The 235,893-nt window shown below is 44.1% G+C and overlaps 8 protein-coding genes across 10 annotated transcripts; 6 read left to right on the plus strand and 2 right to left on the minus strand.

Annotated features, from left to right (window-relative positions):
• The first annotated feature begins 19,264 nt into the window (after positions 1-19,264).
• On the plus strand, positions 19,265-107,547 carry LOC115566259 (latent-transforming growth factor beta-binding protein 2). The gene is made up of 41 exons (XM_030392059.1): positions 19,265-20,214; positions 23,103-23,176; positions 35,788-36,058; positions 52,306-52,565; positions 53,574-53,759; positions 56,577-56,777; positions 59,090-59,364; positions 60,977-61,079; positions 69,936-70,010; positions 74,454-74,576; positions 75,209-75,373; positions 77,593-77,922; positions 78,750-78,769; positions 79,007-79,043; positions 79,501-79,575; positions 81,411-81,536; positions 82,007-82,135; positions 82,345-82,464; positions 82,752-82,871; positions 85,710-85,829; positions 86,009-86,131; positions 86,248-86,373; positions 86,481-86,606; positions 87,439-87,564; positions 87,753-87,878; positions 88,375-88,500; positions 89,428-89,553; positions 89,870-89,989; positions 90,753-90,878; positions 92,491-92,613; positions 94,381-94,509; positions 100,045-100,173; positions 101,574-101,708; positions 102,706-102,912; positions 102,996-103,082; positions 103,401-103,529; positions 103,794-103,934; positions 104,658-104,831; positions 104,945-105,223; positions 105,316-105,465; positions 107,305-107,547. Exons 1-41 carry the CDS (start codon positions 19,745-19,747, stop codon positions 107,478-107,480), a joined length of 6,264 nt encoding a protein of 2,087 aa, XP_030247919.1. The 5' UTR covers positions 19,265-19,744; the 3' UTR covers positions 107,481-107,547.
• A 3,169-nt stretch (positions 107,548-110,716) lies between these two features.
• pomt2 (protein-O-mannosyltransferase 2) lies at positions 110,717-117,418 on the plus strand. 2 transcript variants are annotated; one of them, XM_030442988.1, is made up of 23 exons: positions 110,717-110,901; positions 111,004-111,052; positions 111,132-111,511; positions 111,609-111,693; positions 111,781-111,885; positions 111,984-112,092; positions 112,227-112,335; positions 113,031-113,190; positions 113,269-113,375; positions 113,476-113,558; positions 113,881-113,990; positions 114,099-114,165; positions 114,256-114,316; positions 114,458-114,536; positions 114,650-114,801; positions 115,006-115,097; positions 115,199-115,275; positions 115,365-115,436; positions 115,520-115,579; positions 115,668-115,773; positions 115,894-116,034; positions 116,433-116,544; positions 116,727-117,418. In XM_030442988.1, exons 3-23 carry the CDS (start codon positions 111,207-111,209, stop codon positions 116,830-116,832), a joined length of 2,298 nt encoding a protein of 765 aa, XP_030298848.1. In that variant the 5' UTR covers positions 110,717-110,901; positions 111,004-111,052; positions 111,132-111,206; the 3' UTR covers positions 116,833-117,418. The 2 variants fall into 2 exon arrangements, with proteins under 2 accessions (XP_030298848.1, XP_030298849.1); XM_030442989.1 differs by having other exon boundaries at positions 111,136-111,511.
• Positions 117,419-118,153: 735 nt separating this feature from the next.
• Positions 118,154-130,607, plus strand: lin52 (lin-52 DREAM MuvB core complex component). Its single transcript, XM_030443119.1, has 6 exons — positions 118,154-118,223; positions 120,206-120,280; positions 120,378-120,415; positions 120,556-120,622; positions 120,790-120,873; positions 130,182-130,607. The coding sequence occupies exons 1-6, from the start codon at positions 118,205-118,207 to the stop codon at positions 130,235-130,237; spliced, it is 339 nt and encodes a 112-aa protein (XP_030298979.1). The 5' UTR covers positions 118,154-118,204; the 3' UTR covers positions 130,238-130,607.
• Positions 130,608-136,250: 5,643 nt separating this feature from the next.
• vsx2 (visual system homeobox 2) lies at positions 136,251-142,916 on the plus strand. Of its 2 annotated transcripts, none has more exons than XM_030443320.1 (5): positions 136,251-136,787; positions 137,067-137,151; positions 137,637-137,760; positions 140,671-140,851; positions 141,856-142,916. In XM_030443320.1, exons 1-5 carry the CDS (start codon positions 136,361-136,363, stop codon positions 142,236-142,238), a joined length of 1,200 nt encoding a protein of 399 aa, XP_030299180.1. In that variant the 5' UTR covers positions 136,251-136,360; the 3' UTR covers positions 142,239-142,916. The 2 variants fall into 2 exon arrangements, with proteins under 2 accessions (XP_030299180.1, XP_030299181.1); XM_030443321.1 differs by having other exon boundaries at positions 141,919-142,916.
• Positions 142,917-153,922: 11,006 nt separating this feature from the next.
• On the minus strand, positions 153,923-162,547 carry LOC115597232 (synapse differentiation-inducing gene protein 1-like). Its single transcript, XM_030442985.1, has 4 exons — positions 162,011-162,547; positions 158,941-159,421; positions 155,525-155,662; positions 153,923-154,822 (listed from the first exon to the last, which is right to left on the minus strand). The coding sequence occupies exons 2-4, from the start codon at positions 159,364-159,366 to the stop codon at positions 154,664-154,666; spliced, it is 723 nt and encodes a 240-aa protein (XP_030298845.1). The 5' UTR covers positions 159,367-159,421; positions 162,011-162,547; the 3' UTR covers positions 153,923-154,663.
• A 17,516-nt stretch (positions 162,548-180,063) lies between these two features.
• Positions 180,064-196,555, minus strand: LOC115566084 (RAS guanyl-releasing protein 1). The gene is made up of 17 exons (XM_030391823.1): positions 195,962-196,555; positions 195,169-195,344; positions 190,039-190,144; positions 188,277-188,339; positions 188,052-188,183; positions 186,973-187,126; positions 186,612-186,785; positions 185,673-185,789; positions 185,304-185,579; positions 184,812-184,892; positions 184,026-184,130; positions 183,733-183,842; positions 183,143-183,287; positions 183,004-183,040; positions 182,443-182,574; positions 181,420-181,739; positions 180,064-181,327 (listed from the first exon to the last, which is right to left on the minus strand). Exons 1-17 carry the CDS (start codon positions 196,096-196,098, stop codon positions 181,193-181,195), a joined length of 2,400 nt encoding a protein of 799 aa, XP_030247683.1. The 5' UTR covers positions 196,099-196,555; the 3' UTR covers positions 180,064-181,192.
• Positions 196,556-199,740: 3,185 nt separating this feature from the next.
• exd1 (exonuclease 3'-5' domain containing 1) lies at positions 199,741-204,136 on the plus strand. The gene is made up of 12 exons (XM_030391824.1): positions 199,741-199,830; positions 199,961-200,098; positions 200,181-200,249; positions 200,351-200,378; positions 200,462-200,538; positions 200,643-200,725; positions 200,856-200,942; positions 201,062-201,166; positions 201,258-201,338; positions 201,473-201,616; positions 201,694-201,882; positions 202,888-204,136. Exons 2-12 carry the CDS (start codon positions 199,969-199,971, stop codon positions 203,611-203,613), a joined length of 1,719 nt encoding a protein of 572 aa, XP_030247684.1. The 5' UTR covers positions 199,741-199,830; positions 199,961-199,968; the 3' UTR covers positions 203,614-204,136.
• A 22,799-nt stretch (positions 204,137-226,935) lies between these two features.
• Positions 226,936-234,634, plus strand: LOC115566357 (delta-like protein 4). Its single transcript, XM_030392200.1, has 11 exons — positions 226,936-227,381; positions 227,491-227,745; positions 228,232-228,289; positions 228,813-229,076; positions 229,851-229,911; positions 230,533-230,663; positions 230,755-230,924; positions 231,187-231,406; positions 231,495-232,209; positions 232,988-233,096; positions 233,190-234,634. Exons 1-11 carry the CDS (start codon positions 227,334-227,336, stop codon positions 233,193-233,195), a joined length of 2,037 nt encoding a protein of 678 aa, XP_030248060.1. The 5' UTR covers positions 226,936-227,333; the 3' UTR covers positions 233,196-234,634.
• The last annotated feature ends 1,259 nt before the right edge of the window (positions 234,635-235,893 follow it).

Raw genomic sequence — 235,893 nt, forward strand, 5'->3', positions numbered from 1 at the left:
AATACATGGGACAGTCTTTTATCAGAGAGGGGTTTTTTGCATAAAATTGGAAAAAAAAAATCCATCAAAAGAAAATTAATGCCAACTTAGATAATTGGAAAAAAAAAGTTTTAGTAATTTTTCAAGCAAAAATTAAGAATTAGCTTGTTCCATTTTCTTAAATGTAAGGCTTTGCTGCTTTTCTGCTGTGGACATGTGTGGACATTTTCTAGACAAGCAATTATTCCATTAATAAAAAAACCAAATGAAACAATGATAAAAGCAATTGCCAATGTAAACTGAAGTCTAGCTCCTTCTGGAATTTACGGAATTTATTGCATTGATGGCAGAAAGTGAAGTTAGACGCTCTTTAATCAGAAACTCAAGTAATTTTCTGATATTTCCTTGATTTGCATATTTTATTTGACCTTTTCATAAGGAGTTGGATACATTAAAAGAAGTCCGCCAAACTGTCATTTGTATGAAGTCCAGTTTATTTCTTGGCTGGCAGAGTGCATGTTTCAGACACAAGGGGGCAGTGGCTCTACGCGTGACATGAACAGAGAGGACGCATTCTTCCTCTGCTGTCATCTCCAGGGACAGCGCAGCAGCAGTGAAGGATGAGGACCTTTGCTGCCTTCAGCTGAACCTCCAAACTTACAGTCTTAAACACAGACAGCAGGCCAGATCGAATGCCCTCTCATCCCCCCCATACTCACACTCACATAGATACCTCAAAAATACATTAAAATAGACAAAGTTGATTCAAATTTGCTGGTTTCACATCAGCTGAGAGAGCAATGACATCAGTCTTTTGGAAACTCTGCTGTGTATACAATGTGGTTATAACTGACCAGTAAACAGGGGCTCCCTTTCCTTTCACCCTGTGGAGATGGTGGCATAACTGCCAGCCATATCAGGACATGATAGGATCACACTCTAGCATGACTGAATGTTTGCTTCCTGACTCATACAGTGTCTTGACTCTTTGAGTAAAGCTCCTTTTTTAATTGCTTTGCTTGAAGGCTGTGGACATGCAGGCCCTCCATGCTACACTCACATGTTCCTGGCGTGTCTCCTCACACTGTGGTCTGAACGCTATCGGGGCAGGCAGAAAGGCATCTTGAAGTACTTGGAGGCAGCAGTCCAGTTATTTGGTCTTGGCATGCACCTGTGGATTTGCATAATGGTCTTTCTCAGATTTCCCCCAGGAATGCTTGCTAAAGAGGGACCACAAATCAGAAAGTCATCCTCTGGCACTCACTTAGAGTAATGTACCATGTTGGAACGGATGTCCTTCCCAAGACAACCTGCGGGAGATCATTCCGCAACAATACTGTGCATTTTTGTGAATCCATGTGATGATACTAATTCGCAGGGAAAACATGTTTTCCTGACAAATCTTCCATGTACGAGTCCATAAACATCTCCAAACTTTAATTCAGTCCGGTTTTGGGGTTCACAGTTGCCAAGTTCCAAGGGGAGTCCATTTATGGGTGGTTCTCCTCAACCAAAGAATAATCGAAAATGCAGTGCCTCATTTCCCATGTCTGAGTCAGACACCCTGCCTCTGAGGAGACGTCCATCAGTCTCTCTGATCAAAGATAATTGTCCGCAGACATTGATCTTCCCAGAGCAGACAACACAAAAGTGGCACGCCTTGAGTATCTTTAGAACATGTCTGCCCTCCCTCCTTCCTGCTCAGCAGCCGTGGGGTTGTCTGCTTCCCATTCCCACATGCAGCTACTCATTACCTGATTGGACGCCACTGATTAGCTGCCAACTGGATTGGCTGCAGGTATTCATCATCTGTGATGATTGTGCCGATTTAGGGGCCAATCTTAATCAGGGTCGTCGAGGGACAGGAGAGCCTCGCTCAAACAGCAGACCTGGACTGAAGTTCAGCGTACCTTTCACTTCATAATGTAGTGAATGCATGATCGACGCGAAAGGTTATTCAGGCCTCAGTCCAAGCACTGGAAAACATCTGGGCTCTGTTGCTTACCTTACTTAGCAGCTGGATTTGCGAGATCACATGATCATGTGATTTCATGAATTCATCTTGCCAGGCTTCAACAAACAGTGGTTCAACCAATCAGCATCCTATGAATAACTAATGGCAGTTACAAGCCTGGTTTTGGATGCGACAACCATCGAAAGAAGTGACTGCTAAATTGAAAACAGCAATGCCTGCTCTTCAAGAGGTTAGCATAGGTGCTACTTTAGCATCAGTTATATCAGAACTGGAGGGTACATGGCTTTTCTCAATGGAGACCAGGTCCATTTTTCATTCTTTGAAACCAACTACCAACCAGATAGTTGCTTGTAACAAACCATCTTGCGCGTCATGTTAATCTAGTGAACAAGCCCGCTATTTCCACCAGTCTGGACTGGGAACTGTTGAAATCATGGAGGGCATTGCATTCTGGATGACCTGTTGAATATGACTTGTGCACATCTGTTCACATTTTGGGTGAAGGCAAACCTGCCATTTTTGGGATCCAGCTTGGGACCAACTTTCCCAATCCGAAATGCACCGAATGGTTCAGAACTAGGTGCATGAACCGGAACGAAACCATGTTGGTTGAAAACTGCATGAGCATGCAGTGTCCTCCCCCAAAACAACCGAGACCACGAATGAAGAGTTCTCTCACTCCTTTTATGCCAGCTGACCACTAAAATGACTTTGACTGTTTTGGGGAATTTCTGCCTCATCCTTGTCGTCTGCAGTTGCCCTATCAGGATCGTAACTGGCTCCCTTTATGACTGCTGACAGCGTGGTGGTTGAGGATTATGTGGAAAACGGCTGTGAGAAACGCACATCACAGTGATGACAATGGTCTGGCAATGCAGTGCTGCGAAGGAATGTATGGATGGGATGCTACTGCTGATTAAAGACATTTTTTCTCCCCATCTCTGGCTATTTCACAGATTCTCTGTTGCCTCTATCAATCCCCTGTGATTTAAGTGCTGAGACCTGGCTCTCAACACGCGAGCCGGGATGCCGCGAGTCCACACTGAACAACATGTACGAGCTGCCACACACAGATGAAAAGAAGTCATTAAAGCACATTCCTCTATCAGAAACAGTACTGGCAACACATGTTTTGTTTTGAAAGTGATATAAAAGTTCATGCGTACAGCTGAGGTCAGAGACGAGCAGAAGCTTACTGCAGCGAGCGATCTTGGAAAACTGCTAGCCTGGAGATTAAGTGTCCCTCAGCTGATGGCTGTCTCTGTTATATATGATGTTGGAGAGAGGCTATTGATTCATGGGGTTAGCTGTCCTGCTGGGATGTGCAGCTGTATTACATTCAGTGTCGGCAAACATTTCACTCCTTATATTTCCTGTGTAAAGACAAGGTGTCTAATGTAGACTGTCCATCTGTTTGACAAACACCCCCTACTGCTCCATCCTTACTGTCAGCACTGTTGTCACTATCGCAGGTATGGATAGGCTGTGAGGTTTATCTTGATTTTCGAGTGAAACAATGTTCTCATGTTACAGCAATATGCAGCCGAATCAGGTGCTTCGCATTTCAAGGGCAGCACATTTCCAAGGAGCACACGAACTGACTGATTTGCAGCCTTTAATTGTATAAACAGTTACAGTATTCTGTCATCCTGATTCCACCTGTAAGCGTGCAGTGTAAGTTCAGCAAACAGTCAGTGCAGAGAAAATGTTTCAGTCATGCTAGCTAGCAGCATGCCTCTAGGGATGGCAATGTGAAGTCCGTAAGTATGTCAGATTTAAACATCTCCACAACTATTTCATAGATTGCTATTACATTTTGTACGTTCATTCATGGTGTACGGATAAATCCTAATGATTTGCGATTTGCCAATTTCTTTTACACATAGCTTAACCATGAGGTTGGCCTTTTCATTTTTAGTGAAATGTTGTTGACAGCTCTTAGATGGATTGCCATGAAATGTTGTGGAAACATTAATGGTCCCCAGAGGATAACGCCTACTGACTCTGGGCATCCCTTGACTTTTGCAGCACAGCCAGCACCACATTTTACATTTTGTGCAGTCATTCGATGTTTGATGCTTTCACAATGACATTTTACATTTTGTGCAGACATTCGATGTTTGATGTTTTTCACAATTTCACAACGTAATTTTTTTCTCTGACATTTTCTCTGCAAACCATCAGATATTATGCAACGATTGTCAACAAGTTTTGGATGGATTAGCAGAAAATTTGGGGTGGACATTCATGGTCCCAAGGGGATAAACCCCAGTGACCTTGGTGAGCCCCTGATTTTCTTTTTCCAGCTAAACCAAAAGGTTTTGCACCTGTTGGTTGAAATGTCTTGACAACTGTTAGATTGCCAGGAAATTTTGCACAAACATCAATGGGTCCCCAGAGGATTCATCCTACTGACTTTAGTGATCCTTTGCCTTTCCCTTAAGCACTACTAGCAGGTAGTTTCTCTATTCCTCTGAAATATCTCAACATCCATCCAAGGAGCTGGAACTCATTTATTACAGACATTCATTGTTGGATGTCCTTCAGGATGATGCATAATCACTTTTTCCCTGACCCTTCCTCTGCAAGACATGGAATTATGTGCAAAATATGACTGCAACTATTAGAGAGATTACCATGAAATTGGGAAGGGATATTCATGGTCCCCAGGGGATAAATCTTAGTGACTCTGATGATCCACTTTTTTTTTTTGTACTTGACAATTTTTTGTTGAAATGTCTTGACAGCTGTTGGATAGATTGCCATGACATCTTGTGCAAACATTAATGGTCCCCAGGGGATAATTCCGACTGGCTTTGGGCAACCCCTTGACTTTTGCTGCACAACCAGCAACACATTTTGCATTTTGTGCAGACATTTGGTTTGTTGGATGTGAGTCAGGATGAAGCATAATCACTTTTTCCCTGGCTTTTCCTCTTCGAAACCATGAGATTTTGTGCAAAATATGTCAACAGCTTTTAGATGGATTGCCATGAAATTTGGTTCAGACATCCAAGTCCCTCTCAGGATCAATGTAATAACTTTGTTGATCCCTTAATATTTGATCTAGTGCTGCAATCAGGCCAAAATGTTAATTTGTCCAATACTTTGATTTATGACCACATACCTGACGTTCCCATCAGTCTCAGATGTGCTTTGTGTTATTGTGTTATTAGCGAATACCAATATATGGTTGACATTATACTTCCTAATTGTTAGCATAATGAACTTTTTTTATGAGTTGCTGCGGCCATAAAGCGTCACAGAGCATGGCTGTACTCTTGTCTCCCCGTCTGCTCATAAACATCACCATGTCAAATTGTCCTTTTAATTGTACATGCATGTAAAATTCTTCATACAGTTCCTGAACCGTGGAGAAGAACAGGGTGGTTTACTATACTTTCTCCCAATGGGATGAAAGACTGCATATCTCTGTCGCAGGGTCACAAGGTCAGCACCGAAGTCACTGTCATTAATACTGACTCCCGCCGTTATACAGATAGAAAAATAAGCAAGTCTCGATGGGACATTCGCTACCCTGAAGGTCTGGTTGGCATTGGCCAGCAACGAGCCTGGCATTGGTCTTCTTTCCAACCGCAGCCACTTCAAGCCAGTGGAGCTCTGGGCTGCTGGGTTGCTCCTGAGTACTGTAACTCCTCACCAGGCCAGTCTCTGTCTCTATGCACACTTTGCTAACTTGACAGAAAAATTGGATTAAAAATACTATGTGTTTATATTACGTTTGCATTTTAAAGGGTTTCTTAACAATTATGTTACGACCCTCTACGTAACTACGTAATCCCATGTTTATCTTCCTGCTGTTCCTGAACCCAATAAAGTAGCCACACTTGGAGTATCCCACAGCCCCACAACACTATACCTAAGGCTCAGCATCTGTGAATGAACAACCATGTTTAATCTAAAGCTTTTAGTCATCTTTTGAGCTGAAGTCATCACAGAGTTTGTCAACTCAGGGGGAGTTCATTCATTCATACTTTCTCCAGTTTGCCGATGAGGTTTTAAATGACCGCAACCGTGAAAACGCAGCAATAGTAGAAACATCTGGCTTGCACATGTGCCATCTCTTTTTGTGTACGGATCAGCAATGGCCAGTTTACAGTGTGTTTACAGTAAAGAGCCTCATATCGCCTTCACCTCTGTGCTGTGAAGTCGAAAGCAAAACAGTTTGACAGCAGCATCGTAAATGGTTGTGTTCTTACACATTTGTCTTGGCTGAGAGATGGTTAGGCTGACACCACATGCCACACTATATACTGTTAAATGTACTCAAGTGGAATCTGCCAGGAGCTGGTGTGTTAGAGATGTGAATGAAAGAAAAGAGATGTGAAGCACACCTGCTGGAAACTGCTGATTGAGGGAAGCGTGTTCCTGTCCGCTGCCAAGAGATGGTCGGTAGAGGAGGGACCACCCCAGTGAGAGAAGGGAAAAGGGTGAGGCTCTGTTCGGACTGACAGAAAGATCGACTGCATCCTATCAGCTGCCGCTTCCAAAACGTGCCCCGCTCTCAGTTTAGATAATGGCAGGCTGCCGTCCAAACCCTTTGAAAAGGAGACGGCGTTGTTTTCAGCTTGATTTCATTTCAGCTATGTTCTCATGAATAGCAGAATTCACATGACTCCTCTGGACGGTCATTGCAGCGTGTAAAAGTCCGATTCATTGTAGCCACACTTTGAAACCCCTTCTCCTGTGGGTTCCAACTCTCATAAAGTCATCATGTTCCAGGTGAACAGGATATGATGTAACTCAGCCAGGGCTCCTCTTCTGCTTTCTGTGTAAGCATTGTGGGTCATGGCAGGAGTCCCTTCCTGTTCGAGGGTGTTAGCCACCCAACGGGATGATGAGGATACCATCCAGGACACTCTGGGGAGGACATTAAAGGCCCGAAACAAGCGAGGACATGAGAGAGGCCACGGACATGGCAGAGAGTGTTTGCTTCGCTCTGGGTGTGAGCTATGCGAGGATCTGCCTGTATATTTTTCTTTTTATGGTGACTGGTTGAAACGAGGAACCCCCATCAAGGGTCGCAGCGCTGCTACACCAAGAATATCACAGAGGAAGATGTAAACAAATCCGTACTTCTAACCATACCTTTAAACATGTGTGTTTGAAGACCTTTTGCTTCTCTAGCACATGACTTCACGGATTTGTTTACATGATGAGAAACATGACCCATTCTCTCTGTGCGATTTCAAAGAAAAAGAGTCATTTGTGTTTTCTGCCATAAGCATGAGAGGGTTCTCGTGGTCTTTGCGAGCTCAAAGATAAGAGTCATGTGAGGCTAACGAGACAATGAATGCATTTATGTTGTACAGTTTTCGACAGGGAGCACACCAACAGACTGTGATTGAGATCCAAATGCGAGAGCGGTTTGCTGCCGGTAAATCCCAGCACGAGGTCAGCCAAAGAAAGATACGCATTGCTGCTCTGGGATGATCGACAGGAGAGAGACATGCTAACGCGCCTTTGATTTGCTTGCCTCGTTTGGACAAACGGGGAAGAAGAGGGCCCACCGGTGACACCGTCCGGGCTGTGAACGCACAAAAACACATTTGTATTCATTATATCTTTTGCCATTAGACTGTCATCGTAATCAATCAGATTGCCTGTTAAGATGCTGCATCCCCCCCCCCCCCCCCCCCCCCCCCCCCCCGCGCACCCCCCACCTCGCTCTTTGTTTCTTTCCCAACATATTTCACGGACATGATGGAATCTCCCCGACTTTTTGAAGCAGCCGTTCTTTTCCAGACCGCCGTCATCGAGTTCAAAGCACTACACGCCTTTGCATAACAGGCCAACAGCTCCACAAGGACATACAAGCTTTGTCAGGCATCCAACGCTGTCCACGGACTGCGGTTGAGATTTTTTCCATCCGCTGAATTAATCTGCGATCTCATTGCAGTCATTAGAGAATGCAACGGCAAGGTTTTTTGTGGCAAAGTAAACATTACATCAGCAAAGAATTTGCCCAGAAAGACTTGTCCAAGGTTTTGCATGGAAACAAACTTGAAAGCAAATATAATTGTACGTCTTAAGTTTTGTCAAAATTCACAGACACCCTGTATTTATTACCACATAAATATGAAAACCTTCCATTTTCTGTCTTCTGCTAAGCATGAAAATAATATAATGGGGGCTGTTATGCAACTCAAGGAGTTCCTGGGTGTTTGTGACAAGGAGATTGAGCTATTTTCTGTTTAGTTTTGTGATTAACAGCCCCCAGGTTGCCTCCAGATGTGGCTTGGCCAGGGACACACGCACACACACACACACACACACTTGAGTGAATTTTTTGATCAATTCACCAGTTAAAGAGTGACCCTACACAACACTATCCATCATCATAAGAGATGACGCAGTGATCTAATAAGTAGATCCGACTCCTCGCCGCAAACATGGAATCATTCTTTATGCTAAATGGTGGACAGATGCTTGGGCCCTCTGTAAGCAATCACGGCCAATGATTACCAAACGTCTCATCACACACGATCAACTGGTGAGAGGAAAACAATAAGGTGGTGGGGGGAACAGTAGTAGGACGAACACGAATTCGACCATCCCAGGCTCTAATATTAGCCAGACCTTTGTGTGGATAGTATCACAGACATTGCATCTGTCTTTGCTGATTTGCTAGAATGCCACAGAATGTGTTTGCTTTCAGGGGGAGGCTTAAAATATTCTGGATCGATCTACAAACAACAAACAGAGACGGCGTTGTTTATGAGTATCAACTACACCCTTCCATTCCATTCTCCATTTGCCCGTCATGAAATCCCCCTGCAGCCTTATGCAATTTCCAAACAACTAAACTGGTACGGAACAAAATGTGCAAATGTGATTTTAAGCCAAAATGTGCTCTGAAATCTATCTAAACATCCCACGCAATGGACTAATATCAAGGTCTGTCTTATTATACCGGCCCTGTGATTGATTCCTCGAGGTTATCTTATCTCTGGGGCCAGCGCAGTTAAGTAGAAACAGTTGAAGGACAATTTGATGGCGTTATCGTTTTGTTAACAGCTCTTGATAATTGTCATGTCCGTCATCATGTATTTTTCTACTCAGCCGTCATGCTGTTTTTCCTCATTTAGTAAATTACTTCTTCCTTAGATAAACAATGGTCTGGACTGTGCCCAGACTATCCACGAAGAAAGGAAGCCGGGTACTCACGCTGCGTTGAGAGCACTTTGAGATTACAGGAACTACACTGGATCAGTTATCATACTGAATTTGCTCCATAATGACAGAGTGACAAAGTGCAACCTTGATATGCTCTTGTGTTTTCGTGTTTCCTTACATTATATATTGCCCGTGTCATGGAGCTCAACATTTCTCAAAGAAAAATGACCAAATCTCTGTGGTAGAGGGACCCTGTTCTTATCTTTAGATTATAGAGAATCATTTATTTAAATAAAAAAGCTGCTCTCGTAGTTCGTTGATGGATGTGTTACAGTCGCAGTTCAGGTTGAATATATATGAGGAAAAGAGGTGGAATGTTAAGGACCAAACTTATTTATAAGGGACATCCATTTTACTTTATTCCATTTATCTGATGCCAAAGCTTTCAGGTTAAGAAAAACTTTGGAGGTACTGGTATGTTTATCTGCTATTTTGCAGAGTATTCGATGAGATGATGGATGTCACTCTCATGCTTGTCTGTACTGTCAAGCTGCGGCCGGTAGCTGGTTAGCTTAGCTCAGTGGCTACAAAGATTGAAAACAGTCTAGCCAGATGTTATTTAGAGGTGTTCATAGATAGAGTTTGTTCCCCATGTCTTCATGCTAGGCTAATCTAACTGAGAGTTAACTATAGACTTAATATATAACAGACAAACATGAGTGTGGCATCAGTCTCCTCATAAATCCAAATTACTCCTTTTCTTTTTTGACATAAAAAATAGGCCATGATGCATTGAACCAGATTGAAGGTAGTACATTTTACCAATACACTTTCCGAATTTTCCTTCAAATCTTAAATGCCAGACCTTAAAAGTTAATTATTTTTTTTTAATATAATTTATTTTTTATATTTATGACCACTTTTAGCTAAGAAACGCATCTGAATACCCCTTCCACTGCTGTTGAGAAATTGAGGGCCTAATGGCAGATGTATCATCTAATTACAGGTTTAAATTCAAAGACCTGATGGGAAAATAATTACGGGCATTTGACTGATTAACACCTTCACTGTCTTAAGTGCCCTCGGGCAAGGCATTAACCCTAACCTGGACTTTAGTTGCACTGAGCTGGTGTGACTGCACAGCTGTGTGAGTGTGAAGGACATGTTCAGTCGACCAAAGGTTGAAAAATTATATACATTTCTTGACCCATCAGTCTCACTTACATCCGTCCAACACCAATTTTTACAAACCAAGTATGTAATGCACATGACATCCCAAACTCCCTGACCTGATGGTAAATGATGTGCAGTAGGTGACCACTGGGTCATCTATGTAGATGCGTTGCTCATGATGCCATGTGAAGTCACGAGGATCAGCAGGATAAGTAAACTCACCTCTTCTGGCACTTGAGGCTGTTTAGCAGCATGTCTGTCTGCGGGCTTATTAAAACTTGGCTCCCTAATGAACATTCGCCCTTGAAGCCTGCTGAGTGCTTAGTGCTGCTCAGGAGACGGGGCTCTGGACACACGGGGCCTCTCTTCCTGCTCCCTACGGAGCGCTCGAGTATAAAACTCAGCTGTACCGGCAGGCTGGGGTAGAGTCATATAAACACTTTTACATTACAGTGAACTGGAATGTTAACAAAAGACAGTCCGCAGAATAAATTCTGTGGTTCTTCCTGCATGTTTTATCTTAGCGGAAATCAATTTTGCGAGCTGATGGGGAGGGGGGGAGGGGGTGTTCATTGGCGCGGTTCGCCGAATGTTTCTTGTTTATGGTTTTGTCGTTGTCATTTTGTCATCTTTGCCTCGGGTGATTTAAACCCCACTGCAGCAGCATGGGAGAGTGGGAGGAGAAGGCAGTTCCACATGGGCTGACAGACCCTTGCAACCATGCAATGACTTCACACTCCATTGTGAACATGCCAATTTATGTTTGTGTACGTGTCCGTGTGTGTGTTTATGTGAACGCTGGACAAAGTTGAGTGTGGCGTGGGCCTGTAGACAGTGTTGCACAATAACACTTCCAGCCTAACAGCTCCCTGAGGGGTGTGATTTATGAGCTGGGCAATGACGGAAGACATCCAGGAACTAAGGTCTACTTAACAGGCATGGAAATCCCATTCTGAATAAACTGTCTATCCGCGTCTTCATCTCTATCTACGACTCCAGAATCTTTCTGTTTGCTACTGCCTGAGATGAGCACCCCACACTAAATAAAAAAAAGCAGTTCAAAGAGATTCCACAAAAGTGCCGTGATGAATGGGGCAGTCTTCCTAAACATCTGTCGGAGGCCTCGGTGTCTGTCTGCCCGGGGGGCTCATGCAGTCAGGTCAGCGCAGTCAAAGAGGCTTCCTCCCTGAGCCTCACACGCCTATTCTCCCCCTCAGTCCTGTCCCATGGATCCCATGGTCACAACAAGGTTTCATTGATGGCCGTCGCACCGGCTAGACTGAAGTTTAGTCTTTGTTATATGCTGCTGTTGGTGTTACCCTATTGACCCTCGCGCTGGAGGGATCCCCACCCAACACTGGCGACCGATAATTAGCGAAAGCCTGTGGCGGAAAACACTTTGAAGTCATCTCAGCTAATTGTCGTGTCATCCCCTTTTTGCCTCGAAGCGTGCCCGCGGTGAAACGAAGAACGTAGGTTACGGCAGGCCAACGGTTTGTTCTGACTAAATGGACTATGGGGAAAAGGTTTAATGGATTGAAAAATAACAAATTTATCATGCTTAATAGGAAGCTATTCAGGTCAAATTGAGCTCATGCGGGGGGTTAAATCGCATCATAACTTTCTGGCGCTCGACCTTCACTGTTAATTGGGAGCAGTGAAGAAGATTTCTCATCCACCTAACTGTTGCTGAGGAGAAAGCACATGATTCCCCCTGCTCACAGCTAACCCAGCATGAGGCCCGTCCAGCGGGACCAGCCGCCCTCAGATATGAGCATTACATGAAACTGAACACTACATATGGGAAGGGGCAACGCTGCTTGAAAACACAGCTAGCAATTAGTTTGGCCCGGGCCATACCGAATTGATGTGCTGTCGAGTCGGAGTCTGGAAGGCACGTGTCATCAGTGAGTCAACCAGCAAATGTGGTTTATGCATCATCCATTCCCAGCAGAAAAGGTAAACAGACCTTAACCTGCATTACTCAACAGACTGCAGCCCTAATATGAAAACAACTGACAGTTTGGTAAATCCCGTCCTTTCTCCCGCGTGCGGTCGGACTGTTGAGTAGGCGGCTTAAGGGTGAAACTGAAAAGAAAAAAAAAAGTAAAACTGTTTTTCAGCGTCAGACAAGAACAGTTTCTGTCCCACAACTGTTTGTACTAGAAACCCTCATGTAATTTTGTAGGTCTAGACAAGTGAGTATTACAAAACTTCCACTTCCACAAAAACCTCCAGGGATGAATGATATCAGAGCAGTGCTGCAAATACACAAAGATTACAAGGCAAACTATGTGTTTTTACTCTGTGAATGGTCCACATTACGGGCTGCTTTGTTGATAGCTTTCTTGGTAGAAACGAGTTGAAAAAAGGAGTGACCCTCTGGAGGCAATTAGGGAGTCAAGTGAGTAGAATATAACACTCTCTGTGTGAGTGTGAGCAGTATTTTAACAGGCCCTGGTTCAAAAATAAAACCACTTTTATAAGATCTGCATGACACTCATTAAAGTTGGAAATAAAAAGAGGAAGTGGGTGCAATGGAAGCCTGTCGAATCGGTGAAAAAGTGGGATTCTGTTTTTGCATTGTGACCGGAGAGGCTTCTGTAAATCTCTTTGCTCCTCTATTGCATGTCTGAATGTTGCACATGCCGGATTTAGATGGTTAACTACCGTAAAGTCGTTGGCAGGTCGGTGCCAGACAGTTGGCATGAACTAGAGGTGCCTGTCTCACCTTTGCCCCAATTTCTGAAATATCCCATCTAATATTGCCTCGCTGGTCCTTCATGTTGTCTGTTATGAAACCCTGTTGAATAGAGCCATCAGTTGGGACTTTTGCGAGATAAGTGTGTCGAGCATTTTCTCTCTCCTGTTGTGGAAGGAGGGGGTTGTAGGATAATTGGAGCAGATATCCATTTCTATCCTCCTGGTAAAGCTGCTAATGTGGAAAATGCTTGACCTTGATTTTCCATGGTCCGTTTTTTGGAGCCACCGTGAAACGACGTGAAGCGAGCGGCGAGGCGCGCGGCCATCTATCATCCAGGACAAAAAACAGCTGAGCCGGTCCGGGCTGGGCCTTGTGGCCGTGTCACAGCCAGGGGGACCCAGGAGGAGGAGAGCCCACGGGGCCCGGGCCAACAGCTCGAGAGGCACGCTGAATCGAGAGTCAGGGGCCAGGAAAATCGAAAGGGAGGGGAGAGAAAGACGGGGAGAAGGGGGAAGAAAGCTCCGAGAGAAAAGCCAGGATGATCTATTACAGACATTAACCCCTCCCTCTGCTTTTTTCTTTTGTCAATTCTTCTAAGGGCCAAAGAAAACACGATGACTAAACACTAAGAATTTACAAGAATGCATGTCGAGAGGGCACAATCTCCATCCCACACTTATTTAGACTTTCCTGCCAGTATCGATTTATGCTGTGATTGATTTCATGTGATCTAGAATGTTTTCGGCTGCATCTGGCTAATGACTAAAGGCCCCACATCTATGGAGAAATATATGTTGTCTGGAAAGTTACGGCAAGTTCTTATTCGACTTAATTGGCTGCCAGCGCGATCCACCCTTTGACTCGGCTCGAGCGGCTTTTATCATGTCGTGGTGTGACATCACTGTGTGTATTGTTCGCAAGAGACACTTTTAAATCAAGCTCCAAGAGACATAAGGACTACACCACAAAATTAGAGGCCGAAGTGGTGGATTTAGAAAACATTTACAGAGTTGTGCGAGCAGTACATTTTCTATCTGGCCAGAGGTGAAACATTAGCCGGCGCATATTTCAAAAGCCCACCAAAGCTGCCGTAGCTAAAACAATTTTAATGTGATAAACTAGACTCATAAATTCTCATAAATCCACAGGAATCTTCGCCTTTCTCCGTTTCTGTCCGAACCAACTCCCTTTCCCAAACAAACCAGATTTCAATCAGATTATCTTTCAAATAGCAGAGATGGTTCTGTCAGCTAAACGACCCTGATTAAACATAGCCTGTGATAGACCTTTTGCATATTTAGCCCCTAGATGGAAGCAGGAGGACGGCATCTGCCTCTCTGTCTATCTTTTCTTAAGAATTCCTATCTGAGGAACCAGTGCCCACGCAAATATTCGGGGAGCGAGAGTGATTGCCTTGCCCTTGTCCACTGCGCCGCTGCACTTATTCAGAGGTGGCAGAAGTACAAACACACTTTGCTCATATAGAAGTACAGAAAAAGAGACTGATTGCTTAAGTACTGATTCAACTTCCTTACTCAAGTAAAAGTAAGAAAGTCCACGGTCTGCAGTGTGCTCAAAGCTTTAAAGTAAAGAGTATCATTTCTTTGAGCCAACAACTTCCAACAGCTCACCTCAGAAAGGCCATGGGCGGGAAACGTCGTGCTTCTCAGAATCTGCTCCGGCGTCGTCGGCAGTGTTACCTGGTTCAGTTTCACTCATGTCGTTGCTTTTGTCACATCTTTTCTCCCCACCCCAGCCCCCCTCTCCGTCTGCATCCAGAGGCATTAAAACTAAAGTAAAAGTGAAAAGTTGTCAGCCGAATAAATACTCAGGTATTTATTTGTTTTATTTAAAATCGACTTAACTGCGGCAAAGAAGTGTTTGCACTTGGATACTTCCCAGAGAACACACACATCTCTTTTCTGTGCCCCTACTGACTCGCCCTTAACATCAGGAACAAGACAAGGAAGCCCTCACGTTCGGCCCCCATCAGGCTTAAAAGTATCCTTTCGACCTCATCTCAAACCTCGCAGACTCGCGCCGGTGATATCACCAAGTCATACAGAAAGTCAACAAGACCTAGAATATACAAAGATGAATGTGCTCTCTTCTGTTTCTCCAGCGTGACCTCCGAAACGAGGCTCGTTATCGTCCGATTGCAGTTGGCACCCGCTTGGGTTATTCTGCTGCTGTGAGTCCATCCATATAACAGACTCTACCCGCAATATATGATGCATAATGATTTCTGTATCGGAGCCAAAACCGTTAAGGCTTTTAAGAGGGGGGTAAGAGGGGTAATTTGTACATGGGAAGTACTTAATCTAATCTTTGTTTCAGCTTTCTTGACAATTTCTCTTACGGCAATGACATCCCGGGCAGCTTAAAGCCTTTGTTAAGTTAACAACTCACACCCATAAATGAATGAGCCGATCACTCAGCCATGAAGTAATGCAGGGTGGGTTCGTTGCCAGCGCTATGACATGCAACGGACGCGCAGCCAACGGTGCTAAAGTCTGTCTCACTATAACATGTTTCTGGACCGCTCCTCTATTTGAAATGGAGATGATAGATTTTCCCCGCGTCTCCGGCGATATATAACAACATCGCACAAGGCCTCGCATGTACGGCATGACTTTGAAGCGCACACATGTGCAGTTCTCACCCATTTGAAAAAAAAAAAAACAACCAAAAAAAAAAAAAAACCCACAGGCATAAATATCACAGAAGGTGAAGTGGAAGTGCCTGTCTTAAATAACGCCCCTGTGACTTACTTCCATTACTTGGCTGACAGCACCTCATTCATACGAGCTTGGCCTGAGACACTGCACATTAAAGTTCTCCCGCTCTATCTTCAGCTGTTTCCTCTCGTTGTGTGATGTAGGTCTTCTGTGATATGCCTTTCCAAGGAAACGCTGTCATGTTCAATGAAAAAAAACAACAACAAAAAAAATCCCCTACATTAATAAAAGTACATAATTTCAGCTTTTATGAAGCGCTTCTCTGCCAAACGAACCTCCCTTTTTCCACGTTTTCCCCCAGGTTCTCGCTGCTGCCCAGGCTGAACAATGTCGGTATTATGTTAGCTCCTGGGCAAAGAGGAAGGAGAACTGAGGGCTTTGATACAAACAGCAAAAGGTAGCTGACGAGGAGATTGACGCTCCTTGTTGGTGCTCCCCATTGAAAGTCATCACAGAGACCGATTCACAGGGATCACTTAAAATTCTGCAGGCGAGGCTAAGAATACACAGTTGATACTTGCTCATAATGAGAGCCCTACATTCTGGGTGTAATGATACTGTTTGGCTTTCTAATGGGTACACTTGAACTCTGACCCGTCATTCGCTCAGCGGTGACGAGGCAGCCACTTTTCGACTGAATGGATGCAAATGTGTCCCTCTCGGGATGTTCGTGCTGACAGGTAGAGTGTGTTCCCATTGGGAAACTTCATTAGGAGGCATCGAATGTGCGTTCAGCGGCTTCAGAACATTTGCCTCACAGTCATACGCCAAAAAACGTCAAGGATGTTGTTCAATCAAACCACTAAGTACTCTGGAGACGAACCAAATCCACCATAAGATTTCCTAGCCAACCACACACATGCAAACAGGTTGTTTTTGCATCGGTGTAATCACCAGACTTTGTTACTGTTTCTGTGACCATGCGCTGTGTAAGAAACTGTGCAGTGTACAGCAGTTATATTTTTCTGCTCTGCATTTGAAAGATGATAGGAGTGGCTTGGTTGTCATGCCAGAGTTTTCAAAGGACTCTTTGTGTAGAGGCGTCGGTCATAGCCAGAGACATCCTCCTGGTATTTATTCTAGAGTTCCTCCAGATGCTGCAAATTGTATCAATTTGGGCCACATTAAAGCCTACTTTCATAACACGGATAGCTGCTCCACAGATCTGCGGTGACTCTCGAGCAGAGGTAGTCGTGCCCCGGGGGGTGGGGGGCTAATTCTGCAGTTGCCAGGTGGTACGTGAAAGCCTGCTGAACAGCTCAACAGGCCTCATTATTTATGTGATTTATTGTAAAAAAAAACTAGGCAATTTAGAAATGTATTCACATATAGAAGTCAGCTGTAACACCTGAACTCTATGTATTACATCTGAGAGTGTGAAAACTAATTAGCAAATGAGCAAAGAGGTTAACTTAGTAAAAGTTTATGAAAAAGTAGCTTCAAATACTTAAATGGTGTTGCTAAAGGTCGTAGATGAACACCTGACGTACACAAAAGTAATAGGTTAACATTTGAAATAGGCATTGTTTAATGTTGCTGATGAATAAATAGCTGAAAAAACTGAACAAAAATGGACAGAGATGCTAGTTGAAAAACTATAGGCTATTTAAAAGTAACACTGATGGATAAACACTCGGCAAGCAATGGAAAAACACCTGAAATAGTCCGGTCAGCTAAAGGTAATGTATATGCAATGACGTCATGGATAAATGGTCAAAATAGGCTTCCTAAAAGTAATAGATAAATGAGTAAAACACACCTAACTGCGAGTGAAACAAATGTCACCTAATACGCACCACTTGAATAAATCCCTCCCTCCCGTATCTTCTAATAACGCTCAGTTTCTGCAACCGTAAGATCATTTTGGAGGCTGCGGTTCGTGCTGTTGTTGGACTGCATCACCTTATACATGAGCTGTTTCTGTCACCGAGAGAAATGAGGCGGACAAACTAATACGTAAAAACGCAGATGTAGATAATTAAAACCAAAGTGGAAAAAATGGGCTGACTGACAGGTACAGCATTCTGCCACTCAAGGCAATGCAAAACTTTACATGTGCGAGAACGTTGTGTCAACAACATCAACGTTTGTGTAATTAATGGCGTTGAATAACACGCTGTCAAAAAATCATTTCAAATGAACACATTTGGAGGATGACAGGTGGTGCTGCTGAAGTATGAGTTCATCTGACTGGGGGCTGCTGCAGTACATCTGGCAAGGAAGGGCTGGGAACCACTGCTGTACACATGGCTTATAACATGATACAGTTAAACAGATTAAGACCCTGATTGAGTCTATGGTACAGAAACAGCTGAGCCGCGGCCAGCTGCTGGCTCACACAGGTCACTGAGCTGATAGCGCTCGTAGGATTTGTCTGTGCATGCTCTGGTCACCTTCAAAAAGGGCTCGAGGGGCAACTGGCCATGATCTACGACATCAACACCGGCCAGGCAACATGCCTGGGGGTGGAGTGAAACTGGTGGACAGTCATAAGATGGATGCAGCCTCCTTGTCTAATTAGATTTCTCCCGGGTTGCAAGATGTGCTGTAATCAACTGGCGCTCTGCCTAGGTCTATAACAGACATGATGTTCCCTAAGAGATCTGAAAAGGAGGACACCTCTGTCTTATTAAGATTACTAGTGTTCATGCACTAACCTAGAGTTTGTGTAGTCAAAAAAACGTGTGTATTTTTTGCCTTTTCGTGCATCTGAGCTAATGTGGGGAAGAGAATGAATGGATCAGACTACTAGTCTTCCTCTCTGCTGCTGTGTATTTTTGATGGCAGTCCGCTGAGTGGTGGGCTAATGGTGCTCGGGGGCCACTCCGTGAGAGAGACAGGCGTGCATCTTTTTGCGGGCTGAACGAGGGGAAGGGGAAGCCAGCTCTCTTTTTGGGGTTGTTTAAGATCTTATGGGAGAAGAGAAATGTGTTATTTCCAGACAGTCAGAGAGGGAAAGTGATGATGCAGCATGGATGAGTGGGGGAGATGAATGGGATCTGTTACATAACCTGACCAGTTTTCCAAGATTTGAGACTGAGTATGGACTGTGAGCTTCCCATACATTTTTTTCCCCTTCCCCTTTTTGTTTTGTTTTTAAAAAAAGTCACATTTCCAGCAAGCACGTTTTTACAATGCTGTAAACTGAACTCTCAGTTGTGCATCACACTGTGCTGTGGCACTGTAATGAGATGAAATAACAAACCCCACGCCAAATGAATCCAAATCATCACAAAAGAGACGGCATTAACTTAAACAACCCAGCAATCAGTTGCTGTGGAGTCCGACAGAAAAAAACATCTGGTTTCTACAATTTTTTTTATGATATTGTAGTAGCCTGTCAATTCAAATTCAAATTGAAAGTTACTATTAACGCAGCTGCATTCGCGATCATTTCGGGGAGTCTCGGTTCAAAGTGGGGAATCACGGTAAAAAAAAAAAAAAAAAGACGCACAGGAACATGATGTAACTTGGCAGGGAGAGTGCGTGTGGGCACATGGACCGAGCGGTGCCGTGAGTGAAGCAACAATACAGCCGACAAGGGGGAGTTTCTTCTTGCAGAGCGCATGCAATCCCTACAAAAATTCCCGGTGACTTCAGATCCAAGGAGGTGGTGATATTCATGGTAGCACGATTCAAACTCTCTCACTTGGAGTAGGAGAACAGCTTCAGAAGCCCTGGAGCCAGCGCGCTGCTCTCTCTGCGCCACTTCTCTGCTTTAACCTTAACTTAAAACAGATGGATTAATGTTTGCTTGAAATAACTTTTTTTTGTTTTGTTTTTTTTCTCCCAGCGCTGGAAGGAGAAAAAAAGTGTCTCACTTTGGACTGAAGCTCTGATTTGACAACCTGAAGACATTCTGCGCAACGTCTCACCTGGCCATTATGAAGAGGTATCCAGGCTTTTTTCATTCCTGGGAGAGGATGCCGTCTTGTTGATCTCGTGTAGCCCAATCGCGTTTCTTTTTATTTGCTCATATTTCAGTCGCTCTCCATAACGCGATCTGCGCTTTTACGCGGTAGTTTCAAAAAAGTTTACATGCTCAAAATGGACCGTGCAGGATTTGCTGTTTTAATGGTTCTGACTGTCGCGCTGGTGCGAGCTGGTGACAGTCGAAGGGACACAACAGGTGGGAGGACAGAGGGTGCAGGGGCCGCACGGGCGGTCTGGGACCAGCAGCTGTCCCAGGTGAGGAGTCAAGGTCACTCGCCCAGGGGACCAGGGGACAGGGCATCCTCCAGACTATCCGGTCAAACCTCTCCTGGGTCCAGCCACTCTAGGAGTCACGTCCGCCTGCCCAGGGGCGCATCATCCCACGGGGATGGCAGGCACGTATCCGCAGCAGGAGCGGCTCACACCGCAGGCGCTTCCCGGGAGGACCTCGCCTCTGCGCCGCGGGATGGTGCGCCGCGCACCGCCAGACACCCGGCCAACCAGCAGCATAGAACCAAAGTGAACCGCAGGCAGAGCAGCAGACCCAGCTCTGCCAGCGCAAGGAGACTTGTTGGGTAAGAATGCCAGCCATGTGCTTTACAGACTGCTATAAATGTGTTTTCACTTTATCGAGCCTTTCACCCTCACTGTTGGAGCTGTGCTCTTGAAGGAATCTGTGTGACCTATTTTACTGTATGAGTCCATGTGGTTTACTGTAAAGCGGCGGTGGCCCACTTTAGCAAGAATCTCTTTTCCTGTAAGGCAAAACCAAAGAGATGATGTAACACAACAACCCACAGGAAAAACGGCTACAAAGTGTCCCTTCATATCAATACAGAGCTGCACGCATGAAGGCGCATGGAGCTGTCACCCATGAGGTGAAGGAGCTGCACCCCAGCTACATCTGAACTGCTGTAACATATGTATTTTGTCATCAGGGTCACAGCAGGACATGGAATAATAGCTGAGGTTAAACACTGCTGCTGATTACCAGGCTGATAGTGGAAGCCTGTAATGGGGCAGCAAATGAATATGAACTGCAGCTGAACTATTTTGAGACTATAGTGCAACGCTGCGTTATCACCACTTCCTCCCATTACTACACATTACAGTGTATTTCAGGTCGTAGTAGTAGGAGAGTGGCCCCAGACTGCTTCAGTGTGTGCGCCCCAGTTCTCCGCGCTGTTGCCCGGCGGCCAAGTGTTGCAGTGGCTCGAACGGGACGATCGGGCTGTTGAAAATTTGCAAATTGTTTCGCCTGGTGATCAGAAACACCTGTTGTCTCCGGTGGCTCCTCTCTCAACTCCGAAAAACAGGACGATGGGTTGTTTTCCACATTAAAGCCCCCCCCCTTTTTTCTTGTTCTTCTTTTTGTTCAATGAACCCCTTTGGCGCGCAGCCCTGTTTGTTGACAGAGTGTTTACATAATAATCAGAAGGGGGGTTGGATGGCTCACCTTGGGTTGCAGACGCAGGAGTGAAGATGAAATGTCTGTTCTGTGTGTCTCAGCAGAGCCTCTTTGCCCTTTTTTTCGTGGAGGGGGGGGGGGTTTGATTATTTATACGGCAAATTTATGGTGAGTGCTTTACAAGCGACGGGAGGATTCGGCCAATTGGTTCGCCATCTGTAAACACATATAAAAGATGGTGCTCACCTGCCTTGAGTCTGAACACTGAGGGCAGGGACTGATAGACTCAGTTCATTGTTCATGCCCCCTTCACCCATCTGCTCCTGAGCTGTTGAGATAGCTCTGTGGCGCAGGATACTTACACCCAACAGCCCAAGATGTATGATGTACAGCCTAGTGTTTTTTTAATTTTTGGTTTTTTTTATCGAGTCTGTCCACGGAATACACGTGTCATATCATTCAGCATGAACATGCCCCGATCCATCCTCTCCAACCTAAAAAAAAAAACAAAACACAAAACACATTTCTCACCGCATCAGTCAGCCAAGTCGGTTGCACTTTACGCACGGCTGAGTTTCGGGCGCTGTCTACTTAAAGAAAAAAAAAAAATAGCCGCCTTTGGTATTAGATCCAACACGCGAATTCCTCGCTCGACGTTTTCCAACAAAATATAAGCTATTTCCAGTGTCGACGTATGAAAGGCGCTCTTTGAGTTTCTTAAAAAAAGGGAGCGTGAAGGTGGCGTTGCGCAGGAGCTCTGCTCGGGGAAACATTACCTTACAGTAGAACACTTTGGTTCATTAGCTTCAGATGAATCACCCGCTTACAAGAAAGTGTTTTTTTTTTTTTTTTTCGTTTTTCGTGACACATTTCCTCTTGGAGTTCCCACTCAGCTTACCTCTTTTACCGCACCCCTCCGGCACTGGCAGCGATGGGTTCACTTACACCCCCCGCCCCCCCCCTCTTTTTTTTTGCATTGACTCAGTTTGACTCCCCTTTCTGTTTGCGGTGCACCTGTCAGATGTAACGACTGACTCAAGATAGAGGTGAAATAATACTCCAGCACCGCCTCATGTTGGTGGTTTTAAATGAAAAAAAAAAAAAAATGCATAAGAAGGTGTGAACATGATGTTATTTCTGCTCTAACCTGCGGCGCCGATCCTCGACGTGGTGCGTAAAGTTCTCCATTACATACATACATAAAGAATCATATCCCGTGACGGAATTCGAGCGCGATGACTGACGTCTTTGGCACGGGCCGGGCCTGATGCGTTTGATTTATGACAAAGCCGAGGCCCCGCCAGAGAGAGAGGGGGGGCCCCCCAAACAACTGCAGGTGTTATCGCCGCGACGCCTCAGTTACCACTCGGCAGAACTCAAACGAGGGTCACTGAGTCGACTCATCCGTTATCTCCTCGAATCACAGCGAGGCAGACACCCACTTACCGTAATATGTTGTGAAAAGATGACGGGGCACAGATCCGTGACTATTGCCCTTGAAGGTCTAGATGCCTTCTTATCTACCTCTGCTGCATTTGCCCCCCCCCCCCCCCCCCGGCCCCTCGCACTGCAAGTGCGGATTAAAGGGCGCAAAGGATCCAGTTGTAGCTGTTTAAAACTGTGTCTACCTTGTCTCTCATTTGCGCAGTGATTTATAGAAGATGCAGGGTGCTTTTTCATGTCCCGTGTGTCAGGCGTAATCTTTGTCAAGCCTCTGGCATGACAGATACAAAGGAGGGGGGTTGTGGATCTGGCCTTTGGATAGAGTTTCCAGACTTGGCCTGGCCATTTTTTTTTTTTTTTTTTTATCAAATAAAATGCAATAAAGGGTAATTCTCTCAGGGGGTTGGTATAAATAGGTCAGCCACATCAGAGTGAATCCTGAAACTCAAACAAGTGTTCCAAATCAGATCAGTTTGTCATGCGAAGGTTTGAGGGATTCCACCCTCACTGTCATTGCTCAAGGGATTGTGAAGAGGCCCGTCTATATCAGTGGATGCTTTAAAAAACAGTACCAATCAGTGTCTCATTTCACCCTGTCTCACATTTGTTCAGGCCGAACGTCTGTGGAGGTCAGCAGTGCTGCTCCGGCTGGGCGTTGGCACCGGGAACCAATCGCTGCATAAAACGTAAGTAGAAAAAACAAAACAAAAACGTGACCTATGTACATTTTACATGTAGCCTATGCAATCAGCCTGAATCAGCTTTATTCTGCACAAACTGAAGCCGAGTGCGAAGTCTCAAAGCGGCCCACGCGCACGCCGACATCATTATGCGTAAGCTTCGCAGACAGAGAGGCTTTACAGTTTTACGTACACAGACCGAAAAATAACACAGTAAACGGCTACTAATGACTGTGCTGTCAAGTGGAATTGCCCAATGAAAGTTTTTCCTAGGGTGTTACTGCCCCCGTGGCCGTGTTCATCATGCCTTTTCCCCTTTTTCATGTAGGCATCCTCGCAAAGGAAAATTACCACCACTTAGCACTTGGCTCTCTTTTTTGACACAGGCCCTTAATTATGGGTGGAACTGCCTCTTCTGTTATTTGACCACAGCAGTATTGGATATCCTAACTGCCAGATAATTAAAAAGCGGAATGGAAGACACTAAGGCAGCTTCTTAAAGAGCAATATTGACCAAAAAAAAAAAAAGATTTCAGCATAGACATTCTTGTCTTTAACTTGCATGCAGACTCTCCAGAGAACTGGGCCGGTGTGTCGGAGTCTTATCGCAGTTTACACCAGATTTGCTCTAATGTCATGTTCCAGTTTTGTGTTTACGGCCTCCATTGTTTGCTGTAGACTCAAAATAACAGGTTGGAATTGGAGCTTTTTTTAGGGGTTGGAGTTATCTTTAAGTTTTACAAGTGAAGTAAGAACCGACAGAGCAGCTGGCACCTCTTCACCGGCACACTTGTCTTTTTTCCTTTCTGTCTCCCCAATCTAGCTATCTAGCAACTAGCTGGCTGTACTTCTTTTTGACTTGTTTACTGAATTCCCTGTTTGTTCTCTGCTAATTATCCCCCCCCCACACACACACACATGCACACACAGTTAACACACATTTCAGCCAGTCGATTACACAACAAGCTGATTGGCCCCAGCAGCCTCCTAATTAGATCTGCTTCCCTCCTGCCCAGTGCAAATCCCTCCTTCCACTTCTTTTTTTTTCTCAAGCCCCGGCTAAAGGCACACTTACCAAGGTGTAAATTACATTTAACATGGAGCTGCAGTTACCCAAATTAAAAGGGTAAATACTATTAATCTGCCAGAAAAGTAACAGGTCCAGTCTAACGCGTCTGTGTTAAACAAGACGGTGCATCTGAGCAGGCCAGGGGTCCCCTCCAACCATCTGGACCCTCTTACAGCTTGGCCCTCGCCCAGGTCTGACTGGAGGCTATGCTATCATCAGCTGAGTGAAGCCCCACGGCCGGCAAAGTGCCAACACAAAGGCCCCAGACTGGAGCTGGGACTGGAAGCCCCCACGTAGAAGACCTCCATGGAGGAAAACAGGCTCAGACTATCTTTATTCCGTCCCTGCCTGAGACCCGGGCTGCTTTATTAGGAGATGGCAGCATGAGAAAACATGTTCACAGTAGGGGAAAGAAAAGGAACAAACCTGTCGAGCGGGAGCATAAGTAAAAACATATCACGGCTGAGCTGCGTATAGGAAATTCTAGCTGAAGGGATTGAAGTAATGTCTAATATTAAAAGTGTCAGCTGCAGGCTTCACCCGCGAGGCTGGATTGGGTGTCTACAGCTATGGCTTCCTAACAATAACTCCTTGTTCAATTGGGTTGAGCTCAGAGCAAATATATGACAGGAATTGGATCACTAGTTGTCCGGGGAGTGCGCCTACATGTCTTTAGAAATGTTTATAAAAATGGTCTGCGTCTGGGTCTCCGTGGGTCTTGTTTGAGATTGTTGTCTGGCTCTCTGAGGACACGGTCTTGCCCGCGTCCTGGCAGGTTCGACGCTGACGGTCTCTGTTTTCAGCTTCAGGATGGATGGTTAACAGACTTGTTTGTGTATTAAACTAAATTCCATTTGCTGAAAATAGCCAGTGCTGTGCGATAGAAAGCTTTGATCCATTAAGGAGAACAGAACATTGCATTTCCACTGCTGCGTCTTGTTTGTTTCACTTCTGGTGAGGTTAACCGCTCTAATTAGTGACTAACGTTTTACATAACCAATATTAGTTTTATTAATGGTGGCCGAGAGCCAAAGGTGTGTGTGTGTGTGTGTGTGTGTGTGTGTGTGTGCTGTGTTTGGCTGGGAGAGTGAGGCCAGGTGTAAGCTCGGCTGCACCTCCGTCTGTTTACTCGCAGGCAGGATCGCAGCTCCCGTTGAGATGAATGGAGCATCTTGTTTTTAGGTCAGCACTCAGACTTATTCCCCACCGTGCGGGGGTTCACATCTGCTCATCAAAAAGCACTGTTGCTAAGATGAAGAGCTGAGGGAGTCCGTATTGTAGCCTAACCCAGCGAGAGCGCAGCAGTAGTCCTGTCTGAGTTATAAGGAGAGCTGTCAGCTGCATTACCGTCTCTGTCAACACCGTCCCGACACAAAAAACGATGAAATGTTCCCGCTGCGGACGGTCAGCTCGGCGTCTTCCACTGGTTTCATCCTGAACAGCTTCACCGACACTTCATCAGCATCATCCATGAAGTACTCTGGTAAGAGTATGGCGTGGGAATGTTGCGCACCTGACAGCAATTACCCAGGAAGGGAAAACAACCAGTTGATTTAGTCGAATTTGTACCAACAGTTTGAATGAGGAGCAGCCACGGAAAGCTGTTTACAAAATAACAAGCTACTTAGCTGCGGAATTAAGATGAAAGTTTGATTTTCTGACAAGTTTGAGGATAAATACAGAAACCCCTCAATTAGATGTGTTATCAATCAGTGCAGAATTACTGTTTTGAAGTTTTTGGTTTACACGAGTTCTTGGAAAAAAAAAAAAAAAAAAACCACACACAGTAAGAGCTTTAAAACCCGGTGTTACCGGAGAGTAGATTTGAGTTTTATCTGCTCTCCTTTGCGTCGGCTTTCAGAGGCTCCACTTCTTATCGTTTGACCTTCGAATGTGGCTTTCGCTCATACCTAAGTGGATTGTTTTATAGGCTACTAGAGAGCACACAGACAGTCTGAGGAGCTCTTTGGCAAGTGTAGTATACTGTAGATGTCTACTAGTTTTACAAGAAGCAGCTCTCCGAGGCTGTACTTACTCTCCACACTGTGGTGCTCTTTTTTAATTTTCCTCCCTGTGTCTCACAAACTGCAGCTATTCCTGTGTTGTGGTGACTCCGAGGGGCCACACGACTTTTAAACCAAGGTGTTTCAATGCCAGCGTGACGGAGCTTTTTGGCCGACCCCTTTGACTGACTAAGTTTAGCTTATTAGCATGCTCAGGGATTTGGTCATACACCAAGCACTGGACGAAGTTTGACCTGATGATGGTGCTAGATGAAAAGTTAGGGATCACCAAAGACCAAAGTTATGAAAAGTTATCCTGAGTGGGTGCATGGATATCCGTAAAAGAAATAAAAAAATTCCAATGAATGAATTATCTCAGTCAGGAACAAAGCAGTTGACTGACCAGCTGACAGACTGACAAGCCGACATTGCCGTCCATAGAGTCATGTTCCGAGCTGACAAGGACTGCTGACAGGGCCACTGTTGGTCAGAGTTATGTTGCGTGGCTCTGGCTTCTCCAGTTGACATGGCTGTTTTAGTAATTGGATTAATGGCACGGTCCCCCACACACAGAGTTGACGTACGGGACAATATAGAATACTTCGGACCGGGGGAACAGTGGGGGGAAAAGACTCCCTGCAGCACGGACAGGAACTGGCTTCACGTTCAACCTGAGCCCATAGTGCTCCCCGATGCGCAGCCTCACAGATGCTACAGCGGAATTCATTTCACCACACTATACATCACAATATTTTGTCGAAAGCATGCAGTACATATGGCAACATGCTGACCTACCAAAAAAAATAAAAAATAAATAAAAAAGCAAACAGATGGCCGTTGATTTAAACCCGTTGCTGTCTGAGAGAGTGCAGATGAAAGGTGCATCATTCACGTGGAGGAATAAAGTTGTTTTCAGTCTCTTAAGCAGTTGGTGATTGACAGAGTGAAACGCGGCGGAGAGGAGTTTCTTTTTGATTGCCTTCCAGCTTTCTTTGGCCTGCTGTGCCGCTTAGTTCCCCATCCCAACCCTGAAATAACTCCTCATGCGGAAAGTCTCTCTCTCTCTTGCTCACCTCTGTCATCACAAGGTAACTTTTCCTCGCTTTCCATGACAAAGCTATCGCATGTAGCATGCTTCCCTGACTTCATCATGTCCCCGGTGTAGTCGGATTAGAGCCCTCAAGTGTCTAGAGAGCCATGTTAAGGGCCTGACCCAGCTGTTCACCATGACATCATCACCATCACGACGTCGTTTTTTAATATGAACTAGTTAATGAAATAATGGCATATTCATAGCAACATCGTAAAATCCACCCATTTTTACTTCATCATTCATCACAATCGCTTTTTGAGATTTAAACCAGATCTTGTGTGTGAAACTCAGTTAATGCTCTTTTGTCTGCAACTACATGTGCGGAGCAGCTGCTGAAGTATCAAGGACGGACACGTGCGAACGTTTCCTGACCTCCAAAACGGTACCCAAAAATGTAGGTCCGCCATCATCGCCTAATAGATACAAGCCGTCTCAGTTTGCTTTTTATTAACCTCCTTGACACGCAACAGAATATCCACATCTATTGGACCTGATCTTTACAGTGAGATTTCTCCTCTGCACTCACAACTCATGTTAAACTTCCAAGAAGCCGTCTCGAAGGCCAGTGCACAGCAGGAGCGTTGTGGTACTTGCTCTTAGCCCGACCGGTCACATGTATGTGTTTTTAAAGGTAGAAAATAGATTTATTGTGCATAACGGACGTCTGAACTGTGCCGTGAAGGGGTTACGGCATGCACACTTCATAGGATAGTATATGACATGCAGCTGGAGGTCATGAGCTGGAGTCAAGCACATGATGTAGTGTGCAACATGAACCACCGAGTCACCAGGTCACCAAAGAGCACTGCTAAATGCATTAGTGTTGCAGCAGAATTACTGTAGATGTTGTTGTGCATTGCCAGATCTCCAAATCGCTGGAGGAAGGTCTGGCTGCATCAGCGCATCAAAAAAAATTGGTTTACTTTTATTGATTTAAACCAGTCACATTTGTCTTGGGTGGTTCAAAGGACAGGACGCAGCGACGGTGCAAGCACAATCAACAAAGAAATACAAAAACAAAAAAAAGGATAGAAACCAACACAACACTGGAAACACAGGCAGGAACACAGGAGACACAATGACTAGACAGAGAATTAACTAGAGACTGGACTTGAAAACAAACTAAACTAACAAGGGGGACGAGGTGCAGGTGGAGCGAGGCGGAGAAACGCGGGCGAGAGGGTAAACACTAGGAACAGGGAAGAGGAGCTGATAGGATAGAAAGAACACTTGGAACAGGAGACAGGGGAGCAGAGGGTCTCGTAAAACAACCCAGAAACCACATTCAACACAAATAGAATAAAAATGAAATGACATGACTATGACAGAGATTAAGGGCTGGGGTAGACAGTGGAATGAAGGGGGGAAATGCCAGGCTTATACTAGCAGTCTATATCCAGGGAGTCAGATGATGATTGTAGATATATGATGAGTCAATATCCTGGGGATAATGTGCAGTTTTTAATATACAACATCCCACAGGCATCTGCGGAGTTGAGAGTTCACCTCCTAGTTTGATGAGCGACTGTAATTAAATCATACATTTGGCATTATTCTGCCGGAGTGAGCATTCAAACTAGAAAAAAAAGAAAAGGAAAGAAACATTCTCCCAAAGGCTTAAATGAGAACCGAGCATCCCGAGCAGCATCCTCCGTGTTTTTTTACAAGAACAGAAGGGGGCTTTTAAAGTGATGGCGTTTCAGGTGACGTTCTTGAAATTACTGCTGCACAGACGGCCAACGGAGTCCTCCCCGGCTTTATATGTCGTGTGTGGATTTGTGGGGGGTGCGCAGTTCACAGTTCAGGGGCCTAACACTCCCCTGGCAGCCCTGTAGAGAGTTATGGCCCATTAGACAGAACCTGTAATCAATACACACCCCTTCATCCCAAAACCCATCATTAACATAGATGTCGGACAGCTCGCTCTCCGTTTGTCTCCCCAAACCAGGAGTGCCGCTTTCTCCGGCTCCAGCTGGTGTGTCTGTTTGTAGGTTGCAATTGGGTCCTGTTTTTGGCCTCCTGCGCCACATGTTTTTCTAATTGCTACCATAGACTAAAGTGTGGTGAGAATGAGGTACTACTCAGCGTCTGGTCCCTAGACGTCTTTCCTGTAGGACTTCTCCTCTGTTTATTTGTACGTCTTTGTTCGCGAGCCGCCGTAATACGGAAATAATAAAGACAGTAGACCAAACTTGGTATTCTTCAATAACACATGTTTGCCTGTCTTTCTTCAATGTCTTAATTTCAGGAAGAGCTGTTTTCTCTTACGGACACATGAGCCCTTTTACACATGTAGCACACATGAGATTCAAAAATAGATTAGAAAAGACCCTGTCCACCTGGCATCAGACATAGCTGAGGCGCTGGAGCCATACAATCAAAATGAATGAACAAAGCCTCTGCTCTTCTTCACGATTTAAGGCTTTGTCCTACAGTGTTGCTTTATCTGTCCTTAATGCCTGCACACTGCCTCGCCTCTATGTGTTTCTGTTTCTCTAGCTTCTTTCTGTTTCTCTTGTTTCTTTTTTTTTATTAAGTAGACCTACAGTTAATAGAGGTTGCATCACAATCGGTGCATTTACAGGAGGGATGTTATCCCAGAGTGTCTCTCTCTCTGTCTGCAGAGCCTGTGTGACTGACAGTAGATGGGAGCGGAAGAGCGAGGGCTGATAGTCACCTAGTTAATCGGATTGTTCTTGGAGATGGATTGAATGAATAAAAGAAGCCTATAACATGCTTAAATGAGTAGCCAAATATAGCTGGGAGGACCGCCCAAGTAAACTGCATGTGTGGGAAACACTGAGTACTACATACTACATTTCAGCGTATACAATTTCAATATATAGGTGAGCAGAAAAGAGTAAGAAGCAGCTACACTGACGTAAAAGTCATTGCCCACTGGTTTAACGCCAGTGCTAACTGGTGTGGACATTTGGGTTCATATACAGCTCCCAGCAATGTCTGGACACTTTCAGGGTAGCAGTACATGTGTGACAGGGGATAAAGACATACGTGGGCCAGCAGATCTCTCAGCAGCAAGTTTAAAAAGCAGGCCTTGGTTTGATTGACGCTTACAATGCAACACTAACAACAACCACCCCTCTCCCTCAGTCACACACACGCTCAGCGAGGCCGCAGCATTGTTAGGGCAGCCCGTAGCCAACCATATATCATAGCACCCTCCTGCTTAAAGACCATATGGAAGTTGTTGTTGGGATGTGATCCCCCTGGAGGATGGGGTTTGTGGCTTCTTGGTGAACACCACGTCTCACAGAGTCAGCTTTACAAGTTGGAGGGGCGCACGCCCCCAGATCCAGATATCCTCCACAGAGCGCCCCGGCATGTGGCTCATTAGCTAGGAGCTGAATGTGGGAGTTTGAGGAGTGCGGTGGAGGCTCGGTATAGCGTGGCTAAAAGTAATGTACACAGTGTCATGGGTCAGCTGTAGGTTAGCTAAATCCTCCCACAGAGCTGAGGTGGGTTAGGAGAACGAGAAGCCCCAACTACTGTATCAGACCGAAAAACCCACACACTGATTGAAAAATGTGCATCTATGACAGAGGCACCTTAATCTGGTGAAATATTACCCTTGTACGATTTACCACAAAGTGAAAATAAAGGATCAGTCAAACATCGTCAGCGTCTCGCACCCTCCTGGTCCTCATTAGAACAAAAGAGAAGTTTTGATTCAGAAGTTTAGAGTTACGGTAACAGCAGCTCGGTCGCAGACGGGAAAAAGTTAGTGTTTGGCAAGCATTAAATGATAGCACTTGCACTGGCAACCATGTGGAAATCACATGTTGTAAAGAGATTAACACGCACTTGAAATGATTAGCATCGAGAGGCAATTATATTAACTGCTCAATAGACCAATTCTTACTTCTTCAGTGGAGAGTGAGTCCGGATGAGAGAAGAATTTTCAGGCCCGTCTCTCCCAGCTAACTCCAACAATCTCAAACACTTGACCTATTTCATGAGATCTGTCAGGTTCTGCAGCGACTCCTAAAGAGAGACTCCTGCTGTCATCACAGGAGGTTTACCAGACACAGGAGTTTAACACTTGTCTGCGATGTCCTGTGCAGTTTGGTTCGAAGCCGAAGAAATGATTACAACCTATCCGAAAGGCATGTTTTCAGGCAAAGCTCTAGCCTCTTCACAATCCCTGCAACCAAGTGCATGAACTGTGTTTACACACAAGCTACCTACGCTGTCAACACTTTTTTTTCACGAACTTACCGTCAGTGAGTCAGAAAGTAAATATTTCTTTTTGCCCGTTTAAAGATTGTTTTTATTTATTAAGGGTTTTTCAAATAACAGGAAGGAAGAAAGTTAATCGTCATGTTTAATCCTATCCGCCATGTTCTCAAACCCGCCCACGCCCTGCGACGCCACCCGCCTTAAACTCCTATTTTTAGTGCCTGATTGGTACTGTGCTTGTCCAACAGTACCAATCAGGCACAACTCTCAACATAGATGAGAAGGAAAATGAGATGGCTCACTCCTTTGCTACCTCCATCATTATGTTTCATACTTTTTCGGGCAGGTGAGTTGCTAGATTTATTTCCCCGTCGTGGTATCTTACTTGCAGCAACCCTTATTGTTGAGCCCTGCCTTTATCACTATAAAAGACTCAGTAATTAATCACTCCCAACTGGTCAAGCTCTGGTCAGTGGCCTTCTGCTTCAAACTATGACGCTGTTGGTAACACTCCAGCATCAGCTCTGCACGGCAGTGTTCTGGGTTCAAGTACAAGTGGAATACACAATGACTGATCAGACTTTCAAAATAAAGTCTGCGGACAAACATTTTACATTTTATGTGAAGAGCTTTGGACTGTTAATGTTGTGAAATGGTTGCGGTGTTGTTCAGGCACCAAAACTACTTGGTTAGGTGAAAAGGAAAACTAACTTGGGTTACATAAGTATGTAAATTCAGTCAACTCACACATTTTGGTTATGCACGAGACTCATACTCAGGTCCTCTGAGTGCAAGCCCTGTGTTTGACCTACCCAGCCACCGTAATCTCCTCCTAATGTGGACTTTTGTCACTCTTAATAGCGCAATGCAACAAAGGCGCCTCCAGAAATAGAGGGGTACCTTCAGTGTCAAGCATTGGGCCACTGATCAGGCCGCTGTATTTGACACGTTGGGAGAGAATGAGCTCTTCCTAATGCCATTTTATCTGTCATTCTTATTTCCCAACTTCCTGTCTCTCAGTTACAGGGTTTGAAAGGGCCTTTAGTCAAGGCCTTTGACAAATTCTGCTAAATTCTAATCTCCGGAGCAGCTCCCAGCCTCTAAATCTCATAATGGCACGTAATGGGCTCAGCCTGTAGAGTCCTTGAAAGATTATTGCGATTATGCTCTCATTATCAATATTATTTTCAAAAAAAAAAAAAGTCATCTTACCTCTGGTGGCACTGTTGACCCGCGTAAAGATTTATTTACATGTTTAAATTATGTCGGATATTGGTTTCAAATTGCCCCGAGCTCAATGAAGGGACTGTAAAGATTTGATGGGTTGTGTTACTTAGCGTCAGGGAGAGGGGAAGGTGAATCTCTGGTGGAGTGTAATGGACTGGAAATGAGCTCTAGGTTGGAAATGAAAGTCCAGTGCGGGGAGGGGGGGCTGGGGGACGAGAATGGCAGTGTTCCCCAGATATACAAGCAAACGCAAACCTGAGTTTATAACCGGTAACTGTAACCCTCTAGAGAAATCAAGAGCGCTGCTTACCTCAATAAAGACCGCAGGGTTACTTTAATATACGTACAGAATTACTAAGTGATCGCCTTAAATCCAACCGAGGGCTTTGACAAGAAATAACTTCGATTTATAGCCTATATTATTAGAAAAGCGATCGTTTAACCCCCAGGTAAATGCTATTTGTAGAGTGATGGATACCTACATTAACTAAGGCCTCCAGGCACTGCTGTGGAGATGTTACTCAATAAAAACCTCCTTAAACTGTTCTTATGTGGCTTAAGTTTGAGGAAGGGAAAGGAGATACGTCAGACCCACTAAAATAAGAAGTCGACGAGAAGCCCAGAGAAAATGCTTCAGTATTAATTATGTGTTTTATAACTGATTCGCCTGAATCAGCATGTTTGTTTGCAAGGGTTCAAAGCTGCCAACAACAGTCTAATCGTCTCCTCTTTTCAGATGACTGGATCTGGACACAATCTCCCAAAACTTGGCTGGTCTGTCTTACTCATAATTAAGGCTGAAGTGGCAATGCCAGGAATGTTTGCCATTTCTCCTCTTTTATTTCCGATGGATTCCCATTTTATTATTACTCTCGCAAAGTAATAATTGCCGCACATATTTGTGAAATGGATGGAATGCGAGGCAATTAGTTTTAATGATGTGCAAGACAAATCTGCATGACAGCAATTACCGCGACAATGTGTTCAACAGCCCAGAGGCAGGGCCCAGAGACAACACAGACAGGCAGCGACAGTGTGCGGCGCGGCCACGCAACAGGCTTCATGTGGGGCACATGTCGGGCCTGGAGTCGCTGACCTGTCCTCGCTATTGTCGGCGCAGGCGACATGTTTGTCTGGTGTCACTTCTGCGGGCCGAAAAAACGGGCCACACGTCACACGATCGCGCGCATATCCCATCGTAAGCCAGCCGTGAACCTTCCTTTTATTGGCTTATTTTTCTGCCCCGTGCTGTTTCTCATTTCAATTCAGACGGTTTATTTGAAGAATGCAGTTTCACACATTACCGAGTTCTCCCCCTGCAGCGTAATGTCACTGGAATCTGTGGCCCATTTGATCCACCGCTTCATCCCCAAACTTGAGGTTAAACAGACTCCGGACAAGGCGGTGGCACCCAGCCAGCCACTACTTTAGTTTGATGATGTATTTAACTCCTTGCCAAACAGAGCTCAGGCGATTCCTATTTTATCCCATGATGGAAAATTCGGATCACATACCAAGTTATACAAATCCACAACCGCATTTCTCTAAATGTGTATGCTTCATCAAAAAGAAGGGGGCTACATTTTCCTCAGGGCAGTTAAAAGGAAATGCTTGAATGAATGAGTTGGTTTAAATAAAATTTGCTCCACCGAAAGCAGAAGAGAGTGTCTGACATTTAATCCCCCCCAATTTGTTAGTTTTTCTCGTCATACCACAGGCTAACGACGCCTAATGCAGTGGTCATTCAATTAACGTGATCCGAGGGAACTGAAAAACAGAGCCTGATTTGGCTTTCTTTGTGGGAACATGTCTGTGGAAACGCAGTCGCCACTCAGCGCTGTCATGTTTCCCTCTGTCTCTAAAGTTTTGAGCCACACGTCATCGGGAACAGCATTTTTTTCGGGGGTCCAGCGTGCTTTCGCTCAAGACTAAAACAAACATGAAGTGGCCCCGGAGTCTGCGCGGGATCGCAATAACAGGAAGCGTGCAGCAGGTAGAGCGCTGTTCGCACCCAGTGGGGCCCTCTTCAACTGCCAGCACTCCTCATTGCCAAGAGCTGTGGCAGCGTTCCTGCCTGCGATCTGTCGGTGTCCACAGCATCTGTGTCAATAGCATTCCATAGCCCTGTTGACAGAGCGCCGCTGTTTGCTTTAGCCACCACAGACCAGTGGCCTGATTTACTGTTTGAGGACAATGCCATAAATCCCCAAGTGCCGTCTACTACATACATTTGTGTCACAAGATCGAGGGCCCGTTTACTCGAAATCGTGCGCCACCGGTCTTCTAGTGCGTCAAGCATCTGGAGTGGACCGGGAGGATTTGGGGGTGGGCCGGTCGAGTGACACAGATTATTTTTCCATGACCATGAAATGACCTCACCGCTGCGTATTTGCAGACTGTTGATAAATAGTATGCGCTCATTGGTCTTAAAGTACACTAAGCCCCTTCAGATTTGGTTTGTTTTTCAAATGAAAGATGCAGCTCTGCAGGCCATTTCTTTGATGAAGTGTCAGCTATTTGCAGTTGGCCTTCCGTAACCAGTTTTTCCCATTCGCTCATTTTTTTTTAATGACCTCTTACTTTTATTAGCTTTTTAAGCTGCCTATGTTACAGTGAAAGCTCACACTGGATTCTAGATCAGTGACCGGGGATATATTTAGGAAATCACTCCATTTGGAAATGCCGCCGGCACTAAACTGAGCCATGGAACCCAGAGTATAAGCTTTACCTCACTGAGAAATTGGATAAGGATTTCGTGTAAGTGATCATATACGTTTAGACTAAACAGGGCAGTTAAAGACTCAAGAGAAATTGAACATGACAGCCCCTCCAGGCTTTCTCCTGAAGGAAAAAGGACAGAAAGATTTGAGAAGTGAAACTAATGGCCCCTTGATTGAATCAATTTAAAGTGAGCCCCGGTGTTGAGATCAGGGAAAGTCATTTCTGCTACTGCTTCTTCATACGAGGGGGGCACATGCTCTAACATGACCTGCTGAAAAGTTGATCTCCATCTGTGCTCTCTCTTCAGCTGACTGCCAGCCCCCCTGCCAGAACCGTGGCTCCTGCAGCAGGCCCCAGACCTGCGTGTGTCGCTCAGGCTTCCAGGGGCCCCGCTGTGAGGAGCTGGCCCCGGAGCAGGTGTACATCCGAGACGGAGGCGGCCTGAGGCGCGTGCAACCCGGGACCAACCCTTTCCAGAGGGACCAACCACGGAGAAGGCCCTCGGAGAGGCAGGCCATTGACACCACCAGGGTCCAGACCCCGCGACCTGCGACCACCAGGCAGCCTGTCCACACTGTGTAAGTGATGCAGCTGTGCTCCCCTACCTCTGCTTATTATAGCCTGAAAGAGCCTCAGCTCTGCCAAATAAGGATTGGTCAAAAAATAACATTTTACGAGACGTCTCCATCAACTTTAAATTATGGCGGGTCATCAGAAAGTGGTGACATGCTCCGGGTACCACTTGAAGGGCAGGGACACGCTAGCACATGTCAGTCACAACAGCTTCTTTCTATTTTCTCAGTTATGTGCCACTTACTCCCATCTGGCATTTGTTGTCATGATTGTACATTATTTAATTCCATAAAGTTGAACTGATGAGGGTTAAATGGCTCTCAGATCTAAGTTTCAGCATATATAATGAAGCCTTGTCTTCCACACAGTCTTATTTTGAAAGGGTTGCTCTTGCAAACATTTTTTTTAAGGATTTGGTGAATGCATGTTGATATACAGCATTTTGGTGGTTTTGGTCCGGTGCCTTTTTCACTGAGTCACATCTGTTCTAGCCACCATTACTGTCATGCGGGACAGCTTGCAGGAAACAAATCGGTACACTTCATATTGGAAATTATTTAAGCGCACTTGAACAAGCAGTAGCTCATTGCCCTCGACGTTCAACGCTGGTTGTGTTTATCGCTGCAATAAATCAAACCAGACGAATGGGTTCACATGTTAAATCTCTAATACACTCTAAGTAAAACAAATGCTGAGTGAAGCAAGTGTGTGTTTGCTGCCGTTCGCCGACATGCTAGAAAAACGTTTTAAAGTAATTCACGCAAAAATGTAGGAAAATAGAACAAGATTTACCAGACAGAAGTATTAACCCGTGCTATTTGCTATGAAAATAGAGCAGGGAGATGATATTTTCTTTAGGCTTTGACCATTTCAGGTTTGGGTTTTTGATTTATTGGAATAACTGTGACTCTAACGTATCCAGCTAATAATTGCTCAGACGAAGGCCTCTTCCAGTGCATTCAGCAAATTCTCCACAGACTGCTAATCAGACAGGCCTAATAGTTTCTTGGCCTGAACATCTGACTGTTTAGGTTCCAATCTTGTTGGAAATTACTTTATGACTTGATTAATCACTTTACCATGACTAGAACCATATCCATGATCAAGGACGCTGAAAGGGAGTAATTGTTTCCGGGAATATTTTGATGGACCATTATTGCTTACAGGTTCAGACTTATCTTGTCAAATTGTGCTCCACTTTGGACTCAGTCCCAGTGCGTTTCTAATCCAATCACACTCACCAAGTACCATAATTTGTTTGGGCAATGAGGTCATCATTCACTTTTTAGCCTAGTTTGTCATCTGGGTAATTTCACTTCACCAAACCACTTAAACATTCTCAATCACAGCTGACATTTATGGTGCCCCGCTTGCAAATTGTGAAGGCCTCGTGTCATTTTGCGCTTTCGCTGGTGTTGTGGAATTATGCTGGCTGAGCCGTCCGCATGTTTGTGGTAGCTCAATGAAAATCTACTGGATGTTTTGGCAGATGGTTCATAAAAGAGTTTTAATGCATCCTCCTTCCTAAAACGATTATCTCGGAGTCATCGTAAATCTTCTAATCAATACAAGGCCTCTGATGACTGCACAGTTGCCATGCATATGTTTTCTTTGTTCTTGACTCACTGGACATTTTTGCGCCCTGAGTCACAGACCTGGGACAAATAGAACTGCAGGTTCAACATCATAAGAGGCAGACAGTGTTTCTGAGTCACAAATAATCCCACTATGACTGTGTCCACTTTTTTATATTCCTGCTAAGGCTGACTAAGAGCTTGCGAGAGGTGCTGCTAAGTTCAAGATGAGCCATTTCCCCTGACTGGAGTGCAAAAATTCCCAAGCATGCAGCTCAGACTAATCCAATTATTATTTGAAACCAACAAGATTTTTTGTGAAATTCGCAGGACACAATAAACACTTCTGCCAAAATTGCCAAATGTCTTCACTTAAACATTAGTCAAAGAATTATTTGGATACTTGACTCTTTCGTCGGTGCTTCCAGGAAGCTATTTGGGCGCTTGTGTAATTCACATTTAAAACTCAGCCCCCGTAAACTGCCGCAAATGTTCGGCATTCTCTCGGCCCAGAATGATCTTGGAGGGGTGGAACAGCGTTCCCTCCGGAGAAGTGGTGGATGCAAGTCTTGGTTTCATATATCAGCCTGAGGTTCCACTGTTTGCAAAGCCAGGAAAGCACGAGCAATGTGAGGTCACAGAGAGTGAGAGTCAGATAGAGAGACAACACCAGTGCCAAGGCTCAATTAAGCAGTAAGAAGAGGAACAGGGAGGACAGACCCCCGGGCTCAGATGAATGGTGTCGGCCTCGCCCCCACTTATATTGAGGGGGCAAAGGTCACCCAGTTCACGCAGCACCCAGCCAGTCTCCTTTCATTTGTCCCCTACTAGAGAAGGTGTGAGGTACGTTATATGTCTTTCTTGGAGCGGCCTCGGCTTGTTATATCAGCGGCACCCTGTCACTGACCCGGCCTGTCAAGTGGCGCCAAGAACAAGAAATAGTGTAGAGAAGGAATGAGACAGACAAGGAGGGAGAGAACAAAAACAATGATAATGATAAGAGGAAAAAAAATCAATTAGAGAGCGAGAAGGAGAATGTAATCTGTTCAGCATTAAAAGGTAAAGTGAGTGTTCGGGAAATGGGCTGAAATCAGTTGAACTTGTGCTTTCCAGACCTGCTGCTTGGCCTCATGTCTCAACGTCCAGTCGGCTCTGATTCACAGCTGTGAAACCCCACTGAGTGCACGTGTCAGCAGGCAGCAGACAGGGAAAGTGTAGTGTCTGTGGTTGATTTTAAGAGGTTTGTCAACAAGTCTGTGCAGACGACGCTTAACTCAATTTCCACCATGCCACAGCACCTCAACCTAGTGTGGCTAGACGCCGGCTTTTTCTGATTGGACGCAATCGCGATTCTGTGGTCTGGTTATTCTTTCGGAGGGTAAGTGTTTTGACTGAACTACTCACTCAATAACCAAAAGAGGATTTCAGCATTTTCCTGCCCACAAGTAAGGATTGCTGTGTTAACATTTAAAGGGTAACTCCACCAATTTTACACATTAAAGTGTACTTACATGCGTTGGGTAGTATGAGTGCACATGTGGGAAAAAGTAGTAAAAATCCTTTGTGGCTCCAGTGGAAGCTGCATTCAATCGGATAAATTGTCTCCAGAGATGTCCCTAAGTGGCTGAGTTGCTTTGTGGGCAAACGTAGTCCACTGGCCTGTCATCTCACTCCCGTCACATGATCAAAACTGAAACTGCAAAACCAGAGATATATCCTTTCTCACTCCACGAATAACTCTTCCCTTTCAAAACCTGATGATTACCCATGATGCAGTTTAGCATTCAGTGAGAGTGACGTCACTGGAGGCAATTTATCCGATTAAATGCAGCTTCCCCTGGAGCCACAAAAGGATTTTTACTACTTTTTTTCCACATGTGCTACCCAAGACATATGAGAACATTTTATTGTGTAAAATTGGTGGAGTTACCCTTTAAATGTCAACACAGAAATCCTGACTTGAGGGCAGGAAAATGCTGAAACCTGTTTTTGGTTATTGAGTGAACAGTTTAGTCAAAACACTTACCCTCCAACAGAGTAACCAAACAGCACAGTAGAACTTGCAAGTACTATGAACACATTTTATGGCATAATATTGGTGGAATTACCCTTTAAGTCAAGTAGATCTCAACTCTTTAACATCCACAGAAATTATTTGGTGAGACACATTCATTATGTCATTTTAAGCTCTTGTGGTCTTGTAGTAGTCATATTTTGGGCAGTTACCCAAAAGAATTCAGCATTCTTAAGCATTTAAAGCAATAATATGTAGAATTTGGGCATTCTGTGTGATTTGGCGCCCTCCACAGTTTCTGGGTGCAAAACCACTGTTGTAAATACAAATCCCAGGCGAAGTAAACATGTGTGTAACGGTGTGATCCTACCCTCTCACTAAAGTTATATAGTGCAGAAACAAGTGATGGGGGGACGGAGTGGCTGCGACAGACACTCCGTCCTACTGCTCCTGTTCCATCAACATGATTTTATAGCTGTTATTTTAAGGTAAAAATGTTACATAATGTTGCTTTAAAGTACCTCACCAAAATGTGGAAACAGCCCTTCAAAACATTAAGATGCTCTTTGTTTTGTCCTAGCAAATCTCAAGAATGATTTCTCCGTCCCTATTGGCCGGATCCATGGTGACAAATTTGTCCATCCCAAAAAAAAAAAAAAGCCTAACTCAGCTGGAATTTCTCTCATGTTGTCAGTCCTGTGTGACCACAGCTGCCTTCTGAAATGTTATTTTAAAGGATAAACTGTTTTGTGAATAGTCCTACTGAATTAATCCAGCACATTAGGAGTGACAGCCCAGTTGGGATGGACAAAACATATGAGGGGATTTTGGGGCATGGGAATACGACTGCTCTACTCCCTCTTCTTGTATTTCTGTCTCAACCTCTTCCTCCTCCTTTCTGACCATTTCAACTGCGTCCCGAAAGCCCCAGCTGCCCCCTCTCTGTTGGATAAAACTGTAAAAATTTAAAATAGGTACATCCTATATGCAGCTGGCAAACAAATAACCACTTCCTCTGGCTTTGCCGTGGAGCAAATGCATTTCGCTGCAAAAAAAAAAAAAAGGCGTTTCCTGTGAGCGCTGTGCTCAGCGGCAGCGAAGGGCTTGTCCCTGTCAGCACGAGATCCTGTAGCTCCCAGTATGAAGGTCAGGGCCAGTGGTGAACACTCCTGGCCAAGCTGGGACCGCGATAACGCACAGAGGACGCATTCAGCACCTCCTATGAGTCCTTCATGTCAGCTCCATACCCCCACCGCTCTCTGACATCAGTCCTCAGGAAACAGAGCAGGGCAGAGCAGGATGTGTGCAGTATGCAGCTCGTCCCTCCAAAGGTCATCTCTCTCTCTCCCTGGTCTCTGTTACATAATCAGACTAAGGACGGCTGGCAGCCGCTACCTGGATAACAGATCTGTGCAGTGGCGCTGCATTCAGTCCGAGCTGTCATTGCTCCGGTACTGAAAGTCAGACACACACAGTAGATTTGATTACTAGATGACACTAACACTAACACTGACTTATTCCATACCACCATGATGTTGAAACGTTAAAGAAGAAGAGCTTATTTGATAAGGAACCCCCAACACACCCACACACCCACACACCCACACACACAAACAAACACATGCGGCCTCTGTTTCAAACCCAGTAACAAAACTCACATCGGCTCTGACGTTACGTCTCTCCAACCGCCTCCTCTCCTGCTGTCTCCTCTCAGTCGCGACAGAATATCATTACATTGAGCTCCGGCATCACGGGACTGAGATAAGTATTCAGAGTGGCTGGACTTGGTCAGTTGCGCAGTTCTGAGTGAGGCTCAGCTGTGCTCTATCTGTCCCTCTCTCTCTCTTACGTTAGCTGTTTTTCTTTATAGCCCTCTGAAAACCTGTGGCTTTGGTCACTGGGTCCGGTTTTTGTGGGAGTGCACTTCGGACACTCTCCATGCGTTTGGGCCTTTAGTCTCTACAGTACGATACGAGAAGATACAATACAACACTGTGATAGAGGGAGGATAAAGATTGAGTCATCAGTTGATTCCAGTGAATCCCACACAGTGAGGTACACAGCATATAAATTTCGAGATAGAGCAGCCGATAACCAGAAAGTTGGATGAGTTTACCTTCACTCGAAATGTTTCCGATTTAATTTCAATGTATCAATGTCTGTCTTGGCCCATTTGGTGAAATAATTGTTCTGCAGAATTTTGCAAAGCGCAGTTTGCTGCGGGGATGATTACAGATGTGGTCGCACCCAGTAACATATGACGAAGGAAAACAAAAACACCCTGTAACATGGAGCAGAACGACCCTTAAGAGGGTGATGCATACTGCTTTCTCTGCATTAACTGTTTTGCTTACATATCAGCCCCACCGTTTGCCCGGTGACTAATCGGGCTGGCGGTTCTGTGGCTTGTTGACTCAAGGCTTTGCACATAGCCACACAGCCGTTTCTCAGAGGAAATTGTGGTTATAGTGGGAGTTCTCCATGTTAATCATGGATCACTGGTTGCTTTCACTCCCACTCCAGACAAACCACACCACCAGCGCTGACGGGAGCCACTGTCAAAACCCTCTGGGTGACCTCAGCACCTGTATAGGAATATTGTTTGACTATCCTCACCAGTGTTCTCGGTAGTCACGACTGCTGAATAACCCGACACTGACTAGAACAGAAACATGGAGCTTGAATAAAATATGATCGCTGAAAGGTGGGAGTGGAAATTCGCTCAGCAGTGTTCTCATTTCTCAGTTGAGAGGATGATAAATTAAAAGAGGAGCCAGAATCCCACAGTAGCTTTCCATCTCATGATACTCTTGATGTCTTTGATCAGATGTGTGTGTGTTCTGAAGAAGAAAAATATGTATCTAAACATTCAGCCTGGGAAAGTTTCCTTACTGTATAACCTGGCAGTCTGCTTTGCTGCTGATCGAGGACGTGTCTAGAATCATCCTCTTGTCTCACTTTTTTGCGCCTGCTGCCAAAACAGAGGAGGCCTGCAGACGGGGAGTCGGGCTAACATGGAGTCAAAGGCTAAAGTGCAGGGTAATTCCCACAGGTTGTATGCGCTGCTCTCTCTTCAATGGGAGCTCTATCTCGATTCTAAACCAGGCACATGACAGCACATGTAGAGCTGTGATTTGTATCCCTGCATGGGTGGCGGGTAGACTGGGGATGAACTTGAGCGGGGGTCAGCTGAACTGGCTTTTGCGTTTGTGTAGTGTGCTAGTTCTCTAAACTTTACCTTTGCCCTGACCCCCCAGTCCCCAGTGAGCATTCCCACTTTCCGGAGCATGGCTGGACATCCTCTGCCAAGGTTTTTGTGTCGTTTGTGGGGGGGACACTGTGTACCTCTGCTCCAGTCGGTTTAACACGAACAAAGTGCAGGTTCAGCTGTGGAGGCCACCCTGTCCTCAGGTGAACTCTCCATGCTACAAAAGGCGAGGAAAATATATACATTTCACACAACATATGATGGTAGAAAATGAACCGAGATTGTTTCAGCATATGTTGTCGGACGTTTTTTATACGAGCGTCTAAATTCTGCTGTAGATTTTTCAATGTGAGCTAGGTTAGCACACAACGATTTTGACTGAGCCAGGGCAGGAAGAGTTGGTGCTTTTCTTTCTACAAACACAGAGCCAAACGAGTCCCATGAGTGTTTGGCTTCCTGCTAGGCCAGAGGGAACAAAGGACCATAGAGAACTCAGCGCTCAGCGTGGGACAGATATGTCTTTCTCTCTCCCTCCATCCCAACTCTCCAAAGCCCCATCTGAAACACACTCTCTGAGCCGCGGTTTGCCAGCAGAGCCCGGTGTCCGCGGCCAAATCCTTCTCATCAAGTAGGCCTGTGCAGTTTGCAGCTGTTGGAGGGACAAATACTGTACGGCAGTTATAGGAAGAGGGGCGCCTATCCCAGAATGCACTCCAAGCCTCCAGCTCCGGAGGTGAGGCAGATGGAGACAGCATCAATCAGGCTCATCTCCCAGATATGGGGCGTGGTGTTGAAAGGATGAATTAGCAGTATGGCCCTGCGTGGAACTACTTAATCCAATCAGATGTCAGGATGTAAAGTCCCTACAGGGCCGAACGGTGGCGACAAAATTAAATATCACAACATGAATATATATTAATATCGTTGATGCGATAACGTGCCTCTTGGTACATTAATATATATATATACTGGTATCAACACCCTAACCCTACACACAAGACTTTTGAGAAATAATGATCAATTTTGTTGATAAAATGACAAAGTGGGTAAAAGTATTTGAACAAGTAGAGGTAGGTGGAAAATTTAAATCCCTTTACTGTAATGCAGCCTTTACAACCAGGAAAAGACACCACACATTACAAAATGATGATGCCCACAATCTAAGACAGTATACGTTCATATCAAGATGACAGTTGTGCAGCAGTATTTTCCTCTTCCAAATACAGATGTCAAAACTCGACTTTGTGCTGGCCTTCTCTGTGTCTGCATTCTTTCCTCGTGTTCTGTAACCCTCTGGTAAAGTTTTTTATTGCTTTTTAAACCAATGTTACGGTCGTGTTCAAAAACTCCCTCCATCACCTCTCCCGTTGGAAACCCTCCTCTCCGAACAGTCCGACATATGACACTGAGCAGCGTAGGCACAGGCTCAGTCAGCACTTTGTAATGGCTCTTCCTGCTGACCTGTCTTGTGGCATTTTACTAAGTGAATGATCAGAGCAACTACAATAAACCGGAGGGTATTGAATAGCCTCTCAGCTCGCCATGTCTCCAGGCATTTTGATTCTGGCCCCTGAACCACAGCAACCACACTGCTTTTTTGGATTTCTTAGAGCTTGAAAAACCCCACTTTGAGAATACTGAGGTGAAAACAGACAGATTGGCACCGTTACTCGCCCCCCTGGAGATAAAAAAGGAACTGTTTATTTCACAGCTTTTGGCCTGCGATAGAGTAGACGGCAGTAGTAATATGTTTTGATCACGTAGCGTCTGAAAACCTCAATGAGGTCGGACTTACAGAAAATCTATTTTCATGCAGGCGGTGCTGGAAGTTGTACCTACCAAAATTGAGTGGAACTTCATCTCCTCATTTGTCCGTGTAGCACTTTGGCTGATCCGAATTATAGTCTTTGCTAAATAAATTTCTCAACAACCTTTGCTGCTTTTAGTTCTGCTCTAGGCCCAGTTGTTGCTCTAATATAAGCCTCGTCCCCCGGGGCGAAAAAAGAAAAAAAACGTTCTGAATCAATCCAACCCCACTGTAATTCATTTCACCCCGCTCTGGCTGCTACTAGCGGGATTCCTGGAAGGCCGTCCAGACAGAGAGAACATGATTTAATCCAGCCTCTGTGGCCGTTGCGATAAGCCTCAGACACACCCAGATTTTCACAAGGGGAAATATTCTGCCAGGACCCACAATTATCCAAGTCATAATGACTAGCGATGTTATCAAAGAGAGACTGGGCCTTAATTGCTCACCGATGTTTGGCCTTAAGCAGCCACGTATTTGAGAAGAACTTGTCCTTGTTTCGGGACAACGGAGCTTATCGTTAAAGTGCTGCACATGTTCCTGTGACGAGGTGTTTTCCTGTTGGTCCCAGTTTATAGAATGGGACACTTTAGACTACTGGCAATGTGAAATAAAATTTCCATGGACCATTCTATCAAAATTTAATAATTTAGTATTTTTTGTGCACCCTGACAATTCCCTGAACGCTAGCAGATGACATTATTGATTCATTATTAATGTTTGGAGGAAAAAAATCTGTTGTTTATTGTCTGTTTGCCCAGACATATTTTTCGGATTTCACACATTCATTGCTGCTTTTGTGGCGCTGATTGCGAGCCAGCCTCATTTAACTCTTGTATTTCTACATTTTATGACCTCTCTGATGTTTCATCATAGTTGAGCTTCAGCACCTTAAATATTCTGCTCTAAGGCACTTACATTTTTTGTTCCTAATGTCTGATCAGTAGCAGTAAAGCCTCACCGATATATCGTTTGGCCGATACTATTGGCCAGTGTTGGCCTATCACAGGCATATTGGCATCGGTGTAAATGTTGTTCAGTATGGGCCAATACTGACTGTTTTTTAAATCTAACATCAAGCAGAAAAGATGCTTGGGGTGGTTATGATTATGAGGTTATGACATGATTAAGTTCCCAGTGAAATTTACTGGTTTTAGTGCATGCTGTAACAAAGCTGGCCTCCTTTAAGTATGAATCTTTTTGTGTTTGACAAGCACACACCAAAAAAATGTTAATGCGTGTATTTTGCATATGTAAACATATCAGCCAATGTATCATTATTGTAATTGTTTGCTCCCCAATATCAGTTTTGGCATTGACCCCAAAATTCCAGTATCAGTTGGGTCCCAGTGAGAAGATAGATACCACTCTCATGTCTGTTAATAGGAAGATGGAGCCACTAACTGGTTAGCTTAGCTTAGCATACAGACTGGATAAAAAAGGGGGAAACAGCTAGTCTACCATCTCTATACCTCACATAAAATATACAAAGTGAAAATTTCAGTTGAATGTTTTACAATGATCTTTGTGCTGGCCTATTACTTGGCTGTCAGTGTCATTAAAATCATGTGTCACTTTCAAAGCTATCTGGCTGCTAGCTCTAGCTTCATATTTAAGACATCAACATAAGAGTGCATGGTATCAGTCTTCTTAGCTAACTCTTGGCAAGAAAGGGGATATGTTTTTTTTCCCCAAAAAAATCTCAAACTATGCCATTAATACAACATCAGTGGTCTTTCTGTGAGTTTTAACAATACGATGCAAAGTTCACGTGCAAGCTTCATTATTATCTTGCAAAACAAGCTGTAAGAATAGCCAGTGGAGGTTTAAACATTTACTACCAGAGATTAAACATTCACAATAACCTATAATTTAGGGTAAGACTTTAATATGACAGAGGTTGGTGTCAAGTTATTTTTGAATTTCCAATGAACACAACGTTTACCGCCGTGCCATTGCATGACCATGTTGCTAAGAGGGACACACAACAACAGTATAATGAAAATGCCCTATTTATTGGTGCATGCTTAAGTTCAAACCTCAGGATTTTATTGAAAGAAACACACAGGGACCTCAGCGGTGAATGATGAATGGATGAGGGTGTTCTGCATAAAGCCTGAGGAATGATTTGTGTAACCACAGTGGGGTTTGACCACTGGTGGCACAGATGGTTTGTTGCGCTGACTGGGTGGGTAGGAGAGGATTAATTCTCTCTCAGCCCGCAGAGACTTCTTTCACCTCCTAAAATACACCAAGACTGTTAAGATCGACCAAATTCTGAATTAAACTTTTCCCCCTCTTTCCCTGTGGGCTCTGAGAGCGAGATGAAACATGGAAAAAACTCCCGTCCTCTCAAAGTACAAACAAAATCGGCTTAAAATATCCAATAAGTAATTAAATCCTTATCAAATATCAGATATTAGAGCTGACGTTTTGCTAAAACAAATTCTGTTGTGGACAGGTCATACTTGGAACGGGAACCCTAGTCAAACTATGATTGGTATCTTTACTGCTAATCTTGAATGTTCTCTCTTTTCATAGCCACATTGTAGTTAATGTCTTCGATGTCACAGAGATTCATAACACTGTTGGGCTTTGAATAGCAAAACATGAACAAGACTCAAGTGCGTGTGTCTGCTAATGTTCTTGAATAACACCTCCCGGGACCAGTTTCAACCGTCTGCACTCTCCTTCCTTGCCTGCAAGCTTTAGTCTGTGAAATGTGGAGCACCATCTGTTGTTAAGCTTTTTGCTGAAAAACATCTCTCTCTCTCTCTCTCTCTCTCGACATTCTCAAATTTAAGATCGAGAGCAGGAAGATACGTTATCTCCGTCCGTTTCAAGGTGTTTCCCAGTTTAATGGTGGCCTCCCCTGAAAAGTGTTTTTGGAAATCGTTGGCTGCAAACCCTATCTCTTAACTGTTGCTTTGCCACTTGTTGCGGAACACTTTGCTTTGGGATAAGGCCAACATGCATTTTGGCATCCAGAAACTGTTTGTGCCCCTCGCACAGTGCTCCTCGAAGCTCACAGTCCTCCCTCTTTGACTGCAAACCTGCATGTCCCAAATACACTCATAAATCTTCTCTTCCTTTGTTGCCAAGAGTGTTTGCAGTGGTTGAGCAGTACAAAGTTTTCTTTGTTTCAGCTGCTGTTTGCACAATTTTTTAGATTTCTGCCGTTCCCTCCAGTTAGACTGATGATCTGCGTATTAGGGGGGGCAGGCTTTGAAATTAACAATAGTCTTTAACGCTTCCTCTGAATGAGATGAATGTGTGTAATCTTTGATTTACACTTGGTCTTTGATGACCGTCATTTACTTTCCCATTTAGCAAGTAGCCTTCAAATTGCCCTAATTATGTGCGGTTCTTATGTAATGCAGGGTTTTTGGCTGACGCTCTGTGTTGGAAAGAGGTAAATGGAACCATTAAACGTTTTGTTTAAATAAAAAAGAATAATGATTTGATTTTCCTCAGCAGGGTCGAGCGACTCTTGTGTTGATTGGTCCCAAACCCACCGACGGTTCCAGAGGTTTGCCACTCGTCACTCTGGAAGTCAGGTTTAGTCCAACACAAAGAGAATTTTGACGGGACAAAGTGACAAGGCTGGGAGCTATCGGGTTATGCGGTGTGACCCAGACTGGGGTGCTCATGCCAGACACTTCTGCCTGCTGTCAGACTGGCTTGTTTAGACAGTCTGTTCAAAGCCAAATGGCTCCATCCAGCAACCAGACAAGCTCCTCATATCAGTCTATTTTCTGCATTAGCGGTAATAAGCCAACAATCTGAGCCATTAGATGTGGGTTCGGACTTTGGTATTCTCAAACAAATCAAAATGAAAAATGAGCGTTGCCAAGGCAGACTTGTGCTAAGCCTCAAGTGCTGAGAGGGCGGCTAAAAAACCATTTAATATCACAATCCTTTACCTCCATCCAACCTACGTCCTAAGCCCAGAAAAACTAGGTTCTCTGTCTGTAGAACATTAGTCATATCTGACAAATGTGCTTTATTTCACGTGGAGATTGATATAGAGAGAGGATAATGAAAGCACCTCAGAGCCTGATCTGTTAGTGAATGAATCAGCTGTGGCCCATACGTTGCTGCGCGGTGCTTCACATATAAACACTGTTCTGGCCGCGTCATGCAGATGGTTTAAGATGTAAACAGTAGGCCTATTCCTGAGGATCTGGGTCACTGCGTGTATGTGTGTGGGTGAATGTTTGCAGTGAACAGGACCCTGAGATAAATCCAGAATGTTCCTGTCTAGCTAAGAAGCTTCCCAGTGGGCATCTTGAAGAAACAACACAGTCACCACTGGGATGATGGGAAGTGGTGTGTTCCAAGCCCTGAGTATTGGGGCTTCCTGGCACTTAACCAAAGCCACCTTACTGATTTTCTCCATGTGACCCTCCCATCTACTCCAGTGCATGCTCATGAAAACTTCAAAGTTCACTTACTGTTGTGTCTGGCTATTGGGTTCAATTACCGACATGGGTTATGTACCACATCAGCAGAAACTCAGAGATCAGAGGGGTTTGTAGCCTTTTTGACTGTCCCCCAGTTCTTGGTACTGACTTGCATTTTCACAGTTCTTATCCATGTGCTTCTTGTGCTCTAAATGGCCTCCTCTCCAACACATCTGGGTCAAAAGGCGCGGCTGGGACCGCTGCCTGTCATTCCTTCTCGAGAGCCAAAATTCACGTGTCGTAATGCCGCAACGAGTTCAAAGATGTATGTAGCAACTAAGTTGGAAGCTTTATCGATGTTTCCTGCACTGTGGGGATTCTTGGACGTCATTTTGATTTGTAATTTCCTCAAATATGATGAGGTTGAGTTCAGATTGCTTTCCGTACATATGAAATGAATGATCATGATGAGTGAAAGAGTGGACAGTGCCAATGGCTTTAAGTCTTACTTGGAGGCCTATTTTGCGATCGGAAACCAAACTGACGCTTTGATCAAGTCTTTGGACTGAGATTTATCAGCGTATAAAAACTGATTGTTTCCCTTTGAATGTACTTATTTAGCAAATGTTCTGAACATGAAATAAAACATAGAATGCACTAAGCCCACTCAAGGCTGCCGCTTAATGCAAGTGAATCTCCCAAATGTAATCACAGTGTTATTTTGGCTTTGTGGTTTCAACATCATGTGTGTCCCCAATGCTCTTTCGTTGGTGTTTTGCTCATTTGTTCAATGAAAGGAGATGTTCAAAACACTTCGAAGTATTCTCATTCACTTTATGTCACAGATTTACATCTGAAGATTGATTCAAATGTCATTTCTGTGTGTCGAGTGCAGAGCTTTCATGGCTGCTTTGGCTCTTTACCTGCTATGTAAATGTTCCATAGTGATCACCAGCTAATGCTAGTCTTTAACTTTGTCCTATCTGTGTTGGTCAAAGCTTTTTCACTGGCAACACTGATGTCACATGTGAAAGTGAACCAAAACAGTAAAATTAGGGGCTATAAAAACTAAAACAGTGAGCCGTTTAACACTGAAATCCAACTGCAGAGTCCCACAATGCTAACTACTGTAATATTGAGGGTGGCTAAACCTACAGCTTTAAATATTTAAGCTTTCAGTTAACAGTTAACAGCATCAGGAATGATAACGCTTATGAAAGACAAATTTTGTAAATCCTGTATATTTTTCCAATTATTTTTGTTTGACTCATTACAGTCTTTGCACCATATGCTCGTTCAGCAGCTGTCCTATCAACACCAGCGGTGATTTAATTAAAACTGTATGGCCATCATTTGATACCCCAAAACATATTTCCCATCTGTCTGTTCAAACCGTGTTCTACGTAATCTTGGCAGAGGTCTTCCAAATTGCTCTCAAGTCACCCAGAACGAGGCGGAGGGATGGTTCCTCCTTGGATCGCTGGGGCCTTGAAGTTCCTAACGATGACATCAAACGTTCGGAGTGAGTCGCGCTTGCCCTCGCCGCCCCCTGATCTGCAGGCAGAGAGGGCAGCGGTGAGCTCATGCTGGGAGGAAGTGGGTTTGCCATTGAAAGTGAGAGAAAGAGAAGTGCAACATCTGGTTAAGCCTATGGGAAGCGAGGCAGGATGCTCGCGGGCCAGGTGTCACTGTAAGTGATGGAAAAACCCAATCGTAATTTAGAGTGGACAGTGTAAGTCCTTACCACCTTGACACTGGCACCCCTTGTTTCCCCGTGTCACATCCTATCTCCAGGACCCGCCCTGGAGATTCAGGATCTGGGTCAGCAGCTGTCAGCTATAGGAGTTGCCTGTCGTCTTTCGTAAAAGGTGACGTCAGAAACCATTATCAAATGTTTGTCTCCCTTTTCCGCTTCTCGTTTACCGTCCTGTTCCCCTTGGCAGCAGGAATGCGGTTCGTACTGTGTGAATAAAGGGACATGCATAGGCTTGTGCTGCATCTAGCACAGCTGGGACTGGGCGTGTGTGTGTGTTTGTGTGTACACGTATGCATTTCTGAGTGTTTATTTGCCCGATTATCTTGTATGTTTGTGGGTCGACAGAACTGATTCTGTGTGTAAATACGTGGTGTGTGGCTAAAAACCACATGTTATAAATGTTAATGCATGGTTTATATCCATTTGGGGTTTGATTACAGCCTCAATTACCTTACAGGGCCACAGGTGTGTTTTGTAGAGCTGTTCCTCTGATCTAGCCGACATGGTCCATCTTTGTCTTGCTCTGCTGACTGTCTGTCAGGGTAGATCAGTGGGATCCAGATGTTTTTTTGCAGGGCCTGAATCCCAGCACTCCCGGGGCTTTCTCAGACCCCCGGAGCAAAGGTAGGCCCGTCTGCCTGTCTGTCTGAGAGGCACGCGCCTCCCCCAGGTCACTCACATGAGCTCAGCTTCCAGGTCGTGCAACACGGGCTCAGTAATTGACCCAAATCAAATGCTCACTGGTGAAAAAACGTGCCCCACGCAGCCCTGGACGAGCTTTGTTCTTCGACCCTAGTTTTAATACTTCCTCAGGCCCGGTGTAACACTCAGGATGTTGCTCCCTGGTTGTCAGACAGACAGTCAGACAGAACAGGGAGTTCATAATCTAGTCAAGCAGACACAATGGGTGATGGAAAGGTTGTGCAGTCCTGATGGAAAGATCTAATGTGTTTAATCACACACTCTTCTCCTGAGACAAACGGACCAGCCACACACACACACACACACACACACACACACACACACACACACCAACACACAGTGGGCCCTGTGAGTCTCATTCCCCTTGGTTGCCTGACATTTTTTGTTAATCAGTGATGGTAAATCTTGCGAAATTTCTTTAATGCCAAACAGAATCTTCCATTAATTAGTGAGGGTCATGGCTGTCTGACTATAAAGCAGATGTTCATTTTGAAAACCCTATGTGCTTAAAGAATGATACGGTAGTATTTATCAAATTAAAACAAAATTATTCCCAAATCATTGTGTCTCATCTATAAAATCAATTAAGCAAGGCTATGACCTCAGACGGCGTGTTTTTCTCTTAGGAATATTATTTTCTGCTGCACACACCGACCATGCTTGAATGGATTTCACGGTGATGCACATACGTTACTGATGGGTGTATCTTTGAGAGTGTATATATGTGCGGCACATTAGTTTTTGTCTGAGGTCATATGTTTAAGGTCTTGTGATGATGTGATTGACAGGACCCAAGTGAGACGTGGACCCCCTGACTCCTCCCCTCAGCAGACCGGGACCTCCCGCACTGTGAAACGTTATCCATCATCCTCTGGGCCTATTACCTCCAACGCTCTACCTAATGGCAACGGCTACGCTAACGGCAACGGGCACAGGAACTGGCAGGGACACAGAAACGCTCACAGCAGTGTGCACTCCTTTAACACTCACAGGCCTACAGGCGACAGCCAGCTACAAGGACAGTTCAACAACGCATTATTACCAGCAGGTAAGAGCAAGAAATTAAACATATCTATTGCTGAATGCGAAAGGAATATCCAAAAACTTGGATCTGCTCTCACTTTACATGCATATTCAACATTTCCACTCTCCCTGGCCATGTCAAAACAAACACGGCCCACTCCAGCTCAGCTCACAGAGGCCGGGAGACGTACATACACATGCTGTGGTGTCATCGTTAAATGGAACATTAGCCACAAGAAAAAAACTTGGCAGCGTCCCAAGCTGCACTTCCCTTCTCCCACTGTCCACCCAACCCACCCCCTCTGTGGTCTGCATCACAGCAGACAGACAGACGTTTGATATCAAAGCTGTGTACAGAGTGTGAGCATGTGCTGCTGGAGAGGAGTGTGTGCGTGTGTGTGTGTGTGTGTGTGTGTGTGTGTGTGTGTGTGTGTGTATGTGTGTGTGCGTGTTTGTCAGTTACAAGCTTTGATATCTTTGGGAATCTGCGCTGTCACCTCTCTGACATGACAGGCACTGAACCCTGGCGCCTCTACCCACAACAAAAAGAAATGTGATCTTGTCTGTCCTAATTTTTATTCTCCCTTCCTTACTTCATCCTCCTCTGATCCACTATCCAGCGCACACAGCTGTCTGCTGTTCAAGCTTCTCTTGTTTTTGAGCCCTGTACCAGAGCAACGGCTGTTGAACAGCTTCCCACCATTACACAACCTTAGCTTGCACTCACGCTCTCTTTGTCTCCTTCACACATACACACATCCAAAACACCTTCTCCCAAAGATAAAGGGCTTGGAGCCCAGCCCGATACCTAATAGTATTCTCTCCCTCATTTGCTGGCCTGTGGCACATCGCTCATTCAGCTGCAGCGTGCCACTGGCCAGCCATCAGCACACACCCTCGCACACTTATAAACCTCCCTTTGCCCAGACTGGGAGTGTGTCACAGTCGAGGCTGACGGAGGAAAGGATGCAGCTCGTCTCCAGCCTGTCTCTGCTGCTGCTCCCTCTCATCCAGGTGTGTGTGTGCTTTCCAGGGGCCAACCTCACCTCCAACCTGGACCGCATCAAGATCGTCTTCACACCCATGCGGTGCCGCAGGGTGTGCAACGGCGGGCACTGCTACAACAGCTGCGAGAAGGGAGACATCACCACAGTTTACAGCGAGACGTCGCAACACCAGCAGCAGCAGCAGCAGCCAAAGAACCAGGGCTTCAGACTCTGTGAGTGACGACTGAGGGGCCTTAACCCTTGTCTTACTCATCTGCTTGTCAGCCTCTTTACTTCTTCTTCTTCTTCTTTCTTTCTCTTCTCCTTTCTCTCATGCTCTCTCAAACACTGCTCCTGTGTCTCCATCCCACTTTTTCATTGCTTTTTTATGGGGTGAGCTTGACAAAATAGGTTCCCAGTGGCATGCTGTCCGCTCTGAATACCAAGCTCAGAGAGGAGGTAGAGTGGTGCACATGAGAGCTGAGAGCAACGCTAAAAACTCTTGCTGTCACACAGAAAGGGAAACAGGGGAAGCAGGAGAGACGGGGGTAGGCCAGATTAAAAAGCGGTCTCTGTAAAAGGGGGCTAATCTCCCCCCTGCGCGCACACACACACACGTGGAGCTGGTGGTCCCACGCTCCCAACACTTAGCCCCATCTCTTTGCGGTTTACACCTCGCGGTTGGCCCCGCCGTTAACCATTTAACGTGCTCCCTGGGAGAGCAGGAATGAATGAAAGAGGAGAGGGAGAAGCAGAAAGAGAGAAAGAGTAGCAGCATGAACAGGATTTTATAGGGATTACATTAAACCTTCCATTTATCCAGGGGGCTTTGCTCCAAATTCACACAGGAGTGTCCATGGGAAGGGAGGGGGCGGTCAATGCCAAGGGGAGGGTCGTACCCCTGCATGTTTCTTAGTTTTCTCATCAGTATAAGGGTCCGGCTAAGGCTCAGACTAATTACTGCTTGTGGATTAGAGGGTGCACATACCACACACATACACCTCACATCGCACACGAATACAAAAAGTCACACGAACATGCAACCCTCACCTAAGTGCACCAGGCTCTTCGGAGCGCCGGCTTATGAATATATAAACAGGTTGATGTTGCAGATTTATGTGCCCATTAATGGGGCCTTGGAACATGCTGCAGATATTACAAACACTTCAGCGTCCTGGCAGAGGCCTTCCGCAAGATTACATTCCTGGCACCCCCGCTTCTGCCTGAGTTTGTTTTTATGCCCCATTTTTAATTCTCGAGAAGTCTCCCTTCATTATGTTCAAGCATGTGTTAAAGAGTGTGTTAAAAAGAGATTGCTCTCCATTTAGGCCCCGCATCCTGTTATTGCTCGGGGTGTGCGTGTTCGTCGAGGAATGTCAAGTGGACAGCAAACAGTTATCTCATGCTGTTGTTATGTTCCTTACGCGGTGCCGTAAAATCTGGCTGGATAATTACAACAGGCTCCCTTGATACGCACCCTGTGTGCGACACTTTACTTTAAAGGCCGATATTAGATTGGGCAGAAGTCTTTTTATTGAGTGAGAAGTGTGTGTGTGTGTGTGTGTGTGTGTGTGTGTGTGTGTGTGTGTGTGTGTGCGTGTGTGCGTTCTGTTGTAAGAGGTTGTTAAATGGACAGACAGATAGGCAGACAGGGAGCATGGTGTACAGTCGACAGTAGGTTGTTGTCTAAGAATAGTTTCTGCCCCTATGCTGAGATGGGACTGGCCTGACACAGACCAGTGCAGACCTGCATCCCACATGGAGAGGATTTAATAGCCGATAATTTAGCCAGCATGTCTAATCACACTGGACCTTTTTCAGTCTCCCTGTCTGCCTGTCCCTGTCTTTTTTTCCATATTGTTGTCTCTTTCCTGTTTTAATCTAGTCCTAATCACTTTCGTTTCCTATCTGTTGCTCCTCTATTCTTATTCCATCTCTCCCTCTCTTCCTCCTCCAGTCTGACTGTTGTTAATGCCATGTGACAGGGAGCTCATTCCCTACATGCCATCGAGACTGTCCAGAGTCTCTCTTCTGCCTGCCTTCACCCTGTTAGTGTGTTGCCGTCTGTCTGGACGAGACAGAGGGGATGCAGCTCACAGCGTGTTTCCATCACTCGCGTCCTCTTTCATCTGTTAGTATGCGGGCCATCTGTATCTCCTACTGCCTTGTAAAGCATGCCTCATATTTGCGGCGTGTGGTACTGCTGAGCTGGATAAGTTCAGCGCTTCACTTTCTCATCCTTCGTGCCCCAAAATGGTTCTTTTCTTACTCGTCACGGTTGGATAGATTTTTTTCATTTGATAGGCTTTGATGTTTTGAGTTAGGTGCGGTCAGGTCAGAGTGAATTGGTCGATGGGAACGGGCTCAGGTATGCTGGGCTGGCACACATCCCTTATGCCAAAAGATAAGGCCAGTGAAAGGGCTGTGAGAGCAATACTGTCAAACACCATATGTCCAGTACTGGCCTTTCCTGTTAAATTGCAAAAGTATAAATTCAACTGTAGACTGAGCACATTTTCGGGATTCAATTGTCTTACGCAGTGAGAGCCAGTTGCCCTCCTTTGAAGATTTAATCGTTTGGGAAATTCTCATTTTCTCTCCATCTGTCAGCCAAGCAAGTGTTCCATGCAGATATCCGTGCACTTGTTATTTTCTCCGAATTATTACAGGATGAATCATCACTCATCGCCGCGCACAGGAGTCTATAATTACTGATGAGAGGCAAAACATGCCAGTAAAGGAGGTGCAACATGAAGGTCAGTGCCAAGGCTCTGCCTTCAGGAGGAAGTTGAAACTTGATAAGCGTCATGTGGAACGAGGTGTCTGCTGATGCCAAAGTCGAGAACAGCATGACCATTGCTAACTGTTTGCAAACAAAGCCTGTCCACATGAAGCCTCAGCACATGCCCTTCCTATTAGGACTATCCCTTCTGTTTCTTATTACCGGATCCATGTGTATCAGATGCATAAATCTGTGTAACTAAATGTGGCGTGCCCAATACGTTAACGAATCTCTCACTGATAGTGCCTTCTCTTCCTTCTCTCTGCAGTCTTCTGTCAGATTCCCTGTCTTAACGGAGGCCGATGCATCGGCAGGGACCAGTGCTGGTGTCCAACCAACTCGACAGGGAAGTTTTGCCACCTGCCAGCCCCGCCTCCTGTTAGGCCCACCCCTCGCAGCCACAAGGATCACCAGGGACCAAAATCTCCCTTCCACTCCATGTACACACTACCACTATCCAATCAGCAAGGTAATCCCACGGAACTGTGGCATTGCAAAATTAATGTGCACGTCTTCCTGAAATGTGGTTCTATAAGCTTGTCTCAATATCATTTTTCTCCCTGATATTTGTTTTCTGGGGATGGGACATAAAGAGGGGAAAATAAGTTCTCAGTTATTGTCAGTTGGCAAACAAACTCTGTATCTGACAGTTAGCAAGTTCCAACTTGGTTCCCGCCTCAAACCAAGCTCTGACAGATGAAGTGAATAACATTGATCATCTCACTGATGTTAATGCACTGCCAGATGTTCTGCTGTGAAACCTTGGATCCTGGCATTCATGTGGATGCCACTTTGACACACCCCCATCCATACTCCGCTGCAGACCAAGTTTAGCCCCTCACTCCAATGGTTATGCCCCCTGCAGTGGGACAGCGCGACTTGGCACACCTCAAGGAACGGCCAGAGGAATGTGACAAGGAGCTTGAGGCTTTGACCTTGCCTCCTAATTGCCCAAATTGCAATCAGATTGAGCATCTCTGGGAGGTGCCAGAATAAGTCCATGGAGCCCAACCTTGGATGATGCCATTAGCTACTTCTCACATTCCTTGGGTCAGTTTTTGCTGCGTATCTGGGTGTAACTGTCCTGCTGGGGCAGGAGCACTGCCATCTCGGATTGATGTCACCATGCGGGGCTTTGCTCGATCTGCTACAGTTAGGTGATCAGACTCAAGTGCATGTATGCCAGGACCCAAGATGTCTCAGCAGTACAATGCATTGTAAAGAGAAAATCAGTGTTATTCATTTTAAAGTTGTTGCTGGAATACTCCCAACAGAATAGGGTTAAAAGCAGCCAATAAGTGACATTAGGTTGTTCCATTGTTGATTTCTCCTGTGAGAGTCCACAATGGAATAAGTGTCAGTGTTGTCAAGGCGACTTGCTTTTGTTCGATTTAACTCAACAAAAACAATTAAATCTAATTGTGATAATAAATTCACTTTTTTAAAATGTTAGTCTAACAGAGCCCTTGTTCTCTGCAAATTCCACCACCTCTCCTGACGACTACACGTCATCTTTTTTTTTTTTATGTGAACATGTCTGCTCCTTGATTTTGAACACTGTTTATCATGTAGCACTCTGCCTTTGCTGGCCAACAGCGGAGGCCAGACTCTATTTTGAGCAGATTAAGTAATGGATGACTCAGTGGAAGCCCTCGTTTTGTTCGCACAATGCTGCTATTATCAAACAGGGGTGGATATTAGAAACAGAGCAAGGCAACATCATGAACTTATAAAAAAGAATATATAAGAGAAAGACTTGCTCACTTTGTCTCCGTCTGCAACTAACAACTTTTTTTTATTATAGATTTATCTGCAGATTACTTAAAAGATTAATTGATTAATCAATTGGTCTATTAAGTGTAATAACAAGTGTAAAACGCTCATCTTAATCTCCCAAAGCCCAAACTAATGTCTAAAAATGTCATCTTTTGTCCAACCAGTGGTCCAAATCCAAAAGTCTTTTCATATAATATCATGTATTACAAAGAAAAGCAGCAAATCCTCACATTTAGGGAGTTGGATGAGCAGATCTTTTACTGTGTTTTATCAGTTGCATAATTACTTAAACAATTAATCAATCATCAAAATAGTTGGTCTCTCTGACATAATTTTTTATTTCTTCCGTGCATCTGACTCAGCACACACTGTCAAACAGTAAGTAGAAGCAGAACCTATGTCTTAGTTAATTTATATTCCACCTAGAAATCGCCCATCCTCCTGTGTTTAAGTAACATGAATAATCATCACTACATGACATGAATTCAATCCCTGGCAGTTTCATATCCAGGCCTCTTGATAAGGTCTACTTCTCCTACTTGGACTCTCCCTGCCGTCTGTCTGTGAGACTATGATTTATGAGAGTGGGTCAGGATTCTGGGAAAAAGCCCTGGCACTCCCTGAAGATAGATGCTTCCCCTCTGTCAGGAGGACAAAAGAGCTCATTCTCCACATTGCAACATCTTCTCAACCCCTCAGCAAATCTGTTTTTGGTCTTTAAGATGATTTGATCTAAACCAGAGAATCCAAAACTCTCTGTGTTGTTGTTGTTATGTCGTCTTACTAAAGTCTTCACTGCTGGGAATTCCCCATGTAGATCTCTTGGTGATGAAGCAAGCAAAGTGTGTGTCGAACAAGTTTGTGCAGGATGTTAGCTGATAGCTCACAAACTGCAGTATGTATATACAGCTTTTATCCCTTGGCTGAGGATGCTTCCACTTACGTTATTCAGAAATGTTCAACTATAAACTATATTGTTTAAACTGTCTGTCGCTCCTTCTACAGTGTCTCTCCACCCATCCCTGGTGAACGTCCACATTCAGCACCCTCCAGAGGCCGAGGTCCACGTCCACCAAGTTGCTAGGGTGCAGCCTGGGCAGAGACCCACAGAGGGGGCTCACTCTGTCCGGCAGCGCTCCCAGCCTGCGAATGGACACGAATTCATCATCGAGCACAGCAGCAGGCACCCACACACCAATGGGAACGGTCATGGCCACACCAGACTGCACCACCGTCAAAACGGACATGGCAGATGCTTTCAGGAAACAGTCGATGGACAGGTATTGTGTTGAGCCATTATAACGCACTACAGTATTTACGCAGTCATCAAAATCTACGAAGCCAGTGCAGGAATGTGTTGTTTTGCCACAGATGCCATTATCCTTCCACCCCATCACCTTTTCTGATACCTGCTGTCTTAAACAGGAAGTGGCTATGATTCAAAATATGTCCAGGAAGTATGTGCTCTGACCACACTGGTCATCTCTTGTTCCACCAGTGCCAACATCACAGGCATGTTATGAGTTAGAACACATTCAGAGGACAAAGGTTAAGCTGGAAATTTAGCCCATGTGCTTCTCTTTTTTGTTCAAATAACAAGACTTTCATGATCTGTATGGAACCGTACATACGGCATGGCACTCACTGCTGCACCGCCGATTTACATGGTCAGGATAACGTATGGCTGTCACAACAGACATGCATTTAAGGGAAAAAGAACTTAGGAAAGGGAATAACTTAAAGGGTAACCCTGCAATTTTACACATTAAGGTGTGTTTACAAGTCTTGTTGAGTAGTACTGCAAGTGGTGAAAAAAAAGTAGAATGAAGCCTTTCGTGGCTCCAGAGGAAGTTGTGAGTAATCTGACAAATTGCCTCCAATGATGTCACTCAGTGGCTAAGCTGCGTTGTGGGTCATGTGAAGGCACCAGGTTTAAAAAAGGAAGAATACATGGAATAAAAAAGGCAATAGTAGTAGCGTAATGTCAGACTAGTGGACTGCATTTCAAAAGCTGGTATCTACATTACCCACAATGCCATTTAGCCACTGATTGACATCACCAAAGACAATTTATGAGATTACTTGCAGCTTCCTCTGGAGTCACAGAGATGGCTTTGTACTACTTTTGCATAACATATGCAGTTGTACTCCTCAACACTTTTAAACACACGTTGACATGCGAAATTGGATGGACTCACCCTTTAAGTGGCAGTGCATGAGCTTGGTTAATCTGAGGCTTAATGCTTCAGCTCACTTGGCCGTGATAAGGTGTTAGGTTTGACTCTTAGGCTTTAGGTTTGCAGTCGCGACAGCACAGTGATCTGCTGTAGGGCTGTTTTTGCCAGCATTATTCCTTGTTTGTGCCGAATCGCAGCTCCCATTTTTCTCTACTCTGGTTTCATAGAGGGCTTGAAATTAAACCTTCCAGTCAGTGATTTTTCAGAACCGCCTCAGAAAAGGATCGCACAAAAGCTTAAGGCTGCAGTTTCCCCTCCTCTCCTGCCAGTATGTCAGTGTGCTGCTCTCCAGAAGAATGTGCTCTCTGTTGCCTCTTTAATTTCATAAATCTCTACTGGCCAAAAAATCCAATAAGTAAGCTCTGATAGGAATCTCTCTTCACAATTAGCCAAGTGACTTAATGAGGCATGCCAAGGGGTTCATGGTCGCTCTTGAGACTCAGTGTTTATGTCCTCCTGCAACTAACTAGTCTCAGATGTGTCTGGTTCACTTTGTCCTTCCAGATAGGTATACACGCACACGCACTGTTAAGGATGAACACACGTACAAGTTTTGCCTCTGCCAACGTACACAGGCAAACAAGCGTGCATGCGCAAACATGTAACACTCATAGTCATTTCTTAGATTTAACACAGATGTGTGTTGTTGTTATAGTGTGGCAAGCCTCTGCCAGGCCTTACCAAACAGGATGATTGCTGTGGAAGTGTGGGTGCCTCCTGGGGTATAAACAAGTGCCAAAAGTGTCCGACCAAGCCAGGTAAGCCCTCCTGACTAATGCCATCAGGCCAGAGTGACTTTTTGTTCCGCTCTGTACTTAAATCTAATCTATTTATAATCCAGTCTAATTCTGTTGGTATTATTTTCTGTTGTGCTATTGGTATGTTGATCTTTTGGTTATTCACATCGGTTCAAAACAACAAGTTGCAGCTGGGCTCTTTTTTCATAATGCTGTCTGTCAGCATTGTGTTTAGTCAGCGATGCCCATTGTATCCCTGAGCATCAGTTGTTCATGCTTGGTTGAATTTTACAGCTTTTTTTCACAGGCCTTAACAATACTGAACTGATGAGGATTTACCAAATAGGCATCATCAAAGTCCTCTGAGGTGGCTGTGTGATTCCCCCATACACCCAGTTGTAAAAAATGAAGCCTCCATAAAAGCGAAACCGGGAAGCAAATGAAAACACATTTAGCATGAAGATGAGAGCCTGGCAGGAGTGCCACCCACCCTGCGGGCAGGTCGAGCCAACGTGGCCTTGAAAAAAGTGAGGAAATGAACAGCTGCTTCCCAACCAGAGCTGCGGTAGGTTTGGGAAACAGCAGCAGGGTGGTTGTACGCAGGGTGGGTGGTGGCACTCTTCACTGTAGGTGGAGACTCACTCGGCCTGACAGCTCTGTGTGTTATTTTGAGGCCTCATGGGAAGCAGTTTTGGTGGCACATGGGGACATTTTCGCAGACAATCATATTACAGCCGTGCCCGCACATGTCAGTTGGCTGTCAAGTGCTCACGCCCTGTGTAATGTCTGACCGGACCTTAATCAGAAGCAGACATCATCCCTCTCAGCCTCCTCCATCCATCATAGATGCCGATCCATTCTTTTCTCTCCCACTTTCGATCTCCCTCAGTATGCCAGATTCCCGCTCTTCCTAAGTCCCCGGCACGATCTCTTTTGGCTCCCAGATGTTTCCCTCTGCTCCCTCCTTTGAAGTTTGGGGGGGAATCTGAGTGAATACCCCATTTGCTCATTTTTGGGGTTTGTTTTTCGGAGGGGGGGGGGGCAGCATACTGAAAGTCCAGGGTCACACGCAGGCAGGGAATAGGGAGAATGAAAGAGAGGAAAAATGAAGTCAAAATGAAGTCATGTACTATGTCCCAGAGGTCTTGGAGGGAGCTTTAATAACAGAAATGCTTTGAATTCCTCCAGAGTGTTATTGTTCTCAGTTTAGACATTTGGAGGGATCTTTCAGCTACATTCTTCCCCTACCGGCCGAGACGTATGCTGTCTTACGTGTTTGACAGGAATGATATACAACGTGGAGACAACAGCCCCTGAAAAATGACACTGTTTCTTTTTATTTCATGTGAATGGGTCAGTTGTCGGCTTGCACTGTGGGGAATAAGTAATACAGCTTTATAAGAGTCTCCTGTGTCTCCTGTTGAGTATGTGATAATGATGTCATGAAAGGCCGGTTTGTATTTAGGGGTGTAACACTACCATCGGTCAGTTTATAGCAGGTTACAATTACAGTTACGATGCGCTGTTGACTGAGAGCAAACATTGCTACTTAATTTATTTTATTGCATTTGTAGATGACGCCAGTATGACCACACTTTGATGGCTAGGTCTGTTGCAGAGAGGTCATTTAGTCAGTATTCCTGGTCCTGGTTTATCCTATCCTGTGCTCATTCACATATAGTATATCTTATATTGTCCTCATTATATTACTATAGTCAGATAATCAGCAAAATGCTTGATACAAAGAATATGCTATAGACTCTATTGCTGTGGTTGCAGTCTTTACTGTGTCTCTTAAATCTGGGAACGTCTATGCATTTTAGCAAAGCTGACGACATTATATAGCTGAGCATTATTTATTATCATACACCAAGGACTTTATGTCACCGTCGTGGCAATAAGGGAGGAGAATATGTCTGTGTAATGTGTCTATGTGAAAAAAGGGCTGACGTGATGGAGGCATGAATGCCAGCGTGTTCCATCTCAGTGGGAGCCGAAGCCTTTAGGATCTGGTGCATTAAAAAAGTCACATGCTGAGGATTCCTGGGACATAATGAGATCCAGATCAACCAGAACAGGCTGCAGTCGGCTCCGTCCCTATGGTTCTGATGATGAGGGGGAGTGAAAAAAGCTGCACTGCATCTTGATGGAAAGAAGGTGGTCAAAACTTTCCTCAAGTATGAGAGCTCACCAGTGGCTTGTTGAGTCAAGTGAGACTGAGTCTAAGTGATAGGGGCAAGAGGTAATTTGGTTGCACAAGTCCCATTAGAAACAATAAAATGAGTGGAAGTTTGTTCTTGGAAAGCAAAAAGTCATGATACTGTTGTCTGTGCAACACTTAACATGACTTTAAAGGCAATTTTGCCAGTTTTCTGTCGATGTCCAATCAATTTTGATGTTAAATCTAGTCAGTTGAGCACAGAATTCCTCAGTGTGTGCCACATAGACAGAAAAAGCCAAGTTCTCCAGCTGCAAAATCTGTTCTGGCACCTTCATTTGACATGTACAGTGACGTAGTTGGGGTCAGTAAGAACTACATGCTATTACAGCTTGGATTTCTAGTCTCTGCCTCTAGGTAGCCAGGGGCTGTGCCAGAAAAACTAAACGTACTTTTTCCTTGTATTGCAAATTAGCTACCTTTCCAACAGCAAACATGTGAGTGCAGAGGTTGTGATGGACCAGGATATCCAGATGATTTGGATTTTCAGCCATATTTACTCGAGCCAGAGAATATGGTTGAAGAAATTAAGTGGAGAAAGGCAGAGGTTGCGACTGTATTAGCTGTGCAAGAGGAGATGGCCGGAGGGGACGATACAGAACTTGGGCTACTGAGAGCAAACAGCAAGTGGTGGAGCCCTCAGATGCCAACAGAAATCGAATTATTCTGCTGCATTGAATTTTCCGGGTGGGCAGTCTTTGTTGGATGCTGTCGCCAACACCAACCCCGAGAGAGTCCCGGTGTTAGGAGACAGGTCAGTTTGCATGAAAGTTTTACTTCTCACTTGGACAGACGAGCGCTGGACACCTGGATAGCCTTTTCTAGATAAATGGGATAAACTGTAAAGACAACCAGAAGGAGAAGGGCCAGAGGGCAAATAACCATCAAGAGTACAGCGTTTCCCATATAATGTACCTGTGGCGACACAGCACCAACATACACTGAACGACGCTGCAACAACCAGGTGCACTTACAAAAGTGTACAAAACAACATAAGTAAGCCTCTGTTAGATAGGAGAGGTCGCGTCACAATCAGGTCATGGTGGTGTTACAAGGTAATGTCCATATGGACATCAGAGGCCAGCGTGCAATCGGCACTGATTGTATATCGTCATAAAACATGGTAAAATTCCCCTTTTATCATCCATATCTATCACTGAAGTAATCTAAAGTCCCCTAAACTAACTGAATGCTGTTTGCTGTGGCCCTAGTCTGACCAATACTGTAGTGCTGGCATGGCCCTGTGTAACGGTGCTGGCAGCCCCTCCCTCACTGAGAGTTTCACAGCTATTGGAATTCCAAAAGCCGTTGTCTCCCCATCTGTCATTACTGGGCAGCTTCCCTCTCTGTGACCCTCCCCGTCTGCGATGCTGGGAGGCCTTCCCAGGGAGCCAGATCAGATGTCCCTTGGGCCCAAAGTAACCACCACACCCACAGGAGCCTTGGCTTCTTCCTCTAACTCTGCCTCTCTGGGTCAACGAGGTCATGATGATGATGTCACTTCCGTAGCGCTGTCTTCGCTCCGCCCTCTTTTTCCATCTCTATCTTTGGGAGTTGTCTAACTGCTTCGCTCCCCCCCCTCCTCTCCGGTCTCCGTAATGAGGACACTAATCTTCATTTGGTTTCGATCAATAAAGTCAGATGATGCAAAGAAGGAGGGGGCCCACAGAGCTTCACGACTCCCAGATTTCCCCACATGAACTCATCCCTCCCAAATCTCCCATCTATTCCCCAGACAGATAATCTGACATCCATTGGGGCCAAAGCCGTTGCATAATGCTTTTTATTAGCTCTGATCAAACGTGAACACTTGTTAATGACCAACAAAAACCAGAGACGCAATGACTTTGCCTCAGGAATAGGCAGCCCGAGAACAGATGCATTGGAACGGCTCCACGGTGGCTTCTCATGGTGATTAGATAGAGACGTCACATATCTTTGACAGAATTTGATACATTGATGTTGACTTAGTATTATCCCATCACAACTAGAATGATGGAATCTATTAAGCGGGCAGCCGTCTAGCTAATCAGACGTTAACCACTAGGAGAAATAAATCCCAGTTGGAGGCAGATGGATTTGAAGTTGCAAAGCTTGCATTGTTGCATTGCTTAATTGCGTACAAGCTAAGTTAAGCACATTTTTATTGGGAATGTACCATGGCATGCCTTCTATTGGAACAAGACCAGGTGGTTAATATTCCACAGTGAATTGGAGATTATAGAGGAATGTGGGTCTGGTTTAAATGTGTGTTTGATGCTGGTTACATTGCTGTCAGGCATCAGCATCTCTGAGAAGGGCGGTAAGTGAAGTTGTCTCAAACAGAGATGTAAAATGCATACTTTCGTGAATAGAAACAATGAAAAGAATGTTTCGAGTAAAGACTTAATGTTGCAGAAAAATGAAATAATCTCATCAAAGCCTTTTTGTTGCTGCTGTGGGATGGTAGTGATAAGCAGCCAAGCATGTTAATGATTGTAGCTTGTATATTTGTTGTGTGTCTATGTCTGTATTAGCAGGAGGATGCTGGTATTAGTTCCATGTGTCCTAACTGATTAGCCTTTGCTTCCCTAGTAGGGACACATTATTCACAAGGCAAGTGATATGGACTGTGCCAGAATGGCATGTAGCGCGTGCCAAGGAGACATTCTGTTTTGGAAGCAAATTACTTCCCTTTAAGCTGCTTGCTCAAATCAAGCATTGGCTCAAAGGCAGAGGATCTGAAACCCTCCATGGTGATTAAAGAGCTCTCTTTGCTGCTGGTTTCCTCTTTGCGGCACCAGTTAGTCCCATGGCCTCATGTCAACGAGTACATTTCTGGAAAGGGCCTCAAGGATGACATGGCTTTGGTATAGGTTGTTTTCCTTTAGAGTGGCCCCCGATGGAGTGGATATAGGAAGTCTCTTATTTCCTTATTCTGGATGGCATCAATCCCTTTGTCTCAGCCGTTTAACAGGAGAAGTCCAACACCAAGGTTGCCTCCTAGGCTGGTCCCTGGGGAAGCTGGTGAATTGATTGATGGACCAGACCTCTCAATCGCCTTAGAAGAACAGCCCAAGGGCCGGGTGGTCTACAGAGTGATTGTACCAAATTAGCAATTAGATTACTGTACAGCTGAGGAAGCCATCTGACTACAAACTCTCTCTGTTCTCAGGCTTCTGCCTCCCTCTCTCCTTACTTTCTGTATCATTTTGCCTAAGCTGCCCTTTCATTTGAATACCCTCAGCAGGGCCCTGTGTGGCGCAAACTTTACTTTCATGTTGAAAAGACACTAAAGGGATTCATTCAGATTTAATTTAGGACTGCACCACCAATCAAGAAGTTCAAAGGAATTTGAATTAAATTTTCAGGTCAGAGAATTCGAGCAAATATTATTGAACAGCCGCCAGTGGAATGCAAAACACAATTGAATGGCGAGGGACAATAAATTAGTAAGGGGTGACAAAGTCTTTTGTCGAACAGGGCTAAATGGATTGCCAACAATTGGATTTTTTTGTGTAACCTCAGTGGATACAGACCAGTCTGGGTCTACAGTCTTTGTAACCAAGGGTGACACTAATGATGCGCAGCTTGAGCTCACTCTTGCAAGCCACTGCCTGTCTAACTCTGCTTCTCGACACAATTGACTGTAGCAAAGACCATGAGAACGGAACCATCATTAAGTCCTCGGAGGATAACGTAATTCTTAACTTTTTGCACAACAATGAAAATTACACAGCCAAGTTCTAGTCTGAGTTTTAGTCCTGGTGATTATCATCTTTTCTTTGTTTCACTGTCCAGAAGACGTGGTTCTGATTTGCCGGGACAGCAGTCTAGGGTTCAGACACCCGACCAATCTGTGTTGAATTGCCAAGCCTTGCTCCAAAATTCCAAATTAATTAATTAATGATTTAGCCAAGATTTTTTGTATTCTATAATAAATGCACCCTGCAGACAACAGCCAGTATTTAGGTGGTCAGCTCTGTATGCCGATAGCAGCAGCTGGTTTTTGAAACTTACATCAAACAAAATGCCCAAGGGAACAGTAAAGCTCTGCTGAGTTGAACTCTGATAACAAGGATTTTTAAATCCAGGGTGCACATGGGCAATAATGGGTACAATCTGCCAAATTAGGTCCTTTATGTGAATAAAATTTTACGAACATTCACCGTAAATGCATCTGCTATATGTGGAAACTTGCCAGCTTTACATGGCTGTTTAATGTGCAGTACTTTTTACATAATTAGGTTTTAAAGCTCAAGACTTCTGCAACATCTCAATCTCTCTCTGGAGCCATTTCAAGACAAGCTAAGTTTCCCTCAGATTCATGTTGAAGTTGTTACTGACTGCAGAGGTCCTCACCTTCCTGCTAATAAGCTTTATTGAGACACCCGGACCTCCCCCACTGGGCTTCCCTTGGCATGTGCGCCCTGCTGTCACTCAGGCCAGACTTTCCCTGATCCCGTCGCTGCAGGAGGACGTGCCCACCGCCCTACCACAACAGCTCATTACTCAGAAACTTTGATGGGGGGATTAGGAGGGTGCGGAGGAAGATGAGGAGGTGGGCAGACAGGAACAGGGGCGTCACTTTGACACAGTTCCCCCCTTTTCCCCGTCGTCCCCTTCATGCTGACCCACTTCTGCTTTGTCAACCCTCAGGTACATTGACCCTGCCTGGTCCACTGGGTCACAGCAGGACCAAAAACATAACTCAGCTTCCAGGGCTGAATTCCCAGAAAACTTCCATGTTGCACACATTCCAGTGACTCCTGGGAAAATGACACAAATTCATGACTGATGGCTGGTGCGATGCCATCCTGCCTTTGCATCTACAGTTGGTACTTTTATGCGTTTGTGTTACCCTCATTGAGATTGGAGCAAAACCTGCGTGTGGATAACTTGAGGTCACCCCAGACTCCCTTAAAAAATCACTTAGTTTTGTGAGTTGCCTAGTTTATAAACTTCCTAGCAGACTAACACTGGAGACTCACTGTATGTGTTTAATATTGCTTCAAATGTCCGGTGGCTGATAGATGAGTTGCAGAGATGTAATTTTGACTTGTCCTGCCTGCCCGCAGTCAGACATCCAGTTTTTCACTCACGCATTTCTGCAGGGAAACACAGTGAAACTTTTCTCCCTTTCCCAGAGCACAATGCCAGGGGAAGAGATGTGTTTTCCTTGCTGGAAAGGCTGTGACCCCAGTTTCTTGTATGCGTCACCTCTGTTTTCAACCCATCGTCGCTTTGGCAGCAAGTTCAAAGCAATGCTGTGCTTTGGTCAAGTCTTATTTTTGCTGGCCATGGTGTGAATCCAAAGATTGTCATCGCTGCCACTTGTTCCTGTTTTGTGTGAACCAGAAATCTTGGATACCACAATTTCTCTCTACATTCAGTCTCATGAAATGATGATGCAAAGGTGTATTTTCGATAAAGGTCTGTTTAATATTCTGGAAAAGTAAAAAGCCTGACCTTTGCGTGATTCTGAAAAGCTTGCATGAACTTAGACATAACAAACATTTTTGTACATACGCCATGACATATTTTTGAAATCTTGGCAAAAACAGCATTTCTCCAATGCGTTTATGTGCAAAAAGTGCAAAACAGAATTACGGTCATCACGATTAGCCTCGTCCTACCATCAGTGCTTTAAGCTGTCCGATTTATGACTGCAATTTGAGTCGACCGTTACAATGAGAAACAGTTCCGTCATGCTAATAAGTATGTCATTATTCTTAGAGCTCTCCTCACCCAAACACACATTTTCCCCACCAAAATCAGAAGTTAGATCATCTCCTTTCAGCATGATATGAAGCGAAATTCTTCATCGCAGTTTATGTCATAGAAAGATCTGCTTCTAATAATCGCCTCATCTCTGTTTATAAAGCTATAGAACCTCAAACATGCTGGCTCGTTTTCACTGTCAAACACAACGATACAGACACATACACAAACTTTCTCTTTGCCAGGTGATAGTCACATTGACCTTTCTGTATTCTAAATGCAGCATGCTGGGGCTTGACTGGGTGCCGAATGAGTAATGACATAATGTGTTCAGGCCTCTGTCACCGGGGCATTAACAGACACACTGTGTTTTTTACTGCAGGACTTCTGTGAACTTCTAATGTATACACCTGAAGAACACATTAAATGATGTTGATTGGCAAAAACAAGCAAAAGTAAAAAGTTTGGGGCCGATCACCTTCCCGCGAGCCAAACATTATTCGTCATGAGCAGTTAAACTATTAGCCTCATGTTTAAGTAGATTCACACTGTGGTTTGTGATATAGATCAGGGCTGTCGCGCACACTTCCTCAGTATATTTATGATGTAAGCATTTTCTCCGTCTGTCCCTCAGGGTTGAGGAGAGTTATAGGTAATGTGATTATATATGACGTCGAGTGTTATCGTTACATTCTGCTGGATGGCAGCGCTGTCTTATAAATGTGGTTGATGGGGATCCATTTCCATGCACTCACTCGAGAGTCCCACAGGGCCCAGCTGTGGGTCCCCTCATTTTTCCTCTTGCCACGATGCTCACATCTGTAAGTTATATTGTCCCCCTCCTAAAGCTGCGCTCCTCTTCTCTGTCTGCGATGAATGCAATGCTTTGTGACAGAGAGGCACAGCGCTGTAAGATCATCTCGCTCCCCTAAAGCTGTGCTTTCTCTTTCTGTTTGCAGCGTATGCCGTGATTGCAAACGGACAAGTGGAATGCTCCAAAGGTTTTAAAAGGCTGAATCTCACACACTGTCAAGGTAAGCTTGAAAATATGTCAAAAAATGTTTTTGAATGTTATCATATTGTGTATTTTAATAGGTAGCTTACCCATAACAGAAACATAGCTTATATTAAATACAATGGCATGGGTGTGATAAAAACTTACTGCCCATATGTTTCCATGCTTACATGGACCTCTGGAGACCTCTATAAAAGTATTCCTTGCTGCACGTCTGGCCCCTGTGAGAAACAGGTCAAGGCTACAATTAGCCTTGGTCCAGGGTCAGAGTTCGGCAGCCAATAAGCACCTGGGGCTGCTGTTTTAATTGGTCTTCGGGGTTCTAAGTGGAGACTGGTACAGCAGGCTGCGATTATGGTAAATGTGGCTCCCTGAGTATTTGGAAGGCAGCTTTAGTTGCTTGTTGCCTCCCTAAACTGCCAGCTCACCCAGCCATCTGCATGTAAAAACAAACTTCGGCTGTTCACGAACAAACTCTGCATTTTACTTTGTCACAGCATCCCAGACGTGTCCCGTTATCAGTTTACTATCAAGTCATGACGCAAAAGCCACCCACAGTGTCAGCCCTGCAGACAGCCGGTTTGGGTTATTTATATTTGTTGCTGGTGTTAGTACACAGCATCCAAATTAACTTGCATGAACAAATAAACCTTGGCTGGGAAAAATGCACTGCTTAATCCTTGAACAATGCAACTGATGCTGACACTTCCAATAAGAGAGTGTAGCCTTTCTGACAGCCTACTTGAGCTGTGTCATTGACTTGATTAATGGTGTCATAATCCAAAGGGCAATGCTTACTGAAGCCTATGGAGAGCAACAACATAACGGTCCAGTGGACAGCTGTGACTACATCTCCAGCAGGCCTCATCTACTGGTTCAGCAGGTTCAACATGTTTTCTGATCTGCACAGTATACACTGTTATTGGCCTGTTGATGTTTTCAGGTAATGATGGAGCTGGGAAACATTTTTTAATAAAACAAAGAGCTGCGGACAAGAACACACTCCCTTTCCAATAGTGTGTCAACTAGCCAACAACTGTGGAAATTTATCTTTCTATTATTCATGCTTTTCTTGTGTGATTGTTTCAAGATGTTCCTCCCTTTCAGTTGCTCATTTCTGCAGTTCCAAAAAAGCAAAGCTGACAGTTACCCACAATATTTACTGGAGCGCTTTAAAGTCTCCGTCCCTTTCAGCTGCTGCTCCATTCCCAAAAATTATTTCTAATTTAAGGTTTCGCAGCGGCCGCCAAGGAGGCAAAAACTTGCTTTTTCTGGGATTTTGTCATTATTATCAGGGTGGTGTTACCAGCTTGCCAAACTGGGGGCCACTAGCTGAGCTATTCGCAGTGTGTTTTATTGGAACAGAGCGGAGCTTGTCGCATATTCAGTAATATGCATGATTTACCACTCTGCCTTTGTACACTGACCCTCTGCGGTCAGTGAGGTCCGTGCTGCGATACGATAAGATGCTCTATCAGAGCCATACGCCGCTCTCTGACTTCAGAGCCGATTCCTTATCTTCAGAAGCTGCTTCTCGGAAAATAGGTCAGCTGAATTGGCCATTTGTAAGAGCGCTTGTTAGATGAAAGGCGCACATACATGTGCAGTCTCTGTTGTGGGTGGTAAACCGGTGCTGGGAGCAAGTCGTATTACTCATACACCACTTCAAAGGAGAGATGATGGAAGCGTTACATAACTCTTTTGACATTTTGGATCAACTTAATAAAAGCTAGACACAATTTTAAAACAGTGACATTTAACATTCATCATACTGAATGCTGTCTGGGTCAACAGGTTGAGACCTCCATATATTATGTTATACAGTAGTAATTTGCCTATGAAAACGGACTTTTCCCAGCCATGGCTGCTCTGGCTGTATTTTGAGAATTCTCATTCCTTCTATTCACCGTCTCTAAATGGATGCATTTTTGGCCCCATAAGTTATGTCTGGTTTGAGACTTCCAAAGTACTCATAAGGTACTCCCTTTGGCAGTGACAGCCAATACATATTAAGGGAGTGATGCTGCCAATTTCCTTTATAGTGTCCATAAATAATTCTGCAGGTGTTTATGTGGATCTCGGTTTTTCCAGAAGGTAACCGGTGGCAAGGTCAAATAAGGTTACAGCAGACCGGATGACACTTAATGCAGAGTTTGGAAACTTTATCAGACAGTAGCCCTGTTGTCATCAATGTATCTTTAGTGACGAACAGAAAAAGTTAATAATTTGACAAAAAGGCCCCAATTTGCCTAAAAAGTTTTCACATTTGCTGAATGTGGTTGTTGCCTTTTGACTTATTCGGAGATGGAAACACCTTTTTCGAAAGTAATGAACATTTAAGACTGAGCAGCTGGTTCTACTCCGAGAGAAGAGGAACAAGAAGCTGTGTCTGCCTGGTCTTAGCTCTTTCAGACTTTAGTTGTACATACTGTGACATGTTAAGTTATGTGTTTTACACCTTCATAGAAAGTTCTTTTTAGGTTTTTATGTCGGAAATTGGAAAAACAACAATGCTCCGTCTGTATTGGAATGAATTGTGGGTGAAGTCTGGTAAAGTCTATACTGCAAGCTGACTCTCTGGAAGTCAGCAGAAGGTCTGCTCTAGGGCCCTTTGTGGACTGGATGAATTTTGGGTTTGGCCAGCACTTGCAGACATCCCGGGAACGCACCGGCAAAGTCCGCAAGTCTGGACAGTTGGATTCAGCCCCAGATTAATTCCCGTGTTCCCTAATGCATGACCAAGGCGACTGGTTCTTCTTTATTTATTGACGGAATAGATAAAGAAGAACTCCTGCGTAGCCTAGTTTATTCACTTCTGATTTCCTTATTTTAGAAAATTTCAAAAGTTTGCTTCAAATAGCTTGACAGTAAGACGGAAACACGGCTAATAAAAGCACAATACAAGAAGGTCACCTTTGAGTTTTTACACACATGGACTGTTTGTCATTGAGGGCAATATAGATGTTGAGATTAGCGCTGGTCTTGACAAGTTGTCACAGAAGTCAGTTCAACTCCCGATCAACCCACCAGCAGACTGTAACAATAGCACTAATCTGGTACTCAACCGAACCATGGATTAAAGACCCCATGTGATGAAGGCTGAGCCCAACGCTGACCTGAACTCTGACCAGATAGCATGCTGCTTAAACTCACCCCCAGGTCCCCACAGTACCTGCATACATTATATTGTTGTTCCTCGCTCTTTAGAGCGTGAATATCGGCACAGGCAGGCATGACATCTTCGGTCTGCTTTATTGTCTTTACAGCATGTGCCTCATCCTTACTCATCCAAACAGGTCGCTCTTGCTAACAGCCTGTTTGCATTGTGATAACATAGAGGCTGCAGGTTTTAACTTTAGAAATAGGTCCTCCATGGAGAGATAGAGACGTGCGAAGAGAAATGGAAAAGGTCACCATAGATAGAAAAGAACAAACAAAAACAAACACCAAAAAAGAACATCGAGGCATTTCCTGAATTTGCTTTAGTCCCGCAGAATTTATCAGCCTCAATCCCCTCTAAACTCACTTTTTCCAGCAGGGAGCAAAACAACAAAACAAGGGCAGATTAATTAGAATTGGGAAAATCTGTGGTGGCAGGCTGTCGGGTTCCAGTCGTCAAAGCAATGGGAAAAGACCTAATGATGTACTCTTTGTTTAACACGGTAGAACAACAAACTTTGCCTGGTCCCGATGTGATCGCTTGACTAAGCACCTGAAATATGTCCCCCTATGCTCCTGGCTGGCACTTTAGCTGGCTAGCTCGCCTCCATTTGGCTTAGTGAGCTCAGGAGCTGTTGGAGCAAACTCCACTGGCCACTGCATCACCCCAGCACATGGTTCAGGGAAACAGAAGGAAAAAACCTCTTTGTGACTTTATTTCATTGACGTAGGCTAAGTATGCTGTGACCTGTGTTGGACACTGTGAAGGAAAGATGCTGAGGAGGATTATAATCTAAAACACTCTGCTATTTCCTCTGCGTCTGCCCGGCTATCCACATTTCAAAGCGGCGGGTTACTTCAGCAGCCCTGAGAGTTTATAAGACGTTGATGATGCATGATTGAGTGTATTCTAGTTTACAGTGGTCAAATTTATTGTGCGTGTTTCCTCATGTCATCACTCCTCCCTGCTTTCATACAGTTGTGAAACCTGAAAGATTTCATATTTCATCCCCTCGCAGCAGCTATTGCCTTTGCCTGTATGATCTATTGCAATATTTTGTCATCTTTCAAGGTGTGATAGATTCCTAAAGCTTTACATCTGTTAGTCTGCGAGCACGGAAACTCTTTGAAAATGCAGCACACCGACTCTGATATCAATGTTTGCACCGAGTTTGGTGGTGGGGGTGATGGTGGGGGTTCATTTGGAGTTTTCCTGTCAGCGGAAAATCATGACTTCATGATATTTCCATAATCAGGTAATGTAGTAGATACTCCACGACTGACGTGTCACATTTTTTCACAGACATCAATGAGTGCCTGTTTCCTGGGATCTGCAAGAATGCTGAATGTCTCAACACCAAAGGAAGCTACAGGTGCACGTGCAAACAAGGCTACATGTTAGACCCCGAAAGCAAGCACTGTGTCTGTAAGTATGGCCCCTTTATCTGTGAATCCTAACACACAAATTTAAAGGGACAGTTCACCCACCAAATGAAAAAAATGCATATTTTTCCTCTTGTGCCATTTATCCATCTAGATTGATCAGAAGTGCCTTTTAAATCACTATGTGACGGTGGTCGGAGCTTAGTAGGCTGTCAGCCAGTGATGGATGACAAGATCGTTCATCAGCCCAACCCTAGCACCGTTAACGTTCACATCCCACGCTGTCAAGGTCATGAGCCTCTCGTCCATAAGTAGATGCATGCTTTCTCCTGGGCTGTAATACAGTTCAGCAGAAAGACAGTAGTTCCAACATGAAACTGCTCACAACAAGGTCTGTGGATCGTTCTGAGTAACCGGATCATGATTTTTGGAAAGAAACATTGCTGCGAGCATCATGAGCCGAGTGCCATCCAGTTCCATTATATTTGACAGAAGGCAGATATCTCTACAGCCGATCTCCAAAACTTTGCAACTCACACCGAAACGGTCTAGATGGATAAATAGCACTATAAATATGTATTTTGGATTTTTGGCTGAACTGTCCCTTTTGAAGCTGTGACCATTTTCTTGCTTTTTGAATTGGAAAACGATGGACGTATCGACTTCTCTTCCCAGCGGACAAGGCTGTGTCTGATCAGAGGGCTTTGTGCTACCGGTCGGTGTCGGCAGGCACATGCTCCCTGCCTCTTGCTCAACACATCACCAAGCAGATCTGCTGCTGCAGCCGAGTGGGAAAGGCCTGGGGCGCCGGCTGCGATCGCTGTCCTTTGCCAGAATCAGGTACAGCCACCGAGAGAGACTGTTGTACTGTACTGCTGCCGCATGTGTCCCGAATCCTCCCCCGCCGCTCGTAAACTGCTTAAATCCGGGACTTATCTAGTCGTCCATCTGCAAACTTAACCTTCCATTTCTGGTTTTACTGTACTGGCTGAAAAAACGATTTGCTGCATTAAACGCTTTTGCAGACATAAAACGTCACATGTAATCTTATGCAATGGCTAGCAATGGTAGTGAAAGCGCGAGCGAAGAATATTTACCACTCTGTCACCGTTCTGCTCTTTGCCAGGCTTGTAAAGCAGTTCAAAATAACCAAATGTGTTTGGAGTGGAAAAGGACCAGCAACATAACAGTTTTCATACTTTGGAGGCTACATAATAGTGGGAGTCGGTCTTGTGTTATCACTCCAATCCTCAGAGAGAAACCCCACTAATAGACCGGCAAGGCTTCACAGCAGAAATAACTAGCTTGGCCAAGTGAAACATAGGAAGTAGTTGTCATCTTTTTTTTTTTTTTTTTTTTTCTTTTCCATACCGATCTAATCTTCAAAGTCTCTGAGAGAAACAGGCTGGTTTTTATGGAGTGTCTGTACTGGCCAGTGATTCATGGGGATTGTCATAGATCAGATATCACTGACACAGACCTCCATGGTGCTGCTCGGCCGGGACTGACGCAGCACACAGACACACAGCTCCTGATTATTTCGAACGCTGGCTCTTGTGTGTCCTGACAAGCTGCTCGAGCCGTGTTCTGAGCGGAGCAGCCAGGCCCATTACTTGTGACTCGGTAACAGGAGCCCGTTGACTTTCATTCCATATTTGCTCCGGCTCCTCTGATGTGGCTTCTGATCATATAGGGCCCCATTTCCCCTCCACTTTAAATTCATCATTCAGTAGCCTATCATATCCACGTCTCCTGCATTTACGCAAGCATTTACGACGACCGCATATCTGTCATTACTCATATCTCTATTCCAGACGCTTTTGGCGCAGGGTTGCCAGTTTCAGGTCAGGTAGGGGACACAGGGCTTCTCACTTGTAATGGATTCACCATCGCTGAGGTCTGTCGGGCTCCAACACAAAGAGGTGCAGTCTCCGTCCCATTATCTAGCCAGCCAATCCTCCATTAGCCTCTCACTCACTACACCAAAGGGTTCAAAGGTCAGTCGGTATTACATGATCCTGTACTTCCCCTACTGGCATGGCTCTGTCCATTTGAGTGTCCCCCGAAGTCCAATCTGTGACAGCCGTCACTGGCTCCGAAGCGTACTGGTCCTGCAGAAATAGCCAAAACGTGGCCCCCCTCATTCACAGCACACAGTAAAACGCAGCATGCTCAGCGTAACAGTATTACATGGATGGCTTATAGTATTGCTCTGAGAATCAGACAGAAATATGAGCAACAATTACACTCTGGCAGTGTTTTATTTTAGCCTTAGGAGCCAAAGGAAAGGATGCTGAGGTGGTGCTTAATAAGGTCAGTGGTGGAAGAAGTATTGAACTCCTTTGCCAAAGTAAAAGTGCTAATATCAAACTGTAGTATACTGTCAATACTCCACTGCAAAACTTTTTTTAAATATAAAAACTGACTAATTTAAGTCAGTTTTATTAGCAGAATGTACTAGTACAAGTATGAACAGTTAACTATTCTATCTGAAGTTTTCTGAATTACTTTTACTGCTGCATTAATGTGATGTTTAAAGTGTAGCTCTTTTTAACTGCTTTATATGCTGTTGGGTAGTTAAATCTTCAGCAGTAAGACACTTTCTTTAAGATCATCTTATGTCTGTAGTGTGGCTGTCCTGTCCTGCTATAAAGCAGACTTGTGACAATGTATTTCCCAGCTTTTCCGAGAGGGTTTTTTTTTTAAAAATGTTTCTTTAGCTTAACACTTCAAGAGACTTTCATTTTCTGTTGATTCTGGTGGCACATATGGACAAAAGCGATACAAGAACCAAAGCCTTGTGTCTAAATATCTTGACCTGGCTAGCGAGTTCATTCGTGTTGGACGCGGGTGAAAGAAAGACGTAAAGTATTTTTAATGCCACCTTTCTTGAAGTAACCAGTCGACAGAGCATCTTCACTTCTCAGGCTGAGACTCCTCAACTCATCCTCAGCACTCTACAATTAAATTTTGTTTTCATTTTTCTAAGATCTTTGCCCAAAATTGCTGTTTCACTGTCTATGGCTCATTTTGTATGCTCTGTGTCATCTTCCCTGCAGATCATTTCAAGGAGATCTGCCCAGCCGGTCACGGATATACCTACTCACGCTCCGATGTGCAGATTTCCCTCAGACACCTCGGGGAAGATGATGTGCAGAGCACAGGGTTATCATGGGAGGAGCAGAGCCCAGTTCGCCCTCACCCTCCATCCTCTCACCCCTCACAGCTGCTGCCTTTTGTCCCTCAACACCCCAGCCACCCACAGACACCACATATACCCCAATACCCCGAGTACCCTGAGACGCCACAAGCACCCCAGCGTCCTCTGACACCACAGCAGCCTCTCCATCCCTCTCATCCAGCCAGAGAGACACCTAAACAGCAGGAAGGTGAGAATGAAATGTTTGGCAGGTCGAATCTCTGCCAAGGTGACTTCAGTGTTGGTAAATGTTTACTCTGAATATCAAAGAGACGAATGGCTGCTGCTGCCGCTGGATTCTCTGTGCGTATTCTGCATTTAGGCCCTTGTTGTTATCCAAACATGGTAACCAGTATCATATTTTTACCACAACCCATGACATAAACAATATGTGATACACAATACGCCGTTTTTTTTTTTTTTTTAAACCACAGGACGCAAATAGATTAGCCCTTTTTTTGTAAGAATCCAAACCTCAACAGGATGTTTTGATCTCCATGAAGAAATGTTTGATTCATCCGGCATATTCGAAGCGGTGCTCATGTCCCCCATCCGTCAGAGCGAAGCCCCCTCTGAGCATCACAGCAGCGCTCACAAGTAATCCACGTTGGCCATACATCTAACTCCGCAGGCTTCTCTCTAAATATATCCTCCCGATTTAATGCTTGTGAGATACTTTATTGGCACGGCTGCGACATTGTGATTTATGCGAGGAGACAATTCTGTAAATATTTAGGGATTTTTGCCTTCATTATCAGAGATATCCATTTCCTCGTCCCTCTCTCTGTGCATTTTTTTTTCTCCGGCCAGTCATCTTTTCTGATGCAGCTCTCTCTGTCCGGCTCAGAGGATAACTGTGCCTTAAGCTGTGTTTTATTAGAAGTAAAGACCTCCGAAGCTGCAAGTCAAGTGCCTGAGGCGCGGGCAGGGGTTTGTTGTGTATGTTGTGTGCGGTCAGTAATGCGAACAGAATGTCAACTTTTGCTACTGATAAACTTTTCCTCTTCTTTTCTGCAGATGTGGAAATTCTGAGCCCGGTGAGTTCTCCCTCCCTGTCAGCGTCTTGGCACGTACTTTTGAAATGTTTATCTTAGAACGATATGCTCTAGCTATCTCAGCTGGAGGGTTTGTTATGATTATATAACTTATTCAGAACACATTTTGGTTGATACACACTCCTAATTAGCGCCGACTATGACGACAAACACGGACACACTCAGTGATCATGAATATGGTGATGAAATGTAACCAAGGCTCGTTTGCTTGTTTTCTAGCCAGCTGCTGTGACGGATTCACCGCTGAAATATCCAGGTATTTTTCTCTTGTGGCTTTCACTCACACGTTAATGCTTCTTGTGGTTTGATTCGGCATCCCTAAGCTTGAAGGTCAGTCGTAAAAGCAGTTTCAGTCAGGCACCAGACATGTAATGTGTTTTCTATAAATCTCTTACCCCTGCACAGCGGTGGCGGCTTCAATCGCCGTCCGCTCTTGCCCTCGCTTACGCCAGTGAAAACATTGACATTAAAGTCTGAAAGTTGACTCCATTCAACGAGTATTGGATTTATTTTGGTCATTGTTCTGCTTTTAGCCCCGGAGTAAAGAGTAGATCATTTTTATATAGCCGCCCAGTGAGTGACAGCCGAGGCGGTAGTGGTCGGGAAAACAAGCAGTGTCTCGTTTAGGTTGCAGAGAATGAGAAATGACGGCGTGTCACAACGCTGGTGGTTCGCTGTGTTCGCACTCACCCAGGCTCGATTCCTCTCCGCAGAGACCTCTCCAGACGTCTCCATCATCAACCTGACGCCCGAGTCAAAGGAAACAACCCTCACGGAATCAGCCTTAGGTAAATCATACATTAGAGGACGTGTGTTAATCCCCGGGGCTCTCTTGAAGCCCTGGATGTTAATCTGATATCGGCATGCTGGTGTTGTTACTACAACATCATAATTTGTGTTGCTCCTGGACAGTTATTGCAAAGGCTCAGCCAACAGGTGGTTCAAGTGGTTGCACACAGGGCAGGACTCTCACCCAGGAGACTGTGTTTCATGTGGTACCCATTTTTTACATTGTTGACTTCTTTTTAGACTTAGTGTACCTATTATTTACTTTTTTGACAGCTCTCTGACACAGTTTGCTTAGTTTCAAGCAACAAACTACAGTGTTTGGTTTGAGAAAAAGACTGTTTGTGTTAAAAATAAACCCTGACACAATGCTAACCAGGTGTCACACTTCTCCCGTGTGCATATTGTTCCGGTCCCTGCCAAGACTTGACTTGACAAGACACAGATAAATGGGATTAGTCAGGTTGAAGTGATGAAACCAGGATGCGTGCAGCCCCTTAACACGTCTTAAAATGTCTTAAATTGATTAACTGCCGCAAACATTTGATTTAATTTAAAGAGGCTCTGTGCAGCTTCCATGATGTGCCTGAAAGCCAGTTGTTAGTTTATGTTGGTGGACTCCATTTCAAAATTAATGTTAGCTACTGTTGCTTTCTGTTAGCTGAGTGGAGAGAGGCACTCAGACAAGAGAACGTGCAAGATCACTTCCTTTGGACTGGTGCAGAAATTACAACATGTAAATTGCTACAATTTGTTACGTACAGCCCTTTTAGATTATCCATCCTTTAGTTGTTTATTGTTTTCCAAATGATAGAATGTAGAATATATTATATTATCCTATCTACATTTTGACATAAAACCAACCTCTGCATGGAATTAGATATATTATAAGTACTGTACCTTTAAACTTACCTGCAGTCCTTGACTAAGAAAAAATAATTTGTCCAAAAACCTGTCTTAAATTTGTTTGAAAAGAGAAGTCTTAAAAATCATTGGATTTAAGGTCCAATACCCTGCCTCGAGAAACATGTATTATGACGTTGTACTCACCAGTCACTCAACTCACCAGTGCCTGATCACAGGTGGGTATGGAGCTGCGGGAAAACCAAAAGCAGCGCAGAGCTCAGCTCTTCATATTTTATGATCTAAGTCAACTGCTGGCAGACAGCAGCACATCTCATAACACATTTTTTCAGGCTTAAGCCGAAGAGAGCTTGTATTATGATTTTATTTGACCCCTTTTCTCAGAGCCAATTTGGCTGGAAGGGGCCCCGCTGCACAGAGGGTGAGAGGGCGAGGAACCAAGAAAGAGTGTGCCTCTTGGAAGGGGAAGCTGTCCTCCGAGTGGACGGAGGCCAGATTTATGAAAAAATGAGGGCAGAAGACATAGTTAAGAATGAGAGGAAGGGCGATAGAGAGATAAAGGAAGTGAGGGAGGATTTACCGTAATCCTATAGAGAGAGACACACTGTGGTGGGGCATTTCCTCCTCCGCCAGACACGGGGGCCCAGTGCAGTGTTGCACCACGGTCCATTTGGATGGAAAAAGACAAGAACAACAATAATGTCAGGCTCCACAGTGCATGACCTGTTTCTCGACGACCCCTTTGTAAGAGCTCCATACCACCTGTTAGAACACTACAGCCCTGTAAAACCTGTCCTCTCATCCAAGACCCCACCTATAAAACAGCAAGACGGGTTCCCATGGAAAACAACATGTGTTAATGGAATGTACTTTTTTTTTTTTTTTTCTGTGTCTGTGATGTTATGCAACCCCAGGTCAAAAATATTCTTGTCTGCTCTCTCAGTAATGACTGTGCACATCTCTGTGGCTTTAGGCTTCGACAAGTGCGCCGCCGCCCCCACCATATGCGGCCGTGGGAAATGCGTTCCCGTGCAGACCGGCTACACCTGCCACTGCGATCTGGGATTCAAGCTCAGTGCACTGCAGACCAACTGCATTGGTAAGCAGCAATGGGACAAACAGGGACAGGGTGTAACGCAGGGACACTCAAACATGCTGACACCGCTGACCCCGGCAGCTCTGTCTATCATCATCTGTGTGCAAGCAAGTCCTCAGCACCAAAGATTACACGGCACAGAAGCTTTGAGAAATGAAGCGAGCCAAAATGAAAGGGATCCATTTGTTTATGTTGACCTGTTCCGCGATGCCTGACAACAGCCGACGAGCCGTCCAAAGAGCTGCCACGGTGCTGTGATCCCTTACCTCACGGTAGAGGCCTTGGCGGCGGCCTCTGCTCTGCATCGGCTGGGCTCAGGTCCATCACTGAGGAATGTCTGCGCAGTGGAGGAGCCCCAAAGACAGGGCTTGGAAATTGAACAGTCTCTGCTGGTGAAATGGAGCTGCAATGTAATGTCACATTCAATCTCAACTGTACTCCCTCTACCTTTACTCTCTTTTCTCCGATTGTAGATGTGAATGAGTGTGACGAGGACCCATGTGAAGGGAAGGGCCGCTGTATAAACAGCTATGGCTCCTACACCTGCCAGTGCCACAGCGGCTACAGCCAAGTGATCACCCAGAACAGGAAGTTCTGTCAAGGTGAGACGCATCTTAAATGGCAGGAGGAGACATAATGTTTCCAGTGGACGAATGCCACCGTGGGCTGCCGTTAGCTTTCTGACTCTCTGTTAGGGCAGTACTCCTCTGTCAGCGCTGCTCGTTCAAAAAGCATCCTGGCCTAATTAATGCTGTGGAACACAATAGTCACTTTCTTTTCCGTTCTCCTTGGTTTTCATTCAAACTGGCAGACATTAACGAGTGCAGCATGCCCAACAAGTGCCAGAACGGCAACTGCGTCAACACGGAGGGATCTTACACCTGTGAATGCAACGACGGCTTCGCCAAGTCCTGGAGAGGCCAGTGCGAAGGTGACATGCATGCACAAGCGCCTACGCACACATAATCAAGTTCACATAACAGCACAATCCTATCCAGACCTATTTGTTTGCTGCCATGAGTTAATGTGTAGCCCGGTAACAAAACACATGTATTTTCCTCTTGTCGAAGCCAGGAAGAAAAAGTATGCTCGCTTCGTGACAGCGTGTTTGTATATGTTAGCATTTGTGACCATACACCCTCCGTCTCCCATGCATATTGTTTGAGTAACAACTAATTCAATTGATTATTTTTTATGTCCCACCTTCTCCCTGAGCAGATGTGGACGAGTGCATGGATCCCAGCTCCTGTCCCAGCGGCGTCTGCGTCAACACTATAGGCTCCTTCCAGTGCCAGGGCTGCGGGCCAGGACTCAGGCCCGCCGGTGACAGATGCGTGGGTAAGGCAACCCTACACCCCATCATAGCTCAGCACCACCACTACCCAAACTCTCGAAAGGGTGTTTTCCAACCGTCACATGGAAATAACCTGGGTTTCCCTCTTACACTGTAAAAGCTTCCTGTGTTAGGTCACATTTACGCAGACAAAGCTGCTGCTCCCGGTTGGCATCACCAAAAATAACCAAGTGCGGCATGGCATTGAGCCGCGCCACTAATGATCTCCCAACAGCTCGTGATGCTGTGCAGCTCACCAAATAGCACAAGCTGAATGACTTTCACTCAGTGGGGACACTCCTGACTGCTGATGTGTGTGGAAATTAAATACAATAAATTGCGTTTTACACTTCAAAAGACTTATATTGGATGTTTTATGTCCAGTGTGGACCACTGCTGGGCCCACACGACAGCCCAAAACCACAGCGATGATGGCTATAGTGCGCAGGCTGTGCACAGCCCATCCGCCCTCTCTCTTCCCATTCAGTGTTTCCACGTATGATATATCAAGTCCTCCGCCCAGCAGCCTCCGCATGTCCCCATTATTGTTTAAACACATTCAACGTGTTATTGCTGATCCTTCGATATCACTGGCCTCCGTAAAAAGATTGTTTATAATACTTCAATTTGGAAGAGTCCAAATATTTTCTCTTGGCCACAGCCTTGAACAAACAGCATATTATTGTTGGAGAGCTCCGGCCACTGTTGGGCCCAGTGGAGGCCGGAGAGGCTTTATTATTACCACTGCTGGGCTAGGTGAGAGGACCGAGCAGCCGCAGGAGGTGTGCGAGAAGGTCAAAGGGGTCAATTCCCTGCTGCAAAGAGGTCCCGACACGCAAACAAATCCTCTCACTCACCCATAGTGTCCGCTGTAAAGCTCTTACTGCCGATTATTAGATTTAAATACACAAAAGGCCAACAAAACCACATTTGGTGTGGGTTTAAGCTGACACGCTAGCAGCCCCCAACCTGAAAGTGGCCCTGTTACATAACAGCCTGACTGGTGTTACTTACCACATCCCCTCTCTGTGACCTTGCACCCCTCTAATTTGTTTGGAAACCCAAGCTCCTGGAGTGACTATTCCAGAAATGTGAATAGCTGAAAGGCCCAATGAGGGTGAAAAATATGGAAAATCAACTTTGGTAGTAATTTGGAGTTTTTTATGATCGATTTCTCAGCCCGTCTGGAAAGCGATGCCCTTGTCGTGATTACCTTGCTTCCAAAGAAAACACCTCTTCAGCTGCCCTCTGTTTGTGAGTCCACCAATATAATTCACTCTGTGTAAATCCGTTGAGTAAAAATAGTAACCGAGAGGAACCCTGTAAATGAGGGATATCACTGGAGGTAAATATTTTTACTCCGAACGTCCACACAGGCAGCGCGAACAGGCCCACAGTATACGTCTGGCACTGTGGGAGTCACATAAAACAGGCAACATGAGCGCCGGGGTTTCCAGTATTTGCTTCAGTCAATTGACGGTAGCACAGTGGTTTGGGCCCAATTGGCCGAATCGCGGATAAGCCTAATTGCTGGTGTGATAGAGAAAACAGCTCCGCTCCCTTGCCAGTGCTTATCACGGAGGCCTGAGAGATGCTGGATGATTGCAGAAACAAAGCAGCGGGCCACACTGACAGACGTCTGGCAGTGCCCACGGCTAGGCAAACAAAACCCAGTCTGTGACCGGCTTGCCCGCAGTGTTTTCACTGTGCAGGCTCTCTGTTTCAGCATCTACAGTATATCACATCTCAGTCGAGTGTCCTCTCTGCACCTACTTTGCAGAGAAATACTTTTCCTTCCTCTGACCCCATTTCCCTTCCTCTTTGAAAGTCTCTCTCTCTCTCTCTTTCTCCTTCTTACACTTACATAATCAGACTGGCTCTCCCCACACCTCTACCTAACCTGAAATATTGCCATTGTTAGCACTTGATAAATTCCACTATAAAACATAATTTCTGCATGAGCTTTCCCTGTAAATATCATTCCTGTGTAAACTGTGCAGACTCCTGAAGTGGAAAAGACAGCTACTGCTGCAGGTTGTAAAAGACCGTCAGGAATGAGGTTCAGGTTTGTGCACTGATGTAATTTAATGACCGCTATTTTGCACTAATTTTACACAGTAATTATGCTGTAATTGTTTCCCTTTTGCTGCTGTTCTATGACTGAATGAGCCTTATTGAGTATATAGATCTTTATTTGTACTCTGTGTATGTTATGGTTGTTTCCTGCTGCAGTGGCCCAATTTTCCTTTGCATCTTATACTTTATCTGAACTCAAAGGGTCAGTTCAGCCAAATGTACCAAAGTACGAAATTGCTTACCTACCTCTAGCAGTGTCTAACTAGCCATACAGATCATTTTCTGCCTTTACCCCTTGAGAAAAGTGGGATTTGGTTTGTGGTTTTAACAACATAAAAAGTACACTTAATCGGAACTATGTTTTAAGGCAAAGGTAGTACCCAAAAAACTGTTATTTCTCTAAATATATTGCTGTTGATTGTTTTGGGTTAGAGCCTGAACACGCCATGTTTTGGCTGATGAGTATGAGGGAGTAATTGGCCGCACTCAAACGTATATGCCAATACCAAAACATCTCCCAATTTATCTGTTGATAGGCCGATATTGACTGGTTAAATTCAGCCAACGAATATATAGTTTGTGCTTTACCTCAAATATCATTTTTCGACGTAATCTTATCAACTTTCATTGGGTTGGTTGCAGAAATCTCAGATGTGGAACTTGGGTGAACTTATCCTTTAATCACACTGGGTGACTGTGGCAGAATAAAACGTTTAAATCCTCGTCTCATATGTTTCCTGTCCTGTCCTGACCTCTTCTGTCCTCAGACTTAAACGAGTGCTTGAACCAAACAGTGTGCGGCCCGGGCAGATGTGTCAACACTGAGGGCTCCTATAGGTGCAACTGTTTCCAAGGATACCAACTCTCGGTGGACAACGTTTGCCAAGGTAACAGCCAGACGTGGATTTGTCTCATAACAAGGTAACAGCTCTGTGAATAGTTCTCCACAGTGCTGCTGCAGAAGCCTCGCGGCACCATTCATGTTATATGAAAAGGCTACAAAGAGTTAGCGCTTGACTTTATTTTGCTAAGGCCCCCTTTTTCTTCCTCTGTTTCCTCCCTCCAGATGTGGATGAGTGCGTGCTCCCCGGAGTTTGTCTCCACGGCCGCTGTGTCAATCTGGACGGCACCCATAAATGCACCTGTAACCATGGTTACCAAGCCACCTCAGACAGCAAAGACTGTGAAGGTCTGCAAAGGATTATCCTGAGCTGTTGGGCGTAACTCCCCACTGCATACTTCTCTGCTTGTGGAACTCTTCTCGAGACACCAGAATAATGCCTGCAAATTATTTCTTTTTGTCAGATGTCAACGAGTGTGCAACTGGTAATGTGTGCCCAGCGGGAATTTGCATCAACACCGCAGGTTCCTACACATGCCAGGACTGCAGGCCTGGTTTTGGACCGTCTGCTGATGGACTGAGATGTGAAGGTGTGAAATCTGCTAATTTTTGACTTCAAGCGCAGCTTTCCACAAACCCTGGTAGCTTGTGATGATTTGTCTGTGCAGCTGAGATCAAATTGGTATTTTGTTTCCAGATGTGGACGAGTGTGCCCAGGCTGACTTGTGTCTCGGCGGGGTGTGTGCCAACACGGACGGATCCTACACGTGCACCAGATGCAAGGCTGGGTACAGAGTGGCTCAAGACCGGCAGAGGTGTGAAGGTAAATATTCCAGCAGTGAGACTATTAACGCTTTTATGACTCTAAAGGTGCAATGCCTAAGATATGGCTAAAATGTGAGTTTCGTTTAGACATTCTCAGCGAGCAGTAGTCTGATAGCCCTGCATAGTCTTAGCTGGGAGTTGTGGCGAGTTCTCTATGCTTCACAAACTCTCGTGTGTAATAAATAACACGCTAATTATCTCAAGAAGTGTCAAGAAGGCAAATATCTTAACACCTAATTTCCCTTATTAAACACAGAATACAACGTACACCTTATGAATTCAACTTTCCCTTTAATTACCAAAGACACCCTTAATTGCCTCGTGAACTCATCATAAAACACACCTCATGCGAACTCGACATAATCAAACGGCATCTCTCCATGACAGACTTCATTTGTCTTCCCACAGCCACCTCTGGTGTGGTCAAAATAAACTCTCAATTATCCGAGTAAGGCGTGAAAATACTCCGACTCTACATGCTGTTTTTGGCCACCGCTGATGCCGACTCTCTCTCGCTCTGTTGCCCGCGGTGTGATCCAAGGTCACACTCCAGGCAGACTCCCATCAGCTAATAGGGTCACTAGCTGCGCGGCTAACTGAGCTAACTTGCTAACGGCAGTTGGCTACAACAAAGAGCACAGTGAGCCGCAGTTAGTGATGATGTTCGAATTATGACCATATCTTATGTGTTACGCCTGTAAGAGAGTTACTCAACATATCTTGGGCAGTTTGTCAACTCACCATAGAAAGTCCCTGAATTTCTCCTATTATTAAATGTTTACAGTGATGCTCATGCCTGTCTGTGCTGGTGTGCACGTGTTGTCTCCCAGATATTGATGAATGCCAGTCCCTGTCTACCTGTGCCAACGGGATCTGCCTAAACTCGGAAGGCTCCTACACCTGCGAGAACTGCCCTACAGGGTACAGAGTATCATATGACGGGGAGCTCTGTGAAGGTTAGTTTATTAAACACCGCTCATCGGAATAAACTCCGGCATAACACCACATGTATATTGAATTGAGCCTGAAGGAACAAACTCTGGCGGGGTCAGTGGTTCTCGCCTTTCATCGTGAAGTTGGCACGTTTTTCTGTCTTGCTGGAAGAGAGGCCAACGTCTAGCGGTCTTGTGTTGTTCCACGCCAGATATTGATGAGTGTGCGCTGCCCGCTACGTGCCCCCAGGGAACGTGCACCAACACAGAGGGCTCCTTCACATGTGTCATCTGTCAACCTGGTTTCAGGGTCTCCGAGGATGGGCAGCAGTGTGACGGTGAGGCTTTCGGCTGTGTTTATGCAGGAATGTGCTTTTTTTTGTGATTGTATACTTGAGCACAGGTGTGTATGGCTCCCCCTTCTCTATTCAAACATGTCAAACCTTGCCTTAATACCCAACAAATTTGCGGTTCAGGATGAATGTGCCAGCTGGTTCATGTTGTACGTAAGCTGCATCAGGTGTGGCAGCTTCGACCCTGAAGCCCCATCATCTGAGCTCAAAATCCCAAAATAATCCTCCTAGACATCACATCATAGCTGGATCCTGGGCCCATCCGCCTCTGGCATGGCTCATCTGATCTTTGCTCAAGACAATGAGACACCAGCCCTCGAATAGAATGAAAATGATGTCAGGCTAATGTCCTAGGTATTGACATTTGTAATTCCTGGTTCCAGTGATTACCCGTCGAACTGATTACGACTGACGGGCTTTATTTATTTGAGGCCAGAGATGGTAATCTGTGCTATGATGTGACCGTGTTTTTCATGTCTAGATATGGATGAGTGCTCGGCGGCTAACGTGTGCCCGGGCCAGCTGTGCTTGAACAGCCCAGGATCCTACACCTGCAGGAGCTGTGGAGCCGGGCTGCGACTGACCGAGGATGGATACGGCTGCGAGGGTAAAAGCCATCTCTGTGTTTACCTGTCAGTGTGGCGAATATTATCCCTAATGTCGGAGTCGAAAAAGGAATGCATTAAACCTTGAGCATGATTACAGAAAATCTTTACAGTGCTCAGTAATTTGTCATGACATGATTTATGAGATCAATGCGGCGAAACGGCTGCGTTTAAGAATCCAGGGAGGTTGGACCTGTCATGACTTCATGGGAAGCAGAAATGGAATGATTATTTAAATGGATTCAAACATGGCTTCAAACTTAGTCATATATACCACGGTGTGTGTGTTTTTGAATGGAAGTGCGGATCTAGCCCGGGAGGAAGATCCCCCACTGATATGTGTCTTTGTGCTGGGAAAAAGTTTCACAAAACAAGCCCGAGTCCAAGTCGGCCTCTGATAGGATTTTAATGGATGCTTCTGATGCCATGGAAAATATTAAGGGCTTAATTTGAAATGAAGTCAACCACTCCCCTGCCGTCCGCGTACTGCAGCGGGCTCGCCCCGTTGAACTCGCTCCGCTCACCCCAAAGGCAAAAAAAAGCGGAGCCTTCTCAATCACTTAACAATGGCCCGCACTATTTTCTCCGTAAGAAATACAATCTGTACTGGCTCGAGGAATGTCCAATGATCACATAACAGCGAGCTCAGTGACTGTTTGTAGATACAGTAATTATACGCCACCTGTAATAGCTTGCTGTTTTGGATTCGATGACCGTCCCGCATACTTATCTTTCCACCCTTTTTAATAAAACACTGTCAGTGCGATCTAATAAAGAAAGAGGGCTTTGCTTACTGTACGCTGGGCTGAGTCACACTCGGGCCACTAATCAGTTCTTAACAGATAAGACAGGGAACGATCAAAAAGTGGACTCTTTAGAGGTAAGACGATAACCTATGGCTAACCTTTCCTCCTTCGTCTGTTCCTCAGACATTGACGAGTGCCAGACCCCAGGTGCGTGTCCCACGGGTGTTTGCACCAACACAGAGGGCTCCTTCTCCTGCGTGGCCTGCGACCCGGGCTTCAGGGTGGCACCCAACGGCCTCTCGTGTGAAGGTGGGTGGTTCGCTGCGCTCGCTAAAATTTATGATATCTGTGAAATCACTTTCACAGTCATGAGTATGACCTTACTGTAGCAAGAATAAGTCATCACCCACTAATGCTGATGATGCATGCCTTCTCTGACATGCTCCCTGCGGTCTGGAATCTCTTCATCCAAATGACAACACTTGGGCACACTTGAAGTGCGAGCCAGTGATTTACAGCTGGTGTGAATGTGTCATGCCGGTGACGCCTCTCTGTGTGTGTGTGTGTGTGTGTCTTTGTGTGTGTGTGTGTGTGTGTGTGTGTGTGTGTGTGTGTGTCCATGCAGATGTGAACGAATGTGAGGACAACGGCCTGTGCCTGGGAGGTCAGTGCACCAACAGCGTCGGCTCTTACAGCTGCTCCTGCCCAGATGGGTTGGAGCTGGTGGATGGGACTTCCTGCAGAGGTACACACACACACACACGCACACACACACTTAAAGGAAAAATTCACCCAAAAATGAAAGTTCATTCATTATCTATTCACCCCCATGCCATTTGAAAGTTAGGTGAAGTTTTGTAGTCTACAAAACATTCCTGGTGCTCCACAGCAAAACATGGTGACGGCAAAACTGAAGTTTGTATGGGGACTTGTTTTAATACATAAAAAAAAACACTAATAGAAAAACATAAAATGACTCCATACTTCTCATCTGGTGTAATCAAAGTCTTGGGAAGCCCCTAGATCCCAAATCGATTTAAAAAGATATTATTTACACAATTTTTTGACCCGGAATCTCCGATGAAGCTGCTAAGCTCAAAGCGTCAGCGCACGCCACGCCTGGAGTGGGCGCATGAGCCCGACCGCACGTCAAGGGTGTAAATAATCTTTCTCAAATCATTTTGGGATTTCTGGGCCTCCAGGCACTTGGATTACGCCAGTCAAGCCGTACGGAGCCATCTTAATGATTATTTTATAGTTGTTTATTTTAACCTTATTTAAAACATCCCTATCCACTTCAGTTGTTTAGCAGAACGATGCAACGCTGTTTTGCTGCGAAGCTCCATAAGTGACAACAAAACTTCACCTGTCTCCCATCAGCATGGGGACTAGTAGATAATGACTGAACTCTAAAATAAAACACACTGTAAGTGGTTAACCGTTTCTCGTGGTTTATCGTGATGCAGGCTTGACACAGCTGTGTGTGTATTTGTGCTTGTGTGTGACAGATGTCAATGAGTGTTTAACCATCATGGGGATCTGTGGAGAAGGAGACTGTCTGAACACTGAGGGCTCCTACACGTGCCTCTGTCCTGACGGATACGCCACCATCGAAGGACGGCCCGGCTGCCAAGGTACGGTAACACACTGAGCACTAACAGCAGTGGGAAATAATTTTTCACATGGTTTTATGAGCTTTGTGTAATCGGGTGAGGCCGAGTGTAAATTGGAGAAAGTTGGTAATTACGTAATAATGGGGTTTTTTTAGCCCCTTGTTCGGCAAGTTATTTTACAGTAACCTCGTTGGCTTGCACGAGTGTGTTCACTCAGACAGACAATATCCTCATCATACTGTCCTGGGTGCTGAGGCCAGGCCTGGGACCCCTTGGCATGGGTGCTCACGCCAGCCTTTAATGGGCCTCATCAACTGTCTCAGTTTGATGTTATTCCAGCCGCACCCAGTGACCCAGCGATGGGGGAAAAAAAAAAAAAATTGAGCCTGATCATCAGCTGAGGAAGGCTTTTCTTTTCAACAAACTGCTGTCAAAATACATGATAGAAGTTTGGCTGGGATGTCAGAATTGGATCGGTGTTTTTGCTGGTGTGTCTCGCAAGAGTAGTAAGAGGTGATGTTAAGTAAATGGCAGGTTGTCTGGCAGCGAAATATCCTGATGGATGTGAAGCAGGTAGGGTTGGATCTCTGGACTAGAGAACAAGGGTCAGTCCTTCTGGCCTTGGAGCTTTTCAGATATCATCCGTAGGCTCAGAGCAAACTGCCCAGCCAGCGTCAGGTACTTTGGCTGCCCGCCACGACAAATACCGGCCTCTAATTATCCTATAAATCAGCAGTTGTCGTATATTTTCTCGCGGTCCGCCATTGTGTGTACAGTGCTGACACAATAAAAGCCAGACCCCTCTGACATGAGCCTGCAGGGGGAGGTGAAAGGAGGAGGATGACAGTATGCAAGTTTGTAGGAGTGAAAAATGGGTTTAGTCAGGTGAGGCCAAAACGATGCTTGGCCTTGACCGGAGCAGTCTTTCAGCGAAAACAGAGCATATGTAATGAAGGACTGACAGCCGAGCGAAACACATCTAAATTTGATCCAGATCAGCGGGTTGTGCCATAGCCTCTCCGTGCCTTTCAATACGGTCTTTGAAGTCCTTGAATCAACTCCAAAACAATCCAGTCGCAGCATATTTATGTGTTTACCTATAGTCTGGGATGTTGTTTTTTTTTCTCCCAATCTTTGCAAATTGGTGTTTGCCTTGTCGTCTCTGAAAGATTCATCTGATTATCAAAAGCTGGGAGAGGGAAGACAGGCCCTTTTCCCCAGCGATGAATTGTTCCCCGCTTTCTAGCCTTTCTACCCCAGGTCCAAGTATCTTGCGAGTCATGTTGTAATGCCGCAATTATCCACCAATCTCGGGCTAATCAAGTGTGTCGCATTCATTATTAATTTTCATGAGTTTGAGGGAAATGTCCTCAGCCTGGAGAGCTGAGTTAGGTGTTTTTTCTCCTCCTTTGTTTCTTGTTTGCCAGCATATTCTTAAGCGCTTCCAAAAAGACCAATGCATCTTGTGCTCAGACAAGCGCCTGATTACACGTTCATTTTGTGGAACTTATGAGTGGGAGGGGTGTTCCCTATAGGCTTAAGATGGAGGATATGTGGGGATAGTAAAAAATCAATATGTAATGAATTTTGAACCCGCCCTTTCTCAAATTTTCTCCACTTCTCTCCGCCTCAGATGTGGACGAGTGCAGTAAAGACAATGTCTGCATCCGGGGTAATTGTCTCAACACCGACGGCTCCTTCTTCTGCTTGTGCGAGGCCGGCTTCAAGTACAACGCTGACACGGCTGACTGTGAAGGTAAGATGGAATGAAACCATGTGACAGTCGTGTCATGTCCTGCTGTGTATGTCATCAGGCGCGTTTCCTCTGCAACTGAAACTCTCCCCAGGGACTAGGAGGCTTTGAAGGAACTCCACCGCAGGGACCACGGTCTAAATTTAGTCTCAGGGACATAATTTTGTCCTGTAAAAGGTCCCTGCTTCGGGGTTAGTACTTTCCAAATGTCCACAGTGAATATTACAGGATAACTTTACAATAACCATCACAAATAAATTACACATTTAGAGTCAGTTAAACATTAATTTTATAGTTACCTGATGATTAACTGACAATAACTTGCTTTATGAAAATGAATGATAAATTAAGCAATTATTTATTTTAAAGGGGCCATATGTAAGAACTGTAGTTGAAAACATTAAAAAAAGAATGTGAAGGAATGACAAGTTTGAGGTCCACTGAAGTAAGCATGCTAACCAGCTAGCCCCAGCCCGTCCCAGTCTGCATAAGCACCAAAAGATGCTCCAAGCTCAGCGTCCGGACCGCTAAATGTATAGCTAACTGAACTAACTAGCTTACTGCAGCTGCAGTAAGCAGCAATTAGTGGTAACCCTGATTTGTTTTGAGTATGAATCTAACAGGTGGCCAATTCTGACATATTGTACCTTTAAAGTTGCAACTGATTTTTATAAAACTTTACATTTTTGATAAACCTTTATAAACTTTTACACAAGCTTATTATTATTGGTTAGAAAACATTTTATTGTAGTTAACAGTCATATAACTATTAACTAAAGTTTAATTAACTATAAATGTATTTATACACATGTATTAATGTTGGTTATTATAAAGTGTTACCATACCATTATTTGTATTTAGCCAGTTACTCACAGCATTTTACTTCTGCCACCATTTCTAAAAATCTGCAGGCACAAACCAGTTAAAGTTACAGTAGGAAGTGTCAATGGAAGGAGGGCCAATGTTGTTGTATAGTCACGTGTAAAATTGACGTGTAAAAACAGCTTTTTCATACATGCCGATGTAGATGAATTAACCTAATCTTAGCAGGTCTTTAGACCATGTGGAAACGCAAACAACAACAGGCTGAAAGAACCTTTTAGTTCCTTGAAAAGTAGTCCCTGGGATGAAAGGTTTCGGGTACTTTGGGTGGAAACGCGTCTAAAGTGATTATTCACCCCAAACCCTTCCCTGAGGTTCCTACTCTCTGAGTAAACCAACATGTCAGCATTAGCTGTTTGATCGTCACGCTGCATTTAAGCCTCACCGTACCCAGTATAGCACAGTTGGCTATGATTGATTATCTATAGCCGGTGGGGACGGAGCTCCAGTAAAAGTGTCCAAGCCAGGTTTTAGAGGCTTTCCTCCATGGTCCCAGGACTGAGGGGTGCCTGGATTACATGGCTGGAGCCCTGAACTCCCTCTCCCCCGAGGGAAGTATGAATGACCCCATTGTGAGCAGGAGGTGTTTCTCCCTCTGGAACGTCTCCCTTTAGCTCCTTCACAAGTTCTTTGGTTGCTGTGATAATATTGTTCTTGGCCATTCCTGTTGCCTGCTGCGTTTACTGAGGACAGCTACACCGCAGGCCTTCTGGCCGACTCCTGCTCTACAGCCCATTACACTGGAAGCAGAGGAGCAGAGGAGGGAATATTACTGTGCACGTGGTGTGTGTGTGTCCGCATTAATGTCTGATTGCGTATGTTATTGACTTTGTGCCTCTGTTTGTTAGTCAGTAACAAACATCTGTCTCTCACTCTCTCTATGTACAGACCAGAATGAGTGCAAGGAGCTTGGAAGCTCACTGTGTGGTACCTGGCGCTGCGAGAACACCATCGGCTCCTACCGGTGCTTCATGGGCTGCCAGCCTGGCCTGGAGGGAGAGGACGCCACAGACTGTGGTGAGTAGTCTAACCGCCTGTCGTTACAGTTAATTATGTTAAGAAATAACAGGCAAGTTTTGAGGCTGAAGCAAAAAAAAAAACATATGCATCGTATGAATCGAGCTATTTTCGTCCCATACATCTAACCCGATTCTATCCATTTACCATGTGTGCCGCGGTTAAAGATAGGGGAGAGCACAGCCTCAAATCAACTCGGCACTCTAAGTACCCTGCAGGGCTCTCCCTCCGCGCGTAGATAATGATATCTGTTTGGCATGCGGACACACAGAGAGGCTGATGCGTATCAAAAGCTATCAGGTACTCGAGGTCTTCCCGCACAAGGGCCCATGAGGAAGATGAGGAGAAGTGGCCCCTGAAATTGGGGCACTCCAGAAAGAAGAGTGCACTGTCATTGGAGGCGGTGTGTGAGGCCAGCGGTTGATAATGGTCTCCTCGTCCTGACAACGGAGCTAATGGAGCTCCTCTGGCAGAGACACAATGGCGCAACCTGATCACCGCTGGGGATAAGGTTGTCAGGCCCCTGCCTCTTTCACCCTCCCAGTGTGGAGAAGCCTGGTCACCTGGGTTGACTTGCTAGGCTTGTACTCTACACGCTACATCTGGGCCAACATCTGTCCAACAACAGCGGACACATAGCCGCGACCTCGAGAATACGTGAAGCCTTCTGTGTTTACTGGCAGGATTAGACACCTGGGGTTTGAGATATTAGTGTGGTTTGTTGCACAAGGATTTGAGTTGACTGCTCTTTGTTTTGTGGCGCAGCATTGCCTGTCTCTGTTGCTCTCACAGCACCATAAAAAAACAAATCTGTTTTTTTATGAGGACTGCGAGAGACAAAAAAACAAGATGCCAGATATTTCCCTCATATTAATCAAAATCCGAACAGACGCTGGAGAGTGACAGGCAAAGAGGAGGAAAGCGGCCTGAGAGCATCGCAATGGAATGATGTGTTGGACTGCGCATGCAAAGCCGTGGGTGTTTGCGGGTGATTGTGAGCCATGTGCGAGTGCGAGTGTGTGCGAGCGTGTGGTCAACTGTGGGTTTCCGCATCCTCGGCTCGCGTGTTTGTGTTAGAGAAAGAGAACCAGAGACCGTTGCGGAGATGCACTCGGAATGCGGCGCAGCTTCACAAGTTCTCATGACCCGGAGTTTTTATTGGACTATCAACAGATGGGAGATCAGGGGAGAATACGCCGCTGCGCTGCTGATCAGTGACAGATCGGACCTCCGCCCCCCTCCATCGCCCTGATCCCGGCTACGTGTGGCTGCCTCCTCGCTGCACTTTTATGATGTTGTCTGTCTGGCACCGGCTGAAGAGTGCAGGGGCCTGAGGTGCGATAAGGGGCAGATTGAAACCAGCTGCTCACCTCTGCGCTCCCTTACTGTCGGAGTCCAAACACCGCTAAGCAGATCACGCAGGTCATCATTGGCGTGTGATTTAAACGCACACCCCCAGTTATGTCATGTGCTTTAAAGTCAGATATTGTCCTACCTGAGATGTCCTGTGACGGAATCTTTAAGTGCCACAAAAAAACTCCAAGTTTCACTCTGAATGGGTGCCCAGTCATGACCGCATCTGACCATCTCTCCCCCCGTTGCTATGTCGTGACGCCAGCTGTTCCTATTTTCTCTAGACCCCACAACAAACGCTCGTACAGCTCAGCGCTGACTCACAGCCCCGGTTGAAGGAACCAAGCCCTGTTACCCTCAGAAGCCCCGCGCTTACACACAATAGTAGCTTGTTTCACCTCACGACGGCAAATTGTGGGAGATGCTGCCGTCACCCCAATAAAAGTCCAGGGAGGGGAGCTCAATTACTCCGGGGCATTTTTGTCTGCTTGTAAAAATCATCAAATATTTAAGAAGAGGCCAGACGCTGTAATTTGCCGTTTCTGTGAGGGGCGTTGTTTTATTTTTACTCACCGAGCCTTCGAAGGGGCAGCGGTTGTCTTTGGCTCCGCTCGCCATGCACTCATTTAGATTTAGAGGCCATAACACAAAAGGGGAAAACAGGGGGTTTTTCCTGCAGCAATCGCGTCAGCTGCGACTGTGCTGCTCGCGGCATGTGAAAAAAGGCAGCGTGTGTGTATTTGAAGGTCATTGTTTTTTAAGCTTTAATTCGCCGTCGCGCTCATAAATTCCCTCAGGCGATGCTTTTTTTTTCTTTTAATAAAGCTTGGAGCGGATATTCGTCTGTGGTCACACTCTTTCCAACCTCCAACCCCTTTAAATGTATAGAAATCCAAAGACTTTACCATGTGTGTGCGACTGCTCATGCCGCTCTGCGTGCGTAAGAGGCTTTTCTTAGAATCTACACCCACGATGTGACGGTTTAACCTCCATTGTAGTTAACCCGAGACAGGCTGTAGATAAAGCGCACAAACACGTTTCCCCCGAAAACAAGTACCTCACCTTATCCTCGCCCAGTCGCGTGTGAAATCACCTCTACATATGGGTCCAATCAGATGAGGGGTTGCCCACGGAATACGGGAGACGCGTGGGCTGCAGAGGGTGAGCCAACAGTCACTGATTCCTATATTTTCATTGCCTGCCACCATGTGCTCCAGATTAACACATGGCACAGAGACACCACACTTAACCCACCCACACACACACACACACACAACCCCAATCACCACATCGCGGGGTTCCAGGAAGCAGGTTCTCCCGGGTCAGACCATTAGGATAGGTGCCTGTCGGGCCGTGTCGCGCCTTTAACCTCAGCTCCTCCCATCTCGAGTGAACTCCTCACCCTCCTCCCCTGCCTCAGTTTCTTCCCCCCGGGGCAATTTACAGCCCGGCGTGTGTCCTGACGTAACTGATTAGTGCATGGAAAAGACTAGGAAAAGGCAACCCCCGGGTCCTGCTGGTGGGAGCTCTTGGTGGAGTTATCTCACTATTTGTATTATGCGTTTCTTCCCACAAACCATCACCAGAAAGCTGACTCCCCCGCCCGGATGACGGGTCTTAACGGCCCGGTCAAGTACAACTGTAATGCCGCCACTCAAACTCAACCAGAATCCGAGAAAACAAAAGCCATTAAAAATAGTTCTGGTCGCGATGCTCTCATTTTTATCCCTGGGATGATACACTGATTGCATCTCATCTCATCCCAACATGTGGTTTGCAGCAGATTTTGTTCCATGTTACACATGAATGAAAAGCCGCCTGCAGACACTGATTATTTCATATATTAGCGGAGAGCTTTCATCGCCTTCCCTCCCAGACCTCCCAGCTGGCGGCCGCTGCCATTCCAACATTCCAAACTCCACTTAAGCTCTTCACACTTGAGGAAAACTTCCTCAAAGTCTGATGCACAATACTTTAACCTTACAACGAGGAAAACTCTTGATTCGGCCCTGGGAATGTTCTTCTCGAAAAAATGTAAAAAAAAAACAACTTTACCAATCCTACACCAGTTCGGCATCTGAATCCGCAGCTGCAAAATGCAAATCCTGGGGGGTTGGCGGTTTTCAGTATGCATCCATCCATTCGCCCTCTATCATCTTGCAGCCATTTGAGCCCACAAGTCTCAGCATTTCCTGTAAAAAAAGGTTTTACAAACGACAAAGACAATTTTTGTTTCTGGAGTTTTAATGGCCTGTGGGAGCCCCTGTCTCTGACCCCGGAGGCATGTTAGTTAGAGAGAGTGGCCAAGTCGGGACAGCGAAACTGACAGAGGACTTGTCCCCCAGCGAGCCTGAGAAAGTAGTTGTCTGCGTTGGAAGCCGGCCAAGCACTCAGTTAAAATCGAATGGCTTGTGGCTTCTCTGGCCCACTTTCTTTCTTTCTCTCTGCAGTGGATGCAGCGTTTATGAGTGCTCAGAGGCAAAATAGAGCTGGTTTAGACAATAGTTGAATGACAGTGGACTTGACTTTTTGACCCCAATGGTGGTAGGAGCGGATTGTTCAGTGGAAGGGATCAGAATGGGGCTTAGACATCCAAGTTGTTGGAATTTGCCGTCCGAAAGTCTTGCTGTTTTTACTGTTACTCTTTCCTGTTTTTCTGTTACTCATGGAAACTCTGAATGAAATGCTGAGGGAGGGCTGTTATGAAACCCCAAAAAAAATCAAATCATGCTTCTGATAAAACAGATGTAGCGGTGTGGGCTGTAATTTCATCAGTGCAGGTCGTATCAAATAACGGGGGCCTGCATTTCGTAATGTTCCCGGCTTAATCACATGCAGAAAATATACAAGCAATGACTTAATTTTTGTCTCCGACTGAGTTGTTTTTGTTGACTTTTTATTATGGAGTTTTATTTTTAAACAAAAAACAAAGAACAAGATGTGGTTTTTCTGAAATGAGCTGTTGAGCAAATTTCTCGTAAACGCAGAGATTGGAACAGATGAATGGCCCTTTTGTTTTCGCTGTGTGCGCTCCTTTAGAACAAGTAAACACTCACAAAATAGTTTGCTACAGCTGAAAAAATTATAAATGGTTATGTCACCAAAACTCGCGAGTTGGTCAGAACACTGACCGGTAGCCATCCAAACTGACCCCGAGGATGGCTTCACCTTCACGTGACTGAAGTGTGATCTTTAAAACCCTCTTGGTCGTTTTCCAGACAATTATAATCACACTTGCCCTCCAGCGGTATCAGTCTTTGGCCTCTTCGCTGAGAAATACGCCAAGAAATACTAAATCATGTATGAGAGAAATTGCTAACAAATGTTGCCTTCAAACAGCGAGCGGTGTTACATGGTTCAGTGTTCACAGCCTCAGAGTGCATGTCTCTCTCTCTCTTTCTCTCTCTATCTCTCTCACACACACACACACACACAAACAAACACAAACACACACACACACACACACACAATGACATGTAGCATGAAAACTCTCCACTGCTTTTTATTAAACTTGTTATATGATTTATTGCCATGCAAAAAACAATCCCTAAAGGCCCATTTTTGGCCCCTAAAATCAGGTCCTAGCATCCTATTGTATTACCATTTTAGCATTCAATGAGATCTACAGCTGATGTCAAACGCATTAAAATTGGTTCGAACGTGTAAAACACTGATTAGGATGGAAAGCAATCCCTGTTAGGGGGGGCTGTCGAAAAATCTCTTCATGCCAAGCCTGAAGTCGCAGCCAACTTTTCTCCAACTGCTTGTAAAGTTTCTGGGTAAACGCTGAGTGCTGGCTGCGTGCTGCTAACTCCATCCCGGCCATTTCGCCAACATCCCAGTGACCTAACTGTCACTTCTCACTCTGTCGACACGACCGGAGGACATTGGCCTACAGTTTTCCAGACCCGCGTCACACTCCATCTCAGAGAGAAAGTCTCCCCTGCATTTATTTTGCAAACGGCACAGTTTGAAAACCCCGCTAATGAATTGTCTTATCTGTGCGCCGCTCTCTGACGTGTTATGGTGGCTGTGATTTCTGTTGTTATTGTAAAGCTCGGGGGGTGTTTATTTTGGAAAAGCGGCGCTGTGTTTACCGCAGCAATTTGAGAGGCTATTGTGCGGTGCGCGGCTGTAAATATTAGCGTTTAGCTCACCTCTCTGTGCGCTCTCGCCCCACAGATATTGATGAGTGTGTCAATGAGACCATCTGTGGGAACCACAGCTTCTGCGAGAACACGGACGGCTCCTTCCGCTGCCAGTGTGACCAGGGATACACCAACCCGCCGGGAGACGCGAGCAAATGTGTCGGTCTGTATCTGCTGCCAAATAAATCTTCTCCGTGCATGACTGTTTGCAGGATAAGTGAGGTGATACTCCACTGTTGTTTGAAAACTATTTAAAACACACCAGAGAACCCTCACTGTTGTACTGACATGCTCCTCCATTACAATGAACATGGACACTGTGGTGTACTTTTTTTGTCCTGCTGCTTTAAATCCTCACAAGATCACTGTATGTGTATAAATCCACATCAGAAAATAGTCCCCAATGAATCCACTATTTACATCTGTTTGGATGACTTTTGCTAAAATACTACAGTGGCCAGCTGTTCTGTGAATTTATGTAGCCTTTTTTGAAAATGAAAGTATTTCTCGGTGGCCTTTCGTTAAAGATTTACATTTTGATGAGGAGCCCATAGGCCTGGTGCTGAGAGCCTGGGTTGGATTGATATTTGTTTTGCTATTTTAATCGAATCCATTGATGATGCTAAACATACAGAATATCACCAGGCTTATCTTTGAATTACTCTGTGTGATTGCAAACACTCACTTTTATCAGTTTTAGTCATCAGATTTAAACAACTTTCAGCCTTTTGTATAAAGACAGGTGACCTGATTTATTCTCGTCTTCAGGGAGAATTATTCACCGCACAAATAGAGTATACAGAGAAATGGAGAATCGAGAGTAGAGATGATAGGGTTGGAAAATGTCTTATCCCTTTTACAGTGACCGTAAGTAATCACATTTTATCAGTATTGTCAATGTTGAATGTTGGAAAAGGTATTGAAACACACGCAAATTCCATCATGAATGGAGTTAACATTTCAACCCACATGAGCAGTTGTGAAATGAACAAAAACATGCTTGACTGACTAAACTACGTAACGTTGTGCTGTTTGCAATTGGGCAAATCGAGTCTGCAGATGCAGACGACAGCAGAACAACCCAAAGTGCTTTCACAAGATTAGGTAACACCGAAGGCTTTAGTTTACTGTATTGGAAAGCTATTAGTGAGTTAGACAGACCATGACGTTTTTTCTCCCCTATTCTCAAGTCCCCACGTCATGTGTGGAGCTGAAATTTAACTTAGATTGCATTCGCTTTAAAGCACTGGTCGGTGATAACAGCGATGACTCATAAGATCAAGTTCAATGTGCTGCCTCCATTTGCTTTCTGCATGATCTGCGTACAGAGGGAAAATCTTCGATCAAGTTTCCCCTCAGCACTCTTACTTCAAAGAAATGCTTATCTATAATGACCATAATGAGGATTTGTTCATGTGAATTGGATATGAATCATTCCGCCAATAACCAGATGATATAGGCTTTTTTCATGTGACCTTGCCCCGACCTCTTCCGGAGCGCATGCCTGTGCGTACGTGCCTGATACCTCGCTGACCTCACGCCCTCCTCTCCCGTCTTTCTCAGATGTGAACGAGTGCGAGATGACCCTGGCGCTGTGCGGTGAGGCCCTGTGTGAGAACTTCGATGGCAGCTTCCTGTGCATCTGCCCCAACGACAATGAGGAATTTGATCCCATCACCAGCCAGTGCCGCTCCCTGGGTAATAGAGCAGGACTAGCGCTCACAGTGACTCGCTGGACTTAATTCTCCATCCCATCATTGGGAGACGGAGTTGTCCCTGATTTAATGAGCCGTCTCTCATTATCCAAACAAGGGTGACGAGGTGGACATGACTTACTCCACGTCTCGCAGAGGATCTTTTGACCTCGCTGTTTCCATTTGTTTGATAGGATGGGGTTATGGTTGGGTGAGTTGCCTAGAAAAATGTATATTAGCCTAATCCCTCGAATGACTGATGAAGTAACACCTCCAGTAGAGCCAAGTACATATCCTGAGGGTCTAGTTACTGCAACCCATTTCCTGCCCAAGACAAACAGGGATAAGGTGTAGCTATTGGCCATTAGCGCTAAAGACACATCGCTCTCTTCCGAGCTAAAATGATCTCAAGTGCAGAGGTCAAAGATATGCAATGCACTGCAATTTCACAATGAAAGCGAAGGCCTTTTGAGTCATGGAAACACCATCACCTCCGCAGCTTGATAGGCGTATGTGTACACGAATTGGCCGTATTTACATTATTAAGCGGCGCGCCCTCAGCAGGGATGTTTTTTCTTCTGCCTGGGCACTAAACCCCAGCTATGCCTTTGTGTACCTTTTTGCCACATTCCGCTGTTTGCTTTTGACGTGTGTTAATCAATCATGTGAGAGCGAATGGTGTGTTGACTCACATGCCAGTGTTTCCATTTGGCTAAGCCGGCAGCTTAACGGTGAAATGCCTGAGCCCATGCCTTTGGACAAATGAGCAGGCTCAGCAGTGGCAGGCGAGGGGTATTGCACTACCTGCTGGAGTGTTACTGTGCGATGATGTGCAGCTGAAGTGTAGATTCTTCTTTATGTGCCGGGAAATCCCAACTCAATGGGGAGTCAAGCAGTTCTATAAGTGAGCGTGTAGCCTCCCCACCACCTCCACAGGTGCACCATGACCTCTGACCCCCGCCCCCCCAGACTAAAGAAATTCCCTCTTTGTTCACCTACAGCTGATATGACCGTCAAACTGCCTGCTAGAATCCCTCCGCCTTCCACCTCAGCAGAAGAGAAGAAAGAGTGTTACATCAATTTGAATGACGCCAACTTCTGCGACAACGTCGTGTCTCGGAACACCACCAAGCAGGAGTGCTGCTGCACGGTGGGCAAAGGCTGGGGGGACAACTGCGAGATCTACGCTTGTCCTATCCCAGGAAGAGGTACAGCAAAGGACTCAGATGATTGTATCATAAGTCTTTTTGCATCTTTTCTGACGCTAATCCAGACACTTTTTGTTTTCCAGATGATTTTAACCAGCTGTGCCCTCATGGAGGTGGATTACTGCCTGTTTCTAGTAGACAGGCTCTGGGAGACTCGCATAACTTCATAGGTACCCTCCACTCTCATACATACTAATTTACTTTATTGATATTCTTGAGCACGCAAAACTTTGCGTTGGCTCAGAAAGGTGCAATGTCAGCCTGTTTTATTTCCAACTGCACAAACCAAAGCCAGAGTTACAGACATTATCCCTCACCACATTTACGACGGTGTCTCCGCAGCCGGCCAAGGCTTAATGGGATACCTGCCTGCATACCTAACTAATTATTGTACCCACGCTGTGCCGTGACAGCTGCTTACGAGAGATCTCGGCTGTTGGCACTTTCCGTCTCGCTTGTTTAGAGTGTGAAACTCTCTCTCCCCTCAGATGCAAACGAGTGCGAGATGTTTGGATCAGACATTTGTAAGAATGGACAGTGTTCCAATCTCTTCTCGACCTATACGTGCTACTGTCGCAGCGGCTTCTACTACGACAACATCCGGCTCGAGTGTGTGGGTAAGACATGTCGTCTATATTTCCACTTTTTAAGCTTTCAAAACATCCGTGCAGATACATACACGCGTGTCTGTTGATTTTACTGAAGACAGCATTTCCCATAAACCTCACTGCTTTCAGCCCGTATTTTGATTTTGCACTGAAATCCACAATAATTTTTTTACTGAGAATCTTTTTCAGTGACATGCTATCAAAAACTTACTGCCGTCATTCTGAATGACTGTTTCTTCATGTTGTGACGTCTCATTGTGAATGTGTCTTCAGATTATGACGAGTGTGGTCTGGGAAATGCCTGTGAGGACGGAGAGTGTGTGAACACCGCCGGCTCGTTCAACTGTTTCTGCAGTCCTCCGTTGGTTCTGGACAGCACGCGGCGGCGCTGCATCAGCCTCAACACTACAGAAGGTGCGACGACATTTTTCAATCTCAACGTGACCGGTTTAGCATTTTTTACTTGCTTATAGTCATCACGCTCGTCAAGCCACAGCAGCGCCCACACCAACCTCTTGAGTCCTTGTTGTTTTCAAACGAACTGTTGTGTCTGTTGTTGGTCGTCACAGCTCCCTCAAAGTACGCTGACTGGTCTCCATTTAGATAATCCGATGATTTAGTGTAATTCAATTTTCAAGCAGAAATGTTGTTCGGTTCCAGCCTCTCAGATGTGAGGACTTGTTGCTTCTCTTGGAGATGTTTCACTTGAAATGTAATATCTTTGGGTTTTTGGCTGTTGTTCGTACAAACACAAAGAAACAGCAACAATGTGGATGTGTCAGTGTGGGCTCTGGGAATTGATGATTGGCATTGTTTACTGTTTTAAGGAAAAAATATTGTTGCGATCCATCAACTGACGCGATGAAAGTGATCTTTAGCTGCAGCCCCTGCTTCTGTTAGCTACTTCTCGTTTCATCTTTGGTGCAGATTTATTGTCCCGGGAGGGAAATTTGTTTTCATAATCTGCACATGTCTCATGTCTCAAAAGAAAAGCATCAACGGTAGCTGGGAAACAACAAAGAGTTTGTCCATAGTTTATGGATAGCAGTGCTCTCTTGGACAAAGCTGAGTTTATTGTCTGTAGATCATGTTTTTTTCTTCGTCTTTTGTGAATCTCTTTTTCATTCTATCTCCCAGAACCTCTCGAGCCTGATCACGATGTGCACATGGATATTTGCTGGCAGCGCCTGGAGAGGGACAACATGTGCGCAGAGCCCCTCCAGGGACACAGGACCACGTACACCGAATGCTGCTGCCTGTACGGAGTCGCCTGGAGCGGACAGTGTGCCTTCTGTCCCAGGAGAGACTCTGGTGAGCAACAGGGTGCACATAAGAAACACTTAATAATTTCAGTTTTTAAATGAGCACATAAACAGTTTTTAATATGCAAATTGTAACTCCGCTTTGTGCGCTGCTGTATTCAGAGGACTACGCAATAATGTGCAACCTGGCCCGGAGAGGAGACGCAGACAGTCTGCGGGAGCGGCCGGGATACGAGTATGGCATCGAGGGCCCAGAGGATCCTGCGGAGCCTTTTGTTCCTCCGTACTTTGACAGTTATGGCAACCCCGCGGGACCGTATGACGTTCCTGAGAGCGTTCCTCTCTTCACAGACAACGACTACAGCGTTCAACAGCCACCTGCCCGCGTCCCCGTCCAACGACCACGGGAGAGCCAGCCACAACCAGTGGATCCCTATGCAGGTGAGTGCTTGCATCCATCACAGTGAGACATCAATTATTGCATGATGTTTTTACGTGCATTTTTTTTTTCACATACGTCTGTGTCCGATCAGGCCGCTACGATGCCTTCGAGGGTCTCCGCGCGGAGGAATGTGGGATCCTGAACGGCTGTGAAAATGGCCGCTGCGTTCGCGTGCGAGAAGGTTACACCTGCGACTGCTTCGACGGCTACGAGTTCGACCTCAGCAAGATGGCCTGTATAGGTGGGGATTTTCTTTTTCTTCCCAGCATCTTTTATGTCTTTCTCGACAGACCATCTGCATGTACACTCTGCGATCCAAGCGAAAAAATACGTTCAGGGACCTCCTAGAATCAATAGCGAATCAATCACCTCGTTTAATCTTGTTTGTAAAATGTGGTGTTGAAGCTTGGGATTGAACCGCGGTGACCTCCCCCTTCAGGTTTAAGCCTTTCGGAGCCACGTCTTGGATTGATTTCAGTGAGGTAACTCGCAGTGTATCATCAAGCTCAAGGAGACGCTTTGAATTTAACAACCTTGAGTTAAGTTATATTTTATGGGAAACTAATAAAGCAGTATACTCCTTAAAACCACTGTGTGTTGCCCTTTGGTTTGAAATTCCCCAGTCACACGCTGCCAAGAGAAAGGAGGCCTTGAATCTCCGCCACTCGGTGTATTACACGAGATATTATATCGTTTTAAGTGTACTCTGTTTGTTTTGTGTGAAAGTGAGACCGTCTCGTTGTAATGAAACACTGTGATTACAATATTCTGTCTACATACGTGCTTATCAGCTCCAAGGCCAGACGTTTTCCCAGGAAAAAAGTGATTGAATTCCAACACTGTGGAAACATGTGGGAGCTGTGCAACTTGTGCCATGCCTCCTTTTATAAATATCACCACTCACGATTTCCCCCAGCAGAACATGACATAAACAGCAGGAGGGTCATTTGAGATTGACTGCCATGAAATGACAATCAAGACCTCCCGGGCCGGAGGAGGCGGGCGGCGGGGGTCGGGGGGTGGTGGGGGAAGAAAAATCACTCGAAGGCCAAAAGGAAACATAATCCAATGCATTGTTAATTTAACCATCATTCTGAGCCGCTCGGCTCTCAAGATGGTCGGGAAAATTCAAGTTCACATCCTTTCCAGCTGACACGCAACATGACGGCATGGTTGATTGAAGATATACAACGTGAGACATTATGCAACGTATCGTTGAGTTTGAGTGAAAGTCCTGTACCTCCAGACGTGAACTTTACTGGAGCACATTTCAAACATGTTTGTTTGTTGTTCTCAGGGTTGCAAGGTGTTCTCAGTCAGCCAAGTTGTGTAAAGATTCAACTGTTATTCTCATTATCGATGAATTTGCAGATTATTTTCTCGATTAATTGTTTGACCAAATCGTCTTATTTTGTCAGACCGACAGTCCAACAAAAATATTCAATTCAGTACATGATTTGTGACAGTATGATATAAGACAAAGACGAACAGCAAATCCTCATGGTTGGGAAGCTGGAACCAGAGAATGTTTGACATTTTTGCTTGAAATATGACATAAAAAGTGAACAGATTATCGAAATGGTTTCTGATCCATTTTCCTTTTGTTGACTTATCGATTTAATGACGCTTGAAGCTCTGGAATCACTTTTCTGTAATCATCTGAATCAGTACAAATTGCCTAAAGGACATCTCCTCCATCTTAGTTGAAGTGGGTTTATAGTATTATTTTTTTTTTGTTTTGAGTTTCAACTTCATCTGCTCACGAAGGACTTGGATATGAAAGGCAGTTTGAAACAGCAGCTAAGTGAACCTTGAGGTGAGACGGAGGAAGGGGGAGAAAAGATGGAAAAACAAAAGGAGGGAGGAAGAATGAGGGAGGGCGGAGGAAAGGAGGGAGGAAGGAGGAGACTGGCTTTTAAGCAATCAAATACAGGAAACAGTGTTAAATTTACATCAGCAGTCTGAATCACTTCAACGTTACAGTTTCCCGCCACTCAGCAGCAGATGTGGCGGCAGGCAGCTGCTTCAGCTGTGAAATCTCCCTGCCGACTGACCCGTCATGTCTCCTCTCTCCTTTCAGACATTAACGAGTGTGAGGACATCAGCGACAAGGTGCCCTTGTGTCAGAACGGGCAGTGCACCAACACGGAGGGATCGTACAAGTGCACCTGTTTGCCAGGCTTCGTGGCCTCTGCCAAGCCGCACAAGTGCATCCCAGCGATCCCGGAGTCGGAGCTCGAGAAGACAGAAAACTGAGACAGTGACTTCTCCTGCTCCTCCTCAGAGATCGCCTTACAACCCCCCCCACCCTCCCTCTGCCCTCCCCCCCCCCCCCCGAGGGCCTGGCACTAAACCTCCAACAGTAACGCTGAGACGTCCAAACTCGTTTCCCTACATAACACACACACACGCACAGGCACAAACACGCACATAGGAAAAGGCACACACGCACACATTCAGATCCCCTTATACACACTCAAGAGGACCAGGAAATGTGCAGTGAATGTATTACAATGGGATTTAGTATTCACCAGATATCCATTTGCCTTAAAGGGATTTTGTGGACTGATTTTTGTTTATTCAGTAAACCCCCGGGCAATTTGATATGCAGATATATTTTCCACATTATTTTCTCTGTACCTTTTTCTCTCTCTCTTTTTTTTGTGTTATTTATTTCATTTACACGACGGGCCTCTGCAAACTAAGAAAAGCGACCTATTTCAGAGGGCAGACTCCATTCCTCCTGTTCTATTCGTCTCCGAGACAGCGTGAGGGAGATAGATAATGTGTTTTGTAAAAGAAAGGAACGTCATAAGAAATAATCAGCCACCCGTAGGTCAGCTCGTGCCACACTGTCGAACCCTCACGCCGAAACACGATCTCGCTCAGTCGTTTTAATTCGCATTGACCTTGGACTAAACGGATGCCAGGGCCGACACACGCCATCAGAACTACTCCCCACAGCGGCCTTCTAACTACGAGCTGAAGAATCTCTGGACCAAGAACTGGGACGTCACCACAGCCTAACATGACAAAGTTCAGCCTCTACGTGGGCCTGGAAAGACTGTAGATGTATATGATGATCTATGTAATGTTTTGAAAAAAAAAAAGGTGCAATAGGTATAACCTGCCTTCCTCTGTTCGACACCAGTTTTGAATCTTAATACCAGCAACGAAGTAGAAGAACATGGACTCGGTTGCTGGTCCCATTTTTTCCCTTTTCTTTTTTAACAGTATTAACTTGTTTTATACTTAAACTGCAAAGAGAAAAAAAACACTTGTTCCACGACTTACCGAAGTTTGACTCTAGCTAACTTCCGCAACATTCGTTGAAGTCACCCGCAGACATCACCGCTCAAAGTGAACAGTTGGTTTTATGTTTCACAGGCAAAACGGATTTTACATTCAACTGCAATGCAATCGTTTCCCAGATCGCACATCAGACCATTCCCATGTGTGCATCCCCCCCCCTCCCTCCCCCCCCGGGTGCACGTTAAGACAAAGGCTTCGTTGGAGAGGTTTGGTATATTTTGTACAGATCTAGTACTATGTATTATTTTTGTTACATATTCTCTTAATGCATTATAGCACAACCAATATTTTGTCTGACATAAAGCATAAAATGTAAGAAAAAAATTTGGCATTATAGCTTTGTAGATTTATACGTGTCTGTAAAAAAAATGTTTTCTGTTTTTTTTTTTTTTTTTTTTTTAAAGCATATCTTTTAATGTATGAGGAGAGTGGCTGACACTGTACCAGAGGAACTGTGTGTATACCCTGCCCTGTGGAGCAGACAATGAAATATATTTTTTGGAAGTGGCAGCACTGTTCTGATCGCAGACACTTTGTCCCTTCAAGTTCATTACAAAGACAATGCTTTTGAAAATGCAAGCGCCGACTTCATGTGCGTCACAACTCCACAGCTTAATATTAGTGATTGTGAGCATTATTTCTGTTAGTCTCTGTTGGATCCTTATGTCATGAATGTATCATAATAGTCAGTATCGGCCTACGCATTTGGTTTCTGAACTCCCACTCATACAGTTATGACTTCTCTATACAGGTTGAAGAAATTAATGGCATTATTTGTCGAATGTGTCGAACTTGTCTCAAGAAAATCTCAGCCGAAACATAAAAGTCCAACTCTAACTTTGGAGGATGACTCAAGTTGATGACTTGCGCCCCGCTCACACATTCATAACCTATGAATCTACAGCTGTACAAATGTCTCCACCTGATGTCCAACCGTACTTTCCTGTGCTGTTCAAATCATCGCCTGAACCGGAACCGGACGTGTAACATTAAGGTCAAAGTTGGAATATTTAAAAAGCCTTTTTTCAAAACCGCGAATAACTTGAGATGAAATGTCTTGTTGTAAAGCTGTGGTCATTGGAAATATCATGCTCATTCATTTTGTTTACCTCTTGACTGTAATCGCTATCAGTCAGCAAAATAAAAACATAAAAAATACCAGTCTCTTTGATCATTTACTTTGCAAAATGGCACCCTGCACACTTTGTATTTACCATGTGTGTATTCTTATCAGTTTGTGATCCATATTAGAATAACAACCATAAGTCTGTGAGTTGTAGTTTGTAGTATGATCCAAAAGCATTCAATGTTTTAATTGTATTTTATTGTTGCATAAAGCAGGACCACTATATGGACCACTGGGACATTATTATCTAAGTATAAGTGATCAGGAGTGTGTGTTTGGCAGTGATGGCTGACATCTTTAGATCCTTCAGTAAAAGTAGTAATACACCATTCTGAAAAAAGACAAGTAAAGGTCCAGTGCAGGAATGTTCCTACCAATTGTACTTTATGCTATTATATGTATTAATTATTCAGAAAGAAACATTTTCACAGTGTGATATTCGACCATCACACATCTCATATTATTTGAGGCATAGCTCCTAATTTAATTTACTGTTGGGCATCTTAATCTATAATTTCAGCACAGGAGTTTAATATCTGAATCTGCATAGCTTGAAAATTCATGTTGAGCAGCACAAATAGTTTCCTCTGAAGTGCAGTTGAGCTGCAAGATTTATGTATCAGAAAATTAAAATAATTAAAGGCTACCTCAAAATTGTACTTTGCAGCAGTTGAGAAAATGCAATTAGCTTCTGACCACTGGTGTTTGTGTTTTGGCTGCAGAGATGAGCCGCAGAATATCCGCCACAGTCAACACTATAAACATGTCAGAACTGGAGCTCGGAAATGATGGTCCCAGAAATGAATGAAAGAAAGAAAGAAATGAGCATTCCAAATGATTTATTATACTATATCTCCCTCTAGTGGTCAAATAGAACAACACATCACCGCCTGCCTTTCCAGCTTTTCCATTACTCTGAATTCTATTGGTCAACCGGGGAAGAGAGCTATTCCTGAAGGATTCTGGGAAAATGTGTTTACCGCGGTACAGCACGCCCGCATTTGTAATACAAAGGGAATACACCTCCCAGAAGCCACCTCGCTTCGTACGTGTTTCGTCGACTCGAGCTGCAGCCACCCACTCGTGCGTTTGCTGTGTTGCTAATGTCACTCTTTTAATAATACAACAGTAATTCGAGGCGATAGCAACCTTAAACTGTCGCAGTTTTTGCTGGGAATTGCGCCTTTTTGCGAGTGGATACGCGGTTAGAAATGTGCAAGCCGGGATAAGCTAGGATAAGTATGTTATTGATGGAAATGTCGTGGCTAAAATATGTCTGATAAGTTGATGAGTTGGAAAGGTGTGACATTCACTGTCAATACCAACTGTTTTGACATACAGTATTGAGGACTCACACCTGGTGACCAGTGTTGCTATATCAGTGCTAAATGTAGGTATTTGTCCCAGATAGCACAGCTACACATCATCTAGCTATCACTCATTAACTACCTTTTTTATCATATGATAAGGCAGTGTTACCAAAATATTGGACCCACCTGTCTTCCACGGGAGTCTGGTCATCTCATCACAGGTTGTATGTCCTAATGGCAAAGGAAGAATGCATTTCACAAAGGAACAAAACAGCAGGGGACACTTCAGCACTGCGAAACAGGAAAGTGTTCCCCAGCTCAGAAAAGACCCCATCCAGCCCTCTGTCAAAGGGCACACACAGTCAAACTGCAGGACACCACTCAGAAGATGACGCCCAGTCCTCGAATGGGACATCTGCTCAGTGCTCAACCAGAGGAAACAACAGCGAGGAGCCTCCGAGCAGGGTGCTGCTGATGTTGGTGGTGGGGCTGTCTTTCTCTACTCGCCTCTACAAGATCGCAGACCCCCCTCATGTGTGGTGAGTGAAAGTCCCCTGCGATGCATTGCATTTGGATTTGGTGCATTTTAAGTGTGCAGATTTTTGTACGTGATGGCATGTTTTTTTGGTGTTTCAGCTGGGACGAGACGCACTTTGGGAAGATGGGAAGCTACTACATCAACAGGACCTTCTTTTTCGATGTCCATCCTCCTCTTGGAAAAGTGAGACGGCCTTTTGTGCTTAAACTCGTGTGTCTTCAGTGGAACCTCTCTAGCAATAGTACTGATCTCCTTTTTACTCTGTTGCAGATGCTGATCGGGCTCGCTGGTTACATGACCGGTTATGATGGCACCTTTCCCTTCGTAAAGCCAGGAGATAAATATGAGCACCACAACTACTGGGGGATGAGAGGGGTATGCCACTTCCCCTATTGGAAAGCTTTTGACATTGATATGTGTTCTTAAGACATACTAAGGCTGCTGATGTGTCTGTCCTGCTTCCTGTCTTCCAGTTTTGTGCCGTGTTGGGCTCCTGTCTCCCAGTCTTTGCCTACCTCATAGTTCTGGAGTTGTCTCAGTCTCACACCGCAGCTCTCATCACTGCCACCCTGCTTATATTTGGTGAGTGAACATGTAATTGTTGAAACATCTATTTCAATGTCAAACCATGCAATGCATCAAAGGTTCTAGCAGCATGCATTCATCCTTTTCTAACAAGGAGAATGGATTTTTACTTAATTCCTTCCTCCTGACAGACACTGGCTCGATCACAATTTCCCAGTACATCCTGTTAGACCCCATACTCATGTTCTTCATCATGGCTGCAGTGCTGAGCATGGTCAAGTTCAACCAGCAGAGATACAGGTAGGATACCACAATAGCTTCAATTTATCATCAACGACAGTTTATTCAAAGTGCAGAGAGTCTCTGTACACTTTCAGCTTATTATCACTTGATCAGTATGTTTTTTTTTTATGGTACACATTCGCTGATTGCAGCGTGTAATACATCATAACTCACTTATTTCCTATATCACACTCTTGCAAACTGAATGCTGAATTTTCTGTCAAAATAATCAGATTTGAGTCTAAGTCTTTGGACCTTGGTGTTTTCTGATCGACATTTGTCTTCAGTAAGAAGAAAGTACAACAAAAATAAGAGAGCTTGATCAGATAAGAAAGTATAGTGACATTCCTAAAGCAATAACAGTTAATTTTCCAATAGGAACAGGTTTTGCTCACAATGTTCAAAGGACGGTAAGTACACTTAGCATACAACATAGTCATTTTTCTTACTTTTTAAGCAATAAAGAGACATTTAATTTAGAGAAAATGTGTTTTCGATAGCCCAAGATGACATTCTTAAATGGGTTGTTTTGTTCACAGTGAAAAGATTTTCAGTCACTTTGAAAAAGGAAATTGGAAATCAGAAAAAAGAACAGTTTAATCAGTTATAAAAAATAGCTGGCAATTGACTCAATAACTGACAACTGATCTATTAATCAGTTCATCTTTGCTGCTGTTGTACATACATTGTTCCCTGCTTGCTGTTTGTTTCAGGCCTTTTTCTGCCACCTGGTGGCTGTGGCTGGTACTGACTGGTGTCAGCCTTGCTGGAGCATTGGGGGTGAAGTTTGTGGGTCTGTTTGTCATCCTGTTGGTGGGACTGAATACAGTCTGGGACCTCTGGAGACTTTTGGGAGACCTCAGCCTCTCGCTGGTAATCAGCATTTATTTAATGGCACTGACAGCTAATAATGTTTGCGAGTAGAAGTTTGATTGTATTTTCTGGCTCCAGGTGGACATCACCAAGCACCTCCTGGCTCGGGTTGTTGGACTCATCCTGCTCCCACTCCTCCTCTACATTACAATATTCGCAATCCACTTTGTAGTGTTGAATAAAAGGTATGTTGAGGACACACTGATTACTGCTCATCTCACAGAGTACTGCAATGATGACATCCAATCCATTGTTTGGGTAATCATGATTGTCTTCTCTCACCAGCGGACCAGGAGATGGTTTCTTCAGTTCAGCCTTTCAGTCCCGCCTAATTGGAAATAACCTGCACAATGCATCTATGCCTGAGTGTAAGTGCCAAACATGTGTGAATAAAACCACATGACGCTGCAGCTGTGTTTACAAAAACACTAATAAGAAAAAATGGCAAAGGAGGTCAGAGAAAGTCCCTTAATTTTTATAACAGGCAGATGAGCTGAAACATTTGCTTGCATTCTGCTGTCTTCATAAAGTGACGCATCATTTCTTCTCATTTCATATCTTTAATTGGTTTATGTGGTGTCTCCTTGCCACTTTAAATTACATTTCATAATGCAGTTTTCGTTAACCGTTATTGTCTCCTGTGTTTTGAAAATGAAGTAAGGCAATATCTCATCCGTTCTTCTGATGCAGACCTGGCGTATGGCTCCACCATCACAGTGAAAAACCTCCGTATTGCTGGAGGCTATTTGCACTCTCACTGGCACTTGTACCCAGAGGGAGTGGGAGCAAAACAGCAACAGGTCAGGCTACCAGAGAGATAAGTGAGAAACATTATCAAACATAATTGAGTATGCTAATGTATGTTCTTTATTCAAAATAAACTATTTCCTATGTATTTTCTTTTACAGGTTACAGCCTATCTTCATAAGGACTACAACAACTTGTGGCTTGTACAAAGACACGGTGAAAATGAATGTGAGAAGAGGGGGTTCATTTTATTGTCATGACATATCGATAGTATACTATTAAGGAAGTGATGCATCTAAAATCTTTGTCTTTTCTAAGCTCAATCTGGGACACCTGATCTGGTTCGACATGGTGATATCATTCGACTGGAGCACAAAGAGTAAGTATCATGACTCAACGGAGCATCGTCTCGAAAAAACATTTAATGATTGAAATTAGTCTGTCATTCCAATCCAAATTATTTTATGTTTTTAAATTATGTGTGTGTTTTAGATGATAAATATTTTCACTGTCCTTGCAGAACAACTCGCAACCTTCACACTCACCTCCATGAGGCTCCTCTGACCAAGAAACACTTCCAGGTTACAGGCTATGGCATTGTGAGTAGCTCCACAGCACAAAGTTGCACTAAAAATGACTGTTAACTTCCCTTAATAACATATTAAATTCCGATTGCATGTCAGTTTTCCACCTTTCTCTGCCCCCTTCTTAGAATGGCACAGGTGACATCAATGACCTGTGGCAGGTGGAGGTGTGTGGAGGGCAGAAGGGTGACCTGGTGAAGGTGCTACGTAGCAAAGTCCGCTTTTTGCACCGAGCAACCGGATGTGTGCTTTACTCCTCCGGCAAGACACTCCCTAAATGGTACATCTTATCTTCTCTGCTCTGATTAGGGATGATCCTAATGACTAGACTTTGGACTTTGTGTCCAAACACAATTTGATATATTAGGTGACACATTGTCCATAAAAAAAATTGCATATATTACATTTTAGACGTTTAATTTAAGATTGATTTTAGTGCATATGTGGGCAGTCATAAAGTGCAAGTTTTTTTTTTTCTATTCAGGGGCTGGGAACAGGTGGAGGTGACCTGTAGCCCCTACTTGAAGGAGACGCCGAGCTCTCAGTGGAACATCGAAGATCACATCAATCCCAAGTGTAAGATGACAACACTTATTGCACACGTAAATTTTTTTCATATATTTGGTGATGCTTAACACTAACCAACATGTTTATATTTCCCTTGTGTCTTCTTGCAGTACCCAATATAAGTTTGTCCGTGCTGAAACCCCATTTTCTGGAGATCTTACTGGAGTCCCACATCGTTATGATAAGAGTAGGAAAGAAAAGATGTCAATCCGTCTGTGATTCAAGAATGTGTTTTATCATAAGACATTTATTGATGGAGACATTTGTCTTTTTTAGGGTAACAGTGGCTTGAAACCCAAAGACAATGAGATGAACTCAAAACCCTGGCATTGGCCCATCAACTATCAGGTGCATTGAATAATCTACAGTAGAAAGTTTGTATTTTATTCTAATCTAGTAACTAACTCCAAATGTTCTTTATTTGTGTAAAGGGATTAAGGTTTTCTGGAGTGAATGACACAGATTATCGTGTTTATCTGCTGGGGAACCCTGTAAGCATTCTTAAGATTACTACATTTTGCTTTTGTCACTCTTGATCAACACGCAGTAATGTGCTCATGATTAAGTCCTGTTTTTCAGGTGGTCTGGTGGATAAACCTTGCGAGTTTGGGATTGTATGTAATCATGGTGGCAGTGGCTTCTGTTGCACTACAAAGAGGTTTCTCATTGGGACAGAAAAGAATAGGTATGGTTATTGACTGTGATTCCAACGCACATTTTTTTTGCACCGATCGCACTGATTATCGTTGCAACAACAGGAAAAAGATCTGGACATCAAAAACATGTTCTGCACTTTGTCTCTCAGAGGATTCTCATGTGCTCATGAGAGAAGGAGGACAGCTGTTCCTTGGTTGGCTGCTTCACTATGCACCTTTCTACACCATGGGCCGTGTGCTCTACTACCACCACTACTTCCCTGCGATGCTCTTCAACAGCATGCTAACAGGTACCAAATCCCGCCGCATAATGGCTGCTTACATCATAGAGACCAGAGCTGTTTAAACTGTGAGGAAGGGCCAAAGGGCGAGGGCAGAGAGAGAGACCTGAGGCAAAGATGCAACATGAAGGAAAGTATTAAATCATTCTCCTACACTGAGCCCTAAGTCAAATATGATATTTAGTGTAATAAGCATCATAAATCTGCTTAGAAATAAGAATAAAAGGCACTCCTTACCTCTACATACTTTTAATGGTATCAAAATGTAAAAAGAAAGGATTAGCTAAATAATACTACCAACAGTTCACTGTCCTACCTGTTCACAGCTCCCAAAGTATTATGGGAACTGTATTTCCAGTTGTTGCACAATGAATATCATCTTCAATCCTTTTGTTTGTTCCTCTCAGGTATCACATTAGACGTTCTGTTGAAAAGCGCTGACTTGCTTCTGCGCCGACCATATTCTGATTGGCTGCAGAGAGTCGGTCTGATGGTACTTCTGTTCAGTGTTCTTTACAGGTGAGATGACTGTTTATTCTTACAGAGTCACCATAAACAGTATATGATCAGTGTTTGATGTGTGTTGCATTTAATGAGCTTCCTTGTGAATATACATCTATTTGTTAACCTAATTCCATTGTGATTTTCAAGTTCTTCCCTCTAATTTGAATACATTTTATAATTCCCTCTCTGTCCAACAGTTTCTACTTGTTCCATCCTCTCTCCTACGGCATGACGGGTCCTCTGGCACACGAGGCTGGCAGCGCCATGGCTGGCCTGAAGTGGATGGACTCCTGGGAGTTCTAGTCACATTTGCATGAAGAGGAAACAGATATTGTGATGTGAGTTGAAGGGACTTTAATCAAGCATGTGTCTCACAGACTTACGGTCTTTACACACACACAAAAAAAGGTACGGTCTGACCACACTAGTATAGAATCTCCACGTGTCCAGGTATTTATGTGTCTCAACATTTCCAAGTGTCGTAGTCTATAAAGTGTAAAGAATGCTTTACAAGACAGACATGAACCAGTGCAATATGAAAGCCAGAGTGTTGTGGAGTTTTTGAAAATAAAGATCAAGACACTAATCGTCACCAAGCTGCCTTAACTCACAGCACATCTCACTCCCTGGACTTAAATGTGTATATGTGTGTACTGTATGTCACAATGATAAGATGAAGTGCCTGAAAGGAGCCACTGAAAATAAATTTGAATCGTTTAAATGCTGCAACATGTTACGTAGGTTTTAGAGTTCTCTGAGACAGTATTTTTGTTTGCGAGTGTCTTGATCTTAGTGCCTGGTATTTTTGTATTAGTGCTGTCTGACTACTACTGACTCTCAGTGTCATACGTTTGTTTCACTATGATCAATAAACTACGATATTCTTGTAGTCCCTTCTTACTTATGTTCATAATGTCAGTATTACATCATAATTTTGTCAAGACATTCAAAGGTTTTCACCTTGAACCAAAATTGAGACTCAGAATACACACCATTTTCTGGATACTTGTGTTGTTTTTTAATATTTTATATCGTAGATAGTCTTTTTGAGATAAATCATCCCCAAGTCCTTGCCTTTAAACAACAAAAGAGCTCAAACATTTTTTTAAAAAATGCAAACGCTCAGTTCCTATTGGTCTGATTTTAATCTGTGATCGTTACTTGTTTAGAGGCTGATCTTTCAGTATGAATTTGGTAATGTTGAATAAATTAATACCATGAAACTTTACATCCAATGAGAATTTGGATTTTTCATTGTTGGTTATTCACAGCTGGAAGGGCAAAGGCAAAACAAAAAGAATGCTATTTAATATTAGGTCACTTTAAACCATCAAGTGCAAATTCTTGTCTGAGACAAGTTTATAAATATTGCATTATTTATAAACAGGGAATGCATTTGCAAAAGAAAATAATAGCATCGTTTATTCAATGGCTAAAAACATTGAAATTAGATTATAACAGATGACTTGAAATGCAGCCACATTAGAATATTCATGTAGCTAAGGAGGTTATGCTGTGAATGTCAATGTATGTAATGTATGTTCATAACTCCGGCCTCACCTTGACATTAAACTTTTGGCCGCCTGGTGGCGTGTTTGTGTACTACGCCGCTACACGTCAACTCCCAGGACGGCCGCTGTGATTGGCTGTCGTTCGTCACGTGCATATTCTGAAGATGGCGTCTCCAAATGGAGGTAAATTCTAATTCCTTACCCTGCTATGCGGTGTATAAATTGTAAATTTGCCGTTATTACGGACTTTAAATCGTTAGCGACTCCTTTGTTGCTTTACACGAACATCCAGAGTTGACAGAAAACACATGTTAGCGATGTATTTGTGCTGTTTGGAGATGTTTTTCCTCCGCTGGCTACAGCCTCCACTAGCCCCAGTGTTGTGTCTGACCAGTGAACAGAGACACACAGGAGACAGAAACACAGAAGCTGTCGTACAGTTTGACCCACAGAGATGAAAATGTGAGTGCTGCTAGCTTCAAACATAGATACCCCCCGAAGCTCGCAGCTGTGCTTTCAACAGGCCGAATCGCCTCTATTTATACCATGGGTAACAGTTACAGTGTTTGGTTTCACAACATTGGGACTAGTAATAGGTTTTACGTTACTGGCTGCTGTCTTTCACGCTTCACCTACTACATAATGTTATTGGTGTTAACGTGACTGCACACTATATTTACGTTATGAGTCATGCCCTTGTTAAGATGCAGTTGTTTTACAACCGAATCACATGAAAAATGAATAAAACATAAGTACATCAAGACCAGGTGTTTATTTCCCTAAAGTACAATTTTGAGGTATTAGTATTTTACTTAAGTATTTCTATTTTCTGCTACTTTATACTTACTCCCACTACATTTCATAGGGAAATATTGAACTTTTTACTCCACTTCATTTAGTTTAAAACTCAGATTACTACTTACTTTGCAGATTCTGATCCATTTCACAAAATGTAATCAACAAATAAATGTGTAGCCTAATTAATGAATGGGTCAATGTGACTGAAGTCCAGTCTGTAAAATACAATGAAAAAAAAGAAAAAAAATTTAAGAAAAAAAAATCATAATGTGATGTAATGTAATGTAAATGTCAATGTTCATTTACTACCCTTCAGATAAAGTGTATACAACATTGGAGTTGTAAGCACATAAATGCATCAATAAATCCTATAATCCAGCACTATCATATCTACTACTTTTAATAATGTTAGCAACTCTTATGAATACAAAAGTATTCATCTAAATTCAAACACTTTTACTTATACTACCATAAGACACATCTTACAGTGTATAAGCCATCTCTGTCAACATATAATTCTAAACATATGCCATATACTGTTAATTTTTACATATATTTTTTTGTGTAGCTAACACTGTATCCTCACCAGGCTTGACACACAGTCAAACTTATAATGCTGCCGTTGCAGATTCTATTGCATTCACTTGGCTGATTTATTCTCACTTCAAACAAAATAACAAAATAACAAAATTGCAATCTAATGTGAGGTCCAAGGCTTAACCAATGCCCTACTCTACACACGTTTGCTGAAGAAAATGGGTATTTGGGAGGATATTTAATATTTCAACCTAATAAATCAGCAAATTGTGACATTATTTTCAGTCAACACAATAATAGCTCTAACAAGAAAAAAATATATGACGTATGAAATTTGCAATATTCATGTCTGATCAAACACACAAACATTATATGTTATGTTGATATGTGGTAACTTAACTTGTACATAAAAAATAAAAATAAAAACCTGAACATTTTCTTCAAAGGGCTGCTGCTCTGCATTCTCTTTGGTTTAAGGACATGTGACTGTGTAATTCTTCTGGAAACTGTCTGCTTAATGTTTGTTTGTGAAACTATAAAGTTTCAAGATTATGTATTTGTAATGGATGTGAGCCACATCAGACTTAAGAGAGAAAAGTAGCATGCTAAGCTTCGAGATGAGGAAATATGATATAGAGTTAAAAACATTTAAATGACTTGAAAACAAAAATTGTTTAAATTGGAAACTACATGGTTTGTTGTATTAAAATATATTTTGGGTCAGAGTCACTTGCAGAGACTTTGGGTTTGGGAAATATGCAGTTTATGCCTTTTCCTTAAAAATCTTAAGTAAAATCTTAGTAAAAATACTTTCTGTGTTATTTGGATAGGTGACGATTTTGAATCCTCTTTGCTGAGTTTTGAGAAGTTGGACAGAGCATCACCGGACCTGTGGCCGGAGCAGTGTAAGTTTACATCCTCCCTGCCCTTGTGTGTTTTCCCCCTATTGAATTGTGTCCTATGCAGTTATAATCCTGATTAATCTTGTAATCTCTCGTACAGTGCCTGGAGTTGCAGAATTCGCTGCGTCTTGTAAAAATGTGAGTTAGATTCACTGTGGCTCACTTTGATTTACAAACTAGATAATTAAATAGGCTTGATGTACTGTAATATATAGGCCTGATCTATAAATCTGTAACGAGTTATGTACTGAGACTTTTGTTGTGTGTTAACATCACAGCCCATCACTAATTCGCCCCCAAAGTGGATGGCTGAGCTAGAGAGTGAGGACATTGAGATGTTGAAAGGTAAGTGTTGATGTTGTCCTCGTACCTGCAACAGTTGGTGTTAAGATGGAATGTCTGGAACAGAAATAGTCATAACGTATAATTGTGTGAAATGAGATAACGTTCTGTTGAAAGTAGTTACATGTAGCTAAGAGACTTGATTATGGGTGTTGTTGTGCTTTGTGTAGAGCTGGGCAGTCTGACCACAGCCAACCTGATGGAGAAAGTCAAAGGACTTCAGAACCTTGCTTACCAGCTGGGATTAGAGGAGTGTGAGTACATGAACAACACAAACTATACAAAGTACACCACAGACTGTATTTGTAAAGGTTAAAGGTGTTGATGCAAATTTAAATGTTTTTGCAAGAAAACAATTAAAAATCTGACGGACAAATATGCAAATACACAGAACACCGCGGCAAAGCACATGATCCGAGCCATAGAGTAAGTCACGTAGTACCACTAGATGGTGCTCATAGCCTTTCCGTGTGGAGCTGGTGGATGTCAAGGCATCTTTGTGCATTTTCACAATCAAAACCCAAACAGGCAGACTGCACAGAGCTCTTTTTTTCCCCCAAAGACAGGATGAATAATGTTTCTAATCTTTTATGACAAACTCTCCTCTGATCAAAGACAAGGAAAGAGGTGACTTTAAGGTCTTAATTCAGGTCAAATGGTAGATTTAGGTCAATCTTGTTATCATTGGAAAAATTGAAGAAGCAAGGGCAGACCCACAAGAGCCCATACAACAAGTGCTCAAGCATTTGATGGATGCAAAATCTAGTTTTTAATCCATTCCCCGCTGCCTCCATTGTCATAATCCTTATGGAGTGTGGATTAGAGAGATGTAGCTAAGTGCTCATATTTTCCAAAGAGAAAAAGGGGTATTTATTTTTCCCGTGGCAAAAGCACATAACCAATGAAGAATTGTGGTACAGCCCTCCTCTTACTGGGATTGAATACATAAATAAACATGCATTCTCCCCAAGTCAGTTAAATTCAACCAACATGCCTGTAGATAGCGCAGGCAACTTGATTTAATGTAGACAGTGAGTTCAAATGTTGGACTGTGGCCTGCTTGTGATGAACCCACTGCTTCTTTAACTGCTTAAAGACAACCTGTAATTACGACTCAAATTATACCAAACGTAATTTGGAAAAAGATTTGTTGAAATATTTGAAGACATTATCAGATTTTAGGTAGGAGTGATTAAAATGTTCAAGATTTCCTGCAATGATCAAATGAGACACGTTACTAGGGCTGCAGTCAACGATTATTTTCATTAATGAATAATCTGCAGATTATCGATTAATCGATTTTTCGTTCCGTCGCTCCATGTGCCATTTTCAAATTGCTGCTTTTTCTCCAACCAACAGTCCAAAACCCCAGAAGTCGTCATGCATCATTAAAAACTACAAAGAAAAAGCAGGAAATCCATCAGTTCACTAATGGTTGCAACTTTACATAACACGGGACCTATGTAAGCCTGGACAAGACCAACTATTTATTAAAGGCTATAGATTGAGTTGCGTGTGTTCTTTTTGCATAGACCTCAAGTCGCAGATTCATTTAGTAGAGAAAGTGTCTAATCTCCCTGATGTCCTAAAGCCTGGAGAAGCATGTTATGTGGCCAGTATAAAGATGTTAGCTGTCACAGGTGCAGGCCTGCAGGCTTTGCAATCATGTCATGTACCTCGGGATGACGGGACACAATGATGGTTATTATTGGTGTCGGAGCAGCCCTGTAATGGGTGCCTGTTTAATGCTCTCTGGTTTAATTTTCTCCTTTTCCTGGCTGTCAGGGGAGGCCTTGTAAATCTCAGCTACTTTTTCATCATGTTTGTGCACTCTTCAGTACCCGTAAACGACACTCCGCAGAGGCACGGCGGGGCGAGGGCAGGGGGACAGGATTTACTGCCCCTCCCCCTTCGACATGTGGACCATTAAAGAGGATGCTGGTTAATGGGCAGAGCACAATCAAGGAGTGAAAACTCACCCACCCTGCTGCAGTGAGAGAGGGGACCAAACATTATTACAGGAGCACCATTATCCCATGCCTGGAGTACATCTCAGTGGCACCAGTGTTGGTTTCTACTTTTTTTTTGCAAATTGTGCACAAACCACCTTGTTTGTACTTATGTATTGACATGGGTATGAGGGGAGTATGTGACACAACCATAACACCCCACCCTCCTCCCACCAGCACCCCTAATAATGGCTGGCCCAGTCTCGTCCCAGAGGGGTTTGACGCGTGCCTCTTCCTCAGGCCCCAGCTGTTACTCCACCCCATGATGAATGCCCCTGTCGTGGGCCACTGAGCACGGGCATCAAGCCCGAGTCTCTGGGGAAAGCTGAGGATTCTGATAAGTGCTGTTATTGGAGGTAATTGAAAGCTGAGTGTTCCTTTGGGACGCGCTGGAGGGCCTCGGCCACTGAGCTCCAAACTGCTTGAGCTGGTGACAGTGCTCTATCACACTTGTGTGCTCAAGGCCACTGATTACCATTTAACACTTATAGGTCCAGGACGTGCTGTTAATTAGAAGGTGTTCCTGTTTGTGAATTTAGTTTTATAGAAACAGAAAGTGAACTGAAACTTACAAAAAAGACTGAAAAGCTAACTACCGTGCTTATAGTAATACATTAACTCTAATAATGTGATGATGAGCCCTTCTCAAACCAGACCTTCCTCACACTCACTCCTGTCACGGACAGTACTTTGTTATCACATCACAGCTGAATGAAGCACCTTTCATTAAGGTGTAGGGCAGTGAATTGTGCAGCGTTTAGAACATCTTTGTATGTGGTCATTAGACACTATCAATGTACAGAAGACTCGTTGGAGGGTTTCAGCTAATTACCACGTCATGCTATAGGCCACGTAATGTGTCGGACCCTTCATGTTGACATTCAGCCGAAGTGGAAGTGGGTAGGGAGAGGATATAAAGGGTGGTTATAGATATAGAAATAAAGTCTGAAGTCTACCGAAACATATGTGTCAGTAGTAAAGTGAAGTGTTCAGACATATCCTTTTTCAGAAATGTTAACCAGATTTTTGTATCAACGTCTTCTGTACTAATGTGTTCATTTCTGTTCTTCTCACCAAGATAGAAAAAAAACACACACATCAGAAAAAATGTGTCACTACCCTTTATACCTTAGAAACACCATATTACAATGATTCAAAACTTTGATATTTAGGTAAAAAGTGTTACACTCAGTGTATTCTGGGTCTAGGACCACCTGTTGTCTCTCATGTAGCACCTGTCGTCCACCGTGACGCCTTGTGGCTTAGACCCGGGCCTGACCCCTGTTGCATCTCCCTATGTGAAGGTGAGACTGAAGGTCGCCTTGCCCTGACAGCTCCTAATGGGCCTCCGCAGTCACAACCTCCTCCTCCTCCTCCTCACCCTTAGGATCAATCTCCGACCTATTAGAAGCACGCCGCTACTGAATATGATTGCATTCACTGGGCCCCACTGGTGCTAATGTGCCTCCATCAATCCATCAGGCGGGCTGACCGCGGGGCGGGCGGTTATGAAGTGCCTGAGCTGACAGCCGCTGAATGAGGAACAGGGGATGCCTCCCCAGCACCACTACCCTTCCTCCTTCTCCACCTTACTTCCACTCCTCCTCTGCACTCGTCTTTTCACCTCTCCTCCTGTCTGAGTTGCGATGAATGGCAGTGTTGTGGCGCGTCTCTTTGAAGGTGAAACAAGGATCTGTGATGGTTAGTTTTTATCATCTTAATATTCAGTAACCTTGGGCCTTTTGTGGTTCGTGCTCTCAAATTGGCTCCGATCTTTCTAATTATGGGCCGTACCATTTCATAACAGTGCTGCCTCTATAGTGATGGTCCATCGCTCTGCTCACATTTTGCAACAGGAGGATGAGTGTCTCCTTCCTCTGTGTAGCAGGTTGCAGCTGTATCTGATGGAGCCTGTCCATATCTTGAGCAGGATCAGTGTCGGAGATGTGTGAAAGCACAGGCAGACAGAGCTTAAGACACACACACACACACACACACACACACACACACACACACACACCGCTCCTCAGTTCTGCCTGCCTGCCGCCTCCCTGAGCAGATCGGAAATGACACCTCATTTCCATAAAGGCATTAGGAATTCATTGGATTTTCTTTCCCAGCTAATCACAGTGCGGGTGTAAAACCTTTTAAGCTTTTTAATGAATGATTTTTGACTGATTGCCTATTAATAAGGACACCTCTTGAACAGGCGTAGGCTGGGGCAGGGGTTGGGAGGTGCAGATGTGTTTGTTTTGGTGTGTGAATGCGAGTGTGTGTGTCAGCCAGGCGAAAATACATTGGATGAGGAGAGGAGGGGTGGGGCCCTCTCGGTTGGGACATAAAGAGGAACCAGTGGCTCCCCTGGGAAATCACAGCTCGTGTCTGCATCTTAAATATCCCTGTGAAGTATCAATAAGTGGGTAATTGAATTTTGAACACAAACATGAGCGTCATGTGTATGTGTTGCAAGACTGAGGAGGGGGTGTAGGCTGTGTGCCGCCAAGTGTTTCTTTGCTTGTGTGTTTGTGTGTTTCATCTCCTCTGTGTCTACCCTTGTCCCCGGGGAGGAGGGCGGTGAAAGAGGATGTTAAATCCATTAAATAAAGCTTACAGGCCGTAATAGCTGAGCAGCGCTCCGAGATGGGCAGTGAGGGTCAGATAAGTCCTCTTAACTCTTAATGAAAGCGAATTGGGGCAGTCAGGGCGCAGGTTCAGGACTCCAGTTAACCCAGGTGGTCATCTGTCTTCGGAGCTAACAGGGGTCCAGCGGCTCACCAGGAGCGTGCCATCGAGAGGGGCAGGCGGAGGCAGGGGGTTGTGGAGGGGGAGGGCGAAGTGATGATTACTCTCATTTTATACACAGGGGAGTGGTGAGGGGGGCTGGGAGTGGGCTGCGACAATGACACCCAGATCACTCACCGTAAACGAGGGAAAAGTGAGATGTTACACCACCGCGTTTCCTCTGCATTTACATTTGAGCCACCTGGGTGTTTTTTCCAAATGAAAATGATTTGCAAGTTCAGGCGGGACAAATTGCAGAAATGTGTGGGTTGCAGTCTGGTTTTCGTGTTTGCTCTATAATCTTGGAAAAAGGGCATCATTTTTAAATAGCCTTGGGGCATATTTAGCTGTTTGTTCATATAGGTTAATCTCTATTGTTGCAGTGTTCCTCTGCAGCAGTAATCAGGCCTAAATCTATAGCCAGAGGATTACTGTGCTGATGGAGGAGTTAGGGGTGTACAGGAGCCTTCATACTGGTCTCTCTGCAGACGTGTCCTAAGCCCTCAATCTGATGATAACCAAGCTTTGTCCACATATTGTGTCTATTTAGGGCTGAAAATTAATTTGTATTTGCTTCAACTAAAAAGAGATTGCAGTCAAACATGCAGAAAATGTAACACGGGTGAAAGTGTTTCATCCAGAATGATGTGGCCGTGTTTACTGTGATGGAATCTCAGACCAGTTCGGGCTAAATGATAATTAGATAGCAACAAATCAACAGGGCAAGGAGATGGCCCACAGAATCCATAAGGTGTCATTTAGTATGGATGGCAGTGGTAACAAGATGCTGATTAACTTAGTGCAAAATTAGTAATTGACCTTTCTAATCAACTAAACAAATCTCTAAGTCCCCCTAATCAGTATTGATCTCGCCTGTTGTATGACTAAGCATGTGTTCGTGTGTGTTTCTGTGTGTGTGCGCAAGTGTATAGGCGTTTGAGGCTTTCTAACCTCAGCAGTTTATGTACTTACTACAAACATATGCAAACAAATGTTGTAAAAAAAAAAAAGGGCTTCTTTATAAATATGATAATCAGAAATAAGATAAAATGGAGCACTGTTACATGCGAGTGCAGCAGAGTTACAATTTTTCATTGAGGTCAGCACTTTATTATCATGTGTTCTGCAACACTGTTCCGCCTTTTTTCTGGAAGACATTTTGACATGTCACAGATGTAAGTGATCAATTTAATTGTGGCTGATTTCCATTTAGCTGCTTTAGTGTCAGGGTCTAACCCGCTCGTCAAGTTTCAGTCCAAATGTGGACATCTCTAGGGATGCACGAGGTGGACTTTTTTCAGCTGATATCAATAACTGCCAAGAGGGAGGTTGTGTTTTCACCCGCTTCCATTCATTGGTTGGTTGGTTGGTTGGTTGGTTTTAAGCAGGATAACACAGAAACTACTGAACAGATTTCCACAATACTTGGATGTAGGATGGGTCTCAGCCCAGAAAAGACCCTGTTAACTTTTGGTGCCCTGTTAACTTTTCTCACTTCAAGAGAAGTTTTTTCTCTCAATATTTTGGTTAATTTCTTTCAAGAATAATGCATGGATCCTGAAAAAAAAGGTTGTACTTAAGTGGCTCGTCATTACGAGTACCTTTTGATGTAGATCCTCAATCTGGTGATCTTGTAGTTATGGTTAAGTAGTTATGTGTTGTTTAAATATAGAGAGCTACAGGGCTATCATGTCTGATATTGGGTCAGGCTCAATTGAATTAAAGGGACTGTTGGGCCTTAGGGAAGGTATGCGTTCTACTGAGTTCCCTTCTGATTTAAATTTTTTTTATTTAAAGGACAAGATCATAAACTGTAGTTAAGGCCCACCGTAACAAGTAAGACCGGCTAGGATGTAGTGAGCAAACGGTCGGTGCCATTAAACCATAGCAGAAGAAGAGGGCCCTGTGAAACCTTAAACATATACAAACATAAATGTTAGTTTCTTGGACTGAGTAACATTACAGTCTTCTTATGGCTCCACACAGAGCTGGCCTCATAAGCAACACACCAAGCCCACCTTCACCGTGCCAAGCACTTTTCCCCATAATTCTGTTTTATAAAAAGGAATCATAGATTGGGCACTGATTTATGTTTAATGGGGTCTTTAATGTGATAATATCAATGATATTTCTGTCTGAGCAGGGGGAGGCTGAACTGAACCGTAATTAATGAGACGCTCAGTGGGGCGAGGGGTCTCGGGAGGAGTGGCACAGCCATCCTTGATCTGTTTTACAGTTTGGGCTCATCAAGAGATGGAGAACCCGATAACAAGAGAGAGAAGGATGACACCTTAAAAATCCAAAATATTAACTGCTGCCCTTTACCAAACCTAGTGTAACTGTTCATAATAACAGAGTGACACCAGGGTGCCTGCGCCTTTAGGGTCATCCCAATGTAATTGCTTTCCCTCGCCTAATTTTTTGACGGCTTCATTTAAATCTAAAGCACCCTCTGCACATCCAGGGGTCCCCTGATGACTTTGTTTAGGGTGATTTAAAGAGACAGCAAAGTGCAAAATGAATCCATCCCATTCCAATTAGCATCATCTTTAACCTAATGAGGGACACCTCAAGGTGACGTGGCCCCCACGCCCAGATGCACCATTATCATTCCACACTGGGCAACTCATCTAGATTACTAACTGGCCCTGATTTTTCATTAGCCGCTTTGGGCAGGGGGAGGCGGGGCTCCCTACAGCGGCACACAGCAGCCAGTCGAGATCCTGATCACATGCAGGCATCATGAAGGTGGATGACTTTCTTCTAAATGCTCGTATAAAGTCTCTGCCGCTCTGTAGTCTTATATTTGTGTGATGTGATGGTAAAGTGAATGGGGTCTTTGCAGCTCATAAAACAACTGCAGTGGAGATGAGCCTGATCCTCATCTTATCTTTAACAGAGAGTAATTACTGTACATGCATGGCGCCTCTGCAGGCGTTCTGATGCTGCTGCAGTAAAGTCCCCACAGTCTCCATAGTGACACACGGGTTTGTCTTTCACAGAAAAGCCTCAGCAGTGATTGCTCTCCCAGTGAAGGCCACTTTCACAAAGGGCCTTCTACAGGGACAGTTTTGTTGTAGGACTGTCTATGGCACAGAGTTTACACTCTTGTGCAAAACATACTTCACTGGATCCCATATCTTCAAATTGCTTCTTTTGTCCAATAAACAAAGTCTTCATTTACTATCTTAAATTAAAAAGAGAAAAGCAGCATGGAGCCATGTTCAACAAAGGATGTTCTATATTCATGCTTGAAAAATAATTGAAACCATTAATCGATTAAAAATAGTTGAACTTATTTTCTTTTCATTAAGTAATCCATTAATTGTTGCAGCTCTCATATGGTCTCTGACTCAATAGACTGGATGAGCCCAAATCAATGGGCAGTATGGAAATGGTTGTATTTTATTAAAATTCAAAAGGTGCAGTGTTACAGTGTAACCTCCGACCTCAAGCATCAGCCTCTTGAGGAGGCAAATTCCCAGTAACAACAAAGTAACAAAACAGGTCGAAGGGAAGTTGTATCCAGAGTATTACTTGAAGTAGAAGTAGTAGTTACCTTTTTTATGCTTTTGTCCTTTTAAAGAAAAGCAAATCTCTTCTGTCACAGATTTTAGTTTAATTTGAACTTTTTTTCTAAGTTTGCAGGAGAAAAAAAATCCTCCAAGATTTCCAGGGAAAATGGCAATTATTATAGAACATTTTGGAAAATACCTGTTAATTTCTTGTAGCAGAATTATGTAATTTCAATCCCATTAATCATGGTTGAAAAACCACTGGCTTGAAGGGTTAATTGTTATAATCATATTTCAGGGTTCAACAATAAGGATTAGTAAGGGACAAGCAAATCTAGCAGCTCAGTTGCCCGGTCGGGCAAGAAGTAAAAGGGAATTCAACACATTGTTTGTTCTAGAGCTGATGATGGACATAGTAAAGGAGTTCTGATCTCTGTTGAGAGTTGCACATGCTCAGTACCAACTGTGCACTCACAATTCCACAATTGTGGAAGGTAAAGATGTTGATGTACTGAAGCGCAAGCAAACGTTTGGGCTGGAGTGCAAGCGAATGTTTTAATTATCCTGGAAACAGGAAGAAGAATGTTTGCTGCTTCGCATCTGTGACAAACTGTGTCCTCGTTCTGATTCATTTACTAAAGTTGATATGAAACATGACAGTTTACTTTAGTGTTTGCTGTCATTTGATAGCCATGATTTATATAGGGGCCAGTAAAAACTGACTTTCTCACCAAACTGGTAGATTTCTGACCAACTTGCCCCCAAAGTGAGGGATTTGTTTCCTCTTGCCTGTTATTAACTTTTAGTAAATACGGTCATTTTGCCTTAAAAATGCTTTCCTTTTTCTTACTTTGCTGGTCACTTATTTCAGACATGGCCATATTCTATTATCTCAAGTGGGGCGGATAGAGACAATCTGCCTCTATTCCCTATCATCTTGGTGAATTGCACACACACATACACACACTTTCATGCACGCGTAGGTCTGAGTACTTGTACCTCACCGCATTGAGACAGCAATCAAGCAAATCACAAGGCTCTTTGGTAGGCACGTCTCCATTTTATGTTGTTTTCCATGCCCTGAATGAACAGATGTTTGTATAAATTGCCTCCCTGTGTGACAGTGCAGATATTAAATACATGCTTTGCATTTCTAAACAACAGATCTGCAGGCAAATGTTGTGGCAAGGCTGGCGTGGCTTTTTTTCTGATTTTACAAACCTGATATGTGTGGTGTTGTGTCTTCTTGTTTTACAGCCCGGGAAATGACCAGAGGGAAGTTTCTCAACATCTTGGAACGACCCAAGAAGTGACATATTTTGTTTGTTTTGTTTTGTTTTGTTATTTTGTCCAAGCAATAGTAAATGTGTGAGTACGCAAAGTATCTGATGTATGCGTTAAACATGTTTAGTCCTTTTCAACAAAGTTCAGAGACGTTGTGCTCAAACTGTAAATTGGAGCAAAATGCTCACACACACAAACACATCGAGGTCCTCTTGCACCTGTTGTCCGTTAGATAAATACCTTTACATTTATGGAATTGATTTATTTCTTCCTCAATTAATTTTCTCCGTAGCTTGTAGACTTGTTTGATTAAATGTTCCCTATTTATTCTTATTTCTACTTTAAACAAGAAATACATGTTTTGCAATTTGTGAAGTTGTATAATAAAGTTTTAAACGTAGAGATGATTGCCTTTTTATTTAAAATACCAGTGGAATGATTTGGTTTGCAGCCTGAGCATCTAACTTTGGTGATGCAACGGTTATGAGAGACTGTTCAACTTTTAATCAGGGCAATAACTTCATGCCTCTCATTCCACAAAGTGCAGCACCTCTCCGGCTGTGGACATGTAAGGAGCTCCGACGTGAGAGTGCTTTCCCGGCTACCAGGGCATGTTTTCCATTTAATGAGCATTGGAAGCAGGGTCCCCTACACAAAACATTGCGTAAAAATAATATTGCTCATTGTCATCGCCGTTAATGAGAGTTGACATAATTACTAGGACCATTTCTTTTCTAATTAGCACACTTCGGCCTTGTCGGAGCTAGCGGCCGGGCAAAAAGGGAATCAGACAGGCATGCCGAATGGGAAACAAAAAGAAGTCCATCCGCCATAATTAGGTAGGACAATGCCTCGGACTGTTCTCGGCTGGAGATGTCGCTGGGGCTCTGGCCGCTCACTCCCAACAAGTTACACTTCTCCCCAGGCCGCTAATAAGCCCCTAATCGTCTTTCCGATTCACACGGACAGAGGCCGCCATTGCCTCAGTGGCTTCACCCCCTGCCTCTCACACAGGGACCCTGGTTCACCCCTTAAGAAAATTATTTAAACAGTTCTGCAAGATTCAGACAGAGTTTGTGGGTCTTTGAACACAGCATGGCCTGGAAGCAGGAAGACTGGGGCCAGATAGCACACACAAACTTAAGCTGTGTCCAAATCATTCCAAATAGTGTTTGTAGATTAGTTCTTTTTTCAACACAAAATATGTAATAGCACAATATTGGTCCAAATAAGCTCCTAACCCCCCCAACCACTACCACCGCCATTACCCCAAATTATATTATTAACCTCTAAATGACTTATTTTCCTGTAAAATATGGATCATTAAAACTAAATCTAAAGTTTTCAGGGTTCAGATACAGCCGACCTGTGTTACCAAACCCTGGCAATTAGCCTACCCCTTTATAATTAGACACCCTCTTTATAATTTGTAACAAGTGGCTTTGTTAATGGCTGAGAAATAAAGTTTTTTTTACTGATCAATAACAAGATATTAAACAGAAAAATTTGGAGTTGCCCAACTTGTGTAATCAAGCGTCCATTTATCAAACCGCAGATTTAATGGATTGCTGCAAACAAAAAACTTCATCAGGTCATAATGACATATTAACATGTATAATTGCAGACCTGATGGCTTATTATGACATGAAAACACCTTCAGTGGTCTTGAACTCAGTAGCAAAATAATAGAGTGCTGCAGCTTCACTGTTTTTAAATTTAAGATGAAATCATGGCTAAACTCAGCCCAATCATGTGCCCATCACACAGACACTTAATTTTAAAGTCTTGAAATCTTGTTCGTATTGCTGTTCTTGCAGTTGTATGGTTACCCGATCCCAGAACATCATTCGTAGCTATCTACTGAGCATAAGTGATACCGATGAAGTGAGATGTCTAATACTAAAAGACAACACCCAGCCCAGCCTCAGTGTGATGACCCTGCTGTATCTGCTGCCGCACCACCAGACTACAGAACAGTCTGTGAGAATCCGCAACTCAAATTTTGCTCTACAACCCTGGTGTTGTAAAATGACTATTAAAGGAACATTTGGTCAAACCTATCAAATCAACCTTTTATTTTTCTTCACAGAGACGTAACTACTCTGCTCAAGTACTATGGGTGTAAATTAGCTCATAGCTAACTGCAGTGCATTGCCCCTGTCAAATAAACAAGCAAACACATAAACATAATCAAAAAATATATATCAAAGCATTGCAGACACTTACAACTGCTCGATTACTAAGTAGAAATTAGGAGAAACAACATCCAACCTGGCAACCCAAATGCTGTTTAGGATGTGTAACCAGCTCTAACTACTTAGCAGGGTTGGAGGAAGTATGTATAACCTTATTTAAGTTAAATTAAAAATAGTCCATTACAATAAATCCTGCATTCCAAAACCTTAAACCTCAGAAAATAAAAATTATAGGCTGTTATCATTTATTACTGAATCATGTAGGCTATAAGTAGCATTTTAGTTAGGGGGGGAAGAGCTAAATGTAACTATTTTACATACTGTTAGGAAAATGAATATAACAATCTATAATAATTCTTAATAAATCTTGATCTGTTAATTGTAAAGTAACTATATCTTTCAAAATAAGTGTAGTGTAATAAAACATAATTGGCCACAGTTAGGCCTGCCACCTCTGCGCATAAAGCACTCAGTATAGGTTGTCCACATTTAAAGAGTTCCCTGATGTCACTGTAACTGGTTACATGTGGACACTTGTTGCTGCTGACCGATGAACGATGCTGACATCCTCAGTATGCTGCACGCACCGGTGACTGCCCGTCACCCCGCGGCCTCCCTCCGGCCGAACAGCCTCTTCAGGAAGCGGCGCGGGCCCCCCTGCGGAGCTGCTCATCCACACGGAGAGGAAAATCCCATGCTCCCTCCCTCCGTCCGTCCACCCATCCGCGGTGCGTTGCCTTGACCTCACATAGCCTCTGTGCCCCGACAAACGTCAATCCGATGTGCCCCGAGTCCTTAAATTAGCTGTCAATTAGTGCAAATTAATCAACTCCTCGCCTAATTAAGCAATGCCGACGGGCAGCTACCAAACATGCCATTGTGGAGGAGCCATGAGAAAGCTGCGGGGCTTGCAAACTCTTTCTGTGCTGGGGAGGAGGAGGAAGAGGAGGAGGAGTAGGAGGAGGAGGAGGAGGAGGGTGGAGGAAGGGGTGCATCGCATCACATCACGCCCTGCAACTGCTTTGGGAAAAGCAGAGGCTCCGGCTGTGCTCCAGTTTTTTCCCCCTGACTCGGCTCTACATGTGTGCTGTCATCAAGTTGCTTCAACGCCGCCGAGGGCGCCGCCTGATTCAGCACTGCCAGAGGCTGCTGAAGAGTTTTACACCACTTTGATAAACAAAGAGGGCGAGGGAGAGAGAGAGACATTGAACGCATCAGTGTTGCATGAATAAAAAAGTTCATATGGGATGATAGATGGGGAATGATTCCAGTTCTGTTCATGCATTCACGTTTTCTGCTGTGACCTTCGCACCTTTGTCTCGTGACCGCGAACGCATCTCGGGCTTTGCAGTCACATCAGCAGGTTCTGACATTCATTAGAATGGGCGGTTTCTGCTTATGAGTTTCTAACCTGCTGCAGACACTGAAGGTCACACGCTGGGTGATGTTCATCACCGCAGGTTTGTAAATGTTTGAGGACACCTTGTTCCCTAATTTATTTATTATTTATTAATATATTTATTGCATTCAAAGTCCCAGGAGCAGAGGTATGAATGCGGGGTTGGTGGAGGAGGTAGATGGGGCAGATAAACAAAACATTTCCCAACAGCTGTTTGCTTTTTTTTTTTTTTTTTTTTTCGTTAATTTGCAGCCGTCAGATCCTGCAGGTCTTTGATGGGCAAACCCAATCTACACGAGTGACTGAACTAAATCTTCCCTTAATCTAGAGCCTTATTAGGCGGCCACTCTCTTCTGCATGTAAATCAGCGTGCGGGCCATTTCTACAGGAGGTGGATTATTGAAAACTCCACACGGAAAGGAAACGTGGTGCAGGACAACAAACAAACAAACACGCGTCTATAGATTGCGGTGATGATGGAGTGAGAGGGGAGCAGCGAGTCGCCTGTAATTGACGGGTCATCCTGACTCACAACCCCTATCCCAACAGGCCGACGCGCCATTAGCATATCCTGATCACATTGATTTATTCATTAATAGAATTTCCACTAAATAAGCCCTAATTAGTTTCAACTGGCCAGCCGCTAATTGCAGCAGCAATATTTTTTCTCCCTCTTAATCAGCAGCTCATTTCAGACTGTTTGATGTTCTGAAATGTGGCTGTCGGATCTATTTTCTGCTTCCGCTACAATCCACAGGGCTCTAGGCTGCTTAAGTCATATTGTCCAAATTACTTTATTTAATTATTTTTTATTTTTTATTTTATATACTAGATTTATTTTATTCCAATATGTTCGCTTGCGTTTCTTTCATGGTGCGTTTGCGGGAGGTGTGAAAAGTCAAGCTACTTTTACGACACAAAATGGAGCAATCTGTTTTTTTTGTTCCACGATTTCCAAACGAATCCATGCCAGTGTAATAAACACTTCAATTATAGGCTACTACAAGCAAATAATGAAACAGCTAATATTCTCGTCACTCCATGGATTTTAATTTTGGCGCAATATGTCGAATGTCGAAATTAGCCTCATGATAGTGAGAGTATTCTCTCTTTTAATCCCCAGCATCAGCTTGACACTGGGACACCGAGGAAAAAAGATGGACTTTGCTTTCATCTTAAATATCCTTATGATAACTGCTTATTGTAATAATCACATGACCCAAAGATATTTTAAATGCAGGCCTGCCCTGCATAAGCATGCAGAGGCTGCGCTAAAAAAGTCAATTCCGGTGCAAAAATGACACTGATTGTGTTTAAAATGATCAATTAAGCAGCATGTTTCATCAGCTTCCTGACAGCAAATCTTTCCCGTAATTTCAGAGAACTTTCATGCCTCCATGATTTAAATACAAGCCTTAATTAGCCATTATTCAGTGCAATCATGAGATGAGCTTTAATTAGTGCAGATTCCCGTAATATATGAACAATATTGCTGTTATAGCCTACATGAAATAGAAATAAATAAAAAAAGTTTTACACTTGTGTAAAATCTTGTGTATTATTTTCCCATGTCCTAGGAGGAGATGTCCCTGTGATTTAATCTGCTCTCTGTAGCCTGCACTGCTGCTGCTGCTGCTGTTGTGGGATTAGCGCCGTGCAGCACGGTGCAGGCGGGCGGGCAGCTCACTGCACACTCACTCCGTCCGTCCACAGTCCAGCTGTCGGTTCTGGGAGGGCCTGTGATTTGCGTGTGATGAGTTTCCCCATAGCATCTGGAGATCAATTATCCATCCGTGTGAGCCAGTGGATCATAGCTGGGCTCTCTCTCTGTGTGTGTGTGTGTGTGTGTGTGTGTGTGTGTGTGTGTGTGTGTGTGTGTGTGCACAGCCTGCTGATTTATTCTAGGAGATTGAGGTAATTTTCTAAAAAAAAAAAAAAAAAAAAACACACAAAAAAAAAACCTCAAAAAAAAACCTGCAGCATTTCAAAGAGAGAGTAAGTGGCGTGAAGCACAGACGATTTAATTAGGCCCGACTTCCTACAGAAAAAAAGATAAACAACAACACCATATATTTGTAGTGAGTTTATAATGGCTTAAATAGGGTGGTGTTTGTTGCCTATAATATTCCTAATTAACGTCTCTGTAAAAAAGAAAAGACAAAAGTGAAGCCCTCCTGGTTCTTTTTGCGTCATTTAATTTCCATCCTCAGCCTCTTTCTTTTTTCTCCCTGCTTTTTGAAGAAAGCCTTTTTAATTCCCCCCCTCTCTGTCTCCAGCCTAAATCCCTGCCCGCGTTCATCCGTACAGTCCTGAGGAAAATGCAGATATGTATCCGAGAGGGCGTATAATGCATCCATGATCCACAGGAATCCTGAATCCTTGCAGCTGATTGGCTGCTGGCTTCCTGCCTCTTGTTGGGATGGACCTGTTGGATAAAAGGACCATTTTCTAAAGGACTCTTGTGTGTTACACAGAGGATCATGCACTGGGGACCATCCTGCGAGGCGGCACAGTGAGAACAACACAATAAATAAAAGGCCCTTTCATCGCAAGAGATCATGACGGGGAAACAAGGCGCCGTGCTGTCGGAAAGTTTAAATCTGTCGGAGAAAACCTCCCTGGGAGCGAATGGAAGGGATAACAGCAGCCACCAGCCGAAGAGCGGCGCGACCCATCCGCCGCCCAGGTGCACCGGCTTCGGCATCCAGGAGATACTGGGGCTCAATAAGGAGCCGTCCGCGGCCCCGAGGAGCCCGCTGGACGCTCTGCCGACCGGGGCGCACCTGATCGCCGCCAGGTCGCTGCTGGGCACCGCCGGAGTGGGCATGGGCGTCGGGATGGGAATAATCGGCCCCAGTGGGATTCCGTCGTTTTACAGCCAGCCCGCGTTTTTAGAGACGGTGCTGTCGGACGCTCAAGATGTTCACCTGCAGCCCCACAGCAGGTCCGTGGGGCCGCTGGACACCAGCCAGTCTGCCAGCTCAGGTAATACATACACACACACACACACACACACACACACACACACACACACACACACACACACACACAAATACTGTATTTCCAATTGTACGACTGTGCATGTATTGACAATATTTTTTTATTTATATGTATTTTTTACACTGTATTAATATCATTATTAATGTATGACGTGTGATTTTAAATTAAACGATTTAAATGACCCATTCAGAGACGCACTCACCATGGATGTCATCACCTCTTTTATCACTTGACTTCCTGTTTTGTTTTTTGTTTTTATTTCAGACTCCGACGATTTGTCCTCAAACGAACGAAAAATCTCAAAATCGTCAGTAAACCAGAGCAAGAAACGCAAGAAAAGACGTCACCGGTGAGTGCTGATTCCTGGTTCATCACAAAGTCTGATCGTATTTATTTTTTGAAATGAAAAGAAATGGCAGAAATTGGCTGCTTTAAGCCTGTAAAATAAATAACGTGTGATGATTTGCTGGGACTATTTCTTCAATTAATGTCTGATAGTATTTGTACTATCAACACAGTGTTTTTATTGTAGCCTTACTGATACAGATGGGCTCATGAACTACTCTCTTTACTGTGAATACACTGGGCACAAATTAATTGTATTTCCTGTCATGCTCACGTGAAATTTTAGCCAGGTCCAGATTTGGTTTTGCCACATTTTATTTTAAAACACCCAGGCACGTGAATAATAACAGACCTCATTTGTTGAAGTTGGCTTTTACCTTTTGCATTTTTATTCCCCTCCTTATTCAAAGTGCCATTGACACAATATATGCTGATCAACATGCCAAAATATTTATTTTTTATTTATTAATTATATTTATATTTCCACAGGACCATTTTCACCTCATATCAGCTGGAGGAGCTGGAGAAGGCCTTTAATGATGCGCACTACCCGGATGTTTACGCCCGAGAGATGTTGGCCATGAAAACAGAGCTGCCTGAAGACAGGATACAGGTGATACAAGACTCTGACGCCACGTGTTTTATTTTGATGTGAATAATGATAATAGTCAATTCGTTATAATCAATCGAAGGTTTTGACTTGTTGGGATTATGGAAGCCCAGATATTTTTCTTACACACAGATGGGTTTTTTTTTGTTGTTTTTTTTTTTTTTAAATCATCCTTTATGGTGTATATTAGATATCTCACCTCGTGGATACATCACGATTTTATGATGTAATGTCATTTTTTGTGTGTGCTCATTTTACATTTGCATTAAATAAGATATGCGGATGTGTTTTAATATTATTTTTGGCTGTGCACAAACAGCAAAAAATACATTAAATATTTGGGTTTTTTTTTTTCATTTAGCTACATCAAGATGTTTCGCTTTGAGGTACGAATTCTGCCACATTGCCAAACGAAAATGCTGCATTTGAAGGAGACAACGTGCGCTGATGTGTTTCAATTGTATTTTGGGGCCATACAAAAACACTCAACAATTATTTAAACCTTTTTATGTAAAGTATAAATTGGCCTATATTCTCTTTGTGAGCTCGATGAATAATAACTCGCTACAGAATAGCAAAAAAAAAAAAAAAAGCATTTAGATAATAAATTCAAAGCAGGGTGTCTTACTTCGTTAATTCAATTCTATTCAAAATATTCAAGATGACTGAATTTCTTGAGACTGACACTTGTGCACACGCATCGAGAGGCATACGTCATCAGAATGTTATTTAATGCAAATAAAAAGATACAAAAAAATTCTGTAATTTTAAGGCTAATTAACTCAAGTGCATATTATAAGGTAGGCTGGATTTAATGGCACATTTTTGAATATGCACCTGTAACGATCCCATCAGTGTTAATAAGCTCCTGGAAGGCCTCTCGTGTTTTGAGTGGGAGGGGGGGGGGGGGGGGGGGGGCGAGTCCCTCTCTCCTCTGTGAATCGATCAGAGCTGATTCCCCCCCCCCCCCCCCCCCCGTCTTCCACACAGCCCGGCCCTCGCCAGGATAGATCATCTCTCATCCAGCTGCAGTTGGATGTGAAACAATTTGTTCTCGGAGAAGGAGCCGCTAACGACCTAATCAAGCTATCAAGGCGGAAGAAGATTGCGGTGTGACCTGGACCATCCATCTGTCGGGGGGGGGGGGGGGGGGGGGGGGGGGGGGGGGCTTTTAATCTCATTCTCATTACGCGCTCGCAACAGACAGACACAGCCGCGGATAAATAATAAAAGGGAAATAAATAAATAAATAAGCCTTGCTCCTATACCTAAATAAAATTAACACCCAATTTTCTCATTGAGTGTAATTAGTTAAATCAGACGAGCTCGGGGAGAGAGGCCGGGCTGCCCGAGAGGAGAAGAGGCGCAGGGAGTTCAAATGAAATAACTACATTGAATTTATTAGCGCGGGTCAATAGCGCCGCTCCCCCGAGTCCCGGTAGTTTAATTTCCCGTGATATTTGCCCGCCTGGCCGCCATCGATTGGGCCTGAAATTAACTTATTTTTCAATCAGCCGCGGCGCGCCCCAGGGTCACTCCACCTCCCCTGCAGCCCCCCCTGCGCTCGCTTCTTTTGAGGGAGGCCCGAGAAGCAATTTCTCTCCTAAAAAAAAGAAAAAGAAGAAATAGTGTCTTGTATGAATTAAGGGTTATCATCAGAATTACCAGAAAGAAGCTCGAAAAAAAACGGTTTGATTGTTTTTTTTTTCTTTTTTCAATTTAATATCTGTCCCCCTCTCTCCTCGCAGAACCCTCACAGCTGCCGCCCTAAGTAGAGTGTTTAACAATCCTGTGTTGTGCTATACAATCAATTTGGCCCCTCTCTCTGAGCTGACGGATAGCCTGCAGGGCCTCAAAGCAGCTGTTTGGCTGCGGCCCGACTCAAGCGTCTTGACGTGTCGAGCCATTTATAAGGCCATTGCGCGGGTATAGCTGGAGATCAGCCCTGACAGCGGGCGGAGATCCTTCACACCTGTAAGCCAGGAGGCTTATGGGAAATCAATGGTGGGGCCGGATCCCAAAACGGAGCCGCTGTTATCTTAAGTTGGTTTGAGTCGGATTCCCAGAGAGGTCATCTTTGGAATAACTGATATTGAGCTTTCATTCTTAATTTAGGGTATAGTGTTGCAACTAATGGCTCTAATAATGGTTGATGAACCGTTTTTGATATGCTTAGGGTTGCCAGGTTGTGAAAAGTCTCTTATGATGGTGTCAGTCCTTTCTAATGGTGCAGTTATAAGTGTCATATTATTTGCGATTGTGACGAATAAGTTAAGTCATCAATTAAAAAGTTTCTCTCACAATCTGACAGGTCTGCAGTATATAAATTGCTCCGACTGGACATTACCATCTAGAGAATGACTACAGAGGACGAGATGCACCAAAATTCAAATTGGAAGGATAACAAACAGCCAAATCAAACTTAAGTCTCATTGATATCCTATATTTGATCTGTTCAGCATAATTAAATGATTAATTACTCGTTAATAAGCCCAAAACCTCTTTAGGGCTCCCTGTTTGAAAGGGGTACCAATTGTTGCATCTTGCGCAGAAGAAAATACAGATTGCAAGCTGCTGTTGGACTATTTCAAACCCTTAAAAGAAAAATGAACCCAAGAGTTTATTTATTATCGACACCCTGCCACGGTATAACTGGGACCACTAATCCCATGTAGTTCTATCTCTGTCATCCCCAAATGATTGAAAACGTCATCTAGTCTGTGCCATGCTGGTTCAAAGTTATCAGGACAAACAATCTTATTGAATGTGCGCCGATATTCCTCTTGATAGAACAAATATTTTGCAGACTTCACTCTCCTCTGACAGGCTCACGAGATGCTGCCTCATGTGTCCTATTAGGAAGTGAGGTTGCAGGTAACAAATGTTTGTGTTGATTTGTCCCCCCCGTTGCAGGTATGGTTTCAGAACCGCAGAGCCAAGTGGAGGAAGAGGGAGAAATGCTGGGGCCGGAGCACCGTGATGGCCGAGTATGGGCTGTATGGGGCCATGGTGAGGCATTCGATCCCCCTACCGGAGTCCATCCTCAAGTCTGCCAAGGATGGCATCATGGAGTCGTGCGCTCCCTGGCTGCTCGGTGAGGCTTCATGTCCGACTTCACTCTCCAAACATTCAGCATCATTGTCCCATGTATTCATCACATAGTAGCAGTGCAGCATGCGGCTGCTCATTAAGTTATTCATGCTAAATCGTGACAACACTGAAATGTTTCACCTCAGTGGTGATGGACTGAATGCAGGCCCAGATGCCTTCCATGCACAACTGTTGTAGATGCTATGATACGCCAAGTATGACCCTTTAAAGGTGCAATATGTAAAAGCTGACCGACGGTTCAAATGAATACTCCAAGCAAATAGGGGGCAGCATTTCACCAGAGTGTCATGTTTGGTAAAATAGAACCCAAATGTGGAACACCAAGGCAGGCAGGTTAAAAAGCTAAACCCCAGCTTTAATGAGATTCGATAGTCCACAGTACATAAATACAAAAATACAAAATACAAATACAAGCAATAGCAGAAATAAAGGCTGCAGGTTGGACAAAAAGAGGAAGTGGAAAGTAAGACATACTATATACTTCAAAATGAAACAGAAAGTGCCTAACAGTGAACTTAAACCAGGACACGGAGTAACCACTAACCGCTACTAACTGTAGCTGCCTTTAGCTAGTTAGCTCAGTTAGCCATGCAGCTAGCGGTCATGGCTGACTCTGCTTGGGACTGGGGGCTCGGAGCACCGGGGAAGTGTTAGTGCTGTTTATTATTAGATTTTGGTCTATCACAAAGTAGCTAGGAGCTAGCTGGTTAGCATGCTAACTTCAATATCTATCTCAGCAACACAATACATGGACGTCTTTGACATAACATCAAAACTGTTATTTCTTCACATTCGGTCGATCATTTTTAGTTTATTTTTTGAATGTTTTGAGCTAAAATTCATGTAAATACAACACATTGTACCTTTAAATACAGAATATTTTGCATGACGTGACATTTTTCCATCCTCAACGCTGGTCATACATTGCCATCATCAAATTCAAACATTATTTTCTAAACCGGAACTATTTTTGCTTGCTATTTTCAGTCCAAGATGGCTTACCAATCAACAGACGCTATTCTAAATCTGAATACCCGCAACTCTTTGCAGGGATGCACAAAAAGTCAGCGGAGGCAGTGGCTCCCCCGCCGACTGGCAAGTGCGATGCCCCCCAGCAGCCGAGCTCTCAGAAGGCAGAGGAGTCTGAGGCAGAGGAGAAGAGGTCGGAAGGCAGGTCCGCCGCCATTTCTAAAGAGGAACTGAGGGAGAACAGCATCGCCGCACTCAGAGCCAAGGCACAGGAGCACAGTGCCAAAGTGCTCGGGACGGTTTCTCAAGACAGACTGCTGGAGGGCAAACAGGAGAGACAGGTGGCCGAGGACAAGGCCGGTGAGCCCCCGAGTCCAGCAGAGGAGGAGAAGAGTCCATAGAGACTATCACCATCCTGAGGACTGTTATTCTCTGGAGTGAATGCAGTCACCTGGCTGCTTTCAGCATGTTAAAAAAACTCTCTGTCCAGCTCATTGACTTCTCTAAACCGGCCTGCATCTGGACTTCTTTGAGAAGAAAAAACTCATCCTGGCCGACTCTGCAGAGAGGATGCAAATGCACTTTTTTTCTGATTTACTTCCAAACACACAGTTGTTCATGCACATTAGAGAACGTTTAAGTGGGAGTAAAGTGTCAATAGTGATGTATATAGATCCCACAATTATATATAGAGCCAGATGAGTAAAAGTTTATCCATTATAACAGTTATAACGCATTAGTTAGGACCACAAATGACCACCGAGCATTCTGAAGGTCTACATTTCATTGTTGGCATTCATTTTTAATGTTGCTCATACTAAATGGTGACATTTGACATAAGAACCATCCCACCGACAGAACTCTTTTAAGAGGAAGAAAGTAATCGTTGTATCGCGCTCTGTATAGTTGATATGTTAATCTCTCTCTCTCTCTCTCTCTCTCTCTCTCTCTCTCTCTCTCTCTCTCTCTCTGAGGCACAATTTGAAAGATGTTTTCTTGTAGTCGTGAGAAAAAAATGTTTGTGTTTTCATTTCAAAAATATGTATAACTCAAAATACAAAGCATACAATAGAAATCACCTTTTATTAAATGTGGCTTTTTGGTGTCTGCTTTCTTGTCAAACAAGTGGTCTACATCTGTAAAAAAAAGAAAAAAAAATGTAATTTCATTGTAACTCTTCAGCGGCATGAGGTTGCCCCTCATTGTTGGAGGAGCTACTTGTTGTCACTTGATGCTCCGCTGGCCTGGGCTCATTAGGACAGAGTCCACAGCTGCATGCTTGGGGTAGCCCCCTGTAATCTGTCGCAGTTGAGAGCCTTCAATTTCAGATTAAATTAAGGGACCAGTGCTTTTGGGACAGGGGAAAGAGTGAAAGCAACCCCCCCTCCACCTCAAGTGGGATGACCTCAGCCTGATTTCAAATCACTTTAATAGATGCTATTACTGGCTGCCTCTCAAGCTGTTTCATCCTCTTATCTAAACACTTAGCCAAAGTCTAACAGCTTTATTTGTTGGCAATCTTCCTTTTTCCACGGGCTGTCCGTAAAACCTTGTATCGGGCCACTTGAACTCGGCTTTACAACACGTCCGTGCGTCTGCATTAGCTGTAATCCATATCACATTTTACACTTCATCCTCAGTTAGTGGAGGCTTCCTAATGAGTTGAACAATCGAGTTCTCGCCCAATTAAACAGAGAGCAATTTCAAAGGGCAAGGGACGACGATTATCAGTATGCTGCTGCATGTCTCTGCACTGAATGGCTCCAAGATTGGAACCATAATGTCACCGGACGGGGAAAAGGTTGCTAATTACATTGTTGACAGAGATAAGTATATGCACGATAATTAATGGTGGCTGGGAAATGGACTGGACTGCGTCAGAGCGATAACAACAACACTGATTGGTGGATGTTAGGAAGATGCTTGACCATGTGAAACAGTGAAGAGAGGTGTACTTGAGATTTGAAGGGGTGGATTTGTGATGGAGAGCTCAATGCTGCGACATGATGCAAGTTTATTTTAAAAACATGAAAAGACAGAAGAACTTGAGAGACTGTTCATCATCAAACAGTAAAAACAGTACTTTGAAATCAGATCAGAAAATGAGCGACCAAAGAGATTCAGTATAACATTTCAGCAGAGAGAGTGCATGAAACTGCTATCGCTTGTTTAATTTATTAACTAACTAATCTAATTGCTTTCTTGCTACTAATGCAACTTCTATGTCTGGGGATCTAGTTCTAAGTCACAAAGTTATAGAGATTTTTTAGCAAGGCAGTGTCTGAGGGGCAGTCGGTCCAACTGAAACATCTTAAAAACTATTGGATGGCATGACATGATTGTTCTAAAAAGTACCCAAAAGTTATACATGAGTAAAATTCAAGAAACAGTGTTAAGTATTATATTTTTAATGTATCAAAATTAATGGTCTGGCAATAAATGTAACAAAAATACAATTAATATATATACATGTATGTAAATTGTTTTCTATTACAGATTGAACATTTGTCATATCTGATATTCAGCATTTTACTGATGATCGGAAACAGTGTTTTTTCATCCGAATGCCCATTATACATTTAAAAGTGTGTTTCCTTGGCTTCAAAGCACAGTGCAATCTGCAAAGTAACTAGTAACTAAAATGTTCAAGTGAATGTAGTGTAGAGTAAAAAGTACAAGATTTGTGTCCAAAATGTGGTGGAGTGAAAGTTTAAAGTAGCAGGACATTGAAAGCGCTCAAGTATAGTTCAAGTACCTTGAAACTTAAGTAGCTACAATACTTGAGTAAAAGTTTGTACCGACAGCCGTGTTCTTCACAGGCTGAACTGCAATGACTTAACTTTCATAAAAGGGCCATCTTCATATCAAAATCTCTATCTGTCCAACAATTTGACCAAAAAACAAACAAAAACAAAGGACAGATGTATCTGCCTCAACTGTACTTTGTGTTTAATGCTAATTAGCAGATGTTAGCATGCTAACATACTAAACGACAATGGTGAAAATGGCAAAAAGCCTATCAAAGGCCTGCCGAACATCAGCAAGTTAGCACTTTTACTGTAAGCAGCGTTAGATTAGGTGATTGTGCATGCTGTGTCCACTTACTGATCAGGGCAGGATATAAACTGGGGCCGGAGCTGTGGCTGGGGCCATGTGTCATCCAGCAGCGTCCATGCTGTGAGTGTGTGTGTGTTTTCTGAGGACGAGAGCAGCGTCGACAGACTGAATTTATTTTACTGTTGACTGAGTTAATAGAAATTTGTTGTGTGGTGCAACCGGCTTCCTAGTTTGTTTTTTTTTTAAAGGGGAGGTTAGGGTTCAGTTTGTTATCCTTTTGTGTCCTTGCTGAGACAATCTTTGCTTTTGGTAATAAAAACCTGAAACTCGATTTGGGAGTTAAGTTTTGTTTTGTAATGTGTTACTCCCCACAGTGCCTAGACCTCCCAGGGGATGTAACAGTGAGGTCAGCCACTGTTTCTCTCGGATTACATTTATTCGCAGCGCTGACTGTAAGCATGTTAGCATTTAACTCAAAGTAGAATGGATTCTTGGTCTTCTTGGCCTTCCTACACCAAAACCTTATGAAAACGTAAAAGTTGATAACTTGTAAAGGCAGTGGGATTTCCAAAAGCATCTTGAAACTCACAAAACATGAGATCATTTTGATTCAGTCTTAAATTCCAGGCAAACTAAACACATTTTAAGCAGCAAAAATCCCAAGAAACATGATTTTTCACATCCTCTCCTAAGGTGGAATTCTTGAGGAAGTCTCTAAGGCTGCGTGACTGAAATCATGTGCAGCAGACCGAGTACTCACCTCCACAGACCCTCAACCCAATTCAGTTATTGGGGCCAAGACATATACAGAGCGAGGATTATTCCTCTAAAGTGCAAAGCTATTTAATCCTTTGAGAGTGGGATGGCTATGATAGATCAGATTTGCTGAAGATCAAGCTGTTTACATTGGATGTGAAGAGGCAATTCACAGTATCCGTTATGATGGACAGCCTGCCCGCTGAAGACCATCATAAGATCATCTCAATCCATGCAAAGTGAGATCAGAGGGATGTTTTACGGGGAGATTTCCACTAATGCAATATTAACATTCAATTTCTTTTTGATAGAGGCGACGGCGGGTTTGATTTCGGCGTTGAGATTAAGTCCGTGCAGATCATTTTGGGATGGCTCCTGGCTCCTGTTGCATGCTGAGTCGAGATGAAACACAAAGATGTGGTGAGACTGAGGGGAAGCGAAATGTGGTGTTACTCTGCCCTCTGCTGCATGGAGTTAACGATACAGCTGCAGCCGGGGCATATCTCAGTGTAATACAGTGCTGGTTTTTAATGCAATGAATCCTGGATAATCAGTTAAATCTAAATAAATGGATGAAAAGAGCCCGATGGTACTGTCTCACTCTGCTACGTGTGCGGTTTTAGTTCAATTACTGCCTAAATATGATAAATGAATATAATCTGTCCAAATACCACCTAACCGTTATTACAGGCAGAAGTGAACAGACTGAACCTAAATGCTTTAACTCTAGGACTACTGATATAAAATCACAATAAAGTATAGAGCTGTATAATCTAATGACCAGTTATTTTCAGGTCTATTAAGCCTAATTTTTGTTCCTTGAGAAATGTATTTACTTCTTTAGTGCTCATATGCATTTTGGCCCCATGGCTGCTTGAGGGAGGATTTTAATAGCTGAGCAAACAATCTCGCAACCATTGATATCCATTAATATACACACTGAAGCGCCTCAGACATGGTCTTCCTTAAGTGAATGAAATTTGCTCATTTGTCGTGGACTTGTGGACGCTCTCTGTTTTTTAATGTGCACTTAACTGTCAATGCCACTTAGTGCTGTACTTTAACTTTTTGAATTAAAGGGGGCTTCTGATTAAAATGTCTTGCCCAAAACTACATAGCGCACCTGTAACACTCTCCTTCTAGTGTGGCAAACAAAATGTACTTTACCTTTAAAATGACAGTTTTGATATTTAGAATTTGAATGTTGTTCATTTGGTAGATACGCAGCCTGACAATGACTGTGTGATTTATGTTGAAATCTCTTTAAAAAGTATAAGTAAAAGTAAGTAAACAGATCTGGCACCGATGATTGTTATATTTTGTTTCCCCAACTCTTAAATGCACTCTGCTTCAAAAAGTCGCTTGTGTAATCCCGGGTAAATAGTCTTGAGCATACATTTAAATCAAGTGTTTGCACACAAATGCGTGGACAAAAATACACCCGAACATACATAATGCATAAAGAACATATTTATTCATTCATTCATTCAATTCAAACCTTTATTTATGATACACTGTCACAATGCATAGCTGCTGCAGTGCTGTGGCTCATGGGGGTCCTCATAAATCAACTAAACCATTAAAGCCTCGAAAATCCTTGAAGGTCCCCTGATGTCGATAAACGCAAAAGTAAGAAGTTAGAGCATTTAGAAGATCAGTAGTCAATGAGAACACACTGACGTTGAGTGTTTTTGACATTGTATACTAGGCAATAACTACACCAACAAGCATACACAGACGATATGTGTGTGCTTCTTTGCATTTATGACCAGTGAGCGTGAGAAGTTATATCTACAACGTGTAGACTGTGTTGTGTGTGTGAATGCGTGCAGTGTGTGTGTGTGTGTGTGTGTGTGTGTGTGTGTGTGTGTGTGTGTGTGTGGACTGTTGATTTACACATGCAAACAGCACTCTAACATGCAGCATGTTAATCCTACACACAGACACACGTGTGACACTTGATTACATAAATACATAATGACAAACACTTTATGTTAGTGTGTGCACACATGTGTGCGTGCATTTGCAAGCGCTTCATTAATTATGTTAATGTTTTAGCCTGTCTGTCATCATGCATCTGATGCAGGCGATCTAGAACTAGAAGTGTAGTGCAACATTTCATCCACATGGCGGCAGTCTTGAGCTGAGCTTCATCCAGAGTCAGAGTTCTGTGAGAAGATGCTCCCGTTGAGTTAGATCACACGTTCACAATCACATCTTTCCTCTGTCACAGTCAATATATGAAAATCTTGACGCTGGAACATCACGCACGTCTTGACATTGATCCATATTTGTCCGGATGAGGAAAAAAAAAAAAGGCTCACGTTACAAGCCTTTGAGCAGACATCTGATCTGATACCTTGATCAATATTTGTCATCCCTCGTCACTCCTGTGGGGCTCTCGGTGATGAGGCTGTCTGCTGTGGGTTAATGGAGACTGGATTGATACTGCGGCTAAATGATCTGTCCTGGCTGGGGGCTGATTTCATCTCCCAGGTTCATTTTTTCTTTTTTTTTTCTCCCTCCGAAGCCGTCCTGGTTGATCACACACAGCCAACCAGCTCTATTTGTATTTTTATTTCACCCTTCACTGGATATGGGTCTTCATCTTACTACTGCAAACTAAAACATGATAAATATTCAGAGTACGTGCAAGATATAAGCCTTATTTGTGAAATGATGTAGCTGCTGTGGATGTCTGTGGCCTATTGAATACTAGAAGGAGCAGGGAAGTTAAATAATGGATCGGTAAACAGCTTTTTTATTCACCTGCTGACCTCTTGGCATTTCATTTAGAATTACATCTTAGAAAATAATGAATCCAAAATGTACAATCCCTAAAAAACATGTGCAATTTATTTCCTTTTTCAGAAGACATTGACACTTCTTTAAATACTAGCCTATATTATGCATCAGGATTATGGGGTGATGGAGTTCTGCGTCCCTGGATAACCTTTGCTGTCTCTGCTCAGCTTTATGGACCATGACTCGTCTCCGTCACTCCTTGTCTAGTAATAGACATCGGTTATCTCTTGAAGTCGGACTTGACTGCTCGTCCCAAAAGATTTATGATGTGTGGCACAACCCCAGCAGCCGTCCACTGCTGCCACCCTGCAGCCTCCGCTGCTCGGTATTTTCAGCAGGCCATCTGTGGGAAGTTTCAGATGCCAGCTCCAGTCAAACGAGCAGACTTTAAACCGTGTTATCCTGCCTTTCTACCTTCATGTTATCTTACCGGCTTTTTATTTCTCCCTGCTCGAACAGTTCATGTCGACGTCACCCCTCCCTGTGAAGTGTCAGCCACTCGGTTCGCAATTAAAACCCATCACATCTCCGTTAGAAGCCTCTGCTGGCGCGAGACAGCCGATTTGAGGAATGCTTAGAGCAAAAAAAGAGAGGGGTGAAAAAAAGTGTCCAGTCTGGACTTATCAAGAGAGGGGAAAAAATGAGCAGATAAAACAGACAGTGCTGCTTGTTGCTCGAGAGTGATAAGTGAAGCCAGAAGATGAGGCTGCGAGGCCCTTATCAGTCCACAGTGTGTCCTGGCACAGAGAGAGGCATGTTGCTGTGCGACAAAGGTGTGAGGCCAGATAAGCATGTATGTGTGAAATGCTTCAAAGATGAGCTTAACTCTGATATTAAAGTGGGGTTTGAGAAGAAGAGAGAGGGAGGGAGGGAGAGGCTGTGAGAGAGGGATGGAGGGAGGGAGGGAGATGGGTACACAGAAATGGATGCTGACATCTGTTGTGCTGTGTAGGGATGTCTTCATTTCCTCGTGCACACTATGGAGGAGCATGTGTGGAATATAGATTTGTCCTGCTCAAAATCCGACTGTAAAACTACAGTATCTGCTAAATGTACATAAAGGGATAACACAAATGAAAGTGTTTGTGCTGCATGAAAACTGTATGTATCATCATAAATGACATGATTCTTATCTTAATGCATCAACACAACGGTAACATTTTGCCGTTTGTTTGAGGTGGACCAGCGGTTCTCAACCAGGGGTTGAGCCTCTCCAACTGGTCCCAAAATAAATACGAGGGTTTGTCTTGTCAGATGATTTATAGAGAGGAAAGAAGAAAGAAAGTTTCACTTATTCATCCTTATTTATCTTTGGACTTTGAGCTGTCTTTTTTTCTTTTTATCAAGGAATATTGAAGTTTAGAGGAAAATCAGTTATTAGTGACGCTGCTGACCTCAGGAAACAGTTCGTCCAAAAACAAAAATTCTGTTATTATCTGGTAACCCTCATGCCAATGAAAAGTCTGTAGCTTTTCTCTCTGAAGCTTCACATCAAAACAGCATTGCAGCATTCTCCTCGACAACTGAAGTAGATGGGCACCTGTTTTAAAAAAGTTAATTAAGCACATAAAACGCCTCCATACAGCTTGTCCGGCATAATCCAAGCGTCCAGAAGCCCAGAGATCACAAATTGATATAAAATATGCTATTTAGACCCTTTTTAAATCCAAACTCTTCACTGTCTAGCTGCTAAGCTGAAAGCGTTTTCGTGTACCACATCTGAAATAGGTGTACAAGCATCAAAGGTTGAAATAATATGTTTTTCCAATCAACTTGGCTTCTTAAAGGCCATCGACATGTGGGAGATCTGTTCCTCTGAGAGGGTCAATAAGGTTGGCAAATGTGAAATAAATGCATTATTTCTCTCTGAAATGTGGTGAAGTTAAAGCATAAAATAGCATAAAAACGGAAGGACTTAAGTAAATTACATGTAGATCCACCACTTAAGATAAGAGCTATTAGACTGAATCCTTTGAGATTACCATCAGAGGGATGCAAATTAATAATAGCAGGCATTGTTATTTAATGAATATGCTATTATGTTATTCAGACAGCAGACAAACAGAATCATTACGCAACATCCATCAGATCTACAGTGGACTATTCTCTTTTGCTGCATTTCGACTAAGTTACCCAAATATATCTCAAATATAAAGGGACCCTGGCAGCAGGCTGATGGAAGCCCCACACTAAAAAGTAAAAAAAAACATTCGTATTCCTCTGAAGATTTGCTCAGTTATATATTTGCTTTGTGCAAGTGTCGTTCTGTTTTGGAAGAGGCATATTGACATAGATTCTTGAGACGGACATAAATCTTCTAGGAGGTGTTAGATTCGAAATTAATCCGCCCACACGGAGGCTTTTTGGGGAGCCGGAGCTTATCCCAGCTGTGCGAGAGGCGGGGTACGCCACTGATGAGTCGACCGGCTCATTAAAATACTGCAAAATCATCACGCTGACAGCTGTAAGAAAGCCTCTGAATATATTTGAATACCAGCGTCTGAAAAATCCTGGCATGCTGAAATGCTGAGCTGGTACTGTTACAGAGTGATTACTATTCATATCTCTACGCAAACTGTTGAAAATCTCAAAAGACGTCAGACGGGAGTTTTGGTTACATCCATCGGGGTGCCATTGGCTCCAATGTTGACCTAGAAAAGTGTCCCTGGAATAATCAAACATACATAAAATATATCCGCCTGCATGGGAAATGATCTCTGGATGAACTTCAAACAGCATCCCAGTGTCTGTAATCTACCAAATGAACTGTGTGGTTTCTGATTTAAGATCTGTCAAACAATACAGAGCCAAGAGCTTTTCCCACTTTTAGAACTTTTAGAACATGTCCCCTGTAGCTTCAAATTTCAGGTCACAGTCTCTACACTCCTCCTTCACATCCTCCCATTGTGTGTTTTTGTGTGTGTGTGTGTGTGTGTGTGTGTGTGTGTGTGTGTTGGAAATGAGTCTGTTGAATGCTCTTTTTTGAGTATTACGCTTTTCATGAAGGAAAATCCTTGATGGTGTCTCGAGGATTTTACTGTAAATTGTTGCAACTACCCCAAATAAACTGCGAAACTGAAGATATTGTTTATGCGCCTACGTCCATGACTGGTGGCAGGTATTTCCTCACAGCGATGACAAGAATCTGAGAGTGCCTTTTCCGTGTCATGACCAGTCGATAGCATCATGCTCCTTATTAATGCAGCACTCGGCTCTAATGTCTTTCCCTCTCTTTCTGTTTCTTATCCATTTTCTTTCAGCCCATTCATCATTGTTTTTCCGCAACAACCCATTCGTTTTCTCTCTTTTTTTTTGCCATTCGCTCGACGTGACAGGTCAGGGTATGACTTTTGTTCAATTTTAGATACGGGGATTATATTTAGAGACACAGTTCTAACTAATTATATTATTAAAATGCAGACCTTTAATAGCCACGCCGGAACTGTGCATGTACAAATTTGCAGGAGATCGGATTCAACCTGCAGCAGCCTCTTGGAAAGTTTTTTAACCACATGGGGGTGGATGACTAATGAAATCAGTTTGCTGCTGGTGGTCTGAGCTTGCTATGGATGCTGTGAGCGACCAAGCGAGCGGGCGTGGGTGAAGCTTCCTATCTATTGAGGGAGAGAAAAACACATGCGGCGCCGCACTCGCTTGCAGAGTGAGCCCACTTCAGCACCCCATACAGCTCCCATTGATGAGAGCAGCACTTTTTCGCCTCCGTCTCTCCCCCCATCGAGCCACATGCATTAAGAGAGGCTGCGAAAGAGAAAATGGACAAATATAGGAGAGGTCAGGGCTGCGCGGGACTCGCTTACCTCGCCATCTGCTCCACTTTCTCCTGGTGCCGCGAATGATACAGGTTCGGATGGAGTGATTCCCCCCTCTCCTGCGCTTCTTGGGCTCAGTGTGTGATCAGTGCTGTCTGCGAGTTGAACCTGAGGGGCACCGAGTGGTTTAGGATACCGCGGCTCTGGAGGGCTAATGTTCTGATTAGATGGCAGGTGGGGCACGATGGTCCTTCCAAAGTCCCGGCGGGGGGAATAAAGTGCTGCTCTCATTTTGTTTCCTACACCCTGACTTTAGAAAACAGGCATTGTTCCTGACAATCACTGCAGTCTGGCAGCGAAAGTCACCTCGGGGATAGACAGTGAGTGATGCCAAAAAGACGCTGAGGAGCCATGCCAGTTACAGCCGCGGCTGCAGTCAATATATCGCCCCGTGATCTGACAGGCTTCTCTAACCGCACAATCCATGACTTGTTTAGCAGTTCCCAATCTTTGTCATCTGATTCTGCTACCCCGACAGCCCAATTAGTCGAGCTCAATTACCCCTTCATCGACCCTATCCATCATGTTCTAAATATATTCTTACTGTATGGATTATAAACTGGATGCTGTAACACTGTTAACAAGGCTGTGTAAAAGTGAATCTTGAGACAGCACATTTCCACTGTATAGGTTTAAGCTAACTGTGATGCCAGAAGCAGGGACTGCCCATTTTTCCACAGGCCAGCCAATTATTCCGAAACCTTTCCAAAAAGGCCGACTCTTCATTGGCAAAAGTGTTCATTGATTGTCTAGAGTTCGGTTTAGATGGTTGGTTAGTTGGTTAGGGTTAGAAAAAAGGTCACAGCCAATCAGAGATAGCATAGCAGCAGAGACATTAACCTACAAGAGAGGAGACAAACCACTCCAGGGACAGTGGTTGTACTTAATCATCAGATCATGTCACGCTAATGCACAGGATTACCAAGAAAGGTGAGGTTTTCCAAATATTAAACATTAAACTTGGAAGTGCCGTGTTTGGATGAGTTGAGGTCGCGTCATGCTGGGCAGAGCAGGAAAAGAAGTTGGTGTCATGAAATCAGGTGGACGCGCAGAAGATGTATAACCTGTTGAAAAAAAAAATTATTATTTGGACTGATTATTTTGTGCATGCAGTGACCACTGAAAGTGAAGTGATAGCTCTCTCCCATTCATTCAGATAGGGGCCTTGTCTTGTTAGCCTGAATAACCTGCCCCGGAAGGTTGCCAAGACGACTGCCGAGTGCGACCATTAGCAGGTATTTCAACTGTTTATACTTTTGAGTAACTTAAAATGTTTAGGCTACATTAAGCTATCCCACAAACCTAACTTTTCCATTAGCCTATTTCTAGCTGTTTAGTTTTAGCTAAGCTTTTCAACTGCTTATTTATTACATTGTTTCTCTGCCTGCTTCCTGGTGAGCAACTGGTGAGTTTAGCAATGAAAATCAGCATCACACCAATCATTATTTGGCTGTTTATTGTCCTCCTTCACAGAAATTTCTTAAAAAAAAAAAAAATCTAATTTAATTTCTATAACAGTTTAGTCGACTAGTTGGTCTTTACACATACCCCCCAGTACCTCTTAGGCTACCCCTGGTTTGGATGGCAGACAAAGGCCCGCCTCTCAAAAAAGAGACAACGAATAAGAGCGTGAGAGATATGGCCGAGCATGTTTCATTATTCATGCCAAATGTATTTATTGACTAATTTTACAGTACACAATAAACACAAGTAGCCTAACCCTCTTGCTTGCCGCTCGACATCTGTGTACACTGTGAAAATCACCTTTGCTCCCCTTCCTACAAGGAGTCCACTTCTCTCCGTTTACTGCACCCACTTCCCGGATATTCCTCACATAAACAATCACATAAAAGCTGGCTGACTGTTTTTCCAAGAAATCATAAAGTCGACAATACACAATCTGCAACAGTATTGACAGAGAATACACCTACTATAAAGGTAAAATAAAACAGCTGTAAACGGCTATTGTGGTAAAAGGTAGGTAGTTCTTTACTGCTATGAGCTCAGTTTTTCGTCTAACATATAAGTACAGCGCGGCCTTAGTCATCTTTCTGCGGGCGGATTTTCTTCTTCATGTGGTGGTGGAATACCTTGGTGGGAGTGTTGCATCCCAGAAGTAACGATTCAGTCTGGATCAATATGCAGTCCGAGTAATACTTCATCCACTCGTCTTGTTTTTTCTTCTTTTTTTCCCCTCTTTCTCCTCCTGTTTAAGTCTTTTCTCTTCATATAGATTCTTCTTTTCACAGCAGCACAGGCGCATGCCTTCAGGAGAGGTGAAGAGATCTATCCAGCCGAGTCTTTTCCCTTCCTCCCATCTTGCCTCCTCTTTTTTTTTTTTTAATCGCTATCCCCCCCCCGGCAAACTGGTCCCAGTGCTATACATGTCCAGGCTTGGACAGGTAGGCTATGAGGGCCACAACCACCCCCACATACATCCCTGTTCCAACGGTGATGGAAAGGGCAGCCAGGAATAGGGCTCTTCTGGAGCTCATTCCTGCTCTGGAGAAGTCTCCCTTAGCGATGGCCTTGCCAGTCTGACAAAACAAAGCAGAGAGTGAAATGAGCCGGTGTGTTACTCATCAGCACTGAGTGTATGAGTAGGTGTTAAGCCACAGTTAAAAGAGAGAAAACAAGAAATGCTCTCGGGGAGCCATTAGTTACCATGGCAATTAGGTCATTATCCCTCTGACAGTGACAAATGTGTTGTTTGGGTGTTTTGGTTTCCTATCAAAAAATGAACCTGGCCTTTATTTATTCTTCTGACACATTATTTTCTGCTCCGGTATAATTGTCCCTGCAATTACTGCGGAGGATGTTGCAAAACCACCAAGATATGGCGTGGTTTGCTCGAGGTTGCATGGCGTGAGCTTAATGCTTCCGGACCAGAAAGATACTGACACTAGACGACGTCAAAGTGCTGCAGTAATTACAAATGTGGTCTCAGCTATGGATGCAACAACCTGAAATAATGTAATTGCAGTGCACCGCTCGCACAGAACATACCACCGACCCAAACCTCTATGTTAACGGCTTTCTAAAGCGAATACAAAGGACTGACAAGTGGGCCGAACCTGCTGAATTTACGTAGTCAATCATCTGTAACAACTGCAAAGGAGGATCGCAGGGTGGAAAATAGGCTTCAGTAGTACTGAGTCTGAGTGCTTGTGCTCGCTGACCTTAAATAGAATGCTGTGTAATCAGAGTTAATGACAGGCTTGAGGTCTCTGGGTCTTTACCTTGTGAGAGTAGTAAAAGGCAACGATGCCCAAGGGCCAGAAGCAGCAGAGCATGGAGAAGATGGCTAGGCCCAGGTAGTCCCGAGGGGGCAGCACGATGAAGTTGTCCTCACTCTCGCTGTCGCTGGAGCTGTCACTCTGGAAGACAGTGGGTTGATGAAGAATAATTAAATGTCAGAAACGGAGAGGATGATGCACTTTTTACACGACTACGTGTGCTACAATTCGTGAGGCAAACCGCACATTTGCGTTTGTGATCTTGATTGAAACACAGATAATAACAGATGGAGTAAGGCTGACGTGTGTAGATAGTCAGGTGGACTTTGCGCATCTTCTCGGTGGCCAGGTCGGTGTATCTGCCCTTGTTGCACCATCGCCCAGGACAGGATGTGCTCAGCCAGCCGGAGAGGATTTGGTGCCTCTGTCAACACCCATGAGCGGCCTGACAGATAACACAGGATTAACGGATTGTTCCATCATTGCACAGTGACAGGGGAAACGGCAAGAAGACAGTGTCATTTATGTGCTAAATTGCCTCTACAGCACGCGCTAGACCTCCACCGTCTCTCCTCAGTACACCTGCCGTCTTACAGGGTGAGTGTTCAACAAACTCCCAATGTCGCACCTCGACATTCCCAACTCAGGGCCACAAGGGCCAAATGGGCCGATGAATGATGGATTCGAACGCCACTCAGACCACATTGGCACATCGCACCTGCAGCGAGGATGGCAATGTGACTGCATGGGTGACCTTTAAGAGGACACTGCCTTATACTTCTCTCCGCTGTCCCAGGGACGGAGTGGATGTTTGTCTAAATAAATAGCCCCCATGAGCAGCAGGTTTCATTTGTTAGTCTTGCTGCCTTCAGGGATCAATCAAAGCGGGGGGAAAGGAAAGGAACAAAATAGAAATCGATATGTAAGGCAGGAACTGGACCAACCATTTCGAAGGTAATTACAGAACAGTCAGGAAGGCAGACAGAGAAGAAAAGAACCATACTCGTGTGCTGACGTCCACATTTTTGACCATGTCGTGCACAATTTTCTCCCTTTAAGCTCTAATCTGATCTTCAGTTACCAAACCACGGGGAGGCTGTTTTTCGGGGGTGTCCCTGTCTGGAGACCTTATTGCGATGGCAGGGAGTAGTTTAGGACCGCAGCTCTATACTATCCAAACAGTTTCCTAGCCACGGCCAATAAAAGATTATGAAGCTCTCTGTTATCTGCTTTATGAACACCGTCCACCTGGACAGCCGGGTGTGAGCCATCAAAAACAGCAGCTGGTCATAACCACGTAATCTGACATCACATGAATAAACCGGTGGGAACAAACAGCAGTAATCTCCTTTTATCTTTGTAGCGGGACCTGATAACAGTTGTGAGTGACTGGTGCATTCAGTCCTACTGACAATCTGCCTGACACCGAGTGCGGCTGGCCGGGGACACACTCCCAGTCTGGTCTGATTCCAGTATAACTGATGGGGCTCCTTGCCTTTAACAACCCCATCGCAGCTCTCTCTGAGGCCTCGTTTGAGCCTGGAGGGGACAGTCAGCTCTACAGCAGGGCACACGTGGACCCCTTCAACCCTGTTGCTCGGGGCAATCACAGAGGCACCATCCATGTGCTCTTGTTAAGTTGTCACCTGCAATTTATTTTTCTTCTTCATCACACAGATGTCAAAGATCCGCTGATATAAACTAGCTCTGGACTGTTTTTGTGCTGGTCTAAGGATGGATGAAGCTCGGTCACCAGAATAAAATTTGATCAATTTATGTCTAACCCTAACCCTAACCCTTGAGTGTTTAACCCAAAAATATAACATTTTACATGTCACACGTATCATATCTACAGTTCGTAAGTTCTACTGTGCTGGGTTGCAGCACATCCCAGTCACCAGAATAAAATTTGGCATTTTATGTTGAACCCCAACCTAGGGCGTTTAGACCTAACCCTAACCTTCAGGTGTTTAACCTTCAAACTAACCACGTATATGATACGTATCATATCAACATTTTTACAAAACTTGTCATATTATGATCACGTGTTTGAAACGACTTGCTTGTCAGGAAGGGCGTAGTCCAGGCGGATGGTGGTGTTACAATGAGGAGAGACTCGGAGTTAAGCCATAACATGATCTTTCCTAACCCTAATGAAGTGTTTTTTGTGCTTAAACCTAACCAACATAAAACTAAGAATTGAACCTAAAGAAATGTAAGTAAATAGTATAAAAAATGCATCTGCTGACAAACAATACACTGTATTATGGGTGAAAATGCCACAGACTATGTTCTGGAATTTTAGGATGTGTGTGAAACCCTCACCAGCTCTACTCTATCCTTATTCCTAATCTTCATTGCTCTATAAGTCCTCCAAATTGAATTTGTCTCCTATGAGTCATCCCACATCTAGCACATCCTGTGTTTCTTTTCGTGGTTCTCAAAACACTGAGGCACACAAACATACAGACACATAGGAAGGGAGAGTGAAGAAACGCAGGTGCTGGGCAAAGATTCTCATATTCCAGCTAAAAAAGCCAGCTTTCGTCTGTGCACTGTTCATCAGATTCATTTGCTCTTTTGAAATTGACGTGGAATAACTTTAGCTCCGGGCACACCTGCTCCGACAGCCATGCATCAGCCGAGTCCCGCTTAATACCCTCGCAGCACGGCATTACTTATGGCATTAATGGCAGTCGGTGCCACGTCTCTATCTATCTGCCAAGCCTCCGAGTGACAAGCGCTGGCTCGATCATCAGCCCAGTTAGGTCGCAATGCTTCTTCCTCTGCCAGCTCCGAGCCCTGGGTACTTCACAAGCGGGCCCTGGATGAAATTAGATTTCTCGCACTTCTGAAAAAAAGACTTCTGCTCTTTTTTTCTGTCACGGTTTCCTTTGGAGAGTGAAGTTTTATATCTAAAAGAACAATAGCCTGGGTAGATGAACTCAGATGTGTCGTTTTCTTCGAAATGTGATTATGAAACTAAAGCGTACAATTACCCTGCGCTGGATTTGAAAGACTCTGGTAAATTGACCGTTTGGAGAGCAGAGAGAAAAACGAGCGTGAATCACACTGGCAGTCTATTAAAATGAAATAATGAAATAATAACACTTTAAACGCCATGACTCACTTTCTGCTGAAAGATGTCTCTGACAGCTACCACTAAGTGTTGCAACGACTTTAACTTCATATAGCAACTCAATATTCTAATTACTCTGTCAAACACTGCCAAATGGCTCTTACTTGCATCAATTTGCTCTTTATTGTGTGTAGTTATGGTGATTATCCCCATAAAGCTCATAGCAGGAGTGAGAAACCTGAAGTACACTTATGTCGTTAGGCTACAATTGAAACACAATCTGCTTGTACGTCTCCAAATGAAACACAACTGAAGCACTGCAATGATATTTGCCTCTCACCTCGTACTCAGGTCCCTGCTCCTCCTCCACCTCATACGACACCGTCTGGATCTTCACATCCTGCTCCCCCTGTACGCTGTCCAGAGGGTTTTCCGCTGAAACTCCATCCAACACAGCGTCCTTACTCTCCGTGAAAGTGGTCTCAAAGCTCTCGCTCTTGGAGTCCTTGCTGTGAAGACTCACGTCGTCCTTGTACAGGATGAAATTGGGCCTGTAGAAGGCCTCCACAGCTAGATGCAGGGAGGTGGCGTCCAGGAACTGCTGAGTCTTATGCTTGCCATTAGTGTCAGTGTAGTAGTAGCCGATGAGGCTGTCCTGGTAAGGCTGGCCCGGGTAGTCACACTGGTAGCCCTGGTAGTCGTTGTGCACCACGTGTCTGCTGGTTTTGTCCAGCAGGGGGTTCTGAAGTTCGCTCAGGCTCTCCATGATGGCAGCTTCAAGCTTCTAGCGGATCAGTCCAAAAGATTTGGCAGTCTGGTAGCTGGAAAGTTAAATACAATGAGATTTGTTAAATAAAAACTATAAAGTGACAGTTATCCCCAAAATCATAAAATACATATTTAACCTCTTCCTTGTGGTGCTATTTATCCATATATAGTTTCGGAGGTATCGGCCAGAGAGACTTGTGCCTTCTGTTAAATATAATGAAACTAGATGGCGCTCAGCATGCCATGCTCAAAGCGCTAAATAAAAAAAACAGCAATGTCTCTTTCCAGAAATCATGACTGTCTTCTTTACGTTGGCATTGGATGTTAAGCAATACATCCATGAGAGGGTAGCTCAGAGTTGAGAGTTGCTGACAACAACAAACAGTGGACGAGGTTGTGATAATATACCTCTAAAGTCGGGGCAGCGTTGTAGACGGCGTAGGTCTGCGAGGCCATTAAATACATACGGCATGTGGACAGAGACTTCATTAGAATACACACTTGATCGTACTAAGTTTTGAAGTTGGAGTTACAATTGTTGTGACTAAAGTCCGCCCGTAACGACAAACTAGTGTGCAGATGAGTCACCGTCTTCTTCTGTGCTGCGATACACTTGGTGTAGTTTGGCAACAACAAAATAGTTCCTGCATGAAACTGCTCCCAGCAAACTCTGTGATTTATGTTGAGTAACGGGGTCATGATTTCTGGAAAGCGACATTGCCACTGAGATTTTCAAATGAATTTTTTGGGTGCCTTGGGCACCACAAGCTGAGTGCCATCCAGTTCCGTTATTTTGGAGAGAACGACAGTCATCTCTGCAAGTTACAGCAAAACAATCTAGAAGGAAAAACAGCACTAAAGGTGAGAGGGAAATCTATTTTTGATTTTTGGGGTGAACTGTCCCTTTAAAAGACACGAACAACATGCAGTTCAATCGAATCTTCGCACAATTCTTCGGGGAATACGGTTATGTCGCTACGCAGTCAGACCCGAGATTGGGTTTTTTAGTAATGTAATAATCTAGGACATGAATTCTGTGCAGGAGAGGTTTCATCTTACCAAGCAATCAGCATTCCTCTCGCAAGCTCTTGCCAGACTGAGCCATAAAATCACCATCTGCTGCATGATCAACTGTTGCACCTCACACCCCCTGATTCACACAAACATATAGGGGAAAGGTACATTCCACATAGCACGGCTGCCTATATCGAAAAAACCAGGGAAGGGCTGGCAGGTGCTGCTGTGCTTTGTACTGCATACGGATAACTGCGACTGTCTGGGCACTGGCCTCCCTGACTCCTACTGAATGTTTTCAGAATAGTGAGACAGGTGATTTTGAGATTAGTTCAAACATTTGTGGCATACGTAGACAAACGAAACACGGGGACGATGTCAGGAGAGGCCGTCACTGAGGCAACAAGTCCACCAGTGAGATGCGATCTGAGAGGTGTGAGTAAGCAATGCATTATTTTGGGGTTTTTTTTGCAAATCCAGTACCGATGGTTGATCCCTTCAGGCCAACAAAGACCTCATCCATCTAATTAATCCCGAGTCTTACAGTGTATCCGATGATGAAATAAGATAATGAGATAATATCAGCTGAGCTGCGGTTGCATCACATTTTTAGAATTAGTGGCAAATCAAGTCATTTCATGCTTTTATGTTAAAAGCGCTGTAGTGAGAGATAAGCCACAGGGTAAAGAAAAATGAAAGATTTTACCCTCATTATAAAAAAAAGAGGCTGATTTGTGATATTTGAGAGTTGACTGAGTTGCAGAGACCTGGACAAAATAACACGAACAACCCAAAATTGGGATGCCACCTATAAAGCAACGACGTTAAAAAAGAAAACCGTCACAAAGCAGGTTTTCATTGCAGAGTACTGTCTTTCTCTGCGTTATATCACCCACATTTGCAATGCTTTCCAGATCAACAGCAGACCTTTGCCCTCTGTGACCCCTTTGAGACCGAGAGCTCATGCAGGCGCAGGAGGCTTCAGAGCTGCTTGTCGTGGAGGAGCACGAATAATGTGGGCCAGTGGCTGAATCCACTGAGTCCACACATCCCAACACTGCGTGTCCCGCGGTCTCCGTCCGTTCTCGCATGCTTCTGAGGCTCAGCCACTCTCCAGATAACAGGGAATTCCATTACACACTACATTAGACAACAAAAAACCACATCCCACATGCACAAATAATTCATCTGACACGAGAAGATGGGCACTTAGCACATGTGAGTGTGCTCAGACTCCACAATTATTGATGATCATGAGCACATTCCCCTTCTCTTACAGTGTGGTCATGTACAGTGTATGCCAGCCTCTATATCTCCCCTCTCACACACAGACACACACAAACGCACACAATCTTCATTATTTTGATGACATCACACCTTTCTCTTCCTCTCTCTCTATCTTCTTTCTTTCTTTCTTTCTTTTTTTTTTTTTTTTACCTCAAATAAAACTACTTCCAAATTGAATAGAGCTGATCATCTCGCTATTTTTTTTTTAATTCATTCATTCATGTATTCAAATGTTTTGCTCTTTCTTCATCATAGAGAAATCTCATATCTACCCGGAAACAAAAGGCTAAGAATATTTTTTTTCTCTATTGGTCGCAAAACATCTGCGAGGATTCTCTTACCTGTGGTGGAAAATCCTCCCGCAGCGTTGTTCAGCATCGTTCCTCGGCGCAACTGACTCGATGGAGACGGACGGGCGGACGGACGGACTGACGGAGCCACCACCTTTTTTTACTTCACATGATCAGTTTTTTTGGGGGGGTGGGGGAGCAGAACTGGCACAGCAGCAGCGCAAACATACGGCATCCGTCTGACAAGGTAACTTATTCCGTGCGTGTGAGGATGGACTTTGCTCGCTGCTGAGCTCTGCCCGCCATGGCACCGCTGCTGCGTCTGACAGGTAGATTTTTACGCACAGTCTCACACACTGAGCTCGGGCTCCAAAACAACTCCGGCTGAGAGGCTGAGCTGACTCCGGCGAACTGATTGGCTGAGTGAGGACGCGCAGTAAACTCTCAACACCGACCACGGATTTGACATTTCCAAAACTCTTCTTGCCTGGGCGTCTTCCTCCCTCCCGCTGTCTCGTGCGCCACCCTCTCTGGCATTCCCACTTTGCAGACTTAAATTATTGCATCGCTTGGCCTCCTTGAACAGCTGATGTTATCCCTTCCCACCGAGAACGCCCACTAAATGTGAAAAAAAATAAAAAATAAAAACCCACACAACAAGCTCTCCTTCTGCCGCATGAATTTCAGGATCTGCCTCCCTCTTCACATAATTCCTGCTTTTATTCTGTTTTCACAAAATGTGCCAATTTGCATACATTTCTTCTTCCCCTGGTCTCTTGCAGTGTGCTCTGAATTAGTTCCCAACAATGGCAGAGGAGTAAGCCACTATTAAATTCATTGCACATTTATATTTGATTAATATTTTAAACAAATCCCATGCATTTATCATGAGCCTGCCAATATTGCTTGCGCCTTTTAACCCCACTCTGCTAAGCTGCTTATGAATCCATGCCATCGTTTATTATTGTAAACACTGTTTACATCAAAATGAATAAAGATGCATTCCCTGTGCGAGCACTTGGGTGACATAATGGATTGCACACACAGCATGGCTAAGCCTAATTTGTTTTGATCCCACTGGGGATATAATAATGACATAACTACAGTATTTAGCGTCTGTGCTTTGGACACATGAAACACACACACACAAAAACAGTGCCTGCCTATAATGCTAGGCCAGGAACTAAAAGACTGATATACAGCTTCCGAAGCCTGGACACATATCTTATTCAGAAGGAGCACTCTGTTCCACAGGCTCATAAAAATGTCTGGAGTTAATAATGTGCAAGCCCAGGCTCTGTCACTTTCACTGGGAGATGCATTAAGGTGCTGATGGACACTTTATGGGGGAAACATGGGGCTGCATTTATAAGACTGGGCGCACACGGGCTGCGTCCCTCCCAGAGTCACCTTGTGTTCACATGCACGAGGCGACGTGGCATAACAGCCCCCGCGCCGCCTCCGTGATGGATGCCACTCCCTCAGGAGACGAGTATATTAGGAGAGGGGGGAGAGGAGGAGACCAGAACCTACAACCGATTCTTCTTCTGTCTCTCTCTCTTTCTCTCAATCAGCATTCAAAGCAGGATCCAGAGCAATGTTTTCTAATGAAGATCCGCGTCAGAACGGCACAGGAGCGTCCACAGCCGCCGCACCTCCAGATCAGAAATGTGGCACCGTGGAGGCGTGACCGGTACAGCTCGGTGGTGCCACATTAAGCATAGTTTATGAGAAGGGTAGATTTCTCCTCGGACCGGGTTTTTGCCAGCTTTTTTCTCTAGATGGACTGTGAATATTTATGGTCCTCGCTGTGCCCCCTTCTTCTGCTCCATTTTCCGCTCTATATTTAGGCATCGTGTCACTATAGAGCAGATGCACCATTTGTCAAGCATTCTCTCCTCCGAGTCTTGCAATTTCGGGGGGGAAACAAAAACGTTATCAGAGCCAAATATGCAGGTATTCATGGGGGGCTGATTGACAAACGGCAACACTAAGGCCGAAAATGCTCTTACTGACGTTCCACCACCCCTGCTTGATATCGCAGTCAACCCCTTGACACCGTCAACTTTCCTGAGGCCCATTAACCAGCTTTAATCATTTAAACACGTTTGGGAATTAATCAGCCTAATCCGATTGGCAGAGAAAGTATCAAACCACTTAATTTGATATGGCCTAGCCGGCTTTTGGGAAGAAAGTGGAGGATTTAAGCAGCTTTTCCCACATGGCCGTTGTGTGCATTATTTCCTGTTTGATTAAACACTTTAACTAAGCGTATGCCAATAGAGTACCTTTGACCACTGCAACAGCCCATGGGACTGTGAAGAAAGGAAAAATTACACAATTACTTGTCTCTGGGTACTTGGTAGCTCACATTCGCAGCATAATTGTGTGTATTTAAAGGGTACCTCCACTGATTGTACACATTAAAGTTGTTTACAGGTCTTGGGGAGTACTACTGCATATGTGAAAAATTAGTAGGCCTATGAAACCTTTTGTGGCTCCAAAGGAAGCTGCATGTAATCTTATTCATTGCTTCCAGTGAGGCCACTCAGTGGCAAAGCTGCATTGTGGGTAATGTAGGTGCCAGGTTTTTAAAAAGGAAGACCGATGCGGAACATAAAAGATGATACCTCTGGTTCTGCTGCATCGATTTCGATAATTTCTTTTTGGAATGCAATGCTAGACCAGCGGTCTGCTTTTCAAAACTTGGCGCCTGCGATACCCACAATGCAACTGAGCCACTGAGTGACATCACTGGAGGCAATTCATCAGATTACATGCATCTTCCTCATATACCCCTCGTACATATGCAGCAGTGCTCCCCGAGACCTGTGAACACACTAATTTGTAAAACTGGTGGAGTTACCCTTTAAATTCACTCTTCTCATATCAAAAAGATCAAAACGTTTCTTATATTGGCAGGTTTTTTTTTTTTTTTTTTACTGCAGACATCAGGTGCTGAGTAAGGCCCTCATCTATTTGGCCCAAAAGAGGTCAGTTTGCAGAAAACAGTGGGGCTTCATTCCCCGCGGTGCCAGGTTCAGGTGCAGGAGCAAGGAGGAGGTGTTGGCAGGAGCACCTTCAAGACCTGGAGGCATGCTGCAAGCCTCCAACTGAAAACTCACAGCAGAACAGCAAGTCAGGCTAAACACTCTGCCTCATGTTCACCACCTGACTCAGGGGTACAACGAGCTGGCCAGGAAGTAGATGAGGGTCTCACGTCTTGTACAGGCAGAGTGAGATTATGTAAATGAGAGTGATGAATCACATTGTAGGTTACCACCTTCAGGCAGCGGGTGTTTCTTCCAAAGGAGCAAAACTGTCTTGCTTAAGAGCCGACAAGTGCAACAAAAGCTCCTTTGCACTGCTCAGTTTGTTTACTATAAAGGACCGCTATCAGGCTCCCACAGAATTAATTTCAGAGAGCTGTATTACAGAACTTCACTTTAGTTATTTGTTAAGGTCTGATAGTGAAGCCGGGCGGTCTGCGGGGCATTAAAGAAAATGGATTTATCGTCCTCTTACATCCAGACAAAATGAAAATGAGTTTGACTCCTACAGTAGGTTGTCATAATGAAAAACATAATAGTCGGTGAACGCCAACATTATGAGAGGCAATTTCATTAAAGTGTTAGAAAGTTGCACAGTATGTGACTTTTCAAGGTCCTTTACAAATGTTCAATCAGAATATTAACAGTATGTGCCTGGAAGTTGGCCCACACCGGTGCCGGTGCGGTGGCGATGGATGCGCGGGGAGTCCCGGGGGAGCGGCGGAGCCTTTTGGCTTCGCAATTTTCCAGCACACAAATGCAATATGTGTCGAATTAGCTGAAAGCGCTCCATCAGGAGGGGAGAGGTCTCAGTTTGTCATCCACAATTTGAGACAGAAGCACCACTTTGTAGCTTTACCCTTCACCTATATGCGCGTATCCCTTTAGCAGTGCATAAAAAATGCAAAGTGTGCAACTTGGGAGGGATCCGGTCTGGAGCGGGCGGTAGTTAACGTCAATCATGATTGCACTTCCTCCCACGGACGGAAAGTGAACGAGGACAGCGGGGAGCTTCTCATCTTCACAGATCGCTGGCAGTGGTACAGTAGCAGACCGTTCCACTCTGGGGAGATGCTGCGCGCAGATTAATGGCATCCTCTGTGGCGAGATTTGAAAACTTCCATTAATGCAACACCAATGATAATTTATTTGGACAGGCGAGCTGCTTCTCTGTGAATAATGAACTGGCCTTGGGATCATTAATATGATGGATTCCCTCTAATGTGGTGATGCCGTGCCAGGAGCCCTCGCTGTAAAAAATATATGTAATAGCTGTGTGCTTTGTTTGCATTATTGATTGTGGACCCGAAATGATTTGATGCCAACACTGTCTGTCTTTAAGGGGATTAGGGATTTTTAAAGAAATAATACCTCAGGGGATTAGCATTCGAAACCTCAGTAGTGCTAATGAACAGCGTGCTAATCCTGTGGAGACTGTTTGCAAGTGTAACAGGTGATGAGTCAGCCGGCCGTGACAGCTCGCTGTATGACTTGTGGGGATACGTTTTTTTATTCTAAGCGGTACAATAAGAAGAATTAACAATGAAATGCTGCCAGAGCTGCAAGTCCTGGTGTGTCACACATATGCTAGACCTCTCCACTTTGGGAGGTTTCATTAAACCTGTTAAACAGCAGAGGATTTAGGGTTGTGTGCTAAGCTTCGGAGCAAAACAGAGCTGAGACAACGCCATACTTCCCAGCATGTCAGTGGTGTGCGGGACTGCTGTGGAAGGGCTATAAATAGGTGATCGTATGGAAGCCACTGCAGGTTAAGCAGAGGAACGCGCTGTGGGCCGCGGTGACTCATCGGCCTGTCTTGTTACATTATGTCAGTTACCTGGTGGCTGCACCTGTCACTGCAACACCCCCCCCTTCCCACCACCACCCCACCACCACCACCACTTTAAAGCCACTGACTCGCACGCACTAACAAGAGCCTGTTGAGGGGCGCACCACTGCACGCTACTGTATAATTTTATCCCGGATTTATTTACAAAATGTAGGAATTTTAGTTGAAAATGTTTAGAAATGATCAACAGAATGTGAAGAAAACAGCAGGTTTGACATTACGATGTCTATGTATTGTCTATTGGATTGTCTACTGAAGTCAGCATGCCAACCAATCCGAAACCGTTAGCTGCACGACCTAACCGAGCTAACCTGCTAATGGCCTCTACAATGAGCCATATACCATCGGCAAGTAAAGGGACATTATACCTAGTTCTAACTATCGATTAAGAAATATGTAAGAGCTCTGCTATCAGCGTATGATAATAATAATCAGATGTGTGTAATGATTGTTGTCAGGATTACGATGAAGTTACAATTAAGTTATAGAAATGAGAGACAGTGACAGAATAGAATGAAGAGCTCAATCAGGTAAGTAAAAAGTAATATAGTAGTAGAAGTGTGGTGAGGGTTGAGATTTCACAATGAGTTTGCGGATAAAAAAAAGAAAAAAGGAACAACAATTGACCAGTTGGCCATCGTGCTACGGGAAACGGCTGCATGGCATTATAAGGAAGTGAGCAAAATCTCCCTCTTAAGTAATATTTGGCCAGCTGAGAGACAACAGAGGACACGATGGTCTTCCACCGCTCTTCTACCTTGGATTAACCTGCAAGACGGAGTACGTGAGCAGCCTATCATCAGAGAACGGACTTCGAGAGATTCGCAGTCGGATCCGAGGATAACAGAGCACAAGGAGAATCATCCATTTTTACCAACCAGCTGTGGATTACAACTTGGACACTGGAGTTCTTCTGTTCACTCTGCCGGCATGAAGTTTGGACTTTGAGGAAATCTGGGGACCTCGGGCAGGGTCGTGAGTTACAGCAAGGACTCGGACTTTGAGCAGGAAGGGAAAGGCATACCTGCAGCATGGCCTGACCCTTTCAAACTCTACTACATGTAAGTATTTATCAATGGATATTCTTGATAATGGTTGATAGTAATCGAGATAAGATATGTATGCTGTGCCCTTTGCTAAAACCTTGTAATAAACCTTCAACTGTAGTAAAAGAAGAAGTTGTGGACACTGATTTTATGTCTCTTTGATGGAAGTACATGATGGTGATAAGTGTGCAAAATATCTTCGAAGGCTCTTAAAGGTTACTCTTGCCTGCCAAATTGAAACAGTTCCCTAAAACTCTTCCTAACACCAGATCATTTGGAAGAGAGCTGTCGTTAACAGCGTGGCTGGTGGCTGTATTATAAGCCTTTATACCGGAGAGATGGTCCGGTACCTCCAGGACAGGGGTATACTCGCAATTTAACACCCTCTATTTGTTTTTACCACCTTTAATAATCAACATTTTTGTTAATTACAATAAAGAAATCACGACTGCGCTCTTAATGACAAACCCAAATGGAGTTCCCATCAGCACTAGAGGGCATTTTAGCAGCTAATTGTTTTGGTTTTATGACCTTGCGAGTAGCTAGGGAACAGGAACTTCTAGCCGTAAGGAGCCACATATTTCCCTCAGGAGTTAGTGGGGAACAAAGAGAGTTCAACAAAAATCATATGCCATTCACCGGATGGACCTGAACCTGACTCCAAGTGAATGCCCCGTGTCTGCTGAATGTGTGAATAGGCAGGTGTCTCGTAACATATTATAACACGTACAGTTAGTGACTGTGGCTGTCTGTGAGCGGAGTGGAGAGAGTCAGAGAGACAAGACGCTCAAGATCGTATATTAAGTCACATCTTCAGAGTGTAAAGGAAAATCCAACCCAAAGAATTCTGGGGTCCAGCAGCATTAGAGAGACGGGGATCTTCTCATTTCTCACGTCACGTCACGATCTACTCAAATATGGCCAATGAAAGAGTGATTAACAAATGTAAATTGATACATATTGTTACACAGAGCACCTTGCAGGAAACCATGACCTTACCATTGCTTTTTGAAGAGTTCAAACCCAGTGGAAACATTTTCTGCTGAAGCTATGATTGCTATGTCTTCACCTGCAGTATTTAGCTAGCTTAGCTCTGCAGCCCTGCTGCAGTGCTGGCACTCGTGCGCCCAGAAAAAGATTTGGGTTTATTTACAAAAGTCTAATGCCTTTGTGCATTCGGAAATTCTTTATCAGTGCAGTACAGTTTTTGTAGTGCACATTATCATTTTGTACTTTGTGAACAATAGAACTAAACTGCTGATGCACAGATTGTTGTAGATTGCATAATCGTCTGCAGGGTAATATGTTTGAAAACCATACTCTCCCCGAACCTAAAACAGCAAAACCAATTATTTCATTTCATGAAGCTTGTGTTATGTATGCGCCGTAAAACTCCTCCACTGCTTCCCCGTCTGATTTGAATCAACAGCCACGCGTTCCCTAATGTTCCTCCTTAATGTTCTTCTCTGAGCTGTAATTTCAGGTGGGTTTATTGTCTGAGCCTTGGCAGGCTGCTGTTGGTGTCCCTATTTAAAAAGCTATTTTCAGTGCGCACTGTCACCGCGGCTGGTGTTGTGACTAATAAACTGCACAAGGGACCCTGGGATTCCTGCGGGTGTCAAAAGGTCAGGAAGGACTACTTGTTTGTGCCAGCCTGCCTCTCATTCTGAAAAGCTTCTAATGGGCCCGCAGGAGATGCGGCTCATTCACGGTGAAGGACCAATCCGGACATAATTACCGTCCGCCAGAAAGCTATGATGCACTGCCATGCGATCGTTTTCCGTGTCAGCGGCAGCTCTCAGCTGCTCCACAGGAGATGTGTTGACTTGGACAGCCTTATAAGAGAATCAATGCTCACATGTGTAACCCCTGGAGGAGGAGTAATCACAAGGATCCAAGATGAAGAAAGATGATTTTCTGTAACTGCTCATCCTTCTGAAGCACTCCGGTCCAAGGCTCTTTAAATGGCCGGTCTGCTCTGTTATATTAGTTTGGCCATTTATCCCTGGACAGCTGTCTGCTGCAATAGAGTGATCCTCCAAAAAGCAATACAGGGGGAGAGGATGTGGACTATATTTCTCACCCCCAGCATGGTCGTGGCATGCTCTTATTTCCTGACAGGAGTGTTCCCATGTGCTCAAACAACACAGAGAGGAATGTTCACGTAAATCCATGAAACAGGCATAAAATCAACATGACAACTTGGGAAATATGTTAGATCGATAACGAAAAGCTTCCGCATCCAGCTGATCTGAACCATGGACGATACTTGACAACATGTCTGCAATATCATTGACATTGTTAGGCAGAATGGTGGACGCCTCACTATGCATGATACATCTGAAATTATGTATTTGTGGATTTTTTTTTTTTTTAAGGCTGTGGTTGTCACAGCTGCTGTCACTGTGTCAGCTGTGTACTCTTGACATGAAGAGAGAATCGGAGGCTATCTGCAGGATGTAATAAGTGCATCACGACCACAATTGGACACATTCTGTGCAGACTAGACCACAGGGGATGTGTTGCTTTTGCGTTCTGTCCTCTTTGACTGAATAACAAACTGAACATTCATGCATGTGAATGACAACTGACACACGATATTGGCCTCTGCACCCATGGAACAGATTTTCTTAGGTCCGTGGCAAACTAATTGTGACTCCAGAGAGATGCTGGACGCTGAAGTTGAGTCAGTTCAACACCGGGGACTGCTGGAAGTATACATATTTTATTGGCGTATCCATATTTTATTGAAGCGCTCATTATGTTGAGTGATGGCTCAGATGGAGATTTAATCAGGTCCTTTTTAATCTCTCATTTATTTCATAATGACCTATTTCCCACTTGACATTGAGTCAGAGGTGGACACGCCGCTTTCCTGTGGCACTCTAAAACTGTCTGAAAAGTAACATTTAGATTTCCACTTTGCAAGCAAGAAATTACAAAAAATAATATTAGATGCGGATGACTTTCTTGATCGCTGGATAACCCAAGGACTCCGTCACCTTATTTCAAGCACCAAAATTACAAAGAGACTGCAGGAGTTCTGAATAATAAGCCTACTCAGTCGGATCATATTTTGACTTTAATTTGCCGAATCAAGTGTCAGAATGTTATTTTTTTATGCAGTTGAAACTGAGGTATTAACTGGCTCGTTTATTAGTTTATGATGGTGAGATATTTTACCAGATGTAAGCAAAAAACTTGTTAAACTCGACTCGACATCAGGTTTTCCGGGATCCATGAATGTCTGTGCCACATTTCAAGGTAATCCATCTAATATTCGATGAGATGCGTATTCCAGCATGGGCCAAAGTGCTGCACTGAGTGATAAACCGATGCTGCCGTCAACACCGGCTAAAATTAGTTCATGTGTAAACCTCAATTCAGTCTCTATACCAATATGTCTGTACTAATTAGGATCTTGTGGCGCCAACATAACACGGTCTGGTGCTGTATTTACACTGCGTGTGCTATAAAGAGATTAGCGCGGGTTAAACATTACATAACTGAAAATATAGGCATGACATACCGCTTCTTCCTACAAGGGATGTGTTGTGTGTGTGTGTGTGTGTGTGTGTGTGTGTGTGTGTGTGCGGTGATCTATATAAAGGATGATAGTTTCTTAAAATAGGTTTACAATGTGACACCTCAGGCAACCATGGTTACCAAGAATGAGGTAGTGGAAAAAGAAGGGAGGTGTTGCAGAGGAAACGAGGGCTGGTCATATATTTTCTGTAGACGGTGTGTGTGCATGTGGAGATCGCCTCGTAAAGGCAGCGTATATGTCAAGATTAAAGGTACTGAATGGCTTTGTTCCATGTAAAGGTTCCCATGACTGCGGGCCCGCTCGCCAAGTTCCATTGGCAAGCGTTTTTTTTGTGAGAAACAGGAGATCACACAGACAGTCATGGCAGGAACAGAGATTTATTTTTCACCCGAAGCGTTGGACTTCGTTTTTGTTTTTTTGATACATTGTTGTTTGCTTTTGTAAAAATTTATGAAAAAAATATGAGCTTTGGTGCAATGATATCAAGCAAGTTTGCAAGTGCATGTCCTCATCTTAGTAGATATGATTAATATGATGTTTTGGATGCTCACATATGTGTGTTTACACCACACTAACAACGCAAGATGAGGGATAGATGTATCCATTGACAGTAGATTATTATCAGTGTCAGACATCTCCTAAATTGATAACTTGTGTAATGAAATAAACAAATCCTGATATTTTTGAAGTGTAAATAATCTATGTATGAGAGCCATCTAATAATGTACTGCATATACTGTAGTCTAACGTGGCAGTTGGCTACGGAATCCTTCAAATGATGACCTTGTTTTTGCTCATTATTTCTGTTGTCTCTTGCCCCCCCGTCCACTTCCCACTCCAACTGTATGTTTAAGGAACTCTTGCAAGTAATTGCAACACTCCTTGCACAGCTTAAGTCCGAAGTACAGTAGCAAATCCTAAATATAGGTCTGTTGTTCTTAGCCCTGTGTACCCACATATCCTTAGTCATCAAAATGCCCACCACTTCACAAGTCGAAAGGGGACGTCCTGCAGTTTGTGCAGCACATTGCACCATTCGCCGAATCCACTGGGACGTGACAGTTTGAGGTTTTCTGACATGCCAGGAGAGAGGTTCCCACAGGCGATGTGATGTATAAATGAAGCGCCGCGGCTGCACAGGTCTGAGCTGTCGACTCACATTATCCGCAGGCGTCCTCCTCTCATGCAGTTGGCGAGGCTCGGGTAAGGTCAGGAGTCAGTCGTATCTCTGGACCTCGTGGGTCGATTGAAAGATGAGACCTTGTGAGCGGTTGGCTGGCGGGTGCAGTCGTTACCTCGCAGCGGTCTCACATAAATGACTGATGAGCAGCCCAGGTATGTTTCGGTTGAATTAAATCTACTCCAATTTGAAACATCCAAAAACAAAAAACAGGACCATCTTTCACTTCCAATTATCCCCTTTGAAGGTGGTGTCTACAATGCTAATGGTCACTCTCCTGGGACGTCTGCGGGGAGGAAAACATCAAATCACATTAATGGGAACAGTTGGTTGCTCCCTGTGGGTAGGCTGCTCACAGATGGTGGAGAGTTGTGTGTGATGTGTTTAACTTCTCTCCAGTTGACCCACATTAACTTGTGCCCATCACACTACTGACTCCAGGGATCAGCAAGGTGATCCTTGATGAGTACAGTGAAAAATAATGGTTGGAGGTAAATCTACAAGACAGGAGTCATGCAGTGTTGCTGAACCAGAGCAGACCCAATGCTAAACTTTTGAAAATTGTAATTACAAGAAGCTGTTTAATATCTAAATGATGCATCATGCATTTGACATTTTGGGATTTTATTTCTTGCCAAGAGTTAGATGAATAGAGTCTCCATGAACTGCAGCCAGGAGATGGTTAGCTAAGCGCAAACACTGAAAAAAGGGAGGACGAGCTAGCATTGTTCTTTCCGAAAGGTAAAAGCTCGGTGAGAATAGAGCCAGGCCAGCTTGCCAAAGCGTAAAAATGATAACTTGTAGTTTTACGCAGGATTATGTGCAAAAGTGTATCTTGGCAGGAACAGTGACTTGGCACAAAACCTTCTGCACAAACACAACTTCATTTCCTTTTGGTTTGAACAAGATATGTCATAATAAGAGGTAATAATAATAAATAATAATACATTTTATCTGATGGCGCCTTTCATGGCACTCAAGGTCGTCTTACGTCAAGTAAAAAAACAATCAATAAACAGCAAGCATTAATAAAAACAGCGGCATAATCAATAATAAAATCATTTGTTAGGGCAGGGTTAAGTAAAGAGTTAAGGTAAGGTATTAGCAGGTATTTTTCTCCAAGTAATGCATTTCTTAAAATGGTGAACACTTATTTTAACTGTTTGATACATGTTACAAGTCCCCTGTATTTTCCTGAACAATAAGTAGTTCCACCACTGGCGGCATAAAATATAGAATAAGCTACGTTAAGCAAACTGTCTCCTGGCTGTAGCATCATATTTATAATACAGACATTTGAGTGGTATTTATCTTCTCTCTTGTCAGCAGAGCACTTTTGTGTGTTTCCCAAAACTGTTCCTTTAACTGGGAGATACAAGTGATCTCCTACGCTGTGAGTAGTTCCGCACACTGAGTTTGATAATAACACAGAGGGAAGTTTCACTCATGTACCTCACTGGGAGAATTGAATTTGCTGTCAGTACAACTGAGCACCCACCACCAATATATTACACATCATTGTTCTTTGAAATCTCCAGGCAACTGCTCCAATACCATGCAATAAAGTAAAAAAGCTGGTTTTCAAACAGACACGGTGCCACATTTTTTTTTCCTCCACCATCCAGAGAATATATACGTCCTCTCCTTTCCACTTTTTCTCCTGGAGATGTGACCTTCAAACAGAATATATAGTAGATGTGGGGAAGGAGTGATAGAACCATGTCTCCTTGTGACCTTTACATGATGTATTGCCACTGAGCGGTAATTCATATCAATGGTTTTCGTGCCACTATGATGTGCCAAGTACATATGTCACTGTATCCTCCAGGCACTTTAGGTAGACTGTGGCGAACACGTGGACACATTCTTATGTCTGGGGTCATTGGAGAAATCAGCGGAAGGCGGTGGACCAACAGCAAGCAGCAAGCAGCCTGCTGGCCTTCATTAAAGTCCTGTGGCTATTTCAGCCAGCCATTATGGAGAGGTGTGGGACTGATGGTGTGAATAAATGGACACTCACACCCTCTCTGCGTTGTGTCTGCAACAAACAACCTGTCATTATACATAGACGGCTGCTGAGGCAAACTGAAGCTCCTTTAACAAACAAACCCTGCTCTAGTGCAGTGACTGTGTTTTCAAAAGCCCTGAAATCTGAGCGTAATATAGTTTGATTGTAGCATTAATAGATGCACCGTGTGCTAAAGTGAATATCACAAGCTCACTGAAGTTCCTTGGTCTAAATGTTAAATCAAAAGGCCTTGGAATATTGGCCAACTCCGAACTGGGGCCTAATTAGATAGTAAATCCATCAGGGAGACCTAACAGAATATGATCCATAGCTCGCTGCCAGTGTGTATCATTTCTCTAATAGTGTCATGTTACATCTTATTTGTATTTTCACTTTTCATAGGGGCACATTCAGTGGACAGCAGTTATTGCAGATGATCTATTTCATGCGCTATCACACTGAGCACAAAATATTAATGTAAAAGACATTGCTCCCGTTATTACATTTGTCCACACAGTTTTTATTTTCTGTCTGCTTCTATGATATCTACAATGAATCTGCTCCCGCTGGAGTGCACATATTGGAGCAAACTATGATTGTTTGGAGATACACTGTGCAAATATACTGTCTACGAGTTGGTGTATGCAAATGAGAAGCAGCAGCTGTAGAGGTCTTGCTTCGAGGAAAACAATAAAGTCTTGCCAGAACAAGAAGAAAATGGGACGAGAAATGAATTTAAAGTTAATGCTCTTTGTTTGTATGACTTGGCAGTAAGTGAAATGGAAAATCTACAGGCTTGTTCATAATTTTATTGTAATGCAATGTCACCAAAGACACATCGTGTCACGAATAAAGGCTCTATGGGGATGGAGATGTCAATCAGTCCTGATATTAACATCTCTACAACTATTGGAAAGGATTGCATGGAAAATCTGTCCAATATGTATGTTCATGACGAACAATCTGCAGAACGGGTGACATTTCCAGCTGTTTAGTGATTATTTGCAAATGATAGCATGCTAACATCACATGCATGACTGTACAACCTCACAGAAAATGATAGAATAGGTCAGCTGACTCCCAAAAAGACCTACTTGACTGTACCCATAAACACTACACGTAGTACATACTTCTCATGAAACAATCACAATTTGGTTAGGTTCAGACAACAAAACCGCTTGGGTTCAGAAAAAGGTCATAGTTTCGATTAAAAAAAGTGTGCTAGGTACACAATTTAAGTACATTATGTAGCCTAAGTTAATATTGACTTTCGGTTTCACATGGGACACAAACGGCAGCCTCCTGAAATTTAGGTCCTGTGTTTAATCCATTCATCCATTCTGATGGCCAAAGAAACACATTTTGTCCTCAAGAGTTGGTGGAGACCAAAAACAAAACTAAAAGAGCGTAAACATTTGACATACAGGTTACCAGAAACACGACTCCAAATATATGCTACGTTGCTCCATAACTTATCTTGCCAAATCATGTGATCTTATAAATCCATCTTGCCAGGCTCCAATTTATGTGCTCCTGGCCGAGAACAATGTGATTAAACGACTCAGTGTCTGATGGGTTTGGTTAAGTTGTGATATGAAAGGAAAAAAAAAATGGTGGCTCCTCAGAAGGTTATCGCAGCTGCTATAGCAACAGTTCTATGAGGATTTCTTCTTTTTCTTGGTGGAAAATATGTTTCTTTCTTCCTCTTGAGCGGCTTCAGTCTGATTTACCTTGTAGCTCTGCAGGTGGCAGCGATCTCCTACTGTTGATCCGGTTGGTTGAGTTGGTCTGTGTTTGACAATCATAGATAGGGTTATCTTTTGAATGGTCCTGGTGATTTCCAGACAGTTATTAGTGGCTTCTGTCCAGATGTTATTTTATAACAAACCATCTGGCGCATCAGTTTTCTCCTTAACTGTTTTATGTCACATTAACTTAAAAGGTGTTTACAGCTTGTTTGAGCTGCAACAAATGGCCAAAAAGACCAGAGAGGTTTAGATTCAACCCTATGTCTTTCTTTGACGGTCTATATAATATTTTCAAGTCATGGCACCTAACATGTTTTACAAACCAAATGAGCTCCAGCTTGAGGGCCACACTATATCTTTATTAAGGATCCTGCAATACAATCACACACAATCACACACTGTAACACCAGTGCAATTTCTCATTTCAGCTCTCTGTACAGCACCTTCTATTTCTGTTGCTGAAAGCTGCAAACTGTGGTTTCTATGAGGCGAGTGGGGGAGTCCAACTGTGTCCCACTGCGCGATGGAAACAGAAGAAGATGTGGAGTGTACAGGGTTCAGATACAGAGCGGCTCAGACGAGCGCTTGATTTGCTCCGCGTTACTCACCTTCACAAGGGATTCTCACTGGGGGGAAATTCATCTCTCCTGCTGCTACTTCCTCCCCTCCTCGTTCTTTATCTGTTCCTTTGCCGCAATGCTTTGCTTCACTTTTTCCTTGATCCCGGCAATGTGTTGCTTCAGAAGGTTCCGCTGATTGTCGAAAGGCGCTCTGGTTGCCTCAGCACCGCAGCATCTGCTCCCCTACCATCTCTTGTCTCTCGATTCCTTTACTTCCTTTTTCTCCTCACCCACCTGCTTCCTTTTTTTTCCTCAATACATCTACCTCTTCTGCAGTATTTGTTCTGTTACACACCACATACTGCACCTTTCAGTTCTAGGCATGAGTGAGAACTTTGCATCAAAGGGCCATGATGCAATTTGGCGGCCTCGCCATGTGAGTCTCCGCGGCTTAACACAGCATAATACACACACACACACACACAAAAAAGACTTGGGTATTCCAACAATCTGCTCTTCGATTCAACTCAAACGCGATCCCACACGGTGCATTTATGTCAGCACAATTGCAACGTTTACATTTCTGTCTTTCTTTTTTTTTCCCCCGCCAACAGTTTCCATCAAAGTGCACCTTGAGGACGGCGAAAAAAAAGGAAATGAAAATCAATTATAAATCATTCTGACAGCCGCACTGGTGAATTGTGTGTTAACATAAATCTCGCATTAGCTAAACAACATGTTACTCCAAGCTGCATCCTGTTTCCTCTCTCATCATGTGCATTATTTATACTGTGACTAAACAAGTCACAGTATAAGTCATGGCAGCCTAAATAAGGAGATGTGTTTTGGGCTTTTTGAATGCATCATCCTGCAAGGGTGGTAAAGTATGTCTCTCTGTATTCAGCCAAAAATACAGGCCTGTGCCAAAGCCAGTGGGGAGCCATTACTCCAGGAAGAGAAGAGTTGCATTGTCTGGTGTGTGCCGGCAAGGGAAACACTGTGAAGCCAGTTCAATGGATATAAAACTCTGGGACCCATAGATTGCTTTATGTGTGTACAGTCTCATTCAGAGCCAGAAATGTAAACTCACGCTTCGCTGTTGGTACTTTCACAGTCAACAGTTTCGCCCACAAATTCATTACCCCTCGTATAAGCCTCAGGTTTTTTTTGCCTCTTCTGTCTCTACTCTGCATTTATCGGGGAACTGATAAGTGGATTTGGTCTGCGTTATGAAGCTCCGGCTACGTGACTGTGAAAGGCCAGGGAGGGACACAGCCAAGCGGTGATGTTTCTCTTGGCAAACTCCCGTGCAGCCCCTCTCTTGTTGCACTCCTCCGCTATCATCAAGGTTAATTAAAAATTTCACCATGGCTTCACACAATTTTCATAACCACCTCCAGAAAAAAAATAATTTCCACATTGTGTGTGTGCCTGTCTCTCTTTTCTCCACCTCCTCCTCCACTACAGTTTTCTCTCCACTGCTGCTCCGCAAGGGTCCTTTGGCCATCATTAGAACTTAATGAACTCAGTTTAATAATCAGGGGAATTAGTGGAGTTGAGTTCGGCAGTGGCGTGTGCTGTATCCTACAGGCTCTCCCTCCGCTTTTGAAATGAGCGTCGCCCGCGTGCAAAATGTGTTGTGTTCACATTGTGTTTTTCCGTGTCCCCACACTTTGCTATCAGGGGGACGTAATGGGATGTTCCATATCTTTCCCCTAATTAGTTTTCAGAGTGTGTTCATTAGACTTAGCAGATTTAGTTAACTTATGGGTATCTCACAATGGCCCAATTCCCCCGAGTACACTGATGTCTGGGTAATAAATCATCTGTCTGCCCGCTGTAATTACGCAGACTGGTGAAGTGTCATATTTTGTTCTGAATGTATGGAGTGCTGAGTTATAGGTAGCCTACGCATGTCTCGCAGTCTCCTTCAGGCTCAAATGCACCACAATTAACTATGTTTACATTCTCTGTTGGGCTTGTAAATGGATGTTAGACTGATGTATTTATCTTTATGATGACCACTTTTGCATGTCAGGGTGCACACATCTCTCCTCTCAAGTTCGCATTACGGCCTTGATGGAAAACAGCAGCCTTCGCCAGGGCAGCGTACCAACCCCCCCGAGTTTAACACATGTTCTCTCTGTCACTTTCTCTCAGCCAGCCATGATATTGGAAATTATTCAGCGTTAGTGTGAATGGAGCCTGGTAGACGTGGGGTGTTACTCCCTTGCAGCTGGGTGTCACATTCAAATAGAAGTAAATTAGCTGTCACCGAGGCTGGGCTTGGGAGCTGCTGCTATGCCTCAGAGACCGTCCTTTGTAACAGGGTCTTGTGCTCACCGGCAAGTCAATGCAAGGCAACAAGTCATTATACCTGAGAGAGACAAAGAAGCACAATATGATTAGGGGTCAAACGGCTTCCTTTATCTGACGATGGACTCCCCGCTATAGGACTGTACATACAGCATCACAGCAGTGAGGATGTAGCGGCGTAAAATCACCTGCTGTTGGCAGAGTTGTCTAAAGAAAAGCTCGGGGATGAGGCACTTGGTTTGAATTTCTGCCTCTCCAACGGCAGACAGTCGCCCTCTCATTATCTACAGGCCAACATTTACTGTGGAGCTGGGCTCATTACCGGCGGCTAAGCCCAAGGGACAGACTAGATTGGCACAGTCTCCTGACAACGGGGTGACACCGACCGTCTTTAAAGGTTTGTGTGACACAAATCCATCACTCCAACATTTTATGGATACAGATGACGGCAAGCTGCTTAGATTGATCTCTCAACTGCAGCTCTATCTTCGCTTTTTCTTATAAAAGTCTGTAGTTTTTTTTTTTGTCTCATCTTTTAACTTTCACGCATTTGTCTTGTTCATTAATCAAATTAACCACAACCAACCGGAGATAATTATCAGGTTTTGATGTCTTGTTTGCTCTTTTAATAACTTGACAGAGAAAGTCTGACTCAAACGCACAGATAGCTAATTAGGGTGCAGCATTTATAGCACGAGTCCCAGAGAACTGGACGTCAATAATCGTTACCAAGGAGGCTTGAGGAATATTATGAGGCTTCAGCGACCCCCAGTGGTCAAACTGAGTAACACAGGCAGTGATTTCATATGGAGTTTACAGTATTTATTATAACAATAAGAGAACAATACTGAGAGGGAAAAAAGGACACACCTCGACTTAATTACGATGGCACTGTGTATACCTCTGTATTTACATCACACACATTACAAACACATGTGTCTCGACTCCCCCCCCCCCGTTCACAGTACAATATGGCTACAAGTTGACCACACGGTAATAAAGCGATGCGGCCGCACAATATGAATTAAGAAAAGTTAACGATATGATGCCAAACGCTCACGAGCATAAATAATCCACTGAAAGTACCAGCATACTGTACAAAAAATATGTGAAATCACTCTTTATGAAGTGTGTAGTGTTTGAGACAATAAATAGAAACAGGAGCACTGAAAACATCTTGTGCGGTGATATTAACAGGGACGATGATGTGGAGCAACAACAGTTCTGTACATTTGAGGCCTCCAGTTCTCCTTGCGCTGCTGTGACCTGTGCGCCCTCGTCATTGAGAATCATAATAATAGTAATAATAATAATAATAATGCACCTGTCATATTCACCTATCATATATACTCTTTTTTTTGACTGCAGCCTCTGATTTAGGTTCTTATGTTTAACATAAATTATCTAGTCTCGTTATTGATCAAGAACTGATCAAACACATCCCGCAATGTTTTCCTCAATCCGTCGGTCAGTATTTTCCCGTGCTTACATACCTTTCACACAGGGTTCTCCACTCCAGCTTCAGCTATTCACTAAATAAAGTGAGTAATGCTCATTGTGATGACTTTCATTCTTCTTTCAGCAGTACAACACAGTAAAAAAAGGCACCGTCTGCTCACTCAACACGTCTTTAAATATAACACCACAGCCTTTTGTACTGTATTTTCTATGAAAATCTACTGGAGCTTCTTTTGAAAGCAAATCTCAAAAATGTCTTTTACTTCTTTAGTGATGGTATACTGATCAGCTTTTTTTTTTTTTTTAATTGACCATGCACCAACAGCAGTAAAACAGCTATGCGCACTGTACTTATACTACGTGATGCCAATTTGCCTGGTAACACTTGCACTTTTGATCCAGGTTTACTCACGCTGCCATAGGGGGGCAGCACAAGTCTCCCTGGATGAGATCCGGTGTGTGCGTGTGTGTCTAGGAGGAGGAGTCCTCCTCCACAGGGTGGAGAGCGTGCCTCTTCAGCAGTGTCTTTAGTATTTCCACCTCCCGCTCCGCCTCCTTCAGCTTCCTACGTAGTGTCTCATTGGCTTTCTGCAGCTTCTGGTTGTCCTGGGAAAGATACAGAAGATATGTGTGATGTAAACTAACTGCGGCACATTAAAGTGCTGTGGGTCTGTTAGGAGTGAAAGCCTGATACTCACTGATTCCAGAGATTCATAAGGGGGTTTGCTGTCCTCTTCTGGTTCTTTAAGGGCAATGGACGCTCTGTTTTCCCACTTGGCACAGTGTCGCTGTTTTCTCTGGGGTACGGGGCTGGGGCACGAGGTGAGGGTGGGCGTAACTGGGATCAGCAGAGACGGCTGAGCGCGGCTGGGCTCAGGCGATGCAGAGCAAAGCTGGGGTCCCTCCGTCTGGGTGCCGCTGTGGACCCTCTGAGGCCTCGAGTGGGAGGTGACCGGAGAGTCTGGGCTCCAGTCTTTGCTGTCATCCGACTGGTAGGGAAAAGGGAATTCCTCTGAACCTGGAGAGTGCAGCATCATTAGGATTTATTTCAAAAGAGACAAATGGGAAACGGACTGCAAGTGTTCATGAACTTGACCTTTCACGTTGGACTTTGATCGCTTCATCTAAGTAATCGACAACCACAAAACAAAATGACTCAATTCAGTATGCAATGAAACAGATTCAGATAACACATAGTACGTCACAGAGAGTCATCCGCAGAGGGGCTGTGTTAATATAGCCGCTGTGGTTTTAAGATGTGTCTCACTGAGTCAGTCCATATTAAGTAAAATCGAAAGTTCTTCTGTTCTGAATATAGTTTCTTTCTCGTAGTAGGAGGGCAGCTTCAGTATTACTGTAAGTGAAACAGGGAAATAACCTTGACTGTAGACCCTGTGCGCTGTTTTTTTTTAAGCTGCAGCAAACTGCAGTGAAAATCATGTACATTCTGTCTTTTCTTGTTTTCTGTGCAGTGTGGCAGGCTGCAGTGATTACAGGAAACCTCACGGCTTGCCTGATGAACTCGCGTCTGAGAGAGTCTCTGCCACCAGATGGCACGTAACACAGAGACTTACTGTTAACTGATGTCACATTAGTGTTGTTGTCTGCATAACTTAGGTGAGAGTGTGGGTTTGTGGGAACTTGTGTAAGAGGGTTCTATTTGTTGTGACTGTGTGAGGAATAAAACTGTGTGTGTGTTCATCGCTCGTGATCAAGCCCACCCTCTGAAGTGCCCGTGGTGACAGACGTGAAGCTCGGCGTCGGACTGTCGATGGCACTGGTCAGCCTGGTGTTCTTCTTGCACTCGAACGCCACCTGGTCCCTGCACAGCTTGTGGCAGTTCATACCGCAGTCTGCGTGAGCCAGAAGATATGCACAACATGTCAGGAACAGGAACTCCAGTCTCACATCGGCAAGCTGACTTTCTACCGACTTCTCTTTGAACGCTATCTGTTCTGCAAACGCGGTTCTCTGAGCTTTGCATGCTTACTGTCAAGGAAACAAACAGCTCTCAGGCCTTTTGAGGGACGGGGGAGGGGGAAAAACTGTGGTTCTGGCTGCAGACTGTTTTTTTTTTTTTGTTATTTTTTTTTTTTTTCATGTGCTGCAAGGTTTCAGCTAGCAGTGTGCAACACAGAAAAACCACAGTACACCTTCTCAACATAGCTCCGCTTCACCTGCTCCCCACAAGAGGCTGCGTGTATCTCTTCATTTTAACACGTTACTTACTGGCTGACATTTGGCCAACGATAGACACGCACATGATGAAGTGCCATAATTACCTTTGCATCTGTAGCCTTGCTTGATGACACCCCACAGCTGTGATATAGAAAATGAGGGGAAAAAAAACATCACCGAATGTCAAAGGCAAAAAAACTCAAAAATAACATTAACGCCCGCTCAACTTGCGCAGCGACTTACAAATCCTGAGCAGTTGTCACAGAAGGTGGGTTTCATGTAAGTGGTCTCCTGGAAGTTGTGGACAAAGCCAAGACCCAGTTTGGAGCAGATGACACTTGCCCTCATGAAATAGGCTGTGATCTCCTCTCGGCTGACGAGGCCCTCTCTGCACAACCATAACACATATACAGTGTCATTTAACAGAGGAGCTTATATCACACAGGATATACAGGAAGTTAACACTTTGACAGATCACATTTTCAGATCTTAGCTTGGTATTATAATGTTGGCTAATGTCTGACATCAAACAACCCATCCGCCCCATGGGTTAAACGCCATTCTCTCATGCAGAAACTGTGACATCAGTGATGGTGGTTTTCATACAGGTCTATGAATGAGAAGTGACAAGGCTGTCTTTGGTTTGTGAGCATCATGTACCACTCTGCATGCATGAGAAATAAAGGAGTGATAATGTTGTGGTGGGGGTTAGTGTTAGGTCTGCAGCTATTTTATGCTTCCTGTTGCTACACTCGTCACTACAAATACCACCCTTTCTTTTCTCTCCCCTGTAGTCGCGAATGAGCTGAGTGCGTGACCCATGAAACACTCACTTCTCTTTGTCCATGACACAGAAGGAGAATGGAAAGCTAGCAGCAATTTTCTCAAATTCCCCTTGAGAAATGAAGCCGTTCTCGTCGTGATCGTAGTTCTTAAACACGGACTGTGAGAGAGACAAGAGGCAAACACCATTGTTGCTCGGATATTAGTGAACAATAGCTGCGAGAGCAGCCTGTCAAAATGGCAGCATCCAGAAGAACAGTTCAAATAAATGACTGTGCTTATATAACAGCAGCGCTGCATAGACATGCAGAGGCTACACTTGGAAAAAAAAGGAAGCACTCACATCCACCATTCTCTGCACATGTTTGCTGATGGTTCGGGGGTCCGGTTTAGGAGCCACTCCTGATGCCCAGTCCACAACCACTGGAGGTCTAGAGGGGGTGGCTGGCTGATAGAAAATTAATTAGTCATTAAAAAAAACAAGCCTGTGCAGGCAGAGACACATGTAAGATATTATCTGAGCAGTGCTAACAACTACATTTATTCATAACCTGCTCTACAGAAGCAGAAGCAACACTGTAAAATTGCCAGGCATCACATAAACTCAGAGCTGAGGAACACTTAGGACCTGAAACACATTTTGGGAAGTAGACTTATTCTCTTTCTTGCAGAGAGTTAAACAAGAGGGTTGATGCAACTAGAAACGCTCATGTCTGTAGTTGTAGCTAGGGTGTGATTTTGACAGCGTTGCCCCCTTGTTCCCAGTCGTTTCCCTAGGCAAGGCTAACCGACAACTGGCTGTAGCTTTCTATTAAGCGAGCTGCTTTCCCCCTGTTTCTAGCCTTTATGCTAAGCTAAATGGCTGCAGATGTAGCTTCATGAGAGCCGTCTGAATCTTCTATACTTTTACCCATTGCAAGTCAACAGGCTAGTTGTTTCAGCGTGTCGCCGGTCTTTAAACTAAGCTACCTGGCCACTGGCTGTAGCTTCAAATTTGGTATAAAAACGTGAGAGCGCTATCAATCTTTTCCACTAATTTGGCAAGAAAGTGAATGAGCATATTTCCAAATAAATGTCAAAGTATTCCCTCAAAGTGAGAACTTAAAGAATCTCTGCTTCTATGACTCACAGGTGCTTTACAGTTCTTGGGTTCCCTGGTGTAAGACAGTTCATAGATCTCATCCTCGGTGTAGTAAAGGTCCAAGGACAGCTGCGGGGCAGGAGAGAACACATGTTAGCATACAGGGGGGGTAAAACAGAAAGCGAGAAGAGCTCTCCGAATATCTAGATGTTTTCTCCTTGAAACATGTTTTGACGAGGGGCAAAATTAGATCACAGGGTAACTCGTTTTTCTCTTCATGGGCATTTTGCCGTTCAAGTACGATTACACAGATAACACAACAATACAGCTATCTGAACTCACTCTCATTCACACTCGGTTCGTCACCCACACACTCATAGATCATAGACTCTCATCGCGCCCACACAGGAGTGCGGACAATCCACATGCTGTAACGCGCTCATTTGCATCTGTGCCGGCGTTCAATACAATCTAGTGAATCACGCGAAGATACATGGCGATTTAACGAGAAATGCAAAGCTGCACAGAGGGGTGCGCTACCGTCAGCAGGTGGACCAGGTCCTTGTTGGCGTCCAGCTTGGGGGGGATCTGCTGGAGCTGGATCAGCTCATTAATGTGGTTGTAGAGGGCTTGGAGCTTCTGGACGTTCACCTTGTTGTCCTCCACATAGTCCGACATGGCTTCATTGACCGAAATCAGGTCTTTGAGGTGGACGCCCAGGATAGGGATTTTAAAACCTGTACACCTGTTGTACGCTTGTCTGTAGTTGTCATAGTTTCTGCAGGAGGACAGCAGGTCTGTCATCTCGTTCAGTACCTGAGGAGGAAATGGAATTTGTTTGTAATGATTAACGTGAGGATGTTTCGGCTCTGTTATCGGCCGGATCTCACTGCGGTAGGAGTCGTTCACCTTGGTGACCTCACTGGGTACATGCGAGGTGGTGTCCTTCAGTCTGGAGATCGAGCTGTGACACAGCCCTCCGACCACCGCCATTAGTGTGTTGTAATTGTGCATAAGGTGTAGACACTGTTGGGGGACACACACACGAAAAGAAATGTACACGTATCAGTACATCTGCGCACACACGTATAAACACGCACAATTAAACTTGTTCCAGGTAGCCCTGGTTATATAATCCGCAACACTGCCGTTACATAAGCCACTTATATTGTTGGCTTTTTCTTACTGCGCTCTGATATCTCACTCTTTTTTGGAAGTGCTTTTCCCTCTCTTTTGAGCTCTCTAATTCGTGCTGTCACTGGAGCATTATGGTGTGAAATTCGTTTCCACACCCGTGGGTTTTAAGGTTGACAGCAGTGAGCAGCAGCAGACTGGTGCATTAGTGTTGCAGTGCAAGAGGTCCTCCAGAGTACAAGTCTGACTAACGGCTCCCCGAAGCCAGCGTGTCACTTCTCAGCAGGCTGCATGCAGCTTGACATTGGAGTGGTTTGAACAAGCTAGTTCCGATCTGTAACTACGCTCACGAGTCGTTTCTCTCTTTTCCACTTCCCTAATCCCCTCAGTGTTTAAGTGTGTTCCACTTGATGGCTCCATTAGTGTGCATTCAGTTAATATTTTTCTATTGGTGAAATCTTTGGATGTGCTAAAAGCCTAAAGCAGAACTCTCAAGAATCATTACCTGCTCTCTGTGAATATGCGTTACGCAACTGCTAATTATGTGGCATCTACAGTGTGGACAAAAGACTGTCATTAGTTAGATAAGGTGTGTGAACAGCAGCACAGAGATGCGAGCAGAGAGGAAATGTGTCAAAGATAGCTCAATTTTTTTTCTTTGTTGCTAAACCAGGAACAGAAAGTGTAACAGCGAGGGGCTGACTGAAGTACTACCTGTGCCACGTGGATAAACTTGGTGAAAACCTCCGCTCTCAGCTGTGCGGTCGGCCGGCTCAGCACCATCAGCTGAACCCACTGGGAGATACCATTGCACAGGGCGATGGAACGCTCCATCACAGGGATGTCCTTCATGCAGCACTTGCGAATGTAATTCTGGTAGTCTACAAACTGGCACAAAGGGCAGAGAGAGACGAGCATGAAGTGCTGCACGGAAACTGCGAGGCATTTCCCGTGGGGAGGAAACAGCCTGATGGTTTCTTTTAGTTCACAGAGATGCACGTCGAATAAACACGCCTTCAGTGAAGAAGTGTCTTATTATCTATTAGCCATGCAGTCTTTAAGCATGTTTACTCACTGATATTCTGCAGAAGGACTTGAATTCCAGGTACGTGAGATGGTCAGCCAGCTCGATGGGCTCCAGATGATCAAAAAGGAGAGAGACCTTCCTCTTTTTGCTGCTGTTAGCTTTGATTTTCTGGCTGGCCTTCCACGACCAGTCCCGCTCATTTCTACAACACATCACGGAACACAGCACAAAAACCACATCTACAATCAGCAATGGTTAAATGACGGCATGAGCAGACACGTGTTGATGTGGTTAGGCATTGCTTATCAACTCAAATTTTAGTTGAGATGCAGAAACTTTCAAAAGGCACCAGTATGGTCAATGACATATCAATTTTGCAATTATATAACAAGGTCCGTAATGGGTTTTTTGGGACTTTTTGGGTGACGGGAAATGGGATGAAACCGAGGGGATGATATGCAGCAAAGGGTCTCAGGTCAGTCTCGAACGTGCTGCTGTGAGGACCCAGCCTCTGTACATGTGCTACACTCTCTACCAGCTGAGCTACTGGGGAGCACCCCTAAAACTAATTTTTGACCAAAATTTAAAACGATTCAGTGGTACCAGCTTCTGAAATGACAATATTTTCTGTTTTAAAATAGTTCTCAATGGTAGCAAAATTGCATATCTTTTGGGTTAGGGCTGTTGTTCAGGTACAACATGAAATCCAAAGATGGCGGCTTGGGCTCTGAGAAACTGTGATCGCCATTTCCTGCCATTTTACAAACCGATCGATCAATTATTTCAGTAAAAAAAAAAAACAACGGGAAGATTTATAGACCGACAGATCTTTTTAATACCAAGTAGTCAAGGGTAGAGCCGCAAAGATGAATTTGAAAGCATATTAATTTGCTGAATTCTACTGAAAGTCATCTTCAGTTGCAACCCTACGTAGGTTAAATGACACGCTGGGACAAGAAGACACTCGATGTCGAACTGTGTGCAATCTTTCATCTAACTTCGAAGACGCAGTTCAAAGTCTGTATTCTCGCTCGTGACTGATTTCAGTATTTTCCATGACTGAACAAACAACCGAGAGTCGTGTGGGCCTAATGTCAGTTGCCAGCTGGTCAGAGATTAACACTTACATCCACTTGGTCTCTAGGAGCGAGCAAAGATGCTCCTGTCCCTGCTCTCTGATCAGCTCGCGAAACTCTTCCAGGCTGTCTGACAAGCTGTGGTTCAACCGGAACATCACCCAGAATTCCTGGATCCAGTGCCTGGGGGGGGGGGGTCAGGAAGACACCACGTGACTGACACAGAGGATACGATTAAAGTGAGGCTCTTAAAATGTGTCAGGAGGTTAAACTGACCTGATGAAGAAGCATATCCTCTGGCACTCTGCCGGCTGCTCGTTGTCCAGAGCTACTTTAAATGTAAGGGCTTGGGTTAAGGAGCAAGACTGACTGTGGTTATCAACCTGAGTAATGTGTAGTTCTATCTGAAAGTTAATTCTTGGGATTCATTTCGGGAATCAGCAGCGTTTCAGGCCTACTCACAACTTTGTGTAGGTGAAAACAGCTTGTCAGTAAATCTGCTGGTCCTCGATTATTCCTCGGGACAGAGGAGTGTTTTGAGTAAATAAGGAACATATGGTCGAATTTCCTGCGCTGTTACTTTTGCACAAGCGAAAGTCTTTCATAAAAAAGAAAGAAAAAAAAACTACAACAACTAAACAAAAAAGGCGAACAGAAGTGGCATTTGGCGATGTGGGAGGAGGCGACTGCACGAAGCGAAACTCTGATGAGCACCGCTGAATCATTCTGGCATACAGAAGTAGGTGAATAACAGAATGGACAAAGAAACAACACACGATCGGTGCCTCATATACCATGGCGTGACTGCTGTTTCATGTGCATTGTTTACTGGTAGGATGTTGCAATCGATGTCTCGCTGTCTCTGTCCTCCGTCTTGCACGCGCTGACCACAAAAGCGTGGCCCCCCATCGATTCATATACGGCACACACAAAAGTGTCCCGTTATCATACAAAGTAGCTCCTGTAAACAGACTGACACTATAGCTCTCGACTGGCAGAAATCAGCGTGAAGTGATGCACATAAAAAGGCTAATTGCGTCACGGGAGCAGACGCACTGCCCACGCAATCCCAAGGCCAGGCTGTGATGAAGGCTGTTAATGGCCCCTGTGTCTCTTCCCTGATCCTAACCCACACAGTGAATTCATTTGATGTATCCTTTTGGGTCTTCGGCTCAGAACGAGAGGGTTAAAAATAGCAGGGGGGGGGGAGGCGCATTCGGCGTCGAGCGCTCTGACGTGGGTTCGCGTGATTCGGGGGCCTCTTTAAGCAGAGAGAGGGTCTGCGTTTATATATAGTTGAAGGGGACTTGTGTCTGAAAGAGGCAAAGGTAATTAACACCTGAAACCCCCCCAAGGCTGCTCGCCTGGGCCAGTGGGCTCCTCTGAGAGGCAGTGTGACGCCACCGCAGCTTCCTGAATGGAGGCCTAGATTAAAGGCCCCCCCCCACTCAGGTCACAAGACACCGCAACGACGTCAACGACACAACAAACGCTTTTTTCTAGGTGCGAAGTGGCGAAAACATGGAAGAGATGGAATCAAACGTGTTTGAATGGGAACGAAAATGCACTGGTAATAGACTCCCTGTTATGGAGGGATACAGGGCCCCACAGTGAAGGACATTTACACGCAGACAGAGATGTAAAAGGTCTGAAGCGACTGACAGCAGGAGTAAACACGAAGTGCCACTTGCCTATCACATTTTGCACTGACAGCTACAGGCTGCATTGTAAGCCAAGTGCAAGCTTGATTGCCTGTTGCTGTTGACAACCACAGGAAAGCAGCACACAGCTCACAGCGATCTGAGCCGATCACTGCACGAAAATCCATCCCACCAAGTCTATTTGTCTTAATCCTAGTCGAAACATCTTCTCCATTTAAGATAAGGGCATACGACACAATCACCTAAAATGCTCGCTGTGATATGTATTTTTTTGTTTGTTTCACAGCCGGTGCTCAAAACTGACCAGCTCGCTGTTTGAATCATCTGTCTGTGGTGTGGTGGCAGTTATTGCTTCACGTCGCACTGCTGAAGGATATAGAGCGCTGAGTTTGTCGAGCAGGTCGCTGGAGGAGATGAGGAGACGGTGCATGGTCAGGCTGATGTTCAACAGGTGGCTGCTCCCACATACGCAGCCAGCCGAGTCTGCAAGACAAAAAAAAAACAAAAAACGTGCACACACTTTAGCCTCAAATGATCTGGTCTTGTTATTAAATCTTATTGATAAAGCCAAAAAAATCCTGGTCACATTGCCTCTTGAGACCCTTGATTCCAGTAAGGAAAACTCCCCAGAATAAAAAACAACACAACTAATGACAATAAACTTTATGATCTAAAACAAAGCTAGTGCACTAAAACAGTAAACGTACAAGAAATGTAAAAAATATTAATGATCACCAATAACCTTTTCTTGCTTTATAATCTCTAAAAAGTTATAGTTTTGCATACCAATATATATGCGATAGGCCATTATCTGATAAAATCAGCCAACTGATATATCCGTCAGACAATCTCTATTTTTTCTCTTACTGTCAAGAATTAATATGAAAAAAACTCAAATCAACAATGTGTCTGTAAACGCTAACTTCCATATTCTGTCCCTGGCTGTCCGTGGTTCTTTATGCGGTAAAATGGTAAATCATTTCCTGAAACAGAACTACACTATTTAGCAAAAGCAGTAAGAACAGAATACTTGTTTGGGACGCATTTCGGCAGCAGCTTAATATCCTTCTACCAAAAGAAATTACGGTTCCGTCGTCACAGTGAAAAAATGTGTCACCCAGTGTGTTGTGGCTCCCTGAGGTGTTTTTTTGGACAACAATCGATCTCATTGGAATAAGCTGCATCAGGCTTTGGCTGGTATTTGTTAGCAGCAGCATTCAATTCGTTCTGGAAATTTGGTGCCTTATCCTTTACTCTGTTGGGGGCTAACTGCAATGATGGATGGACAAAACTTCCAATGATGCAGACTCTTCGGTTATTATATTTCATTCCCCTGATAACAAAGTGGACTATATTTTCTGAAGTTACGCACTGGATTGAGGACGAGTAAAGAAATATATTACAGTTATGCGAGGAAGAATGCTGAAAACCCTCAAGTGTAACCTGTGAAAAACCATAACACAGATACATTATTTCCATCAAGGACATCAGCGGGTTAGGTTAGCCAGGTAAAACACCAACCGATGCACACGCTGTAACATTTCATCATACAATCCGCAGACCCACGGCTGTGAAGATCTGCCTTTTCCGCCGATTGTGAGAACCACTGCGGCTTGTTTGTCTCACTAACTCCTCGCTTCCTTTTTCCCTGTGTGTATATCTCACTTCCTCTCTTTGTGCCCCGACCACCTTCCCTTATGTTGGTCGTCTGACGCTACGCCGCTGACAACATCTCGAGACCCACGGGGTGAGAAACTTCTCCCACTTTTTAGAAAGAAAAAAAAAAACGTGACCTCGTGTGTACAAAAAGATGGCGCAACGTCACAATGCCAGATCTGACCTATAATTGTAGAAAACACATTTTCCTGCCCACTTAGGCGAAGCGAACACAACACTTATCTTCCGTGGAAACTTGAAGCCGCTGCGACGCGCGGTGAATTAGTGGCTGACATACAGATGGAAAGGGCTTTTAATTGCATCTTTGAAAAATATTATTTATGTATACTGCAGGACAATTTTAGATTTTATTCCCCCCCTGACAATCTGTAAAGAAGGAACAGACTGTGCTGGAGATGTGAAGACACACATTTGTGAATCCTCAAACCGAGCATTGTTTCCCTTTAAGCCTCACCACTATTTTGACACCATCAAGGACATCAGGCGTCTATGGACACGCTTTCAAACCGAATCACCTTGGAAATACCTCGGCCGCCATGGCAACATGTTTTCTAATCTTTGTTATCTGTAAGCAACTCACCACTCCAGCCGCAGCTGACTAATCCAGCCCTCACATCCTGCATGGGGTGTGTTTCTGTTTGTAACACACAGCCGCCGCCACCAGCTAAACCCAGCGAATGTCAGTGACCTCATCAAGTCAATAAGAGAGTAAAAAGAGACAAGTGAAACAACGTCTCGTCTTTAAAATCACACGGCCGGTTAACCGGCAACGGTCTGATGCAGTTAGGACACATTCAAACAAAGCAACAACCACTTCTCCTTCTTGACCTGGAAAGTGTGGGAACTCAGCCATGAACCCGTTTTCATGAAAATATTAATACACACTTGTGTTTGAGTTCACGCTCTGTTAACAATCAGGTGTGAATCAGCCAAAGTCAGACAAATTCACAACAGGAAGTCATGACTCTCCGTCAGGTAAACAATTGCTCCATCCTTTTTTTCACAACTTTCCAACCACTAACCCTCCCCGTGCAGGGTTAATTGCAAGAGGAAATCCTCTCCACACCGTCTGTTCTTCACTGGAAAATTAGGAAAGCTGCCGCCTGCTACACTGGAACGTACCAAACCATACAGTTGCCGAACGCCGGCGAGCGCACACAGCGCCTGACCAACTTTTTAAGGTTATCTTGGACGCTCATCAGCGGCTCAAAACCTGCATGTCGTTTTTCCTTGTTTTGACAGAGCACATCAGATTAGACGGTCTCTGTGTTTCAGAGGAATGCGAGTCAGCGGCAGAGTGATGTTTATCTCTCTGTGCTCTCAATAAACTTTATGGACTCGGTCTGAATTTTATAGGCTACATTAGAGCAAAGATTCCCAATTAAGGGTATTTGAACCCCAGGGAGTAGGCTGCCTCTCCAGGGGGGTACATGGACAGACTGTGGGGTGTCTGTGTCGGATTTAAATGAAAAACATACATCCACATATTGAATCAGCTATCACACTTAGACATCGCATGACTAAAGGTGACAGTTAGCTAAATTTAACATATGTAAACAGTTGGAAAAGTTCAGAAAAAATGGATAATTAGCCTAAAATAATGAACCAATTGCTGTCCAAAGTTTAAGAATAAAGGAATAAAGTTAAAATACCTAGCTAAAAATAATGGATAATGAAAAAAACGAAATGTGCTAAAAGTGTCCTTAACTGATAAACTGTTAAAATAATTAGCTAAAAGTATTTGTTAAACAGTTGAGCTAGTTAGCTTAAAGTAGCGAACCAAATAGTTAGGCCAATATATATCAACTTTTTAAACAGTTGGCTAAAAGTAATGGATACATAACTCAGGTAAAAGTCACTTCACAACAGCTGAAATAGTTAGTAATGTAAAACGAGTTAAAATAGCTTAAAGGGACATTTGAAATAGTTAGCCTTCAGTAATGGATAATATGGTTTCATACAGCTAAAATGAACAGCTATAATACCTAGCTTAAACTAATGGATACTATGATTAGAACACCTTATAGGTACAGTTGACATAGTTGGCTAAAAGTAATGAATTACGTAGTTGAAACTGCTAAAAGGAAAAGCTTAAATAATTAGCTTCACGTGATTAATTAATGGTTGAAAAAAATAGCTAAAGGAAATGGGTCTATGGTTGAAATGTCCATTTTTCTGCCACTGCACATTAAAGTATTATGAATACAATCAATGACCATTCAATAACATGATAAATAAACTATTACAGCCACTTGTATATCATTAACAAACAAACAACTGCTCTAGACCACGAGGGCCTTCAATCAGACCAACATAACACTAGTTCTCGCTGTAAGAATATTGATCAATGACACACTTATTTCAGAATGGATATCTTTAAATTTACATGTATATATATACATATACACAATAGCAATTACAACCAAGTTTAAACAACAACAAAAACACAATATGTATGAATTAGGCCAACGCTGTTCAGAGCGTGCGGCACAGTAACAGTACAGTGTGGTCCAGAGACGGTGATGATGTCAACAGCTATTGATCCACACCTCACAGTGCTCTGCATTTCAAAGGCTGGTCAGCATCTGAGGACCACTGTTAGGGGAGCTGACCTTTCGGCGCAGCCAGGCTTGAAGCTGCCATCAGGTAATCCTTCAAATAGCTCCTACGTGCACTCTCACATTTGAAAAAGGTGGCAGGACTCGCCGACCTCAGGGGTTCGCCTGTGATGTGAGCCGGGAGGAACAGGGCTGTGCAACCATTTTATCGGGAGAGGCTGCTGAAGGAAAACCCCCATTCATAACACACCGTCAGATACCAAGCCAGATACCATCTTGAGCACGAGCGTATGGATCTCACATTTTGCATAGTGACAGTGAACAACTTTTTCAATCAAAACGTTTGCGGAGCTCTGTGTTTGACACTGTGCTACGGGCTTCCTTTACTCTGCTCCCGATTAATTGTTCCCTTCGTGAATATAAAATGAGCAGCGGGCTGTCATTACTGCCCGGATCTTCCTCTCCACAGATAAATGTAGTTACGGGATGTCATTTCATGTGCAGCCCATTGTAACACCTCTCCATTGCTCTTGCTCCATTTGTGTAACCAGGCAACGGCAATTTGAAAGCTCGTCTCTTCAGAGACGCAATCACCATAACTCTGAGAGCACTCCAGACAACTTGATGAAGCCAATGATCTTTGCTTGATTGATCCAACTGCAGCCTACTCAATCACTGCTGTTCACTTTTTTCATATAGAAAAAAACCCTCCAGCAGTAAGTAAAATAATTATGCACGAATCCACAAAATACAGCAAAGCCTACACGTACAGATATGTAAGGAATCATGATAAAAGCAATCATCGTGTTCAATTTTAAACATTTTCACACCCCGTAAAACAGAAAAATGAAGGAAAAACAAGCAGACTCGAGAGCATCGATAGGAGTGACGTCTCCCTTAAAACAAACTCCCAAAATAAACAAGATGTCACTGTCAGGAAAATCCCTTTCCCTCTGTTTAGAGGCCTGCCTAAACTTGTTTTGAGATTTGCGCAAAATGCCAGGGCAACAGAGACTTCTGGGAACCAGCCACAATCTGTGATCTCATAAACTAAGATGGATTTTTTTTTTCCTGCCTTCAGGGCTTGTCATCTTTTTGTTTTCTCAATAACAGAGACAAGCACTGCAGAAAAGCGTGAGTCAAACTCAAAACAAAAGATGATCAGTGTTACACAAGCACGGCCCAGAAACACCTGCTGCATACTTCAAGGGTTACTGTTCCACCATGTCAAACTGAACACCGGTGCCAGGGGCAGGTCAGACGTAGACTTACCGAAGGACTGCAGGCAGGCCTGGATGAGCTCCTCCCAGCTCGCCCCCTTGGTGAGGTGTCCCAGGGGCATGGTGGATTTGCCCTGGGTGGTCTGGGCCGGGCTGGGTTTGTGGAACCTGTGAGGACGGCCCGGAGGAGAAACTCTAGACCTGGAGCTGCATCCTGGAGTCGCCCTCCTTGAGGAAAAAAACACCAAACACATTAATTGAGGAGTAAGGGGGAAGAGGGCCTCGGTTGACTGAAAATGTGTCTTTTTTCTTCTCTCTCTCTCTCTCTTTCTCTCTCTATTTGCATTTGGGGATGTAGAGTATGTGGACGTACAAACCATAATCTTATGACACCGCCGCAGATTATTACGCATGAAACAAGCTGTGTTATTGCCGCAAATACTGGAGCCATTGTTTGAACTTCAGAAACCCCCCCGAGATTCTGCTATTCATTGTTCTCATTTCCTTCCTTTGACTAAGGGAAATACCGGTTGATTGCGGACATCCACTTTTAAAACTGTTGAGTGACCGGTAAACAAGAAGGAATTTATTTTAAAGAACATTTTTTTTTTTTTTTTTTTACCTATTGCGCGTTTGTGCGCAAAAACTAGTTTGGGAGCATGGATTCACTTTTACGCATCCTGAAGGCACAATTTAAGATCTGATTCACCGCTGAGCAGCAGTCACACCGCAATCCAGATAACTGAAATAATCAACTGTTGAATAAGTGCGCACATTTCCGCCAAAACCGCACCTGACGCTCCTCTTTTTGAAATAAAAACCAAGAAAAAGATTATCTGACTTACGCATCGTCCTTTCCCTTTTCGTCCGGCGCTACACTTTCGCTGTGGATATTTTCTCGTGATTGACATCCCATGGCGAGGTACTGGGCGACGAGCGGCTGAACGAGGCTGTCCATCTGTGTTCTCCTCGATGGGAGCATTTCATCGCTCTGCTCGGCTAAGTGCGCCTCCGCGGTCTCGGCAGCATTGTGCTGACTCGTCAATGAACGTTACACAATTAAGAGTCACCCCCAGCTCGTCTGCGAGTGGGCGGCCGCGGTGCCGGGCTTGTCACTCACACACGGAGTGGGCTCCCTCCGTGCGTGCTTTCGCTTCGGCAGCCTTCACGTCTTGCGTCAAAAAAGTCGAGTTCCCACAGGTCCAATGTTTGGCAACTTTAATCAGATAATTAGTCTGGTCCCTGAAGGCAACACGTTGAGAGGCAGTTAATACACGCTCACTGTCATCTCACTCATATGAAACTGCTCTAAAGATGACTAATCTGATTATAGGTTGATTTCTGCATTAATTTTTCACAAACACACTCATATTTATATATTCATCAGTGTATTCAAATTTAAAAAAAAAAACCAGCAGGCTCCAGGTCTCCTGTGGGTCCCAGACATGGATACATGTAGAAAACTGTTGGATGTTCATCCCTTTTGTAGTTTACCAAAGCTTTTTGTTTGTTCAGTCTGCTGCACAGGAAAAGGGTGGACCTTCCTCTGAAGATAACAACGGCAGCAGATTCCATTATGGCTCATATGGAGGATAAAGTAATTTTAGCGTGCTGTAGGTGGTCCCAGAGAGGATGTTTCCTGAAGTCTTTCAACTGCTTCGAGAAGTGAACCGAGTCTTATCACACGCATCCGGGTGATTAGGGATTCATGTGGACATTGTGCCTGTGGCTAACAATAGTTTTAGATAAAGGGCAAGTTCACCTAAAATAATGGAAAGTCAGTCGTTATCTGTTCACGATCACGCCAATGGAAAGTCGGGTGAAGTTTCGTAGTCCACCAAACATTTCTGGTCGGGGACTTGTGTTAAAAGATAAAAAAGAAAAATGTCTCCATACAGCTACATATTGTCTGGCGTAAAGCAAAGTCACCAGAAGCCTAGAGGTCCAAAATGTATTTTAAAATGTAATAATGCAATAATACAATAATGTACACTTTTAGCTTAGCAGCTAGAGTGAATATTTCAGCTTTTAAAAGGGTGTAAATAACATCCATTGGATCTTGGGGCTCCCAGAGACTTAAATCAAGTCCCTATCTACTTCAGTTGTTTAAGAGAGTGCCGCAACGCTGCTTTAGAAATGTTTTGCAGGCTACACAACTTCACCTGACTCGCCATCACCACGAAGGCGAGTACACAATAACTGAACGTTTTGGGGTGAACTTATCCTTTAACACTTGGTTGCTAAAGAAGTGACAGCCAAGGGCCATAAAATAAAGTGCAATGATGGATATTTTCTTTTTTATTTAATGGTTTAACACGTGGTGTGTTACCCTCCCTCAAAGAATCAACAACACTCCTTCTTACTTCACATGTAGTATGCCCTGATAATGTGAAAGGTCTTTCAAGTAATAGAACTGAAAATTAAATTGATAACAGCTTTTCTTTGATGGTAAAACATCAAATTTAAGCAAAGAGGAATGTAGTTTTTCACTTAACTTTAACCTAGTACAAACTCAGGAGGAGCAATTCATACAACAGGACAAATGATAAAAGGTGCTCACAGTTTCTGAGACTGATCCTGGACACTCCCGGAGCGTCCTCCCTTTGGTTAGGTGCCTCCCTGTCCACAGATGAACAATAGTCTGAGTTAGTAGTTTGAGTTAATGTGTTCCACAGACAGGGTGAAGTCATGAGAACCTGTGTATTAGCAGCTGGTTACTTCTGATAAGATAGCTTGACTGTACCGCTGCTGTTAATCAGTCCAGTCGGCGATGCCTTTAAGCCTGCCCCCATGTGGGCTGAAGGCACATCTAGATCTGATTGGGTTCCATTCATGACACAAAGCCCACCACTGCTGGAAGAAATCCACAGCGTAAATAACAATACATTCACAAAAAAAACATATTTCTATGTCAAGGAAGGAGGTTTTTATGAACTAGCATAAAATGCCATTTAGGGTGTCTCCACCCGACTGCAGTCCAAAAACAAACACACACTGATAAGGAGAATTTGAAAGTCAGATTTCACAAATGAGAAATGTACTGCGACTAAAGGAGAGAATTGACTTAACTTACAGGTAAACTCTTCTCGCTGCAGCACTGTTTTGGACGCTATATGAAACATTTGGGAGGATCATAATTCCACATCCGCTTATGATTATGCACTCTGAATGAGATGGTGCAAAGTTAATTTCCTCAAATCTCTGAGAAAAAGGGGAACAAGGGCAAATGTTTAAAAGAGAGAACAGTTTCATGATTGCATTGTAAACATCACCAATGACCTTTATTTGCATTTCGTACTGTAAAAATGTCTGACGTGTTTGCCATTTGGATTCAGACCATTTAAAGATGATCAGGTACCATTTCAGTCTTCAGTGCTGTGGTCGGATGCAAAATATGCAGAATGGCCCATTAGTAGTCAGCCAGTCACTGCTGCCACCAGGTCGCATGCTGATTTATGTCTTTAGGGTGTAAGTAAAAAGGGCAGTGAAGGATTTCTTGATAAATGATCAAGGTCTAATTAAAGTGTATTCAAATTTTACGGCCAAAGTGCGTCTCTCAACGCCGCGCACTGACACACCCTTCCCAGGCAACTTTAAAACGGTCACGTACACACATGATGTAACATGGATAAAAAAAGGAATTGCAGCTTTTATACATCACCTCAAAATTGTCACATTTTTAAGAGACACACTTGAAGCCAAAAGACTGAGAGACCTGAGACTAACAGCAATTAGGCTCAAGACTTGGACCGTGACCACCCCCTGCTGGATATTCTGAGTTATCTACTAACCAACAGGGAGCGCTGGCATTTTGCAATTACTAAATATTAGTTTCAGTAGCATGCTGAGTAGCCTACAAGAGGAAATAGATTATTTGAGTACTACTGGTGCATCTATTTTTGGGGAAGAAATTTTAATAAGAAGAGAAATATGCCCAAAAAAAACGAAATAAAAAAACTCTTTGTTTTCATGACTGAGAGAAGTGAAGAAATAAAAGTGACTTTAAAAGGACAACACAATTTCATACTGCTTTGCTTTGTTTATATGTGGCGTACCCTGCCACCATTATAGATTCAAAACAGTGTTCTTGGGACTATATTTTCCTCTGAGAACAGCTTGTTCACTCAGTTATGGATACAATAAATATTTCCAAGTTTGTGTTATAATCTCATGGATATGGTAAAATATTAAGATTCTGAGTTTTAATTTCCTCTCATAAACTACACAGGGGCCCTTTAAAGTACTTACTGCAGGAGCTCTGTCTGCTCATGTTGATCTTCACCAGCAGTCTCCATATTAATCAGGTAACAAAAAAAGGACTTGGAGCAGATCTCAGCAGTAACTTCTGACTGTAACACAGCAACGTAACAAGCAGACTTTAAACTTCACTTTGTACTTGTCTTGCTACCTAACCTAACAATTTGAAGGTCGGCACCAATGTCAAGATATTCACATAGTAGCTGCCATGCAATCACATTACGCAAATGTTATGATTGTGAAGCAGAACATCTACAATAATATGCAGTACGTTCTCTTTTGATAGTTCGTGTTGTCTTCAAAATTCATGTTAGCATACTTTTTTTGTTGTTGCTAATTGTGATAGTGTTCGCCAGGGAGGGCGTCGAAGCCGAAATTAACGAGGAGGTTGTGAACGCAGCGTTGATTTGCGCCACATGGCACGGCGGCCGCAGCTAGCAGCTAGCAGCTAGCTACTGTAGGTTGACAGTACCTCGAATGACAGACTGTATGCCGAGCTGGTTACCGCTAAAGCTAGTCACAGCCTGATACCTATAATCCAGCAGCTTCACTTTTCTTGTTTTGATAGCTTGTAACAACTTCCACAGAACGCGAGATGGCGGCGGAAGACGTCCAGTTGTTGAACGTGTTCAAGGGGAAACGCATCAAGTTGACCCTCAAGACTTCATCTTATCTCGGCGTCGTGCAGCGCATCAACCCCAACAAATCCTTGGTTCTGGTGGACGGTTAGAAAAACTTTTAATCTTTTAGACGGTGTAGTAACTGAACTGTGGACTGCCCTGGTCAACTTTTGTGTGTTGTTTTCAGTTGTTAGCTGCAGTAATGGTTGCAAAATCCCGGGCTCCAAATTGTTCTTTGGGCGAGAGATTGTGAATGGTGAGTGTGACTGACACTGACAAAGTTGAATGTGGTGAATACTTTTTTGTGTTAAACTTTTTTTTTCTTCTTTTTTTTCTTTTTAATTGTGCATAATACAGTGGAATTAACCAATGAAGCCGACAGTAGGTAGGTAACCAACCAAGGAACATATTATGACACCATTAGCATCTCTGGCCTGGCCATAAACTGTAACATCCAATGTGCTGCAGAAGTATTCATGACCCTGCAGCTGAAGAACACTTGAAAGTGGAGAGGTTCCAGCCCTACAGGAAGAGCATCGCTTTGGGTAAGTGTAATAAAGAAGAGGGACACATTTTCTCTTTTTGTCATACTTCAAATGCATTTCTTCCATATGTGTTTCTTGAGCATTGAGAGGTTCCTTTCACACAGATGATGATGAGGAGCAGGAGGAAGAGGAGGAGTTCATAAACTTTGTGGTCATTGATGAGTTTCACGAGAAGTTTGGAACCGCTGTATGTTGATTTTTGAGTTCTTTTTCTGTTGTGTAGATCACAAACTTGCAGTTTTACCTGCTCGGTATGCAATGGAGGTGACCTGTTGACTTAAAAGCTGATCATAATATCCCGTGCTCCCATCCTGCAGGTGATGCACATCAAGAAGCAGCGTGTGATCGGTGTGGGAGCAGATGGAGTCGAGGCCTATAAGCTTGGGAGGCTGTGTTGGCTGCAGGTGAGGAGCTCTGCATTCCTTCTCTTCCATCTGCCTTTTTGCTTGTGTCTTCCTTCTTTTCCTATATGGCAAGCATGAAAGGATAAGAGAATAACTGAAACGGATTGTCATGTGTCTAGATTGCCACCAAAAACAAGGTGTACCTGTTTGATATCCTGTTACTTGGAGCCAAGGCCTTCAAGAATGGTCTTTCCATGATCCTGGAAAACAAGCTCATACTGAAGGTGAGCGGCGTAAACAGACCAGCAAATACTGGTGTCTGTCATCGTGATGGTTATTACCATAACATCAGTGTTGATTGTACATTTGGTACAGGTCATTCATGACTGCAGAGCCATGGCTGGAAGTCTGATTGCGCAGTTTGGAGTCAAGCTGACCAACGTCTTTGACACTCAGGTACATGTAGAGTTTGTACGGTGGCCGTTGAGTCTTTAATGTTTCGCTCCTGTATGTCTAGCTGAGCTCACTTATTTTCTTCTTTTCTGTGTGTGTGTGTGTGTGTGTGTGTGTGTGTGTGTGTGAGTGTGAAGGTAGCAGATGTCATGTGCTTCTACTCAGAGACGGGAGGTTTCCTTCCCGACAGAGTCAGCACTCTGCAGGAGGTGGTGAGTCTCCATCTGAAGGTGCCCTCCTCCCAGCTCTTATCCCTTCAGATGAAGTCACAGTTCACCAAGGTACAGCGCATACTCTCACCTGAGATGGTTACATTTACAGTATATAGTATAAACCCTGGTGTGTGTTTCTATACGAGGAACGGGAGATGTGGCAGCAGCGGCCCTGTCCGGTCCCCCTGCTTAAAGTGATGGCTCTGTCAGTGATCCACCTTCAGCCCCTCAGACTGGTGCTGCTGGATGCTCTCATGATAGACTACATGACCCTGGTGGATTCATACATCAGTACCAGCCACTACAAACCTGATGACTTACAGCATATTAGCATGGTGAGTAATTCACAAATGATTGTTTTTGTATTTATTTATTTTTTTAACTCCTCTTTGCCCCAAAGGAAAAATCTTGTCATACTGACACTAATACACACATTTTCAGGGGTTGTAGTCATCAGCCTTAGATTGTAAAATCCTGCACAATTTGTCTTTGGTGAGATATTAGTTATTAAAGTTTTGCTTGTCCCTTCTGTTCCTCTACAGTCCTCATTCTGTGTAAAACTTTATTGTGAAGATTAGCTGAACTTGCTGAGAAAGTCTTCTTATTTTTTAAGTATAAAGTTGTGCTGTAAAATGTTGCACTAAAATACAGTTGATCAGCTCAAACACCTCCATGGTCAGCTTTCAAATTTTCTGAGTGGATGTGAACTGCATTTTCTAACCCTAACCCCATTTCTAACATTGAAATTGTGTTCACAATTATGAAATTCTGCGCAAAACCAGAAGGTCAAATAGCAGAGACCAAAAACTACTTTAGTGTACTTATGGAGCAGGTCCTTCCTTCCTGCTGTCCTCAGACTTTACAATCAGCACTGCTCCCAGTAGCATACATCTGCATACAATTTTTAAAAATACCCATATCTATTATTATTTGTAAATTCACTGCCACACTGTTATCTGGTAATTTTTGTACACTAAATATGTTCATATGTATAAAGGAGTTTATTCTTATTTCATAACCTTTTTTAATCATTTTGTTTATTTCTCTCTATTGTTACTGTTTTTTAAAGTACTGCTGTCCTTTTGCTGCTGTAACAAAGAAATGTCCCCGTTTGTGGGATAATAAAGGTATACTAATTCTGATGACTAATGTTTAGGAATGACTTGAAAAAAGATGTAAACCTATACTTAAACTATATTAATTGTTTATTTTTGGTTCTTGCCTGAATAATGAATTCAGCTGTTATGTGGTGCCTTAGCTGAACCAAAACTGTCTGTTGTATAATATGCAGTAGTTTAGAAGCGTACAGATAAGCATTAAAGAGTCTGCCTGTTCTCCAGGAGGATATGTTGGAGATGCCCAGAGAGCTCAAGCAGCTGGAGCAAATGCACCGCGATCGGCAGGAGTGGGCGACCAACCACTACCCCGTCACAGAGCAGGGTCTGCTGGCTAGATTCAAACCCCGAACTCCACCCGAGACCTCACCTGCAGAACAGGAGCAACACCAGACACGGGCAAAAGAGTCCTGTGATCCTGCAGCATCACCTTCCTCAACACAAGCGGACCCTCACAGCTCACCCAAGGGCCCTCTGAGAGCAGCCAGTGTTTCGTCTGTGGATGTCCGTGCCTCCCCTGAGCCGGCAGCTCAGGCTCCTGTCCCATGTGACACTCCAGACCTCAGAAAAGAAATGCCTGTGAACGGTCCCCTGTCTCTAAGTGTAGGCAGAGGCCGCACAGAGGTACCGATGATGGGCAGAGGAAGGTCCTTCGGGAAAGAGCAGTCATCCGTCCCGGCCTTACCTGCCATGGGAAGAGCCTTCCTACTCCAGATATCACAAGCTCACAAACCCGGAGAGTCCACTAGGGACATAGAAACTCCTGGTAGGATGGGGGTGACTCCTTCATGCCCCAACCAGACTCTTACCCAAGACGTGACGCCCCAGCCTGGACAAAGTGCTTCTAACAACCTGCCAAAGGATACTTCAGGGTTGAAAAAAGACATTTTTACACCCCAGCCCCCTTCTTCATCTTCACTCAGCCAGTCATTCATTTCTTTCAGATATTAAAAAACATACAAAGCAATGTGAGGTCACATCTTACACACATTTGCTGTTCCATTGTTTCGAAGTGTGTCCAGTAGATGGCGGTAAGTGCACTGTTTTGTATAAGGGTTTGTTTGACACCAGTTGTTGTATGTCAATGGAAAAAAAGAAGAGAAACATTTTGTTGACTGTTGCATGCCATTATAGTTATATACATTTCTGTTGTTTTTGAGAAAAATCTGGTGCGTGTCATTATTTGTACTGGAGTGTTTGCCTCCAGATCTTTCTCAGTTTTGTTATGACTGTTATGAGTTGTAATTGATTGCACTCTTCACGGTAATCTAGATAATCTTTGTGATATCCAAAAAATTCAAGGGTACAGTTTGCTTTTGCAGTGCAGATAACTGATTATTTACAGTATATTATGCAGTGTGTTCAAGTCTTGTGTTACAATGTCTTGAGGTAGTGAGAAATATTATCCTTGGCTGCTGAGACAAACTATAGCCAAAAACAGCTCCTCGTGCCCATTAAACCATAATAGTGCAGAGCTAAACTTGATTGATTGCCGGTACAGCTTGGCTTCTGTGTTGCAGCTAATTGATTGTGAAAAGCAGAGAAGGACAATGATGAATCTGCTGTTAATTGCGCAAAAAAACATTGCTTGCTGACACTTCCTTTGATTACTGATGACCAAAAAAAACCTAACTCTATCAGACTTGGCACGGGCTGAACAGTGAAACTGACTCTGCAGCTTCAGTCGACCTACGTGATGACACGTGGCCAGCACCTGCCTCGTTCTATAAATCCAGAATCTTACCCATTTGCTGCTCGAGGTGCCATGCAGACGTAGCAGTGAGACACTTTTTTCCCTGGATGGCTCATCAGAGATCGATGCGAGGGATCAAAACAAGGCATGCACAGAACAGCGGGGCATTTCTGCAGCCAGCAGTGAAAAATGGGCCCCCCCCTGTATTAATCACATCTTATTGCTATGGTTATCTACATGCAGAGGCTTGGGCCCTTTCCAGAGCTTTCTAATTGAAAGCATGAAACAGATAAAGTAGGATTTTAATTAACTGGGAGGCAGCCCGGCACAAAGCCTCGCATCTCTCTTAGCAACCAGCTCCTCCTCGGCTTCTGCTAAACACAAGCAGGGTGGATCCTACCCATATGCCTCCTTTAACCCTTTGAAATGCTGTCGTTGCTCTGTATGTGGGTGGGTTTAGTGGGGAACAAAAGGTTTAACGCATCATCTCAGAGCTGTTTCGGTTGATTTTTATCTCGGCGCTGCTGCACTCAAATCTTCTAAAGGAGTTTCCTGTAGCTTCGAATGTATTTTTTATTATTATTTTTAAATTTGAAGGTAAAAGTTCTCCATGGCTAGATAATGGTTGTTTTTATATATCTGCGTCACTCAGCAGCAGTGAAGTTGTGGAGGGGGTGGGGGGGCTGTGCAGGTCTCTGTGGGGCTGTGGAGGACAGGCTCCTGTCACTGACAACCAGATCGGGGCTCTTATTTTAGAGGACCTTGCATTTCCTCTCCGTCACAATAATGCCTTATGTGCAGCACTTCCTGTTTCTCAGGCCTGGGAGGAAGGAACAGGGCGCTTGTCACACGGTAGTCACCGCTTCCTCCCTCCCTCCCCCACTCCCCCCGCTCCCAAACTTCAGACAGTGTTGTGTCCTTCACAGGGGAAAGATGGCTGTACCTTCAGCATCACAGCAGGATGCTGCGGAGCTATTTTTAGACGCAAGTCGGAAAGGTAGCGCACAGACATAAACACAAACTTTAGGATGTCCAGCTGTGTTGATTTAGCATCCGAAAATGGAGGATCGACTGTGTGAGGCCAATTATTGTTTTGACTGAGCAGTGGGACTCGGGAGGCCTGCGGTTTGCCGAAGGTGTAATTTGAATAGGTCACCCGTAAACATTCATTAGCACTTTAAAGGTTCTCCTATGGACTGTTTAGAATCGCACAAAAAACTGCAGATATTTCCGCACCAGCGGTCGAAACCACCCGGACACCTGCCAGACTGCATTATTGGTCAGCTCGGCTTGTAACACCCCTCTGACAGCGCCCATAACGTTGGTAATTTGTCCCTCACCCCCCACCTTACTGCCTTATTTACTTTCCGCCATATTACTTTCATAAAGCAGGGGCTCCAGTTACCAACAACACCAAAGCTACAAGGTATTCAATGCTCCTAGGCAACCGTCCCTCCTCTTGATGAGTGTTGGGCTACAGATTTGTTCATAATTAATAGGCTTTTGTTAATTATTAAGAGGACAGGAATAATTTACCAAATACCGCTCCCTCTGAACGGGACCGTGTGAGAATTGTTGTGCTGTTTGTTGGTTTGCACTTCTAAGCACGTCATTAAAATTAATCGTCGAGTTTTGCTGACCCGAGTGCTCATTTGCCTCGCGGTGCGTTTCTTTGTTAATGAAGGCAGGGGGAAAAGCTGAACACACTGCTCGGACCACTGCGCTGTCAATGATCCGATTGTTTGCGAGCTTCTTAAATTTGCACTCATGATCAAGTCCTGCAACATTGACAGTTCTTTCGCCACGTGGGAGTCGCTGTAGCCTGAGGTGGCAGACTTGGCTAGAAGCGACTCATTTGATTGGCTTGTTGAGAGAACTCGATCTGTTTTGGTCTTACCTGAGTAATGCGGCACAAAGAGGGGAGACTGATGGGCAGCATTCATCAATTCACGACTGTGGCACAACAAATTAGACACGTGTCAACAAAATAATCTCAATTTCATTATTCATGTAACCACATGTAATCCCTTTGTATTCATGGGGCTGTGGGGAATATACTCTGATATCAGGTTCCACTGTGACACTGAACTATATCTCCGCAGCCAATCTTCCATCTGTTAGGGAAAACCTATTGTTGAATCCTGCTCAGCCACCCTCCCTCTCCCACCACCAGCTTTCCCCTCCGTCTTTTCTATCACGTTACAAAATGACCCTCTTTTGCTCTCCCCTGGTCGTGTTCAACGTGAGAATGAATATTTAACGTGAGAAAGGTCGACCTATCCAGATGGCCCCTCAAGTACGGCAAAAAACGAGAACAAAACACCATCAATATTTCAGCCAGCCTGACTCATGGTATGTAGCCTATGTGTCCCCGCAGTCAGGAAACCCAACTCAGGAAGACCCCTCAATATGCACACGTTGATTCGAACACATGGGAGTATGCACAGATGCAGGCACACAATATGCGTCTTTATGAGCTGCTGCGCCGTGTTTGCTCAGGCAGCATGGAGCATCGGGGACCTTAAGAGCCTCTCCAAAGGGAACCCGCCATATTGTGACCTTCAGCTGGGACCGAGGAGCTCAGACGGAGGATGAGTGACAGATGAGGGTGCAGATGAGAGAGAGTGGGCCTCAGGAATGTCCGTCCTCAGCTGGTCTGACTGTGCATGTATAAGCACACTGATGAACACTTTTAGCAGCAGCTAGCAGCTTGGCCACGTGTATGTAAATGTCGGTCAGTCGGTTGGTCTACCACTTGGTTCCAGCCTGAAATATTTCAACGACGATTTGATGGATTGCCTTGAAAGGTTGTGCGGACATTCATGGTCGCCAGATGATGAATCCAAATGACTTTTGTACAAGTCATTGGAATTTTGTTTAGGAAATTACTCAAAATTGGAACAAATAACAGTTTCGGCATGATGAAGTCTATATATTGTGTTGTAGCAATGTCTACTAAAGTTAGCATGCTATCCAGCTAGCTCCTGCCCCTCACAGCCCAAAGATCCTGTTCTAGCAGTGTAAACAATAACCCTGAACTCCAAGATCCCAATGATTGCTAGCTACACAGCAAACTGAGCTAAGTAGCTAATGCCAGCTACAGTCAGTAGAGGTTAGTGGTTACTCTGGTATTATGTTGCCCTCTATTGGTTTGAGTATGAATTAAATAGGTGACCAATTTTAATGTATTGAATCCTCAACCTCAGCAGTACTTTGTGTCTCTAATGACCAAATTTTAGCATGCTGCAAGCTAAACTACGGTTGTGAATCAGCTGCTAATACCGGCGAATCATTAGCATGTTAGGATCGTCAGTATCCGTATGATAGCATGCTGTTCAAAGCGCTGCTGTGCCCTAGTACAGCCTCACAGATGGCTGTTGACATTCTTGATTAAACGTGTGTGTCTGAGAGAGAATGAAAATAAACTGATATGGTGTAATGTTTTTACATCTAGGGTAGTGGTACTCAAACAGATGTCTGGAGACCAACTGGGGTCCTCGAGTGGGATGTAGGGGGTCACCAGCCAAAGGAGTATAATATTTATTTTTTCATCACATTTTTGGAAGATTGGAACAAAAAGGAAATAAAAAAAATATTTATTAAGATATTTGTATTTTCATTTATTGTAACTGCTAGTGATCCATTGCTGCATCAGAAGCAGGTATTTCCTCAGCCCACAGAAAACACAATCCGCTCACTCCATGTAGAGAAAAGGTTTGTCCTTCCAACCGCAGGCTTAGCTCAGGGGGAGAGGCCCGGCACGCAGCAGGACGTAACCACAAAAAAGTCTTCATCACATCAGAAGAGCAGCTGAACGCTTGTGAGCATTTTGGCCGTCGCTTAACCAACCACAGAGTAACTGGCCCAGCCACAGTCCCCCGGGCTCAGTGACTGCACTCTCATTCACAAGAGATAATGACAAAACGGGCGGGATGTTAATGATTTGTGCAGCGAACATGGACGTGTCAGTGGCAGGGCGTGCACATCAATGGCGCGAGTCCCCTGTCAAGCTTGTAATGTTCATAGATGATGAATTTTTTATTAGTTGAATAAAATGGGGATATTCATTTAATCGCTGTCGGTTGGATAACTTGGGACACAAATGGTCCCATGTAGCTGCGATTAATCTTCTACACAGCATCAAGCAAAAACTGTCCTCCAGATTTTTCTTGCATTGATGGCTTTGAGAGATTTTCAGGCTTTGCTTGATTGAGAAAGGCCACTGTTGGTCAAAGGAAAAAGGTGTTTATTCACCAGAAATTCTGGTAATTAGTTATTAGAATACTGGTAACCCCCTCAGCTACAAATGTCTTTGATTAAAAAGATGGGAGATTAGCTTTTGGCAAGTTTGTCATAATTAAAGCCTGTATTGTGTGAGGTATGTGTGTGTGTGCAGGCACAGATGAGGGGGTAGTTGTAGCCACAGGGAGGGCCTGGATGAAGAGGGGGTGGAGGGGGGGGCTCCCCGTGGCTGGCTGAATTAGTGCCCGCTGGTTTGGCCTGGCAGCTGCTCTCTGGGCCTGGCACAGTGACAGCCTGGCACTGTGGCGCTGTGTTGTCAGGGCCAACCAGCAGACTGTTGGGGAGGCAGCAACGCCAGGCCCACCAAACACAAAACTCTTTCACCAGGGCAGGCTTTGTCTTCCAACCTGCTTGCCATACTTGCGTTACTTGTTATGGCAATATCGTTGGATTAGTATGAGATTAAGTTGGGTAATTAAAAGGGGCAAATTGCACTCGTGTCATTGGGGGGAAAATGTAAATGCCTCCCTGGGCTGGTTATGACATTTAGGCATAATGAAAAATGTGACCATTGCGGGGGGTTTTTTTTAAGCTGCGTCTGGCTTCGCAAACAGTCAGGTGTCACATTCACTGTGGTGTGCCTCGTCCTGATTGGCTTGAGTAAGGACAACATTTGTGTGATTCACTTACGTCAAATTGAATTGAATTTAATCTGCTTTGTCGAGAGTGCTCAACAAAAGGGGCCTAAATGGTAAATTAAGTGCGCTACACAAAGCAATGCCATCTGTTTTATCACCTACTTGTTACTGCAGTTGCATAAAAACCACTCTGTCAACAAAATCTTTTTCATTTCATGGTTTTACAGATGATGGAGGACGTTTCATGACGCCTTTTAATCACTGTCTTGGGGACACGCTTGAGCAAACAGAGATAATTAAGCTAACAGCCATTTCAGACACTCAATTTTAGTACCATTCATTCATTCAACTATTTCATCACCATCGCAGTGACATACTGAACATGTCCTCTTCGATCTCCTGCAGGCTGCTAACGCTGTTCGTTGAGTGTTTGACCACCCTTGCGTGGAGGGTGTGACTGGTGGGATTTTGGACAGATTCGGGGGGCCTGGATGGGACCTGCCAGGGCCGGCTGGGCCTGCCTTGGCCCAGATGCAGGGGCTTCTGTCCAGGCATGGCACTGGGATATCTGTGGGGCCCAAGCACACCAGCTGCTATCTCCGTGTCACAGACAGCTGTATCTGAATATTCATACAAAGTGCAGATTAATGTGAGCTTGTTTGGCCCCCACATGGTGTGCCGTCAGATTGGCCAAAGTGTGGAAGTAACTAAAGGAAGTCATAGTTGTAGAAGCCCTGGGCCGACTGCAGTGTGAATGGAAAACTCCGACAGTCCCTGAATGTAACCTCTGCCAGAGAGAGAGGGAGAGTTGAATTTAACAATGAGCTGTTAACCACCTATGCAATTAAAAACTAGATTTTAACCGCTCTGGCATGCTAGCTCATACACTTGTATATATATTGGCCCTTTCATGGCCGCTGCCCATCTTTTTTCTTTTTCACCAATGGCTACTCCCGTGGCTGTAATGCCTCAGCTCGAGCTCAGTCCAACTCCTCCTTTGGTCGACGCCATTCATCTCAAGCCAGTAGTAGACGAAGGAGCAAAGACTCATTCAAAGCCGTGGCCACCTTCCACGGCCATGTCTTGATCAACCTTCACTGGGACATGGCTTGGAGGGAGTTTTGGTGGATGTTTGGTCAAATAATCTGCTGGCGGGCCGCAATAGAATCTGTGAATGTGCATTGGTGGGTGTTTTGAGAGCGGAGTTGTATAAAATGAGCAGATGGTCTTTACTTCCCCGCCTGAATAAGTGGAGAGAACCAGTGAGCACACAGAGGGAGATTTGTGGGTAAACTGTTTTACCTCCCCTTTCTTTGTGCTGTAATGGGGAAGGCAAAATGGTTGCTAACTGCTGACGGACAATGGCTCAGCCCTAATGAGAGTAAAGTGTTTTGGTGCCGCTGGTATAATGAGGATGAAGTGGGGCAGCTAATTATTGCAACCAATGAAGGTATCAGAGCCAGACGAGCCTATGTTTTATTTCCAACATAATGCAATACGATTGATGTTGTCGTTCAGTATTGTCAAATTTACCAGTGTTCTGCTCTCATATAGTGTTGAAATGTGCCTCTGAATCAGTACACCATATGTATTATCACTTTTACACCAAGATAAGCATGTTTATGTGATTTTTTTATATATATATATATATATATATATATTTTTTTTTTGCAGTCAATCCAACTAAATATAGCCAGTTGACTCCTTCCTATTTATTGCTTTCTAAGTTTTGTGTTTTTTTTTCTGGTGTGTCTCATTCAATGTCATAAAGGAGCTGAACAACAGGAAACAGTAGAAAGCAGTCAATAATAAAAAAAAACCCATCTGACTTCCAGGTGTTGAATCGTCGTTACCAATCAGTCCCACACCAATCACAGCCCAATATGGCTCCCTCCTCACTCACTAACCGCTCCAAGTCAAATATTGCCACCAACCCAGCATCCACATTTTTTTTGTTTTTAGAGTCCTGGTCGCAATGTTATAAAAACATTATATGTTGTCTGGTTAGGGCTCGCTCTAACACACCCTAGGGGGTTTGCTGCAGCCGAAGAACGGCTTACCAGCTCGGAAAATTGTACCGTCCGAGCAGCATGTGAATGCAGCATAAGATATTTGAGCCACATGTGTATGTGCTTGTCACGCAAACTGAAACAGAAAGCAGTATCTTATCACTACAGTGAGCAGTCTACTGTATGGTAATCCATCACAGGGTAGTAAAACCACACTGCCACTGGTTGTATAGTTTATTTGCTTGGCCCTTATCTGCCGTCTGGCCCCTTGCTGACCCTGAGAACATGTTGGGGTAACCTAACAATGTCAGTAACATGAGCTGTAAAACTCACAGGTCTCTGAAAGCTTTGGTTTCTTGGTGAGGATCTTCTTGGTGGCCATGTTTGTCTGGTGGGTGTCTTGGTGATCTTTGGAGGAAATGGCGTGCGGGTGTTCCTTTCCCATTCTACCCAGTGTCCTTCACTCATCCACAGCTGGATCCCTATCCATCAAGCATCTTAAAAAGACAATGGGAATTAGTAAGTGCACTCAATTAACAAATATGCTTTAGAATAAAACCACTTTTTTTTCTGTGCCAAAGAGCGTTCCAAAAAACACTGTTTTGTTTTCAATAGCAAAGCCTTACATCATTCCACTGTAATAGCTCTGTAATGATCTCTGATAATGAGCTGGATTTCTACTTCCAGCACATGATTGGCTATTGGTTGATTAAAGAGTGGGTTCTCTCCTTGGGGTAAGCAGTGTACACTCTTCTCATCAGCAGCAAGCTGGCAGTGATTGCTGAGCCCGTGCACGGGCAGAATCCAACTGGATGGTGGTGATTGCCCTTGCAGAGTTGGTGCACCACGTAACCAGCTCATTCGAAAATAAAAGGGACGAGTTAATTGAGCTTGTCTTAAATTCTCACAAGGGTACAGTCATGGAAGACAATGACTTTGTGTGAAGACAAAGCAAAACAACATGTTACACATTTATTTTACTTCAATTTTAATGACATCACAGGTACTTAACATGTGCCTGTGCATGATGAACCTGCAAAAATTGGCGTAATTCTGTTGAAATATGAGTATTGTATAAATGTCATCGTCATTTTTCAATGTGTTCAGACTGCCACCATTGACTTTGGCGCTGTGGAAATTGTTAAACAAGACGGAGAAACTTTGCATTTTTTTCGAATTAAATTATAGATCAAGTTCTGGGAAGTTAGAGAGCTAGAGGTCACTTTTCTCCTTCTCCCTTACAAAAAAAAAGACTTTATATTATGTAAATAAAGATAAGAGCTGCAATGCTATTTCATCTTTTGAAATTTATGGTAGAGTGTGGGTGTAATGGAGCTCACAGAGCCCTAAAAGGAGACATTTTTGCGGAGGCTTTACAGTTTCCCATCGAGCCTGTGCCTTTGCTCTCTGTGGCAGCAGGGCCAGAGCACTTTTCCCGTCATTAACAGGGCTCCAGAGGAAAAAGAGAAGCAAAATGGTTTCCAGGTTTTACTGTAATCTGAAGAGGGAGGGGGCGAGAGGAGGTGGGGGGCTCAGTCGCAGGTAGCTCCGTCACTGGGAAGTGACTCTGGGCTGTGGGAAACAAGTTCAAAGTAGTAGTTGGTTACAATGACATGACATAATGAAAAAACTCTTCCCCGCCTCGCCCTGCATAGACGAGTGTGTATGCAACAAACAAACGACCACATATGAGGGCATATTTACTGTATTTTGGACTAATAAATCTCACTACTGAGATTATCAGTATTTTGAGCATAATTCTCAGGAAGTCAGCCAGTGGCAGCCATTAGAACAATGAGCATTGTGATGTCTGACAGTGACAAACCCCTGCAATTCTGTGAGTTACACCGGGGGATGACACCCATATAGAGGGGAAGTGGGTGTAGATTAGGAAGGAAAATGACACAATTTCCAAACTGGATTGTGGAGCAGACAAAACGACAGCAAGGGTCTTTCAATTTCATGTCAGCAGGTTTTAAAAGCAACATGACATCCTTACATTAGTCGTTTCCAAGGTGCTGTCCTTTCTTTGTTGATGTTTTCATGATACATTGTAAAAACAGCAGTTTAGGTGATGATAAACCGTGACGAAATGCATTAAACACCGTGTTTAAATCTTAATTTAGCATACTCAGCAGGCAAGGTGGTCCCTCCGGCAGGATTCCCACATTGTCCCCTGTCTGGAGGAGAGCCTTATTGTCTGAGGAGGAGTCATGTTGTCTACAGAGGGTCCCATTCTCCTTTGTGCCCTGATAGGTTTACCAGCAGCAGCATGAAATAAGTAGTCACTCGCTCCCATACGACAAACAGGAACCGGCCTGAATGTGGCTCAGATGCTTATCTGTTTCTCCCATGACTACTGGCTGTGCTTTGGAAATTAAATGCCACTAAGGCTATTTTGAAAGTCTTTTCAAGTCACTGATAAAGTCGGACCTGGGGCAAGAAGAAAAAAAGAGGAATAAGTAACCATTTACATTTGAACCTTAATACCATTTTACTTATTCATAAGTTTATATAAAGCTGCAGCCAAGCGATTGTTTGCTTAGCTTAGCACAAGGAATGGAAATGGGTTGACAGCTAGCCTGGCACCATTCAATGGTCACGAAATCAACCCAACAGCATCTCTGAGGCTTACCCAACAAACATTTTATATCTCGCTAAGCTGAACAGCTGCTGGTTATTGCCAGAGACATAACAAGAGAGGAGACCGACCGCTTAACACGTCTTGAATAGCAAATTCAATACTGCCAGAGAAGGTGGTTGTATGACACATAAAAAAATTGTTTAGAAAATCTCAAAGAGCCCCACCATAAAACTGTTTAATTCCTATTCCATTTAGCAGATGTCTAAACCAGAGGTCGCTTTGCTGCTTCCCCTGCAGATGTCTCTAGTTTGTATGCTCTATGGGCCACACAATGTGGAAGCTAGGTGGACGATCAGGGTAATTTCACAACAGAGAAGTCTCATCAGTTAGCGCTGGAGGGGCTTTCAGGTAAATTATGTAATGTCACTTTCAGTTACGGTTGTTCTAATATGATACCAGTATCAGAAAAAAAAGACAGGCTAGCCGTGTCCACTTTCCCAGTCTTTGTGCTAAGTTAATCTATCCAGCGGTTGTCTTCAATGTTAGCTGAGTATTTACTCTAAAGACATTAGAGTTGTATACATTTCATTTCAGATTTAATAAGAAAGTATGAGGATATTTTTCAAAAATGTCTTTTCTTTTAACCTGCAAACAATCGAAATTGCTTGATAATCACAAAATCACTTTTGTTTGTCAATTCATTAAAATTCCTGCATTTTGTTCTCTATCTAAATCTTTGCATCTGTAGTACTCCTGATATCAGACACACCTGCAGGACGTGAGCAAAAGAGACCCAGCCAATGTTTGTTGGACGTCCAGCATCACATGAAACATCACCAGCTTTCATGTTGTCATCCAGACATATCCCCTGCAGAACACTGGGTGCCTTGGTAACAGTTTTTTAAGGAGATTGATGATGGGACAAAATAAGCCTGGCAGGAGGGAGCAGAGGATGACCATCTTCTGCCATCGAGACCGACATGGGACATTCCACCTTTAATAGCAACGTTTGTGGTTGTCTAGACTCCCTCTCTCCATACACTATGAAGGATGCTAGACAAAGGTCATCATTTAAAAGTTATTTTCATGCCATTTTGCTTTAACTTGACAGAAGAGAGACTGACATTAAGGTTAAATGGTTTTGTGTTGTAGGTCGCAAGCCAAATTGGACAATCCTTCAAAATAAAACCCAGCCAAGAATAGTTGAAGTAGATTTAGAAAAGAGCCCAAAAAGCACTGGATCCAAAATGCAGTCAAATTTCAACTGTCGTGCTGATGATCTTGTAGTGTTTTTCGTGTCCCTCAGGGTTAATTTTTTGCTGATAAGGAAATCAAGAGATGCAGAACTAAACAAATGCGCGGTCATTCCAAATGAGGCATGCAGTATTTGTTCCTGTACCGAACTGAAAGCACTCCTGTGATACATTGTGACATAATTTAAAGCAAACATGCTTAGCTTTGCATAAACAATCAGAGCCGGAGAACAATCCACTCTCCTATAAGGCAGGAACTTCCTTCTGATTTCCCCTACACTTGCAGGAATATTGTTGTTTTACGGTGGGGGGGGGGAGTTGTTTTCCTACGGAATCGCAGTCATTTTTCACGCTCCTGATGACTGCCAGGGTCCCTTTTTCCCTCGCCTTGCAACATTGCCTTATCAAAGCAATTTTCGTAAAACGGTTACTTGTCTGGCTTTATATCAAAAGCCGTGTGAGGCACTGTGTCTATCGAGGGCTGATCTCAAGGTTGTGTGCTTAACTTGGTTGGTTCCCAGCATAGCTGAGCCTGGCATGAGGTAGCAGGGAGCAAACCCAGCTGCTCAGAGGGCCCCATGTGTGACCTGCCCCTGCTGCCCAGGGGGGAATGACTACAGGCATAGTTTGGGGTGGGGGGGGTGGGGTTCCCATGTCACAGCTAGGGCCATGCTGATGTTTTAGGCATACTTTACAGCATTTTTTTTTTTTTTTTAATTTGTACGTCTCTGACAACCCTCTTGACTCTTCGGAGACCTTTAATTCTTGGTCCCACTCTGCTCACTGTCAATCTCTACATCCCCGGGGGTCGTTCCCATCCATGGGAACATTGGTTGTTGCAGTAGGATTCCCCGAGGGCATGGTACAGGGTAGACCTTGACATAAAATCACCAGAATGGCATTATTTTATAGTTCAAGATTTGCTGGGAAGGGAGGCGGGTTAAGGTTACAGGGAGGACCATCTCGTAAGGACTGAACAGTGCCGGCCCGCAGCTCCCCGTACAGACAGGCCACATGCTCCTTGCGGAAGCAGAGGGATGCGTCACTTCTCCCGAGAATAGATCACTGCTGTGGGACCTTGGTGATATAGGTGAGAGCATGAGGGCTGATTAAGGGCCAGGATGTGTGTGAGACATCCTCTGATGTTCAGGAATTCCCTCATTAAAGAGGGTCATGTTGACGGTCAGTCGGAATCAGCCTGCGGAATAAACAGGGGGGGTGCCTCTAGCAAAATTCAAATAAACACACTTTTCATTCGGTCAACATGGAAGTGGTTGTCACAAATATGTACATTTCTTAAATGTACCACTTCCTTTTTGGTGGGCCAGAAAATTTACACAGTTCCGTTCACGTTACAGGGTAAAACACCTTCTCTCCAGTTGCACAATGTGGTGTGATGTATATCCGCTTTATAAGCAGCACGTCCTTCTGCTTCCGGTGCTGTTGTTACAATATACACCTGTAGCGATCTCTTTGCTTTATCATCTGTAACTTAGTTTTAAAGAAAACGTCACTTTTCACAGTACACTTTGTATTTATTGTTAATAGTTTACTGTTTTTTTTTTTGTTTGTTTGTTTTTTATTTCTAGTTATGTAAGCCGTTAAGCATTCTGGATAATTCATTTTTTTAAATGTCTGAATTGCATCAATCAAAGAGACTTCAACGTATCTGCTCAGTGTACAGTTCAGTGCTTGGGGGACATCGCAGCCCTGATTCTGTTGTTGTTTTTTTCCCTTTCCTGGCCCCCCTCCCTCCTTCTCCTCCTTCTCCTGTCTGACAAATCGTTTCCAGCTAATTTACGGTGGTCAAACTGTGGGAGAACAATACCCCGTGGACGTAACGCGGCGCAAGCTCTACCACATGTTCCAGAGAAGAGCGAGGTGCTCGCAGGAAACACTTACTGAGATAACAAGATAGTACGGAAGGCAGGGCCACCGAAAGGCCATGGAGTAGAAAAATGCCCAGCTCGAGGAGTTTGCTTTGGGCGCACGTTCGCGTTCGCCATTCTGTGTCTTGTGTTTTTTTTTTAAAAAGTTCCATGAAGAAAAAGGATGATGCAGCCTGATGGTCGGTGGTAGAACAAACCGTCTTACTGAGTCATAACTCAGCTGACTGAGATATGAAATTACAGTTGTTGCTTCAGTTAGTCACTTGGCCGACCGTCAGAATCTATGACGTCAGACCGGCCCGACTCTTGCCAGAACAAATAGATCACCACCATCATGATGGGGCAGCTCAGGTACGATCCCTGCAACCGAGCGGGGGAACCACTGCCACATGTGTGCATGTACACAGACTGCTTTCACGTCTCCCACGCACGCACGCACACACACACACACACACACACTTTCAGCCCTGCCTCCTGGTGAGAATGAACATTTAATAAAACGGTTTACATGCGCATCTGCAGAGGTTGATTACATGTATTTAGCCCGGATAATCATTTCTGGGTCTCATGTGCACTATAATTACAGACAGCACCTGTGCTCGCCCCACCTGCAGTCATTACCGCGAATGCCGAGCGGCAATTTAACCGTAATTATATCAACAGGGGGAAAAGGAAACGTTCAGCAGCGGCGGTACAGCTCAATAACTTTGCTATTAAAAATGCCGCTGCGCTCTCATCACGAGAGGAAAAAGCACCGTCTCAATAGGATTCCCAGAATAATGAACTACCAGAAACCGCTGCGTGAACACTTTCAACACCCTGACCCCTCCCGGGTGGATCGGTGTTGAAAATATCGCCAGCTGGGTTAGGGTTGAGCAATACAGGTGACACGGGGGACAGCAGGATCAAGGTTATCGGTCAGGCTAATTGATGAGCCTACTTGATTTGACTGAGCCCAAGTATAGGCGCGAGGAGGAAGAGGAAAGCAGTCGTCAAGGCTGCCTTGTTTGTGCTGCGGGGACAGAGGTGAGAGGTCGAGCACGGCTTTGAGTTTTTCGGCGTATTAAACCGATCATTGTGTTTGTGACGGGTACATTTTCTCCTCCGTACAGTCGCTCTGGTGGGAAAAGAGAGTACGAGGAAGTGGCAGGCCCTCTTAAGATCAATGAATTGTGGTGGAAAAAGGAGTGGCCCCGGGCAGCCAATGGGGGCCGGGCCACAGGGAGCTGCAGGGGAGATAACGTAAACAAGGAAACCACCTGATGTGAGCGGGGTCAGATAAATGCTCAGCCCTCCGCGCAGGCAGGTGCTTCCTGAGTCCTGCTCCCTCAATCAAGTCGAGCCCGGCTGCCCTCCTCACTTGCCTTTTCCTCATTTGTTTTTTTTTTCTTCTTCTTTTCTTTCTGTTGTCTCAATCTGCCACACAAGGGTTTCCTAAAAGTATCACTCACGGCACGATAGTGAGGTGTAAGATCAACCCCGCAATCGCCCCCTGTTTTCCAAAAAGCAAACATTCAGGGACAGTGGACGGCAAGTGCGTGTCGAGATTCACCCAAGTGATGCCGATCGCCCTGGCAGTAAAGATAAGAGCAGCTTGCTGTTTGTCACCAGGACAGCAGACATGGATAATGGTTAGCATGTTCTGCAGGGGTCTGTGTCTGCAGATAAAGGGCCTTTACCTTTGAAAGGGACTGTCAGGTGAATACTGGAAGACAATCTGTGTGTGTTTGCCAGCTCCAGATACACAACCTGCACCGAGTGAGAACACCTCCTCAAACCCAAGCTCCTTTCTCCTTCTCTTTCTTTCTTTTTCACTTTGCTGGTTGGTCTGGGATTGTTTTGCGCTGTCCAATGAGGAAGGAAGTCGGTGTGAGAAAGTGCCTGTTTTTTTGAGACCAACAGGAATTGGCCTCATCACAAGCGGTTCCTTTTTTTGCTGCTGGAACAATGCACTGGCGTCACACCCCTCGACTGGACCTCGGCATTTCACATGGAAAAATGTTCCCAGAATTCCGCTCCCAGGATCGGTGTAAGGCCGAGGATGGGGTGAGGGTGAGAGGGCGGGAGGTGGAGGGTGGAGGGTAGCGGTTGTTAGCGGAGGGGGTGACACGAAGTGACCGCTGGGCACTTGTCACTACCACAACCGGGGAAAGTGAAGTGCAACCAACAAATTATGGCATGTCAACAACAACACAAATCTTTATACCCTCAATGGAAACATTGTAAGTGGTAGCTTTAGCTTCTCTGTGCTACCCTACAAAATAAAATCATGATCACTTCTGAAAAAAACAGGAAGTAGCTGTATGCTCATAATTTTGGTTAACTTTTGGTCCACATAAGTATGAGAATGCAGACTGTTTCAGCTACTGTTTCATGCGTTGTTGCATCATGGGAGATTTTATCAACAGAATTTCAAGAAATAATACTTACTGACTTACTAATGTGAAGTCGATATGTTTTGTTGAGGTAAATACTTACGTTAGCATGTTAGCCAGCTCGCTCCAGCCAGTCCCGACCCAAAGCTCCTCAGCTTGCAGTGTAAACACTAACCTTTGTTCCCCCGAGCTCCCAGTCTGGACCGCTAGCTGCATGGCTAACTGTGCTAACTAGCTAACAGCAGCTACAGTTAGCACATGTGTTGGTGATTGCCATATTCTGACCACTAGCCATGTCGTGCATTTTACCTGCTGCAATGGTCATTAGAGCTGCATCAATGTGGAAGCTGCTGTGATGAATCCATTTGAATGTAACTTACTGGTTTACTCAGATTCTTGGCTGTAATATTGGCTAATGTCCAGCTATTACCCAGCTACTAACCGTTTTTTCCCTGCAGATGGAAATGTGGACAAGATGAACCATATTCTATATTGTAAAACGTGTGTTTGATTTGACCTTGCATGTGTAGAATTAAAAATACACACACTTTTATGTAATATGGTTGGTATCACAGTATTGCACTGCACAGATTTATTTCTTTTATTTTTTTTTGCTGTGGTCCTGCAGCGTAAGGCTGCAAGACAAACAAATTACCCCCGCTAAAATGTGCAAGGTCGGCACTTATGATATCAGTGTCATTCATCACCCTGGCTAATAAATCAACATGGAGTGTATGAGAACACGGACTCCGAACAGAAAGATTAATTTGCACGGTCCAGTTCACTATTCATCTTAATCCATTAGAAGTGCCCCAGCTTCGAAAGAAAACAGCAAAATATCCATATGTGTGCGTCGGGGAGCAGCATAACGTGCATCCCTATGTTACCATGCCACCGCCATGCCGTGAGTAATCACTTCTCCCACACATTCGTTCTTCCACATAAGGAAGAAATCGCTTGTTTAAGATGTGAGTGAGGGGCAGCGCGACGCATTTTTTAAAATGAGGGAATACTAAAAGAATGACATCCATCCCATGAGCGTGGTCGAAAGAGCACAGAGTTCTTGAGAGATGTCAAATATTGGACAGAGATATGAAAATTGCCTATGAGAGCCAAGTCAGAGGGGTAAGAAGCAGGGCAACTTGGGACTCACGGGGTCAAGTTGGAACAACACTCCACGGCCATTAGGGCCTGGCAGCGAGGCAGCTCCTCCTGGGTAGCAAGTAGGCCGGATGCACCGCCGCTACAGAACATATTCATCATGAAACTCTTCTGCAGTGTCATCGGTGAAGATCCGACCTCAATGAGCCTTTACTAGACAAACACCACACTCACCATCAAGCTCCCACTGAGAGAATTAATCAAACAGCACCCGGTCAGCCCCCGTTGTCTCAGTACGAGGCTGCATGGACAGAGGCCCGAGTGATGTCAAACATGGCGTGAAGCCCACTCGCTCGCAGGAACACAAACCGGCCGTGGAAACGTATACATCTTCCATCTGTGCGGCGCACTGCTGTTAATATCACGGCCAGGGCCTTAAGTTGACTTGGATAACAATTGCTCGACACAAACGGATCTGCATCTGTTGTTTGTTCTGCGGCGTGGTGATGGGTTTTGTGTGTATGTACACAGTGAGCAGTTATGAGGTCGGCTGCAGTTCAGCTCGCTCAATGGAATTCAAACAAAAGGTCACATTTCACTCTCACGGCTGCAGAAAGCTCCCGATGCCCCTCGGTAGGGCACGGAAAAAAAGTGGGTTTCCTCGCGCTTCACCCAAAGACATAACACTCCCGCACGCGAGAGCAAAATTCCCAAGAACTGAACAACCAAGTCTGTGAAAGTCGGAAGCAAAGGTAGGAAACTCAAATGGGAAAAAGACAAAATAGGAATTTCAAATTGTCAAAGGAAAAAACAGCGGACCCTCCAGAAATACCTCTAGATCCGTCTTCATAAATAAACAATAACAGGGTGTAGTGTACTGCGGAGGTCATGTGCCCCTGGTGAGGAAGTGGAGGATGAAAAAGGCAGATTAGTGATCATTAAGTCTCGGGATAATTAAACCAGAATCACAGGCTCTTATCACGCCGAATCACAGCATCTAACAGCGGGGAATGCCAAGGTGAAATTACTGGACGCTAATCACGCTGATGGTGTTCAGTGATTAAGCTGAACTCCCCCCTCCACCCCACCCCATCCCCTCGGTGAAACTGAGGCCAAAAACCCCTTGCAACTTTGAAGATTAATAATTGGCTTTTACTTTGATGGAAATTTCCCCTGATTCACAAAGCTACTTCAATAAAAGACAATTAATAGGAGCTGTTCCAAACTCTTGAGGACACGGAGATCCCCCGCCGGGCAGCACATAAAGAGAGTGCACCTGTTCGCACCTCATCGTAACGGGCAGATCAGTGTGTGAATTGCGGTTGAACCTGCGAGAGACCAAGAAAAAACCTCGGGCTGGTCTTCCTGATAGGCCTACGGGTGCGGTTTTAACAGCCCTCTTCACACCAGCACGCTCTTCCCACTCCTCCATTTATCTCTTTCCTTTTCCTGCTGTGAGGTTTTGTCTTGCGTGGAGCAAAGATGCTTTGACTCTGGCAGAGGGAGGATTTCCTCCGGGGCGATGGTAGCTTCTTCCACTCGCACACAATTAGCCCCGCGCGCTGGTAATCACTCAAGACCTGCGACAAAAACATGTTTGGCTTTCGTGCGAGTGTCCTTCGCATATTTATTTTTTTCCTTTAGCAGACAGAAGGACGCTACGGAACGGAAATGCATCTGCTCAAAACGGAGGATGTGGCATGGTTTCGGACGGAGCGACAGATGTGGTGTTGGCCGCTCTGTGTGTCAAAGGTGGAGCAGGTCTGTTAGGATCAATATCAAGTGTTGTTAGGGAGGGGTGTGTGTGTGTGTGTGCGAGCTTCTGTCTCCGTGTGGCACACTGGCACACACACACAGCTGTCACACACGTAGCCCCAAATCACCCCGGCCTGATTTACACACTTCACCCTGAGCAGAGGCCTTTAAAAAAAACGGTGCGTTGTTGAGCCATAAATTACGCCGAGGGCATAAATGATGTCATGGTGCTACTATCCACGACCCGCCAGACGTCTTTTCACGAGGCGCGCCTGCCTCACCAGCAGCACCTACATGCATCACGACAAGGTGTCAGTGACCATAGTGTGTTGTTGGTTGCGTCCTGAGGGTAGAGACGTGCTGACATGGCTGTGTTTTGTCAATAGTTTAACAAGAGGGTGGCTGGAAAGTTCCACAACAGAGCAGGGCTCTTATTAGGCAGCCAACATAATGTCAGGGTGTCTAAATTCAGCCTAATGTCAGCTGAAGGTTTGAAGGTTTACGCCGAGTGGAAACAGACATCCGTAACAGTTTTCATACAAGGCGCGTGCAAGCTGGAGAAATCAATTTGAGGTCCAGAAGTTACACTTTTAGTTACATCGGTTCAACATGACATGTCTCATATTGTTTATGATTCAGAGCAGATGGAAATCACTTTGCTTCTAATCAGCCGGCTCTGTCATAGCAATGAACTGCGGCTGACTACGGACATGCAGTCACGTTTCCTTTTTTTTAAGAAACTGTATATCATACAAATAACTAAGTACATTTGCTCAAGTATAGTACTGAGCAGGCTACTGTGGTACTTTCCACTCCACTACATTTATTTGGTAACTTTAGTTCCTGGTTACTTTGCAGAATAGCCATAAATGCATCAGTACAGGACATCAATGTGCTTCATATTATGTCATTGTGTAAGTTATCACACTAAACAGGAGTGTCACTGGATGTGTTGTGTCTTGAATATCTCACCGATTTCATCCATCTTTCTTCAAAATACATGAATTTGTCATCGAAATCTATTTTTTTTTTCCATTCCATACATTTCATTTACAACATCCACTCCCACTTTGAGGTAACTGATTCATCATCTTTTAAGCACTATCTTTGAATTTGAATAATTACTGCTTACCTCATTTGAAAAGGAAAATGTCATATTTAATGCGTATCATTTAAGTGCATAACATTTTCCTGGAAATGCTCTTTACACCCACCCACACATATTTCAGCTTTCTAAGTGCACACAGCATTTGTGTGTCTGCAGGCAGTGTTGAGTTAATACAGCGCAGCGCGGTGCTGCGAGAGAAGGCAGCCACCCCTCGCCTTTTCAAATTGCGGCCGCAGCAGGTGATTCCTCCTCCGAGGGCGACATGCTCAGACGCCTCAGATCCATTGGCAGCGCACATCAAAAGCCCCATTGATTGGCCGGACAGATTGGGGCGTAGAGATCAAATGCGCTGTAAAGAAGTGTTAAACTGCTGTGCATTAAACGGGGCAGATCTCAGGACTAAAAGGAGCCATCTGTTAGCACTGTAGCTAATTTCCTATTGCACTCGCCCAGATTGTTGCTGTTGTGTGCTGCTGTAAGAGTGGCCGGAGTAGGGCCAAATCAGGCCGGGCAGCATATAAAGCTAAAAGTGGGGAATCTATGAGAAGAATATAAGAAAGAGAGGATTGTGAATTAAATGTTAGCATGGCTCAGCACAGTTTCTTCACATGTGACAGCAGGTCTACTTTTTCCAGGGCGTCACCATTGTTTTAGTGACCCACTGTCCAATTCAGATTAGCAGTAAACACATGCTGGCATTTCGCAGAGGACAATTTAATTTTAAAAGGTCTTTGATCCCAGTTTGATTGATGGGGGAGACAATATGATTTCCCTTGTTTTGGAAATAGATAAGTATCAACAGTGTGTTGGTTTGACTGTTGGCCAATGTTTCTAGTAAATGTGATCTGAGGTCCTTACATCTGACAAAGCCCAAAGCGCATTGGATTGGATTGGAATTGATTAAATTATGAGTATTTTGAGTAATAAAATGTCGAACATCTTGTTAAAACTCTACAATGTTGAGAAGGCAGGCTTTCCTGGGAACAAACATTGGCCTGCAAGACAACCAAACAATTGCATCAGGCGGTTCCTCATAAATAGCAGCTTGCCTAATAAGTCCCAGTCCAGAGGCACTTTCATACCTCTTCATTTCCCAATCAAAATGTTATTTTTGGGGGGTTCGGATGCCAGCTGAAAAGCCATCGAACGATCAGGAGTCGTCTTTACAAAACACTGTCACGAAGAAAAATGATGTCCTGCACCAGAGCGAGATGGTGCTGCGGTGGGCTGGTATCTGTTTCCAGGACTTGTGTTTATTCAAGAGCTACACAGCAGAAAAGAGCCTAGATTGAGAGTTAGATTGTTGTTTGCATTGGACCGAGAGTAAATAACCCATACAGCTAAAATGTGCTATTATTTCAGGCCAGGCTTTCTCGGCTATTTATATACACAAAATTAAATAAGAAGAGATAAAATCGGGAGATTAATAGGTAAATATTAAGACAGCCGGGCGAGTGCATCAGCAGAAAGGCACTTCTCCATATTGGGTCCAAGTTTTTCCTTCGTGCTGCGGTTCAAGCATCGCTGCTTGTTTAGCACAGTCCAAAGCTTTACAAGGAATTGTAACCTGAGGCGCAGTTAGGAAACCTTAACCATGGTCCATCAAATATTAAAGTGTATGGATGTTTTGACGTGTATGAAGGGAGTGAGGGAGCACCATTACCCTGCACACTTCTCCCTACAAAAGAGATTGATTGAGCTCTAGACTCCGTGGCAGCTATTTAAACGAGTGAGATGCCTCATTGATAAGTGAAATACAGTCGTTTCTTTTCACACAGAACTCAGCAGGAATACAGGATTAAACTACTGTGCAGGGCTGCATTGATCCTCCACAGGATCTGTGTGATTTAGTCAATGGTGGGAACGCCAAATGCTTCAATACAGCAGAGCTGTGAGATGTCCGGGCCTCTTAGTCACACTGCTCCAGACTCAATAGTCCATTGTCTCTCCCTTAAAGTGGAACCTCAAACCTATAAGTCAAAGGTGGGGGCTAAGAGATGAAGTCATCTCGGCAGGAGAGCCGTTCAGCCAGACACCTTCATGGCCAGGGAACAGTTCCTGAGTCCTGTTCCCTCACTGTAAATCCTCCCAGACAAGCTGGCCTGCTGCAGGGAAGATAAAGGCAACAATGCCCTTGCCCAGCAGGAGTTTACATGTGATAAAAATGTATGTGGCATCTGAATTTATTTGCTTAGCAACCCTTATATACAGTTTTGACTTCATTTTTCTTTTCCCTCGTGGAACAATTATATATACACATGGGGGGGGGGGAGTTTTTTCAACGGGCTCAAGTGGATGTTAGTTCAACAAACACTGTTACGCTGCGTGTAGGATACAATCTCCGCTCTAATTTATACAAATTGGCTTCCAATTGAGGGTATCATGAGTTATGATGTTGAATAGAGTGGCTGAGCAGCTGGGTGCCTGCCCTCTTTATAAAGCATAATAAACAATTATTTAAGCAAAATAGATGGTCCGACTTCCTCTCCTGTGTGCAGCAGCATGCATGCACAAATGCATTGTGTGTCTGTCCTTAAATAAGCTTTCCAAACGTATGTATATTGACATTTTTCAGGGGAATCAGTTTATGTAGGCTATTTTTGTGTTAAGGACCCCCTTGAAAATGAGATAGTCCGTCTCAAGGGGTTTATCCTTCAAACAACAAACCTCTGTATGTACCCAGTTAAAAGATATATATATATATATATATTAAGATAGTGGAAATAGTTCCAAATAAACACAAATATGCTACATTAAAGGTGCACCATGCAGTTTTTAGGAAAAAATTTGAAGCGTGGAGAGAAAATGACTACATTGACTAATTTGGTGTAAGTATGAACTGAAAGAAAAATAAATTTGATTTTACTTTAACTACATTTAGAGGACCTTTCTAACGAGCCACCTTTGTAGCTCCCAAACCTTTGAGGGCAGAGGATATATGATATTAATCAAAAATATATATTTTTTATTATATTAGTTTATGGATGGCATCATATATTTAACTTTTGTGTGTTTGCATTTCTTAAAAAAAAAACTACATAGTGTACCTTTAATATTCGTTTGAAACATGCACCGTCAGCCCCGGATGGCCCATCTTTACTCAATTACGCGCCAGATTTTTGTAAAACGCGGGTTCCGCCGCTGATTTATGAGTGGGACGGTGTGTTTGCAATAGAATCCATTATCTCACAGCTGTGGGGTTATCTCATCTCTATCTAAAATAAACACGAGACAGAAAGCTGCGAGGTCACAAGGCACTTGAAGCGGCCAGGCGCGTAAAGACGCACAAACGGTGGAGACAAATCATTTTTCCCCGAGCTCACTGTAGCCGACAGTGAATTCACTGATCAGGTCAACTTATATGTTTCACATTTAATCATTATTAGCTCCTGCATGATTCTGTATTTGGGTTAAAGGCATGGCCAACCTGCAGGAAAAAACTCAGAAAAAGCGCGTTTCTATGTATGTACCAGGCGCTTCAAAGACAATCTCCTCCACAATAATAATCATAACTGATATTCCACGCATAAAGAAGGTGGAGAAGGGGTAGTGGGCGGTGTCTACTGACGGACAGTGTCTGTAATGGCACTACACTGCGGTATATAAACTGGGAGGGACGTCAAACATCCTTCACTGGTAGTCACTATGCGCTGATGCTCCGCCACACGTCCGCATCACTGTTGGCAACACGAGCCTCGCATCAGCACAGAAAACTCAAACCACATCTGACCGGCACGATGGATGGGCAACAGAAAGACCGCAGACAGAGTCACTTGTGGATATTGACGTTACTGATATTTGTCTAACCTCCTGCACTTGGATAACTCGGTCTGTTCCAACTTCTCCGTCTGGATACGGATTGCGGAGGTGGATCTTGTCCCTTTACAGGCTCTGGAAGAAGGATTATATTTATTTTTTTGATCACGTTTGTTTGCCATCACTCGCCATCAGCACTTGGATTAGGAGCGTTTTTGGTTGTCGTTGGAACTGATTTTTTACGGATACGCACATCAAACTCTAAAGGATGGCCGTTTGGTTCACCTCTGCAATAGTTATGACAATATTCACTCAGGTAGCATGTTTGTTTTGTTTCGCTTTTTAACTCTGCAATTTAGGAAATATTAGTTTGGGGGAAAACATGTTGCATTATTTTGTTGTGCTCACTTTCTGTATCCTTCTAGGTTCTGGGATCAGGTGTATTCGAGATAGATCTCCATCACTTTCAGAATACTAAAGGTTTGCTGGCAAATGGACTCAGCTGCGGCATGACCGGCTGCAGGACTTATTTCAGGGTTTGTTTGAAGAACTTCCAGACGGTGGTGACTCCTGGAGGCTGTTTATTTGGCAGAGTCGTCACACCTGTCCTGGGCACCGACTCGTTCAGCATCCAGCAGCAGGACGCCAGGCTGCGTCTGCCGCTCAACTTCACCTGGCCGGTAAGAGACACCTGTCCGGACAAATGTCTTTCGAAGCAAACGAATGTGTACATGCCAGACTTAATGTTATTTTATTTTATTTCTCTGAATTGAAGGGATTCAAAAACATCATCCAGGTTGCAGAAATGTGCTTAGAATTTATTTTCATTTAAGTAAAACTACTAATATTCAGTTTTACCATTTTATGTTCTACATCAGATTAACACGAGTGGTCATATTATATCTTAAATGCCCCAGAAACGTGTTTTTTTAATGTCATAAACACTGTAGAGCCGATTATAAATGGTTTACTGCATCCCTGTGTGCGTAAAGAGAGAGTTCATCCTCATATTTTCACTTTGGAACAGTTTCTAGCGACTAAAGTGAAAAATGACTGCTGGTACCATCCGTTTCCAGTGAAACAAAGCCGAAAACTTTTAACTAAATGTGCCTTTTATTTATTCTCATGTTTTTTGGTGACGCTCTTTTCCTCATTTGTCCCCGCAGGGTGCTTTCTCACTAGTTATCGAAGCCTGGCATTCTACTGCAGCGGACCTGCCTGGAGGTAAGGAGACGTGTCCGCCACTAGAGGGAGACATCCCATGTGTAGCACACACTCACACACACACCGTACAGTAGATTACACCTATGATACCTGTCGCACGTTTCATCAATAACCCTCAGCCGAAGCGCTGGCAAACGCATCTGGGCGCTCTGAGCGTCACGGGTCCGTGTTTGTTTGGATGCCTTGTGAGTCACACGGACAATTCCTTCACAATCGAAACTCTCCCAACACAATCGCGCTTCCCTTGTTTTATTTTTGGCACGCATGGGAAAGTGCACAGGCTTAAGTGAGAACGCAGAGGCCTTGCCAAAAAAAAAATCCCATGACAGCCCTTTCCTGGATTTTACACCTTTTTTGTTAGGTCCTTCATAACGGGGGAATAATGGTCACATGAGAGAGGAAGGGGAAATTTCCGTGCGCACAAAATCACCAAAGGGTTAAACTGTTAGATGTATCAACTATTGTGAGATTGAAAAAACATAATCCCTACATGCCCGTTTGTTCTTTTTTTTTTTCTTCACAGACCCCACCAACCCTGAATTCTTGATTGGTTCTTTTGCCATCCATAAACAGTTGGGAATAGGGCATGAGTGGTCCCAGGGTGAGCCGAGTCTGGCGCAGACGGAGCTAAGGTACTCATACCGGTTCATCTGCAATGACAATTACTACGGGGACACTTGTTCCAAAATATGCGCTCCGAGAGACGACCATTTTGGCCACTACACCTGCAAGACGGACGGGCAAATAGCCTGTCTGCCGGGATGGAAGGGAGAATACTGCCAAGAACGTAAGCAAGAGTGAAAGACACCATATGGACACTGTGTTTTGTGTTTGTGTGTGGGTGTGTGTTGTTAAAGGTCACAGGGCACACTTTAGAGGAGGGTACGTGGCATAATAATTTAAATCTATTTTTTTTTTATTCTTTCTTTCAGAAATTGCGGGTATATTTGTTTTATTCTTCCGCGAAATAGTCCCCTTTTTTGTGACGTTGTGCATTTTTAAAACGACAAGGTGTTCTGCCTGTCTGTAACACCTGTCGCGGGGTCACAGGTGTGTTCAGGTGGAAATGTGAAGAACAGACAGGCACCAGCTTTCTCTGCGGGCGCGTGCGGCTTTAATCCAGGGCGGTGGTCGCTCGGCAGAAGCAGCGCGCGCCGGGGTTAATCGCGGCATTATCGGCCGCCACGCGCCACTAAACTGCGGGCTCTATTGTTGGGGCAGCGCGGGGCAGCAGCTGCAAACGGGGCCTCGAACTGCCCACCGATAACAATGGGGCAGCTGTCCTGTTTTTCACTCTCTCTCTCACTCTCTCTCTCTCTCCCTCTCTCTTTTTTTTTTATTTTTTTGAGAACAAGCATCTGCTGCTGCACTAACCAGCCGTTTAACACCGCAAAACCAAGGCAGGATAAATGTCACATGGGCAGGCAAATTGTGTTTTTCTATTGGGTAACAGGTTTTTTTGTGCGTAGAAAAGTTTTTAAAGGTGATAAAAGTGTCATTAACAGCTTCTTATGAATAAAGTCTTGTGTCTTTTGTTTTGTTTGTTTGTTTTTTAAAACAGCAATTTGCCTTGAAGGGTGCAATGAAAGGAATGGAAACTGCACACTACCTGGAGAGTGCAAGTGAGTATTATTCACCTGTATCCATTATTCATTGACTGAATGTTAATTTGCTATAACATAAGATTAGAAAAAACATTACATAAAATGTTAGTACTTAATTATTTAACTAAAAGGGGACAGTTTATTGAATTTCAGGAGTGTATTGCTTCTGTTTAAATGGGCACAATGTAGCTTTGGAGAAGAAATTCATCCTCAGAATTTTGAATTAAGTAATATAAACTTTTTTTTCCCCATAACTGAATAACCAAGCTGTTCTCAGAGGATGATAAGTTCCCCAGAACTTCCTCCCTGTTTGAAGCTAGAAAGGTGGCAGTGTCCGCCAAATACAAACAAAGTAAAACAGTATGAAGCTGTGTTGTCCTTTAAGGTCAGTTTGTTTATTCAGTCACGAAAACAAAGACAGTTTCTTTATTTAGTTAAATAGTGGTTTAGGTGTAAACAAACAAAAAAAAAAGAAAGAATAGAAATCAGTAAATGTTTCTCTTCTGGTTAAAATGTCTTCCCCCAAAGTACATACTGCACCTTTAAAAAAATCTCTAGGAATATGAGCTGTGACGTGGTGGATAAAGAAATTAAGGCGTGAGCCAGCAGTCATGTTTTTGCTGTTTTATGTGTGAACAGATGCAGAGAGGGCTGGCAGGGGCTCTTTTGTGATGTGTGTAAACTCCATCCATCCTGTAAACATGGTACCTGTACAGAGCCGTGGCAGTGCACCTGCAAGGAAGGCTGGGGGGGCATCTTTTGTGATCAAGGTGAGTGGCGAACCCCTTTCTACCTCGACTACAAGGAAATTAAAATATAAGTGCTCTCCATAAGATAACATTTCCGTTCGTTTGTTTACAGATCTGAACTACTGCACCCACCACAAACCCTGCACTAACGGGGCCACTTGTATGAATACGGGCCAGGGCAGCTACACCTGCGCCTGCCTGCCGGGCTTCACCGGGGTCAACTGTGACATGGAGGTCAGGGAGTGTGACAGCCAGCCCTGTCGCAACGGAGGCCACTGCCTGGTGAGTCCGGAAGTCTCTCTCTCTCCTTTCCCACAACACAGGCTTTCCTGTTTTTGTTTTCGCCTCGGTCTATCTGCTGCTCCAGGAGGATGCTATTGATTGTCAAGTCGGTAGATGACCCAGTTCACAGAGCGCGGACTGTAAATAGAATTCAAACCGAGGATAATGGGGTTCATTGGTGCAGTCGTGAACAGGATGTGATAACACAAAACATCTGACAGGGAGCTTTCTGATAAACTTTATATCTTTTCCCCCGCTGCAGGACTCTGAGAACGGCTATAGGTGTGTGTGCCCGCAGGGGTTTGAAGGGACACACTGTGAGCACAGGATGCTGACCTGCGCTGATACACCCTGCTTTCATGGTGGCAAGTGCAAGGAGAGGGACAATGGGCATACGTACATATGCGATTGTCCGGCAGGCTACACTGGACTGAACTGTGAGAAGAAAGTGGATAAATGTACCTCACTGCAATGCACCAATGGTAAAAAATAAATATTTTACTTGCTATAGATTTGTGCTGGAAATAAACACAAGGACAGCTTCTATAATGCTGTTTATCTTACACACAGGTGGACATTGTGTCACTGTCCATGGCAACCTCCCGATGTGCAGCTGTCGTTCAGGCTTCGCAGGTCTGCGCTGCGAGATCAACATCAACGAGTGTGCCAGGAACCCCTGCGCAAACGGCTCCACCTGCATAGACCGCATCAACGACTACACCTGCACCTGTCCTCCAGGGTACACAGGCCGCCACTGCGACAAGCCAACAGGCGGCTGTGCCTCTCATCCCTGCCTGAACGGCGGAACCTGCACCACTGGAGCAAAAGGCCAGCCCACCTGCACCTGCCCGGACCATTACAGCGGCCTTCAGTGCCAGTCCAAAGATGTGGACAGCCCCAGCGTAGACAAGCTGAGCTTGGCTGCCATCAGCTTGGGAGTCGGCCTGGTGGCCGTTCTGGTGCTTTGCTGCATGGTAGTGGTAGTAGTACGTCATGTCAGGAAGCAGAGGAACAAGGAGCAGGACTCGGAGACCATGAACAACCTCTCCAAGAGTGACTTTCAGAAGGAGAACCTTATCTCCACTCTAGAACTCAAGAACAACAATAGAAAGATGGATCTGGAGGTAGAATGTCCAAGTGAAAAGTCTAATCACAAACACATCAACCACTACCACCTGGACTATAAAACCTCCACGGGGTACAAGGATGAACTGTCGCTTTTGGACAAAGATGAAAACTGTGAAAAGACAATAGAAGAAAAAAAGCATTTGACGAGAATGTACAGGTAAGAGCACCTGAAAGGGTGCATTTTTATGATGAATCGTTAATCGTTTTTTAAAAAAAATATCAAAAATGCTCTTCAGCTCTTTAGAAGACCTTCAAACTGCCTCTCATGTCCAAAAGTCAGTCCAAAACCCCAATATAACTTATTAACTGTCACAAATGCCACCATCCTTACATTTCGGCTGTGCAACTGGCAAATATTTGTTACTTTTGTTTGAAAATTACTGAAATTATTGAAGTTACTAAATTCAGGTTCACGGTTTTAATTTGGGTTACTTCTAGAACAGGTTTACATGCTTTAATGCTCAAAATGTTTTGTTTTTTTTCAGTTTAGGCCCCTCCTCCTGAATGCCCAGTCTACTCTGATTGGCCAGCTCACACACACCTGAGCCCTGCTAACACTGCTAACTGCAACAGTGTAGCTGTGCTTAATTAAGTTTTACTTGCCAAATTTCCCACTAGACATAAATTATGCAAATGTATAACATGGTGACGTAGTGTGATGTCACACAGTCTCTGAATTAAAGGTGGGGCTGCTGATGAGGCGTTTCAGGAGCAGTGTGTTTTGTGGGAGAGAGGAGCTTCTGAACCTACACAAAACAATAAAAGAAAGGAGGAAAAAACACAGCGCAATAGTTCCTCTATAATCAATTACTAAAATAGTTGCCGTTTCATTTCAATTTGACTGACTAATCGTTGCAGTCTTACTGTGTAGTGGTCATCAGGTCATTGATGATTTTCGTGCTTTGTAACTAATATAACATATCTTTCCTCCACAGTGAAAGGCCCGACTGTAGAATATCAACAATATGTTCTCCCAGAGATTCAATGTACCAGTCTGTCTTTGTAATAGCAGAGGAGAAAAATGAATGCATCATTGCAACTGAGGTAAGCTTGTTTTCCACAATCAATCTATTTCCCTTGATATTGTTGTTATTTCAGATGTACTGATGAATTCATCGATCGTATCTTCTTTTTCAGGTATAATTAATAGAAGATATTATTCACTGTCAATGTTGGATTTCTTGTGGACTGTTTACAAGCGTGGAGAGACTGGGATTTATTTAAATGCAAGTTGCTGCTCTTGAAAACTTGATAACTGGATGGAGCCGATGTGCTCTTCGAACTCAACAAAAACTAAAGCTACTCATCTTAGTGAGAATGTAAAGACTGAATAAAAAAAGACTGCGGGAAATAATGAGAGAACCCTGACTTGTGGACGCGCCTTCGATGCTTTCGACCTGACCAAGTTCATCCAAGGGCTTCGGGGCCGAGACGTTTATGCCGTGTTGATTAGAAGACGAGGACTATCTCGATGTACTCCTCTCCACCTTATTGCAGTAATCAGCAATCAACAAATCAACTTACTGCCAACAAGCCTGTGGAGGGAGCCAGCCTTTTTTTCTTTTTCATTTTTTTTTGTTGTGGCCTGCAATGCGCTATGCAAACAAAAATCAGCATTGTGCTAAATCAAAAGAGGGACAAAAACTACTGAAAACGGTTCATTTTTGAAGGATCTTTAGGGTCGTCAGTTTTGTAAATCCTTTTTTTTTTTTTAAATAAAGAATGTATGCAGCCTCGATCACAAAGCCTTATATATGTGTTGAAGACAAACGTTGTGCCCCGCCTTATCTTGATGCCCTTGCACAAAAAAAAAATGGAGGTGACATATAAAGATCAAAAGATGCAATACGCTGTAGCTCCATGCAGGGATCTCATGATAAGGCCTTGTTTTACCTTATGCAAGATCACCCTTAGATAAAGACAAAGAAATACATGAAGTGACTATCGTACCAAGGACGCCTTCAAAGGAAATTACTGAACCAATAATGTTTTTTTGTAAGATTAGTATTTCACTAGTAATTTAAGAATATGAAGCACTGATCCTTCTCTTTCTATGTTTTGTAAGATTATTTTGTATATACTGTATATTTATATGTTGAGATTAGAAGTATGGACATCCGTTTTGACGCCCAGAAAAGGTGAATTTATTTTTAAAGTGTCGGTGTTTTATTTTATTAATATTTTTTGTTTTGTTTTGTCATAAAAAGAAACAATGGATACATATCTGGTACACTGTTTGTTTGTTGCTCTTCAATGGTTGAGTGTACATGTGGTCAAATAGAGATCCTAATTTAAATGTTTGGAATCATCTAGAAACTTTATTTGTGTCAGCCCGTGTGGAAGTGGCTTCATTGTCTATAGATACAGTCATATATATTTGGCCTGGTAGCATTTCGAATGATTCCACGACTATCTGTGTCAGTGTGATGTGAAATCAATGTGCTAGCAATCATTCAGTGGACAGCGTTGTAATTGGCAGCAATGTAAGGAATTACTCAAACAATAAGATATATATTTAAAAAAAACAAAAAAAAAAACATCTGTATGTGAAAATAAAGAATCCTTGTGGTCTCTCTACAGAACTTAACTGTTTCCCTGAATCGCTCATGTATGAATATCACATCGCTGAGTAACTGAGGGGTTAGTTCACGGTGATCTCTGACAATAGGTTATCTCTTAGTGCAGGAAGCTGAAAATGGGGAAGGGTGATGGATTGAGATGTGAGGAACTCAACACAATTTGCCATATGCTTGGACATGTGTCAGTGAGAAAATCTGCATATGCTGTTTTATTATGCTGTTACTAGCGGAGCGTGGGTATAGCATACAAGGGCCCCACAGCCAGTGAGGCTGAGGACCATTTACAACCCAGCAGACAATTATCGCTGTCACCCATGCAGGTGGGTGACAGCTGCCCCCCACCCCCAGCCCTCTAGAAACATGATAAAGTACCCTTCCAGTGGGGAAAACACAATTCCTACTCACATGTTTTCTGGGGAGGTTACTGGAGAAACAGTTGTGGGTGATACAAAGCAATAAAGTGTCATTACAACTGATGCACCATCAGAACTCTGAAGGCATACAAAGATTTAGCTAAGCGGGCTAAGTAATAATATTGGTGTTGAGGCTGATTTTATAGTCGCAAGTAGCTGCTACCCAAAGCCTACACGGTAACCTATGCAAGTTGCATACGCCGCTGTGAGCATTTATACTTTTGCACTGGCGTATCTGCTTTGCTGACGTAGGTGATACAGCAGAACACCAGCGGCACTTTTCCAGGTAAACAAACCAACCTCTTCAGCATGCAACTGTGTCTCTTGGCTAGGCAAAGTGGACAGGCTGAGTGTCCACATGGAGGGCTGCCCCTGTAGTGTAATAACTTTCAATATTAATGTATATTCTATATATGACCCCAAATCCCCTTGAAATCCTATACACTGGACCTTTATTTATTTCCTGCATGTTTTATGTATTTATGTAGTAGTACTGTTTCACCATAAATGCATCAGAACCTCCTCCACCATGTGCAGCTGGTGCCCCTTTTATTTCTTCTACCTCTGCCCCCTCAGCCTGACAGCCTGCGTCCACTTTGCACATTGTGTATCTTGTTCACCTGAACTCCAGGTGAAGCTAACATCCCCACCGTAAGCCTCGCTTTAGAGCTTCAGGTCTCAAGACTGGAGCAGTGTATTTGAGCTACCACTTGGGGGCAGTGAGCTTCATGTGAAGTTGGAGGAAAAAAGAGTTTCTCCCACTCAGCTCATCAAATATCATGCACAGCCAGTGACAGGCAGAGGGCAAAACTGATGTCAGGCTGTCATTCATGATTGATCGGCCCATGG

Source organism: Sparus aurata, chromosome 16 (genome assembly GCF_900880675.1).
Source record: "Sparus aurata chromosome 16, fSpaAur1.1, whole genome shotgun sequence".
Lineage (NCBI taxonomy): Eukaryota > Metazoa > Chordata > Actinopteri > Spariformes > Sparidae > Sparus > Sparus aurata.

Coding starts and splice junctions, on each gene's coding strand:
- LOC115566259 (XM_030392059.1), top strand. CDS start 19,745: ATGCTCAAAATGGACCGTGCAGGATTTGCTGTTTTAATGGTTCTGACT. Junction 81,537..82,006: donor ACTGCAGACCAACTGCATTG/GTAAGCAGCAAT, acceptor CTCCGATTGTAG/ATGTGAATGAGTGTGACGAG. Junction 103,530..103,793: donor CATCCGGCTCGAGTGTGTGG/GTAAGACATGTC, acceptor ATGTGTCTTCAG/ATTATGACGAGTGTGGTCTG.
- pomt2 (XM_030442988.1), top strand. CDS start 111,207: ATGGCAAAGGAAGAATGCATTTCACAAAGGAACAAAACAGCAGGGGAC. Junction 111,512..111,608: donor GCAGACCCCCCTCATGTGTG/GTGAGTGAAAGT, acceptor TTGGTGTTTCAG/CTGGGACGAGACGCACTTTG. Junction 115,580..115,667: donor TTTATCTGCTGGGGAACCCT/GTAAGCATTCTT, acceptor CCTGTTTTTCAG/GTGGTCTGGTGGATAAACCT.
- lin52 (XM_030443119.1), top strand. Junction 120,281..120,377: donor GGACCTGTGGCCGGAGCAGT/GTAAGTTTACAT, acceptor TCTCTCGTACAG/TGCCTGGAGTTGCAGAATTC. Junction 120,874..130,181: donor CCAGCTGGGATTAGAGGAGT/GTGAGTACATGA, acceptor CTTGTTTTACAG/CCCGGGAAATGACCAGAGGG.
- vsx2 (XM_030443320.1), top strand. CDS start 136,361: ATGACGGGGAAACAAGGCGCCGTGCTGTCGGAAAGTTTAAATCTGTCG. Junction 137,761..140,670: donor TGCCTGAAGACAGGATACAG/GTGATACAAGAC, acceptor CCCCCGTTGCAG/GTATGGTTTCAGAACCGCAG. Junction 140,852..141,855: donor GTGCGCTCCCTGGCTGCTCG/GTGAGGCTTCAT, acceptor TGCTATTTTCAG/TCCAAGATGGCTTACCAATC.
- LOC115597232 (XM_030442985.1), bottom strand. CDS start 159,366: ATGGAGAGCCTGAGCGAACTTCAGAACCCCCTGCTGGACAAAACCAGC. Junction 155,663..158,940: donor AGCAGGGACCTGAGTACGAG/GTGAGAGGCAAA, acceptor ACTGTCTTCCAG/AGTGACAGCTCCAGCGACAG. Junction 154,823..155,524: donor CCTTTTACTACTCTCACAAG/GTAAAGACCCAG, acceptor TTGTTTTGTCAG/ACTGGCAAGGCCATCGCTAA.
- LOC115566084 (XM_030391823.1), bottom strand. CDS start 196,098: ATGCTCCCATCGAGGAGAACACAGATGGACAGCCTCGTTCAGCCGCTC. Junction 184,131..184,811: donor CCAAGAACTGTAAAGCACCT/GTGAGTCATAGA, acceptor ATTTTCTATCAG/CCAGCCACCCCCTCTAGACC. Junction 181,328..181,419: donor CTTATGAATCTCTGGAATCA/GTGAGTATCAGG, acceptor TATCTTTCCCAG/GACAACCAGAAGCTGCAGAA.
- exd1 (XM_030391824.1), top strand. CDS start 199,969: ATGGCGGCGGAAGACGTCCAGTTGTTGAACGTGTTCAAGGGGAAACGC. Junction 200,250..200,350: donor TGGGCGAGAGATTGTGAATG/GTGAGTGTGACT, acceptor TGCATAATACAG/TGGAATTAACCAATGAAGCC. Junction 200,943..201,061: donor GGAGGCTGTGTTGGCTGCAG/GTGAGGAGCTCT, acceptor TCATGTGTCTAG/ATTGCCACCAAAAACAAGGT.
- LOC115566357 (XM_030392200.1), top strand. CDS start 227,334: ATGGCCGTTTGGTTCACCTCTGCAATAGTTATGACAATATTCACTCAG. Junction 227,382..227,490: donor TTATGACAATATTCACTCAG/GTAGCATGTTTG, acceptor GTATCCTTCTAG/GTTCTGGGATCAGGTGTATT. Junction 229,912..230,532: donor ACACTACCTGGAGAGTGCAA/GTGAGTATTATT, acceptor ATGTGTGAACAG/ATGCAGAGAGGGCTGGCAGG.